General features: G+C 34.4%; 40 protein-coding genes, 3 long non-coding RNA genes, 1 other non-coding gene and 5 pseudogenes across 67 annotated transcripts; 15 read left to right on the plus strand and 34 right to left on the minus strand.

The window, feature by feature from the left end:
• Positions 1-4,295: 4,295 nt before the first annotated feature.
• On the minus strand, positions 4,296-5,142 carry LOC125591320. The gene is made up of 3 exons (XM_048765349.1): positions 4,928-5,142; positions 4,625-4,825; positions 4,296-4,507 (listed from the first exon to the last, which is right to left on the minus strand). Exons 1-3 carry the CDS (start codon positions 5,073-5,075, stop codon positions 4,449-4,451), a joined length of 408 nt encoding a protein of 135 aa, XP_048621306.1. The 5' UTR covers positions 5,076-5,142; the 3' UTR covers positions 4,296-4,448.
• A 3,076-nt stretch (positions 5,143-8,218) lies between these two features.
• LOC125591324 lies at positions 8,219-14,686 on the minus strand (annotated as a pseudogene).
• A 7,756-nt stretch (positions 14,687-22,442) lies between these two features.
• On the minus strand, positions 22,443-23,285 carry LOC125591327. Its single transcript, XM_048765363.1, has 3 exons — positions 23,073-23,285; positions 22,772-22,970; positions 22,443-22,654 (listed from the first exon to the last, which is right to left on the minus strand). The coding sequence occupies exons 1-3, from the start codon at positions 23,218-23,220 to the stop codon at positions 22,624-22,626; spliced, it is 378 nt and encodes a 125-aa protein (XP_048621320.1). The 5' UTR covers positions 23,221-23,285; the 3' UTR covers positions 22,443-22,623.
• Positions 23,286-26,523: 3,238 nt separating this feature from the next.
• Positions 26,524-29,745, minus strand: LOC125591329 (annotated as a pseudogene).
• A 525-nt stretch (positions 29,746-30,270) lies between these two features.
• Positions 30,271-34,753, minus strand: LOC106369630 (rho GDP-dissociation inhibitor 1-like). Of its 2 annotated transcripts, XM_022693001.2 has the most exons (6): positions 34,245-34,753; positions 33,958-34,160; positions 33,811-33,866; positions 33,503-33,693; positions 33,359-33,425; positions 30,271-33,184 (listed from the first exon to the last, which is right to left on the minus strand). In XM_022693001.2, exons 4-6 carry the CDS (start codon positions 33,689-33,691, stop codon positions 32,967-32,969), a joined length of 474 nt encoding a protein of 157 aa, XP_022548722.1. In that variant the 5' UTR covers positions 33,692-33,693; positions 33,811-33,866; positions 33,958-34,160; positions 34,245-34,753; the 3' UTR covers positions 30,271-32,966. The 2 variants fall into 2 exon arrangements, with proteins under 2 accessions (XP_022548722.1, XP_048621327.1); XM_048765370.1 differs by lacking the exons at positions 33,811-33,866; positions 33,958-34,160; positions 34,245-34,753 and having other exon boundaries at positions 33,503-33,741.
• Positions 34,754-37,611: 2,858 nt separating this feature from the next.
• On the minus strand, positions 37,612-38,461 carry LOC125591333. The gene is made up of 3 exons (XM_048765377.1): positions 38,243-38,461; positions 37,941-38,140; positions 37,612-37,823 (listed from the first exon to the last, which is right to left on the minus strand). Exons 1-3 carry the CDS (start codon positions 38,388-38,390, stop codon positions 37,770-37,772), a joined length of 402 nt encoding a protein of 133 aa, XP_048621334.1. The 5' UTR covers positions 38,391-38,461; the 3' UTR covers positions 37,612-37,769.
• Positions 38,462-41,597: 3,136 nt separating this feature from the next.
• Positions 41,598-43,082, plus strand: LOC111215664 (DNA-directed RNA polymerase II subunit RPB7-like). Of its 2 annotated transcripts, XM_022719545.2 has the most exons (6): positions 41,743-41,920; positions 42,107-42,272; positions 42,348-42,398; positions 42,514-42,579; positions 42,668-42,736; positions 42,848-43,082. In XM_022719545.2, exons 1-6 carry the CDS (start codon positions 41,805-41,807, stop codon positions 42,902-42,904), a joined length of 525 nt encoding a protein of 174 aa, XP_022575266.1. In that variant the 5' UTR covers positions 41,743-41,804; the 3' UTR covers positions 42,905-43,082. The 2 variants fall into 2 exon arrangements, with proteins under 2 accessions (XP_048621332.1, XP_022575266.1); XM_048765375.1 differs by lacking the exon at positions 42,348-42,398 and having other exon boundaries at positions 41,598-41,920.
• An 88-nt stretch (positions 43,083-43,170) lies between these two features.
• LOC106442850 lies at positions 43,171-44,780 on the minus strand (annotated as a pseudogene).
• Positions 44,781-56,281: 11,501 nt separating this feature from the next.
• On the minus strand, positions 56,282-58,027 carry LOC106441093 (probable mannose-1-phosphate guanylyltransferase 3). Of its 3 annotated transcripts, none has more exons than XM_048765390.1 (4): positions 57,804-58,027; positions 57,472-57,633; positions 57,324-57,389; positions 56,282-57,244 (listed from the first exon to the last, which is right to left on the minus strand). In XM_048765390.1, the coding sequence occupies exons 2-4, from the start codon at positions 57,580-57,582 to the stop codon at positions 56,357-56,359; spliced, it is 1,065 nt and encodes a 354-aa protein (XP_048621347.1). In that variant the 5' UTR covers positions 57,583-57,633; positions 57,804-58,027; the 3' UTR covers positions 56,282-56,356. The 3 variants fall into 3 exon arrangements, with proteins under 3 accessions (XP_048621347.1, XP_048621341.1, XP_048621339.1); XM_048765384.1 differs by having other exon boundaries at positions 57,472-57,586; positions 57,804-58,026; XM_048765382.1 differs by having other exon boundaries at positions 57,472-57,583; positions 57,804-58,023.
• A 531-nt stretch (positions 58,028-58,558) lies between these two features.
• On the minus strand, positions 58,559-60,119 carry LOC106441094 (1-acyl-sn-glycerol-3-phosphate acyltransferase 1, chloroplastic). The gene is given in 7 exon segments (NM_001315999.1): positions 58,559-58,774; positions 58,854-58,955; positions 59,021-59,427; positions 59,525-59,686; positions 59,771-59,831; positions 59,944-59,987; positions 60,077-60,119. Coding segments are annotated over 7 exon segments (1,035 nt in total).
• A 1,230-nt stretch (positions 60,120-61,349) lies between these two features.
• On the minus strand, positions 61,350-65,252 carry LOC106444755 (early nodulin-like protein 3). The gene is made up of 2 exons (XM_013886197.3): positions 62,473-65,252; positions 61,350-62,204 (listed from the first exon to the last, which is right to left on the minus strand). The coding sequence occupies exons 1-2, from the start codon at positions 62,657-62,659 to the stop codon at positions 61,822-61,824; spliced, it is 570 nt and encodes a 189-aa protein (XP_013741651.1). The 5' UTR covers positions 62,660-65,252; the 3' UTR covers positions 61,350-61,821.
• Positions 65,253-68,429: 3,177 nt separating this feature from the next.
• Positions 68,430-71,657, minus strand: LOC106441096 (signal recognition particle receptor subunit alpha). Its single transcript, XM_013882878.3, has 8 exons — positions 71,473-71,657; positions 70,217-71,171; positions 70,056-70,140; positions 69,709-69,804; positions 69,357-69,617; positions 69,038-69,283; positions 68,875-68,958; positions 68,430-68,774 (listed from the first exon to the last, which is right to left on the minus strand). Exons 2-8 carry the CDS (start codon positions 71,164-71,166, stop codon positions 68,649-68,651), a joined length of 1,848 nt encoding a protein of 615 aa, XP_013738332.1. The 5' UTR covers positions 71,167-71,171; positions 71,473-71,657; the 3' UTR covers positions 68,430-68,648.
• A 7,806-nt stretch (positions 71,658-79,463) lies between these two features.
• LOC106442851 (ATPase 1, plasma membrane-type-like) lies at positions 79,464-82,755 on the minus strand. 2 transcript variants are annotated; one of them, XM_048765398.1, is made up of 11 exons: positions 82,530-82,755; positions 82,341-82,449; positions 81,998-82,097; positions 81,861-81,916; positions 81,612-81,677; positions 81,436-81,525; positions 81,170-81,332; positions 80,575-81,036; positions 80,332-80,505; positions 80,070-80,252; positions 79,464-79,988 (listed from the first exon to the last, which is right to left on the minus strand). In XM_048765398.1, the coding sequence occupies exons 8-11, from the start codon at positions 80,620-80,622 to the stop codon at positions 79,788-79,790; spliced, it is 606 nt and encodes a 201-aa protein (XP_048621355.1). In that variant the 5' UTR covers positions 80,623-81,036; positions 81,170-81,332; positions 81,436-81,525; positions 81,612-81,677; positions 81,861-81,916; positions 81,998-82,097; positions 82,341-82,449; positions 82,530-82,755; the 3' UTR covers positions 79,464-79,787. The 2 variants fall into 2 exon arrangements, with proteins under 2 accessions (XP_048621355.1, XP_048621359.1); XM_048765402.1 differs by lacking the exons at positions 81,612-81,677; positions 81,861-81,916; positions 81,998-82,097; positions 82,341-82,449; positions 82,530-82,755 and having other exon boundaries at positions 81,436-81,542.
• Positions 82,756-83,865: 1,110 nt separating this feature from the next.
• LOC106441097 (serine carboxypeptidase 24) lies at positions 83,866-89,207 on the plus strand. Its single transcript, XM_013882879.3, has 9 exons — positions 83,866-84,382; positions 86,301-86,408; positions 86,535-86,630; positions 86,750-86,842; positions 86,930-87,015; positions 87,116-87,519; positions 87,609-87,704; positions 88,640-88,745; positions 88,836-89,207. Exons 1-9 carry the CDS (start codon positions 84,127-84,129, stop codon positions 88,980-88,982), a joined length of 1,392 nt encoding a protein of 463 aa, XP_013738333.2. The 5' UTR covers positions 83,866-84,126; the 3' UTR covers positions 88,983-89,207.
• Positions 89,208-89,534: 327 nt separating this feature from the next.
• BNAA03G50370D lies at positions 89,535-91,483 on the plus strand. 2 transcript variants are annotated; one of them, XM_013882890.3, is made up of 5 exons: positions 89,535-90,116; positions 90,226-90,321; positions 90,513-90,583; positions 90,695-90,968; positions 91,068-91,483. In XM_013882890.3, exons 2-5 carry the CDS (start codon positions 90,238-90,240, stop codon positions 91,239-91,241), a joined length of 603 nt encoding a protein of 200 aa, XP_013738344.1. In that variant the 5' UTR covers positions 89,535-90,116; positions 90,226-90,237; the 3' UTR covers positions 91,242-91,483. The 2 variants fall into 2 exon arrangements, with proteins under 2 accessions (XP_013738344.1, XP_013738342.1); XM_013882888.3 differs by having other exon boundaries at positions 89,535-90,321.
• A 1,828-nt stretch (positions 91,484-93,311) lies between these two features.
• LOC106441098 (putative F-box/LRR-repeat protein 19) lies at positions 93,312-95,476 on the plus strand. Of its 3 annotated transcripts, none has more exons than XM_013882886.3 (3): positions 93,312-93,511; positions 94,453-94,784; positions 94,855-95,476. In XM_013882886.3, the coding sequence occupies exons 2-3, from the start codon at positions 94,453-94,455 to the stop codon at positions 95,360-95,362; spliced, it is 840 nt and encodes a 279-aa protein (XP_013738340.2). In that variant the 5' UTR covers positions 93,312-93,511; the 3' UTR covers positions 95,363-95,476. The 3 variants fall into 3 exon arrangements, with proteins under 3 accessions (XP_013738340.2, XP_013738338.2, XP_013738335.2); XM_013882884.3 differs by having other exon boundaries at positions 93,318-93,511; positions 94,403-94,784; XM_013882881.3 differs by having other exon boundaries at positions 93,354-93,473.
• A 1,012-nt stretch (positions 95,477-96,488) lies between these two features.
• Positions 96,489-97,570, minus strand: LOC125575622 (LEAF RUST 10 DISEASE-RESISTANCE LOCUS RECEPTOR-LIKE PROTEIN KINASE-like 2.5). The gene has a single exon (XM_048765420.1). The coding sequence runs from the start codon at positions 97,568-97,570 to the stop codon at positions 96,545-96,547; it is 1,026 nt and encodes a 341-aa protein (XP_048621377.1). The 3' UTR covers positions 96,489-96,544.
• A 3,090-nt stretch (positions 97,571-100,660) lies between these two features.
• LOC106441101 lies at positions 100,661-107,112 on the plus strand (annotated as a pseudogene).
• Positions 107,113-108,270: 1,158 nt separating this feature from the next.
• Positions 108,271-109,610, plus strand: LOC106409761 (putative F-box/LRR-repeat protein 19). Its single transcript, XM_048765425.1, has 2 exons — positions 108,271-108,746; positions 108,961-109,610. The coding sequence occupies exons 1-2, from the start codon at positions 108,412-108,414 to the stop codon at positions 109,460-109,462; spliced, it is 837 nt and encodes a 278-aa protein (XP_048621382.1). The 5' UTR covers positions 108,271-108,411; the 3' UTR covers positions 109,463-109,610.
• A 625-nt stretch (positions 109,611-110,235) lies between these two features.
• LOC106444759 (UPF0057 membrane protein At4g30660) lies at positions 110,236-110,934 on the plus strand. The gene is made up of 2 exons (XM_013886200.3): positions 110,236-110,554; positions 110,649-110,934. Exons 1-2 carry the CDS (start codon positions 110,465-110,467, stop codon positions 110,784-110,786), a joined length of 228 nt encoding a protein of 75 aa, XP_013741654.1. The 5' UTR covers positions 110,236-110,464; the 3' UTR covers positions 110,787-110,934.
• Positions 110,935-112,127: 1,193 nt separating this feature from the next.
• Positions 112,128-112,723, minus strand: BNAA03G50470D. Its single transcript, XM_013886201.3, has one exon. It carries the CDS (start codon positions 112,653-112,655, stop codon positions 112,341-112,343), a length of 315 nt encoding a protein of 104 aa, XP_013741655.1. The 5' UTR covers positions 112,656-112,723; the 3' UTR covers positions 112,128-112,340.
• Positions 112,724-113,713: 990 nt separating this feature from the next.
• Positions 113,714-117,216, minus strand: LOC106441104 (eukaryotic translation initiation factor). Of its 2 annotated transcripts, XM_013882895.3 has the most exons (10): positions 117,067-117,216; positions 116,801-116,983; positions 116,581-116,640; positions 116,401-116,496; positions 116,178-116,309; positions 115,999-116,096; positions 115,811-115,898; positions 115,363-115,713; positions 115,035-115,277; positions 113,714-114,942 (listed from the first exon to the last, which is right to left on the minus strand). In XM_013882895.3, the coding sequence occupies exons 2-10, from the start codon at positions 116,942-116,944 to the stop codon at positions 113,908-113,910; spliced, it is 2,247 nt and encodes a 748-aa protein (XP_013738349.1). In that variant the 5' UTR covers positions 116,945-116,983; positions 117,067-117,216; the 3' UTR covers positions 113,714-113,907. The 2 variants fall into 2 exon arrangements, with proteins under 2 accessions (XP_013738349.1, XP_013738348.1); XM_013882894.3 differs by having other exon boundaries at positions 115,999-116,309; positions 117,067-117,207.
• Positions 117,217-119,602: 2,386 nt separating this feature from the next.
• On the plus strand, positions 119,603-121,358 carry LOC106441106 (translation initiation factor IF3-4, chloroplastic). Its single transcript, XM_013882899.2, has 9 exons — positions 119,603-119,961; positions 120,033-120,072; positions 120,155-120,214; positions 120,292-120,344; positions 120,423-120,472; positions 120,557-120,590; positions 120,697-120,769; positions 120,855-120,947; positions 121,048-121,358. Exons 1-9 carry the CDS (start codon positions 119,681-119,683, stop codon positions 121,204-121,206), a joined length of 843 nt encoding a protein of 280 aa, XP_013738353.1. The 5' UTR covers positions 119,603-119,680; the 3' UTR covers positions 121,207-121,358.
• A 5-nt stretch (positions 121,359-121,363) lies between these two features.
• On the minus strand, positions 121,364-124,079 carry LOC106441105 (pentatricopeptide repeat-containing protein At4g30700-like). Its single transcript, XM_013882897.3, has one exon. The coding sequence runs from the start codon at positions 123,838-123,840 to the stop codon at positions 121,459-121,461; it is 2,382 nt and encodes a 793-aa protein (XP_013738351.1). The 5' UTR covers positions 123,841-124,079; the 3' UTR covers positions 121,364-121,458.
• Positions 124,080-124,351: 272 nt separating this feature from the next.
• LOC106441107 lies at positions 124,352-126,271 on the plus strand. Of its 2 annotated transcripts, none has more exons than XM_048765456.1 (5): positions 124,352-124,782; positions 124,864-125,135; positions 125,215-125,296; positions 125,380-125,528; positions 125,719-126,271. In XM_048765456.1, exons 2-5 carry the CDS (start codon positions 125,077-125,079, stop codon positions 125,780-125,782), a joined length of 354 nt encoding a protein of 117 aa, XP_048621413.1. In that variant the 5' UTR covers positions 124,352-124,782; positions 124,864-125,076; the 3' UTR covers positions 125,783-126,271. The 2 variants fall into 2 exon arrangements, with proteins under 2 accessions (XP_048621413.1, XP_048621410.1); XM_048765453.1 differs by having other exon boundaries at positions 124,353-124,782; positions 124,857-125,135.
• A 1,232-nt stretch (positions 126,272-127,503) lies between these two features.
• On the minus strand, positions 127,504-131,235 carry LOC106441109 (AUGMIN subunit 8-like). Its single transcript, XM_013882900.3, has 7 exons — positions 130,968-131,235; positions 128,728-130,160; positions 128,531-128,650; positions 128,347-128,463; positions 128,183-128,272; positions 127,980-128,087; positions 127,504-127,899 (listed from the first exon to the last, which is right to left on the minus strand). Exons 2-7 carry the CDS (start codon positions 130,078-130,080, stop codon positions 127,786-127,788), a joined length of 1,902 nt encoding a protein of 633 aa, XP_013738354.1. The 5' UTR covers positions 130,081-130,160; positions 130,968-131,235; the 3' UTR covers positions 127,504-127,785.
• Positions 131,236-134,215: 2,980 nt separating this feature from the next.
• On the minus strand, positions 134,216-137,627 carry BNAA03G50510D (uncharacterized protein Cbei_0202). The gene is made up of 13 exons (XM_013882901.3): positions 137,252-137,627; positions 137,094-137,156; positions 136,578-137,018; positions 136,422-136,493; positions 136,212-136,337; positions 135,921-136,133; positions 135,799-135,846; positions 135,563-135,718; positions 135,319-135,480; positions 135,156-135,249; positions 134,942-135,060; positions 134,821-134,865; positions 134,216-134,730 (listed from the first exon to the last, which is right to left on the minus strand). Exons 1-13 carry the CDS (start codon positions 137,585-137,587, stop codon positions 134,497-134,499), a joined length of 2,109 nt encoding a protein of 702 aa, XP_013738355.1. The 5' UTR covers positions 137,588-137,627; the 3' UTR covers positions 134,216-134,496.
• A 1,681-nt stretch (positions 137,628-139,308) lies between these two features.
• On the minus strand, positions 139,309-139,414 carry LOC125607690. The gene has a single exon (XR_007338763.1). It is a non-coding gene; the product is annotated as a U6 spliceosomal RNA (small nuclear RNA).
• A 117-nt stretch (positions 139,415-139,531) lies between these two features.
• Positions 139,532-140,763, minus strand: LOC106444843. The gene has a single exon (XM_013886270.3). It carries the CDS (start codon positions 140,211-140,213, stop codon positions 139,749-139,751), a length of 465 nt encoding a protein of 154 aa, XP_013741724.2. The 5' UTR covers positions 140,214-140,763; the 3' UTR covers positions 139,532-139,748.
• Positions 140,764-142,235: 1,472 nt separating this feature from the next.
• LOC106441113 lies at positions 142,236-144,802 on the plus strand. The gene is made up of 6 exons (XM_048765471.1): positions 142,236-142,541; positions 142,620-142,916; positions 142,982-143,155; positions 143,242-143,348; positions 143,469-143,752; positions 143,878-144,802. Exons 1-6 carry the CDS (start codon positions 142,416-142,418, stop codon positions 144,591-144,593), a joined length of 1,704 nt encoding a protein of 567 aa, XP_048621428.1. The 5' UTR covers positions 142,236-142,415; the 3' UTR covers positions 144,594-144,802.
• Positions 144,803-144,843: 41 nt separating this feature from the next.
• On the minus strand, positions 144,844-149,862 carry LOC106441112 (autophagy-related protein 11). Its single transcript, XM_013882902.3, has 5 exons — positions 148,367-149,862; positions 146,295-147,858; positions 146,003-146,223; positions 145,673-145,886; positions 144,844-145,535 (listed from the first exon to the last, which is right to left on the minus strand). The coding sequence occupies exons 1-5, from the start codon at positions 149,302-149,304 to the stop codon at positions 145,092-145,094; spliced, it is 3,381 nt and encodes a 1,126-aa protein (XP_013738356.2). The 5' UTR covers positions 149,305-149,862; the 3' UTR covers positions 144,844-145,091.
• Positions 149,863-157,001: 7,139 nt separating this feature from the next.
• On the minus strand, positions 157,002-157,697 carry LOC125591366. Its single transcript, XR_007327316.1, has 3 exons — positions 157,625-157,697; positions 157,356-157,424; positions 157,002-157,238 (listed from the first exon to the last, which is right to left on the minus strand). It is a non-coding gene; the product is annotated as an uncharacterized LOC125591366 (long non-coding RNA).
• A 4,637-nt stretch (positions 157,698-162,334) lies between these two features.
• LOC106356743 lies at positions 162,335-165,996 on the minus strand. Of its 5 annotated transcripts, none has more exons than XR_007327315.1 (6): positions 164,853-165,996; positions 164,642-164,783; positions 164,147-164,459; positions 163,734-164,058; positions 163,399-163,629; positions 162,335-163,307 (listed from the first exon to the last, which is right to left on the minus strand). It is a non-coding gene; the product is annotated as an uncharacterized LOC106356743 (long non-coding RNA). The 5 variants fall into 5 exon arrangements; XR_007327312.1 differs by having other exon boundaries at positions 164,147-164,464; XR_002653409.2 differs by having other exon boundaries at positions 163,734-163,815; positions 163,934-164,058; positions 164,147-164,783.
• Positions 165,997-179,357: 13,361 nt separating this feature from the next.
• Positions 179,358-181,813, plus strand: LOC106352931 (serine carboxypeptidase-like 29). The gene is made up of 8 exons (XM_013792586.3): positions 179,358-179,707; positions 180,071-180,178; positions 180,250-180,345; positions 180,426-180,518; positions 180,589-181,072; positions 181,149-181,244; positions 181,321-181,426; positions 181,510-181,813. The coding sequence occupies exons 1-8, from the start codon at positions 179,449-179,451 to the stop codon at positions 181,696-181,698; spliced, it is 1,431 nt and encodes a 476-aa protein (XP_013648040.1). The 5' UTR covers positions 179,358-179,448; the 3' UTR covers positions 181,699-181,813.
• Positions 181,814-182,001: 188 nt separating this feature from the next.
• BNAA03G51060D lies at positions 182,002-183,654 on the plus strand. Of its 2 annotated transcripts, none has more exons than XM_013796466.3 (6): positions 182,002-182,234; positions 182,426-182,531; positions 182,631-182,704; positions 182,790-182,893; positions 183,015-183,080; positions 183,158-183,654. In XM_013796466.3, exons 2-6 carry the CDS (start codon positions 182,464-182,466, stop codon positions 183,401-183,403), a joined length of 558 nt encoding a protein of 185 aa, XP_013651920.1. In that variant the 5' UTR covers positions 182,002-182,234; positions 182,426-182,463; the 3' UTR covers positions 183,404-183,654. The 2 variants fall into 2 exon arrangements, with proteins under 2 accessions (XP_013651920.1, XP_013651921.1); XM_013796467.3 differs by having other exon boundaries at positions 182,430-182,531.
• A 2,135-nt stretch (positions 183,655-185,789) lies between these two features.
• Positions 185,790-187,720, minus strand: LOC106352930 (probable myosin-binding protein 6). Of its 2 annotated transcripts, XM_013792585.3 has the most exons (4): positions 187,461-187,720; positions 187,225-187,342; positions 186,123-187,113; positions 185,790-186,029 (listed from the first exon to the last, which is right to left on the minus strand). In XM_013792585.3, exons 3-4 carry the CDS (start codon positions 187,107-187,109, stop codon positions 186,006-186,008), a joined length of 1,011 nt encoding a protein of 336 aa, XP_013648039.1. In that variant the 5' UTR covers positions 187,110-187,113; positions 187,225-187,342; positions 187,461-187,720; the 3' UTR covers positions 185,790-186,005. The 2 variants fall into 2 exon arrangements, with proteins under 2 accessions (XP_013648039.1, XP_048621450.1); XM_048765493.1 differs by having other exon boundaries at positions 187,225-187,465.
• Positions 187,721-187,928: 208 nt separating this feature from the next.
• LOC106352929 (nuclear pore complex protein NUP43) lies at positions 187,929-190,068 on the minus strand. The gene is made up of 5 exons (XM_013792584.3): positions 189,372-190,068; positions 189,066-189,135; positions 188,434-188,659; positions 188,279-188,352; positions 187,929-188,185 (listed from the first exon to the last, which is right to left on the minus strand). The coding sequence occupies exons 1-5, from the start codon at positions 190,007-190,009 to the stop codon at positions 188,132-188,134; spliced, it is 1,062 nt and encodes a 353-aa protein (XP_013648038.1). The 5' UTR covers positions 190,010-190,068; the 3' UTR covers positions 187,929-188,131.
• A 772-nt stretch (positions 190,069-190,840) lies between these two features.
• On the plus strand, positions 190,841-192,288 carry BNAA03G51090D. Its single transcript, XM_013792583.3, has 2 exons — positions 190,841-191,100; positions 191,171-192,288. Exons 1-2 carry the CDS (start codon positions 190,868-190,870, stop codon positions 191,301-191,303), a joined length of 366 nt encoding a protein of 121 aa, XP_013648037.1. The 5' UTR covers positions 190,841-190,867; the 3' UTR covers positions 191,304-192,288.
• Positions 191,415-193,421, minus strand: LOC106352927 (heptahelical transmembrane protein 2-like). 2 transcript variants are annotated; one of them, XM_013792580.3, is made up of 4 exons: positions 193,045-193,421; positions 192,868-192,966; positions 192,703-192,781; positions 191,415-192,142 (listed from the first exon to the last, which is right to left on the minus strand). In XM_013792580.3, the coding sequence occupies exons 1-4, from the start codon at positions 193,275-193,277 to the stop codon at positions 191,465-191,467; spliced, it is 1,089 nt and encodes a 362-aa protein (XP_013648034.2). In that variant the 5' UTR covers positions 193,278-193,421; the 3' UTR covers positions 191,415-191,464. The 2 variants fall into 2 exon arrangements, with proteins under 2 accessions (XP_013648034.2, XP_013648036.2); XM_013792582.3 differs by having other exon boundaries at positions 191,415-192,139; positions 193,045-193,420.
• Positions 193,422-202,656: 9,235 nt separating this feature from the next.
• Positions 202,657-205,002, minus strand: LOC106355541 (ubiquitin carboxyl-terminal hydrolase 24-like). The gene is made up of 5 exons (XM_022688925.2): positions 204,278-205,002; positions 204,011-204,190; positions 203,689-203,939; positions 203,463-203,608; positions 202,657-203,362 (listed from the first exon to the last, which is right to left on the minus strand). The coding sequence occupies exons 2-5, from the start codon at positions 204,073-204,075 to the stop codon at positions 203,180-203,182; spliced, it is 645 nt and encodes a 214-aa protein (XP_022544646.1). The 5' UTR covers positions 204,076-204,190; positions 204,278-205,002; the 3' UTR covers positions 202,657-203,179.
• Positions 204,101-205,000, minus strand: LOC111198346 (ubiquitin carboxyl-terminal hydrolase 24-like). The gene is made up of 4 exons (XM_022689402.1): positions 204,997-205,000; positions 204,358-204,910; positions 204,278-204,313; positions 204,101-204,230 (listed from the first exon to the last, which is right to left on the minus strand). Exons 1-4 carry the CDS (start codon positions 204,998-205,000, stop codon positions 204,101-204,103), a joined length of 723 nt encoding a protein of 240 aa, XP_022545123.1.
• Positions 205,003-205,332: 330 nt separating the features above from the next.
• LOC106352926 (50S ribosomal protein L21, mitochondrial) lies at positions 205,333-206,975 on the minus strand. Its single transcript, XM_013792579.3, has 5 exons — positions 206,483-206,975; positions 206,334-206,414; positions 206,159-206,260; positions 205,856-205,930; positions 205,333-205,743 (listed from the first exon to the last, which is right to left on the minus strand). The coding sequence occupies exons 1-5, from the start codon at positions 206,888-206,890 to the stop codon at positions 205,624-205,626; spliced, it is 786 nt and encodes a 261-aa protein (XP_013648033.1). The 5' UTR covers positions 206,891-206,975; the 3' UTR covers positions 205,333-205,623.
• A 442-nt stretch (positions 206,976-207,417) lies between these two features.
• On the minus strand, positions 207,418-210,178 carry LOC106352925 (probable WRKY transcription factor 32). The gene is made up of 5 exons (XM_013792578.3): positions 209,826-210,178; positions 209,692-209,738; positions 208,197-209,419; positions 207,951-208,109; positions 207,418-207,879 (listed from the first exon to the last, which is right to left on the minus strand). The coding sequence occupies exons 1-5, from the start codon at positions 210,001-210,003 to the stop codon at positions 207,597-207,599; spliced, it is 1,890 nt and encodes a 629-aa protein (XP_013648032.1). The 5' UTR covers positions 210,004-210,178; the 3' UTR covers positions 207,418-207,596.
• A 4,661-nt stretch (positions 210,179-214,839) lies between these two features.
• LOC106452781 lies at positions 214,840-217,236 on the minus strand. 6 transcript variants are annotated; one of them, XR_002663851.2, is made up of 9 exons: positions 217,057-217,236; positions 216,806-216,895; positions 216,593-216,703; positions 216,221-216,497; positions 216,020-216,138; positions 215,768-215,924; positions 215,550-215,651; positions 215,280-215,463; positions 214,840-215,203 (listed from the first exon to the last, which is right to left on the minus strand). It is a non-coding gene; the product is annotated as an uncharacterized LOC106452781 (long non-coding RNA). The 6 variants fall into 6 exon arrangements; XR_007327353.1 differs by having other exon boundaries at positions 215,730-215,924; XR_001289860.3 differs by having other exon boundaries at positions 215,768-215,939.
• Positions 217,237-248,805: 31,569 nt separating this feature from the next.
• Positions 248,806-250,487, plus strand: LOC106345590 (annotated as a pseudogene).
• An 11,615-nt stretch (positions 250,488-262,102) lies between these two features.
• On the minus strand, positions 262,103-262,714 carry LOC106454284. Its single transcript, XM_013896428.1, has one exon. The coding sequence runs from the start codon at positions 262,712-262,714 to the stop codon at positions 262,103-262,105; it is 612 nt and encodes a 203-aa protein (XP_013751882.1).
• Positions 262,715-265,665: 2,951 nt separating this feature from the next.
• Positions 265,666-266,977, plus strand: LOC106452782 (CBL-interacting serine/threonine-protein kinase 6-like; the record flags this gene model as incomplete). The annotated part of the gene is given in 1 exon segment (NM_001315749.1): positions 265,666-266,977. A coding segment is annotated over 1 exon segment (1,312 nt), but the record flags the coding sequence as incomplete, so codon positions are not given.
• A 997-nt stretch (positions 266,978-267,974) lies between these two features.
• Positions 267,975-270,822, minus strand: LOC106449536 (B3 domain-containing protein REM9-like). Of its 2 annotated transcripts, none has more exons than XM_048765526.1 (3): positions 268,672-270,821; positions 268,304-268,598; positions 267,975-268,212 (listed from the first exon to the last, which is right to left on the minus strand). In XM_048765526.1, the coding sequence occupies exons 1-3, from the start codon at positions 269,068-269,070 to the stop codon at positions 268,184-268,186; spliced, it is 723 nt and encodes a 240-aa protein (XP_048621483.1). In that variant the 5' UTR covers positions 269,071-270,821; the 3' UTR covers positions 267,975-268,183. The 2 variants fall into 2 exon arrangements, with proteins under 2 accessions (XP_048621483.1, XP_048621482.1); XM_048765525.1 differs by having other exon boundaries at positions 268,009-268,598; positions 268,672-269,070; positions 269,545-270,822.
• A 3,203-nt stretch (positions 270,823-274,025) lies between these two features.
• LOC125591379 lies at positions 274,026-275,271 on the minus strand. Its single transcript, XM_048765528.1, has 2 exons — positions 275,205-275,271; positions 274,026-275,069 (listed from the first exon to the last, which is right to left on the minus strand). The coding sequence occupies exon 2, from the start codon at positions 274,847-274,849 to the stop codon at positions 274,166-274,168; it is 684 nt and encodes a 227-aa protein (XP_048621485.1). The 5' UTR covers positions 274,850-275,069; positions 275,205-275,271; the 3' UTR covers positions 274,026-274,165.
• Positions 275,272-278,683: the final 3,412 nt, after the last annotated feature.

The raw sequence follows: 278,683 nt of genomic DNA on the forward strand, positions 1-278,683 counted from the left end.
CGGTTACAATATTTCATTTGAAAATATTCTAAGAATTTGCAGTTAGGTACCTGCATACAACTTTTTCTATTCAATATTTTAATAAATTTTTGAAAGATTTACAATAAAAAATATGTACATGACCTATTTATATATTTTCAAAGAACTATACGAATAGTCATAATTTTTAAATTAGATATAGTTATTATCTTAAATAGTAAACTTACAATATATTTGAATAGACACATTATTACAAAAGTCACCTTGTTGCGTAATGAAAAGACACAGCTCTTTAATTTTTAGAATGAGTTTTAAGGATATTTTAACTACTTTTTAAAGTTAATTAAAAAACACAACTCTTAGAACTAATAAATTTTAGAGATGATGCTTGAAAAGCACATATAATTTGACAACTTATTAATGCAACTTTTAGGATGAAATAACATAACCTAATGAAAAGACACAATTCCTTAGTTTTTAGAAAGACAATTTTGGAATATTTTAACTACTATTTTTTAAACTAACTAAAAAGACACCATTCTTAAAACTAATGCATTTTAGAGATGATATTGAGAAATATATATATATATATATATATATATATATATATATATATATAATTTTAGTTTTTTTAATTATGATTTCCAATTCTCATAACCTCTTATGCAGAGAGTTAAAAATTACAATGGTTAACAAACAAGCATTACAATGATTAACTAAGAGTTATAATTGTTGACACTAAAATTTACTATAGTTCATCACCAAAATATATAAATACAACAGATGCAATGATTTATCAAAGATAAAATAGTTCATCACCAAAATATTGTAATAGTTTATAAATATATGAAATTATAAAAGAATTAAAAATTACAATGAATTACTTTTAGAAATGTACTATTATATTCTCTCGAAAATCTATATGAATAGCCATTACTTTCATATTTGAAATAATAATTTTTAGATAGTACATTTAACATCGAAAACATATATTTTGGATACAAAGACACATTCTCACGATAAAATGCACATCTACACATATTTTCATATTTTTTTCAATAATTGCATATCGAAAAGACACATAATATAGATACATGCATCATTTGAAAGCTTTTTTAAATCTATCTTATTTTATAAAGAAAAGGTACATCTTAAACATTTTTAAGTTTTTGTTATATATATATATATTTTGAAATATTTTTATTATTTCTATATATAATAGCAGACCCTTTTTATTTAAGAAAATATAATTTATAACCAAAACAAAAAAAATTATCAAATTTTTATAACAACAAATTGGCGAAAGTATTATGTATATTTATATAATATTAAATTGCTTACTTTTAATCAACCGGGGTTGGTTGATCACACATGCATTGAGTCTCCACATGCAATCTCTCATCTTCTTCTTTTTTTTTTTTGCTTTCTTTTCTTCCCTCCTCATTTTATTTTATATGTATTTTTGACCAAATATAGGTTAACCAAATAATTATATTGATTCATATTTTTCTACATATGCCAGAGATTGAATTTTGGCTTGGCAACTTTAATTATTGTAACAACTTTTTTAAACTTATCGAAAATTAAAAAAAAAAACAGAAAGTATTAATAAAAAGATTCATCTTTTCTATTATTATACTTTTAAAATATGTAAACTAAGCATTATCTAACAGATTTTCTTGCAATTTCATTAAAAATGAGTTTTCAAATGGTTACTGTGTTTTTTTTTGTTATCTGATCTGAAGAAACAGGGAAAAAGAAGAACAAAGGGACTTTTTGCGTATCTTATTCATAACCAAAACTTTGTTCCATACACCCAGAGCCGGCCGTTGCCATAAGCCCAAACTTGTCGTGCTGGATGACATTCAAAGAACACATGGTTAATTGATTCCTCATTGTCCCCACACCGTACAAAACATGTGTCTCCTTGTATTCCTCTTGCTTTTAAATTTTTCATGACCGCTATACAACCTGAAAGTAACTGCCATAAGAAATGTTCTATCTTTGGAGGACATCTTACTTTCCAACAGTAGGCTTTAACTATATCCACTGTTGGTCCATAAAATTCTGGTGGTTTTTCCTTTTCTGGATAGACTCGTTCCACTTGATACCCAGATTGTACAGTATATTTTCCGTTGTTAGTGAAATGCCATCCATTCCTATCTTCCATCTGATTCCTACTTAAAGGAATACTTTCAATAATTTTGACATCCTCAGGGTCCACCAAAGTCCTAATTACCGATAAATTCCATGTTCGGCATTCCGAATTAATGAGAGAATCCACTGTGAGATCCGGGTAACTGTGATGAAGGTTTTTGTTTGCTGGTCTCGGGCGAGTGGATGGGATCCAAGGGTCATTCCATACAGAAATAGATGACCATGTTCCCACCCTTTTAATTAGTCCTTTACAAACCAGAGATGTAGCAGAGGTAATACTCCTCCAGCCATATGATGAGGAGTATGATCGGATCGGTTCCAGGGGTGAAGCATTCCTGTAGTACCGTCCTTTGAAAACTAGAGAAAAAAGAGTATTCGGCTTCTCGATCAGCCGCCACAATTACTTGCCAAGCATCGCCGTATTAAAGTCTGTAAGATCTTTAAACCCTAATCCGCCATTATCTTTAGGAACACATAATTTATCCCATGATTTCCAATGCATGTCTTTTGTACTTCCTCCTGGACTCCACCAAAACCGAGCTACTGCACTCGTTAGCTTCTTCACTGTAGCTTTTGGCAATCGATAAACATACATCACATGGTTTGGTAAAGCCGTAACTACCGATTTAATAATGACATCTTTTCCTCCTTTAGTAAAGAATCTAAAAGTCCATCCATTAACTCTGTTGTTTAATCTATCTTGTACGAAACCAAACACTTGTACCTTAGATCCTCCAAAACTTTCCGGCAATCCCAAATAAGATCCCATTCCTCCAAGGTTCTGAATTCCGAGAATATCTCTTAATTCCTGACGACTGGATTCTTCAATTTTATGCCCAAATTGAATTCCGAGAATGATGCAATCTTGGTGACATTTTTCACAACTTTTTATAGTGAAAAGATAAAATTGTTAGGATTTTTATTATTATTTCACAACCTTTTATAATTATTGCATGTGAAAATTCAAATAATTGTAGGAAGATATATCATTCCAAAATTTGAGAAATTTTGAGGATTAATAACATTTTTATTATTGGAAAGACATAACCTTTCACATTAATGAAGATGTTTATAAAATATTTATAGGATGAAAAGACATAACTATTAGACAATTTTTAGAAAAGATATAATCTTTCAACATTCAATTTTTAGAAAATATACAACCTTTTTGACAACTTTAAGAAAAGACACAACTATTTAGACAACTTTTAAAAAATACACAACCTTTCAACATTCAATTTTTAGAAAAAACATAACTTTTTGACAACAATTAGAAAAGACCCAACTTTTAAGATAAGTGAGATTCACAACCTTTGGAATTAATCATGATTGTTATTATTAGTAGATATATATATATATATATATATATATATATATATATATATATATATATATATATATATATATATATAAGACTTTTAGAACAATGCAAGAATTTTGTTTTTATTCAAGTATAAAACTGTACTTCAAAGATATTTAGTTGAGATTAAGAAAATATTTTGTTCAATCTTTTACAAGTCCAAGAAATAAAATTTGAAGAAGTAAATTCGTTTAGAAGATCTTCTTATTGTAACTAATAAATTCGTACACAGATCACACAAATATTGATAGGGCCAGTATCATCGTCTTCCATGATGGAAAAGTTCATCCACCATGTCTAATACATAACAGAAACTGATGAGGGTCTGTGTCCCCGGTTTCTGAACTGTCAAGTTCTTTATTTTGATTCTTCTAACATACTCCTGTTTCCGAATTATGTGCAACAATGAATATCAGTGTTTTAAATAGAAATAGCTGAGTATGTACAAAAGAAGAAATGTTATGATTTGTCGACAAGTGACAACATTACGTGAACCAATCTACTAGTTAAGCTTTTTTTGTTTGGTTTAACTAACTTATTTATATAACTTACATGTGTTATGTTTGCCACTTTTTTTTTTCGTGCGTAATTACAATTGTTTATAGGGTTACTAATTTTACTCTGCATTTTCTTCTTCTTATAACTTATATTTATGTTTGACACTTTTGTTTGCTTATTTACAATTTGTTGGTAAACAGTTTTCGAAAGAAAAATTCAAGACACAAGTTATGCTTAGCATTATGTTTTTCAAACGCATATATTCACCATCCACACATTTTGCCGAAAAAGAAAAGAGAAAGATAATAAATTCCACATATATATTAGTTCAATAAAGAGGAATAAAACATAAAATATGCATCAAACCCATATTAGTTCACTTACAAGCCAAGTACTACGTACGCATCATATAATGCTCAATGTTAATAAATTTATTCCATATGTTTTTTTTGAATCAAACTATATTCTTGCTTGACTTAGTCTTACGTCCTCTTTCTCGCTGGCTTCGAAGGACTGAAAAGATCATGGAAAAGAAAGAAATTTGCATAAGCTTGACGATGTTTAAACTAAGAAATGAATTAAGCCAAAGTTCAAAAAGAAAAAAAAAACTAAGAAGCGGTTTAAACCCACCTTTTTTTTTTTCAAATTCCGCAGGATCTATCTGCTTAACCAATCCCCATGCAAAGTCGAAATTCTCCATAGTGACCGTTAAAACCTCCCCGGATGGGACTTCATGACCTCTCTTCTTATCTTCTGCCCTTATAACGAATGCGCATGCAGTACCAACCAATGTCTTTAGGTGACCACGTGTAGCGTTCATAGTCTTGGCAGCTTTCAATTTCATGAAAAGATAAACAAGTTTTTGTTGTATCTAGAAAGATAGAGAAAATATCAATATTGCATGTAGTAGTAGATCATGGAGGAGCCACATACCAAGCACGTTTAGGTCGACGGTACCGTCAAAGAGATACGTATGGTCCTTCAGTTCCTTCAAAGACTCGACCTCGGCTTTAAGGATGAACAAACGCTCCTCCTCACTCAGAAAGTCATCCTTCGAAATTGCATCTAAATTGTTAGCCATAATGTGTTTTAGTTGGTTTTGAGTATGAAAAAAAGGAAGAGTCTGAACTTGATTTGTGATAATGATCTCGATCAATGTGTGCGTATATATAGACAGGTGAAGATGAGAAGTTACCACGAAGTTACTTCAACCTGTACGTAGACTGTAGTAGACTAGTAGGTGTGGGCACATGCATATCGCTCTATCTCTCTCTGGATGCGACGATCCATTTCAGCTTCTTTTTTTATGCCAGCTAGAAAGATTCATCAGTGTCTTATGCGTAGTTTTCCATATTTGGATTTTTGAAACAAAACTAACAGTTAATGATAGTAAACAAAATCATATAAAGTAGATTGTGACAATGAAACAGATCCCTTTTGTTGTTGTGTGTGTGTGTGTGTGTGTTCATACACACATATTGTCCTTAAGGCATTAACAAACAAAGTGTAACGACCCTATTTCCATTTTATTGGATTTTGGAAACAAAAGCGTTAACGATGCCAATGAAAATTATACAAAGTAGAAAGAAATATCTCTGTGTGTGTGTTCATACACATTTGTTATCCTAAACGTAAAGGATTACTATATTAACAAAGAAAGTGTAACGACCCTATTTCTTTAATCTGTGGTTTGGTTTCATTCAATTATTTTTGTTGAGCCAAACCGGTTATCTTAATTAATTATTTCTCTTTTTTGTTTTTTTATGCAAGACTTATTTTAGGTTAAAGAAATAGTTTCGAAATTAATTCATTAGTTATCGTATGACACATATGTCCAGTTATAATTTGCATGGTTAGACCATTTTCTTTTTGGTCGATGACTCATTACAATATACTTAACAATATATTGTAATTTGTGGGGACGATAAATATAATTTATTTTAACTATGAAATTCTATTTTATTAATAGAAAAATAGGGTAAAAATAAAGTATTTTCTCAAAAAAAAATAGATTAAAATAAATTATATTTAGTATAAACATAGCGATTAAAAAATATAAAACATGCATTATATATTAAATAAGGATTTTTTGGGTTTGTGTATGGTTCTAGTATGTGGGTCTCTATTCATTTGTTCCTTTTACAGATTTTGATTTACCGTTCTCGACTTAACTTCATTGTTTGGGTTTCTCTGTGTGATGGTATTTGGATGTGGATGCATCTACAAAACTTTTGTGCAGGGCTTCGAGATGAAGCAGTGAGTTCAATTGTTAAATCTTATGTTGTATGGAGGTGATCAATTTTTCCGACCAAAACAACAAAATTGATTTTTTCCACCGAAATAAAAGAAAACTAATTTTTCTACAAAATTGAAAAATCGAGTTTTTCCGCTAAAACTGAAAATCAAATTTTCTTGTCAAAACTTCAAAATTGCGTTTTTCCACTGAAAGCAAAAAAATCAATCTCTTCCGCCAAAACCGCAAATTTATGTGTTTTCCACCGAAACAAAAAAAAAATCAAGTTTTCCCATCGAATCCAGAAATTTGTGTTTCCGTCAAAAAAAAAAATCACTTTTCCGCCAAAATCGTAAAATCGTGTTTTTCCCTAAAACCAAAAAATCAAAATTTCCTAACAAAACCAAAAATTTAATTTTTCTGCCAAAATCGCAAATATATGTTTTTCCGCCAAAACTGGAAAGTCGAACTTTTCCACTTAAACCGTAAAATTGAGTTTTTCCACATAAATGAAAATTGCGCTTTCCTGCCAAAAAAAAAATCATATTTTTCGTTAAAACCGAAAAATTTAGTATTCTTGCCTAAACTTAAAAAATTTGTTTTTTCTCACTGAAATTGGAAAACTAAGTTGTTCCGCTGAAACCGCAAAATCATATTTTACCAGAACCGCAAAATTTTAATTGTCTGCCAAAAATAAAAATTAATTTTAATATATTTATCTTAATATTATAATTAGTTTATTATTATTAATATAAATAATGAAAGTTTTAATTTTTAACTATTAGTATTCAAATGGTATTACAAATTTTTTTTAAAAAAAAAAAACAGAAAAATTAACATAGTATTTAGATGTTGCATTTGGATGCAAATACTAACAAACATGCAAAATGCCTACAGTCCGCCGCAAAAGAGCGTTGGTTGTCTTAACCGAAGTCTAAAATAGCCGTGGTCTTCCTTGAAAGAGCGGTGTTAGCATTCCTGTCCTATTTCTATGAGCACTGCGACAAGCTACGTTGCACGGAAGCTTCATCGGACGTCCGCTTCCCGCTTCGGAACCGGAATCGGAATCGGAACCTCGTGGAAGCTTGCGGAATCTCGCTTCCAAAACGTTTTTAAAATATTCTCTTTAAAAACCTGTTGGAAGCTTATGATTCCGTTTTGGAATCACGCTTCCGTTTAAAAAAAAAATACAATGTATATCAATAAAATATAAAACCATAGTTTTAATCTATATAAAATAAAAAAAATTAATAGTAATGAATATTGAGTTATAAATATACAAATATCAAAAATAATACTATAAATTATCTTTATGCATTGAGATTTTTTATTAAAGATATAGCACATATTGAAACATAGTGTCAATTATTTATGAAGTATTAAAAATAATTAATATAATATTTTTTGTAAACATAATTTATGTGTATTTTTACAGTTTTAATATAAAATCATTTCAAAATTATTATAAATGAATAAATGTTTTATTTCAAATTTAAATCATATAATTTTTAGTCCTAATTTTTTAAAAATTTTGCATATATATATATTTATTTATATATGGATATACGCTTCCAATACGTACCCGCTTCCTAATATTTTAAAAAATCTCGCTTCTGCGCTTCCTTACGCTTCCGCTTCCACGTACCCGCTTCCGTTTCCATGTAACATAGGCGACAAGTATGTTTCTTTTCCTCTCTTTTTTTCTTTTGTGAAAGCTTTACCTTCTCTCTTTTTGGCAGATTACAATTTCTGCTATGGTTATTTTGATTTACTCGAACAAAAGACCACGATTTAATTCCTCGAATGATCTAACTTGTCTTGTTTTGTTTTTTTTTTTGTGTTGTTGTAGCAGTGGGAGCTTTATTATATCGGAATGTGTATGGAGAGTATGATTTAGCATAAATAAATAAACTATGGTTTGGTTGCTTACGACCCTATTTCCTTAATCTATGGTTTGGTTTCATTCAATTATTATCGTTGAGCCAAACCGGTTATCTTAATTAATATTATATATGTCACAGTTATAATTTGCATGGTTGCGCCATTTTCTTTTTGGTGGATGACTCATTACAATATAATTTAGATTTTAGTCTGAAATTTTCTTCCATGAGAGGAAGTCCTTCTCTGAGCTTCACCATTGGCTCCCAACTCAACACTTCTTTAGCCTTGCTTATATCTGGTTTCCTCTGTCTAGGATCGTCCGGTGTGTTCTCCACCATCTTTATCTCTATGCTGGGGGTAATCAGCTGCATGCGTATAAATATATCATTAATGTTGAGAAAGTTAGCGGATAATATTTTCTTCGAGAGGTTAAGATGGAATGTAGACGGTTTTTGTTTGAGATAACCTTCGTATTTTAGGAAAGGGATTTTTCTACTAAAGCTTGTGTTTGGAGATTTCTTGGAGATTTTTAGAACTCTTGCTGAAATGTTTTCTCTCTATTATTTTTCTTGATTCTGGATGATTACAAGAGAACTAAACACCCCTATTTATACTAGTGAGGGGTATGTACAAGCTACTTCTAGAACTTTCTTTTGATCTTATCCTAAACACATTCTACACACTTCTTCTTCCACACTCTTCTTCTTCCTCTAGATACTTCTTCTTCTTGGGCTAAGGCTTGATTATGATTTGATTAGTTTTGGGCTTAAGGAGGGAAACCCAACAAATCTCCCCCTTCCCGACTTAGTCCGAAATCGTTGTCATGCCGGTGCCTATGCAGCAATCTTCAAACTTCTTGATCGGTAATATCTTGGTCATAAAGTCTGACCAGTTTTCGTCAGTGTGTACCTTGTTGAGATGTATGAGCTTCTCTTCAAGAACTTCTCGGATCCAATGATGCCGAATGTCGATGTGCTTCGAGCGGGAGTGAAACGTTGGATTCTTTGCTAGGTGAATAGCACTTTGGTTGTCACATAACAAGTTGTACTTGTCTTGCTCCACTCCCAATTCATGTAAGAAGTTCTTCATCCATAGCATCTCCTTGCACGCTTCCGTTGCTGCGATATACTCTGCTTCCGTGGTGGATAAGGCAACACACTTTTGTAGCTTTGACTGCCATGAAACAGCTCCCCTTGCAAAGGTAGTTACAAATCCTGATGTTGATTTTCTTGAATCTTTATCACCAGCCCAATCTGCATCGGTGTAACCGTTCAACTCCAATTTTCCATTGCCAAAACATAGACACTTCTTCGTTGTGCCTCGTAGATAGCGTAGGATCCACTTAACTGCTTTCCAATGCTCCTTTCCTGGATTCGCTAGAAAGCGACTCACAACTCCTACAGCATAGGCAATGTCGGGTCTGGTGCACACCATAGCATACATGAGACTGCCCACGGCTGATGCATATGGGGTAGTCTTCATTTCCTCTTTCTCCTTCTCACTTGTTGGACTTTGCTTTGAACTTAGCTTGAAATGTCCACCAAGTGGAGTGCTCACCGGCTTTGCTTTGTGCATGTTGAATCTCTCCAACACTCTTTCCACATATCGTTCTTGGGACAGCCATAAAAGCTTCTTTGGTCTATCCCGAGTGATCTTCATTCCAAGAATCTGTCTCGCTTGCCCCAGATCTTTCATCGCAAAACACCTTCCCAAATCTTTCTTCAATGCGGCTATCTTGTTGCGATCTTGGCCAACAATTAACATATCGTCAACATAAAGCAATAATATGAGAAAGTCGCCGCTTTCATACTTCTTTATGAAAACGCAATGATCATTCTTGGTTTTCTTGAAGTTGTGGTCCACCATGAAGGAGTCAAACTTCTTGTACCATTGTCTTGGGGCTTGCTTGAGGCCGTAAAGACTCTTCTTTAATCGGCACACCAAGTCTTCTTTTCCTGGAACCTTGAATCCTTCAGGTTGCTCCATATAGATCTCCTCCTCGAGTTCACCGTGTAGAAAGGCCGTCTTGACATCGAGTTGTTCAATCTCCAAGTCTAGAACTGCTGCTAGACCAAGAACCACTCGGATAGAGGACATCTTCACTACTGGAGAGAATATTTCTTCAAAATCTATGCCTTTCTTCTGGTTGAATCCTTTCACAACCAATCGGGCTTTGTATCTTGGATTTGAGCTTCTCTCCTCATACTTCAACCTGTACACCCACTTGTTCTTCAAGGCTCTCTTTCCTTTTGGTAGCTTCACCAGCTCGTAAGTGTGATTATCATGCAAGGATTGCATTTCATCTTGCATGGCTTCAACCCACTCATCTTTATGAGTGTCTCCTATGGCCTCTTCATAGCTTTGAGGCTCCCCCTCATCTGTAAGATTGACGTACTCATCTCGATAGTATTTTACAGATGGTCTTGTCTCTCTTCCAGACCTTCTTGGCTCATGTTCTTCCTCTGGCTCCACTTGATCTTCTTCTTCACCTTCATCACCATTCGGATCCATGATGGGATCCCCTTCGCCGTCATCTCCAATCACTTGTTCATGATCTTGGGGCTTATAAGAATCTTCATTCCTTACAACCCTTAGCTTTGGTTTCTTTAATTTGTTGATGTCTTCGATTGTTTGATCTTCGAAGAAAACAACATCTCTGCTCCGGATAACTTTTCTGTTAACCGGATCCCAAAGCCGATAGCCGAAATCATCTCTAGGTGACCCAAGATAGATGCACTCTTTAGTCTTGGAGTCTAGCTTGGCTCGTTCATCCTTAGGTATATGGACGAACGCTCTGCAACCGAACACCTTTAAATGGTTGTAAGAAACCTTCTTACCCGACCAAACTTCCTCCGGGACATCGCCTTCCAAAGGAACTGATGGTGTGAGATTTATGACGTCCACTGCAGTCTTTATGGCTTCTCCCCAAAATGGCTTGGGTAGTTTAGCGTGAGAGAGCATGCACCGAACTCTTTCTGTGATCGTTCGATTCATTCTTTCAGCTAGCCCATTCAGTTGCGGCGTCTTTGGTGGTGTCTTCTCCATTCTGATTCCATGAGCTTTGCAAAACGCTTCAAAGGGACCTCGATACTCTCCACCATTGTCAGATCGAACACACTTGAGTTTTTGACCCGTACTTCGTTCTGCTTGGGCTACAAACTCCTTGAAAGCATCGAGAACTTGATCTTTTGTTTTCAAAAGATGTATCCACACCTTTCTTGAATGGTCATCAATAAAGGTGACGAAATATGATGCACCTCCATTGGATTTCTCGGACATGGAACATACGTCAGTATGCACAAGATCAAGAATATGCTTTCTTCTCATAGGCGTAGACGATCTTCGGAAAGCGACTCTATGTTGTTTTCCGGCTAAGCAATCATGACATGGTGAGAGAGAGAGACCTTTCATATCGGGAAGAAGTTTCTTGCGAGAAAGTATGTTTAAACCTTTCTCACTTATATGCCCGAGTCTTCGGTGCCATATATCCATGTCATCACTTGCGACATTTACTTCTTCCTTGCAAAGCTTGGCTTGAGTCACATATAATGAGCCTTCTTTACTTCCTCGAGCCATGATCAAACTTCCTTTGGTTAGCTTCCATTTGCCACTGCCAAAGTGGCTATCGAAACCGGCATCATCAAGCTTCCCGGTTGATATGAGATTGAGTCGAATGTCGGGAACATGCTTTACATCCTTGAGAACTATCTTACATCCTGTGTTTGATGTAAGAATAACATCCCCCTTTCCAACGATCTTGCTTCTTCCTTGATTTCCCATTTGAACATTACCAAAGTCACCACTTTGGTAGGTTGTGAAGAAGCTTCCATGAGGGGTGACGTGAAAAGAAGCACCAGAATCAACGATCCATGAACTATCATCAGAGCTAAGATTACATTCTCCAATGAGATATAATTCTTCGCTCTGGTCTTCCACAATGGTGGTAGTCTTGTCTTCATGCTTCTTTGTAGGATTGAACCGGTCTGGTTTGATATTACCGGTTTGTTTGTCTTTCTTGAAAAACCGACATTCCGACTTCATGTGACCCGGCTTGCCGCAATAATAGCAGGTAACTCTTGGACGTGACTTGGATCTTCCTCGAGATTGGTCTCGTCCTCTGCTTCTGTTGTGACCACGAGTCTCTTCTCTACCCCGTCTATCAACAATGTTAGCTTCTGAATAAGAGCTCGAACCTCGCTCCTTCCTGCGAACTTCTTCATTTAGAAGGCTATCAGTGACGGTGTCCATGGTAAGCTTTCCCTCCGGTGCTGAATTGCTTAGAGTGACAACTAGTGTGTCCCAACTCTCCGGTAGTGAACTAAGGAGTAAAAGGGCTTGCATTTCGTCTTCAACCTTCATATCAACTTTGTTAAGTTGATTTACGATCCCCTTGAAATTGTTCAAGTGCTCCATCATGCTCTGGCCATCCTTGTACTCTAACTTTACCAACCGTCGAACAAGAAGAGCTTTGTTTCGAGGTGTTTTCTTTTGAATCATGGATTCAAGTTTTGTCCATAATTCAAAAGCATTTGTGTAGGTAGAGACATGTTCAAAGAGAGATCGGTCGACATACTTGCGTATTACGGCAACCGCTTTTCTATTAAGAATCTCCCATGCTTTATCATCCTTTCCTTCCGGCTTATCCTTCATGATGATGGGCTCATGCAAATCTTTGCAATAAAGATGATCTTCCATCATCGGTTTCCAATAAGAGAAGTTGTCCGTCGTGAGCTTGAACATATCACCTTCAAAGGTAACGGTGGCCTCCATCTTCACTTCTTCAAAGATAACCGGTAACTCGGCTCTGATACCAGTTGTTGAGAAAGTTAGCGGATAATATTTTCTTCGAGAGGTTAAGATGGAATGTAGACGGTTTTTGTTTGAGATAACCTTCGTATTTTAGGAAAGGGATTTTTCTACTAAAGCTTGTGTTTGGAGATTTCTTGGAGATTTTTAGAACTCTTGCTGAAATGTTTTCTCTCTATTATTTTTCTTGATTCTGGATGATTACAAGAGAACTAAACACCCCTATTTATACTAGTGAGGGGTATGTACAAGCTACTTCTAGAACTTTCTTTTGATCTTATCCTAAACACATTCTACACACTTCTTCTTCCACACTCTTCTTCTTCCTCTAGATACTTCTTCTTCTTGGGCTAAGGCTTGATTATGATTTGATTAGTTTTGGGCTTAAGGAGGGAAACCCAACAATTAAGACCAAACAACAGGAAACTAAAACTCAATTAAGATTCATCATATGGTTCAGACAAAACTGATTATAACCTCCTTAACCGTCTCAGCCAGTTCCACCATTGCGAACCCACCTAAGAAACAAACAGAGAGATTAAAGACACAAGCCTAAACAATGAGAAAGATACGATCCTCCATAGTGTTTTTTATAAGGAGTACCTGGGTTACCAATGTTGATAGGGCCAGTATCATCTCCTTCCACCATGTCTGATAGATAACAGAAACTGCGAGTCTGTGTCCCTGGTTTCTGAATTGTCAATGCGTCTCCTCGAAGTGCTTGAGGAATGAAGTTGCTCCCCACACGCCCAACATCTATGTTCATCCGAGGACCATACGTGTTGAAGATTCTAGCAATGCGGATTTCTACAAAATAGCAAATGGACACAATGACTCAATGAGAATCTTAATGTTAAGTGATGCGGTGAGTTTTTTTTTTGGGGGGGGGGGGGGGTAAACATACACAAAACTGACCAATGCCATGTTGCCTGTGGGTAGTCAAACATCAATGTCTCAGCAACACGCTTGCCTTGCCTTCGTCGTAGCAACTCCGAACACCAATAGGGTTGACGTTTCCCCAGTAGCTCTCAGGTTGAGGGTGGATGAGAGGATCTACATAGACCTCCGAGGTCGAGGTGAGGAGGATTCTGTTTTAAGAGAAGAACACAATGTTTAGAGATGAAAAAAGAAGATTTGATTAACAAATAGGGAGCAGCAGGAACCTTGCTCCAACACGCCTGACATGCTCAGTGTACCAATCACATTGGTTTGGATGGTCTGCAGAAAACAGATTAGATATTTAGAGAAAAACTATTGCTTCTGATGGATGTTAATTAAGAACATATATATGTTTCCTCACAAACCTTAACGGGGTTGTACTTGTAGAAGATAGGAGAGGCAGGACAAACAAGATGGTAAATCCGATCAACTTCAATCAACAGAGGCTCCCTAACATCTAACATTTCAATCCCAACAAAAAAAAAAAAAAAAGGAAAACAAATATTCAGACATGAAGACAATATTTCACACATGAAAATAAGAGTGTGGGTCTCATACCGTGACGAATAAGCTCAAATCTAGGGTGACCGATCCACTTCTCGAGGTTTTCCTTTGATCCAGTGACATAGTTATCAGCAAAAATGACCTGGAGCAGAATAATACAGCCAATATATTACAATAACTGATCAAAACAATGCACAAACATAGGAGACATGTCAATTTCTGTAGAGAGTAGAAATATACAAACCTCATTCTTCTCATTTTCCATCAGCTTATCAACCAAGTGAGAGCCAATGCATGAAACCAGCTCCTCCCGAGATCAAGATACTCATGTTGACACAAACAGCAAAAATAGTAAATACCTTTACACTCACATCAGCAACCTTCAGTCAAGCCAATCAGATCAAACTAACAGACCACAAGATCTTATCAATGAGACTAAAGTTCTCTCACAGATCTAAGTGGCATAACCATGATTCGGTTACAAGGATCTTCATTACAATGCCAAAGAGGAAAAATGATCAGTAGAACGCTGCGTTTTGACTGAGGCGAAATTTTAGGCGATTCTGACTGCGATACGCGTCGAAAGTTTCCGATGATTTCGGCTTTGCCGCCGGGCTCATCTGGTCCGTCGGAGAGTAATAAAGAGGTTCGCGAAGATGGGATACGTGAGGAAAAACATCTGACAGGAGATCTGAAGGAAGGGGATTTGAAATGGGTGGAGGCGGCGCAGGATAAACGAAGCTTGAAGAAATACGATGTTGTGGTTAAATCGATTGAGGGGAAGCATCGGGTGGTAATTCCTGAGGAGGTGCTATCTGATGCTACTCCATTGTGGGAGGATTTCGTTGTAGGGAAGTTTCTGGATATAGCTCCCCACATAGCAAAGGTTCACATGGTGGTTAACAAGATCTGGAAATATGGTGATCCGTCATCTAAAGTGGAGGTATATGATGTCAATGCTACTACTATGCGATTTAAGATCAAAGATAAGAAGGCTCGTGAGAAAATAATCAAGAGAGGGATGTGGAATATAGCAGGAGTTCCTATGATTGTGAAGAAATGGACTCCAAAGACAGAGGAAGAGAAGCAAGAGGAGGAGGTCATTCCGATGTGGGTTCATTTGAGTAAGGTGCCTCTGCATCTGTTTTCTTGGGAAGTTCTGAGTTTTATGACGAGTACGGTGGGGTTTCCTGTGTATCTGCATCCAGAAACATTAGCTTGCTCAAATTTTGAGGAGGCGAAGGTGTTTGTGAATGTGGATGTGTCAAAGCCATTACCAAAGGAGATTGATTTCGTGATAGAAGGAAAGGAGTTTACAGCCCAATTTTACTATCCTTGGTTACCTTCTAGATGTAACAATTGTGAGAAATGGGGTCATAGTGAGAAGGTATGTGTGATGAAGAAAAGAGACAAGAAGCAGGGAGGGGTTAGTGAAAAAGTGGGCTCGCCAGCAAGCCGTATTCCCACTGTTGACGTTGGCATTATGGAAGTAAAGCAGGCTGAGAGGGGTGATAAGGAGGGCAGTGAAGATATAGCTCTAAAGGAGCTTATAGAAGGATCTGGTAGTGGGTCAGTACAGGAGAAGGAATGGTTGAATGTTTCACCTGATAAAGTGGGAAGAGCTTCGTTGAAAACGCCTAGAACTGAGACAGTTGCGGTCATCTCGGCTTCAAAGTTTTCAGTTTTGAGTGTGGATGAAATTGAGGAAGGTGAAATGCAGAAGGAAGACTTGACAGAACTGGAGGATGGTAATAATGAGGAGGATGAAGAGTTAGAAGTTAGAGAGGAAGATATGATAGAGGATGAGTTACTGGACCAAAAATCGAGAGAGAAAGAGAAAGCAGGAATGCAAAAAGGGGGAAAGCGTGTGCAGAAGCCTAAAGCTCCGGATGTAAATCTTAAGAGTAAAAGGGTTTCTCGCCGTAGATTCTAAAATATGGCGTGTTTTTCATGGAATGTGCGTGGGTTTATTAAAGAGTTGAAGCATTCCGTGGTCAGAGAGTGGATAAATAATAGGGAGTTCAAGTTTGGTTGTATCTTGGAAACTATGGTAAAGGAGAGAAAAGCAGAAAAGATTCTGAGTACTATGTTCAGTGATTGGTCCTCTATTACCAATTATGAAGATAGTCAAGGAGGTAGAATATGGTTTTTGTGGAGGGATTCGGTCCGAATAACTCCTGTATATAAGACGGATCAGTTAGTAACGGTAAGGGTTGAGATGGAAAATGAAGAGGGGTTTTTCTGTACTAGCATTTATGCTAGTAATCAAGTAGAAGAGAGGAAGGTTCTGTGGATGGATCTAGTTCATCATCATGATTCGCCTATTTTTCAGAAGAAAGCTTGGATGGTGTTGGGTGATTTTAATGAGATATTGGAAGGGGAAGAAAGCTCGACGTTTGAGAATGGTGGAAGAATTTCTTGTGGTATGAGGGATTTTCAATCTTTAGTTCTCAGATGTCGCCTCACTGATATGGCCTACCAGGGTCCTCGGTACACTTGGTGTAATAAGAGAGGTGAAGGCATTATTTGCAAGAAATTGGATAGAGTCTTGCTAAATGAAGAAGCTCTTCACAGGTTTGGTAATGCGTATTCAGTGTTTGAATCTGGTGGATACTCTGATCATATGAGGTGCCAGGTCCAGTTATTTCCTCCCAAAGAGAAAATAAAGAGACCATTCAAGTATGTCAATGCTATGGGTAGTCTTCCTTCCTTTCTTCCTATGGTTAGTGAGTTTTGGGAGGGAACAGAGCGTCTTTTTCTTTCTACCTCGGCAATGTTTCGCTTTTCAAAGAAACTAAAGAGTTTGAAGCCGTTGATTAGAGAAATGGGTAGAGATAAGCTGGGGGATTTATCTAAAAGAGCTAAGGAGGCATTTGATTCGCTTTGCGCAAAGCAGAACTACACGTTAGCAAATCCTAGTGAAGAAGCTAGTAAGGAAGAAGCTGATGCTTATGGAAGATGGTTACATGTTGCGACATTGGAGGAGGATTTCCTAAAGCAACGGGCAAAGCTTCACTGGTTGGATGTGGGGGACCAAAACAATAAGACGTTTCATAGAGCTATCAAATCTAGGCAGGCTCAGAACATGATTCGTGAAATCAGATGTAAGAATGGTAATGTGGTGAATACTCATGCGGAGATTAAACAGGAGGCAGTCAGTTATTTCTCAGAGTTTCTTAATCGCATACCAGAGAATTTTCAGGGAGCAAGTCTAGAAGAGTTGCAGAATCTGCTTGATTTTCAGTGCTCGGAGGAAGATTGTAGAATGCTTGAGGAAGAAGTTACAGCTGAGGAAATCCGCAAAGTTTTATTTGCTATGCCTAATAATAAATCACCTGGTCCCGATGGTTATCCTGCAGAGTTCTTTAAGACTACTTGGTCAGTGATTGCGCATGATTTCACCATTGCGGTGCAGTCTGTGTTTAAGTTTGGTTTCCTCCCTAAGGGAATTAATTCCACAGTCCTGGCCTTAATCCCGAAGAAGCTGGATTCACTAGAGATGAGGGATTACAGGCCAATAGCATGCTGTAACGTGCTATATAAAGTTGTCTCTAAGATTGTGGCGAATAGGATTAAGAAGCTTCTACCTCAGATCATCACGGAGAATCAATTGGCGTTCATTAAAGGTCGCCTGTTGATGGAAAATGTTCTGCTAGCCTCGGAACTCGTAAAAGATTATCATAAAGATGAAGTGTCTCCAAGGTGTCTTATGAAAATTGACATCTCCAAAGCATTCGATTCAGTGCAATGGATGTTTGTCTTGCGGAGTCTAAGTGCACTGGGGTTTCCTAATAAGTTCATCCATTGGATTGAACTATGCATCACGAGTCCTTCGTTCTCGGTGCAAGTCAATGGGGATCTTGCAGGATATTTTCAAAGCTCTAAAGGACTTCGTCAGGGTTGCTCATTATCACCTTATCTATTTGTGTTGTGCATGAATGTTCTGTCAAAGAAAATTGATAGTGGGATATTGGAGAGAAGGTTTAAATATCATCCAGGGTGTCAAGAGCTTTTGATCACTCATCTGTGCTTTGCAGATGATCTGATGGTGTTTGTGGAGGGTTCAAAGCAGTCTATCCAAGGTGTATTATCTGTGTTTGATGAGTTTGAGGTGTGGTCGGGATTGAGTATTAGTGTGGAGAAATCTACTATCTATATGGCGGGAATTTCAGAGATTGAGAAGCAGAGTATTTTGAGAAACTTCAAATTTTATGATGGTGAACTTCCTGTGAGATATCTTGGGCTTCCCCTCTTGACGCAAAGGATGAAGAAGCAAGACTATAGTCCTCTTTTGGAGAAGATAAGAGGTAAAATAAGCTCCTGGACTTGTAGGTTTTTGTCGTATGCCGGAAGACTCCAATTGATAACTTCTGTTCTCACCAGTATAGTTAACTTTTGGGCAACAGTATTTCGACTGCCTTGTAGTTGTATTAAGGAAGTTGAACAAATATGCTCAGCTTTTCTTTGGACCGGGCCAATTCTTAAATCTACAAATGCCAAGGTTGCTTGGACAGACGTATGTTGTCCCAAGAGAGAAGGAGGTTTGGGGATCAGAAGTTTGAGAGTAGTAAATAAAGTTTATGGTCTAAAGCTGATATGGAAAATGCTAACAGGATCATCTCTTTGGGGGAAGTGGATTAGAGCAAAATTGCTAAAAGGAAGAAGTTTTTGGGAAGTTAACGTGAAGATGCAGATGGGCTCTTGGATGTGGCACAAGATGCTTAAACTGAGAAGTGTTGCAAAGCTGTTTTATAAGGTTGAAGTAGGTAATGGGAGGCATATTTCTTTCTGGTATGATAATTGGTCTAGACAAGGAGTTCTTATGGACTTATTGGGTGCTAGAGGAATTATTGATATGGGGGTGGGGAAGAATGCGACGGTAGAGGATGCTGTGCTATATGGTCGAAGAAGAAGAAGAAGGCATAGATTAAGCATTCTAAATGATATAGAAGATGAGTTGGCTATCATTAGAAGTAATTCAAGTCTAGAAGAGGTTGATAGGAGTCTATGGAGAAGAGATTCGGGTTATAAGTTGGAGTTCTCTACTCAGGAAACTTGGCAGATCTTGAGAGATAAGAAACCTTTATGTAGCTGGGCGCAGGGTATCTGGTTTACACAGGCGACTCCGAAGTTTGCGTTTATGGCGTGGCTCTCTGTTCGTGATAGAATGTCGACCATGGACAGAGTCGTGAAGTGGAGTAGGGGGAGTAACGATATGTGTGTTCTCTGTCATAATGCTCCGGAATCGAGGAACCATCTGTTCTTTGAGTGTGATATATCAGCTGAGGTATGGGAGTTCCTAGCTAAAGGATTGTTGCGCCAAGATTTCACTGTTGATTGGTCTGAGATAATATCCATTATTTCTGACAAGACTAGAGAGAAGAAGAGTTTACTCTGTACCAGATATGCCTTCCAAGCTGTGTTATATGCCTTATGGAGAAAAAGAAATAAGCTGAAGCATGGAGAGAAGATGATGCCTCTACCGGTTTTAAAAAAGATGATTGAGAAGGGGATCAGAAACAGAATCACATTGGTGCAGAAGAAAGGAGGGAGAGGAATGGAGGTGCTAATGCAATTTTGGTTTCAAACAAGAATGTAATTAGCTTATAGTCTTATCTTTTTGAGGATTAGTATGCAAATAACTTTGCAACAAAGTATGCACTAGTTGTAATAAGGCTTTTTTTGGTGAATAAATTTAACATTCATTCAAAAAAAAAAAAAAAATACAATGCCAAAGAGATCATGTTAAGATCCTGGCAACGTAGCTGACTCGATTCTGACCAAACAAATAATGCAACGGACAACAAAGGACACGCACCATCAACGAATTACTGATCAGAAAACGGATTCAAGTGTGTAACTACACTGGACGGTGACGAATCTCAAAAGGGTATCACCAAAATCGAAACTTGAAATCTTAAAAGTTAAAACAAAGCGCAGAGGAGAAGGCGTAGGAGGAGGCTTTGAGCTGTTGTTCTGTTTCTCACTTGTAGCAGCCATTTGCTGAGATCTCTCAATCCTTCCAGGGATTTTAGAAGGAACAAAAAAAATAAATGAAATTTTAGAAAAGAGGAGATTGGGAATTACGATCAAGGAGATGGAAGATAATTATATTACCAGAAGCTTCGAGATTGTAAACGAGAAACCTAAACTACCAAATCTGATGAGAAAGAAGAGACACAGACAGATCATGTACTTATAGTCCTCACGTGTTTGAAACAACTCAGGATTCTTTTTTCCAGTTAAATTAACTTAAATTTTAATTTTAATTCTAGACAGAAAGAGAGACTTCAAAAGCACGAAATGCAGCTATCTCTTCTATAATCATGAGCATGATGAATAACTTTTAGAGGTTTTATTTTTCAATAAATATTACGTTTTTAATTTTTAATTTTTTTTATCATAATTGTCACGTTATAAAGTCTTCTTTACAAACATGCAAAATTTAGATTTACGAATTCATTGGTTACTTTATAACTTTCAACACTAATAATGGTGATATGTATATTCTTACCATTAAAATAGGCTATATTATTAATTCTGAATGTGTTACGTTTAAAATTAATGTTATAGTTGAATTAATTATATAATATAATTCTTTTTAAATTTTCACTTAGAATCAAGTTAGGTCCAACTTTGCCTTTTGGTTTTAATAGCATTGATCTTTAATATAGGAACTTTTAACAAAATATTTATTTTGTTGACAAAAAAAAGCAACTTTTCAAATTTAATAAATTTTTATAATGAAAAGACAAAGGTATTTAAAACTAATATATTTAAAAAAAATAAATAAAAGGACACATCCTTAAGATGATAAAACTATTTCTTAAATATTTTCACAATATTTTAAAATTCATTACTTTTTGTAAATATGTAACAAGTTTTTATGATAAAACACATCTATACATATTATCACAGTATTTTCTAATAGTTGCATGCTGAAAAGACACACATAATTATATAAATGCACATCATTTCATAATTTATCAACTTTTAAAAAAAATAATCTTCTTATTATAATGAAAAGACTTAACCTTTGACAATCACTTGAAATATCTATTATTAATAGACTGTTTTAGTTAATGTAAGTTAAACAGAGAAAAAGTTAACCCTTTTATAATTGATTGGCAAAAACTTTAAACATCAAATAAATTGACCAGCGGATATATATATATATATATATATATATAATATTAGTTGACGAAAGATAACAAACCAAAATTAAACAAATTGAGGAAAAAAAATATAACTTTTGCACAATCGCCAATATATATTTGTGTGTGTGTTATTGTAAGTGTTTAATTTTGTGGAATGGAGTTGGTGTGTACTACAACGTACATTCTTACAAGAACAATGCAAGAATTTTGTTTTTATTCAACGTAAAACTGTACTTCAAAGATATTTAGTTGAGATTAAGAAAATATTTTGTTCAATCTTTTACAAGTCCAAGAAATAAAATTTGAAGAAGTAAATTAGTTTAGAAGATCTTCTTATTGTAACTAATAAATTCGTACACAGATCACACAAATATTGATAGGGCCAGTATCATCGTCTTCCATGATGGAAAAGTTCATCCACCATGTCTAATACATAACAGAAACTGATGAGGGTCTGTGTCCCCGGTTTCTGAACTGTCAAGTTCTTTATTTTGATTCTTCTAACATACTCCTGTTTCCGAATTATGTGTAACAATGAATATCAGTGTTTTAAATAGAAATAGCTGAGTATGTACAAAAGAAGAAATGTTATGATTTGTCGACAAGTGACAACATTACGTGAACCAATCTACTAGTTAAGCTTTTTTTGTTTGGTTTAACTAACTTATTTATATAACTTACATGTGTTATGTTTGCCACTTTTTTTTTTCGTGCGTAATTACAATTGTTTATAGGGTTACTAATTTTACTCTGCATTTTCTTCTTCTTATAACTTATATTTATGTTTGACACTTTTGTTTGCTTATTTACAATTTGTTGGTAAACAGTTTTCGAAAGAAAAATTCAAGACACAAGTTATGCTTAGCATTATGTTTTTCAAACGCATATATTCACCATCCACACATTTTGCCGAAAAAGAAAAGAGAAAGATAATAAATTCCACATATATATTAGTTCAATAAAGAGGAATAAAATATAAAATATGCATCAAACCCATATTAGTTCACTTACAAGCCAAGTACTACGTACGCATCATATAATGCTCAATGTTAATAAATTTATTCCATATGGTTTTTTTGAATCAAACTATATTCTTGCTTGACTTAGTCTTACGTCCTCTTTCTCGCTGGCTTCGAAGGACTGAAAAGATCATGGAAAAGAAAGAAATTTGCATAAGCTTGACGATGTTTAAACTAAGAAATGAATTAAGCCAAAGTTCAAAAAGAAAAAAAAAACTAAGAAGCGGTTTAAACCCACCTTTTTTTTTCAAATTCCGCAGGATCTATCTGCTTAACCAATCCCCATGCAAAGTCGAAATCCTCCATAGTGACCGTTAAAACCTCCCCGGATGGGACTTCATGACCTCTCTTCTTATCTTCTGCCCTTATAACGAATGCGCATGCAGTACCAACCAATGTCTTTAGGTGACCACGTGTAGCGTTCATAGTCTTGGCAGCTTTCAATTTCATGAAAAGATAAACAAGTTTTTGTTGTATCTAGAAAGATAGAGAAAATATCAATATTGCATGTAGTAGTAGATCATGGAGGAGCCACATACCAAGCACGTTTAGGTCGACGGTACCGTCAAAGAGATACGTATGTTCCTTCGGTTCCTTCAAAGACTCGACCTCGGTTTTAAGGATGAGCAAACGCTCCTCCTCACTCAGAAAGTCATCCTTCGAAATTGCCTCTAAATTGTTAGCCATAATGTGTTTTTAGTTGGTTTTGAGTATGAAAAAAGGAAGAGTCTGAACTTGATATGTGATAATGATCTCGATCAATGTGTGCGTATATATAGACAGGTGAAGATGAGAAGTTACCACGAAGTTACTTCAACCTGTAGACTGTAGTAGACTAGTAGGTGTGGGCACATGCATCTCGCTCTATCTCTCTCTGGATGCGACGATCCATTTCAGCTTCTTTTTTTATGCCAGCTAGAAAGATTCATCAGTGTATTATGCGTAGTTTTCCATATTTGGATTTTTGAAACAAAACTAACAGTTAATGATAGTAAACAAAATCATATAAAGTAGATTGTGACAATGAAACAGATCCCTTTTGGTGTGTGTGTGTGTATGTGTGTTCATACACACATATTGTCCTTAAGGCATTAACAAACAAAGTGTAACGACCCTGTTTCCATTTTATTGGATTTTGGAAACAAAAGCGTTAACGATGCCAATGAAAATTATACAAAGTAGAAATAAATCTCTCTTTGTATGTGTGTTCATACGCATTTGTTATCCTAAACGTAAAGGATTACTATATTAACAAAGAAAGTGTAACGACCCTATTTCTTTAATGGACAGAACCTAGGTTAAATTCACCCTACCCTTTACGACCAATCAAAATGATACATAGATTATTAACTTAAAAACATTAAATTAAATAAAACATAACTATAAAAAATAAAAAAACTAATTTTAACAACGCTAACGCTTACAGCTAAACCCTAAACCCTAAATTTTAAATTCTAAACCCTATACCCTAAATTCTAAACCCAAATCCTATACCCTAAACCCTAATCCTAGACCCTAAACCCAAATTATATACCCTAAACCCAAAAACTAGACTATAAACTATACATAAATCCAAGTCCTAGACCCTAAACCCAAACCGTAAACCTTAAACCCAAATTATATACCCTAAACCCAAAACCTTAACCATAAGTCCAAATGGTAAATCCTAAACCCAAACCGTAAATCCTAAACCCAAAACTTATACCCTAAGCCCAAATCCTAGACCTAAAACCTAAACGGTAAACCCTAAACCCAAACCCCAAACTTAGATGCTATAGAGGTTTGGGTTAAGGTTTACGGTTTGGGTTTAAGGTCTAAGATTTGGATTTAGGGTATATGGTTTAGGTTTATAGTCTATTTTTGGTTTTAAGGTATATAATTTGGGTTTAGGATCTAGGATTAGGGTTAAGGGTATAGGGTTTAGAATTTCAGATTTAGGGTTTCGCTGGAAGCGTTAGCGTCGTTAAAATTAGCGTTATTATTTTTTGTCGTTATTTTTTATTTAATTTAATATTTTTTAATTAATAATCTATGTGTTATTTTTATTGGTCATAAAAGGTGAGGTGAATTTAAAGGGTGAACCTAAGTTTTGTTCTTCTTTAATCTGTGGTTTGGTTTCATCCAATTATTTTTGTTGAGCCAAACCGATTATCTTAATTAATTCTTTCTCTTTTTTGTTTTTTTTTTATGCAAGACTTATTTTAGGTTAAAGAAATAGTTTCGAAATTAATTCATTAGTTATCGTATGACACATATGTCCAGTTATAATTTGCATGGTTAGACCATTTTCTTTTTGGTCGATGACTCATTACAATATACTTAACAATATATGGTAATTTGTGGGGACGATAAATATAATTTATTTTAACTATGAAATTCTATTTTATTAATAGAAAAATAGGGTAAAAATAAAGTATTTTCACAAAAAAAAATATTGGATTAAAGTAAATTATATTTAGTATAAACATAGCAATTAAAAAAATATAAAACATGCATTATATATTAAATAAGGATTTTTTGGGTTTGTGTCTGGTTCTAGTATGTGGGTCTCTATTCATTTGTTTCTTTTTCAGATTTTGGTTTTCCGTTCTCGTTCTCGACTTAACTTTATTGTTTGGGTTTTTCTGTGTGATGGTATTTGGCTGTGGAGGCATCTACAAAACTTTTGTCCAGGGCTTCGAGATGAAGCAGTGAGTTCAATTGTTAAATCTTCTGTTGTATGGAGGTGATCAATTTTTCCGACCAAAACAACAAAATTGATTTTTTTCACCGAAATAAAAGAAAACTAATTTTTCTACAAAATTGAAAAATCGAGTTTTTCCGCTAAAACTGAAAATCAAATTTTCTTGTCAAAACTTCAAAATTGCGTTTTTCCACTGAAAGCAAAAAAATCAATCTCTTCCGCCAAAACCGCAAATTTATGTGTTTTCCACCGAAACAAAAAAAAAAAATCAAGTTTTCCCATCGAATCCAGAAATTTGTGTTTCCGTCAAAAAAAAAAAATCACTTTTCCGCCAAAATCGTAAAATCGTGTTTTTCCCTAAAACCAAAAAATCAAAATTTCCTAACAAAACCAAAAATTTAATTTTTCTGCCAAAATCGCAAATATATGTTTTTCCGCCAAAACTGGAAAGTCGAACTTTTCCACTTAAACCGTAAAATTGAGTTTTTCCACATAAATGAAAATTGCGCTTTCCTGCCCAAAAAAAAATCATATTTTTCGTTAAAACCGAAAAATTTAGTATTCTTGGCTAAACTTAAAAAATTTGTTTTTTCTCACTGAAATTGGAAAACTAAGTTGTTCCGCTGAAACCGCAAAATCATATTTTACCAGAACCGCAAAATTTTAATTGTCTGCCAAAAATAAAAATTAATTTTAATATATTTATCTTAATATTATAATTAGTTTATTATTATTAATATAAATAATGAAAGTTTTAATTTTTAACTATTAGTATTCAAATGGTATTACAAATTTTTAAAAAAAAAAAAAACAGAAAAATTAACATAGTATTTAGATGTTGCATTTGGATGCAAATACTAACAAACATGCAAAATGCCTACAGTCCGCCGCAAAAGAGCGTTGGTTGTCTTAACCGAAGTCTAAAATAGCCGTGGTCTTCCTTGAAAGAGCGGTGTTAGCATTCCTGTCCTATTTCTATGAGCACTGCGACAAGTATGTTTCTTTTCCTCTCTTTTTTTCTTTTGTGAAAGCTTTACCTTCTCTCTTTTTGGCAGATTACAATTTCTGCTATGGTTATTTTGATTTACTCGAACAAAAGACCACGATTTAATTCCTCGAATGATCTAACTTGTCTTGTTTTTTTTTTTTTTTTGTGTTGTTGTAGCAGTGGGAGCTTTATTATATCGGAATGTGTATGGAGAGTATGATTTAGCATAAATAAATAAACTATGGTTTGGTTGCTTACGACCCTATTTCCTTAATCTATGGTTTGGTTTCATTCAATTATTATCGTTGAGCCAAACCGGTTATCTTAATTAATATTATATATGTCACAGTTATAATTTGCATGGTTGCGCCATTTTCTTTTTGGTGGATGACTCATTACAATATAATTTAGATTTTAGTCTGAAATTTTCTTCCATGAGAGGAAGTCCTTCTCTGAGCTTCACCATTGGCTCCCAACTCAACACTTCTTTAGCCTTGCTTATATCTGGTTTCCTCTGTCTAGGATCGTCCGGTGTGTTCTCCACCATCTTTATCTCTATGCTGGGGGTAATCAGCTGCATGCGTATAAATATATCATTAAGACCAAACAACAGGAAACTAAAACTCAATTAAGATTCATCATATGGTTCAGACAAAACTGATTATAACCTCCTTAACCGTCTCAGCCAGTTCCACCATTGCGAACCCACCTAAGAAACAAACAGAGAGATTAAAGACACAAGCCTAAACAATGAGAAAGATACGATCCTCCATAGTGTTTTTTATAAGGAGTACCTGGGTTACCAATGTTGATAGGGCCAGTATCATCTCCTTCCACCATGTCTGATAGATAACAGAAACTGCGAGTCTGTGTCCCTGGTTTCTGAATTGTCAATGCGTCTCCTCGAAGTGCTTGAGGAATGAAGTTGCTCCCCACACGCCCAACATCTATGTTCATCCGAGGACCATACGTGTTGAAGATTCTAGCAATGCGGATTTCTACAAAATAGCAAATGGACACAATGACTCAATGAGAATCTTAATGTTAAGTGATGCGGTGAGTTTTTTTTTTGGGGGGGGGGGGGGGGGGTAAACATACACAAAACTGACCAATGCCATGTTGCCTGTGGGTAGTCAAACATCAATGTCTCAGCAACACGCTTGCCTTGCCTTCGTCGTAGCAACTCCGAACACCAATAGGGTTGACGTTTCCCCAGTAGCTCTCAGGTTGAGGGTGGATGAGAGGATCTACATAGACCTCCGAGGTCGAGGTGAGGAGGATTCTGTTTTAAGAGAAGAACACAATGTTTAGAGATGAAAAAAGAAGATTTGATTAACAAATAGGGAGCAGCAGGAACCTTGCTCCAACACGCCTGACATGCTCAGTGTACCAATCACATTGGTTTGGATGGTCTGCAGAAAACAGATTAGATATTTAGAGAAAAACTATTGCTTCTGATGGATGTTAATTAAGAACATATATATGTTTCCTCACAAACCTTAACGGGGTTGTACTTGTAGAAGATAGGAGAGGCAGGACAAACAAGATGGTAAATCCGATCAACTTCAATCAACAGAGGCTCCCTAACATCTAACATTTCAATCCCAACAAAAAAAAAAAAAAAGGAAAACAAATATTCAGACATGAAGACAATATTTCACACATGAAAATAAGAGTGTGGGTCTCATACCGTGACGAATAAGCTCAAATCTAGGGTGACCGATCCACTTCTCGAGGTTTTCCTTTGATCCAGTGACATAGTTATCAGCAAAAATGACCTGGAGCAGAATAATACAGCCAATATATTACAATAACTGATCAAAACAATGCACAAACATAGGAGACATGTCAATTTCTGTAGAGAGTAGAAATATACAAACCTCATTTTCCATCAGCTTATCAACCAAGTGAGAGCCAATGCATGAAACCAGCTCCTCCCGAGATCAAGATACTCATGTTGGGCTACACAAACAGCAAAAATAGTAAATACCTTTACACTCACATCAGCAACCTTCAGTCAAGCCAATCAGATCAAACTAACAGACCACAAGATCTTATCAATGAGACTAAAGTTCTCTCACAGATCTAAGTGGCATAACCATGATTCGGTTACAAGGATCTTCATTACAATGCCAAAGAGATCATGTTAAGATCCTGGCAACGTAGCTGACTCGATTCTGACCAAACAAATAATGCAACGGACAACAAAGGACACGCACCATCAAAGTGTGTAACTACACTGGACGGTGACGAATCTCAAAAGGGTATCACCAAAATCGAAACTTGAAATCTTAAAACAAAGCGCAGAGGAGAAGGCGTAGGAGGAGGCTTTGAGCTGTTGTTCTGTTTCTCACTTGTAGCAGCCATTTGCTGAGATCTCTCATTCTCTCAATCCTTCCAGGGATTTTAGAAGGAACAAAATAAATAAATGAAATTTTAGAAAAGAGGAGATTGGGAATTACGATCAAGGAGATGGAAGATAATTATATTACCAGAAGCTTCGAGATTGTAAACGAGAAACCTAAACTACCAAATCTGATGAGAAAGAAGAGACACAGACAGATCATGTACTTATAGTCCTCACGTGTTTGAAACAACTCAGGATTCTTTTTTCCAGTTAAATTAACTTAAATTTTAATTTTAATTCTAGACAGAAAGAGAGACTTCAAAAGCACGAAATGCAGCAATCTCTTCTATAATCATGTGCATGATGTATAACTTTTAGAGGTTTTATTTTTCAATAAATATTACGTTTTTAATTTTTTTTTTATCATAATTGTCACGTTATAAAGTCTTCTTTACAAACATGCAAAATTTAGATTTACGAATTCATTGGTTACTTTATAAATTTCAACACTAATAATGGTGATATGTATATTCTTACCATTTAAATAGGCTATATTATTAATTCTGAATGTGTTACGTTTAAAATTAATGTTATAGTTGAATTAATTATACTAGAGATTTTACCGCGCTACGCGCGGATTATGTGCTCTAATTTTTTTTTTAATTTGAATATTAGTATATGACTTACTTTTATGTTTTACTAGGTTCTGGTCCGCGCTACGCGCGGATAATGTTTCAATATTTGTTTTGGAAATATAGCGCGGATAATGTTTCAATATTTGTTTTGGAAATATAGATTATATTTTAAAATTTTGGTGTTTCAATTGATTAGAGGTCGAAACTATTATAATTTAATATTAAAATTATTTTTAAGTTGATAAATGAAAAGAAAAAGTTACGAAAGAGTGATGTTTTAATTAAGAATTTTTTTAGTTTTCTACTTTTCTTTGTTATTAGTTTCTATTTACAACAATCTTTAAAAATTGTTACGTTGTTTTCATATATTATGTTTTCTAAAAACATCATATTAGTAATAGTATATTTTAAAAGTATAACAGATGTACTGTTACATTATTTGATTCAAAGTTGTTCATTTATATATATTGAAATAATATAAAGTTTAAGTGTATATTTGTATGTCATATTTGCCATTTAGTGTAGCCATAGTGATTTTTATCGTTTTATTGTTTTAGTTTATTTTCTAATTGAGAGTTGTTAATGATAGACCATATTGATTTGAAATATTTCTATAAATACTGATTATATATATAATGTTTAATATTTTAGTAATGTGTAGATAAAAGAAGTTATCATATGAATTTTAACTAACTTAATTTTTTTGAACAGAATGATTAGTATTCTTAACTATTATATTTCTTTTGGTAGCATATTTGTATTTCTATTAGTGATTTTTTTAAATTGGTTTCCATAACATGTAATCTTTGGTAGAATTCATTGAGTTAGTAGAACTTAGTTTTTTGGTTGGTATTTGTAGATTTTTATAAAACTAATCAGTTATCTTACTGTTTTTTTCGTTTAATAGTTTTTAGCTGTATACTACGGTATATTTTTATATGTAGTAACTATTTTTAAAATAATGAGGATACATAACGATTAAAAGGTTATATCAGCTAATCACATATTCAAAAGAATGATTAAAATTTAAAAACTTGACATTGCTTTATGAAGGTAATGGATATATGTGATTCTGATTTGTTTCTATAATAGTTGTTTTTACTTGGTTGATGTTAACTTTCTAATGAGTTACTATTTGATATCGATTTAATTTTAACAAAGCTTATTTTGAACTAAAATATGTAGCTATATTTTCTTATTCGGTGTATTAGAAGCGTAAGATTTTATAAATAAAAATGAGTATGCTTAATATAATGATTACTCGAGTCATTTACAATGTACATTTTAAATTGTAGTTTTAAAATTACCCTTTTACTTTAAAATTGACATATAATATAAATTTAGAACATATGAATTTTCTTTTAAGATACAAAAAAATTCTAAAATGAATTGTTTCACTTTATTAAATTAAAAGGTAATTTGTATTCTGTGTGTTATTCTTATTTGCCTATTTAAAAAACTATTATAATTTGATGGAAAACAATACAATTTAGAAATACATAAATAGTTATATAAACCGATTATAGATACAAATATAAGAGAATTATAGATATTAACTTTATTTATTTGAGAAGTTAACAACTGAAACATTAGATTTTTTTTTTTGCATATTTTTTAAAGTATATCTCATATATTTACCACATTCAGAGTGTTGCAAATAAAAGGTCTTGTCAACCTTCCTAGAAATGAAGTAATTCTATGGGTGCCACATAAGACAAAATATTATCAAATCTTTATTATTTAAAATCATTAATTATCATATATATTATAATTCCGTATGTTCTATTTAAGAAAACAATAAAGACTATTTTATATTAATAATTAATTATATGATTAGGGTTAATGAACAGTATAATATATGTTTAGATGAACCAAATTATTTTTCTAAGCTTAATTTTCGTGATGACATGTGTCATGGTTCAAAGGTTGTAATGTTTCTCTTTTAATATATAGAGGATGTCTACGTGAAAAAATGATGTTCCCAAAAATGTAAAATAACGCATTTCAAATTCTTTGTTCATTGATAATTATATTATCCCATTTAAGATGTGTTTAGCACAAAAGGAAGGGTTTCAATATATTTTACTTGATATAAAATAATATACTCAATAATATTTTATCAGCTATTCAAAAAAATATCTATGCAATTTCTATTGAATAATTTCTTCTCATTTTACTTTCTCTTAACCGCCAAAACACTACACAAGTTCATCTTTCAAGCAGTTATCTATTTCGTATGGAAGGAGCGTAATGGACGTCTTCATTCAAATGGACATAAGCAACCTATTTTGGTGATCAGGGGGAGGCTGAGTGTTTTCTAGATATTTAGATAATTGGAAACCTTTTTTTTAGTTCAGGGTTGGACCAGTCCGTTGGTATTTTAGTTTTTAAAAATATTCTCCACATGTATAAGGTTGGGCTGGAATGGAGCAAGGTTGGGCCGGAACTTCAAATTGGTTTGAAACCCAGCCCGTAGTGACATGACATATTGATTGGTGGGGAATATTTCTACCCATGTGGCACCCTTTAGAAACTCCAAAAATAGTACCTTTTATATAGTAGGATACTGTACTGAATATAATGTGTTTTAATATTTTTCTTGTGATAAGATTATATAAAATTTTGTCATCTATATACATCTAGTATATACATTATGTACAGAACTGGCTATTGTTATGTTTTATAATACACCTCTTTGTTTGAATTTTACTATATTCATTTGCTTACTAAATTCTTATTTTGGTTTAAGAGGCTGTGATACAAAAAAAAGACTTGGTTTTTGTTTAAAATATATTTTTAGCTTTGAGTAAAGAAAAATAAAAGAAATATTGTTTATGCTTAATGCATCATTTATATCACACCTCTTCTCTTTTTTGATGATTTTGACAAACATTTATTTATCATCATCAGGGATTGACGTGTGAGTTTGTTTCCAGTAATTTCAATATTAATTATAGGAAAAAAGAATTTCAATAAATATTTTTATATTTTTGTTTTATTTTACTAATCACGTAATCTGATAATTATAAATATACCGTTTAAAAGAATTTGATTTTTTTAAAAAAAAAATTTACAGCATGAATCAAACATAACTGCTCAAAGAATTAATTTAATATTTTTTTCTAATAAAGTCTACATGTATATATAATCAAGAGAATTTGTACTCTCTATACACAACTTCCCCCTTATTTGCACTCCATACCCTATTTCCCTTCAATTTTTTTCCCCCATTATTACCATTTTCCCCCAATTCAATGGTATCCCACTCTTTTCAGTATATTGAGCTAATTTGCTCTATAATCAAATTCATTGAAGACTACCTCAATTTTTGAATTTACCATAATTTTAGGGTATCTAATTTATACACTTCATTAAATCTAATTTTTGTCCTATAATTATAATTACATTATTAAAATAAAATTGTATATAATTTATTCACTTATAATTATAATATTTAAGTTTCTGAAAATAGAGAAAGACAATGATCTTATGTAATTCATGAATTTGCAACAGTAATAATATGTAAAATAATTTTCACATGTTGGTTTATTTCTTGTTTCCTCTTCTCATGCAGGAAAATTAAAGATTTTAAATCCAAATTGGAATATTAAACATTGTGGTTTTTGAATGGAATTGGTTTGATTGTTGCCGAATTTTGGTAAAGTCTCAATATGTGAAACTGTAAGCTTTTTTTTTTATCAATTAGTGAAATTGAAAATAATTCTTATGTTTTTCATTTTGGTAATAGTACTTATTATATCAAAATCTTTATGAGTCTTTTTAAAAAACCTGGTTTGCTCCAGTGCCTCCATCCCTTATTTTGTTAACAATGTTGTTGTTAACATGAAACGTGAATTTCAAACAGTACTTGCTCCCTTCTTTCAAAGTAAACCACATTCCCTTTGGATTCCCATTCTCGGGTACCATAAGAACAATATCTGGTCTTCCAGGTGATAAGATGGCCAGGCTAATGATCTTCACTTCAGGGTCAAGAGTCTCTGCACATATAAAAGAGCCAAGTTCTATAAACTCCATAAAAGAAACAAATGTAGAATCTATAACCAAATTATTCACAATAAGACACAGATACAGCAAACAAACACAATGACCTATGGATCATTTCCAAGATTATTATAATTACTATTATAAAGTTTGTATTTTTTTTAACAAACCTCCAATGTTGGTGACATCAACACTTCCAAGAAGCTGTTCCTTCCACTTCCTTAAGCTCTCATCATCCTATATATTCAGATTCATCAGGAAGAATTATTCAAAAAAAAAATTGAAATAAAGGGAAAAAGGAAAAAGGAAGCAACTTTATCCTTCTCGAGATGCTCCTTGATAGTGTACTGAGGACCCAATTGCAGCTTGGAATCATCGTCTTCCTCTTCTTCCTCTGTAGCGCAGATAGAAGACTCGCTCATCTGCCTCCCCAAGGACTCATCTAGATTCATAAAGATGATTTGGATCGATGGATACATGATCGTTTGCTCCAGTGTCTCCATCCCTAGAAATTGCCGAATTTCAAGTTCGCATTTACACAGCAACGACTAAGTGAATCTCAAAATAAAAAGCTGTGAACTTTACACAGGGTGATGCGAAGAAAAATGAAATAGAATCTTACCATGACTACATGACCCTCTTGCTTTTCACTCCTCGGGTTATCATCCTCATCATACTCTATACTCCACACAAAACAAATGATTAGGGAGGAAAAAAAAAACCAAAGGCAGAGAGAAGTTAAAACAATAGTAAGAAAGAATATCCATACCAAAAAACCCACAAGCTACGCCATTGATGTATCTCCGAGCTTCGATGGAATCAAGACCAAGAACAATGATATTAAAATCGTTATAAAAGTCAAGCTCTTTGTCTTCTATACGTGAAAAATGCGGCACAATCTCCACTCCACTCACTCTCTCCATGACACACCTTGCAGCTACCTCTGCCTTAGGCTTTCCTACATCCTCAAGTCTAATTACAAAGACACACAAACCAAATCAATCAATCGTATACGAAACTATTAATCCTTACATGAGAGGAAGAAGGAGAAATCACCTTAAGAAGAACTGGCGATTGAGATTGGTAACTTCGATTCGATCCATGTCAATCACATCCAGATTACGAAACCCGGAAAGAGCCAAGTCCTTGAGAAGCTTACAGCCCAATCCACTGGCACCAACCACCAAGACTCTCATATATTCTCGTATATCGTCTCTCAGCTGTATAATAGAAATTCAACTCAGCAGAACCAGAAGGAGGTGGAACGCAAGTACAAAGAAAGGAGTAAATAACATAATTAATTGATCAAGAGTGGATCGGGATAATTACAGAAAACTGAAACGGTGAAACGGTGACAACGAAATGGAAGAGTCGTAGGTGATCAAAAATCAACCTTCCAGCGAAAATAGGTTTAGGCGACATGGGCTTTATATGGGCCAATTCGAGATGTATTGATAGCCCACATAATAATCTGTATGTAAGCTGTGTTGAGTTGTTTTAATGTGACGTGGCAGGAAACTGATTTCTAATAGGTTGATTTTAATTGAGGACGTGGACAGTCTCCCTACTCCTCATATATTCCTTTTCGTATAGGATAGATAATATAATTCTTTTTAAATTTTCACCTAGAATCAAGTTAGAGCATCATTATCCTAGAGACCCTAAATGGGTCTCTTATTTTTTTTTAATATTTTTTAGTTGTAAAAGTTAACTAAGAGATTGGATTAAGAAACCCAAAAATTTACGTGCTCCATTGCAAGTTTCTTATTTACGGGTTCTTAAAAAAAATTAATTAAACACCAATTTTTTTTTTCTTATTAAACTTAAACTTTTTCTTAAAACATAGTATAAGATAACATTTTAAACATTGATTTAAAATAAAAACATAAAAAATAAATATTGATCAAAATCTTCTTCGTCTGATCCTTCAAAAATGCTATGAGAAGAGGATGCCATATATGAAATTTTGAAAATTTGTGAAGACAAGAAGAATGGAAGATTGAAAATTTTGCTTTTCAAGTGAATTGCAAATATATATAGAGAAGGATGGAAGTTGTTGTGAATTGCTTGTGAAGATCAGTTGAAGTAGAGAATGGAGTAGATTACTTTGTGAATTGCAAATATACAATTACAACTCAATGACACAAGACAATGAAACAACAACTCTCTGTCACTCGTGAATGCTCCACTCCAATACCCGTGAATGCTCCACTCCACTTCACCACCTGAAACAACAAGAATGAGAAACACAAGTCTTTTAATGCTCTAGAACACAAGACAGTGAAACAACAAGACGCTTGAAAATTAAACTACAAGGACAGTAACAACAACAAGCTCAAGGAACCGAGACAGTAACAACAACAACACAAGCTTTTATATTATCATAAACTTAAACTACAAGGAACAGAGAATTAAACCGAAGGTTAAGCAACAAGAAACAACTTAAAAGTTTGAAAGTTTTTAGATTTACCTCTGTTGCAACTGGAACCTGACTCATGTCACTTGATCCATCCATGTAAAGGCAACAAAGACAGAACAATCAAAAAGAATCTATCATTATGTGGACAATTGTATGACCATATTACCTGACAGAACATACTTGCCATCTGGTGCGAAGGTGGCTTCTAGGGATGTACCTTGTGAAGGCTCCAAACTAAAACCACATTTCTACAAAACAAAGAAAAAATGATCAGCTCGCTTCAACATCTCCTCACCAACAGCTGAATGACCATTCTCTGCAGCAGTGTAAAGAGGAGTCTCTCCTTCAAAATTCTGCTTTGACAACAACTCTCTCAACTCCTCTCCATCGCAACCGCTTCGAATCAGCTCTTTAACCTTCCGTAAGTTCTCAGTTCTAGCAGCTATATGAAGAGGCGAGTCACCTCTCTTCCCTGGCGACTCAGTCTTCTTCCTCCTCTCACCGATGAAGCTCAGCTGCCTCTCCATCACCACACGAAATCTCTTCTGCCTTTTGGTTTTAATAGCATTGATCTTTAATATAGGAACTTTTAACAAAATATTTATTTTGTTGACAAAAAAAAGCAACTTTTCAAATTTAATAAATTTTTATAATGAAAAGACAAAGGTATTTAAAACTAATATATTTAAAAAATAAATAAATAAAAGGACACATCCTTAAGATGATAAAACTATTTCTTAAATATTTTCACAATATTTTAAAATTCATTACTTTTTGTAAATATGTAACAAATTTTTATGATAAAACACATCTATACATATTATCACAGTATTTTCTAATAGTTGCATGCTGAAAAGACACACATAATTATATAAATGCACATCATTTCATAATTTATCAACTTTTTTAAAAAAATAATCTTCTTATTATAATGAAAAGACTTAACCTTTGACAATCACTTGAAATATCTATTATTAATAGACTGTTTTAGTTAATGTAAGTTAAACAGAGAAAAAGTTAACCCTTTTATAATTGATTGGCAAAAACTTTAAACATCAAATAAATTGACCAGCGGATATATATATATATATATATATATATATATAATATTAGTTGACGAAAGATAACAAACCAAAATTAAACAAATTGAGGAAAAAAAATATAACTTTTGCACAATCGCCAATATATATTTGTGTGTGTGTTATTGTAAGTGTTTAATTTTGTGGAATGGAGTTGGTGTGTACTACAACGTACATTCTTACAAGAACAATGCAAGAATTTTGTTTTTATTCAAGTATAAAACTGTACTTCAAAGATATTTAGTTGAGATTAAGAAAATATTTTGTTCAATCTTTTACAAGTCCAAGAAATAAAATTTGAAGAAGTAAATTCGTTTAGAAGATCTTCTTATTGTAACTAATAAATTCGTACACAGATCACACAAATATTGATAGGGCCAGTATCATCGTCTTCCATGATGGAAAAGTTCATCCACCATGTCTAATACATAACAGAAACTGATGAGGGTCTGTGTCCCCGGTTTCTGAACTGTCAAGTTCTTTATTTTGATTCTTCTAACATACCTCCTGTTTCCGAATTATGTGCAACAATGAATATCAGTGTTTTAAACAGAAATAGCTGAGTATGTACAAAAGAAGAAATGTTATGATTTGTCGACAAGTGACAACATTACGTGAACCAATCTACTAGTTAAGCTTTTTTTGTTTGGTTTAACTAACTTACTTATATAACTTGCATGTGTTATGTTTGCCACTTTTTTTTTTTCGTGCGAAATTACAATTGTTTATAGGGTTACTAATTTTACTCTGCATTTTCTTCTTCTTATAACTTATATTTATGTTTGACACTTTTGTTTGCTTATTTACAATTTGTTGGTAAACAGTTTTCGAAAGAAAAATTCAAGACACAAGTTATGCTTAGCATTATGTTTTTCAAACGCATATATTCACCATCCACACATTTTGCCGAAAAAGAAAAGAGAAAGATAATAAATTCCACATATATATTAGTTCAATAAAGAGGAATAAAATATAAAATATGCATCAAACCCATATTAGTTCACTTACAAGCCAAGTACTACGTACGCATCATATAATGCTCAATGTTAATAAATTTATTCCATATGGTTTTTTTGAATCAAACTATTTTCTTGCTTGACTTAGTTTTACGTCCTCTTTCTCGCTGGCTTCGAAGGACTGAAAAGATCATGGAAAAGAAAGAAATTTGCATAAGCTTGACGATGTTTAAACTAAGAAAGGAATTAAGCCAAAGTTCAAAAAGAAAAAAAAAACTAAGAAGCGGTTTAAACCCACCTTTTTTTTTTCAAATTCCGCAGGATCTATCTGCTTAACCAATCCCCATGCAAAGTCGAAATCCTCCATAGTGACCGTTAAAACCTCCCCGGATGGGACTTCATGACCTCTCTTCTTATCTTCTGCCCTTATAACGAATGCGCATGCAGTACCAACCAATGTCTTTAGGTGACCACGTGTAGCGTTCATAGTCTTGGCAGCTTTCAATTTCATGAAAAGATAAACAAGTTTTTGTTGTATCTAGAAAGATAGAGAAAATATCAATATTGCATGTAGTAGTAGATCATGGAGGAGCCACATACCAAGCACGTTTAGGTCGACGGTACCGTCAAAGAGATACGTATGTTCCTTCAGTTCCTTCAAAGACTCGACCTCGGTTTTAAGGATGAACAAACGCTCCTCCTCACTCAGAAAGTCATCCTTCGAAATTGCATCTAAATTGTTAGCCATAATGTGTTTTTAGTTGGTTTTGAGTATGAAAAAAAGGAAGAGTCTGAACTTGATTTGTGATAATGATCTCGATCAATGTGTGCGTATATATAGACAGGTGAAGATGAGAAGTTACCACGAAGTTACTTCAACCTGTAGACTGTAGTAGACTAGTAGGTGTGGGCACATGCATATCGCTCTATCTCTCTCTGGATGCGACGATCCATTTCAGCTTCTTTTTTTATGCCAGCTAGAAAGATTCATCAGTGTCTTATGCGTAGTTTTCCTTATTTGGATTTTTGAAACAAAACTAACAGTTAATGATAGTAAACGAAATCATATAAAGTAGATTGTGACAATGAAACAGATCCCTTTTGGTGTGTGTGTGTGTGTGTGTGTGTGTGTGTGTGTGTGTTCATACACACATATTATCCTTAAGGCATTAACAAACAAAGTGTAACGACCCTATTTCCATTTTATTGGATTTTGGAAACAAAAGCGTTAACGATGCCAATGAAAATTATACAAAGTGAAAATAAATCTCTCTTTGTGTGTGTGTTCATACACATTTGTTATCCTTTTTTTTTTTTTGTCACAAACACATTTGTTATCCTAAACGTAAAGGATTACTATATTAACAAAGAAAGTGTAACGACCCTATTTCTTTAATCTGTGGTTTGGTTTCATTCAATTATTTTTGTTGAGCCAAACCGATTATCTTAATTAATTCTTTCTCTTTTTTGTTTTTTTTATACAAGACTTATTTTAGGTTAAAGAAATAGTTTCGAAATTTATTCATTAGTTATCGTATGACACATATGTCCAGTTATAATTTGCATGGTTAGACCATTTTCTTTTTGGTCGATGACTTATTACAATATACTTAACAATATATTGCAATTTGTGGGGATGATAAATATAATTTATTTTAACTATGAAATTCTATTCTATTAATAGAAAAATAGGGTAAAAATAAAGTCTTTTCTCAAAAAATAATATCGGATTAAAATAAATTATATTTACTATAAACATAGCGATTAAAAAAATATAAAACATGCATTATATATTAAATAAAGATTTTTTTGGGTTTGTGTCTGGTTCCAGTATGTGGGTCTCTATTCTTTTGTTCCTTTTTCAGATTTTGATTTTCCGTTCTCGACTTAAATTCATTGTTTGGGTTTCTCTGTGTGATGGTATTTGGCTGTGGAGGCATCTACAATACTTTTGTTCAGGGCTTCGAGATGAAGCAGTGAGTTCAATTGTTAAATCTTCTGTTGTACGGAGGTGATCAATTTTTCCGACCAAAACAACAAAATTGATTTTTCCCACCGAAATAAAAGAAAATTATTTTTTTTCAACAAAATTTAAAAATCGAGTTTTTCCGCTAAAACTGAAAATCAAATTTTCTTGTTAAAACTTCAAAATTGCGTTTTCCACTGAAACCAAAAAAAATCAATCTCTTCCGCCAAAACCGCAAATTTATGTGTTTTCCACCGAAACAAAAAAAAATCAAGTTTTCCCATCGAATCCAGAAATTTGTGTTTCCGTCAAAACAAAAAAAAATCGTTTTTTCCGCCAAAATCGTAAAATCGTGTTTTTCCCTAAAACCAAAAAATCAAAATTTCCTAACAAAACTAAAAATTTAATTTTACTGCCAAAATCGTAAATATATGTTTTTCCGCCAAAACTGGAAAGTCGAACTTTTTCGCTTAAACCGTAAATATTAAAATTTAACATATGTTAACAATTTTATTTTTTGTAAAAAATATTACATAATTTATGAATATTAATTATTTTAAAAGGTTTTTGGGTCAAAAAAACAAATGTGAATTGTTTTTTGTTGGGCTTATAATGTCTATCGATAACCAACTCTCTAGTTTGGGCTCCAGTTGGGTATATTCCCCTAAATCACCCATCTTAATCCTATAATTTAATATCTATTTCGACAACGGGTTCGTACGTAAGAATAATACCATCATTATATCCAATACTGCCGGGGGATATGAAGATTTCTGTTAAACAAGTCAAATTTATATATCTACGAAGTTTATCATAATTTGAAAATACTTTAAACTAGTTTCATTTTATAATGAAAACGATTTTTGAGAGTACGAGCAAAAAATTCACTGCATGAGGATGAGTTGGTAGCATTTTTCAGAATTGAACCCGTCATTGTTAATAACTATCGGATTTATTCGAACATGAAGTGAACATGATGTCTTGAATCCTCTGAACTTTGGTGTAAACCGAGACAATAGCTATAACATAGCTTTATTCTCTTCCAAAACTATTTTCTCTATTGTGTTCATTTTGGCCTTGAACATTCATAGTTAATCATGAGTGAACTTGGAAAATATAGTCTTTCATTCATTCTCCTAGAAACGGCTTCATTTCACACTCACAAGGTGATTTGCCAATAAATATGTTTAGAGGAGTATTATGTACTACTCCATTTATATCTCAAAACAATGGATGCAAATCATTAAAAGCAAATGATTTTCCTTTATTTCTTATATGCAGCACTGTTTAATCATCCAGGAAACTGAGTATAGACAGAAGTTTGACAGTGCTTTAGATAGATTTAGTTTGAGTTAGTTGTCACCTTGAACCTATTTATTGGGATCTCCAGTCATTTAAATAGTGTTGCCGCTAAATCTCATCTTAATTCATAGGCTTTAAACTCATTCTTCTTGATGATTTGATAACCTGATCTCGTGACGAACTTTTAGTAAATGGATTCGCAAAATTTTCATTTGTTCTGATGTAATCAATCATAATTACACCAGTTGAGATCAAGTGTTTAATAGTTTTATGACAAGATTTACCATTATTTATTCAAAATTAAAAATATTATGGGAGCGGGTCATTACAAGTTCCCTTGTCAAACTACGCTGATGAATTGATCTTGTCAAACTATGCTGATGAATTGATCTAAAAGCTTCTCTATCACTTTTCTTCCTCGATTCACGGTTTAAAAACCAGCTATGAACTTATATACAATGTGAATTTCACTGCACTGTGTAGTAGACCATGCAATTTAAAAGCGATTCACGGTTTAAAAACCAGCAATGAACTTATATACAATGTGAATTTCACTGCACTGTGTAGTAGACCATGCAATTTAAAAGCCCAATGTTTATATTTTTGATATTCATTACAGCAAAATAGAATTTCATTAGTTTGAATTCGTAAGGGAGGGAGTGCAAGTGCATCAACCTGCTGGTTCCCCTTTTCTATTTAAGTTTATTATGCAAAATATGGAAATGGAGAAGAAAAAAAGAATCTTTTGTTTTCAATCTTGACCGTTCATTCCATTAAGAATCCGACGGTCGAGGGAAATAAACCTTCTGGTAGGTCAGTGCGTTGGGTCTATAAATACATGAACGTAGACTCAGAGAGACCGAACTGAGAGGAGAGCGAAAAAAGCGAATAGGGATGTTCTTCCACATGGTTTTGGAGCGGAACATGCAATTACATCCACGATTCTTTGGTCGAAGCCTCCGTGAAAACCTCGTCTCTAAGCTCATGAAAGACGTCGAGGGCACTATCAGGTTTCCTTCAATTTTTTTTTGTTTTCTCGAAACCCTAGCCTCCCTCTTGTTCAATTCGAATAAAGATCGTTCCTCTAGTTCAGAATGGAGTCTTGTCTACTTCTTGTTTGTTAAAGTTTGTTCCCTTTGAATATTTAAGATATGCATATTCATTCAATTACAATGTCCTCCTCTTATTGATGACAGCGGCCGACATGGGTTTGTACTAGCGGTAACTGGAATAGAAAGCATAGGAAAAGGATTGATCCGAGACGGGACTCCTTTCGTCACCTTCCCTGTTAAGTACCGATGCGTTGTTTTCAGACCTTTCGAAGGCGAGGTTCTGGAAGCTGTTGTCACTACGGTCATGCAGGTAATATACAGTTCTCTATAATATTGTCTTTAGTGGCAATCACTAGTTACGGAAGTTTCCTATCAAATGTTACAGCACGGATTCTTCGCCGAAGCTGGCCCTCTTCAGCTTTTTGTGTCCAATCATGTAAGAAGCTGCTTTACATCATGGTTTAGAGCTACTGTCTCTTTTCGTTTTGGTTTCTATGTGCTTTCTCTTATATATATATATATATATTTAGTCCTCTTTTCAATCAACACAGGAGATGCAAGATGGTATGGAGTATCAGGCTGGTGACATTCCTAATTACACATCATCAGATGCATCAGTGTGTTTTCTTTTCTCTGTTACTTGCTTTCACCAGTATATATTCCCATCAGAAAAACTTATATATATATTCCAATGTCTTCCTGCAGGTTAGGATCCAGAAAGACTGTGAAGTGTTACTAAAGATCACTACCGTCAGTGTCGTCGCCACTGAGATCGTGCGCACCATACCCATAACTCTATTCATAATGCAACTTAAATAATTAGTTATTTTTCTTGTGGCTTTAAATCTAATTCAAATTTTCGCGCATTTGTATTTGGTTTTGCAGTTCTGTTTGGGTAGCATCAAAGGAAAATATTTGGGGCTCCTTAACGATCGTGCATAAGAAGAGTCTCAGTTACAGTTCGATGTTACTTTTATACAGAGGATGATGATAAATGTTGTATTGTAGTCCCCTATAAAGCGTTAATTATCAGTACGGAGGATCTATTTGTTGGTTGATTCAGAGTAATGGACAAGGCCAAACAATAATATTTAAATGATTGAAAACGTTTTTATCGTAAGTGAATGGTAATTTGTTGCATTTGAGCTTAGCTCGATGCTAAAATTTGTGAGTTTTAATTTTGAAGAGAATTCAAAATTCAAATGTGATTTGAATCAACAAAAGAAGGATCTTTCTCATTTATGTCAACATAATCTAGTGGTTTCTTCTGCAAGCATAATCTAACGAGCGAAAAAAAAAAATAGATTCAACACTGCTTCTATTATATAACCAGTCTTTGAAAGCGAAAGATGTTTGTGTCTGGAACCAAAAGAGCCACAGAGGTTTTTACCAAGCGGGAGTAGAGCCACACGCTTTCGCTTGCGTGAGCGTGTGCTTGCGTGCGGGAGAAAGAGAGTGAGATGGAATTTGTTTCACTTCAGAACCTTGAAATGAAATAGCCAGGAAACAATGAAAGCAAATATCATAACGGCAAGTAAGAAGTTCATAACACGGCGACCATGCCAGGTTCACCTTGTCTCTGTCTGAGTTTGTCCTGCAGTTGTTTGTAAATGGGCAGAGGCATTGCTCTCTTGGTTTGACTGTTCGCCAGCAACGTTTATAGCCATTGCGCCGCATCTCTCACATGTTCTGTTCAGATTCATAAAAACAATATCAGTATAGTCTTCAGAGACTCACTTCAACTTCCAAACACACAAGAAGAAGAAGATCTAAGATAATCAAACTAAGCAAAAGGGACTGCAAAATTCTCAATGCAAAGCAAATCACAGAAACAGGATTTAACTAAGACAACAAACAATCAGTCCAATGTGCAGGAAAATAAGATGAGACACAAGTAGACAACACAGCGAATAAAAACTGAATAATTCGTGTCACTTAAACTGTAGATTCGAGCTTCAGTAGATAACAATCATATAGATCTCTAGAAATCAGACAAGAAAATAAATCAAAGTACATAAAACATATAATTTTGTTTCCTCATTAAGTTTCACACTTCACTATTTTTTTCCCACAGATTCATGATAATATGTAGAATTTTCTGGAAATAAAAGATTGAAACAAAATAAATGAAGTCTTTGAGAATAATTGAGGATACTTACATGTTTCCTTTAATCTTGAACCAAGTTTCAGCACACTTACTGACTTACTGTGAGCTACACCCAAATCACCTTTACAAGAACAACCCAATTGCAAAGACAAACCATAATACTCTTCTCCTTCTTCACCTTCTCTTGCTTCTTCTTCTTCTTGCTTATCAGAACTATCTTCTTCTTCATCTTCTTTGTTAGTCTCTAAAGAGTAAAGGCAGATGACAGATCCTGCAATCTCTATCTTCTTTCCTCTTCTTACCACCACCAGAATGTAGCTTCTTCACGGGAGGCGTCACACCACCGCTCTCTAAATCGACTTCAGACAAGGAATCCAAGTCGGAGGAGTCGCCGTCGATGCTAATATCGACCGAGTACGGCTAACTTCGACGGAGTACAATTAAATGGAAAGTGACCGAACTAGAGGGTTGAAAGTAGTTGACTTTTTGTTATTAGTGTTTTTTTGTTTTGTTAATCTTTCGTTGATAAAACTATTTCTTAAACATTTTCACAATCTCTTAAAATTCATTACATATTTTGGCATGAAAAGTCACCTTTTGTAAATATTTTAACAAATTTTTGTGATGACAAAAACACATTTATACATATTATCACAATATTTTCTAATAGTTGCATACTAAAAAGACACATACAATTATAGAAACACGCATCATTTCATAATTTGTTCACTTTTAAAAAAAATAAAACACGTAATCTATGACAATTACTTGAAATTTCTATTATAAAAGATTATTTTAGTTAATGCAAGTTAAACAAAGAAAAGTTGACATTTTTTAATTGATGTGCAAAAAAATTAATTTACAAAAAACTTTCCTTTTTAGATTTTTGAATTTTTTTTACTAAGAAAATAGTTGATTCACTGTATATACTTCAATTAAATTTTAGAAATTTGACTTTCATATTATTTTGTTATATTATTTTGTGTATATTTTTATGTTTAATAGAATTTAGATGTGATTTAAATATAATTTTACTAAATATTATCAAAATATATTGATACTTATCTAATTTTAAGTAATTTCTTACACATATCATCCTATATATACTAGGTAAGGAACCCGTGCGATACCGCACGAGAATTTATTTTTTTAAATTAAATTCCAAATTATATAATTTCTTTTGAGAAATATTAAAAACTATATTTTGTTTATAGGTTGACTGTATTAAAATTACAAATATGTTAATACTATACAAGATATATGTCTTATTATCTGTTTATCTAAATTATTTAGGAATCTCTGAAAAAACTAACACAAATTAATAGTAATCACATTCCAATCTAATTGTTTTACTAAATTAAAAAAGGTAGCTTATAACGACTAATCGAAGAATTTTTTTTCTAATATAAGAAAATTAAAACTAAGAATTTTATTATTTCATTTTTATATTATATTTTGCTATCCAAATCCGAATGACCCTTCTTAACATCCATTGGTTACAATATTTCATTTGAAAATATTCTAAGAATTTGCAGTTAGGTACCTGCATACAACTTTTTCTATTCACTATTTTAATAAATTTCTGAAAGATTTACAATAAAAAAATATGTACATGACCTATTTATAAATTTTCAAAGAACTATACGAATAGTCATAATTTTTAAATTAGATATAGTTATTATCTTAAATAGTAAACTTACAATATATTTGAATAGACACATTATTACAAAAGTCACCTTGTTGCATAATGAAAAGACACAGCTCTTTAATTTTTAGAATGAGTTTTAAGGATATTTTAACTACTTTTTAAAGTTAATTGAAAAACACAACTCTTAAAACTAGGGCTGTTCAATATGGTAAAACTGAACCGTACCAAACCGAACCGAACCGAAATAGACAATATGGTTTGGTTTTGGTATATACCATATAAACCGAATGGATATAATTTTATAAAAACCGTAGGATTTGGATATGGTTTGGTATATAACCGATTAAACCGAATAAACCGAACAAAACCGATTAAAAGTAGAAACATGTAAATATGTATCTATTTTATAACAATACATGAAAATCTATTTGTTACATAAGTTAAATTTGTGTTAATAACTATTACCATAATTTTATAGTAATAAAAAACCTTAATTTGTAAAACACTTGAACTATAACTAAATAACAATACATCGCAATTCAGACATCTTATTTTCTAAGTTTTTTTTGATCTTTTTGATTTATTTTAGTTTTCACTAAATTAATATGAAGATTATAAATTTGATGGACAATAATTAATAGAAAATTTTCAATTGAAAAAGCATGACTTTAATGAACATTAAATATGGAAGAGTGGAAAAACTTTTCTTTCATGTTTCTGTTTTGTTTCATATTTTTATTTTCAAAATTTCAAGTTTTGATTTTAGTCATAGATTTGATTATTTTATTTGATGGTAGAAGCATTTTTATTTTTTTGTTCATTTATTTGAACATGTAATATATTTTTAATAAATGACTGTGTTGACAATATGACTCTAAAATTCATATAATATGATCTCAAACAAAATTATTATGTTTTTTGGTATAAAACCGAATAAACCGAAAACCGACGGTATATAAACCGAACCGAACCGAAGTAAATATGGATTTAGAATGGTAGTTATATTTTACCAACCGAAATACCGAAAACCGAAAAAAACTGAACCGAAACCGAACCGATATCCGGATTGAACACCCCTACTTAAAACTAATAAATTTTAGAGATGATGCTTGAAAAGCACATATATAATTTGACAACTTATTAATGCAACTTTTAGGATGAAATAACATAACCTAATGAACAGACACAATTCCTTAGTTTTTAGAAAGACAATTTTGGAATATTTTAACTATTTTTTAGACTAACTAAAAAGACACCATTCTTAAAACTAATGCATTTTAGAGATGATATTGATATATATATATATATATATATATATATATATATATATATATAATTTTAATTTTTTTAATTATGATTTCCAATTCCCACAACCTCTTATGCAGAGAGTTAAAAATTACAATGGTTAACAAACAAGCATTACAATGATTAACTAAGAGTTATAATTGTTGACACTAAAATTTACTATAGTTCATCACGAAAATATATAAATACAACAGTTGCAATGATGTATCAAAGATATAATAGTTCACCACCAAAATATTGTAATAGTTTATAAATATATGAAATTATAAAAGAATTAAAAATTACAATGAATTACTTTTAAAAATGTACTATTATATTCTCTCGAAAATCTATATGAATAGCCATTACTTTCATATTTGAAATAATAATTTTTAGATAGTACATTTAACATCAAAAACATATATTTTGGATACAAAGACACATTCTTACGATGAAATGCACATCTACACATATTTTCATATTTTTTCAATAATTGCATATCGAAAAGACACATAATATAGATACATGCATCATTTGAAAGCTTTTTTAAATCTATCTTATTTTATAAAGAAAAGGTACATCTTAAACATTTTTAAGTTTTTGTTATATATTTTTTTTTGAAATATTTTTATTATTTCTATATATAATAGCAGACCCTTTTTATTTAAGAAAATATAATTTATAACCAAAACAAAAAAAATATCAAATTTTTATAACAACAAATTGGCGAAAGTATTATGTATAGTTATATAATATTAAATTGCTTACTTTTAATCAACCGGGGTTGGTTGATCACACATGCATTGAGTCTCCACATGAAATCTCTCATCTTCTTCTTTTTTTTTTTTGCTTTTTTTTCTTCCCTCCTCATTTTATTTTATATGTATTTTTGACCAAATATAGGTTAACCAAATAATTATATTGATTCATATTTTTCTACATATGCCAGAGATTGAATTTTGGCTTAGCAACTTTAATTATTCTAACAACATTTTTAAACTTATCGAAAATTAAAAAAAAAAACAGAAAGTATTAATAAAAAGATTCATCTTTTCTATTATTATACTTTTAAAATATGTAAACTAAGCATTATCTAACAGATTTTCTTGCAAATTCATTAAAAATGAGTTTTCAAATGGTTACTGTGTTTTTTTTTGTTATCTGATCTGAAGAAACAGGGAAAAGGAAGAACAAAGGGAGTTTTTGCGTATCTTATTCATAACCAAAACTTTGTTCCATACACATGCATGCATATTATACAAAGAGATTTTTTACATACCTACGTCCACTTTTCGTAGTAACCATGACCTTGGACAAAGATAAAAGTGGAGGGACAGGGACAGGGACAGCAAATAGCAAAGAGAGAATGGTTTGGAGATAGGGCTTTCTTTTGGATGATATGGCACTGTGTGTTAGCTTTAATTGATTTTATGACCGGCGAGATTCATAACACTGGAGGAGATAACTCCCTGATCACGTCATGTGTGATACACCCAACATTTGATTTTTTTTTTGTGTCTAAAATTCCACCCAAGATTGTTTAAATAGAATTGAAAAGGTATGAAGGGCAAAGTACACAATCTTTTGAAAGTTTATATAACGGTTTAAAACGAACAGGTATATATAACAATTAATAGAAATAAAGTTGCAATGGTAAAACATTTACGTACAACTGATGAAATTGAAAATGTATAAGTATTGAGTAGTAAAATGTGCAACTTCTCAAAAGTTAAGTGGTTAGGTAAAATTGTAGAAATAGAATGATGCAATCTTGGTGACATTTTTCACAACTTTTTATAGTGAAAAGATAAAATTGTTAGGATTTTTATTATTATTTCACAACCTTTTATAATTATTGCATGTGAAAATTCAAATAATTGTAGGAAGATATATTTTTCCAAAATTTGAGAAATTTTGAGGATTGATAACATTTTTATTATTGAAAAGACATAATCTTTCACATTAATGAAGATGTTTATAAAATATTTTTAGGATGAAAAGACATAACTATAAGACAAATTTTAGAAAAGATACAATCTTTCAACATTCAACTTTTAGAAAATATACAACTTTTTTGACAACTTTAAAAAAAGACATAACTATTTAGACAACTTTTAAAAAAATACATAACCTTTCAACATTCAATTTTTAGAAAAAACATAACATTTTAACAATTTTTAAAAAAGACAAACTTTTAAGATAAGTAAGATTCACAACCTTTGGAATTAATCAGGATTGTTATTATTAGTAGATTAAAAAAAACACACAAATCTCTGGTTCAACTATCTATATACATTCAACAAGCAGGAAACTCCTTATCACGATCCAGATCACAACCAAATAAATAAGTGAGGATCTATGTATTGATCCCAGGGGAAGAGAAGACAATGCGTTTCTTGCAACAGATTTATGGAAACTTATTTAAGAAAAAAATATTCCTACGAAAATTAATTAACTCACTTTCTAAATTCATGTATTTTTTTTCTATATGACATAATATAACATATTTACGTTATAAACTTATTCTTTTACAGTATTAGACTTGTGTATTTGGTGAAAATAATATATCATATTAAAAAAAAATTTTATTACGGTTGTAAATAAGTTTATTTTTAAAACTTGCCTTAGACCCCTAAAACTCTTCGCACGGTACTGAAGGAAATGGAAGTCGTTTCAGACAAGGCAGAGAGATTGGATTCTTTCTGAGAAGAAAACTGAAACTTCTGTCTCCGTGCAGTCCGGGTGGGTCCACACTCTTTACTGTCTCGTCTCTCTAATCCTTCAGGATTAGTCAGCTATTTGATGTATATATATATTACGGTCAGCCGGTCCTGAGATTTTCGAGGTCCTATACAAAACTAAAAAAAAATATTTTAAATATTATATCATTAAAATTATAAAAAAATTATTTACTATGATACTTACATATTTTTTTGAAAATAACCTTATTATAATACCTTTTTGCATAAACTTATATGTTAACTTAATTGATTTATTTGTTTTTCTTACATAAAACCTTTAAATATAATGTATAAAATATGCAAAATAATAATTTTATATTTTTTTTTTTTAATTGTGGGCCCCACAAATTTGGGGACCCCATAACAATGTTTCGTCCGTATGCCCTTAGACCCGGGCATGTATTTACGGATAGAGCTGGGAAAAATATTCGTAAATTTTTATTCTATTCATTATCCGTTTTGATTCAAACCGAAAAATCTGGATATCCGTAACTCTACGAAGTAAATTAAATACTAAAATATAATATCCAAAAAAAAATCACAAAGATCAATATTTTTAGGAACGTATATCCAATTCTATCTGTAATATGCATATATATATACATATATTAAAAATATTATATATATAAGTTATATATATTATAGTTTATATAAGTTTTACAATAATTTATGTATTAAATTTATTATACTAGGTATTAGAATTTAAAAAGTTAAATAATGCTTTTTTGTAATAAAATATTATTATTTTATATTATTTTCATTTATTTTTAAAAAACTATTTAATTTACGAATCAAATCGGATATCCTTTAAAATTCTAAAATTTTCAGATATTTGAAACACCGAATATTAGTGTGGTTACAGATCGAATCGACACGAATGCATCCAAATACCCAGATATTCGATCCGTACCCACCTCTATTTACGTATTCAATTTGATTTTTTTTATTTGAAAAAAATTCATTAATGTCTAGGCCTATTTTTTTAATTAATTGTATTTTAATACTTTTATATTTCATGTGTTATTTTGAAAAAAAAATATCATTTAATATTAATTAATAGTATCTTTATATATTTATCAAACATCTTGATCAAACATTTTTATATACTTTTACATACACATACACATACACATTGACACGAACACCTTATAACTAAGTGTTCACCACTGAAGTATTTAATTCTTTTTGGATACTTCTTTCACTATCAACCAAATGGTAGTGAAATGATTTGTCTTAATAATCTTTTTTTCTTTTTTAACTATTATTTGTTTAGAAACTATAATATGAAACTATTGGTTCGACATTACGACTATCTAAAATTTATAACATGAAAAAAAAAAAAATTTCCGGTTTTCACCGGAAAAACCAAAAATATCAAACATTTTAACCTAACAAACCAAAATAAATATTCCTTTAGAATGAGAGTTATATTTTAGGAGATTAAAAACCAAAACAAACAACCTAAAACTGAACTGATATCCAGATTAAACAGATTCAGTGTCTCCTTATTAAAAAAAATAACGAAACTAATAGCCACATCTCGCGCAAGGTGCGGATTATCTATTCTATTAATTCTGCAGCATGACCAGTTGATTTTTGTTTGGTCTAACTATTATTTCAACTAAATATACTTTATTTATAGAAATCTCTTTTTTTTATATAATAATAATAACTGCAACGATATCTATTTTATGAATGTAACCACTTAAATTGCGTAATAATCGGCGGCCACTTTTCGTAACTGCATTTATATATCAGTATATCAATATTATTAATACATAATTCAATACGATTATTATTTTTGATTTTGATTTTTGATGAACACTCAAACCCTCAGAATTTAATCTGCAAATAGAAGTGTGTAAACAGTTTATGAGATTCATGGTGACTTACAACCGCTATCTTTCTCATAATCGGCCACTATATCGAAATCATCAAAAAAATTTACTTTTTTGAGTTTCTATAGGTTAAAATCCGATATTATATGTCAAATCTGTAAGGTTCAAACGTAAAAATCAACGACTACGCATAACAATCGATGGATTAAATATGAAAAACAATGGCGGCTGTAAAACTCTTTTCTGCCTAACCTAATTCGACTCGGGAAGAAGATAAGAAAAATTACGTTTATGCCATTAATGAAAAAAATAAAGAAAAAGATAGAAAAAATGAAAATTCGATGTGGGTATATCGAACCCAAGCTATGCAAACATATGCGTGCTGTGTTCCACTAGGCCACCGAAAGATTTTGTAAATCATTGATTATTATTTATTAAGTCTGTCAATTAATCATGCTATGAATAATTTATTAATTTGTAAATCATCTATATTACTTATTCAAATTATAGACTACATGTAGAGTTAAGAGCTCGGGTTCGATTCCAACTATTCAGATATTGGTCTTTAGATGAGAGATTAAAACCTATTTGGATATTTATAAGTTTTAGTTCGGATTCGGTTTGGATCATTACGGATTCAGTTCAAATACGGGTAGTCATTTCAATTATGTAAAAGTATTAAAATCCAAATATATCATATCTATTCTATTAAAACAGCAGTGTGACCCATTGATAAAAGTAGAGTCTAATTATTATTTTCCCAAAAAACTGATTATTTTATAACTGCTTATATTAAATGACTAATCACGTTTTTTTGTCTATAACAATCAGTTACGTTTCTTCAATCACAACAATGTCGGATTCATTGATTTAGATTTTAGACCTGATCAAAACGCGTCCATGGTGATTGATTCTCTGGCGATTATACGTTCCATGGTGGTTCACTGTGTTGATTTGTCATAATCGGACAAGAAATCAGAAAATTTAAAGTAACTGACTTTCTGCATTTTAAAAGGTTGAAATCAAATATTTTGTAATGGATTACAAGTTTAAGGCATAAACAACAAGAAAAACTCAAAAGTTGATCGATTATGAAAGTATGGTGGCCATTGAAATGTTGCAGAGAATTCTAAAATATTCTTAGGGAAGGTGGAAATATTTACAAAAATGCCACTCAAAAAAAAAAACAATACACACTACATAATTATATCTATCGAATACAAGAGTGTAAAATGGCCCAAGCTTCCAACAGAACAAGATTATACTGTATATATTAAAAACCTCTTTCTTAACTTAATATATAACTACTTTTATCTGAAACTTAAGAAATATATTATAAGAAATATTAAATATTTTTGAATATATATAATATTAAAACAGAAATATATATATATATATATATATATATATAAACCAGTGGAAATATATTTCTTAAGTTTGTTTACTATAAAATGAAACTTTAAAAGTTAACTCATAAAGTTAACTAATATTTTTTCAAACAAAAAAAGTTAACTATATTAATATTAATTAGTGGTGGAACGGGTTATTAATGACATTTAATTTTTATAAGTAAACTTTTAATAGAAATAAATATTCATATAAATTCATTTAGTTTAACGGGGTTTTAATAAATTATTCAATTGAGAAATCTACTCTATTAAAACAGCAGTGTGACCCATTGATAAAAGTAGTGTCCAACAATTATTTTCATATATCAATTTTATTAAAACACAATTAACACTAACTATTTTGTACGCTAAATAACTTCCACTATAAACTCCTAAATAATTGGGACCCACTTTTTATATAGCTAAAATTGCTGAGTTACTTTAATTCTATAGCTGTCGTTCTTATGTAATAGTTTTCTATAACCCACGCTATTTTTAATACAATTAATGCCATATCATTTCATCAAAAAAAAACTACCCAGTAAAAACTATTTCAAACGATGAAGATACCCAATACGATGTCATCTAAAGAAGAGTAAAATATTTATTTTTATTTTAGCATTTTATTAGAAAGAAAATTAACTTGCAATAAAAATTATACTAATAAACAATATCCTTAGAATTTTATTAAGTTTACATTAAACATACAAAAATTTGTGATTAGAACTTCTTGCAGGTTATTTTAAAAAGCACTAGATTCTAGCGGGTATATTTTTGTTTTAATTTTTTTTAATTTAATTTTTTAATTTGTGTTTTTTTTGTAATCATATTATGTTTAACATTAATTTAACTACCAAAAATATATTAAATTAAATATAATATGATTAGAAAAAATACAACTATAAAAATTAAAATTTTCAAAAAATTAAAACAAAAATATTTTTACATAATTTAAAGGACGGGTATATTTGTATTTCTATATTTTGACATAATTTAAATGAGTACCCGTATTTGAACTGAACCTGTAATGATCCAAACTGAATCCGAACTAAAATTTATAAATATCTAAATAGGTTTTAATCTCTCATCTAAAGACCAATATCTGAATAGTCGGAATTGAACCCGAACTCTTACCCTTACATGTAGTCTATAATATGATCACAGATAAAAATATAAATATGATTACAAAAAAAATACATATATTATACAAGGAAAGACACAAGTACATATGAAACTTGATTTATTTAATATACTTACAAAATTAATATATTCTATTAAATTCATATCATACAAAAATATAATTATACAAACACACAAACATATAAATTATATCAGACAAAAAAATTAAAAACAAAACATATACCCGCCCTCTCGAGGGGGCGGGTCAATATCTAGTTATCTAGTTAAACTATTATTTACTTATTTTTCACACGTACTTATTTTTATTAAAAAAACCTTAGAAATTATTTTTTAGAACCGGCTTCTCTCTTCTTAGAGAGAGAGAGTTTTCTCTCGATTCCTCTCCTTCTTCTCTCTCATGAATCTTTCAGAAGGAGAGTATCGCCGGTTTAGTTTGGTTCTCTTCACCGGATTTTTCCGGTTGTGTCTCCCGATGGTCGGGCTTTTGTCTCCGGGGAGAGGTGGTTCCCTCAACACTATCTTCGCCGGGCTCTTGTCTCCGGGAAGGGATGATTCTGCTACATCACTTCGCCGGCTCCTTACCGGGGGTTTCCCCGGTTCCGTTTAATCATCGATTCTTGGGGTCCTCTGCTCAATCGATTCTCCTCTTCAGCTTCCGATCCATAGTTCCTTGCCTTTGTTAAGGATGATTCATCTTCAAGCTTATCTCTTTCTTTAAAGATGTTTGGTTTGCATGTAAGGAATTTCGGAGGCTTCAGTTGGATTGATGTCGATTTTTTCAGAAGCGGTGATTTTCTAGATTTGGCTCTACGGTTGATCTAGGTTGAGAACGGTTCAGTCTTGAATGGGTTCTCCTTGGTCTCGTCTTCGCCGTCGGCGGAGCTCCGCCGTGTAAGCTTTCTGGCACCGGAGGAAGGTGATGTCTTGTGTTTTGACGCGTGTGCCATTGATTGCTGGGCAATCGGACACGTGGTGGATTCTGGACATTTCCTTCCCCAACGGTTTTCGTCTATGGGCTGAAGGCCCGAAGTTCGTTTGGTTTGTTCTGGCCCGTTGGTTTGTGGCCTTTTAATGTTTGGCCGTTTGTTTGGCCTTAGTTTGTAAAGTTTGTTGGGCTTTGCCTTTTGGGCTTTGTCCCTTTTAATAAAATTCCAGATGACAAAAAAAAAAAAAAAACCTTAGAAATTATTTATTTAATTTGAGATTATGATATCTAACTTTTCCATTTTGAAAACACACATACGTTGTAGCTTTTGTCTTTTGGCAACTTACCAAATTAGGATTCAAGTACGACAGATTTTATATCAAAAATAGAATTTTAATTATTCTTTCATCGGCCAACTTGTTATATGATAAGGATTTTTTTGTATTTTTGCCGGTTGTACAATGATGACTTCTATAAAATGATTGGGAGTAGCACAAATGTCAGTAAGAACATTCATCCATTGTCGTTGACCTAATATTCCAAATTGACTGAAAATTTAAAACCTTTAAATCAAAACATCCACAAAGGAAGGAGGGCTCATACGAAAAATCATCACTTTAAATATAAAATTGAGTTTTTTTTTATTTTTTCGCAGCATCAAAACGGTGCAAGAAGTAGACAATCAAAGATCATTACACGAGAGTAATTAATAGGGAGTGTAATGAATACCGAAGAAGAAGAAGTAAGAGGGTATATGAAGAAGTTGCAGGCGGAGATGAGGACGATGAAGACGAAGAAGAAAGAGAAGAATGGGTGGAAGAAGGAGACGAAGTCGTTTCAGACAAAGAGAGATTTATAAAAGAAAGGATTTTTGAGACGAAAATTGAGAAACTGTCTCTCCGTGCCGCCCGGGTCGGGTCCACCCACCCCTCTTTACTTACTGCCGTCCCATCTCTCTAATTCTTTTTGCGTTCGTTAGTTAATATTAAAATCAATTAGTTTACCCTAATTATTATATTTATTGCTTTACATTATTTACACACAAAATAATAACTTTGCCGTATACTGTCTGAAAAAATCATAAACATGTTGTGAAAATTAAATTATTCTCTTATTTTTCACATGTATTTAAAAAATAAAAACCTTAGACATTATTTATTAATTTAATTTGAGATTATGATATCTAACTATTCCATTTTGAAAACATGCATGCGTTGTAGCTTTTATGTCGTTTGGCAACTCACCTAATTCGGATTCAAGTATGTGTATGACAGATTTTATATCAAAACAGAATGTTTTCTTAATTATTCTTTCATATGAGGATCATACTTTCTGTATGATCTCTGGTTTCGCAGACATTTGTAAAACCTCTGCATCCGCAACCTGAACATCTTTCCCGAGAACTGTCACGTCAGCTACGCGAGCCCAACTTCCAACGGTCGAGTCCCACCCCACGATACTATCAGACACACAAGCATGCTCCTTGATCCTCACACCTCTCATCACAGTGCAACCAAACAACCTCACACCAGGTTCAATCACGCATCCTGCACCAATCACCACGTCAGGTCCTATCAAGCATCGTTCTCCTATAACAGCGGTTTCATCCGCCATAACATTCCCGATCACCACGTCATCTCCAGACGACACTAAAAGCTTCCCAGGCGCATTCTTTCTCAGATAGTTGAGGTACATTCTCTGCCCTGTCAAGTAATCTTTCGGCTGACCAATGTCCATCCAGAAACCTGGTAGCACCATGGCGTAGAGCTTCTTCTCCGAAGCGATCTTGGGGAATATCTCTTTCTCTATCGACGTCCGTCTGAGCTCGATCCTGTCGAGCACAGACGGGTTCAAGAGGTATATCCCAGCGTTGATCTTGTCCCCCACAAAATGTTTTGGTTTCTCGACGAACCTTTCGACTCTCGCTTCCTCCTCCATAACCACCACACCGTACTTTGAAGGATCATCTACTTTGGTCACCATGATGGAAGCTTCAGCGCCGTGATTCGTGTGGAACTCGATCATCTCCAGGAGTGGATATTCGCAGATAACATCGCTGTTCAGCACAAAGAAGGGTTTGCCTGATTCGTCGATGAGCTTGTCCCGAGCCAAAGCGAGAGGCCCTGCTGTCCCGAGGGGTTCGGTTTCTTGAGAGAAGGTGATCTTCATATCAAGCTTCTTCTCATATTCTTTCACAAAATTCAACATGACCTTAAAATAAATAACAAAAAAAAAAATGAGAATCATCACTACGCAAAGGGTAAATAAATAATGAAGGTAGTAGTTAAACCTCTGGTTGTTGGTGGTTGATAGCTAATACAACTTCAGTAACACCAGCAGCTTTTAGTGCTTCAATCTGTTTAATAATCATCATCATCAAAAAGGTATTGACTCAGAGAATGAATGGATCATCATAATGAGAAGAAGCTATTACTTACCTGATGCAAAAGCATGGGCTTGTTACCAAAATCAACAAGGGGTTTTGGCATGCTGAACGTAAGCGGTCTCAATCGAGTTCCAAATCCTCCAACTAGAATAAGAGCCTTCATTCTGCTAGAAATATAATGTAAATCAACAAGAATTGTGCAACAGGGTACTACCTAGATTTAAAACACACAAAAAAAAAAAAACAAAAGAAATCTCTGAATCAACTATATCTATAAACATTGAAACTTCTTATCACGATCCAGAAAGGAACAAGTAAATAAGTAAGGATCTATTGGGGAAGAGAAGACAATGCGTTTCTTGTAACAGATTTAAGCAAACTTACATGAAATTTTCGAAGATGTCTTCGCAGATCTGGAACTAGGAGTATGTATCTCTATCTCTGTCTGTTGACTGGTTTGACACTCGTAAGTGAAGAAGACGAAGAAAGAGAAGAATGGTGGAAGGAGACGGAAGTCGTTTCAGACAAGACAGAGAGATTGGATTCTTTCTGAGAAGAAAACTGAAACTTCTGTCTCCGTGCAGTCCGGGTGGGTCCACACGCTTTTCTGTCTCATCTCTCTAATCCTTCAGGATTAGTCAGCTTTTTGATATAATTTCCCAATTAAACTATTATTTACTTTTTTTTATTAAAAAGAACTTTAGAAATTATTTATTTAATTTGAGATTATGAAATCTAACTTTTCCATTTTGAAAACATACATACGTTGTAGCTTTTGTCTTTTGGCAACTTACCAAATTAGGATTCAAGTATGACAGATTTTATATCAAAATATAGAATTTTAATTATTCTTTCATCGGCCAACTTGTTATTAAAATTCTATTTTAAGGACTTTTTTTTTGTCTTTTTGTCTTGTATAACGATGACTTCTATAACATGATTGGGAGTAGAGTAACACAAATACTGAAAGAAAAAGAAAGAAAAGAAGAAAACGATGTTGTAAAACCATAACAAAATAGAAAAAGCCTAAATTTTATTTTAAACAATAAAACTGACATATTTTTGTTCTTCTACATGTAAAAATGATATAGCCTTCTCATTGGTCATCATCAGAGACACTGCTTAAAAAAACAAACGTTTCAACTCACGAGATTCATAGATTCAGCTATCTTGTTTCTAGCCTCATCGCAAAGAAGATCAGCTTTGCTTCCATATATCGGCTTGTGGATGATCACTCTCACATCCCCATGATTCAGTATACCTTCACTACCCGTCGGCATGATCTTCCCTGTTCCCATCAGCGTTATTGGCACCACTGGAACTCCTGTCTTAGCTGCTATCGTAAAAGCCCCTTTCTGAAATATTATGTCACTCCCTGTTAAACGCAGCAACTCCAGAACATGACAAGAATCTTAAGCAAGATTGTGTGTTTACCTTGAAAGGACCTAACCGACCATCCTTACTCCTCGTTCCCTCTGGGAAGAAAAAGACGGAAGCTCCCTTCTTCACTAGTTCCATGCAGCGTTTTAAGCAATCCTATACAATGCCATAAAGAGAGTTTAAAAACAAAACACTTGAAGAAACTGAGTGTTGTTACTTACCACTTGGCTTCTTGGGTCCATCCTCTTCAAGGGAACAACCCCCATCATGGACATAGCCCAACCGATGACAGGAATAACGAATATCCCTGTCTTGCTGATGAACTTATAGCTTTGGCCAAGGCTGAGAAGTGTGTATATATCCAGAAAACTCTGGTGGTTCGAAACGTACACACAAGGAGTGTCTGATGATGGCAGATTCTCCAAACCTTGGATGTCGGTTTTGTAAAACGGGTAGATGCTTATGGAAGCCCAGAGCTTAGCAATGAAGTGATGGAACTTCCTCCTGTAACGATCAAATAGAAGGACGAAAGGATGGCCAGTGATCATCAGGACGATGAGAACAATGGCGGAAACGCCAGCAACGAGACAAAAGCATATCCCTCTGAGTCTTGAGCTCAACTTAATCTCTGCACTTCAAAGTTCAAAGACAAGGGAGGATTAGTGTATAGAGACAAAAAAGAAGAACAAGAGATTGTAATCCCAGTCAAAGCAGAGAGAAAGTACCTGGTTCTGGATAAGTAGATTCAGGGGTTGCAGCTCCTGAAAGATCCGATCTCACAGTCACAGTTCTTGAGTTCTTATCATTAACTTTGAAAGGGTCAAATCTAATAGAACGGTAACACCATTGTACACCACTAGTACGCCTTGTCACCCCTCTCGAAGCAGCTAAAAGAAGAAGCAAACGAAAAGTTGAGTCTTTTACATAGAACAAGTTCGAAGAACGAGAAATCAAAAAGGAATGTTCTTTACCATGCAGGGAAGTAATCAAGTTCGAAGAACGAGCAAAGCAACATCCTTTATTGATCGGAATCTGCATTTCCCCCGGCAAGTTCATAAGAGTAAGAGCTTAAAGATTGAAACTTTCATTGTTCAACTAAAAAGCCCATCACTTTATCAAGAACCCAAGAGCAAAAAAAGCTTACCCGAATCAACGATGACTGTGATGAACAAATGGGTTTGCTATAATCTGAGAACATGATTGAGAACAGAGTTATCCCGATTGAATTACAAGTTGTATTGACGAGAGTTAGATAGAGGAAATTGTTTTGGTCATACATGGAGGATGTGAAGAGACCCCCGGAGCAGAAGCGACATCCATGGCGGAATCTCGCGAGCTAAAACATCCGTGAGATTTGCTCATGCTTATCTCTCCATCTTCATTGCCTTTTATCTCTTGACTCTTTTCTCTGCTGTTTTTACTTTCGAAGTTTCAACTGTGTGTCGTTTTGAGGTGATAAAGCGGCGGGTTGTATTTTTCTGTTGGTGAGACAGACTGTATGCCGTTTGTTATTGACTACAAGGCCTTGTATGTAAAGTCATTGAATAAATAGCCCATTAGACTAATAGAGGTAATTTGTCAAATGAAAACTTTGAGAGAATGTAGCAAATTTGTCAAATGAAAACTTTGACAATTTTGTGAGCAATTAGATATATGAAATTGTATCCCCTATATATTATTTGAGAAGCATTGTAACATTTTTTGTAGCCACGTGTCATCACTAGAATGATTCTTAGAATCCTTAGAGAAATAGGTTGGTCCATCTAAATATATAATAAGCTTTTTATTAAACTATAATAAAAACATTATTAATGTGCTTTATTATTTCCTTAAATAAGATTACGGAATTGCCTAATGTGGCTAAAGTATATATGACAATTAATGATTTTGAATAATAAAGATTTGATAAAAATAAGTGTGTATTATAATTATATTTGTTTAATTTTAAGCTATTAAAATAAATTAAACAATCATAGTAACCATATAATAAAAATTAAAAAAAATTATTTATATATTATATTTTGAATTTTTAAAAACGAGTATAAATTACTAAAACTATTAAAAGTTTCACATTCAAATTTTGTGATCTATGATTTAAAACTTTTGTTATGACATGATACAAATAATTAAAAAATAATATAAGTTGAAAGTCTCATTTAATAAGTATCAAAAATAAAAGATATATAAATATATGTATCATTTTAAATTAAATTATATGCCATATAAAAATACATAAATATCTTAATTTTAAAATTTACTTTGAACATTTTTTTGATAAAAAATTTAAAAAAATATTGACAACTTAATTTCTTAAAATATTATAAATTACTTAAACCATTAATCTCACAGTGAAAATTTTGTTATCACTAATTTAGACTTTTTGCTATAACAGATACAAATGATAAAAAACAAATATGAGCAAAAAAAATCATCTAATAAATATTAATATTAAAATATACCATATATATGTTACTATCATTTAAATTTAATTGTATATCATATCAAATAGAAAAAATATTTTTTCGATTTATAAAATTTATTTATATGTTCGCACCAATTTAATTATATAAGTAGTAGATAATGACTTTTTAATTATTCAATATATATTTATTATTTCATAATATGTTATAAACATATAATATATAAAATAATTTATATATATAATATTCATCCCGTGCAAGGCGCGGGTCTTAACCTAGTTAGATAATAAAATTGCTTTTCTTTGAGAATTCCTCTAAAGTTTTATGAAATAGAGTTTCTCTTAGCCCATTGCATAACTGTTCATTTATAAACATTTTCAGTGTCGTTCCCATGTTGAGACTAATAAAAACGTTCAGATATAAAATTAAGATCAAATCACAAGAATAGACTTTTGAGAGTGATAAACATCCTTTTTAATTGAAAAACGCACATAAATCTTGCTAAAAAAGATTTGAAACTTTAACAACATGAAAAAAGACAAATAATAAATCTTGCTAAAAAGATTGAAAACGACAACGCTGCATTCTCTCGATCAATGCCTCTAAGCCATAGCCAAACCAATCGCAACCGCGGTCAAGAACAAACCGCTTCCAACCTTCAATCCAACCGCAGCGTTTGGAGCTGGAGCTGAAGCGTGAGTTGAAGGCGCCGGAGAACTAGTAACGGGAGAAACCATAGGACTGCCACCGTCACCGCTACCGCCACCAGGATTATTGCGTTCAGACAGAACAACTAGATGAATCTTCTCGCCTTTAGTGCAGCTTCCAGGAGCACCACTGATGAAGAAGTAAGCTCCTGAGTTGTCAAGCTCGAACTTTGTGTCTCCATCATTGAACTGCTTCAAGGGCTTTGCTATGTTACAACTATCGTAATCTTCTTTTGTCACTTGTAACACCGAATCAACTTTCGCGTCATAATTCCACACTGATCCACATGCATGAATACATCAATTATAAAACCAAAATAATGTATATCAAAGATATGATATATCATTGCATTCAAACATGCCTTCGGTTGATATTATTGTCTAACACATCAAACAAATATTTTAATATTATTTGAAATAAATGATTCCTTTTTCATTTTTTTCCCACATATAGTTTTTCTTTGTGATGTAAGCATTAGGAGAAACATAATCAAAACTATCATGCATCGTAAGAAAGATGAAGAGGTGTTTAATAATGAAGAGTACCAAGAACGTCGCCGACTTTGAAACGATTTGCCTCAGCCCAGTGATTGAGAGTGTTGCTGGGAGAATCTGGAACCTTCCACGCCCCAACATTTCCACCAACCAGAATCATCCTCGGTTTGGAGGCAGCATGGCTCATTGTGGTGAGCAAGAGGAAAACAAGGGTCAATACTGGAACTATGATTCCCATTTTCTTGACTTCTAGTTTAGAGCAAACAACTCTCTGGTTATTTTTGAGTTTGGTGTTTGGAGTTTGTCTCTCTTTTGTTTTTGTTTAGCACAAATGTGAAGATACTTGGGTGTGGTGGATGCTGTTTATATAGCCATTGTGGGTTGGAGCTTAACCGAGTTTTTGCTTGGATTCGGGAGATCCGACCGAGCTTGAAATAAATATGGTCTTGATTAATATTAAAGTGTAATCTTCCTCTGATTTGGTAAGTCAATGACAGTTTTACAGAATATATTAGTGAATTTAGAAACTGACACGAAATTTTTGGTTTGAAATGTTTAATAGATTGCCATGAGTTGTTTGTACTCAATATATTGTTTGACTGTTTTCAAAAACATTTAATTTGTTTGCAAAATTACCAAAACAGCTAATTAACTTGTTTTAAAGAATTTATCAAAAAAAAACAGATCCAGTTTTTGAAATATATACTAAGTTTCCATATATATTTAATAATTTTATTAATGAGAGATATTAAAAACTAGGAATATCATTTACAAATACATTAAAATATTGTTAAAATATACTTACTCCATTTCATAAAAATGTCACTTTGACATTTTCACATATTTATATTTTTATGAATTACATATATTTGACCAATATTAATTGAGATAAATAGATTTTTTATAAGATCCATACAGTTTGCAATTAATATCAAACAGAAAATAAGTATAATTTGCATTAGAATTCTAAAATGACATTATTTTAACAAGAAAAAAAATGTTAAAATGATATTCTTTAAAACACATGAAGTACATAAAATCTTGAAAACGAGAAGAAAAATATAAATAAAACAATATTTGAAAATTATGGAAATGAATTACGATACTTGCTCTCGTTTTCTTGTTCATTATTTTCATAGTTGTCTATTTTATCAAATTTACGTATATCTGGAATACCCAGGCTGCCATGATGAATCTTCTTAAACCATTAGGCCACCAATCATGTATGCATGAATGAGTAGTTAATTTTGTGTTTATTCTATTTACTTTTAAATCAACTTTAAGTGAATATATTTTTGGCAAAAGGAATCTTTATAGATTTGAACATGTCTCAATCTATGACACACAAAGATTAGTCCTAGGTAAAAGAAAAAGTATATTTAGTACACGTACTTTTACAATGTAATAACGTAAGAGGTACCAGTTGTGTAGTGTATAGTCTTTGACCTTGTTCAATCCCACTATATAAAAGAAGCTAAATTTGAGCTTCCTAAGGCTATCCACATGGTCAAAATAATCATGACCAATCAAAGTGCCAGGTCATTTTGGACTGGGCTTGAAATTAAAAAAAATTAGTGACCTTCACAGCCCATTTGACCCATCTTGCAGCCCAATCCCGAGTTTCTCTTGACAGTGATGTCGCACAATCCCGTGTTCTAAACATATCCCACTATATAAAAGAAGCTAAATTTGAGCTTCCTAAGGCTATCCACATGGTCAAAATAATCATGACCAATCAAAGTGCCAGGTCATTTTGGACTGGGCTTGAAATTAAAAAAAATTAGTGACCTTCACAGCCCATTTGACCCATCTTGCAGCCCAATCCCGAGTTTCTCTTGACAGTGATGTCGCACAATCCCGTGTTCTAAACATATGGCTCCTTCTCCACCCAACCCTAATCGCCGTCTCATCCCTTCATTGATTCTCTTCCTCTCCCCCAGCTCCTCCCGCATAACGCCTCGGATGTGAGTGCTGGTACTTCAATGTGCTCCCATAAATCATCCATTCAAGATCCCTACAGACCCTCCACATCATAATCGTTAGAAGATGGAGAAAAAAGCAATGGCACATAGACGTATGGAAACGTAGACACAAAGCGACGCCGCGAAGCTGCTAGGGTTTTTTCTTTTCTTCTGATCGTCATTGTTTCAGGTTTTACTTTTGTTCACTCTCTGACTCGATTTAAGATTTCTGAGTTTCTTTGTGATTGAAATGGCTCTAAGTTAAGCTGAATTGGCTCTCCAGCTCTGTAGTAAGGGTTCTGGGTACTAATCTATGATGATTCCAAACTCCAAAGTCTGGTACTTTGGAGTGATTCAAGAGGTTTATGATAATATTACCGAACATCATTACCTGACAGATCTTCTGCTTATTGTAGTGCTATTAATCATTACCAGAGTCTTCAGAGTTTTTTTGTCCGTAAACAGATCGAAAAGTCTACACCTTTTTGTATGTTTCCTTTTTTTGGTTATAAATTTTTAAAAAGGGAAAGTGATGATTGGGTTCCTTTTTTGTGACTAATGATTTTTCTCAGATGACAGGGGATGTTATAACGATCTGTTGAGCTGTTTAGGATAGTGTGAAACAAAAAAAATGGATGATGATAATGGGCTTGAGCTCAGCTTGGGTCTCTCATGTGGTGGAGGGAAAGGTAAAGGTAACAATGCTGGAACCTCCTCTGAGAATCACAATCTAGAAGGAGGAGGTGATAGAAGCGCTAAAGTGATTGATGACTTTAAGAACTTTCTTCATCCAACAACTTCTCAGAGACCAGCAGCAGAGCAGAGTTCTGAACCTCCTCCACAGAATTTCTTCAATGACCTCTCCAAAGCACCAACCGCTGATGCTGAAGCTTCCACGAAGCCTCTGTGGGTGGAAGACAAGGCGATGAAAGAAGCAGGAAGCAGCAAAATAAAGGAGGAGGCACGTGTTGATATGCACTAGATGAAGAAGAAGACAAAGGCATCCTATGTTTCGAACGCGACTGATGAAGGATCAAAAGCTGATAACGAAGATGTAGCGGAGTGTGAAGCAGGTGGTGGTGATGGTGGTGGCTCTTCTTCCAAAAAAAAAATAAACGTACGAAAACATAGACTCAACTGTTCTACCTTTGGTTGCTTAACGCCTCCAAAGATGATTGATAGCTTCAATAAAATAAAGACGTTTGATCTTAGATCAGTTGGAGGAGCTCAAAGCAGCAACGCTCACAAGTGAAGACATCCAAATCAGCGATGGAGATCAAGACAAAATTTTCAGTTGCAGCGGTAATTCTTAATTAATCCAATAAAGTTTATCCATTTGCAGAAATGGATCATAACAAAACAGTCGGAAACAAGGTGGTGCGAAAATAGTAGCATTTTTAAATCGTAGTTAGAATTTATGTTGTGTGAATGAAATTGAGTGTGTTGCAGTAAATTAGGATGTACTTTCACATCATCCAATACAATGCATTTCTTCAGCCCATCCAGGTGACTCAGGGGCTGATATGTCGTGTTCACACGTAAAGCTAGAAGAAAAAAACTATCGAGGCCTGACTTATGGCAATATGTCTTGGAATATTATGATACTGCATGCACATAAGTGTACATAAATATGTCTTGGACTCATTTATAACGTGCAAATGAACCATGTTAAGCTTCTATATAAAAATCTCTATTTGTTTTACTAATTCAAGTCAATACTATCAAGTTAGGAACATGTCCAACATAAAGAAATCTAATTACATTTAGAAACTACATTTATATTCTATATATTTTGTAACCCCTGCAAATATATATTTTTAAATTAGTCTAACATATGCCAACAAATTTAACTTTTATATAATGCATAAAAATATAAAGATGATGTTGTGAGATAAGAATGTACACACAAAATTTAAAATAAAAGAATTGACAAATTATATATATTATTTTAAAAAAAAATTTATATAATAACTTAATAATATAAATCATAATCAAAATACTATTCGTATCACATTTGTATTAACCGAAAAATTCGTGCTTTTGAAGCACGGATCAAAATGTAGACTAATATAGCTCCTAATTTTTATTTAAAAATTAAATTTCTAAAAAAAAAAGATTAAAGACAGCTATCAAGTCTGTTTAAAAAATATAGTGGTTTGTTCTTGCACCAGAATCTTGGTTATGCAATTCAAAATCTATTATGTTGTTTTGTAACTTTTCTTCTTAAAACAGAAACAAAGAGTAATGAACAAAGACAATTATGAACTCTTATTGTCAGATTGTTTGTTTTTTTTTCTCTCGCTTCAATTTGATGACTGTAACTAATTATTTTAATTCACACAAAATTTTCATATTTTAAACGTATCACATTAAATATAAAAATCTTCAATAGATTATAATACCTAAATGTTCTTCTCGATAGACAATAATATCAGAAAGGCAAGTAGCACATCTCCTGCCACAATCACCGGCGGCAATCACTGAAAGTTCAAAAAAATCTTTTGTCTCATCAATACAAATCAACAAAATATACGAATAAATTCAGTAACATTGCATATTTGATACAAACCGGTTAACAACCTCAGCTCCACATAACATTCACATCATCTTCCACTCAGAAATTTGCAACGAGAAGAAAGGCGGATACAACTATTACGTGTAAGTTACTCAATCAGTGGATTTCCACATTTCAAGATCTCTCTCTTTCGCTGACTGATTTTCTAATTATTTCTTTCGTCAAAGGGTCGTTTTCCTCAACATGGTGGTCAAATCAAACCACAATGATCCTCCACCTGCTGGAGGTAAATCAAAATTACAACTTTACTGTGCGTTTATAGAATTCTCGAACACATACGAACCCAATCACCCCTCTCTCGAATCCAAGAAATCATTTGTCTAAAATTCGGACAGAACATCTTAACTATTAAGTGCAAAATTAAGGGTAGAGATAGTTTGATCTGGTAGGTTATACTTTGAAAGTAACACAACAAAACCTTAGTATTAAATTCTCGATCAATTTATCTGGTTTTTCGTTCATAAGTTTTTTTCAACGGGCTTTTTTTTCCATGTAATTCATAAAATTTCTAATTAGTTTATTAATGAAAGACCTAAACACACTTTTAAAAGAATATGTTCAAATTCAAAACACCATAATGCTAAACAATATCTCAATTACGAAGTTCTTTTACATATTTTTAATTTTCAACACGTTAATTTAATTTCCATTACTACAGAAAACCACTTTACACAACCAAAAATATCAACTCCCCTCTACTTTTACATCTCTATCGATTGACTTCCAACTATATTCGCATAAAAAAAATGAACAATCAATCTTAAAAAACTTAGTGTCATATATTCATTCTTATAATTACTTTAAATCTATTTTAACAACAACCAGAAACAGCCACAACTATAATCATATACAAATTTTAACTTCATCCAATATCCGCGCGTAGCGCGGACACGATCCTAGTTTTATTAACAGCTAATAAAGCAGTACATTTCTCTCTGTCGTATAACTGCTACTAGTAATTGATTATAATCAAAACTGTATACATACGGTAACAGTAGTTTATACGTTTTATTTTTTGTAACACCAGTAGTTTATACGTTAGACTTGAAAGTTCTCGAGTACTAATACTAGTTACGAGTTACGACTTAAGGAGCCGTTGTGGTCGAGAACGAAACTAAACATCTTTAATGGCTGTTAATTGGTAGAGCGACTGATTCAAACGTTTTTCTTTTTTTTTTTAAAGTGCTAGACTTTAGCTTTGATTGGTACTCTGGTAGCATTGTAGCATGCATCACCATTATTAACCTGACTTGAGTACTGTTCTTGTCTTTTCACGCGTATACAGTGGTCAAGAGGAACACCAGTTTTGTCAGATTATAGAATTATAATCTCAAAGTCTTGTTCTTAACCTATATGGCCTAGGTTTCTACACATTTGAAAGCACAACCAGTCACACGGCCTTTGTTAGCTTAACCGGTGATAAATAAGATTGAGAAAGGTATAGATGGTTAACTTAAACCAGGATGCCAAGATTTGACATGAAACATAGAAGCATTTAGTACAAAGACAAACGTTACATTATATAAAAAACCATGGTATGGAGATTGTCGCGACTCCAACGAAATGGTCTATTCTGAGTTAAAAACAAATATCACAGCCAAAGAGAAAAATCGTCTTCAAATCAAAATCAAGAACTCAGATAAAGTATGATGGATAAGACATTGATGATATTGATGATGATTATGAGAAGATCATTTGAGAAGTGTCTTGACTATGGCTTTGACATTGAGCTTCTTCAGATCAGTGTAAGACTGGCCACAACCCACGAACATAACCGGTGCTCCCGATATGTAAACCATCGACAAAGCTGCTCCAACCTACAAAGCCCCGTCCCAAACACTCATTAACAAAACTCATACACAAAACACTAATAACACTAATAATAATAAATCCTTCTATCAATGTTTTATTGTGTACCTTGTCATCAATGGTATCGAACTTCGTCAGTAAGATTCCATCAATCAATCTTGTGTTCCCGGAAGTAGAGAGATCCGAAAGTTTCTGAATTTCAGAAAAAAAGACAAACAGTTCAATAAGGTTCCATTAAACATATGACAAGAATCTAAAAAAGAAACTGAACCTGATTAAACTTAGAGAGCTGGTCTACTGCATCGTTTCCAACAAGAGCTTCACCAACAAACAAGACCAAGTCCGGTTTGTTAAGGTTGATGAGCTTCGAGAGAGCTCTCATCAAAGGCTCATTATCCTGCATCCGACCAGCTGTGTCAACAAGAACAACATCGGATCCATTCCTAGTTGCTTCCTGTATGGCTTCTTTAGCAACTACTGCTGGATCCTTCTCGTACCCCTTTTCGAATATCGGTATCTGTTTGCCACCAACGTAATCGTTAAATCAGTAATCAACTGATATTATTAAGACAACAGATGATGTTCATTACCTGTAACCTACGAGCATGAGTCCTTAACTGCTCAACAGCTCCAGAACGGAACGTGTCACAAGCAGCCATCATCACACTGACCTTATGCTGCTGAAGCCAATACGCCACTTTGGCGAGATTGGTGGACTTACCAACACCGTTGACTCCAACAAACACGACCACGTAAGGTCTCCTCTGTTCCTTGGCAGCATGAACGTCTCTCATTATATCAATGGAGCGTCTCGGAGTCAATATTCGGATCAGAGCATCCTCCATTGCTCCCTGAAGTCATAAATGTCTCACCCCAATTAAGATACTGTATATCAGAATGTTTTCTAGATTCAATTAGAGCAACAAGGATAAAACACAACACCTGAACGGTTGAAGAGATTCTTGTGAACGAAGCTAACTTCTTTCCTTCAAGACTTGCTTCCACAGATTCACAAAGCTTCTCAGCTATCTCTTCAGCCTGTAAATAAGAACATGGTTCTAATTTCTTTTGTTTTGTAAATCTAATTTTGATAATTCATCAAAATAAATTTATAATCAAATCCAAAAACTAAAATATCTTATATAAATCTAACAAATATATTAAAATAAATCAATAATTTGTTAACGCCTAAGACTCGAATAATACGCCTAGTAGCTAATTCTCCTAGCGATTTCTTGAACATTAAGAAACATAACACATAAGAAACAGTGCACTGTATAGACACATACCACATTCTTGGTCATGAGCCGTTCCTTGAGAGCCTTCAAGGCCGGTTCAAGGTCTGTCCTTTCAAGATTCGCCTTCCCAGTAATACTGAAACACAGATTGCATTACCTGTTTAAACACTTGGATAATATAATAGATTTAAGTAAATTAGCAACAAACTAACCTCTGGAAAACAGAAGAGAACCATCCCTTCTTCTTAGCCTCAGGCTTCTCATCACTTCTCGGTTCATCATCATCATCATCTTCACTCTCACTATCACTACTAAATACCTCTTCCTTATCCATCATACTTTCTCCTTGGTCAGCAGCAGCCACAACATCCACATGACCATTGTCCCCATTTTCATCCGTGAAGTCCAGCTTCTCCTCCTGCTTAGGAGCAGCCGCCGCATCATCCCAAACCCTATTCTTCTTCGTCGCCTTCTTAGGTGGCTCCACCTTGGAAGAACCTTTATTACTACCTAAACTGTCAGCTTTCCTTAAACCTCCTCTACCTCTCACACCCTTACTCCTCAGCTTCGCAAGCTTACTTACATCAACTCCAACACTATTAATATTATTATCAGCACTGTTCTCTTTCCCGTTAGCAACATCATCTTCCATCTTATGGTTCCCGTTACTCACGCTACTGACTTTACCTTCATCATCCTTCTTCTCACCATTGCTCTTCTTCGTTTCCTCCTTCGACACCTGCCCTTGCTTCTTAACACCATTCAAAGGCTTCACCACCTGCTTCGTCCTCTTCATCTCCTCGGCCCTAGCCTCAGCTTCAACACTAAGCTGCCTAAAAGTCTCCTCGAAATCATCGTACCTCATACGCTTAGGATCGTACATCTCGGAGAAGCTTTGCTTCACAATGGAGAGCAAGTCGTCCACGTAGAGAAGCTGGAGGATCTTCTGGTAGACAGCGACGAAGACGAGTCCGAGCTCGTTGTGGAACGTCCATTTGAGAGTGTAGGCGCCGTAGTTGAAGGAGACTTCACCGGAACGTTCCTCGAGGAGGCAGGAGCGGATCAGAGTGTCGATTGGTGAGCCTTTGAGAGCGTTTCCGATCTCTTTGCATGTCCAGAGGATAAGGCCTCCTCTGGTGAATATCAAAAGCTGTTCTAACATCTTCCCTGAAAAAAATCAAATCAAATCACAGAGATAACCATTAGATTAAAAATTGAATCTTTTTGATCAATTAACAACACGGGATCCTCCAATTTACGAGCTTTGTCACGATCGAGAGGATTAAAACAATTATTCGAGAAAAATGAATCCGTTCCGACAGGTTTAGTACGGATTAGGACATTCGAATTGAGGAACCTAGGATCTTCTATGGATTGTCGTTTTTTGAATCCGAAACAGAACACAGGTCTTGTGTTCCGATCAAATTGAAACAACAAAAGCAGAGGAGGAATAAGATCGGATACAAACCTTGATGCTTGTCGTTTTCTTGGCGAGAGAGACGATGACGAACAGAATAAAATAAAATAAAAAGTTAAATAATGAAATGCTCTAGTGATTCCCTGTTATATATATAAGGATCAACATTTATTCTTTTTTTTTTCCTGAGTCATGAATTTTTTTTTGTTTGGTTGGTGGTTAGTAGAAATTTAATTATTTCGGATTTGTTTCCTTTTTTAGTTTTAGACTTTAGTTGTCGTTTGATTATTTATTTTTATATTTTTAAAATATATAAATCTGAATTTGGAGTAGTATCACAGAGTAAGAGAATTTAGTACATGGATATATTCAGACACGAAATTTTTTTTTGGTCACGAATTCAGACACGAACTAAAATGTTAATTTGGTTTAGGTAAATGAAAAAAGAAAAGAAAGTCAAACCGCACTTTGCTTCGTGGAAGCCGGGTGGCTCATGTCTATGGACGGTGAATAATGAATGTCTGATGTCCCTTTGACTGACGACACACGACGATATTCCAACACGGCAACTGCGTTAAAACTCTGTGTTTTATGCAACACAACATGGACCGATGAAGTCTCGTATATCTTGAGGACGTTTAATTTTATTTACCAAAGCCCATGGGCTCTACGAAGGCCTGACTTACTCTTATGCTCTCATGAATCTGAACAAGAGTACAAAATAAGCTTTAGCTTTTCATCTCAATGATCTCGTTCTTCCTTTTAGTCTCATAGGTTTGTTAGACCGAATCACTCGAATATTACTCTTGATAGTTCCGTAATTTCTGACATTATATTTTTTTTTTTGAATTGAATGTTAAATTTAATTCAAAAGAAAAAAGATTTTTTTACATCTACAGACACATTTTGAGTTTCTATTTACACCCAAAGACACTTTCCACATGTGAGACACATATAACATGTGGTTTGTCTCTTATACCCTTAGACTAAGTTAACTATACATTTTCTTATTTTAAACTAAAAGAAAATATGTAAATTATTTATCTTTTTTCGAGATTCATCTTTCTCTCTCATATCTAGATCTAAACAACTTTTCCAAATACATAAACTTTAATTTTTCTGATTTCATCAATCACACTTTATTCTTTCACTACTTAAAATTGTGTTTTTTCTTCTTCTTCAAATAATCCATTGAAAAACTCTAAGAATCAACTCGAAAGTTATCTTTTTCTTCTTCTTCTTCTTCTTCCATCAATCCATTGAAAAAATATTTTAACTTTGTTCTGGTTTGCTTCGATTTCAAGACAAGTGACATTAATTTCTTCACAATTCATACCATATTTGTCTCGATTATGAATTTTTAACTTGTTTATCCAAGTTTAGATTCCAAAAGATTCTTTTTTGTTTTGTTGATTTTTAATGTCGTTGTGGATTTCAAAACCCAGATCTGTAAAATTTCAATTTTAATTTTGATGGATGGAGTGTGGAGACTCGGGAAGAGTACACGGGTGGTGTGTGGATGGGGTTTGTGTAGATGGGTGGTGTGTGGTTAGTTGGCGCGTGGATGGGTTGTGTGTGGACAGTTGATGTGGGGTTGAGTGATATGTGGATGGGGCATCGTGGTATTGCTCCGTGTAGACAAGATCTTCGAGAATTAGTGAGGTGACTTCTAGTGATATCTTGTTTGGTGAAGTAGGTGAAGCTGAGCCGTCTACAAATGAACATACTGATGACTATGTCCACATTTTTCATGCCATCCACAAGTTCCATTCAAACGGTAATCTTTACTAAACTTGTAGTTTTTATCCACAAAAAAAATTTTCGATCCACACAACAAACGTCCATACATCATTTGTCTGTCCACATTTGAATATCCACAATTGTAATTTTCATTAAGGATAAAATGGTCCATAATTTATCTCTGGCCCACAACAAAGTGTGTCACATGTAAAAAGTGTCTCTAGATGTAAAGGAAAGTCAAAAAGTGTCCTTTAGTGTAATCAACTCAAGAAAAAACCTTGTTACAAATGTGTCCATTCCTAAGATTTTCTATACAAGTTTGACTAATACCAAATTAAAGTTACTCCTTTTACTCATCAGCCTCCTCTTCCATTATCAACTTTCTCAAAACCACCTAGCTCTCACTCCTACTAGGCAGCCAGCTCTCACTCCTACTGTATGTCCAAACCTTCCCAAGTCTACCTAGCTCTCACTCCTACTAGACAGCCAGCTCTCACTTCTACTGGATGTCCAGCCTTCACTCCTACTAGACCCCCTTCTTGGATTACAAGCAACTGAGTTTCCCTACCTTGTGTAAAACCAAAACTGCATCCCCTGTCTAAACTTGTCATCCCCCTTCTTCTGTATTAGTGTGAGCTTATTCCTCATGTTTTTATCTAGCAGTTTTATCAATAACTCTGCTGGAGCATTCGCCTCTCCATGTCGTCTTCTATTACGCTCTTTCCATATCATGTAGACAGTTGCTTGTAACAAGTACTTGATAATGAATAACTGCATCTTGCATCTTGTCGGGTCTCTCAAAAGTCTCAGTATAACTACCCATCTCACTGTATACTGATCCTTTAAGATTTCCTTCATGAACACCTCTCATATCTTCGCAGAGTAACTACATTCGAAGAACAAATGCTCAAGGGTTTTCAGCGGCTCATTGCATAAAACACACGCTTCATTTATATTACTCTTTCAGAGTCTCATCTTATCTCCTGTTGCAAGTCTACCCTTCATTGCCATCCATAAGATAAATGAGTATCTTGGTGTTGAATACTTAACCACACTGCATCAGCCCATTCACAGCAAATCTTTTTCTCTCTAATAAACTCCCAAGTTCCCTGTGTGGAAAACATCTTTTTTCCTCTGACCTTTCCCATTCAACCATAGCGAAATGTCCTCTTCATTAACTCTACTTCTTCGACTTTTCTCAATCTCTTCTTCCACTCTGTTCAGAATCACTATTCGATGAGACCTTTTTCTATGCTTCCAACTCTCCTCTACTGTCGCGTTAATTAATATTCCCAAATCAATACAACTTCCATCTCCTAGCAAGTCCTTCAAGCACCCCAATGGAGACCAATTTTCGAACCAGAAAGAAGTTTTTTTCCCATTCCTTACTTCAACCATGTACATTCGCTTTGCAATCTCCCTGCACTTTAATATTTTTTTCCACATCCAGGAGCCTGCTTGATTGGAAATTCTTGGGTTAATATAAGGTTTCTATATATACTCCAGTAACTCCACTACAATTTAATAGTCGTGATGCATTCTTATGAGGACGCAGGTTATTAGCATGGAAGCTTGGGTCCTATAATCCATAATATATCCCAACTTGTTCCGACTTTACATAATTAAGCGAATAATCGACATCCATACCAACCAGCCCCTATTACATTGGTTCGTTAATTTAATCCACCATTAATTAACCAAGTTGCTTTGGTCTAGTGGTATAGGAGCTCCAGCTGGAGTGCCCGCCCCTGGGTTCGAGCCTTGGCCACTGCGGAATTTACATATGGGCTGCAGCATCCGAGACCGAAGACCGTTACACGGTGAGCCACATGGTGACACCCTGGCAGCGTCCTTGCTCACTTCGGTCTCTAGTCTGGACCACCTCGGTGGGGCCAGGATACTCGGTTAGCAAAAAAAAAAAAATCCACCATTAATTTAAACAATTATATATACAACTAATGTTGTGTAAACGTCAATTTGCATCAACACCCCCCAAAACATAGATCGTGATTGACTCTGCGAGTTGCATAAAATCCATATCATTAATGATCGCTATTCCTTCGGATCTGCACATCATTACGCCAGCTCTCTTTAAATTGTTTTGACTTTGCTGGTTCAAAGTCTAACGTGTTAGTAATAATACTATTACGGTCGCAATCCCCATTTCTTTTCTCCACAATTTATTAGGAATATACTGTTTTTGAAAAGCAAAACATAACAAGTGTTGGTTTCGAAAACTTTTCTACTCCCTCAAATAAACTTTTATGTTTCAAATTATACGACGTTTTATACGACGTTTTATGTAAAATTTATTAACATTTAATGTTATATGACCAATGATAATATATCTTATATTTTATTATTGGTTGATTTGTGGTTAACTAAATAATTAATGATATTTTTGTTTAGAAAATATAAAAAATTAATGATTTTTTTAATCTATGTGTACAATTCTAAAACGAATTATATTTAAAAACGGAGGGAGTAATATTTTTCTTTTGTTTTTACCTAAGTTATGTTTTAAAATGTTACCACTAACAGGTAATATACGTATCTTTAAAAGATAATTAATTTAATACTTTATTTTGTGTAAGAAACTAAAAAAAAATTCTCATAACAAAATATTTCTTACGAATAGATTGATATTAATTGGAGTTGGAGCATTTAACTAAATTGTCGAAAGTTGTATAAACGAAATGTTTGACTGGAAGTATTAGACCACATAAAACCGGACGGACAGCTTTCAAATCGGAGCATCGTATTGCCAAAAAAATAGTAGTTTTACGAAGACTATTTATATATTATTTTCTCTGTTCCTAAAAGATCTATATTATAAAAAAAAAATATTTCAAAAAGTACATATTTTATATTTTAATGTAATTTTTGTCAATTAATAATGAAAAATTGTGAACTTCAAAAACATTAATTGCATTTCTTAAAATTTTATTAGTTTAAAAATATAAGAAATACTCCCTCCGTATTTTTATATAAGTCGTTTTAGAGGAATTTTTATGTTCCAAATTATATGACGTTTTCGGTTTTCTATGTAAAATTTATTAACATTTAATGTTATGTGACCAATGATAATATTCTTTATATTTTATTATTGGTTAATTTGTGGTTAAGTAAATAATTAATGATGTTTTTGTTTAGAAAATAGCAAAAATTAATGATTTCTTAATCTATGTGCACAATTCTAAAACGACTTATATTAAAAAACGGAAAAAGTATAAAATTATAAAAAAACTATGCATTTATAACTAAGTTTTAATATACTTTAAGAACGGAGGGGAGTGACAAAATTTCACTTTTTTGAATCATCCGTAAAACCAATACAATGACAATCTAAAGTCAAATCAACAATTGAGTGCAAATTTTCAAGCATGAAAAAAAAACCTAGCCAGTGTTGATATTTAGACATACGTAGTCTATTTTTGGGGCACCGGTCTGGACCTATCATTTCTTACGCAACAACGCAACTGAAGCTTTTGCGCAGTTGGTAAATAGTCTGGTGGAGAAGTGATCTTTGACAGCTTGTGTTCAGCACAGCTTTTCCGATTAATAAGTGATAATGAAAACCGAGCCGAACAGCTTCTCCGGTTAAAATATTATGGAACCGAACATGTAACTCTCAAAATATGACAAAACAAAAGCCTACTTGATCAAAACATGATACTATTTTATACTATAAATATTGAATTAAAGATGTAATCAACATCTTTAATATGTTTACTAAAACCATATCCGATGGTTCATTCTATTTATAATGAAAAATAGAATGATAGACAAAAAATAAATAAATTACTGTATTTATGCACTGAACCAAATTTTAGTTTTTCATAGAGTGAAAAATAAAGTGATGTTGGAGTAATTTTACTCTAAATTTTATTTTAAAATAAAAAATAGAGAAAGATTGTAGATAATATAAAAAATAATACCACTATATTGTCTATGTTTTAGAATATAAAATATTTTAGGTGAAACACATGTACTAAGAAAGTTACTTTATTTTAAAATATCATTAAAATAGAACAAACAATTTACTCAATTATAAAATATACTTAAAAAATAATTGGTATATAATTTTTAATTAAATAAGAGATCATTTAGAAAATTGAAAACATCTAATATTTTGATATATCAAAAAATCTTTTAAACATCTTACATCTTGAAATTTCTAAATGTGAATAACTACGTATTATTTTTTAACGAAAAACACCGTTAAACACACACATGTATCCAATTTTTATTGGCAAGGAATGATGTTGTGTTATTTACTTTTGCTACAGAATTGCACTTTTAGATTTTATAGGCAGGGTAGTTTTTTTGCACGGTGAACAGTTGCTTCTCTGCAATATGATACAAAAGCCATCATTATTATTTGACACTAGAGATTTTGCCCGGGCTACGCCCGGGACTATATACAAATAACATATATTTTATATATATATTACAATATATTACATCTATGTTATAAAATATAAATAATAAATTAAATTAAAATGAGTAAAACTCACAATTTGTTGTCTTCTACTATCTAAAATATGTATGGGATATTGAACAATGTGAAATTAATAAAGAAATTTTTAAACCTAAGTTATTCTCAAAAATATTTTTACATATTTAGTTTATTATAAAATATATTATTAATCTCAACATCACATATTTTTTTCGTTATATGTGTTATTTATATCATGTGTATTTTTTTATATGTTTCTTATTTAATATTTTATAATATTCGCTGAAAATATGTGATTCTAGAGGAAGACTATGTATTTTATGTATTTTAGATTATAAAAAAGTTAAAAAATTATATGAGATTTTATTGAAAGCTGCATCTTTATTTGAACTTTTAAAAAACTACACTTTTGTATATATGTAAATTTAATACACTTTTAGATCTGAATATTTGAAATTATTATAATATATTTTCATATCATTATTTAAATACTTAAACTAAAATTAAGTAAAATCAATTTTATTTATTTCTTTTAAAATCAATACTTTAAGTTTATACACAATATCATAGTAATAGGTATCTTTATTAAAATAAATAAAATGACGCATTTTATTTGACCGTATCTTTTTTTTCTTTCCTATTTTCTTATATCTACTCCTTCTAATTTTTGTTTACTTTACTGTTGATTAAAGAAAATCAAACGTGTTTTATTGTTTTTGATCGATCTGAGGATATCCCATACATATAGAAAGTTCTAGATTAATCTCTAAAAAGAGGTATGGTTTACGGATAGACCATCTCCCAGAGTAGTTAAATGAAGCTAAAACATAATTATATATTTCAATGGCCAAAATATTTAGGAAATAAAATACAATAATACTGTAAATTTTTGTGTTTTAGTTAAGAAACTTATCTTGAAGGGCTGAGGCAACATACGGAGAGTGGGTTTAGCTGACCTCCACTATTTAAAAAAAAAATATTGTTTTTGTAAAAAAAATTCTTTTGATCCCATAAAAAATAAATTTGGACCTCATAAAATTTTTTTGACCCGATACAAAATGTTTGTGGTTCCGCCATATGTATAGTGTTTTGGATTAGTATAGCTTACAGGAGAGATTTATGTGTTAGTAAAGTTGGTAAGAGGAATTTTTATCAGCATATTAGTAAGATTAATGTGGCTATATGCTCCCCAAAAATAACTATATATGCTGCCTTTGTAACCCTATTTTTAGTTTGTATAGGTTAGAAGACAAAAAAATTGTTCCGATAATAAACATTCTTTATCTAAAGATATCAAAAATCATAATATAATAATAAATATGAAAATTATATTTAGAAAGTTATAGTTTCAAAATTTTAAAATTTTAGAAAATATTTTTATAATAATAGATATATTTTAGTATTTTTATTATTCCATTTTAAAAAAATTTATTAAATATTTTTATTTTTGTATTTATATGGTTTTTTTAAAAAAAGAAAAAATACTACCTGCAAACGCTAGTTAGAAACATCTTTTGAATTTAAGAGGTTCATAGCGGTTTGAAGCGATTTATAGTGGTTTGTATGATTGTTTCGAAATGCTGTCAACCGTTACCAACCGCAAAAGCTGCGTTTGCGGGTGGTAGCGAGGAAACCAGTCAAGCTTTGAGTGTGAGAAGAGATAACATGTAAGTGCATGTGTGAATTATAAAGCCCAAGCTTGAGTGCTTTCTTGTGGATAGGATAAGAAAACATATACATATGTAATATAAAATTTCACGTTCAGGTGTTATAATATATAAAGCTTACCCTTTATTCTATGATTTTGGCAACCCAAGCTTTCTATTCGATATTAAACTGATAATTTTTGGAAAACCAATTCAATTGCATGAACAATTTAAAATATATATATATACTCTTAACGCAAAAGCCTTGTTTCTTCAAAGGCAAATGCAAAGCTCTATTTTAGAAGTTTAGGAACAATGACTAACAATTAAAAAAGAGAGTTTTTGGGAATGGTTATGGCAACTACAGAGTGTAGTGATGTCCTGATGTATCAATGTCCAAGCCCTTTAGCTTTGCGACTGATTCAACATGTCCCTTGAATGTGAATCTCCCTAAGCCTGTCAAAACAAAGCATTCACCAATAAGAATCAAGCAACTTCTAGTTTCTTCCGTTGAAATCGATTTAATCAAAGTACACGTACCTAGCTATCTCGGCCCTTTTCTTGGCTTGCTCAACGATCTGAGACAGCTTTCTGTAACCCTCGTTCTCTGGGAAGACGTTGACCTCTTGTCTTGTCTGCAGACCGTGCTGCGTCCTTTGTTCTCTCGCCCACTCAGCTTGTCTTTCTCCAGCACCATAATCTCTCCTGGTCGTCAGAGCGCTCTGCTCACAAAGTAACAGCAGAAGCAATGAGTATTATGTTTACCATCAAGATGTAAAAGAGAGTTAGCTGTGTGTACGTACCCTTTTGTCAAACATGCTGACCCAAGCCTTTCCACTCAAGATGTATCTAATGGCAAACTTCAAAATTTCTTGTGGGATGTATGTTAAAATACTGTAAACCCATATCACAGCAGCCCATCCCCAACCTATACCCTTCACCTTTGCAAATGTCCAGTTTGCATACACTGCAATCAAAGTAGCAATCTGCGTTTGGAAGGAAGAGTGAGATGAGTTTTTTTTTTCTTGAATTCTTTGAAAATATATGCTGTTCTTAATTAATTACCAGTTGTGCAATGACGAACGCAATCATCAGAAGCGCCCCAGGACGTTCAACGAATGACCAACTCCTTGACCTCGTGACGAATATAAGCGCTTGGCTGATGATACTAACTTGTAGGTACACAGCAAACATTAGTTCATCGTTATTGTCCCTGATTGACCTCACACCAAACTTGTCCTGTAAGTAAAAGGTAAGTATTAGTTTCTTACACAATATATTTATCTATACAATCTCCCTAACACATACCGAGCAGAAGTCAGTCTTGTGAATCACCCAGAAGAAAATCACACTCATAACGGCTTGGTAGCCTCCCAAGACAATTCCAGTGGCAAAAATTTCATTGAGCTTCCAGCTATCAGGTTTCCTGACTGATCGAATATCATAAGTCCTTTCTGAGAAGACTCTAATGCTCCATGTGGAGTAGCAGCAGCAGCAGCAGCAGCAGCAGCAGCAGCGCACCAAGACCTCATGTCACATCGAGAACCGTTTTCCACAAGATTCCTTATCATGATGACTCCACAGAAGAGACTGGAGTGGCGATGGCTGCAAACAGAGAGACTGAAGCTCATCTGCATATGGTCTCCCAAGCTCAGGGAGAGGGACAGTTCGAGCTGCGTTATCCTCAAAGCAAGGTTGAGGAGGCAAATCACGTTGCCTGGTATCAAGAGGCATGCTCTTACAGTTAGGTAACTTTAAAGAGAACAAACACTGCAGGACCAAAAACAAAGGCAACAATCAGTTCAAGAAAGATAAAACTGAACAATTACATAAGAGAGTGTTTCAAAAAAAAAAAAGAACAATTACATAAGAGCACTAATGAGAAAAAGTTTAGTTGACATACCGATTGTTAAGTAGCTCAATCAGGTGAATGCAATACTTCTGGTTACCCTTTTGAATAAGTAGTGAAAGAAAGAAAGAAGAGGCAAGCGAACGAAAAAAAACACAGCGGAAAATGACAAAACCAACTACGTGACTGGTTTGAGTAGAAGTCTGAAGTATTCAGCCTGAAAGAACCACAACAATCATAAGTGTTAGTAACCATTCTTAAAATATATTATTAAGATAAAACGAATGTGCAGTGGAGTTACTCTAACAAATACCCTGCACCTTAATGACTTCCTTAGGAAATGAAAAGTTTCTTCATTACATCTAGAGTCCCACACAACGTTATCAATGGTAGCTATGCAGTTAAAAAGGCTGCATACAATTAGGAAAGAGTAAGAGCATTGTACGTACTTAGTATTGCGACTTTGACTATACAGTAGCCAAGATCTTTGACTGACCTTTGTCAAAAGCTGGTTCACAATACTATCATGGACAGCTGTGCCATCTCTGGTCGAGCCTCTTGACTGAAAATTACAAAGCATAGAATTGTAATTATTTTTGTTTAAAACTCATATAACCAGCAGATCATGACAATCAATATCCAAACTCTATTAACTGGAATCAATGGGGCTGGTCATCATACTTAAAAACATATTTACAACTTCAAGCTAGCAAAATTTATCTACTGTATAGTCAAAGTCGCATACCTTACAAATAGCATCGATTTCATCAAATATAATGACGTGTAACTCACTCGCATCACCTGAGAAATAAAATAAGAGTGCCTCATTACCACATACGTAGAAAAAGAAAACACAGATCAGGGAGAACAATTTTTTCTTACCAAGGGTCCTCTGGTCTTGCTCAGCATCAGCAAATAAGTCTCTTACATTCTTTTCTGTCTCACCAACAAACTTGCTCAGCACCTCAGGACCATTAACGATCTATTATGCCAGCAAAATAAAACCAGAAGCATTAAACATGTTGGTTTCTGGAACAATAGCAGTGAATCAACTAAGAAACTAAGTTAATCAAACATTAAAAGAAAGTAAATCAGTTGTAGCAAACAAAAGCTGGAGATTTAAGCTACTAATGTATGAAGAAAACTAAACAGACAGTAACAGGTTCTCGCAAAAGGGAGACCACATGTAAGTCCACGTAGTTCATCACACAGTGATCAGAAATACCTTTGGATCCTTTCCATTCAGCATCTTTCCAATTTGCCGTGCCATAAGGGTTTTTCCTGTACCAGGAGGTCCAAAAAGAAGCATTCCCTTAACGTGCTTTATCCCCAATCTACACGATCAAGAAAAACTAACATAAAAGGAAAATCCATAACGAAAGTCTAACATTTGCTTAAAGATAAATCACAGAACCTGCTCGTGACATGAGGTGGAAATACACGAGAAGAAAAAGCTCTTCTAAATATATCAGCAAACTCTGCACCCAGACCACCTATGCCCCTTTGATGGAGGTTTGATTGCACAGACTTGAGACGATAAACAGAAGGAAGTGGAAAAGACGAAGGAGATGAGATCGGCTGTCTGCGCAAGAGAGAATGAAGCTAGGGTTTGTCATGCGCTGGTGATTCCCGTGTCGTCTAAATTATGGGGCTTATGGGCCAAATCTATCAAAAAGGATAAATTGTTAGCCCAATTTAATCTGACGTGGAAAAAACAGGCAATCTGATTGGTCGAATTTTAATGCCTACGTGGACGCTCTTCCTGATCAGATTATCCTCCTTTTAGTATTGTATTGATTTTCTATTTTTGTTTCTCTGCTTCTTTGGTTAGTTATGGTAATTACACCTTTTTCATTCTTACTTGCCCAAAGTAAATAAATGCAGTTTACTTATTTTCTTCTTCTTCTTTTGTTTGCTTGTTCTTCTCGAACAAACGTGCTACAGCGTTTTTGAATGATCTATCATCTATTGTCTTTTTATTATTATAATCAAGCAGTTAAATAATCCCCAAAAAATCGCCTAAAAGTTAGTATTGAGAGAAACGTGATAGAAATGATAGTGTCAATTACGCCTAATTACCATGTAGATAGCTAGAAACATAACATGCATGAGAGGGTGAGATAATAGAATAAAATAATCACTAATCATGCAATATTGCATTTATGGCTTTAATCTGCTTCTGAATCTAAATGATCTCTTCTTCTGATTCAAGATCCAGATTTGCCTTCGTATATGAGCAATGTACCATCTCTTATGTGCATAAACACTTAATTAAAAAACGTAATTGCTGACATGTGAATACTGAATACTATGCGGCTGATTTACAGAATGAACTAATTTTATTTAATTAATAACTGATTCACACTCATTAACCAAATTTTTTTTATGTGTATTCGGAGCCGAAATAATGGACCTTATCACCTTCACACCGCATTTGCCGCGACACAATTCTATGTGGGAGAAGCAATACCACAAGTCCACAACTAATATAAGCCAAATATTACATATACATGTATAGTATTTCACCACATTACATATACTGTATAGTATACATGTATAGTATTTCACCACATGTATAGTACTATACATGTATAGTATTTCACCACATGTATAGTATTTCACCAAATTGGTATATATGAGGCTGTATTATACAAACTCGTGAATAGTTTCTACATTGGCTATACCTATATCTACAAGCTCGTGAGTAGTTCCTATATATACTCACATATATGCCAATAAATACACTAGCATTGAGAGAGAGTGTGGTGAGTAAGGAAGGTCCACTCACAGCTGGCCAACCTACACATTGTGTAGTAAATCAGCAAAACACACATTAAATAAGAACCTCCAAAACCCCATCCATCAATATCCATACATCTCTCTTCATTCACACACATATAAATACATAAGTATACATACGTATACATACATATAATTCTATATACTATATGATCTTACACCCAAAAACTTATTGAAGAAGAAAAGTGGAGAGGGTGAGAGAGGACAAGAAAATGGCAAGAACCCATCTCATTTTTCTTCTTTTTCTAGCTCTTTTATCAAAATCATCGGCATCATCACCATCATCATTGCCTTCAAGAGAGCAAGAAAAGGACAGAATCAAAGCACTTCCAGGGCAACCAAAAGTGACATTCTCACAATATTCAGGCTATGTCAATGTGAATGAATCTCATGGTCGTTCTTTCTTTTATTGGCTCACTGAGTCAACTTCTCCTCACACCAAACCCCTTCTTCTTTGGCTGAATGGAGGTCAGTTTTCTCCATTTAAATCATTCGTATGCATATCTAAATTATCTCTGTGTTTATAGCTTTGTGTAGCCGTATATGTTTAACTGTAGATGTATTTTAGGGGTTTCATAGCTTCTTGCTGATTATTCTTCTCACAATCATGCATTTTATACCCGGATATAGTTCTAAATCTACCAGATCAAATCAAACTAAAATAAATACTGCTTAGAGTAAACATTTTGTAAAATGAAAAATAAAAAGCAAAGCCAAACAAAGAACAATATATTCCATGAATTAAGATAAGAGATATAGTTATGCATCAAAGATCATTTCATAAGTACAGTCTATCTATTCTTTTGGACAAGGAGACAAAAGGGTATAAAGAGAAACAAAACAAACATTTAGTCCCATCATAAGACATAACAAAAAGTTAGTCCTAAAACAATTTCATAAGACCACAATTATGAGACAAAACAAAACATATCTATCAGCCATTACATTACTAATTAGTGTATTTATTAAATTACTTTAACAAAAAGTTAAAATAGTTATTTTGGATAAAAACAAACCAATGTCTAACCAAAATAGCAATAGCAATAGCAGCAGCATCTCAACCACCCCACCCGCCTTTCATTAACTGAACTTGCACTTCCTTTCTTTATCTATATATATACATCACATCTTTATTTAATAAAAGAAAAGTATCCAAGACCATTAATATTGCTACATAAGTCCTCCACGAGCTGTGTGCAATCTACCACTCCTACCCATTTCTACTACTCACGCGCATTGGAGTAAAGGCCCTTATCTCCCACTAAATTACACATCTAAATTTGGAGTATAACATATATATCCTCATTGTGCAGGCGTTGCGTGAAGCGCCTGATTCATGACACTAGAACTTTTACCAGCTTTTGACATATACATTCATGACGACTTTAAAGAGCCACAAAAAATAAAACATAATAGTGTTTAGTAGCCGACATGGGACCTCGCTGGGAAACCTATTGTCAGTTTGATTTCGTTAAGCTAATAAATGTAGACTGAATGTAATTTATGTAGTTGTCCTATACTCTTATACAACCTTATTTTAAAATAATTCGCAATGCAATTATAAGTACAGAACACATGAGTAAGCTGATCATATATAGTTTTCTTCCATGAAATGATTAAATGTTGAGACTTCTCTTGTCACTTTCAAGCATCAACTTGTTCTTTTATTAGATGCCTTTGTTCCTCTGTCTCTTCATTAGCTTTGTGTAAGAAAGCATGACAAAAAGGTGATAAAAACTTATAATATACAGTTATACTGATAAACATTACCAAAAAGCTTACCGACTTTCCCTGTGCATTTAGTTTTTTTTTTTAACTAGTTTTGTTGCTTTTCAATTTGTAATAGAAAAGTTGACCTAGGTTTTTATAAGAAAAACGGCTCTTAATATTATTTATTATTTTCATAGTCCCTTTCGAATAGAAGCATGCGTGTTCATGGAGGTTGAGAAAAATGATGATGATATTCTATAATTGTGTGAGCACACAACCACACTCACTCACTCCCGCGCATGTTTTCTTGCAACTTTTTTTGTAACACAACTTTTGTTTTTTTTACACAGAATTAAAACTATTTTAAATAAAAATAGATAGTTTTATTTCGGGACCATGATCCAGAAATATATGCGTCATCAAATATTCTTTTGATTTCTGGCCAATGGTTATTTTTTATTTAAATTAATCACTAGTAGGAAGAAAGTCGGAGCATGCACGAACAGAATGGACCATAATATGGGTCACATTTCATCATGGACCAACGTCTAGAAAGCTTATCAAGAAAATTTCTTTTAAAATCATACTTAAAAATTTATGAAAAGAGTAGTTGAAATATATGTTGAAGACGATGGAAATTATAAAATATAACATTTTATAAAAACAAAATCTACAGGACCAGGCTGCTCGTCGATTGCTTATGGAGCTTCAGAGGAAATTGGACCATTCCGTATCAACAAAACCGGTTCCACTCTCTTTCTCAACAAGTTCTCATGGAACAAAGGTAACTAAATGTTCATTTACAAACAATTTGTTCTATTTTTGTATGTAAGAAATTATTTTGGAGTTTCGTAATATATATTATGAGAAGTTAATTGATCTAAACCTTGTTTTCTGTCTACGATAACAGATGCAAACCTTCTGTTTTTGGAATCACCAGCCGGTGTTGGATTTTCTTACACGAACACAAGTTACGATCTAAAAAGTTATGGAGACGAACAAACAGGTTCAATATATTTTTTAAAAATTATCTCAATTAGTTATAAGCCGGTGGCATGATTAGCCCTTATTCTCAGTTTTACCTGAGAAATTTGATTTATTTTGTGATCACATTACATATCACAGCTCAAGACAATTTGATATTCCTTATCAAATGGTTATCAAGATTTCCACAATACAAATATAGAGACTTCTACATTGCTGGTGAAAGTTATGCTGGTATGTTATTACCTAACTATATAGTTTGTTTATTTGTTGAAAGGCACAACAATGATTTAATGATGATTCTTGATATAACTTTGACAGGTCACTATGTACCTCAGCTTGCTAAAAAGATACATGACTACAACAAAGCTTTCTCAAAACCCATCATCAATCTGAAAGGATTCATGGTAAGTAGTAATAACTAATAAATAGGGTCTATATAGCTCAAGTCTAAAATACTGGTCACATTTGTAATTAACCAAAGGTTGCAATACATTATTCATCAAGGTGGGGAACGCAGTGACGGACAATGAGTACGACAGCATAGGAACCGTAGCTTACTGGTGGACCCACGCAATTATTTCCGACAAAACCTACAAGTCAATTCTCAAAAACTGTAACTTCACGGCCGATAAAGTTTCTGACGACTGCGACACGGCTGTTAACTACGCCATGAACCACGAGTTCGGTGACATTGACCAATACAGCATTTACACTCCAACGTGTGTGGCTTCAAAGCAGAAGAAGACTGGTTTCTTACGGATGAAAAACACACTCTTGCGTAGACGGTTTGTGTCTGGATACGATCCTTGCACGGAGAGCTACGCAGAGAAGTATTATAACCGTAAAGATGTTCAGAGAGCTATGCATGCTAACGTCACTGGTATTCGCTATAAATGGACAGCTTGCAGGTAAACTCTTCGCTTCACCACTTGAAGATGATTTGCGAAAACATGTTGCTTAAAGAAACGCTTTCTTCTTCTTGTATGGGGTGGTGCAGTGATGTTCTGATCAAGAACTGGAAAGACTCGGACAAGACGATGTTACCGGTCTACAAGGAACTTGCAGCAGCTGGTTTGAGGATATGGGTTTTCAGGTAAGCTATTGTTTGATGTAGCTGGAGATATTATCGCATCCTATACCACATCCATATATGCTTGTTGCCGAAACATTAACAAGGCTGGTTCTAGGCACATTCCAAGACCTTCAATTTTTTTTTTAAAAGTAATATATATTTATATATATAGAGAGATATATAAACTCCAAATTCTTAAAAAATATTAATATTAAAATGTTTACCAAATTAGGCTTGGGCACGGATCGGATATGAAGGTATTTGTGATTTGCTTCGTATATCACGGATATCCAATTTTTCGATTTGCTTTGCTCCGAAAAAATACGGATATTCAGAAAAACGGATATCCAGAAAATAAATAAATATTTGCAGATATTTACGAATACTTACGGATATCTCATATGTTTTGATTAATACAAATAGTCTTAAAAATTTGATACAAATCTGGTTTGTAAAATATTTTTTTGCATGATATATATGATAAAAATTAAAAGAAGTAGTGAATCTACATATTTTGTAAATTTTTCGAACTTAGTTAACAATTAAAATAACACAAAACTTAAGAAAAAAAATAAAAATTGTCATAAATGTGTTCTCTTCCTTTTATGTAATATTTATATATAAGTAACAATGTAAATAGAATTTATCAAATCATATGTTAGAACAATATTTATATAATTTTATACATTACAAACTTTAAATATAATCAGGATATACATGTATTTATATATTGCCGTATCGGATCGGATATCCGCTTTCTAAAATTTTAATATTTGTGATTTGCTTCGATTTTAACGGATATTAATTTTTAGTATTTGCTTTGCTTTGAAAGTTTACGGATATCCGGAATTTTCGGATTGAATCGAAACGAATAACGAATCGAATCAAATTAAACGGATAAAATGTCAAGCCCTATACCAAACGTCTATAGAATCTTTGAACTGGTCGTCTTGCAGTGGTGATACAGATTCTGTGGTTCCAGTGACGGCTACACGGTTTTCTCTCAGCCATCTCAATCTCCCGGTGAAAACTCGTTGGTACCCTTGGTACTCCGGTAACCAGGTATAGTATACATACATAGAATGTTACATGCATGGATACATATCGTATTATACAAGGCACTAAGGCAGTGATGTTCATGGGTGGTGATAGGTGGGAGGATGGACGGAGGTATACAAAGGACTGACCTTTGCAACAGTAAGAGGGGCGGGGCATGAGGTGCCTTTATTCGAACCAAAGCGTGCTCTCATTCTTTTCAAATCATTCTTGGCTGGAAAAGAGCTTCCAAAATCTTATTAGTAACCTAAACATAGAAGTAAGAGAAAATGTCTCCAACAAGCATAATCCAGCTACCAGATTAGGATTCAGTTTCGAGTAAGCTCGGAATTCTTGTTTTTTTAAATTATAATTTCTGTTTTAAAGTTTGATTCATTTCCACAATTTGGAAATCATAAAACGATTTGAGAGTATTCAAGGAATTGTTGATATTTTAAAGAAGTACAAGGGTTCAATTATTTCCTCTTAGTTTACATCCAAGATAAAATTGTTTCTCTCTGATTCATTAAGTAGAGCACAGAGGTCTAGTTTCTTTTGCGTTGATTCATATACAGAAAGAAACTGCAGTTCTCATACCTGAAAGTTGAGTGGGTTGCCTAAGCACTTTAACACAACATCCGTCAAAACATTCCCAGTTCTATGAATATTTTGGGAAGGCAAACTGACATATTGTGGCAAAGCAATTCAAGGGGTATAATGGTCAGTTTTTCAGAATGGGTCCAAATGAGACAAGTACGTGGCATCCAGTCAACATATATTATATACATATACACACATACACTCATTGTACACATTACACCAAACCACCATAGTTTTCTTCTCATACTGTTTAAACTCTTTCTTTCATCAACCCAGCTTTTATTTTTGCTGTCTCTCTCTCTCTCTAGACCCCATCTCTTTCTATTAATTATCTCTCAACAAAATTTTCTCTATATGTACCCATTCAATGACCTCTATGTGCTTTTTAAATTCAAATCTCTACCAATCATCAAACCCACCTCACAAAGACCATAATAAACCTTAATCAATAAATAAAGGAAGAACATTTTTTTTTCTTGTATACTAGTCAGCATTTGAATGCCCTTCTGCAACTTCCAAAAGGGGCACCACACACACCATAGACAAAAAGTGAAAAAGAAAGAAAGATAAATGTTATGAATTATTTTTCTTCCTATTTTCTTTCTTTCTCCATTTTCTTGATCACTAGTCGTCCTAGTTTTCTGCTGTTCTGTCTCAATAGACCTTCTCACCCAAAAAAAGAAAAAAAGAAAAGAAAAAAATCAAAACTTTTAATTTCTCTCAATTGGTAATGGGCACCCAGACAATAATGTGGTGTGGTGGCTTCTTCTTTGTGGTTTCTTTTAAGTCTTTGGTCAAGTACAGAGAGTTTCATACAAGCTTCTCCCTTTTGCCCTTCTCTCTTCTTCCCCAGCTTTCTCACCTTCTTCCACATCTCTTATCTCTCTTCCTCGTTTGTGTGATTTAGTGATCAGATCCGATGAAGGAGATTACTGACTTTGTCGATCCCAGGATCATGTTCAAGCATCAATCCCTTTTGCAGGATTATCACGAGTTGAGAAAGGTAATAATTGAAATTGTTTGGGTTCCTCCTTTGTTTGTCTCGGTTTCGTCTGGATCTGCACGACATAATTAGGGTTGTGTTCTTATGTTCTGTAATGAATCTGGGTTTGGTATTGTTGGGTTGGTTCTAATCCAGAAGATGAGTAAAGATATAAGAAAAAGTTTTGATTTTTATTGTTCTTCTTTACTCAGGAAACAGAGTATAAGATGAGGAAACTGGAGATGATGAAACAAAAACGATCGGCCCTTGATGCACAAGTTAGGTAATAATCTCTCATCTCTTCATGTGAATTTTAATTACATGATTCCAAGGTTTAATTTGGCTTTATTAGCTTACTTGAGTGTGTGTGTGTGTGTTTTGATTCAAACGATAGGTTCTTGAGACGCAGATACAAACACTTGAAGCAAGACCAAACTCTTGAAACATCTCCCAACATGCTTAGGTTGTCCGAATCTGGAGGAGATGTGAAGGTGACAAGTGGCAAAAGAAAGAAGCACTCTGGTCCATGTTTTGATTTGAAGCGCAAGGATACAGTTGACAATGCAAGGAGCAGAGGAAACGAGGTTTTAACTCCACTTCCTGATCTTAACGACAACACTCTGGTGGTCAGCAGCAAAGTCTCAGGCTTTGACCTAAACCTGGTCTCGGTAAAGCTAAAACAACTTGTGATGATGTTTTATAAGGCTCTTCCTTTAGTTGGAGTCTTGAGAAATTGATCAGAGCTTGGTTTTGCTTTTTGTTTGTAGAGAGAAGAAGAAGAGGAGCCGGAAGGGAATGGTGAAGCGACAAAGAAGGCAATGATTGGTAATGGAATCGATTGCGAGTTGAAGTTACCTATTTGCAGAGACGTGGAGAAAGAGATTAGTAGAGCAGTGAAGAGGAAGGTGTCATGGCAAGATCCAGTGGCTCTAAGGGTTTGAGATTTTTCAAGTATATGAAGTAGGATTGAGATTTTATGATTTAGCCCAATATTGACATTATGCTTTATATATGTATACAAGTATAGATGATTAGTTATCAAGTCATAACTATTCACATGTTCCAACTCTTGTCTTAGTGACAATCAGAACTGGTGACAATTGGTGATTACATAGTCTCGTGTGTTGTGTTGTATTTTCTGTCTTTACTCATTCTCTTCATAACTTCATTCTCTGTTCTGTTATTTGTGTTTTAGTGGCAAAATAGATAAACAAAGTAAATTTTATTATCTCAGTTGTCCTAATCTTGAGGTGCTTTTGGGTTAAGTACAGCCTTAACGTCACTCAGAATCAACATTGATGATGAAGATAGCCTCAAATTGTCCAAAGCTTAGGGAGGTGGATTTAAGCTACTCTTACGGTATATCTCTGATAATGTTTCTCATGATGTGCAAGAATCTGATGGATCTTTCCGAGTTCGCAAGGTTCGAGCATAAGAGCAGCTTAGATCAGTCATGTGTGAACTTTGGAGCATCTCCAAAAGACACTCTATAACTTCAAATATAAAGTTTTTTGCTATCTAAAAAAGAACTTCAAAACTTCAAATTTGAAGTTTTGAGGAGCGAAATTTTATATTTGAAGTTTCACTACTCAAAACTTCAAATTTGAAGTTTCATATTTTTATTTGCATTTTGGTCCATATACACATCACATTTATGATTCATAAATATTTTCTTGTTTATTGTTTTAATCCTTATAAAAATTATATTTCATAAATATTTTAAGTTTTTTTTACACATAAAATTAAATAAAACTTTAAAATAAAATTTAAAATATTTAAAACTAGATGTAGATAACAAAATATACAAAAGAAACTTTAAATTTTTTTTTAAAAAAATTACTTGAAGACATAACTATTATACATATTTAAATATTGCAACAACACTAATAGTCAGAAAAGTTTGATCCGGAACCTTCAAAATTTCCAAATATTGTTTAATTTTTTTTTTGTGTAACTGAAGATAGTTGTTGTTGTTGATGATGATGTCTTTTCGTACAATTCTTTCTTATTCATATTGAATATATTCACGAGTATTAATATCATCGATAAAATTTAGTCTTTTAGCAATATTTTATATTTTTCTTTTACTTTCTTATTCTCATCTAATGTATTTACAAGTATTAATATCACCCGATTTCAACAATTTTTTTATCTCTAATCTACAAATTAAAAATGAAGAGAGCCATTTTTACTTCGAGATGCACTAGTAGATCATATATACATTACGAAAATCACTTTAAGGAATAATATGGTATTTTGCTTGAAGTTTAATATTAATTAAGTTATTTTATTTAAAATTTTACATTTTAATATAATATTTTATTAATTATTATTGTTGTAATATGTTTATACATGCGCTAGTTATTTATATTTTTTTTATGAATTCAAATTAGTTATGACAAATATAAGGACCATATTATAAAATACAAATAATTTTGAAGTTGCGTTTGAAGTTTTGCTTTTGGAGAATAACACTTTTAAACTTCAAATATAAAGTTTTGGAAACTTCAAAATAGAGTTCCTTTTTGGAAATGCTCTCTCTATTCTATATCAAGTTGTAAGTGTTGTATACAATTTTTTAACTGATAAATTGATTAGAGTAAATCACACAAAATATGTTTAGGAAGAATATCATTAGACTCTGAGAATTATGTTACAAAGATGCATATTGCTTATACAGTAATGGAAAAAAACTAATTTTAATTTGGTTTTTTTTTTTATCAATGTTTTTAGATTTGTTTCTATTTTCTAGATCTTTTTTTTGGATCTCATACTGTATTCATTGGGCGTACTAAAGATATCTTGTAAATTTTTTTTCCAATATTATGCATAATTTGTTTTTTTGAGGATTGAAACCAAGACTAGTTGTAGAAGCATTAATGAACTTTTTGTCAAACTACCGGACCAAAAGTTTTTTTTTCACATTTCTAGATCTTTTCTTATCTTTTTCTATTTTTCATAATCTCCAAATATTAACAAACAATTCTCAGCAGACAAAAGGGGAAAAACTGAAAAGTCAACAAAAGATTTCATAGAAGAAAGATTCTACTTTGTGTTTTTTGGTCTCAAAAAGACTACTCGTACTCCAAACTTCTTTTGAGTCAACGGCTGAGTAAAGATAAATGCGTCTTGGATTTTATGTTTCAAGAACAAGAAGCGCAGAAACCACAAAGGTAAATATCAAGAAACAAGAACTCTGATCAAGACAAAGGTATAATATCGATCAAAATATGTTATACTCTGTTCTAGTCTTCTTAGAGCATCTCCAACCCACCTCTATATTTGCCTTTATATGCTATAATAGAGGAAAATCTACTCCATCCCATCTTTATTTCTTCTCCTAAAATAGAAATTGCTATTTTCTCCTCTATATTTAGGGGAAAAAATAGCATTCATCTATAATAGAGACATATTTTTTTTTTACACAATAGTCCTTTAATTTTTTTGTGGTTATAATTAAAATACATGTTTATGTAGAAATACATTATTTTTACATATAAAACCCAATTATCTTTTGTTTACATAATATTTTAATTTTTACAGTTATAAGTAAATAAAATAAATAGATAATATTATTATTTTATGTGAAAGTCTAATTTTTAATAAGTAATACTTAATTTTATATTTAAAACTAAAATTACTAATTATAGTTTAATTACTAAAAAATCTACATAAACTTTACATATTGATAACATATTTATTTAAATATTAATTAATACAACATATTAAAACACCTTAATATTATGGTAAATTACTTTCGGATCTCCATAATAATGGTTAGATAATGTATACTTTGTTTTATTATTTTTGTTTAATGTTTTTTTGTAACAAACTGTTTAAATTAAATAATATTGCACTTTTATGAAAAAAATCCAAAAGATATAATGAATGAGTCAATTTTCAATATTTATAAGTTAAAAGGTGTTAATTGTAAAATTTTAAAAGAATCTCTTAATAATATTCTTTTTTAGAAGAGAAAATAGAAAAATACATTAGAGATAAACTCACCTCTATTATAGAGTTTCTCTATTATTGAGAAAAAAATAGAGAAATACATTAGGGATGGTCTTAGACATATCAATCATAACTTTTGCTCTGTAAGGTTTTGTCTCCACTGAGGGTCACAATCTTTTCTTCTTCGTTCTTGATCAGATGGGATCTACACTCCACCCTGACTGGACAGAATTGATTCGAGAATGTCTCATCGACATCTTCTCACGGTTAAGCATGGGGAAACGATGGAACGGACCGATGCTTGTCTGCAAGAAGTGGATGAACGTTTGCCAAGACACGTCCCTCAACACTGTCTTGGATCTCGAATCTGAGTTTCTGACCTCCACCAATACGACCTACTGGTGGAGTCCTGAGTTCGAGGAAAAAGTTGACACAACCATCCGGTCTGTTGTGGATCAGAGCCAGGGCGAACTCAGGGAGCTTCGAGTCAGGCATTGTACGAATCAGTCTCTCTCCTACGTCGCCGAGAGGTACGTACAGTCTTTATTTACTTGTGGTGTTTCCATGGAAGTTTTAGTCTGATTAAATCTTGATTTGCAGGTGTCCTAATCTTGAGGTACTTTGGGTTAAGTACAGCCCAAAGGTTACTATTGAGTCCATGAAGAAGATTGCATTAAACTGCCCCAAGCTTAAAGAGCTTGATATAAGCTGCTCTTATGAAATATCTTGTGAGTGCATGGAACTAGTTGGTACAAACTGCAAGAATCTTCAGGTCCTGAAACGGAACTTGATGCAGCCTTCAGAGGTGGCAAGGTTAAGGCGTTATGCCTACGTGAAGAAGCAGTATCTATCTGTTGAAACTTTAGGAAACGTTGATGCGTATACGATTGGGAGACACATGCATCAGCTGAAGCACCTGGAACTTCGAAACTCCACATTGACTGATAAAGCTTTTGCTCATCTTTGTAAAAGATGTTCGGATCTTGAGTACTTGGACTTGGTCGGGAGTAGTTATCTGACTAGCGTTGGTGTTGCTAATGGTACCTCGAGCTTGAAGAATCTGAAGGAGATCAAGAAACCAGATTTTGCAGCCACTGTGTTCTACTAGTTGAACACATAGTTTTGTTATTTTGTTGGCTGAGTTTAAGCATTTTGGTTTTCTATTCCTTTTTTCATGTCATATACTCTCTTTGCTTAAATATAATCATATCCTCTTAGTCCACCAGTAAAAAAAAATCGAGATTAATGAGATTCTTTAGGAACAATGCCACCAACATGTATACTTTGTGTCAGCCCAACTGCTTATTTGTGTAAACAAACTAATTTATTTCTATGATACTTAAATTAATAGATGGTTCCAAGTTTTAAAGATTTTTCTCATGTCCTTTCTTATCATGAAAAAAGTTTCATGGTTTTATAAAGAAGCAATTTTTTTTGTAAAAGAATTTCTTACAAGACGGCAGAATTACCAAAACTAATAGAGTAATAGTTCATCTTTGTTTCCTAACGATATGCGTTAGGACAAGAACATTAAGCTATGCATGAAGTTTCTGAATACAAATCACGAAGTTTTCAACATATAGAGCTTTACAAACCTGCAGGTTGTTTGGATGGAACCTGAAATTCTCGATATCATCTTTGGGTGTAACGCCGTGAATGCAGACAGTGTATCACATTACTTGAATAATTTATAGTTGCTTTGGTTCCGAGGTAGTTGCTTTGGTTCCGAAAGGAGGCTTATTGGATCATTTATCTCTGACATTAATTAGTAGAACATTAGCATAAGCATTATATTCTATATTATGCAATCAACATTTGTTAGAAAATCAAAAGCAATTTTTAGAAAATTATGTTTGTATCAAAAAATGTTATTATAAAAACAATTTTACAATTAATATATATATATATTTTTTAAAACAATATTTAACATTTAAATTAAAATTAAATTACACAAATAAATTACATTTTTAATGTTAAATATTATTTATAAAAATATTAATTTAATTGTAAAGTTTATTTTTAAAATAACATTTTTGATATAAACAAATTTGTTAATACTATTAAATAGTATAAATTTATTATATATCTTTCTTAATTTTATATATTAATATATATTAGAAATATATTCCAAGGAAATAAATATATTATATATTATGTACTAATATAATAATTTTAAATAACATGTTCATATTGTTCTACTAAACATTCTTTTAAATATAGTTTAATAAAAACATACAATTTTCGTAGCATACTGTTTATATAGCATACTGCTATTGCTTTATCATTCCTTCTACCGACTAAAGCTGTAAACCGAAATATCTCTCGAAAGTGTGGAAGATTCTTGAAGAGGCGTAATGGGAACTTGAAAAACAGGCCTAGGAGGGACTTCAAGAGCATCCAAACTTCCTTCCATCATCTCCACAACTCTTTTCATGCATGGTCTATTTGATGGATAAGACTGGATACACCACAGAGCCACAAAGATCATCTTCTTCGTGATTTCTTCTTCTTCTTTGGTTAGGTCATCATCCCCATAAAGCCTACTCTGTTGTTCATTTTCAAGATCATTATAAATCCAATCTGGGAAATAAATCGAGCTAGTGTTTGAGGTAGGGTTTTCGACAGTGTCTTTGTTTGTTGCACCAATCATCTCAAGTACCAGCATTCCATAGCTATAGACATCTGACTTGTGAGACACACCACCATAAACTCTGGAGATCATCTCTGGCGCAATGTACCCTATTGTGCCTCTTGTGTCCAACAGTGACATGATGCTCTCTTTCTTCTCGCAGAGCTTAGCGAGGCCAAAGTCAGAAACTTTGGGGCAAAGATTGCAATCCAACAACACGTTCTGCGGTTTAATGTCGAAATGTACAATCCTTGTTTTGCAGCCGTAGTGCAAGTACTCAAGACCACGAGCAACTCCTAGTAAAATCTCGTAAAGCGTTCTTCTCCATTCCGCAATTGATGAGGCCGCGTTTGTGGATATAAATTGATCCAAAGACCCATTCTCTAGAAATTCATAAACAATCATTCTTTTTGATCCTTCATAGCAGAATCCAATCAAAGAAACAATGTTGACATGAGATGTTTGGCTCATACTGGCGACTTCGTTGATGAAATCTTCACCGTTTCTCTTTGAGTCCTTCAAAACCTTCACCGCGACCTTACGGCCATCAGGAAGGTTTCCTTTGTAAACAGTTCCAAATCCTCCTTTCCCAACTACACAAGCAAATGAGTTTGTAAACCTCTTCACTTCATTGTAATGATAATGCTTCAGTGGTAAGAGCCTTGAGGTTTTTTCTTCTCTGAGCATTTGATGTTTTCCTCTTTCTGATAAAAAATGCTACGACCCCCAACACCACGAGAGTACTTACTATCAAACTCGCCGCTAAGGAAAAAAAAAGATTCTATTAGGGCATTTTATTTCTAAAGTATTTAAAATTTTGAAGTTTAATTTCTCGAGTATTTTCAATTAGCAAATTAAATATTCAAGTATTATATGCACATATTTATTTTCCAACTAAAATTATGATTAGAATATACAAGTTAAAAAGTTGATGCAAACTAGTGTTTTTACAACTGAACCGGAAGCTGACCCGAATAATTTTTGGATCACGGTTCAATATAGTTCGACTATGTCAAATATGGTTCAATAATCTGTTTTAATATATCCGTGTGTATAAATTTAAAAGTAATGTTAGTGAATTAGTCTAATGACTCTGAGATTCAATCCGGCTACGTGACCGGTTCATGGTTGAACCAATTAGTAGATCCAGCCCGGCTATGCAATCAGGTCAAACCGGGTTCAACCATCGGGCCGGTCCGGTTTTAAAAGCACTGATGGAAACTGTTATTTTTCCGTTCATCAATTAACCGTTCTTAATTTCGCGCAGTTACTATTGGTTGAAAAATAATTATGTGAGAGCAATACTTAAGTATTTAAAACTGCAGATTTCAAATACTTTGGGAATGAAATGCCTATTTTTCCATTCTATTTGTTAAATTTTTATCAAAGAAATCTAAAGATTTTGTGGTTAGGTATCTAACCTATGAGAATCTTTGTGACTGTGGATTGATTATCTGAAAAACGTTTAAGAAAGTATACCTTGTGAGTACGGAATCAAACTAAAATCTGAGATAAGTTGAGGGAATCTCAAATGATTTTTGTAACCTTTATTCTTGAGCTGTTGCCACTTGCCAAAGAGGAAGTTCCTGTAAAACTAGACTGTCTGCAGTTAAACCATCTCGACAGCTTCTGAAACTCCAACCCATCAAATAATGAGCACTCGACCTATCTTTTCCTGTGGCTGCTGTGAATCCAACATACATTTCTTCTTGCACGATCTCCGACAGTTTTGGAACAACATGGGAGATGAATGGGGTTGATGGGGCGATTGGAAGTTTGGCAAAGGAAACGATCAAACTCAGCACTTGGTTTTGTCCGTTGTAATCCAAACGGATTATGATTGGTTCGAGCTGGAAACCCTCTTCTTTTACTTCATCTTCAGTTGTATAAGCTACCGGGACCTGGACATCCGAGGTGACACTGTTAAAATTCAAACCGATGTGATTGCCTGTTGTTGCATGAGTACCGTCCTTAAACCCTTGTATAGTGTCGAACTCGACTGCGAAAACGTGGTTCGTTGGGTTCCCGTCGTTGGTCTCGTTGAGAAGTCCAAAGTATTGGCCAGAGCCGGCGCCTGGACGGTTTGGGGTGGGAGATAGTGTGAAGGTGAAGCCGAAACCACCTCCGTTGGTAGAGCTGGAAGGGACTAAAGTGAAGACGAAAGAAGTGCTAAACGAACAAACTTTTGAGTGATTGAGGTTGCTGCTATGGTCAAGCAGCCTCACCGGTTTGCGGTAGAACGCTGTTCCAGTGACGCTTAAGTTTCCATCGGTGAGTCTCAGTAGTCCATCGGGTTTGATGGCAGCTGCTCCTTCTGTTTGAATCTCCGAGTTGTTGTTTTCCCTAAAACCTTTGAAAATGAACTCTGTTGTTGGTGGTGGTGTCTCCGATTCGCCACTCTGAGCTTGAACAGAGAAGCTTAAAAAGTGGAAGAGTACGAACAAAAGTGAGGCCACGAGTGTAGACATAGGAAAACAAGAACAGAGAGAACGGGTTGGAAGTAAGAACATAATATAAGTGGTGGATCTAGAATCATTTATAGTTGGGGGCACAGTACTTACAACAAGACAAAACCACTATGAACCAGGGTCACTTTTTTTGTTTATTCACTAAACTAAGAACAATTGAATCAAATTAGCTTAAGCTGTTTAGAAAAAAAATAAAAAAGAGTAGGGGGCACATGCCCCCGTAACCGTAAGGCTACGTCCGCGCAGGGGCGTCCCTCGGCACAGCGAGGTGAAGCACAGGCTTTGGGCCCCCAAATTTTTCTGGATCCCCATTTGAAATTTTTTTTATTATATATATTTTTAAGTTTTATGGTACAAAAAAAGATTGCCAATGAATAGGGGTGGGCGTTCGGGTACCCGTTCGGGTTCGGGTCGGGTATTTCGGATTTTCGGGTATTTCGGTATAGAGGTGTAGGACCCGTTCGGGTATTTCTATACTTCGGGTCGGGTTCGGGTATTTTTAGTTCGGTTTCGGTTATTTCCTATCGGGTTCGGATATTTAGATTTTGAAAAAAAATTAAATTTTTCATTTCTTAAATTTCTTGTATTTAAGAATATAAATTTTACTTAACTTTTTATTTTATTTTTAATAGATTAAATGGTTAATAGATTTGGACATAATATTTTAAAACTAAAAATGCATTAATTTAGTTATTGTTTTAAAATTTTGGATGTAACTTTTTGTTAATTTTTGAAATAAAAAAACTTGACATGCTTTTTAAGTGAGTACCAAATCATTTTTTCCGTAATTGCATGTATATCATATGAACTTAAAGTATGTGTAGTATTAATATAAATATTTTATATAAAATAAGAGATGTAAACTAGAAATATAAGGTTAATTATACATATGTTCGGTTATCTTCGGATATCCATTCGGGTTCGGATATTATCCATTCGGGTTCGGGTATCCAATCTCTCCTAATTCAATACCCGTTCGGATATTTTGCTAATTCGGTTCGGATTTCGGTTCGGGTTTTTCGGATCGGGTTCGGGTGCCACTTCGGATATCGGGTAAAGTGCCCACCCCTACCAATGAAGTTATAAAGTTATCCTAACAAAATATCATCATTTCAATGGGATACAATAGCAAAAAAAAATAGTTTGACTGAATTTCTTCTCATTTTTAAAGTTTTTATGTTTATGTATGGGCCCCCCAATTTTTTTTTTGCTTGTGGCCCCAGTTAGTACAGGACCGCCCCTGCGTCCGCGCCCCCTCGTGATTCGATGATCATGCAAGTCGTAAGAGCAAGAAGGGATTTTCAAAGTTTTGAACAAAAAAGTCTTGTCTTCCTTTTCAACGGTTTCTTCACGATCACACACTGACGCACACATATCTGTGATTGTCTAGGACTTTGACTCTCATGGCTTTTAAACTAAACATTTTACAAAACAATTGGCTGTGGCTTTAGAAAAAAAAAATTAAAAGTCACAAATGCTAACTTTTAGAAAAAGTAAAAAAAAATCAAGAAAAAATAGATGTTGACGCTTTGAGAGTTTTTAAGGACTTTGAGAAATTTTAAGAAAGTCAAAGTGTGATTGGTAAAATTATTGACTAGAAATTTTAGATAATTGTAAAGTTCAAAAGAATATCATTCATTATCAACGACTTCTATGTTCTCAGCCTGACGCTTTCAATACACGTGAACCACCTTTGACCGAGCTCTGCTTCCTGGTTCAACTTACTATCACTAAACCGGTATAGTGTTACTTAAGGGTTGATTGGAAAATGTTGTAACATTTTTACAAAACAATTATGCTTTAGATTTAAAAACGAACTAGAACTTAACCCGCACGTCCATGCGGGTATTATATTCATTTAATATACAACAGTATTGTTTTACCTGAGTAATGGTAAATAAAATAACAATAATCATACTAAATATAAAAATTGCAAATTCAGTCATTTATAAATACAATAATTGTAAAATTTGAATTTGTAAATAGAATTTATTTGTTTCAAATTTTCATTTTAGTTCTCGTTTCTTGTATACTAATAAAGCAAAATCTAAAAACAAAATATGCTATGTTTTTTCATTTTGATGTGAGTAAAGTTTTTTCATTTGTAAATAACTAAATCTACCATTTATAAGCAAATGAACAACAATTTGGATCAATATTTTTATATGATTGTAGTATATAGTGTTAGCACATTAACTATTTGAAATAATCAAATAAATAAATATTTTTAAAACATAAGTTGGATAGTTTTCATTTAATTATATATATTTACAGCATTAATTTTATAAGAAATAGATTATTAAAATTTAAAATTTGGATGTAACTATGAAATTTAAAATTTTTAAATGATAAATAATTTATACTATATGATTTTGGTATGGATTTTTTGTATTTTTATTATTAAACCTAACTTAAATTTACATATGATTTTAGTATGGATTTTTGTATTTAGATTATTAAACATAAGTTACATTTACATATGATTTTGACTTTATTATATGATTTTAGTATGGTTTTTTGTATTTCATAAGTGCACACGCTAAAATATTTATGATAAAAAGAAATTAACTAATAAAGAATAAATTATGTTTGCAATTACCAATTTCACGTACAAAAAGCCATAGCAATCATAACTTTGCTCAAATACTTTAATGAAATGGTATAATGAAAGTATTATAATTTTGGTGATATCTGCAGATCAATTGGTGACAACTCATCCTGGAGGAGTGTTGTTAAAGGGTGAGGACCTGGGTTCGAGTCTCACCAACAACCTAATTATGGAGTCAGAGAGGACTCATAATGGAGGGGTTGGGGTCGGTGCGCTGCAGCGCTGTGAACCTAGGTTCCTCGTGAGAGGATGGGTTGTCACAAAAAAAAGTCGACTTTTTTTGTGATCAATTGGTGACAGCTTGTCCTGTGGGAATGCTGTTAAAGGGTGAGGTCCTGGGTTCGAGGCCCACCAACAACCTAATTATGGAGTTAGTGAGAACTCATAATAGAGGGGTTGGGGTCGGTGCGCTGCAGCGCTGTGAGCCTGGGGCCCACGGGACAGGTAGTTCCCACGGGGCGGGTTGTCACAGAACATTTATGCACACTTTGGAGACATCCGATTATTATGCTATTTCATATACACACATGATCACACACATAATCGTTGAATATAACCAAAGTCAAAGGGCCAGCTTATATAAAATTAGTAGATCAACGTTGGCGTCGTGAAGAAGAGTCGTTACGTGACCGTGGCTGAAACCTGTGGCGGAGATAAATCGGTGATGAGACCTGTGAGGATCGTCGAGATACTCGAGGAGGAGGATCTCGTCTCGGTCTAGCCTTAGGGAGAGCTGGCCGTGGCCGTTGACTTTCTTCTTTGAGTTCTTCTTCTTCACGAGGAAGGATGACGAAGTGTGGTGAGCATCTTTGTGGGGCAAAACAGGAGAAGAAATCTTGTTCGGTCGTCGTCGTGCTCTCGATGGTTTGGTTAAATGTTCTGATCAATCTATACGACGACAAGTAGTCAACATGATACCATATGACATATCTTGAATAACCCACCTGCTGCTGCTAGTGGTAGGTCTTGTGGGGTGGAATGAATTGCTACGTCATCGATTTTCGTGATCTCTCTGTTTCCGGTAAACGGAATTTCAGACGTCGGGTCTTGCCCTAACCGTACAAGCCTCTCGCTCGACTCCATGTTTTTCTATTTTTTTCCTGACAGAGAGCACTTTATATACTACTAGAGTCGAGGGATATACTTTATTTTGTGATCTAAGTTACTCCCTCCGTTTTAAAATAGATTATGTTTTAGAGAGTTTTTGATGTTTCAAAATAGACTAGACTTTGACCCGTGCGGACGCACGGGTATTTTCTTTCTTTATAATCAAAATTTAAGATTGATTGTAGTTTTAATTGTTTATACATAAGTACATAGTATTGGTTGTTCATATGTCTTTTGGATATTCAAGTAAGAAAAGTGATATCTTAAAAATATACAGATTTCATAGAAAAGTAATATAATATATTATTTACTTTTATATGGATGGCAATTTGTTTTATATACCCAATAATTTTAACATTTGCAACATTTACACAAAACATAATTAGTTTAAAGTTTTAAAATAAAGGAAATTTATGAGTAATAATAAAAATGATAAGATATGAAGATTGTGTTTATTTAAATATGAAACCCTTATTTATCTCCTAAAATTAATTACACAAAATCTCTTATATTATATGTTTTTTCAATATTATTATTGAGATATTTTTATATTTTCTTCACTTATATATTGCATATCTTAATTTGGTGGAATAATATAGATGTTTTTTTTAAGTAAAAAATATGTTTTAATATGATCTATACATTAAACGTTGATCAAGAATCCAAGATTAGTGATTATTTCTAGCCAAATTTGCCATTAACTCTAGTGCAAATGTGATTTTATTTATATTTCAATTGAAAATATTTAGTTAGTGCATCATAAATGAATTTCTAGTGTTTTTACACTAAGATAATTGACAGTATAATTGTTTACATGTCCATTTGTAATAAGATAATATATATATATTTGTATAAACAATGGTATATAATATCAATACTGACACTTGTCTGATGTATAAAAACTGTTACATGTATGATATATAAACCAAGAAATTACAGTGGTTGATAACTACACAATTATATATACATGTATTTTAACTACAAAAATGGATGGTTATGATGATCCATTTCCAATGACCTCAAATTTACGTATGAACCAGTTAACTATATAAATAATAATAGATGTATGATGTATATTATAAATAACAATAAGATATAACTAAAAAATTATCAGTACATATGCTAAGTTTTATATTAAAAACATTTATGCTAAGTGGAAAAGATGGCTAAATGTTAAACACATTTCAAATGATCTCAAGTTCTCAACTGAACAATGATATGTCTAAATATGAAAAGTTATATCTACGTTTTGGTTTAATTATTCGCTTGACAACATGGAGAAATGAAATCCAAAGGAAATTAGCTTAATGTTTGAAACAATTAAAATCTTTTTCAAAACGATTACAATATTGTTTTTTCAATATTTTATTTTAGGAAATGAAAGATTGACGTTAGCATAATATTAGGGAATTTGGTGTAACAAATACAATTTTTAAGGAAACTGATATTTATTATGTTCTTTTTGTAAGTTCATTTATAAAAATTAGTTATGTTTAAAATGAAAAATGGAAATGGCATTGGGTGTAATTAAAAGATTATTTTAAGGGTTATTTCATGTTTGTACTTCAGTTTTAATAGATTAGATGATGTTTTCTTATATCAATGCACTTTTTTATTTTATCAAAAACTGTATAACCAATGATATTTTGTTATCTGTTTTGTGATTAGTTGAATAACTTTTAATTTATATTTTAATGATATTTTTAATATAAAAAATAAGTTTCTTAATAGTTGTGCACAATCTTAAAACTTCATGTATTTTGAAACAGAGGGAGTATTACTTTTTGTATGATTCTATAGTTTGTGTTTTAGATTTGTATTTGTAAAAGATGTTCATCATATGACTTTTGTTTTTTAGAAAATTGTAGGCCATAAAGGATTATAGATGATAATATATCTTTTGTTTGTTTGCAATAGTTGTTTTTGTTGTCGAGAAAAATAATAGTTATTTCTATATTAATTAAAGAAATATGGCATTGTTATGTTATGAGGATTTCAAATGGTCTTCACGTTGTTTCTTTTAAAAAAAAAAAATCTTATATTCGATGTATTATTTGTGGTTCGTAATATTTTGGGTTTGAAAGAATTGTGTTGTGAGTAATTTTTTTGTTTGTATATCTTAAGAAAAATTACTTTTTATGTTGAAATCATAGTCTCTCGACATGCTATTGGAATGGAATTGATGATTATTTGAAGTTGCATTTCTTATTAACAACCAATATATATGACTCTTTTTGAGGTTCTCGCCAGCCTTAATACTTGAATAATATTCCAAAAATAAAATCTTAACTTTGGTGAGAAATTAGCAATCAAAAAATTATTGAGGAAAACTTAGGGTTAAATACTAATTGTACTTCAGTTTTAATAGTTTAGATATACAGCAAAAAAAACACATGTTAGCTTTGGAAATCAATTTATCTATAGCTTTTATCTAGGGCTTTCAGTTGTTTTTTAAAATAAATCAACAGTAAAAAAAAAATTAAAATCATACTCAATAAACTTATACCATAATTTCTAAAGGAAAAAAACACCACGCTAATTATGCTGCATAAAACCACTAACCAAACTTACTGCTGGTTAAAGTCTTAATTTTGTGTTGTGATTTAGTGAAATCTAATCAAATATAATATATAATTTATTTATGTTTTTATAGATACAAATATATGCGATAGGTAAAAACGATTTTAATTCAAACACCTTTTAGAGGAAAAATATAGCAATACGTTAGAGAACTTTGTTCTAAAATTTATATTTTTGAGGGAAAATATAGATATATAAATATTGGAGATAGTACAAACAGAAGACAATTCGTAAAGTTTATTCCAAAACAAGATCGACCAAGCCCTCTCTCTTGAGGAGTCAACGACAGAGGAAAGATGAAGATATCTTGGATTTTATAACTGATGAAGAAGTCAGAATCGCTTTCTGCATATAAACGCAAAGTAAATCAAAAAACATAGCATTTTATTTGATCAAATATGATATACTCTATTCTAGACATATTCAATCACTAGGATCCTAGCTATAATCTTCTTTCTCAATATATTCTTCTTTGTTCTTGAACAGATGGGATCAAGACTGCGCCATGACTGGTCAGAGTTGGCTCCGGAATGTCTCCTAGACATTTTCTCACGGCTGAGCATGGGGCAACGATGGAACGGACCGATGCTGGTCTGCAAGACATGGATGAACTTATGTCAAGACCCGTCCTTCAACACTGTCTTGGATCTCGAAGCTGAGTTTCTGTCTTCCCCTGAGTCGTTTTACTGGTGGAGCCCCGAATTCGAGGAAAAAGTGGACTCAACCATCCGGTCTGCTGTCGACCAGAGCCAAGGCAGTCTGACGGAGATTCGAGTCAGACATTGTACGGATAAATCTCTCTCATACGTCGCCGAGAGGTACGTACCTCTCAGTTTGTTTGGTGATTAACTACAGACGTTTGATATAATCTTTTGATATGCAGGTGCCCAAATCTTGAGGTACTTTGGGTTAAATATTGCCCAAAGGTTACAGATGTGTCGATGAGAAAGATAGCATTAAACTGCCCTAAGCTTAAAGAACTTGATGTAAGCTGCTCTTTTAAAATATGTTGTGCGTGTATGAAAATGGTGGGTACGAATTGCAAAAATCTTCAGATTCTGAAACGGAACTCGATGCAGCCTTCCGAGGTCAAGAGGTTAAGGCATTGCACCTATGTGCAGTATCTATCTTTCGAGTGTCATGGGGACATTGAAGCGGATACGATTGTTAGACACATGAGTCAGTTGAAGCACCTGGAACTTCGACTATTCTCCACATTGAATGATAGTGCAATTGTCGATCTTTGTGAAGGATGTTCGAATCTAGAGTAGTTGGATTTGTTCGGGTGTGGGCGCTTGACTAGCAAAGGTGTTACTAAAGCTACCTCAAAGTTGAAGAATTTGAAGGTGATCAAGAAACCAGATTTTGATGTTTCGGGTGAAGCTCTGGGAATGGATGTTGAAATTGATCTTGAATGGTTAAAGAAGTTGTTTGAAGAATACGATGGTGTTGAACATAATGGATGACGATCTTACAACGGCCCTATTATATTAACTGAACGCATATTGTTTTGTATTTGATGATTGTATTTCGTTTATCTTTGGTTGAGTTCTAAAAAGTCAGCTTTCTTTAACTTTGTTTTTCTGGATTTTTATGCGATTGGTTTTTAATTGGTGACAACAACCATAAAACATAAATTCAACCAAAGTTTTGCAAGGTTTTATGTTTTACGCTTGTTTCTAAATTTAATTTGTAAGAAATAATTACCGTATAATGTATAATTTATTTGTTTCGACAAACATCGGTATGGTTATTATGTTATTACATACTATGAAAAACATTATATATATGATATTATAACCGGTAATTTTACATACTTTATGAGGATTCACGTCAGACTGCATCACCCTGAATCACCATGTGAGATTCATTCTTGACGGTATTCTTTGCGCTATGCTGAAGATCTCTTGTAAGCATTTTTTTCAATTTCTGCATAATTCGTCTTTTTCAGGATTTGAAACTCAGCCTCTTAATTTTGACATCCTTTTAGACTAAGGCTTAATTTTGTTTGTATGTGGTAAAATAATATTTCCAACAATTGATACTAAAAACTAATAGTTTAGGCTGGTATCAAGTCATTGTTCTACCATTACCGGAAGTTAGATCCGCATAGTACATGTTGATAAAAAGAATATTCTAGTGCTAGTTATATGTTGGTTTGACTTTGACATAATACTTTCGTTTGGCAAAATGAATTTACACGTTACAACCATTTGCATGATATAACTACTTGCTCTACATTTAGATTAATAAATATGCGACAACGTGTAACGGACTACTATTGTGTCTTGTATAATTCATGCTGCGAAACTAATCAGTTAATGAGATTTGTTTTTAGGAACAGATGCGGAAGTTCCACCAACATCTATTATATCTAATACTTTGTGTAGTTTTCAAAATGCAACTGCTTACATGCACGTAGTGTAAACAAACTAATTTAGTATTATTTGGATTTAAAATGATTTGACTTTTAAATATTCAACAATTTTATAAAGAAACTGTTATGATTCCTTGTTGAAATTTTCAAAATAGTACTTGGAACCACGTATTTAAAATGTTATTTGTGAATGTCAAATCAACATTCAGCTGAAAAATCCTAGCATTTGACATTTCAGCTTGAGGCAAAATCCATACATTTAGACATTTCAGGCGAAGACTGTTCAAAAGGTAACTTGGGACACAAGAATTCTAACAGCTAGCTAAGTTCTCAAGATTTTATTTATCTTCTTCTTCCTCTTCTAAGTTGTTGTACGTACAAAGTGGTTATGGGATGGGAACTTGGTCCTGACTGGACGGAGTTGACTCAAGAATGTCTCCTCGACATCTTCTCACGGCTGAGCCTAGAAGAAAGATGGACAGGACCGATGTTCGTCTGCAAGACTTGGATGAACGGGTGCCAAGACCCGTCGCTCAACTTGGTCTTCGATCTCGAAACCAAATTCCAGTCTCTCCCTGGTTCTCTCAGCTGTTGGTGGAGTCCCGAGTTCGGGGACAAAATAGATTCTGTCCTCCGGTCTGTTGTTGATCGGAGCGAAGGCGGTCTAAAGGAGGTTCGAATCAGACACTGTACGGACAGTTCTATCTCGTACGTCGCCGAGAGGTAGTCTCAGTTTCAAGTTTTCAGGATTCCCTATTTATTTTCTCTTGATTCCATTGAAGGTTTTAACTCCGGTAAAAGCTATAAAATTAATAAAGTTTTTGGTCTCAAGTATGAATTTATTAACATTTTATCATAGTTAGGTGTAACATTTGAATTTTGTTTGAGAATCAGAATCTCTAACCAAACTGCATGTTCCATGCATTTTTATTTGTAGGTGTCCTAATCTCGAGGTACTTTCGGTTAAGTATTGCCCTAAGGTTACAGATGACTCGATGTTGAAGATAGCTTTAATGTGCCCTAATCTCAAAGAACTTGATATTAGCTTCTCCTACAAAATATCTTGTGTGTGTGTGGATATGGTTGGCAAGAACTGCAAGAACATTCAGACTTTTAAACGGAATTTGATGGATCCAGCCGAGGTCATGAAATCTGTGCCTAGTAACTATATGGAAGACCCATCTATCTTCTTGATCTATGGGAATATTGATGCTTATGTGATTGGGAAACACATGCATCAGCTGAAGCACCTGGAACTTCGATTCTCCACTTTGTCTGATAATGGTCTTGCCCAACTTTGTGAAGGATGTTTGAATCTAGAGTATCTGGACTTGTTTGGGTGTAGTAAGTTGACTAACGATGGTGTTACTAACAGTATCTCAAACTTAAAGCATTTGAAGGTGATCAAGATACCAAGTTTCCCAGCCTTTACTATTTGATTGAGTTCGTGTAGTTTGTGTTGCTACGTTTTTGTTTTCTTGTATTTTATTTTGTAATTTTCGTGTGGCAACAACTGACAAACTCAACAAAAGAATTGTTAGGCTCTATGCTCATATTTTAAATCCATATGAAAATAATTATCTTATATTATTTTCTCCTTAAACGTTATAAATCTTAAGAACTTAGCTAGTCATCTGAATTCTTGCGTCTCAAGTTACCTTCTTGATGTTTAGACAGCTTTTCCTCATTTTGAATCGGTAAGTATAAGTTATGAATAAGTTTTCGCTTCAATGATGTCAAAAAAAAAAAAAAAAAAGTCTTCGCCTCAAGCTGAAACGTCAAATGTATAGACTTTTCAGCAGATAAAAAATACATGGTTCCAAGTACTCTTTTGAAGATTTCAATGAGATAATAACAGGTTTCTAATTTTTTTAGCTAGTCTAAAATTTTATCAAACGCATATAACTTTAAATCAAGTATAATACAACTTGATCATTCTTTGGAAAGTCCAGAATAAATGTATTTAAATCAAAACGGGCCTTTCTAAGCCCAATTTGTCACATAGTCCTTGAACTTGAGGGGGGTGTCAGGAAAGGAAACACGAGATGTCGGTATGTACTAGAATCCGTAAGATTAAATAAATTTGATAAATGAACGGTTTAGATCTCGTGTTGACTTTTCAGAAGCGTTGATTACCCTTCACTGGGATCACTGTGGGGGACAACTTTTTAATAGTCTATCTCCTCCATTATTTAATTTTTTTAAAAAATTTTAGAAACGATCGTGTGTGTTAAGTCGCACCATATCCTGTGTGTGTGTTCATTACACGTTGAGATGAAAATAAAGGAGTGGGGGTAAACGTGGATTGTTCTCACTCTCTATTGGTTCTCTGTGCCGGCAACAACTAATCAGTGTTCTGTCTTAAGGATCTTCTTCTCCGTGAATCCCATTATAAGATCAAAAGTCATCTTCATCGTTTCTTCATACATCTTTAGAGAAAAATGCCGAGCAAGTGCGAAATCTTGTGCGAGATCTTGATCGCTATCCTTCTTCCTCCTCTGGGAGTTTGCCTTAGGCGTGGATGTTGCACTGTAAGCTCTCTTCTAACTCTCTCTCGAAATCCTCAACTCTGACTAATGAAGTGGTTGATGGAGTTTAATAATATTCAACTCTGGTTTGTTTCAGGTTGAGTTCTTGATTTGCCTGGTCCTGACTCTCTTAGGCTACGTCCCTGGCATAATATACGCTCTTTACGTGATTGTGTTCCAGAACAGAGATGAGTATTTCGATGAAGCTAGACGCCCTCTCTACTACTCAGCTTGACATCTGTTTGTTTCTTTGAAACTGTTAAATTCTTTGTACCTAATAAGTTGCTTTGTAATGTGTTTACGTGTGTATTGAAAAAAACATTGTGTGTTTTGATACATCGGTTTTTATCCTTTTGATTTATATATGCAAGATTTGAAGATGAGATTGATTTTACTTATTAGCTTACTGTATTCAGGCTACTAGCCCTGCTAAAATGTTAATGCGTAAGTTTATTTGCTAGGTTAGGTTATATCCATATAAGTTATATTGATGCATTTGTTATCTCTAAAGATCATTGAAGCAAAGGAATACCTCTTGGCTTCACTCATCCTACTCTGTGTGACATTTGTATGGATACAACTAGGGATGTCAATTGGGCACATTGTCCATGGGCGGCCCATGTTCAAATCGATATGGACTAATATGGTCACGCCCATATCTGTCCGAAATATTTTCTGTCCAAATGAACTATGCCCAGATACGCCCAAAGTCCAACGGACAAAACTAAATGGACATGGGCCGTCCAAATACGTCCATAATTTTAAAAATATCTAGGGTTAATATTTGGGGAAAAAAAATCTGAAATCACAAATTCACAATTGGTCTCCATCTGTCTCTCGAGTCTCGACTTGCCTCTCCGCCTCGTCTCTCCATCTCTCGAGCAGTGTCTCTCCGCCTCGTCTCTTCATCTCTCGAGCTGTGTCTCTCCATCTCGACTCTCCTCTCCATCTCAACTCTCCTCAGACTTTAATTATCTTTTGTGAAACATGAAATTTAAGTTTAAGTATCTTTTGTAAAACATGAAATTTAAGTAAGTTTAAGATGTTATATATATATGACATTTCTAATCTGTATATTTTTTAAGTTTGAAAATTAGACATTTTACATTAAACGGACATCTAGATTCCATGGACAGTCCACCTGGTCATATCTTATTTGGACATGGTCCTATTTAGACATGGTGTTATTTGGGCTCGACCAAAAAAGCCAAGAAAAAAATAAACCCATCTGGACACGCCCAAATCCACCCAGTCCGTCCAATTGACATCTCTAGATACAACCATATTGTAGGTTATGTTATAGACATAATTAGATTCCTTTGAGAATTGAGAGACAAGTAAAACCCCTTCATATCCTTATGAAACATACAAACTTTGTCAATTGTCAATTGTCAATTACTCATTACTATCTTGGCAATTACATGTAGTTGTGTACTGCTAAGGTCTGATTTTGATTTTCTAAATCTTAGGGGATTTTCAGCCTTTATATACAAGTAATATTATGCAACGCAACATATTATTATTCGTTGGGTGGATTACTGGGATTGGATCTTTCATATTCTTTTGTAGCCTCGAGTGAGAATAACATCTAACGTTAACAAGAACCACATTAATAGACAATCAGGGAAAACAACTTTCAAGTGTTAGAGAGTTTACAAACTTTTGCCCCAAGAATAAAACAAACAATCACAAATACAAACTCAATCAAACATGTAAATTCAAACCATTTGACGAGAAAAACAAAAGCAATTAGAACCAGAAGCCGCAACCTAATATCTTGGTAAATGGATTAGAATGCGGCGAGCAGTAGAACAAAGGAAGTCACAACAGTAGATAGATAAGTAAGTGGGCTAGAGAGAAGATTTCTAGTAGCGGATGACTTCTTCTTCTTCTTGGACTTCTTGCTTTTCTTCACGAAAGCTCGAAGATGGTCATGGTGATGATGACCGTGAGACGAACCTTCCGGGTACTCTTCATGTTCAACTAGGTTACGATCCAACGGTCTGATCCTGGATCCCTGATGTTCGCTTGAGATTATGTGGGATTGAGAAAGTAGCAAGATGGAGACGAGCAAGCACAAATAAAGAAGAGAAGATGTTCTCATCTTGTTTTTTCTGTCTTCTTTGATTAGGTTTTAATTGAGAAAATATTTATCTTGTTTTGAACTTATGAGTGTATATATTTATAGACTTGTGAGAAAAGTAGTAGTGTGTCACTTCTATTTCGTGCACACAACAAAAACTTTTGGAGATCTCATCACAATAAGGCATTGATGAGGTCAAGACAGCTCATGCGTGTGTGTGTGTTTTTGTTGTTGAAAATATCTCTTACAGTTAGGGGTGTCCGATAAAACCGAACCGAACCAAACAAGAGAAAACGGTTTGAATTTAGTAGTACCAAATAAACCGAATAGATGTTATTTTTAAGAAACCGCAGTCTACGGATATAGTTCCGTATATAAACCAATCTAACCGAATAAACCAAATCGATTAATTAAAATATATTATATTTAAAAGTTAGAGTAAAGAATATATATTTATATCTTAATAAATCTGATATCAAAGATGAATATAGTTATATGTTTTTTTGTATAAAATTGAATAAACCGAAAACTGATTATATATAAATTATACCAAACCAAACAAAATTAAATACCGATGCAATATGATAGTTGCTTTTTATAAACTTCCTAAAATTCGAAAAAGCTGAATCCAAACCGGACCAAAATCCGGATTGAAAAGGCCTAGTTACAGCCCAAGGACGTTTTGTCACGTTCCATATCTTATTGGTTACTTTGGTCAATGAATCACACGCTCACATTTTCTATTGTTTTACATCGTATGTAAAAAATACTATAAAATGTTAAAGAAACAAAATATTTTAGAGGCATATCCTTCGGACGACATGTATTTCGATTAGATAAGGTGATTTTTCAGAAGAAGAGAACAATTCTCTAATCATATATTGAGCTATACTTTGTCTTTCTCATTAAAATACAACAAAATTTTCACTATAACAAAAAAAAACTATATTGTTTCATGCTTGCTTATTAATTATTGTTTTCTCATTCCGAATTGTCAACATTACCATTCGTCATATACTGATCTTGCGCAGCTTTCTTATTAGTAAAAATTTCGTGTCAAAAATGATATTTCTAACAACTGAATGAAAAGTGTGACCTCACTGACTCACAAATGGTCCACATAACCGAGGGGATACATAACCAGATTTATTCAAACATAGATAGTAAAAGCTTTGAAGGTTGAACAAGAAACGAAAATGCTTATCAAAACAGAGGAAATGTTGGATGTAATTAAGTAACCTGTAACAGAGATGAAACCACACAAAAAGCTTGCTTACACCAAACTACGGCAAGCCTCGATTTTGGCTGCTTGCGCGGCCAACAGAGATTCGCTTACACTCTTGATAACAGCATCCAAGACTGCTTTCTTGAACCGATCATCCTCCATTTTCTTTAGAATCTCTTCCACCGTCTCGAAATCCGATGCATTGGCCATAACCAAACTCCCAAGGATCTCCCCGAAGTTGTTTGGTGCCTTTGGCAGATCGATCCCAATGTCATCGAGCATAGACCCGTAAAGCAGACAACCACTCCCTATGTCTTTAGTAGTTAGAACCGTCTTGGAGACCAAATATTCCAACAGTCTCGCCACTGGTTCAACGCACGGCGGATTTTTCTCCAGGCCCAAGGAGATAGCCTCCTTGACGAGCTCCGGATGGTAAGCTGGGGATTTCAGCTCCTCTACGCATTGCAATGCCTCATCCATTATACGTACATTGAAGTATTCTTCCAAAAGCGACTTGGTTTTTCTGCTGAGCACTTCTGAGTCCAAGGTAGTGGTCATAGGAGAAGCTGCCTCCTGTGGCTGTGGCTGTGCCTGTGACTGGGGCTTCTCCATAGCTGGTTTGCTCGGGGAAGGAAGGGGTTTCGGCTGTTCGGCACCACTACCTTGCAAAAGGGCACTTGGTCTTCCAGCCAAGAGACCTCCACTGCCCTGAGGTAGGAGCCTTGAATTAACGGACGGTGACTTGCCGATAACGGGAGACTGAACACGCCCTGCGGGCTGCTGATTCTGCCTATTCCCTCTGGGCATGGAGCGGGACCGTGCCATCTCCCAGCCGTCATCATCTGTTACAGGCATCCCTGGCATCTGCCTAGCCCCTGGCATTCCCGGCATCTTCCTAGCCCCTGGCATCCCAGGCATCATTCCTCCAGTACCAGAACGTCCATAAAAGTTTCCAGAGTCAGCTGCACCAGCATCTGCACCACTGCGGTTGTTATTATTTCTCATATTTGCCATTGCACCAGGGCGCAACCCGAGATTCCTCTCTGCCTCGGAATGAATCTCAGTAATTTTCTTGGCTTTCATCTGTCATTTTGAACAAGCAAGAAGAAAACATAAGCACAGATAGAAAACTCCGTAAGTAATTACAGATGAGAAGGGAATATATAGATTCCTACCTCCTCCCGCCTTGGTACCCAGTTGTCAGCTCGCAGATCAATAACATTACGGACCATAAACCTCAGGCGTGGCGCAAGCATCGGGTGCATTGCCAGCTCCTTCAAGCGAAGGAAGTATGTGTCGTTTGTACCTCGTGATCTTGGGCTCTCATCGAGCTGTTTTCCAATGGTGATGAAAAATTGACAGAGAGCCTCTACATCTTCCTCTGCTGGACAAGCTTTGACATCACTTCCTAAAAGCTCCTGTGACCCAGACACAAAGTTACCATCAGCTTTACATAAAATAAACTTTTAACAGTGCAAAAAAACAGAGCGTGAGTCATCATACTTGGACGATGTGATGGACGATCTTCTCGGGCACCATCTTCTGCTTCAGAAGTTCACCAATTAAACGGATATTTCCTAATGTTCGAAGCTTCAACATTCTTTCCTTGTCCCTGCGATCCATTTCTTGCTCTGGATCAGTCATCAGTCTGATTTCTTGCTTCAATTTGTCAGCTCCCTCAAATTGTTCTTGGCAATTGTTCAATAACACTCTTTTGAATGTTATTTCTTTTCCACCGGCTTCCTCCGATGGGAAGGAAGGCAGTTTTCCATTGATATCAAAACACAAAAGAGCATACATCTGACAAAACGTGGGCTCTAGTACAGCCTTCTCAAAAATCAGCTGTATCACTCCCTGAATGAAAAAAAAAGAAGAAGAACAACAAATCATGCCATGAAGAGAGAACTACCAAATATCTACAAGCCAAATGCACACGGAACTGGGAATATACCTTTAGGATATCGGCAGAAGTTATCCCAGAGTCAATTAATTGACCTTTAAGGAGATCATACTTCTCAGGAGTCATCTTGTTCAGAATACTGCAGAGAACCAGAATTATACGTTTCAATCAACTAAATAAAGAAAATAACCACAAAAACAGAGACAAACACTCATTAAAGTCAAGGAAGAATACAATACCCTTTCACGGTCTTGAGGACTTGGTCCTTCTCAGAAAGAGTTCCTCTTTTAGCTGACCAAGGAACCTCAGCTTTCACCAGAACAGGAGGAGGACCAGACTGTTTCAGCAAAGTTATCATGTCAGTAACAAGCAATAACCACAAAAAAAAAAAAAAACTGCCAGAGTAGTCAACACTCACCCCAGCACGGGCATCTCTAGGTTCACGTTGGTCTTCCCTTGACCTTTCTCTACTTGGGGAAGGAGCTGGTGCACGAGTATGCCAGTCACGGTTATCAGTCTCGGAGAAACGATTCTGAGCTTGAGCTGCAGGCTGAAAAGACCCAAAAAGAACAACATAAATTAAAGAATCTCACTACCTAGATTTTTCAACAAAGCTAGAAAGGATAATGAGAAACACTCACCTTGGTTTCTGAACGGCCCCAGCTCTGCTCTTCGCCGAAAATATCAGCTGAAATCTCCCGACTGAGCTTCAAAATTTCCTCAGAGACTTGGATTGCCTAAGCACAAGAAACATTGCGAATAACTCAAACTTCAAACGTAGGCCAACATCAAGAACATTCATCTCAGGTAGTTATTAATACCTCTTTAAGCTGAAGCAGCTGTTCTCTGGTGAAACGCAAAATCTCATGACCCTCTCCTCTCTAACAAAACATAAAAAAAATTCAAACTTTAGGTCGGATTCAATGTGCATGAGCTCAAAATCAACAATCCATAATTCAATTTCAAAATCCAAATTAACCAATCCAGACCCTAGAATCTACAGCTGATCTAGGAATGTCGTGAAATCGAAAGTAATAATACCCTGACGGCAAAAGAAGGAGCGTCTGCGCCATTGGTGAAATCAGAAGAAGAGGAGGAAGGGCGATGGGCAAAGAGTCTGCTTCCTCCACGACCACCACCTCCAGGCCTCAAGCTCAACACGGGGCGGTCTCCTTGTTGCTCCATTGTTTTCGATCTAATCGCGGGTAAAGGAATGGTGTGAGTCTGCACGACAAAGACGAGCGAAATTAGGGTTTCCGATCAACACTATGATGATGATTGATTCGAAGAGGGGAAAGCTTGCTTACCGGAGAGATTGTTGTTGTGAGAAAAAAAAGAAAAAGAAAGAGGAACGTTGTGCGGCGCTGAGCCTTTTTAATATCTCTTCTGTCCACAATACGTTTTAGGGTTTGGGCCTCAAGCTAACCATCTGATTTGTAACAAACAATAAGAGTTGCAATTGTGTAAAATTACAGAGGACTATTTATAAAAAATTAAAAATTATATGTAAATGACTACTAATCACAAAAAAATACAATTTAACGTTAGATAGTATTTACAATAATTAATAGCAATGTTTTATTTGCAACATTCAAATTAAAAAAATACAGATTAAAAAAATATTATTAATAGAAAATATATTAAAAGTTCTTATAAACAATAAATACTTTAATGGCAGATTAAGAAACATTACCAATTTAAAATAGTTTCAGTTCTATAATTATTTATAGCTTAAAATAATATAAATGAGTATTTATTGGTTAAATGGTTTGAATCAAATCTTATGATAGTCAAAAAGTTTGATACTACTACTATAATTTTAGGAAAAATAACCTGATTCTGGAAAAAAAACTGCAGTATTGGTAAAGATAATCTAATACGGTTCTAAAAAATACAACTAAGACGATAATAATTAATTTTTAAAAACAATTAAGTTATACTCTTTCTGTTTTTTAATATAAGTCGTTTCAGAGAAAATTTTATGTTCTAAATTATATGACGTTTTTGATTTTCTATATAAAATTTATTAACATTTAATGTTATATGACCAATGATAATATACCTTCTATTTTATTATTGGTTGATTTGTGGTTAGGTAAATAATTAATGATGTTTTTGTTTAGAAAATATAAAAAAGTTAATGATTTTTTTAATTTATATACACAATTCTAAAACGACTTATATTAAAAAATAGAGGAAGTATTTTTTTTTATTTCAAAATAATACATATTTTGGAAATTGTAATATTTATTAATAAAACATATTAAAACTTAGTTATTAATATATAATTTTTGTAATTTTATATTTTTATATTTATAGACCAATAAAACTTTAAAAAATGTAGTTAATATTTTTGAAATTCACAATTTTTATTAGTAGTTGACCAAAAATAGATTGGAAATATAAAAAATACATATTTTAAAAATATCGATTTATAAGAAAGTAAAAATTAACATCCGCACGGGTGTGCGGATCAATCTCTAGTGCTTAATTATGTTACTAGACACACTTCGTTAATGCTTTTTTCTTAGAAAAAAAAAATCAAAATCGCTGACAAAAAAATCAAATACAATATCGTGTTATTTATCTGGATAAGGGAAATTTATTTTATTTCCTATTTTCTGTTTTCTGCGATTCGTAGAGTGTGGCTCTGCCTGGCGCCATGGCTGGGATCACCGGCAGCACCATCTCTCTGTCCACGAATCGTTTTAGGGTTTGGGCCTCAAGCTAACCATCCGATTTATAACAAACAATAAGAGTTGCAATTGTGTAAAATTATAGAGGACTATTTTTAAAAAATTAAAAATTATATGTAAATGACTACTAATCACAAAAAAATACAATTTAACATTAGATAGTATTTACAATAATTAATAGCAATGTTTTATTTCAACATTCAAATTAAAAAAAAAAGATTTAAAAAAATATTATTAATAGAAAATATATTAAAAGTTTTTATAAACAATAAATACTTTAATAGAAGATTAAGAAAATTTACCAATTCAAAATAGTTTCAGTTCTATAATTATTTATAGCTTAAAATAATATAAATGAGTATTTATTGGTTAAGATAATGGTTTGAATCAAATCTTATAATAATAAAAAGGTTGATACTACTACTATAATTTTAGGAAAAATAACCTGATTCTGGAAAAATAACTGCAGTATTGGTAAACATAATTTAATACGGTTCTAAAAAATATAACTAAGACGATAATAATTAATTTCTAAAAACAATTAAAGTTATACTTTCTCTGTTTTTTAATATAAATCGTTTTAAATTATATGTTATTTTCGGTTTTCTATGTAAAATTTTTTAACAATTAATGTTATAAGATCAATGATAATATACCTTCTATTTTATTATTGGTTGATTTGTGGTTAGAAAAATAATTAATGATGTTTTTGTTTATAAAATATAAAAAATTAATGATTTTCTTAATTTATGTGCACAATTCTAAAACGACTTATATTAAAAAACGGAGGGAGTACTTCATTTGTTTCAAAATAATACATATTTTGGAAATTTTTATACTTATTACTAAAACATATTAAAACTTAGTTATTAATATATAATTTTTTGTAATTTTATATTTTATATTTGAAAACCAATAAAACTTTAAAAAATGTAGTTAATATTTTTGAAATTCACAATTTTTTATTAGTAGTTGACCAAAAATAGATTGGAAATATAAAAAATACATATTTTAAAAATAAACGATACCATTACCGGAGTTATGCTTAATTATGTTCCTAGACACACTTTGTTAATGCTTTTTTCTTAGAAAAAAAAAATCAAAATCTTCTGACAAAAAAATCAAATACAATATCGTGTTATTTATCTGGATAAGGGAAATTTATTTTATTTCCTATTTTCTGTTTTCTGCGATTCGTGGAGTGTGGCTCTGCTTCTAAAGCGCCATGACTGGGATCACCAGCACCATCTCGTTCAACGCCATCGTCGCCGGAACAACCAAAACGGTGTCGCATCACCCATTCTCTGTTAACTCCAAGCTCTTCGGTTGTCGACTCTATCTGCCCGAACTATCAGTTATTACTCTCCCGCCTTATCATCGCCGTTTCCTCGCCATCACCTGCCGTTACGGAGGCGGCGGTGGCGGAGGCTCTAGATTCCCCGGAGATAGGCGTGGTAGGCAGAAAGAATCCGAGGATGACGATGCGCTTGACATCTCAGCTATTAGGTAATGATGGATAGATACTTGGATTTGAGTGAATGTCTCTTGTCTTAAGCTTTGTGTTGACTTTGATGTAGGTCAGCTACTGTCAGGCTTATTGATGGGCAGCAGAACATGGTAAAATGAAAGTGCTTTGTGTTTAGTTTTGAATTGATTTTCAGCAAAACAGAACTTACATTGAGTTTATTTTGTTCTGTAGATTGGTATAGTTTCCAAGGAGGAAGCTGTTCGAAGAGCTGAAGAAGCTGAGCTTGATCTGGTTTGTGTTTCTTTGTAACTTCAACCATTCTTGAAAAGCATTTTCCTTTGTGATGTTGTTTCAGTGAGTATTTTCAGGTGATTCTTTCGCCGGATGCAGATCCTCCGGTTGTCAGAATGATGGATTATAGGTGAGAATCAACTACACTTGGATGCTTATGTGGATTGTGTTTGGTAATGATTATTTTCCTTTTGTTTCACTCTATCAGTAAATATAGATACGAACAGCAAAAGCGAAAAAAGGAACAGCAAAAGAAAAGTACTGATCATTCGTCTCTCTGCTTAAGTAACATTCTGTGGTGTTTATTTAATGGGTTGTAACTGAAGCTTCTTCTTGTGTCAGCTACTCGGATGGACTTGAAGGAGCTTAAAATGGGGTAAAACGTGCCTTCTCTGTCTCTCTTTTGTCTGTGCCGTTGCAATGTTTTGTTTAGAACTTCTTCTTGTTCTCAAAAGGATTTTCCTTTTTTGTTTCCCTGGTAGTTATAACATTGACCAGCATGACTATTCTGTACGCATGAGAGCAGCCAGGAAGTTTTTGCAAGATGGTGACAAGGTTGTACCCATTTACTTTCTCTGTTGGGACTGGACTATTCATTCTGATTATATCTTGTTGCTGTGTGACTCGCCAATACACTCAGGTTAAAGTGATTGTGAACATGAAAGGCAGAGAAAACGAGTTCAGAAATATTGCTATTGAGCTCCTCAGACGTTTTCAGACTGAAATAGGAGAGGTGCGTATTGGTCTCTACACTCTTTGGTCTTTTCTAATACAAGTTTAGTATTGGATTGGCATGTGCATTGCTCCTTATTGAAACTCATCAACATCTGTAGCTTGCAACTGAGGAAAGTAAAAACTTCCGGGACAGAAATTTGTTTATTGTCTTGGTGCCAAACAAGGAAGTTGTTCGGAAAGCACAAGAACCATCCCCAAAGAAGAAGAAAAAGCCAGCTGATGATGAAGTTTCCGCTGCAGGTATAACTGCAACTTAAGATATATGATGTACAATTGTGTGAAGGTATAATGTCAGGTCATGACAGGAGAGTTTGATAAATGTCTGTATAGTTCCTTTTCTACTATGCTTCTTGCATATTCCCATGTATCTGTAACCATAGAAAGTATTTGAATGAAGATTTTTCGTATAGATTGTAATAAAGAAATCAATACTTAAAAAGAATTATCAGTTGTGATGTAATGTTACAGTATGAGTACAGTTTGACTTGTGTTGAGGCCAAAACAAGTGACTACCAATAATCTCCACAAGAACAAACACCATCTCTAAAATGATGAAACCGGTTGGCGTCTCTTACAACTATCATTCTCTCTGTGATCTTTGAGATGAGTTTAGTTACAGTGTGACAGTCTAAACAGACCCGAAGATTCTTTATGATCCTGATCTCGGTTCCTGGTTCAGTAGCAATGAGTCCAAAGGCAATTGCTAGCCTCTCGCTGTGAAATTTCACCATCAGCTCTCTTTCTTCCTCCTCCACGTCGTGCAAGGCCAACTCAGTCTCGGGTTGATACCCAGCTTCCCTCATCTTCCCTTCCAGCTCCTCTAGCTTCTCATATATAGCTTTCACCTGCGGATGTGACTGATCACCCGAGGTGAATACATGAGGCGTCTCACCAATTTCTATCAAGGTGTAACCAGGAGCCTTGGCTAGTTTCCTCTTCTTTGCCGCTTGTCTGACCGTAGCAGCCTGTGGGTAGTTTCTATCAGCTGAGTGAATATTCGACAGCAAAACATGGTACCCTACATTGTCTGGATCTAGCTCAAACAGCTTCTCAGAGACTGTACGGGCAAGGTTTGTGTCTTTGTGAATCCTGCAAGCTCCTAGCAGTGTTTGCCACACGGAAGGATCCGCTTCAACCGGCATTGCCTCTATAAATTGCAATGCTCTCTGCAAATGTCCTGCTCGGCCAAGAATATCGACCATGCAGGCGTAATGCTTGACCGACGGTTCAAAACCATACCGGTGGACCATGGCATTGAACATGTCCTCACCTTCCTTGACGAGGCCAGCATGACTACAAGCGTAAAGAACGCAGAGGAAAGTGACTGGCGTTGGCGCAACGCCGGAGTTCAACATCTCAGAGAAGATACGCAGAGCATCATGTCCATGTCCGTGGAGGCCATAACCGGAAATCATCGTGTTCCATGTAACTTCATTCTTCTTCGGCATCAAGTCAAACAACCGGCGCGCTTCTGCAATGCTTCTGCACTTTGTATACATACCAATCAAAGCAGTAGACACATATACGCTAGACTCAAAATCTGTTCCTCTTACTAAACCGTGTACCCATTTCCCCAAACTCAACGTTCCTAACTGCGCACAAGCCGATAGAATACAAGTAATTGTGATCGGGTTGGGACTAAACTCAGACTTCTGCATTTCTCTGAACAGATATATCGCGTCCTCTGTCAACCCGTTTTGAGTGTAGCCAGAGATCATTGCGTTCCAAGATGCCAAGCTTTTGTGCGGAGACTCATCAAAAACCTTCCGGGCAGATTCCATCTCATTCAGTTTATTGTAAACCGTGGTTAAAGCGGTTGGGACAGATTCATGAGATAAGAAGCCTGACTTCAAGCTGTAACAATGAATGGCATATACAAGCATAAGATGTCCAGAGACAGGGATCAGACTCACAACCGTGCTTGAATTCAACCTTGTTCCTGACAACACCATCTCTTTAAACAAGCTTAAAGAGCGCTCAGACTCGCCATTAGATGTGCACCCGTGAATCATCGCATTGTAAGCTACTACATCTGGTCTACAAAAATCTCGAAACAGAGTTCTCAACACCTCAGTCTTCCCACACTTCGAGTACAACGAGATGAAACCTGTACGAACAAAATCATGAGAGTAGCATCCTGTCTTCGTAGCAAGACTATGGATAACCATCCCGAGTCTCAGCTCTTGCAACTCCGCAACAGCGGGAAGAACACTCAACAGAGTCGTCGAGTCAAAACGAGTAGAGCTCTCGTTGATCAAATCCCTAAACACCTGAACAGACTCCTCATACATCTCGTTCTCTCCGTACCCAGATAACATAGTGTTCCACAAAACAGAGTCTCTCTCAGGCATTCTGTCGAACACCTTCCTCGCATCGCCCACCCGCGAAAACTTGAAGTACATGTTGACGATATTCGATCCAAGTCGTAATTCTGAGTCAAACCCATCAACGACTGCTTGCCCGTGAACAACTCGCCCAGCTCTCTCGTCGCGAGCCGCCGAGGCGGCGGAGATAGCGTAGGTGTAAGTTGAGCTGTTGGGGACGAGATCAGTTGATTTCCTTAGATGGGAGAAGAGAGAAAGGGAAGAGCGAGGTGATCCGTTGTTGGAGAAGCCGCCCATGAGGACGTTGAAGAGGAAGACGTCGGGTTGGTGAACGGAGAGGACGAGGTCGCGCGCGTAGTGGATGGCGCCGAGCTCGGAGAGGCGTTGGGTGAGCTTGGTGAGGAGGCGGATGTCGTTTTGGAAGCCATGGGTAGTGATCTGAGCGTGGGTTTGGGTGAGGTGAGAGAGGGAAGATGAGATTTTGAAGAGGTCGGAGATGGTGTTCTTGTTTATTACTCCTCCGACGGTTGTCTCGGCGGTGGCGGCGGATAAGGAACGTAGTAACATTTGGCTTTTGGCCTTTGAGTTTAACTGTAACGAAAGGACTCATTTCGCGCTCCTATAGTATCCATTTAAACACAATTTCAAATTACAATTTTTTTTATTGATCAATTTTTTTAATTTTAATAAAAAGCTAGAAACAATGCTTATGCTAGTTACATTTTTGTTATGAATTACTGCAGTAATTGATCCTATATAATGATTTAATTCATGGTTTATTAATGTTTTACATGAATAAACTTTTATTTAAAATTCTAAATAATGCTATTTATCATTAATAATACAGATTAATGAAAACATTATTGAAAATTTTCAACATGCTTAGCAAAACCACAAATCATGAAGCTTTATAAAATTGTGGTGCAAATCTTACAATACTAAAAACAAGATATGGAAAGATTATATCCTATCCACGTCACTTATTAAATTCCTCCAATCACAACATTTTATTAAAACACGTCAGATGGGCTTTAGTTTATTGAGTTATGTTTCTAAAATGGTAAAGGTCCAATGTTAACCCATTAAATTCGCAGCCTACTCAGGATAGTCTCCATCTTCGTCGGCTTCCTCTCCTCACATTCCCTGTATTCCACATAGTAATAACAGTTCTATAAGGTTTTGCTTCATCATTAAAACCACGTCTTTATTTTTTTTTCATTAACTTTCTCCTTCGACCTCTTCCACGACGATTAGTTGAATTATCTCTTTCACACACCTCCACATGAAATCCCTAATTTCTGATACTATAAATAGGGTTGTTGAATTCTCCAAATCTCACAGCTTCTCATGCTTCGAACCTATTGATTTCTCACAACACGTCGTTCAACTACGGTATTGTCCCAAATCTTCTCTCTGATGTATAGTCCAATTGTTTTTCCATTCTGGGAAGCGCGGAACATGAAAGAGCTAGCGGTGTTAAATTTTATCATCCTCATCATTGACGAACAGGTATGAGTGTTTTCCCCCAATTTTTCTTCCGTGGAGTCTAAAGCAATCTCCCTAACCACTGACTGATTGAAAAGATATCAGGTACATCTGCAATGCCTCAAAGATATACTCTGGTTTATATGGAGGAGGGGCGTATTGGAGGGGGTGGCGACTTTCCTCATGTAAAGAAAGGTTAGGGAGTATAGTAATTCTGACTTTTATGTTTTTAGTCCCTTTCGGTTTTAACTACAAGCTGTGATGGTGCAATAGTTTTAGTGACTTTCAATTTGAACAATAATTATTTTGCAAAGAGAGATGGCCAATACCGGATTGATTCTGAGACCACACCAACAACTGAGGTTGAGATGCCTTAGGTACAATCTCTGCTACCACAGATACTGAGCTTTCATGTAACTGTAAACCTTGAATTCTGTTTCCATGCTCAGTGTTTAGGTTTTTGGCTCCAGGGGCTATGTTCGGGTCAGGTGGACAGAGATTGGGAACAAAACATTTCCAGCTCACACAGTTCGAAGAGGTACGATTTCATTCTCTTACCACGAAACAGTGGCGCATTGGTTCCACTTAGGTTCTGGTTAACGTGACTGCTTTTGTCAACAGGTTTTTACGAGTCACCACTGGATGGTTCGAAAATACAAGCTGAAACGTCAAAAAAACAGGGTTCGTGGTAGAGGAAAGAAGCTGAATCTGGTAAAGCACCAAAAAAATTCTGGGAAATTAGTCTACAATCCTCTTCCATACTCATTGAGGTACTATTTTAATCATTTGGTTAGTTAACCCATATTATTTGAATATCGACTTTATTCGCTAGATAGGAATCAATTGGTACACGACTGAGAATTCATGAGTTTGGACTAAGAGGGACATGTCACGAATAATGATATTTGTTTTGAGACGACATTTGTTAACATTAGCTTCTGTTTTTGCTTCCAAAATAAGCTCCGGAATGGAGCTCAAAATCAGTGAAGAAGAATTCCTGGATCTAAAAATCCTACAACTTTGAAGTTTGGATAGTAAGTTATGTGTTAACTTTTTAGTACTCTCTTTATCTTTCAACAAGTTGACTCAGACGCAGCCAAGTATTTGGTGATAATGTTGTTAAAGTTGTTTCTAATACTAATTGTGTCTGAGTTTAACAGTTCAACTATGCGGTGTTCTTTGCTTATATTAGTTTGAGGGAGAATGAGAACATGAACCTAATGTGTTGCACATATCCAGAATTCAAGGATTCACAACAGGGTTGTTTACGTATTCTGAGTCTGACGAAGAGTGAAAAACATAAAAGAAGAGTGCAGTGTCTGAAAAAATGGAGATGTAATAAGAACACGTTTGGTTGCTGTTGATTCTCTTTGTTGTCCTATTTTACCGGGGAAATCTGTTATACAATTTGCGGTTTCACATTCGTAGTTATGCCAACTGAGTGTGTGTATGAAGATTTCCAATAAGAATAGAATATCTCTCATTTATTTATCCATGACTTTGAGCGTGTAAACTCTTGCAGTACTCTTATTCTAATTTGAGAAGCAATTTACTTAAATATTGTAAATAATGACTTATTAACAAAATAAATTTTATAAACAGTTACCAAATAAATTTTCAATAATTACTGGATTTAATTTAGAAATTATAAATTAGTTAATATATCATGAAAATAATTTGACGTCAAATATAAGTTCCTTTTTTTCACGAAAGGATAGTTGTATCAAAGCGAATTAGAAAGCTGGAACAACCGGAGATTAATGCTCGAGAGTTTTACGAAACCTAAGCCTACAAGAGGGAGACATTAGCCCTATCAAGGTAGTCAAACATGAGATTACTACAGCCATAAAACAAAAGAAAGGAGATTAATGGAGACAAAGGAGTGTAGCCTCAATCATACCACAAGTCGACAAGCGGAACCACAACCCGAAGAACACACGAACACTGCACCAATAAAGAAACCGAAGCAAGACACCAGTAGAGCTTAACCAGAGCCCTACAGCAGCTGAGGAGGAAGCAGAACCGCAGGAGAAACGAGCACAATAAACCCAACAGAACCATCAACCAAAAGCACCAAGACGTCAAAATATATGTTAACTTAAATATCTTTTTATATTTTTTGGATAAACATAAATTTTTTTGAGAGACAATAAATAGTAAAATTTAATATTATTTTTAATTAAAATAAATTAAATTTCAAAATTTTGTTAAACTATAAATAATGTTTATATTATTAGATCATTTGCTCACCTGCCCATAAATACTCTTAAATAAAACAAAAATTCAAATTATGTTTCTTCAATATACTGTCCACATGGTAATTAACAGTATAAATATGTTCTCTAAATAAAACATCAATTTTACTTTATGTTTAAGTTTCAACTAAATTAACTTTGTTACGACTATCGGCTTTTTATTTTATTGAAATGATTAATCACAACCATTTATGCTATTCTACTTTGAATTAAGCAACTTCAAAGTAAAGTAATACCCTATATAGTTGCTAACAACTATCAAAAGAATCGAGGATAAATATCATTTTCTTTCAACATATTTTCATTTTCATACTTTTGAACATATTATATTTACTAAGAACAAAAGATAAATTATAAATTTATGTAAGAATAAAATATACGAACCGGCGCTACGCGCCGGAATACCACTAGTATGATTTAATGTGGTGTAAATAGAATCCCTAAACATGAACCAATAGATTGTTGATTGCAAAGTTGTGTTGTAAGTAAATTTGTAATAAAATAAATTAATATTAAAAATTGACTCTACATATAAGTGAACGCCTAAAAACCCACATCAGAGCTTACATGTGAACAAATAAATTGCTTTTTCCTTCTTTACCAAAGACTTTCGAACTAGAGATCTTTCACTTCCTGTGTTCCTATGCTAACGTTTCATACCAAAAAAAAAGACTTCTAACAAGACAAGAGAAATGTGGGAGCGAGCATCAAAGAGCAATTTACAGGTGATCCAGTCATCAGTGGTGAGCGTGTGGAACTGTAAGCGTGTTATTTATGGCCATGGAAACTTGCTTAATGGCAACAAGGGAGGAGTCTCCTCCTCTGCATCTTCTTCTCCTTCTCTGCTAGTTTGTATCAGATGAGTCCTGAGGCTACACTCTTTTATCTGTTCCACGCCACCAAAAACTCAGGCTTCCATTCATTTTACAAAACAAAACTCAGTTACTGGATTGTTCTTCTTGTTACCTGCATGATCGCAGTTGAGGCCAGAAGATCTTCGCATTTCCCTTGCATAGAACTCTCTTTATTAACAACAACAGCGAGTTCTGATACCATTTTATTCATCTCCTCCACCTGCAAACACAATCACAAAGAGCACACTTGAGAGTTATGTTGAGATAGTAAATTTAAAAAAAAAAAAACAGATTTACTAAAAAGGTCTCTCTCACCTTTGAGAGTAAAGACCAAATAGACGATCCCATAGACTGCATTACATCAAGAGCCGAGGACATAGCAGCTTTCAAAGATTCAACATCCGCCTATAGGAAAGAAAAGTTATAAATGATAACTATATTTAATCTCCATGAGTATTCTCAGTAGTAACAATATATACCTTTGTTCCTCCAGTCACTGGAAGGCGAAGAGTATTTGCTTCTAAATCTGCTATGGCCCCAACTAAAGAGCTAACATGGTCTCTTTCAAGCGCGGCCCATTCTTCAAGACTCACCATCTGTGAACATGTTTATGCATCAGCATGGGAATGCAAAGTCAGTATATACAACAGAGAGAGAACCTACTTGGTCGTTTAGTAGTGAGTTGAGTTTGATCTCTAGCTTTAGCTGTTGCAGACCAATCCTCTGGCTGGTCACATCATCCTGTAGCTCTGATATCGCATGCCACACATTAAACAGAGTTTCCTGAAACATCAAAAACTCAAAATATTAAGATGCGTTTTCATCAACCTATTGTTATAGAGGACACAAGTATTATATACCTCGGATGTTAATCTTTGAATGTACATTACAGCTTCAGCTTGCGCAATTGCAAACCGCCACTGTAGATATCTATTGTGGAGAAGACGCAGTTGATGAACGTCTTCGATGTAGCTTGCTTTTTTTCCTTTCTTGACATCCGTGATGAAGCTGAGAACAGAACTTGTGGTGCTGGATTGTGTAGAGTTGCTTGTTTGTCTTATCCGGGAAGGACTTACCCCTCTTGAAGGTGGAGTTGATGGTCTAGCAAAAGAGGAGGAACCTGTGACACGTGAAGGACTCAAACCTCTTGCAGGACTCACCCCTCTAGCAGGACTCACTCCTCTTGAAGTACTCATGCCTCGCGATGAAGACGAAAAAGATGTTCTACTTGGTGAAGCAGGGCGAGATCCAGGAGCAGACAATGGATGCAGCCTAGCTACAGCTGTTGCTAAGGTTGCTCTATCCATAGAACTTGCAGACAAAAGTCTCTGAGGCCCAGTAGTTTGAGTTATGTTATTATCTTCCGACTTCGTTGGAGACAGTAATCCACCTAGACTAGATGCGGTACTAGAAGCTTTATGCAACGCTTTCGAACTGCTGGACAAAGGTAGTGACATTCTCCTAAGAGACGGTCCCATTCGAGACCCTGAAGTTGATGAACCCCTTGTAGTCTTGTCGCCAAGATCCAAGCTTCTGTTTAAACCGATCTTTCCACCAATTCTACTAGGCCATCGATGCTGTTCTATTAACCTACTGTGAGCACCATCTACAGGTTTCGAGTTCTCAGAAAGATTTTCTGAAAGATTCTCTGAAAGATCAGGCGCATTCTTCTTCGCTTTCAATGGACTTACCTTCCTCTCTGGCGTTGGTTTCCTTGACACAGAGGTCGTTTCAGCCTTGTGCTTTTGAGCTATGTTTGAAGAAGGTCTCAGCGTTCGGTCAACGGAAGAGCTTCTCACCGGTCTCTCCTTCTTACTAACAGGGATTGAGACAGTATCCGACTGAAACGAAGCGGTGAGGCTTCTCATGGTCGAAGGCCATAAGCTTTCAGGCAAACGACCTCCTGTAGATAGACGCCTAGATGAAGCTGGCAAGTCTATAGAGACGTCGCGTATGGAGAGAGTGGTGGGAGAGGGAGGTGTTGAAGGACGCTTCCTGTCAGCAGAAACGGCTCTTTTAGCAGCTAAGGTTGAAGAAACTGTTGGCCTTGTGACGCTTGGAGAAGGGCATCGGGCGGTTCTGGTTGGTGTGGGTGATCTGTATCTTGAACTGACTTCCTTTGTTTGAGGACGGCGAGTGGCAGGGGGTGCATTGTTCTTATCGGATGGAACAAGACGTCTTCTTGGTCTTGTGGTATCTGTTGATACATCCATTCAAGCTAAGGAAACAAAGTTGCATTGAGTGGATTCAGTAGTTCACGCCTCTCAGTTCTTTCTGCATTCGAGCTAAACAGCTGCAAGAAAAAAGCCAAAACCCAGAAGAAGTACTAAGATACCTCACAGATAAATAAAAGAAAAGTAAAAAAACAAAAATAGAGAAAGTCTTCTCCAATGTCCTTATCAACAAAGTGCCATGATCAGATTGGCTGGAAAGTTAAATGGACCAATATTCTTATTTCTAACATATACACAAAGAGAACAAATAGTAACAAAAGTAATAACTTAGTTTATTAGCAGCTTAATAATAATTCGTGTGACAATGTTATATTGACAATTACAGATCTTGGTGTATCTCCAAGTACGTGTATGGAAGAATAAAGAATTGGTGCCCACACTCGGAGATGATGAAATGCACTAACAGTGATGATTCATGGTGGTTTGATCAATTTGAGAAGGGTCGAAAATTCACAAAACAGTTATAACTAACTGTGTTTAAAGGAGTGAATGAGATGTGTTATGAAGAAGAGTCCAAGATTGCAAATTTGTCTGTTTACCGACCGACTTGTGTCTCTCATCATGACACAGACAGAAGACATCAAATTTAGTAAATTGTTTTCCTTATACAACAGGAATTTGAAGTCTTTAAGATTCATAGTTTCTAAATCAATTAATAAAATCAAAACCGCTGTCGTTATTTATGTTCCTAACTGATGAAATCTCAGATCGCGGTAATAAAAAAAGATATATTTTTTTTAGGGTTCTTCTGATTTTAGATAGAATCAAAATTGGGAAAAGATACACCAAAATGCGAAGTTAAACCTTTAGAGATCCGAAGATGATTCTGAATGTTGCAAAATGTTTAAAAAAGAAAAAAATCTTACCAGGAAAGATGAAATCGATTTCCACAAATAAAATAAAAAAGGAGCAATCTCGTGAATTGATTGATTCTCCTAGCGGAATCTTCTTTGCCCCTTCGGAGATCGAATTGGGCGAATACAAAACCCAGATCGGAGTTAATCTATTTCGATGAGGAATGCTCGTGAAGATGAGGATGAGGAAGAAGAAATCCGGGGGCGATTGAAGGATCAGAGAGATGAGAGATTATTAAAGAGAAAGGGCGTTATTTTCGCGCCACCTAATTTTGATAATAATTATAAGTCTTTCTCTCTTCTCATTGAAGACCAAAAATACTACTTAGAATAATAATGTAATTTTTTTCCTTAAACCATAATGTTTGAATTAATTTAATTTGCGTTAATCTAGTAATTTCCTAGTAAAGTGATCTGATCATTCCTGTTTAACCAAAAAATTATCATATAATCCTCCAACGGGAGTATCTATATTAATTATTTGGTTCTATGTTTTGGTTTATTAGATATTCAGATTCAAACAATCGAGATAAATAAATAGTTATACATATAATTCTTTTCTTTCTTTTTTTCTTGCTTAAAAGTTATACATATAATTCAAAAGGTCATTCGTATAAGAAGCTCTCAAAGACCAGCTAGTTCCATTGATTTAGGTGATGGTCAACATCTGATAGGTTGTCCGCACCTCCTTAGTGTTACGCATACGTTCCAAAGAGTCTTTCTTCAACACATATAATAACTGAGTTTTAACTTTTTCTTTGGTTTTATTCATCTTCTTTGAGTACCAATCGAAACTTTTGATGGAGATTAATTCTAAGGAAATGAAGGAAAAATGAAATGGCAAAGCACAGAGAACAAAGGTGACAAAGCTTTTTTTTTTTTTTTTAAGGTGACAAAGTTTGTAGAACTGATGATTATTTCGTTCTTTTTAAACACACATAAGCATTCTCGCCGAAAGCTTAATTTACAGCTGCTTACTTTTCACACCTAACCTTAACTATAATCACAAGAGTTTAGAGAAGAGAGCTCTCATACAAGGGATACAAATTGGAAAACAAACAATTTTTTTTTTCAGAAATGAAACTATGATGGTTGCTCATGGTAAGTGTGTCTGGTATCTTCTATCTTTGTTTGTCTTTTCTTCTAGCTGTGAAAAGAAAATTTACCAAACACTGACAGTGGCTATCCCCAAACTTTCTTTAGGTATCTTGTTTTTTCTACATATATACATAGTTGATAAAGAACTGAATCTATTATAATGTCTTTTCATATCAAACATATTAAAGAATCTAAAATCACATGGATTGTAAGTTATATGTTCCACTTAACACATTAATATTTAATGGCTAATTGCATATTGTTTATTCTCTCGAAGGGCCATGCTGATCGCCCTGAAAACCGTCTACACGTTCTTTATCTAAATACCCATGCATAAAATATTTAGAAAACACATACTAGATATAATACCTTAGTTTTTTTTTTGTCAACAGTATCTTTATTTCTAATCAATAAGTTTCACTATTTTATTTTGGTAGACTCTCGTGTCGATGAGGATTATAAAACTCCCCGTGAAGCCACGTCATCAATTCGTGCGTTCTGGAAGTGACACGTGTCTCATTTTATATTTAAGATCAAAATAAATGAATGCAGTTAAGAGTAATCGAACCCAGCACCTCTAGCACTGGTAATTTCTCTTAGAACCACTAGGCTAAAGTCACTTTTTATAAATATGTAGCCGCGAAAATACTTATTAGCGTGTCAGCTGGAAGCCCATGCTTATTCTGCTTGTGGCCAGGGCCGACACTGAACTGACGTCAAGATGAAGATCGTAAAGTTAAAAATTTTGCTCCAAACAGTTTTGCAATGTTTCCAACCTTTATAACTTAATGCATATAATATATATCAAAATACATTTGTTGTACACGCTTTTATTAGTTTTGCTTTTAAAAGAAAGTATTTACAGTTATAAATGTTTTGTGCCAGTGAAGTAATGGTTGAAAAATATATATACATATGTCATTTTAAAATAACACCCAACTTCTATATATAGTCAATACATATGTCCATGTTATATTCTAGACTAAATATTTTCTCTTTAAAAATATAGAAAACAATTTTTTAGTCTACAATCAAATGTTGTAGAGCAAGTATGCATTATACAAAATAATATATATTTAAAATTCATACACAAAAACATAAAAGTTGTTATAGACCTCTTTCTGATACATGCACACTCCACTATGAATAAGAATTAAAAAAACAAAAAGTATTATCATCAAACTTTATCACAAATCCACATTTGTACATCTATAATTATGAGTTGGACAATTAGTTAATTTGATAGAATACCAAAGCAAGAATAATCGAAAAACAACTATACCACCGCATACTAATAAGTAAGACATAACAAATAACTAAATTCTTGAATCTTAAAACAAATTTCAACTCGAGCATTTAGTGAATATCAAATTAACTAATATCCCGCCCGTAGGGCGGACCGACCCTAGTTTAGAAAATAACAATGAAACGATCTTTATTTTTAATAAAGTTTGCACATGAGATGATTCCGACATATCATATGATCTTGAGCTTTCTAAAGACCTTTGTCTCTCTTTCATTTGTGTGCCCCCTTACCTCATGGAGTTACTTTTATATATACTGGTTACACATGTATGTACTGCCAATTTTTTCAGAACACTGAATCTAGCACACCTATCTCTACTCGTCTACTTCGTGGCTTCAATTTCTCCAGAAATCTCACCATTAACGTTTTATGCATATAAAAACAAAATCTTTAGTTATATTGTCTACCGAAAAAATTATTATATTATACTTTCTCAAAACATAAATAAGGCATCTACAAATGAAATATGATATTTAGATACAATTTATAATCAAAATAAATATAAACAAAACTTGATATATATTGTATGTTTTATTTTTGTTCTTTCTACTCTTGCTATCTAATTAACCAAATCTACCTATAGCACACCTAACTGCAAATTGTAACAATCGCCACGAGAAAAGCTCAAAAGTGATCACGAAACCAATGTTTTTATTAAGCCAAAGCTTAATGGTACAACTTGTGACTAAAACCTTTAGAACCGGTAGTGTGTTCTGACTTATGATTTGTTTAAAGTGACATTGATACAAAAGTCTTCCATATGTTTAGCTTTTCTGCGTCTCCTGAGACCACTACTTCACTTCAAAGTCTTGATCTCTCAAGAAAAATGAAGGAACATGACTTGACACAGATGCTATTGACGAAATACTAATCAATGATGAAGTAAAATATCATAATACACTGAGAAAAAAATATAAAAATATAAAAGACAAAGTCGCTGGAAAATACACTAGTTTTTCTCAACTCCTAACGTAATTATAAGGCAAAATTCTCTTCCGGCTGGTATATATGTATCGGTTCTTAAGCTTTTGATGCAGCAACCTCTAGAGGAAGAAGCAGTCCTCATTGATGTTATCCTACCTCAACAAATGCAGAAAAAAAGACAGAGGAGAGACTTCATCTTTTTCAATATCCTCATTAGTACTTCACAAGTCCAGCACCTTGAGCTTTTCCAATAATTGACTCTATGGCTCCATCAAATAGATTAAAGTGTTTTGCAACTGCAAAACCTGAAAACATACCATCCACTGCAGCACTTACAATCCCACCAGCATATCCAGCTCCTTCACCAACTGGGTATAAGCCTTTCAAGCTCGTGCTCTCGTACGTCTCATTGCTTCGAGGTATCCGAACAGGAGAGCTAGTTCTTGTCTGGCTCAAAAAAAAAAAGTTGAAAACATTGTTACCTCTTGTCTGAAAACTAGACTGATTCAGAACAAGTTATATATATAATATTTATACCTCTACGCCGTGGAGAAGTGCTTCCTCTGAGATGAACCCCGGTAACTGAAAGTTCAAGTGTTAGAGAGAAAATAGAAGCTATGGATTTATTTTTATTGCAATGTGAAAATATTTAACCAACCTCTTTTTCAAACATAGAGAGAGACTGTCGCAGAGAATCTGTGATATGAGCAGGAAACAGTTCATGCAGGTTTGCAGACTTCACTCCTAATCTATAGCTTGATGAAGGCAAAGGTGTTTCTGTATAACAGCACAAGAATAAACAAATCACCTAAAACAAACCAAAACACGTGACAATAAAATGAGAATTAAGTATTAAGGAAACTGGTGTTTACCAGATAACTTGCTTTGTAGAAAATCAGTAACCCTTTGTACAGGAACTGTAAAGTCGCCACCACCCATTATAGCCGCTCTTCTTTCAAACTCTCTCTAAAGAAAAGCAAAAGATCAATTGAGAAGTATTGAATAAAGCAGAAACGTAGTAATCTGTCTTGATACCTGAAACTCAATCCCAGCTAAGGGTCCAGTAAGATTGAGAAGATCAAAGTCTTTTGCTGAGACTGTGACGACTAGTGCAGCATTGGCCCACTTGGATGAACGGCGAGAGAATGACATGCCATTGATGCAGAGTTCGTTTGGGTTTGTGCTGGTGAGAACAACCTGCAAAATACATGGAAACAGTCTTATTCATGATCTCTTTAGAAAAGAAAAATAGCAAGACACTGTAATAAGGAAACTGTACCTGACCACCAGGACACATGCAGAAGGAGTAGCAACTACGTTTTGACGAAGACTGAGAGACATCCTCGTCTTTATCATTCACGTATTGAACAACCTTATAGTCCGCCACTGGTACTTTGCCTCGTCCTTTACGAACTTCACTTGCTAAATCTGAGTACTGCATAGAAAGAGCATCACGACTTCAGCAAATTCATGGGATCTGAATGATACAATGATGATAAATGTAACTTAACCAACCTGTATACTATTGATTAGCTCCTGAGGATGCTCAACGCGCAAACCAACCTGGTCCACACAAACGTATGATGAAACCAAGCCAGAGAATATACTCACAACATATGTTATATAACAAAACTTACTGCAAAATCTTTTGGAGTCAGCTCCACATTACGAGAAAGAAGCATCTCATATGTGTCACGTGCTGAGTGACCAACTGCAAGAACAACTGCATCGAATTTTAAATCCTGGGAGCTACTCTGCAATTTGTCTGCTGAATCCGAAACTCTGACTCCAACAACACGAGAATCCTCCACCAAGAGATCGTCTACACGAGTCCCAAACTTGATATTCACCTAATCAAGCAAATGCAATTAAAGAGGAGCACACAAAAGTAACGAGGCTTTTATCAATCTAACTGTTTTTGAACTTACTCCTGCGCTTTGAAGATAATGTCTGAAATTACGAAGCAACGGAATTAACTTGTCTGTTCCTAGATGAGGCTTTCCATTGACCAGTATATTATCAGGAGCACCAAAACGAACCAACGTCTTCAACACCTGCAACAATCGAAAGATACGGTCACATGTTACTCAAAAGTGAACCGTGCTTGTTTAAGCAACTAAGAGTCACAGAATCCTAACCGCTAAAACAGTAGCACTGTTCTTCCCTATTCGAGTAACAAGCTTTCCATCACTCCAAGTACCTGCACCACCCTGCGTTGCATAAGTGCTAAACTATATGACTTTGACAATAACAAACTAGTAACAGGCTTAAGAGAAGAAGTATTATTTTCAAACCTCGCCAAAGCAGAAGTTACTCTCCATATCCAAGATCTTACGAACTACCAAAGCGCCTATATCACGTCCCCTTTCTTCCACTGCTTGTCCTCTCTCAATCAATGTCACATCTGCACCAAACTCTGCAAGAACAAGAGCTGCAAACAAACCAGACGGACCACCACCCACAACTGCGACTCTCGGTTTGCTTCTTCCTCCTCCTCCATTGCCGTTGATAACCACAGGTTCATGCTCTCCAGCTGCTGCATCACTATTGACTCTTCTACACTCGTTAACTACACTGATCAAGTCACCAGAAACGGTCTTCTCGGGAGAGATATGTTCAACAAGCCCAAGCTTGGGCTCTAACCGGAATATAAAATCATGAGCACGAGGCTCTAACTCAAGAAGCGTCTTCACATCCAAGTCCACAGTATACACAAACTTAGCTTCTTTCAGAATCTAAACAAAAAAAAAGATGAAAACTTTCACTCACTTAAACTATACCCACAACACTGAATCAAACCGTCACAATACCTTCCTAGCGTCAAAAGACTTTCTCACCACAGTAAACGCTTCTTCTGGCAACATTGAAGCAACCTGAAAGAATCCACAAGAGATACCATTTCATATAATTATATAAAGTTTCGAACTTTTCATATAAAGTTTGGAACTTTTCCACCGGAGGAACTCACCGGAAACTCGATAACTTTAGCGATGGCTTGAAGCAGCCCTTCAGAGATTCCGAGAGAATCTTTACCAGGGTCGTCACCGACGGGGACTCCGAGCTTAGAGAGACGCCAGACTCCTTCGAGCTTGTTCTTAACCTTTGCCGCAGCTTCCTTCTGCTCTGTTCTCAGCTTCTTCCTCTCGGAAGGGTATCTCCGCTTCCCGGTTCGCTTCGCGGCGCAGAGGATACGGTTTGTTTGGGTACGTGGATATGAGAGTACTGGTCTTGGATGAGGAATTCGCAGCTCATTGCTGATAGATGAGATGAATGAAGGAGTGAAGAGAGTTTGGGAGAGAGACATAACGCACAAGCTCTCTGTTTGTTTCTGTTCCGAAGAGTTATCTATCCTATCGTTTTAAAATTGAATTCACTCGAGTCCGGTTACTATGATTGGTGTCCAAACCGGTTTGTTTGGTCTGGTTCGATTTTGATCTGGTTTAAGGTTCTGATATTAAGTTTTTTGTTTTGTTTTGTCTATGACACGAATCTTTTTCTATATGAAATAAAATGATCATTCTATTATTCCATAAATATATAATTTGAAATAATATTTACTACAATTTCATTTCATTTTTCGTATTATCAAAAAAAAATCTATTACATGTTTATTATTTACAGGTGAATACCATTTTGTATGGGCAAATCTCCAAAATAGCACATTTCTAAGTTTATATCACAAAAATAGCATTCAAAAACTAAAATGACCAAAATAGCATTTTATCTTTTGAAAAATTTAATTTTTTTTATTTTTCAAAATTTGAAATCTTATCCCCAAAACCTCACTTCTCAACTCTAAACCCTAAAACCTAAACTCTAAACCCTAAACCCTAAATTCTAAACCCTAAACCCCACCCCTTGAATGCTATTTTTGTGACTTTTGGCCTTGATTGCTAGTTTGAGAACAAAAACTTTATTTAGTGCTATTTTGGTCTTTTTCTCATTTTGTATTTGCTTAGTGAAATACAGACCATGTAACATAATACTTTTGTAGAACTGTGTGACATAAATAACATGTAACAGACCAAACATTCTCCCATGACATAAATAACACTTTATCTGAATTTAACTTCCACTAGGATAAGACCTGCGTCTTGCGCAGGGTAAATTTATATGAAAATTATTTAAGAAATATCGTATGGAAAATAAATTTATATTATTGATCGAATTAATATTTGGCCCTTAAACAATTTTTTAAAACTTTTTTTGTTAACTACATAATTTGTTTACTAATGAACTGGTCCTATTTTTAAAAATATTTTAAGACAAAAAATTATTTATCACATAAAAACCTAACGTTTAAGCCGAAGAATCTCATGCCTACTATTTCGTTACAATGAAACTATGTCAGCTCCATTTTATATCATGATTTAGCAATTTAAAAGTTAATTATGGTTATGAGAAGTTTACGTTCACTTGTCAATACTATATATCTTCAATATTTTTCTCATTTTTGTGTCATTTTAGTTATTTGCATTCAAGTTACGTGACAACTCATCATGACACTTTTTTAATTAGTACAAACTACAGGTTCTAAACTTTTTAAATGTTTCTCTATTAATATATAGGGGATGTTAAACCATTGATCATTAATTTTTACATAATAATTTTAACAGTTTTAGTAATTTTGTCATTTTTAAAAATTCAAAATATAACATATACGAAAAAATCTATATTTTAATTTCATAGCTAATTTGATTGTTTAATTTATTTTAATAATATAAAATTAAACAAAAGCAATGGATGGGATATAAATTGCTATCAAATCTTTATTATTAGAATCATTAATTGTCATATATATATTAGTCATATTTGGTAATTCCGTAGGTTTTATTTAAGGAAAGAAAATAAAATAGTAATTGTACACTTTAATTAATTGTATGATTAGTTTAATGAAAAGTATAATATATACTTAATTGGACCAACATATTTTCTAAGGATTCTGAATTTCATTTTGGTGATGACACGTGGCTACACTTAAAGGTTGTAATGTTTCTCAATTAATATATAATGGATTTGTCTTTTGAATCTTTGTTGACCATTTTCGATTTTTGTAAATGTCATCTTTGCAGAGAGGCTATGCTAATCTTATTTGTATTGTTCCAATTTCAACGGATGCACCGGAAGAAACTTGTTTTTTTCTTCTTGTTATCATCATGTGATCATTAACTAACCGATTTGCAGATGCCAGCATTTAGTACTCAACATTCAAATATATTGGCTTGTTTGTCAAGTTAAAAAAACTCCAACTCTCAGCCCTAAAATCGAAGGCTTCGCAACAGAATTACATTACCAAACTAGTTACAGATATATACAATATAGTTACATAAATACCAATTGTTTATCTACCCTATAAAATCTAAAAACAACAAAAATTCCCATATCTTCAAGAGGCTACGAATCTGGTTAGTATCTCCTTCATGTTGTCTATGGCAATATCACATTTTGTATCAAAATATTTATGATCATGAGGCCATAGAAATGGCTAATGGCATCTCACTTTCATGTGAACCAACACTTGAGGTTGACATTCGTTTCTTTGATTGGTTCCCTTCCATGGACACTAGAACTTGGCCTTGTGGATGAGCTATATCCTCTGGATCATCATTATCAAGAGGCTCTAATGATTTTTCGGGAGGGTCAAGATCAGATGGCATGGTCTCTCTGTTCGCGGTGTTATCATTACCACCGGATCCAATGACCATCCTAAATCCAAAAGTGCGTGAAATGATGCGGTATACAAAGGTTAGAATCCAAAAGAACCAAGGGAGACAAACAAAGAAAATGCCAAGGTAAGAGAGCCATATTGGAGGGTAAGGTAGGATTGTGTATGCAATCAGACAACCGCCTCCGACAGCTATGGACAAGAAAAGAAACAAGGTAATGAGACAGATGAATGCCCTCCCCGCCTGTGGATCTGGCACAGGCATTATTGATCTCAAAGATGAAGAAGGATCAACAATGAACGTTTAAGGGTACTACTATATCATCCTCCATTTAATTACAAGGTTGATATGTTGAGGATGATCAGCTTGAACCAAGGATAAACCGAATAAATCACACACAAACGAAAAAATAGCGTTGAGAAGAAAGAAACCACAAGAGGATATCTTTTGTTTGTGTGCGACTTATAATTTGACAAGAATAGCCATTAGTCATTGGCCAATCCATAAGAGAGGGACGTCCGTAGATGAAGGACCTATAACATTGAATTATTGTTGGATCAAAATCATTTTAAATATTTTTGCAATCTTAATTAATTAGATGATATGTTTTTATGTGTACGAATAAACTTATATAAATACCAATTAAGATGAAATGCGACGAAATTTAGTTTATCATCAAAATACAAAAAAAAGTATTCTAGTTATGGAGATTTGTTTTCTATATTCAAATATTGGACGTGACAAAGATGATAGTTCTTGCAATTATACACATTCGAAATATATGTTTACTAAAATAATCAAGAATTAAGAATGAGTATGTTCCAGTTTTGTATTTTTGTAAGTTGATCTCTAGTTATTTGATAATATGTGTTTGTTAACATTCAAAGCATATACTAAGAAAATGTATCACTTTTAACCGATTTTTTTGAAGTCTTGTTTCATCTTCAAAGCTTCAACTACAATTAGAATGAAAATTTAAGATTGGAACCAATACTATTTTTCATTCAAAAAGTTTTTAAAGCTTCAATGCTTGCACTTTTTATCTTGTTCAACTTTTGACAAATACTGGAAAGTTGATTTCATTTGTGTAGGATTAAGATAAGATTGTAATTAATTTAAGTTAGATTACCATAAGTGGCTTAAAGAAACATTGTTGACATAGTGACCACAAAAATGGCAAGTTAATTTAGGCAGTGAAGAGAGAAACACTTGGTGGAGAACAGAGAGAGAAAGCAGATCTGGGTTTTGGACCCGGCGTACGGCCGGCGCGTGAGCGTCCGTGCCGTCGCCGGAGTCCATTTTCTTTTGGTTAAAAACGTTCCCCGGCTTCTTTTTCACCTTCTCTTCCTGTTCGTTTTGTCGGAGCTCTGTCCAGTTCCCATCCGGGGTGGTCAACTCGGGGAGTGAACAGACACACGTGGTGGCGCGGTGGCTGGAGTAACGACGCGACTGGGTTAAGGGTGAGGTGGGGTGAGGTCGGTTTGTCAGATTAGGTTTTCCCGGGAGGTGGAGGCTTCTACAGATCCACTGCCGCCGGTCTAGTTTCCGGGAGGCGGAGGCTTCGTTAGCTCCGCTTTCGCCGGCTCCAGTTTCCGGGGGGTGAAGGTGTTCTTTGCCTTGCACCGCCGGCTTTTAGTCTCCTAGGGTTGTTAGGGTTTGTTTTTTATCCTTGGTTTTTGCGGTTTCGGTTTGGTCTAGTTGGAGGAGTTCTCGTCGGAAGACGATCGAAGCTATCCGATGTTGAAGGTTTGGTTGTGCCGGCGAAGCTTCCTCCCAGTTCCGGCGACGAAAGGAGACGGATGAGATCTCGGATTACCGATTGACTCTCTCCACTATTGGGAACTCGCGGTTGGAAGCGTTTGCGGCGTTGAAGTTTGGAAGTCAGTGAGTGTCGGTTCTGCCGGTGGATCGCTGGGTTGATCACCGGTGGTGGCTGGAAGCGGGGGCACGCCGTGAGCGAACGGCGGCGCCGTTTTAGTTTCTCTCTAGGGTTTCGTTTTGGTAGGCCTTGGGCCTTTGTTTGTAATTCTGGGCTTGGCCCATTAAGTTATAAAATCATCTATTGACGGAAAAAAAAAAAAAAGAGAGAAACACTTGGCAAATTCTCTACCTATAGCCGTCACAAGAATAAGCAAATACGGGACCCACCCAATATATACTGGCTGTTCGCCAGCGATAACCGTAAAATGACTAAAGTAGTCCTCTATTCAACGGCACAAGCGGTGGATAATTTGGGAATTTTCACTCTTCAAATAACAATAGCGCGTGGCGTTACAGTCGCGGGAAACACGCGTCGAGGAGAATCCTCTTTTTTTTCAATCAATCGATCTCTTATTAATTTCTAGGGTTTGCTGATTGATAATCAATCAATCCTCTGTGAAAGATTCCGACTTTTGTTTCCTTCTTCGTGATTTCGCGAGCTGATTGACTTATCCGATTTTGGGTTTCGAAGTGATTCGTGTTTGGATGGTGGAAATGAGGAGATCGGAGTCTGAATTGTCGGCGAAGCGCCGAGCTGAGTTTCCGGTGAAATTGGAGATCGTGGAGGATGATTTGGAAGAAGAGCACGCTCCTCTCAACAAGCGATCTAGGGTTTGTTCTTTCTCTGCGAATTTGATTGTAAAGTTTACTTTTTTTTATGAAATTTATTTGCTGAATGGAACGATTTAGTTATGGAGCTCTGGGACTAGCTCGTCGCCAATGGTACCGGCTAAGTATAACCCTCTTGATGAGCCGAGTCCTCTTGGACTAAGCCTTAGGAAGAGTCCGTCTTTGTTGGATTTGATTCAGATGAGGCTAACGCAGAGTGGTGACTCAAAAGCTGAAACGATGCAAACAGCGGGTGTTAAGAAAGAGAGTAAATGTATCGCTGCTGCTTCAGCTGGAGCGGCGTTAGCTCCAGGGAGTATTGAGAAGCTGAAAGCTTCCAACTTTCCTGCTTCGGTTTTAAAGATTGGCAAGTGGGAGGTGAGCCTTGAGCAATTTGATTTATGTTTTATGGTTCTGACTTGACAGGGTTCTGTTTTTGATAGTACAAATCAAGGTATGAAGGTGATTTGGTGGCGAAGTGTTACTTTGCAAAACATAAACTTGTTTGGGAAGTGCTGGAACAAGGTCTCAAGAGTAAAATCGAGATCCAGTGGTCGGATATTGTGGGTTTAAAGGCAAACTGTCCTGAAGATGGACCTGGAACGTTGACTCTCGTGGTACAATATTCACTCATGCTTTTTTTCATTCACACATCGTACGCTTTGTTCTGACTCTAATCTCTGATCTCTTTTTTTTTTTTCAGCTTTCTAGGCAGCCTTTATTTTTTCGGGAAACAAACCCACAGCCTAGAAAACATACTTTGTGGCAGGCAACATCAGACTTCACCGATGGCCAAGCCAGCTTGTACAGGTACAGATATATCTTGTGTCCTCTGCTCTTAGGAGGAAACGATTCGTGTAATTGAAAAAACTTAGCATTTTATGACTGGTCCTAGCTTCACCTGACGATAGTTTCTATGTGATTTGTTAGGAAGCATTTTCTGCAATGTGCTCAAGGGATAATGAACAAACATTTCGAAAAGCTTGTGCAATGTGATCATCGTCTTTTCCATCTAAGCCGTGAGCCAGAGATAATCATGGACTTTCCCTACTTTGATGCTCGGCAATCTATCTTTGAGGATCCAAGTGAATCAAAGGGATATCCTTATGGGAATTTGAATCTTGGCACGGGTCCTTCAATAGCATCTCCCGTTGGGGCTCAGTCATCATCTGAACATATGTATCTGTCTCACGAAGCACCATCTCCCAGCTCAGGTATTGTGATAACTGCACATTCTAGTTGCTTTCATACCTCCTTAGGTTTTTTCCATTTTCGCTTTTTGAACCACATTAAGATTGTGTGTTTTCTTTTTCTGCTTGTTTGTTTCATTCATCTCTAGTGATAGATGCTCGCGCAAATGAAGGAATTGGAGGTGCTGAAGCAGTCAACTCAAGAAACACAACGGATTGTGGTCAGATTGGTCTACACAAAGCTATATCACTGAGTGATTTCCTTGCAGTTCTCGGTGATTCAAAGAACACTATAGATTCGAATCAGGTTGAAGAAGAAGCTGGGCTGAATCAATCTATGTCAGTGAGTGATTTGGTTGCATTCTTATCTGATTCAAGAAACATAACTGATTCGAGTCAGATAAAAGTACCTGGATTACAACAATCCATCTCAGTGAGCGATTTTGTTGGACTTCTCTCTGATTCTGCTGGTGGAAACCATCCAGAACATCTGGAGAAATTCGAGATCTTGAAACAGCAATTGCTAAGTGATAATATCCAGTTCGATACACCAGACGAGAAGTCTCTCATGCCAAGGGTTAATTCTTTGTTCAACCTCTTGTACAAGGAACCCAACGTCGCTGCAAACTCACAGCTCAATACTGAAGTGTCAGGTGGATTTAAGTCTGAACTCCATGATCTGAATGGGACAGTGTCTGCCAACAACAACAACAGAGTTCTTGATCCTGCTTCCAGCAGCAAACCACAGGGTATGTTGAGAAAAGACTCGTTCAGCGATTTGCTCTTGCACCTCCCCCGAATCACATCCTTGCCGAAGTTCTTGTCCAACATTTCAGAAGAAGATGGTGATGCATATAATAGATAATTCTATAGATTCTGCTTTTGTTTTCAGGATTTGGCAAGTATAGAAGCCTGAACTATTAGTTTTTTTTTTTTTTCATGTAAATCAAAAGTCTCTTTTGGTTACTAAAACCCCATCATGGATTTGAAGAAACGTGTTTTCAAATATCTAAAACAATGTCTCAAGAGTGGTAGGCATTCCATTATTAATCGTAAACTTTTATTTTTATATAATTACGTTGTTCTTTTATTACAGCATTAAAAGCAAAGCAGAGTAAGTACAAGGGGATAAGAGATTAAACTAGGAATCTAAGATCAGTGATCATCAGCTTTACAGGAAGAAGAAAGATATGGAAATAAAATAGTTAAAAAGGGAGAAATGAAACCCAACACCCACAAAACAAACAAGGGCTGTCCGGTTATTGATAGTTATTTGAATAAAAAGTATTTACATCTTCTTTTTGGGAAGGGGAGAGGGGGTTTCTTCCATCACATCTATCTGCCTTAAGAACAAGCAAAGGGATCAGGAAGCTTGTTGATGAATAGAAGTGTCAGGCAGCATTGCTATTGTCACTATGAAGTATTCACATCCTGAAGAAAGACCATAAGGGTTTGTTGTTATTGTTGTTGTTGTTCCTGAAGATGATGTTGACATTGAACTTGATGCCAGATTTCTTGAGCCCTGCTCTGAGCCGAGATAATCTGTCTTACTAGCAGCCACAGGAGATGCAGAAGCTGAAAGTGGTGATGACTGCTTCACTGCTTGACGCTCTATGTGGACAATCTGTCCAACAATGTATGTAGGCCGGTTTGGGAGGTGTTCTGTGAACAATGCCTCGGACTCAGAGGATAAGTAGTAGTTTGGGCAGTTCCTGTTGATCGCCTCGTAATGTCCTGCTTGGTTTAGGACAAATGCTGCTATCTCATGGACTTCAAGACGACCGAATGATATCTTTTCCTTATTTGCCTGTCCACAAAAATTTGACCAATACTCTCATTCAAAACAAAGGACACTCCAAGTCATATATCCAGAGAAAGCAAGTTCGGAATGCAGCCCAACAATTAAAAAAATGACTGCTATTAGAGATAACAGTGAGTCTCTACCTGCTTCCCAAGTTGGTGCTTAGTGTACAATGTTTTCACCAGCTCTTTCTTCTCCCCCAAGTCCTTTCTTGTCTGCTCAATTGTAGCATCAAGATTCCGGCACTTTTCAAGTAACTCCTCCCGGTGTTTGGAGAGGAAGCTAACTTTGTCTGCGAGGACTCGGATGCATTTCCGGAACTCAACAGTACCATCATCTTCACCGTCATTAATGGAGCTGTGAAATTTCCAAAGCAGGAAAAGAGCTTGAAAAAGTGGATAAACTAACCGCCATATAAACTAGAAACAAAGGACTATAGTTTTGAAAGCAATGACTATAGTTTTGGAACTTACTTGTCTAAAGCTTGAGCCAAAGTACGCAAGGAGTCAGCAAAACCAGTAACCCCACCACCAGCACAGACAGAGCTCCGGAATCTTTCAAAGAGACCTCGTATCTTCACAGATGAGGCACGAAGTGCATTATACTCAGACGCTCTACGATCAGCAGCACAAAGATGCGTCTGAGCTTCTTCTCTTGCTTCATGTAAGCAGTTCTCCAAATGCGCACAGTTCATCTAACAATCAAAGAAAGTATTACTTACAACATCAGAAAGAAAAATTTAGGCAGATAAAATAGCTGCAAAACCTGGGATTCTTCGAGAAGTTTCTGATTCATTTCCAACTCTCTGCTCAGACTGGCTACCTCTTCCACAGCACCATTTAGCTTGGACTCAGTCTCATTCAGTTTACTGGACTTCTCCATCAGCTCATTTCTAAGCTCCAAAATAATATCATCAGTGTGTTTGGTATCTAAAGATTTAGTTGGGCTCTCGGCTGTTGAACTGTTACTTAGAAACACACCCATTCCCCCCACCAAATTATCCTTTCCACCTTTCTCATTGTTTTGCTGGCTTTCCAGCATCGATGAATCAAGAGGATGACTGAGAACCAGAGAGGAGGAATCCACCATATTCTCATCCATACCTTCCCTAGCTTTACACGGCTGCTTGCTAGAATGGTTTGAAACACAGGAGACCTCATCCATGGGCTCAGAACCGGACACATGAGCTTTGCTGCCTTCCAAACCACCTGAAGCTTTTTCGTGCAGAAGGTTTAAGCCACCAGAGACATCCTTGTTATTAACACGTCTCTGTCCCTGTGAATACTCATCGTTGAGACGCTGTTCCAGTTCGCGGATGCGCTTCTCATACGAATCACAATGTCTTTGTTTCTCCTTGAGCATATATAGGAGATGTTTCCCATACTCATCTTTGGCCTGGAGAGCCTCTTCTGTTTTCTGCGCTGCGTTTTTCAATAAATTTTCTATTTCACTTTCATCTATCTCCTCGTATTCAACTTGGGGACCTAATGAACAAATCCGAGAGATCGCAGAAGCAAGTTCAGCTTTTAATTTCGCGTTCTCAACTTCCATCTTGCTTGTTCCAGCTATCTCCACTAACTCTGAGGCCTCTAGGATATCGTCAAAACTGTCTTTATCTAAAGTGTCTACACCTATCTCCTCAGCCTCAGCAGAACTCCCTGAGGATGCAATCTTTAACTGTAACCCAACAAGATACTCAGGAGCATATCTATCAACATCTGCCATTTCAATACTGATCAAACTAGTATCATAAGGAGAGACATTGACATCACACTGAGTGGGAGTATCATATAAACCCATTGAGGCCAACACATCACGAGGTACAAAGGGACCATGCGTTTTAAGAAACTCCTCACGTCTCCTGACCTCTGCCTCCCTCTTCATAGCAAGCTTCTCCGCCAACTGCCCAGCCATGCCCATGTAAAGCTTCATAGAGGCTTTTCTCCTCACAACCTCAGCAAGGCATGCCCTGTAAGCGGGGCCAACACCGCGGACTAACTTCAGGTCTGCGAATAAGTCGTCCTGACGCACCATCGCCTCTCTAAAAACAGGAAACTGTAACTTAGCGTCTTTGATGATGTATGTGACGAATGTTATCTTTTGCATGTAAGTATGTACAAAGGTGTTCATCTCATTCTTCTTGTTTTTGAAATATTCCAGGAGTTCTGAGATGGAGTCATAGCAAGCATGCATCTGGGGAAGGTGGCTCCTGTCATGCACTTCGTACATAGGACCCAGGGCTGAAACAGCGTCATGAGGTCGGAGGGATGAGGAAAATTGGCTTGACATACAATCATCCACAAGCTTCTTAACCGTATTGACATCTTTGCTGTTTCAGGATTCATAAAACACTGTCAGATAGCAGAAATTTTCATGTGTAAAAGGGAGAAAGTCACCATTTGAATTGACTACAGTTCTAAAAATCGGTCTAGGCACCAGCCTAGTCGAAACAATTTTCTTTAAATCTGATTTATACGATTCAAATTGGTTAAAACAGTTACAAATTGGTTAAAATCGGTTTTAATCAATATAAATCTGTTAAATTAAGCAATAATGTTGATATAGATCCACAAATTTGTCTACTTTCTTTTGCTTTATATATCTAATTTTGATTATTCATCAAAATAATTTTATGATTGAACTCAAAAAACTAAAATATCTTACATAGAAAATAAATAAATAATTCATTAACTCTTACTATAATCGGCCTAGTCGCTAGTACTCTGCAAAAAGCCTAGTTACCGACTAGAGATTTCTTGAGCACTGCTACATACCAACATAAAATTTCCCAGTAGAGACAAATGAAAAGGTGTTCTCAGTTTACAAAGTGAACAAACCTGAGAGATTGCATTATGCTATTTTGCTCATTAATGAAGTGTTGGTGCTCCTTAACAGTCACTTCCAAGTTCTCCATCGATAAGGAAGCCCTGCAAGCAAACAACTCCTCCACCTTGCGCTTGACCTCCACAAACATCTGCTGGAACTGCGCAATCTTATTCTCAAACTGCCTGTGAGAGCTCCCACAACTCTCCACAGCCTGTGATAACTTATCTTCCTTGACAAAATCCAGTAAACATTTCCTCGAATCGGTTTGCAGGTAAGGGTGGATCTTAACCGACCTCAGCTTCTCAACATCCCTTCCGAAATTCATCAGGAGATCAGAGTGGAGACGGTGCTGATGCTTGTAACGCTTCATAAACTCGAGGTAGTTCTGGTAGATCACCCTGTAGTACTGCTCCAGGTTCGCGGTTGCAACTTCAACAGCGCGCTGCTGTACCTTCTGCTCTCTGGCAAACCTCTCGCAGTTCTCATGCTTCAGGACCGTGCAGTTGTAGATAGCGCGGCCTCTAAGGAAATGGTATCTGAACTGCCTCTCGTACGAAGGTAAGGCCTTTAAAGCTGGATCTGACGCATCGTCCAAGGGGTGATGTTCATGTAAAGAAGCCGCAGGTGGTAAAGCATCAACTACCTCCTCTAAATCCACATCTTCCGGTGATGGCGGATGAGAGTTGCTTTGCAGCATAGCTTTGTTGAAAACAAAGACTTCTCTATCACCTGCGGGAAGCCCGAAGGAAGAAAGCAGCTTCTGTGGCTCGAGTCTCATGTCCAGCGAGAGGAGGAGCTGGTCGGAGAAGCTAATGCCGGAGACAGACTCAACGAAACGCATCACGGATTCAACTGAAGTTGTCTCGCTGCATTCAAATGCAAATGAGTGGCCGTTCTCAGCCACGCAGAGAGTAAGCTTGCCTTCATCATCAGTGAAGCTTGCACTCATCGTAGGGAAGGTGACTCACCTAATCAATTAGGAAACAGAGATGGGAGCCAAACCAATTCGAATTAAAGACTAATGCTTTCTATATCTTCGACCCTTGACCAACACACAGATTCATCAACGACCACAATCGATTGTACTTTCCAAGGAACCCACCACGAGATATCCTCAAAGTCTCCAACTTTAAGCCAAATCTAGTACTAATATATACTTTCCTAAGTACCCAGAACAAACTTTTTTTTTTATCAAAAGGAACGAACTCTAAGCAAATCCTAGACGCAAAAAGCAGACGCGATACGAGGAAACGAACGCGATTGCGTGAAGAGACGAGTGTCAAACTCGATAGAGATCAAAAGGATTAAAAATTAAACAATTTTAATATCCTCAAAAAACCTCCGAAAGGCTTCATCTTCTTCTTCTTCTTCTCTTTTGTTTGTTTTCAATATGTTATTAATGGAAAGTTACGGAGAAGGTTCTTCCTCTCTCACGCAACACAACGCAGAGTCGCCTTTCTCCCTCTGGACAAGAGAGAAGAACAGAACAGATAGAGAGCCTCGTCTTATTTTATTTTATTTTATAAAAATGTAATTGTTTTAATTTTTATTATTTTCAATTGAGCGCTGTAACTCTTTAACTATTTTGGTTTCACCCCAATAGTTACGTATATTAATATAAACCTTCTACATCATCAAAGTCGTATCAATCTTTATGACTTAGCCCTACCAGATTTAAAATATAATAAACGTGTTACATCGGGTTTGATTAAGTTATTTTGACTTTGTTAACTTCAATTTGGTTTAAAAGAAACTAAAATTATATGTCTGGTTCATTAAAAATCTCAATCTCGACCTAATCAATCCAATCCAACAGTTGTTTTGGATAAGAACCATTGTGGCCATAACCTTATCCGAGTTCATTGTCTACGTATGATATGATAAGCTTGTGTTTGTATTAATGAAAATTGGTGGAACACACATCTATGCATAAAAGTAGATTTAGCATTTTATATCATATGATCATCTTGATTTGCATGTGATGTGAATTGGTCCACATACACACAAAAATGTCCATAGGCGGTCCATTATTATTGGAGAGAAATATGATTAAAATTAAGCATGCAAACAGCTTGGCATTGAAATTGATCTTGAAAGTGGTATTATAATGTTTCTACACGTTTTTTTGGCTGCTACTGGTTTATTTTTTGTAAGGAAAACTTGTAGAAAAAATAGTTGCATTCAACCTTACTACGTAGGAGTAAATAATTAATTAATTTCTAAATCTTTTCTCGTTTGGATCGGAGACCATTCGATTTAGTTTATGCAAATAACATCAGTTTTCTTAAATTAATCTTTTCTAGATATCATAATCATATGTTGCACTCTTTAGATGAGTAAGTTTTCCACAACAATAAGGTGTATATATATGGACCACCTCTTGATTGTTTTTTTCTTGACAAAAGGTTTTCAAGACCACCTCTTGATTGTTTAATGATATTTATGAATAGCTATGGTCAAAAAGATAATCTCACATAATTCCAAAGGCTAGTACTTAGTATCAGATTGGTTGAGCTTCCACATGGGAATCTTTGGAATTTTTGTATTCTTCTATGCATTTACCAATTATATAATTCTTAGATATAGTTGTAAACAAAAAGAGTGATATGCATATCATGTATCGAATTTCTAAATACATATATAATAGAATAGATGGAATGAATATGACTTACTAGCTAATTGCGTCTGCTGTGTTTTTTTCTTTTTGGTGATTGCCTTTGCTGTGTTTGTTAACTTGATCTATAAATATCATTTTTCCTTCCGTCTGTAAGAATATAAAACACGTAAAACAGCACACATAAATAGCTTAATATACGTAAGAGCATGAAAGCTCTTGTTTCTGTTTTTTTTTCTGTAAAAATATCAAAACATATTCACTGACTCAACGCTCTCATCAAAAGGTCCAAAACATTCTTTGTATAACTCAATTACCAGTTTTAAAATCATAGATACTATTACTGTTTTATTTTTCATAATACATTGGTAATAAGGCAAGTATTGTTTACTTATACTTATTTTTCAAGTGAAAAGACGTGAAGGTCTTTTAATACCGCATGTCTAAGCTTCTGGAAGTTGATAAGGTAAATTAAATATCAAGGAATTATTCATTGAGGAACAATGATTAATTTTAAAAGTACTAGGTCCTCTCTCCGCGCGATGCGCGGAAAAATGTGTTGATAATCGATTTTTGATTATAAGTTTTGATGTTTTTGTTTGGAATGAAAGTATTGTATTTTCTAAAATATTTGGAAAATTGGTGAATATTAAGTTTATGCAATTAGCCAAGTAAACATAAATAATATAAGAAACAGATTAAGTCTTTTGTAGACCAGAAGTTGCGTTGAGGTTCATAAAAAAGAAATAGTCTGAAATTGGTTAAGAATATGTTAGTTAGCATAAATTTAAGTAAATACAATAATATTGTTATATTTAATATTTTCTATTATTTCTATGTATCATATATAGCTTTATACATCATATGTAAAGGTTGATGACATATAAAAATGATTGAATAAATCTTTGAATTTTGAAACTTTAATTTATTTTAATATTAAAATTTATTTGTTATTTATTATTTTGTAAATAAATATTTTTATATAAAAATTTGGAATACTACATATGAACGATTCCATGTTTAGATACTACATAAAAATACTTTTGATAGATTATGTGCATTTTACATATGGAGATGTATTGCGTAGAAAATATATGACCTTGCAATATTGTGTGTATGTTAGAGTAGAAAATACTTCCATTACTTTTGTAGACTCTTAAGTTAATTATTAAACAATTTTGGAATAGTGGAAAGCAAAATAGAATTTTTTTAAAAATTACAAAAAAACTTCTAAAATTGCATTCATTGGTGATGCTCTAATCTAAATTGATCTTTATACAAACTTATTTGGTATAATATTGTAAATAAATGAGATAAACGAAAATTTTCTTTTCAAAACTAAATTTGAAGACAGTAACATTTTATTTTCCTACTAAGTGATATGATACATGTTATTATTATTATACTACTAAGGAAATTGGAAAGTATTGTACCATTAGATATAGAGATCTCAGACAGAAACTCTTAATGCTGTTTTGCAAACCGGTTTGTATAAACCCGAGTCGGTTTGAATACTGGACGTCGGATTATTAAGCCCAATCCACAAACTCCATACCTCCTTATACATTATTAGAAAACCGGCCTCCAATCTAAACGCCATCGCAACCACATGAATGTATTTGGCTTCTGTTGAACCTTCCACGACGCGTTCAAGGCCGTTGATGATTTGGTAGTGCGTCACAGTAAACAATAAAATACTATTAGTATATGTCAATTTTATTAATTATTTGAAAAAATGAAATGTATTTTAAATGAAAATTCATGTTATGTATTGAACAAATAATACAGACAATTTTTTTCTTTATACTTGTTTCATATCCTTTGTGATTGTTTTTTTTGGTTTTATTTTATTTTTTGCTTTGAGGTTTTTTATGTAAGATTATATGATGATAAATATGAATATGGCATTATATAAAACTTCTTATCATTTGATATTGTGACCATTTAGTATTTAACTTTATGTATGGCTATGTGTAGGTTGTTTCAGATCGTTTATCCATACTTATAAGCCAAAAGGAATTTTCTTGAGCAGTTCAACATTTTTTTATATTTAAAATCATTCTATCTTGGGCATCTCCTGTATAAAATATACTACTGAGAGTAAATGCTGAAACTCTCTTTTGCTATATGAAGCTCTAACGTATTTTAATTATGGGATATTCAAACATGTTTACAGATATTCATTGTACAGCTTACTTGACCAATTCCATTTTATTAAATTGAAGGATATGTTGTAATAATAGCACCCTTCGTAAACTTTTACGTTTTTTTCCTATTTATAGTTAAAATATGAGTTCCAAACAATACTTAAAAGGCAAAAATTTATTAGTTTAAGAAATCTAATATGTAAAGTCCTTTTTAGTAAAAATTGATCACCTCAAGAATCCTAAATGCGCAACTAAGTTTTCACAGCATATCAGTTTCATGAGTCTATAGGAATCATATATGTGTTATATTTGAAGAATTATTTGTTTCAAGCATCCCCTACGAATACTTATTTTTGAATTTCAAGATTTTTACAAAACTAAGCCATAAGTTTCACTGTGATTTTATTTAAATATGCAAATTTGAAATGTTTTATATTATTCCATTATGATACGAATCAGAATTATATTAGAAACCAAACCTTAGGCGAACAGAAAGTAAATGTTGCCACACAAAAAAGTTATAAAATGAATAAGAGACACAAGAAGAAAAAGTGAATCTGCCAAAGCTTCTAACTATACTCGTTTTTATAGCAGATTTCAAAACATAAGCATACTCATTTGTTCTGTTTCAGATCACCTTAGGCTTTTTCTTCTTTTCGGCTAAAACATTACCAGATTCTCTCATATTCATGACCTTGAGTTCCTCAAACAGTAACAACTATGCTCCAAGAGTTAATGTTTTATGCATTGTGGTGATAGCGCAGACATGACTCCTGCAATCTCCAACCATCTTGCTGTCCACCACTATTCTACCTGTAAAAGTGAACGTGATCTATTTTCAGACTCATCCATATGTTGTGAGTCTTGTGACCTTGACTTACGTTAAGAGCGGCTGCTCGAGCGAGAGCGTGACCCTGGCCTGTGCCTCTCCTCTCTTTCTCGATCGAAAGACCTCTTCCTGTGGATAAATGATGATACCATCAACTTAAGAATGCAACAATCTTAAACCAGAAAATAACTGCAACACATTATCAGTACCGGTCACGGTCTCGACTTTTGTAATGATCACTATCATCCATAAAGTCTCTCTCACGGTCCCTTTTCTCACTATGTTTTTTGCTAAGGTGTCTATAACAATTTCTCCCATTGTGGCGGTCGCATTCACTATCCTTTTCATCATGTCTCTATCTCTGGCCCTGCTCTTCACACTTTCAATGTCGATCGTGATTCACGTCTGTCTTTTTGACGTCCCATTTTCTTATCTTCCTCACTGGCTATTAAAAATTCCGTTTCAAATTCATGAGATTCAAGCTCTGAAACAAATGGTAAAGGCTTCTTCAAAAGGTACATAAGGACCATAAGTAAAATATGAACATTACATCATAAAATAATATATAAAAGCTCCCTCCAACACAAGGTCAAGGAAGCAAAACATACTAATGAATTAACCAATTCCCCGGAATTAAAAGAGTGTAAGAAAGTCAGCACATGCATTGTTGTTAGTGATCAATGATATCTTGTGGATGTTAAGAAATAGTAAAGCAAACCTGTGAGGAAGCTGATCAATGGAAATGGTTCCATCAACTTCTGAATGCTTTCCAGCTGCTGCCTGGAATTACCGAAAAAGAATAACAGTGTACTAATTATTCAGAGTTACAATAAAAGCAAACAATGACTAAAACCATAGCAAAACATAGATAGATATACATATTAACTTCCCACACTCACCTTGTGTACTTGGTGAAGAATATCTCCTCATGAGGTACAATGCCCAACTCTTAAGCTGTAAAAGGAAAAAAAGAAGAGGAAGTTGCGTTAAAACTGGTTTCTTATTTAATAGTGATTGGAAGACTTATTTAACATCTTGTTCAATTCAGGCTGAGAGAGATGGATTTGTCCCAAAACTTTAAATTTAAATGAAATAACCAGAGAATCTACATTGAGAACATGAATGAATCTAACAAAAAGTTAGCGTAAACAAAACCTTGCTACGACATAATCCGATCCGAGAAGGAGAAGCATACGTATAATATATTACTTTGTGTTTGGTCTGTAGATTTAACAAAAAAAATCTTCATCAGAAAAAGGGAAAAGAAAATTCTCATGCTTCAGATCTTTATGCATAACTCCAAGAGAGTGATAAGCTTTCAGCTAAGTAAATGAAATTGGGAATTAGCCATTATCAAAGGATGTGGGAGACAAATTTCAGGATCTTCTTTAATCATAGAATAGAGTTATTTGGTGAGGAGGACACTCAGGAGGCATATATATATACTCAATCAAAATACTTATGAGAACAGTGAAGATACATTCAAGAGCATGTAGCAGCTCAAACCTGTTCATCGATGATGAGCAGCTCTAAGCCAATAAGAGCTCCACCTTTCGCACTGTGTCCAGCCTCCTAGAAATAGGTCAAATGGAAGTATATATCCAAATCTGAACCAAGTAAAAAAACACTAAACCAAACCAAAAAAAAACCTAAATCTAAATCTGAGTTGAATAATCATCAGCCGCATAACGTCGTCATCTTCATCCACCGCATCACGCCATAGATCCTTTGTTTTCTTCACTCTCCGGTGAGCAGAGGCTGCTAGCACCACCACCACGCCATACCTCCTCTGTCTTCAAGCTCATGACAACCAACTCTGCTCACGATCCACCTTCCTGTACCAAATCAAACGAAAATCAGAGAGAGAGATCGAGAGAGAGAGAGAGAGAGAGCTTGGTTCTCGTGAAGAAATATGCGCAACGAATCCGGAGTAGCCAAGGTGGAGTAGATGACGGCATAAACACAGAGGCTTGTTGGTGGTAGAGAAGCTCGTCGCCGTCTAAATCAGTGAGTCCGAGAGCTATAAGCTATCTTCCAGCGGCTGTAGAGCTTCAAGTTGACTCTGACTTCTTGTTGTGGGAGAAAGAGAGGAAGTTGGAAGGGTATTATGGATCACACATATAAGATTAAAGAAGAGGAATGAATGATCGAGACTGGAGAAACGGAAGAACATGCAGAAAGTTGAAACGATTAGAAGAATTAGAAGAGACGGCTGCGACGAAATGCAAAATTGTGAGTAGCAGGTTTGACGTGGCAAAATAACCCCTTATGATTGGCTGATTTTCCAGTCTGACGTGGACAGCCTAGCTACTCCTCATATATCCCTTTTAGTATTAGTTAGATTTCAATTTATTTATGGATGTTCAGAAAGTGTTTTCTAACCTTCTCAACTCTTTGAAAACTCATGGATGAGTTTACAACTGTTCTCCACTTCTTTTATATGCTTCCTACTCGATAAAAAATCGTGACATGTAATATAAGTTTATTCTCTCTTAAAAAAAAATCTTACAAAACTGATTAAGCTTTCCTAAACACATTGACCAAAAATACATATCTTAAAACAAACACTCAAAGATCACTTTTTAATGCTTGAGAAGCCTATTTGCTTGAGAAGCCTATTGGCTTCCTTGAAACCATGAAAGTAAGCCCCATGAATTGTAGAGTAGTGGGTTATATATGTTGCTTCCCCTGCAAACATGGCTTGAAGCTCATAAACCTTGGCTTGATCATGTAACTGACCCTACCACCCTTCTTGTTCACCCTTGGCAATGGCTCAGCCGATCAGATATATCAGCCGATCCGCCACGGCTATGCTGGGAGAAGAACATCTAAGTAACCTAGCCGTTAAATTTGCTTATCTGGAAGGCAATATGTTCGACGTCACCAACGTACTCCCTGATGCGGTCATGTGTAAAGTGGATTGAGCATCGATGTGCCAATAAACAGAAAGAAAGTCCACATCACATGCCTGTGAATATCCCACTGAGGGAGATCAATCCAGAAGTTACCATCATTTCATTCACCCGCAGCTTATATCAAACCACCGTGTTAACCGTTCGTCTTGGGGGTGTACCAAGCCTGTACAAAAAGCTCTTCAGGGTGAAGTAAACCATTGGCTCTGTTAGCAACCGAAGGATTATGCAACCATGACCAAGGCAATGCAAAATCTTCTAGTATCCCCACAGGATTGTAAATAGTGGCACATCTGCCACATTTCCAAACTTTATTGAAGTCTCTGTTTTGCACCACTTCAGTCTATCCGAGAATTATCCTTCCTGTAGCAAAACCTATGGCTGAAACAAAGAGTAAAATTTGTTTTTGTCAGAGATTCCAAATTATCAGGAAATTATTAGTAAGAAGGAGTGTACAAATGCCAAATTAAAAACAAAACATATTTAAAGCGTACATACCTTTCCATCAACCAGTAGCAAGAAGAATATGATAGTTTGACTTTACTCAGATCATAAACTGGATCAAATCTGTCGAAAAAAAAAAACTGGATCAAATCTTAATATCTATCTTTCAAGTATATGAATATTAATAATTGTGCAGATAACATTCAAAACAATGTAGAAGCCGAAGAAGAATTGGGTTCATTGATAGAAGAATTGGGTTCAATTAGATTTCCAAAGTTCGTAAGATCAAATCAATTCAACCCAGCCCAGATTAGATCACTCACCTTAGGTTTCAGATCCGATTGGTAATCGAATTTCCAATCACTGAAATAGGGAAATGAAGGGGCACGGCTCTGACCTAGAAGACCAAGGCCACATTTCTCGTGCGTTGAAGCCATTCCCGGGAACTTGTGATGATCCATAGACCAATGGGTATCCGGATCGTCGAGTTCGCCGCCATTGGGACGAAATTAAAACAATCGAGGGAGAGAGGAAGAAGGGTCATGAGCAAAGAAAGAAAATGCTCTTCTACCTCCATGGCAACTTCTATATATACTCAATCAGAGTGATAAAGAGGATTGAAGCTCATGGAGTGGAAGTCGTTGATTGATTTTCATAACTGCATACGTTTCTTGATGAGAAGGAGAACTGAAAAGGCTCTCCTCTCCTTATTATCTACATAGCTTATTATCTGACGTGGTACTCTCTAAGGAGAGATAAAGCTCTATCATTGGTTGATTACTTTTTCTGACGTGGAGGGCCTATCCATTGAGGATATTTGGCTTTTAGTATTGTACCTGTAAAAGTGAACGTGATCTATTTTCAGACTCATCCATATGTTGTGAGTCTTGTGACCTTGACTTACGTTAAGAGCGGCTGCTCGAGCGAGAGCGTGACCCTGGCCTGTGCCTCTCCTCTCTTTCTCGATCGAAAGACCTCTTCCTGTGGATAAATGATGATACCATCAACTTAAGAATGCAACAATCTTAAACCAGAAAATAACTGCAACACATTATCAGTACCGGTCACGGTCTCGACTTTTGTAATGATCACTATCATCCATAAAGTCTCTCTCACGGTCCCTTTTCTCACTATGTTTTTTGCTAAGGTGTCTATAACAATTTCTCCCATTGTGGCGGTCGCATTCACTATCCTTTTCATCATGTCTCTATCTCTGGCCCTGCTCTTCACACTTTCAATGTCGATCGTGATTCACGTCTGTCTTTTTGACGTCCCATTTTCTTATCTTCCTCACTGGCTATTAAAAATTCCGTTTCAAATTCATGAGATTCAAGCTCTGAAACAAATGGTAAAGGCTTCTTCAAAAGGTACATAAGGACCATAAGTAAAATATGAACATTACATCATAAAATAATATATAAAAGCTCCCTCCAACACAAGGTCAAGGAAGCAAAACATACTAATGAATTAACCAATTCCCCGGAATTAAAAGAGTGTAAGAAAGTCAGCACATGCATTGTTGTTAGTGATCAATGATATCTTGTGGATGTTAAGAAATAGTAAAGCAAACCTGTGAGGAAGCTGATCAATGGAAATGGTTCCATCAACTTCTGAATGCTTTCCAGCTGCTGCCTGGAATTACCGAAAAAGAATAACAGTGTACTAATTATTCAGAGTTACAATAAAAGCAAACAATGACTAAAACCATAGCAAAACATAGATAGATATACATATTAACTTCCCACACTCACCTTGTGTACTTGGTGAAGAATATCTCCTCATGAGGTACAATGCCCAACTCTTAAGCTGTAAAAGGAAAAAAAGAAGAGGAAGTTGCGTTAAAACTGGTTTCTTATTTAATAGTGATTGGAAGACTTATTTAACATCTTGTTCAATTCAGGCTGAGAGAGATGGATTTGTCCCAAAACTTTAAATTTAAATGAAATAACCAGAGAATCTACATTGAGAACATGAATGAATCTAACAAAAAGTTAGCGTAAACAAAACCTTGCTACGACATAATCCGATCCGAGAAGGAGAAGCATACGTATAATATATTACTTTGTGTTTGGTCTGTAGATTTAACAAAAAAAATCTTCATCAGAAAAAGGGAAAAGAAAATTCTCATGCTTCAGATCTTTATGCATAACTCCAAGAGAGTGATAAGCTTTCAGCTAAGTAAATGAAATTGGGAATTAGCCATTATCAAAGGATGTGGGAGACAAATTTCAGGATCTTCTTTAATCATAGAATAGAGTTATTTGGTGAGGAGGACACTCAGGAGGCATATATATATACTCAATCAAAATACTTATGAGAACAGTGAAGATACATTCAAGAGCATGTAGCAGCTCAAACCTGTTCATCGATGATGAGCAGCTCTAAGCCAATAAGAGCTCCACCTTTCGCACTGTGTCCAGCCTCCTAGAAATAGGTCAAATGGAAGTATATATCCAAATCTGAACCAAGTAAAAAAACACTAAACCAAACCAAAAAAAAACCTAAATCTAAATCTGAGTTGAATAATCATCAGCCGCATAACGTCGTCATCTTCATCCACCGCATCACGCCATAGATCCTTTGTTTTCTTCACTCTCCGGTGAGCAGAGGCTGCTAGCACCACCACCACGCCATACCTCCTCTGTCTTCAAGCTCATGACAACCAACTCTGCTCACGATCCACCTTCCTGTACCAAATCAAACGAAAATCAGAGAGAGAGATCGAGAGAGAGAGAGAGAGAGAGCTTGGTTCTCGTGAAGAAATATGCGCAACGAATCCGGAGTAGCCAAGGTGGAGTAGATGACGGCATAAACACAGAGGCTTGTTGGTGGTAGAGAAGCTCGTCGCCGTCTAAATCAGTGAGTCCGAGAGCTATAAGCTATCTTCCAGCGGCTGTAGAGCTTCAAGTTGACTCTGACTTCTTGTTGTGGGAGAAAGAGAGGAAGTTGGAAGGGTATTATGGATCACACATATAAGATTAAAGAAGAGGAATGAATGATCGAGACTGGAGAAACGGAAGAACATGCAGAAAGTTGAAACGATTAGAAGAATTAGAAGAGACGGCTGCGACGAAATGCAAAATTGTGAGTAGCAGGTTTGACGTGGCAAAATAACCCCTTATGATTGGCTGATTTTCCAGTCTGACGTGGACAGCCTAGCTACTCCTCATATATCCCTTTTAGTATTAGTTAGATTTCAATTTATTTATGGATGTTCAGAAAGTGTTTTCTAACCTTCTCAACTCTTTGAAAACTCATGGATGAGTTTACAACTGTTCTCCACTTCTTTTATATGCTTCCTACTCGATAAAAAATCGTGACATGTAATATAAGTTTATTCTCTCTTAAAAAAAAATCTTACAAAACTGATTAAGCTTTTCTAAACACATTGACCAAAAATACATATCTTAAAACAAACACTCAAAGATCACTTTTTAATGCTTGAGAAGCCTATTTGCTTGAGAAGCCTATTGGCTTCCTTGAAACCATGAAAGTAAGCCCCATGAATTGTAGAGTAGTGGGTTATATATGTTGCTTCCCCTGCAAACATGGCTTGAAGCTCATAAACCTTGGCTTGATCATGTAACTGACCCTACCACCCTTCTTGTTCACCCTTGGCAATGGCTCAGCCGATCAGATATATCAGCCGATCCGCCACGGCTATGCTGGGAGAAGAACATCTAAGTAACCTAGCCGTTAAATTTGCTTATCTGGAAGGCAATATGTTCGACGTCACCAACGTACTCCCTGATGCGGTCATGTGTAAAGTGGATTGAGCATCGATGTGCCAATAAACAGAAAGAAAGTCCACATCACATGCCTGTGAATATCCCACTGAGGGAGATCAATCCAGAAGTTACCATCATTTCATTCACCCGCAGCTTATATCAAACCACCGTGTTAACCGTTCGTCTTGGGGGTGTACCAAGCCTGTACAAAAAGCTCTTCAGGGTGAAGTAAACCATTGGCTCTGTTAGCAACCGAAGGATTATGCAACCATGACCAAGGCAATGCAAAATCTTCTAGTATCCCCACAGGATTGTAAATAGTGGCACATCTGCCACATTTCCAAACTTTATTGAAGTCTCTGTTTTGCACCACTTCAGTCTATCCGAGAATTATCCTTCCTGTAGCAAAACCTATGGCTGAAACAAAGAGTAAAATTTGTTTTTGTCAGAGATTCCAAATTATCAGGAAATTATTAGTAAGAAGGAGTGTACAAATGCCAAATTAAAAACAAAACATATTTAAAGCGTACATACCTTTCCATCAACCAGTAGCAAGAAGAATATGATAGTTTGACTTTACTCAGATCATAAACTGGATCAAATCTGTCGAAAAAAAAAAAACTGGATCAAATCTTAATATCTATCTTTCAAGTATATGAATATTAATAATTGTGCAGATAACATTCAAAACAATGTAGAAGCCGAAGAAGAATTGGGTTCATTGATAGAAGAATTGGGTTCAATTAGATTTCCAAAGTTCGTAAGATCAAATCAATTCAACCCAGCCCAGATTAGATCACTCACCTTAGGTTTCAGATCCGATTGGTAATCGAATTTCCAATCACTGAAATAGGGAAATGAAGGGGCACGGCTCTGACCTAGAAGACCAAGGCCACATTTCTCGTGCGTTGAAGCCATTCCCGGGAACTTGTGATGATCCATAGACCAATGGGTATCCGGATCGTCGAGTTCGCCGCCATTGGGACGAAATTAAAACAATCGAGGGAGAGAGGAAGAAGGGTCATGAGCAAAGAAAGAAAATGCTCTTCTACCTCCATGGCAACTTCTATATATACTCAATCAGAGTGATAAAGAGGATTGAAGCTCATGGAGTGGAAGTCGTTGATTGATTTTCATAACTGCATACGTTTCTTGATGAGAAGGAGAACTGAAAAGGCTCTCCTCTCCTTATTATCTGACGTGGTACTCTCTAAGGAGAGATAAAGCTCTATCATTGGTTGATTACTTTTTCTGACGTGGAGGGCCTCTCCATTGAGGATATTTGGCTTTTAGTATTGTACTAGATTCGATGTCCGCGCTACGCGCGGAAATTGTTTAACGTTCAATTGGCATACACTTATTGATTATTTATTTTGTTTTTGATGATCTGTGTGTATAACGTTTGTGTCATTTTTGAATGAAACTCTTTTTTTAAAATTAATCAAAATTGAATAAAAATTAACGTTTGTGTCATTTTTGGATAAAATCTATATAATATTTTAACTGATGCTAATTAATAATAAATTTTTGGCTGGTAAAAAAAATATTTAATACTATATTTTCAAACATTTCTTTAAGCCCGCAAACCCTAAGAAAAGTACTGTTTAAGGATAATTATTCACTTGAAAATTGATATTAAAAATTAATATATATAGGACACATTAAAGGAAAAAGATTTTAAATTACAAAAAAAAATCTAAATTAATAAATATGCCGTAAGTTAAAGATATATATACTAATTAAAGATATCTGAATATGTAACTATTTAAGTATGTTTGTTTTAAAATTAAAATATGTATTGATATTGATGCAAGTTGTTAACTTTTGGTAAAATTATTAGGTTAAGTTATTTAGATTTAAATGTAGATTTAGAAAAGTTTCGCCCAGAATTATTTTGAAAATTTATTTAGTATTACAGAGTTATTACATCAAATAGTTTTTTGGTAAGCTTTCGAGCAAAATTCCAACGGTGAAATTTCTGAGTGCAATTCTACCAAGTTTTTTACGCTCTCATATTCTACAAAGTTTTTTACGCACGTTTAATATATTAGCTTTGCCAATACACTCCCTCGCAGCAGAGAACCAAATCTAATAGAGATTCTCAATCTTATTACAGTAAAACTTATCAGCTTAGAGAGCTTTCTTCACCTCTGAAAAAGTTTGGACGTGCACGTTCGCCGCATCAATGTCTTCGGCGGACGCCACAGCCACAGCCATAGCAACACCTTTGTCTCTAACCACATCTATTGCTTCTGCGAACGCTTTAAGGTCCTTTAGACTGTGGAACAAAGAGATGATCAAAACACATTAACACCTTTTAATCATGTAATATAGAGAACAATCATTGAGAGAATGTCTTGTTAATTAACCTCGGTTAGCTTGAGCTGGAACGCAGAGAAACTCAACTATCTGTGGAACGTCAAAGAACATGTATAATGAGTAGTGTAATTTCCAGAGGTTTTCAATTTACATAAGTGAATATGCCTGAGGCTGGGCAGCGATCACATATTCATTAAGCTCAGAGATGGTGAGTGGCTCAATTTTCTGGACATGAGCTACCTTTGACGACGCCGCCGTCTGCTCTGTGCCATCAGCTCAGTCTGGTAGGGGTTATTAAGTGGGAGAAGACAGTCAAAGAAAGAGGAAATCAGATGCCAATACAATCTAAGTGGACGAAATGGTGTTTAAAATGAGTGGTACTTACTTGTCAAACTTCTCTTTTCCTAGAGCTGTCTCAGTGTCAAAGTAAATATGTGTTCCAGATGTTAAGCTCAGAAATAGCCGGCCTACAAAGAATACATCAAATTTATGTGAAGTTATATCCGGTCAAAAACAAATTATATGCAATGCATTACTCCAAAGCTATATTAAAATGAATAAACTACACATAGTAAAATTTACAACCTCCAACTATCTTTGGATTAATGCTGGTGGCAAGGACAATTTTTGGCTCACTTCTGTAGCTTTAAAATTATTTATGAAAGGAAATAGCTAAGGAGTCAAATATACTGACACAGAGGGTTACATCCCTGAAAAAAATGCAATGATGTTGAGACAACAGTAGGCATACGTATGAATATAGACTATAACCACTCGAGATTAAACAATCCTAAGTACCTCTCTAGACGTAGAGTAAGCGCATTACATGTTGAGACCCCTGTGAACGGTCGTTGATTGTGCTCCTGACTGCACTTACCTCACCAAGTATGTCTAAAAAATTGTTAAGTGGAAATCTGTAAGTATGTGATATAACAGAAACCAACTAACTCCTAAAATCATAAAAACATACCAGGTAGCATTATTGAAGCGTATGGCAAGAGGGGGGGGGGCATCAGGGAGTCGGAAAAAGTGTTCAGTACTGCAGAGAACTAAGGTTTGCTAAGATCCTCTGTGTGGCTTTTCGGAGTAACTAAGATCCTATAATCTGCAACTAAACTTTATATAGAAGATTCTCACTTCTCACAAACGTTTTATGTAAAAATCAAAAGGCTAATTTTATCTGAAAAATAAAACCTTTTAATACACATGTGACCATTAAATTAAAAAAAGATATCAAACATACGATTCATGTGAATATTAGAGCATATTAAATAACTTCATGGGTTAACTAACCTTTAAACTTTTATCTGCTAGAACCAGGAGCAAAGTTGATTTTCCAGAATCTGGTCGTTCTAATAGCAAAGTCATCCGTCGAGATGTTTAGTGCTTTAATAATCTCACTGATATCTTCAAAATCATTCGCTTGTGTGTTCTTCTGGAAACATGTAAGAATATAGTCAGAAAAAGAGATATTAACAACTGGAAAAAAAAAGGAAGTGGAGACCTTGTTGTTGGAGCTCGTCATTGGGCCGAGAAGCTAGGTGTACTTTTCTGAAGATTTTCATCTCTTTGATAGCTTTCCTGGTAATGGCGGCCGGTTACATATGAAGATGGTGAGGTCGGTTACATGCTATAGAGTGGGAGGAGTGGGATGAAGCTAGTAAATGAACGGATTTAAGGGGCAAATCAATGGAGTAAGAAGGCGTTACAGGAGATTCATTGGAGGAGGAGGCTTTAGCGTCAGAGAAGGGTTGGCTAAAAGTAAGAGAAGAAGCCCTAATAAAACACGAAGCCCAAACCAACTTAACACGCCGATGACGTGGCTATTTGCTGCATTACTACTGGACGATTTTTCCATCCGACGTGGCATGCTTCAGAGGGCTTTATATTTAGCTTTTAGTATAGTTTAGATGATGATTGAGAATGGATGTAACATCTCCATAGTTCATAGTGCCTTTTTATATCATTTGTATCCCCACTAAAATAAAGTTACGAGAAAATGTTACAACATACAATGCTATTATATTATATCACCTTTAGTTTGGCTTTTTACCTAGTTATAGACATATTAAAATAATGATTTGAAATGAAAAGTTGAAATTATAAGAAGTTCACTATAATACTCTATAAGACTAGTAAATATTTTCATGAAATAATATTTATTAGTTAAATTGTTAATCGTATTAGTAAACAAAAGGTATGCTTTTTAGAGCAAAATCTAAAATATTAAGTAATCAATTCAACATTTATACTATGCATTTATAGTATGATGCTTCAAGACATTTCCAAGACTCAAGCATACTCATAGTGTAATTATTCATCTATCCGGGTAATAGTAGTTGTAAACGGTCCTCACCCGAAACCCACAATCAATATATCCTAAAAGCTATTTATTAATATTCATGTTATTTTAAAAACAAATATTATGAAGTTTTATATATCAAAAATACAACATAAAACACACATAAAAATCCAGGATCGTTAGTGTATAGTTATCATTTACAAACAAATGTAACACAATATGTGATGCCACCTGAAACAAACATAATATATGATTTAAGTTGACATGAGCTAAAGAGAATCTTGCGAGATTGAGATTAGTATTTGACCGCTTAGATTTTGATTCAGAATCAATCAGAGCCATCGTAACCCCCACTCAAGTAATGATACGATAACATCGCTTCCACAAACTCTTCACACACTTATCTAACTCTGGGAGATTTTATCTTGACTTGGTATGCATGTCAATCAAGTAGTTAGATTTAATAGAGTAGATGTTGGACCCTATTAGCAGCTATAATATGTCACTAGATGTTGACCCGCCCGACTGGACGGGTGTTTGCTGTAACTTGTAAAATTATTATCAATTTATATCCAATAGAAAATTATTGGGTTGTATAAAGTTTGGTCCACGTTATTCGCTATCATATGATTGTTATTGTATTTAATGTATTTGCAACACGAAAAAATACAATACCTTAGTGTATATATATATTTTTTGCATTGTTTATTTGATATTGTAACCCTAATATAGGAAAATGTTAATTTAAAAATAATAATTACATATCCATAGTATTAACGAACAACAAATTTATTTTGAGATAACTATATGATTACCTATGTATTATATATAAACTATAAATACCAATAACTATAATAAAACAACAAAAATTTTAGTGGACCAAAAAATAAGGGAGTTATCAAAATGGATCATATTAGGAAATTAAATAATGTGGCCCAATTCTATAGTAACAGTTTTTTCCGAAAAAAAAAACTCGTTAAACCTAACAAATTAAGGTTTTCTCTATCTCTCTCTCTGTCGGCAAGATGATCTTTCATCTTCTCACCTAAATCATGAAAATATACCCTCTGAAAATTTCATCGATGAAGATGATTCTGTTTAATCAAGATTCAGCCTCGTAATTATGATGGTTTAAGATAGCAGGTTAGATCTTATTTCTCCTGTCTTCTTTGTTATACTCATGTTAATTTTTAGATCTTTTTCTTTCAATCTGTTTTGTAACTGAAGATTCACTGTAAGTTAACTATAGATTGTCCATATTTCGTAGATCGAGAAAATATCTCGAGTACTTGTTCCACATGCCAGTCTTCATAGCTTCAACCTCGTCCATCAAATTCGGATCTTCTTCAGCTATGTTCTCCGTGACCATCAATACAGTGTTGGTTCAGACAATCACCATAGGTTTATTCATAAACACTGACTTTATGCATCTGAAAAGATCAGGCTGATGACCAATTATTTAACCACATGACCCTAATATATCCACAGAGAACAGAACAGATAGATGTGATGACATAAGGTACCATTCATGAATTTTTTTTATGTACCTCCTTCAATGATTTGATTTAATAGTACTATAAAATTATGCACAATCAAGTTTAGTGCATTAATTTTCTAACCAAAAAAGTTTAGAGCCTTGATAAAGAAACTAAAAGCCAAATGAATCTGATAGGGATTGCATAATTTGATTTAAAAAAAAAAAAATCAAACTAAGAATCTAAATGGTATCCAAATGAATGAAGAATAATCAATTCATTTTTTTCTATTAACATTTACACCATTTACAAAGTACATATGGTCATTGTTATTCTCTTAATTTACAAAGTACATATGGTCATTGTTATTCTCTTAATTTATATAATTATAGATCAAATTTGTTTCTTATAAAGAAACAATAACTAACAAATATTACTTTTCATTTCTATTATAATTTATTCCTTATATATTTTTAATTGATATTGTTCTTTTAATGGTCATCCGTTAGAGTTTTAAGTTTTAACATAGCTGTCCTGAAATTTTTTTCCTCATTCATATTGTTCTTTTAACGGCGGTAGCTGTTGGTCTCTATGACTACCCATCGTTGTCTCTTCCCGCACTACCCAATGTTAGTCATTTTCTTCTTCTTCATGCTTGGATTTTCTTTTCCCGTTTTATAACTTCTTGTTTGTTTCACGGTCTTCACTGCCCAACTATTTCCGAAAGAAGTCGAGTTTGGCCCCACTCCCATTTGATGCTCGCAACGGGGAGTGGACACCTGGAGGATGGCACACCATTCATATAGCTGCAGGACACTCGGATTTACAACAATCATAGCTTTGTCTAACTTCAACTCCAAAGGCGCTCCATCAAGTAGTTTGTGCTTCTTCTCAGTCCCTTTAGGGTTTGATTCCCTTAAAACTTTTTTTTTGCTTCAATTCCTTTATGGTTCTATGACTGAGAGTTATCTATGATATTAGAATATGTGTTTCTCTGTTTGTGTTTCTTGTTATTGTGTTATGACTGAGATCGTTATCTATGACTGAGTTATCAATGATATCAGAATATGACTGCGAAAAAAATATCACATTAAATTAGTTTCCAGTTAAACAAAATTAAATTAATTTACTTTTTTTGTTCAATTAATTTACAAATATTTTATATACTAAATCGCAAGTTTCCTAGCGAATCACATAATGACATGTGGAATTTGTTTAAAAAAATTAAGAGAAAATAATTTAAACAAAATAAAGCTTACAAGAGAAAAACAGGAACTGTATAACAATTTTCTTAAAACAAGCCACACGACCAATGACCCTTTTTTTTGGTGCAACACCAATGACTCTTCTTCTTTGTCCATGATCTTTTTTCATTACTTTAAAATCTCTCTGATTCCAAACTGATCGTAAACAGAGAATAAATACTAAACGCCTAAGATTCTTTTTTCATTTCAATATCCTAATTCATAATTGGGACCATGTGGAATGTCTCGATCTAATACAGAGTACAATTTATACCTAATTCATAATATGTTTTACATACTAAAGCGCAAGTCGCGTGGCGAATCAAATAATGTCATGTGGAATTTAAAAAAAAAAAATTAAGAAAAAACAATTTAAACAAAATAAAGCTTACAAGAGTAAAAAACAGGAACCATATAACAGTTTTTCTTAAACAAGCCACACGACCAATGACCCTTTTTTTTGTGCAACACCAATGACCCTTCTTCTTTGTCCATGATCTTTTTTCATTACTTTAAAATCTCTCCGATTCCAAACTGATCGAAAACAGAGAATACTAAACGCCTATGATTCTTTTTTCATTTCATTATCCAAATTCATAATTGGGACCATATGGAATGTCTCGATCTAACGCATAGTACAATTTATATCTAATCATATTTCAGCAACCCATATTTTCCAGTAACACTATCTCCCTTCTTTGTATATATTTGTTACCTTCAACTGAGCATTACATGCTTTAAGAAGGTTTCTGAAAGAGTGGATTGGTGGATATGAATTGCTGGAGGTTCAATTGGATCAAAGAGTCTATAGGACAAAAATCATGAAAGAAGAGGAAGATATAAAACATACAGACGCTGCTGCAAAAGTGGTAACTGGGAAAGTTTTTTTTTTTACATTTAAAATAAAAGAATTGTGTTTCCATAATGATACATTGTTTTCCTACTGTACAATAGGTTTCACATCAAAATGTGGATTGAAAACATCTTTGAAGATAATATGGGGAGTATAGTATACTTTGATACCTTTTTCTATAGTTTTAATGTTTTAGATATTCGATAAGAAAATTGATTTATGTATGGTCATAGGAGCCAGAGTAACACGAAGTCTTGGAGATGGCAAAACCCACATGAAAGGGTAATTAATTTCGATGACAAAATTAACAGAGGTATATTTTTGCAACTATATTTTTGTATTATTGCAGTCTTTGCAATACATAATTTGTGAGATGTCGAATACGCATGCAATGACAAAGAAATTAATGTTTCCACTCTACTGCATCACTAAAACAATAAAATTCGTCAATGATTTTATTGAAGCCTCTGTTCTCAAAATATCTATACATGTCATTTTTAATTATACATAAATAAACTTTGTTTTATTTGTAAGCAAAATAATTTTCATGCGTAGCATGGGATCAATACTATAAGCAAAATAAGAACACTGTTTGCAAGTGAAGGGATATTATAAATTCAGTTATGTCCCAATCTTTTTTGTAGGCACTATGTATAATAAAGAAATCCCGTCCAGTAGAGAAGGTAATAGATTCTACAAACTTTACAGTTCTATCTTTGCTTTTTCATAATTTCGATTCAAATTCTTATTACAAACTAGCTTTAAGTTGCATTTTCCTCACAAGCATTGATCTTCATTGTATCTTATGTTTTAATAAATTCTTTACCATATGTAGTAGTAGTACGGGATAGAACAATAAGTACGCTAAATTCATCTTAATTTTGATATCAAATTTAAGGAATTTTTTACCCGTAAGTAGTACGGGACAGAACACTAAGTACGCTAAATCTAATATATTAAAAGAGAAGTACAAAATTAGACTAACCCTTAGACTTACACAATATTTACAATAGAACTAGGTTAAGACCCGCCCCTTGGGCGGGATGAATATTATATATAAATTATTTTGAAGTATTATATATTTTTTACATATTATGAAATAATAAATATATATTGAATAATAAAAAAATTAGTAACTATTACGTATGTAATTAAATAGGTACAAATACTTAAATAAATTTTATTAATCGAGACAAATACTTTTTCTATTTTATATGTTATAAAATTAAGTTTACATGATATTAACATAGATATAAAGTACATTTTTAATATTGACATCTGCTAAAAAATATTTTATACTCATATTATTTTGATCGTTTGTATTTCTCTATAACAAATTTTTTAAATAAATGATAACAATAAAAAAATTATGGGATTTTTAATAGTTTTAGTAATTTATAATTTTAAATATATTCAATGCAAAGTTTAAAATCTAAATATTAAGTTGTCAATAATTGTTCAAAATGTTTATCAAAAAAATTCAAAGCAAATTCGAAATTAAAATACTTATGTATTTTATATTTTATATGGTATATAATTTATTTTTAAGAATATTAATATACATATATATATAATATTTATTAAATGAGACTTCCTACTTCTGTAATTTCATAATCATTTGTATCTTGCTATAACATAAAGTTTAGACCATGGATCACAAAAGTTTCAATGTGAGATTTTTAACAACTTTAGTCATTTATATTCGTTTTTAAAAATTCAAAATATAGCATATACGAAAAAATCTAAATTTTTATTATATAGTTAACATGATTGTTTAATTTATTTTAATTAGTTAAATTTTTTAAAATGATAGAGAATATAGTAATTTTTATCAAATCTTTTATTATTCAAAATCATTAATTGTCATATATACTTTAGCCACATTAGGTAATTCCGTGATTTTTATTTAAGAAAACAATGAAGAACATTTATGATTAGTTTATGGTTAGTTTAATAAAAAGTTTATTATACATTTATATGGATCAACATATTTTTCTAAGAATTCTAAGAATGATTGTGGTGATGACATGTGGCTACAAAAATATGTTGTGATGCTTCTCTTTTAATATATAGGGGATACCATTGGAATAATTAATAAATAAATTTAATTTTAAATAATTTTTGTTTTTTCCAAAATTGATACTTACTTCCTAAAAACGTGGATACACAATAAATTCAATTACTTTTTAAGACTTATGTCTCTATCTACCCATTTATAAGCTATCTCGACCACTAGAACAACAAAATATAAATTGGTGACAAAAAAAACACAACAAAATATAGATCATTGAAGCTAAAACTTATATGGTGTTTCCTCACCAATAAAACATATTTTTAACATTAAAACTATCGTACTAGGTGAAATACCTTCTTCCTAACACCAACATACTATAAACCTTGCTTTTCAGAACATGCTTAACATAACTGTGTTCTTAGGAAAGGTCCATCCACGTAATTTTTCATCCTCACCCATATTGATTTTACCTGCACCAATATAAATGGGTCGTGTTAATTTGTATGTTAAGTTTTCATCATCTAATATCCACATTTTTCATATAATATACATAAATACAAAAGCAAACCGGTTAGAATTTGATTTTTTTTGGTCAGCATTTGATTATCGTTTTTCATATAATATACATAAAACACAAACTTAAACCGGTTATCATTTGGTTATCATGTTTGATATAACATACATAAATACTAACACAAAACGAATTATGTCTTGATTTAAATCACAATATAATAAAATAAACTAATGATATTGAACACACACATTGTTTAAAAATATTCACTATTTATTAAAACCGCAAAAAATAATTCAAAAATCGTTATATTTTCATTTTGGGTCCAAACTTCTTCCTATAATTTAGATAACCAATAAATCAATAAGAATATTCTATGGCTCCAATTGGTGAACATGTTGAAGGAAATCAATTATGGTGAATTTTCTATTCCTCAAATTTTATACCAATTAGGTTGAATTTTTTGCCAAATTATTAATTGATAGGTCCCACATTTTTCCTCTAAATTCCTCAAAGAAGAATGAATTTATAAAGAAAAATATTCCTCTGCAATTTTGATGAGTTACAAAATGAACAAAAATTCTTATTTTTTTTTAATTTTTTTCAATTTCTCAAATGAAATTTTACTTTTCATTTTGTTCATTTTTTCTATTCATCTTGTGGTCACCAATCGAAGCCTATGTTTATATCAAAATTGCATAAAAATAATTTAGAAATCGTAATCTTTCTTTTTTGACAAATTTTTTTCTAAATTTTAGATTACCAATAAATGATATTATTTGAATCCAACTTACTTCTTAAATTATAGATTACCAATAAATAATATTCTCTATTTATTAAAATAATATATATATATATATATCTAATATATTAAAACAGAAGTCATGACTTCTTTTCATGTTTGATTTTTTTAGTTTGGACCATTCCTAGAAAATATCATATTTTACATATGTTCATTATTATATCTTTTAATATCTTTATCTTTTTATTTTAAATAAAATGAATATATTTAAAATAATGTAACAAAATCTTTTTAAAATCTTTTTAGAATCTTTTTAAATTTACTTTCAAAAATTAGTTAGTTTAATTTAAATTATCATAAAATATAATTAGAAATTAAAATTGAAAATAGTTCTAGTTTATAAACGAAAATTTAAATAAAATGAAATTAATTAATTTCAAAAATAAATTTACTAATAATTTTTAAATATTTTGTTAGAAATAAATATTTATTTCTATTTTAACTTTTTCAAATTTGTTTTCTAATAAAATAAAAATCATGATTTTTTGATGAGTGATATTTTTATTTGGACCATCATTTCAATTTTCTATTAAATGTATATCACTAATGCTAATATATATAATATTTTTAACTACTTTAATCATAATATCTTTTATATCATTTAATTATTTTAAACAATTTAAAATTCTAACAAATCTCTTGAAAAAGATTATAATAAGACCTTAATTGACATAAATTGAATATAAATATTTTCAACTAATTTTGTAATTAGTAATGAAATGTTACCAAAAGAATAAAATTATATCCTATTTTATCAATTTTATAATAATATCTATCATTTTAAAATAAAAACGTTATATTGAACAAAATATGATAAAATTATTTTAAATTGATAAGTTAGCATATATTATTTTCATAAATATAAAATATTTATGCTAAAAATATAATATGTTGGTAGAACGGGTTAATACAGTATTTTATTATATAAAATTAATAAACACTAAAAATTACTAAAAAAACTAGCGATTTGAATTACAGATCATGATTATAAAAAATTAAATACAAAATTGTTTTCATATATGTTGTTTCATGCATTAAAAATTTTAGTTTAGTAATCAAACGCAAATTTAATACGATAAATATATAATAAGCAACATATATATGTGATGATTTTAATTTACAGCATGAAAACTATAAAATTATTATATTTGACATAATTATACAAATATTTAAATATGTGAGTAACATTTAAAATATATAATAATTATGTAAAACAAATATCTATATATATAAATGTGAAAATATATACCCGCACGATTGTGCGGGTGAAAATCTAGTATCTTATTAGAACTCCATTACAAATTAGATTTGTTTGAAAACATGAATTTAAAATTGTTTGGAAACATGGATTGGAGTTTTTTTTTAAAAAAAGTTTGTTTGGAAACATGGATTGCAGTTTTTAAAAAGAAGTTTGTTTGGAAACATAGATTGCAGTTTAAAAATGATGTTTGTTTGGAAACATAGATAGCAACATATTAAAAAAAAGTAATGGACTTATATTTTTAAGAAAAATTGAAAATCTATTATATTATAAAAACTAGGGGTTTTTGCCAAAACTAACCCACAACTTGATTTTAATCCCAAACTTATACCCAAACTTGAATCAAATGCAAAACTAACCTAAAAGCCTAGTAAAATTACAGCTCAGCCCTTTATGACCAAACAAAAAAACAGAAGCCATTTTTACGAATATAGCCCCAGTAAATCGTCTGAGTCGTCTGAGATGTTGGAAGTCGTCTGGACGACTGAAGTGTAAGTCGTATGGTACCAGTTTATTTTAAAAATAATTTATAAATCTTGTAATAAAATATTTTGATGCGTAAAAAATAAAAATCAAGTAATTATAAACAGTTTTAACTGATATAAATTAAGATATGATAAAATTGATTTGTTTTGAAGATAGATGAGTGGAAGTAGTGAATCATGAAATACTTTGGTTTAGGAGTTTGGCAAACATATGTTGTAGTATTGTATGTATTGTTAGGGTTAGATTTTGGAAAACTAAAATGTTTTTTTCAAAAATTAGTTTTCACCTATATGTGTTTATTTCTGTGTATAGTAAACACTTTTCAAGTTTGATTTGGTTTTATGAAGTGTTTAATAAGATAATTAAGTTTAGGGGTTATGTTTAGGGTGTGGACGACTTATATTTCAGTCGTCTATTGAATAATTTATCCGGACGACGTATATTTCAGTCGTCCACATCGTACCGAACCTTATATTTTACCAATGTATGTTTAACCTAACCGGATCATTTTACTCGGACGACTTACATTTCAGTCGTCTGGTGAAGAAATTAAAACAGACGACTTACATGTAAGTCGTCCAAATATTCCCGCCTAAAATTTTTTAAAAAAATTATTTTCCCGCTTAAATAATTTAAACCAGACGACTTACTTGTAAGTCGTCTGGAAAGTCTTCTATTTTAGTTTCCCGCTAAAAATATTTAATTTCCCACTAAAAATATTACTCTTCTGGACGACTTACATGTAAGTCGTCTGTTTTAATTTCAACACCAGACGACTGAAATGTAAGTCGTCCAGGAAGTCGTCTGAGTCAAAAATATTTAACCTAATTGGATTTTTTGTCTCCCTATATAAAGAAAAATTTACACATTCTCTCTCCTCCTCTCAAGTGGCTGCAACAAAAATGTAATGTTCATCATTATAAAACTCTCCAACCTCTCTCTAATCTCTTTGACTTGAAAACACCAAACTTTATATGAATTTTTCAGTTTTGTCTCATGTATTTCTTACTAATCTATCTCTTTTGCAGGTTTTTAATCAAATGGTACTCATCTTCCACTAATTTAGAGGTAGATCTATTAATTTTAGATATGTATTTTTGTGTGTTCTATAAATGTAGATATATCTAATCTTCCACTCATTTTCTCTATTTTTAAGTCATTTGAACGTTTTTGGATATGCAGGTTTTTCAGATCTGGATTTGATGTGCAGGTTTTTCAGATCTGGAAGACTTCTGGGACGACTTACCTGTTAGTCGTCTGGAAGTCGTCTGGAAGTCGTCTGGACTTCTTGGAAGTCTTCTGACAAAGTCGTCTGGAGTTCCAGGAAGTCGTCTGGACTTCCAGGAAGTCGTCTGGACTTCCAGGAAGTCGTCTGGATTTTTCTGACCGTTTTGGTAAGTTCTTATGTCTGATTTTTCTTCATTTGGTAACTTGTTGTTGTATAAAGTTCTTACTTTTTTCCCAAACTAAAACTCTCCAAACCCACTCTAATCTCTTTGACTTGAAAATACCAAACTTTATATGAATTTTTCAATTTTGTCTCATGTCTTTCTTACTAATCTATTTTTTTTTTTGCAGGTTTTTAATTAGATGGTACTCATCTTCCACTAATTTAAAGGTAGATCTATTATTTTTAGATATGTATTTTTGTGTGTTCTGTAAAGGTAGATTTATCTAATCTTCTACTTATTTTTTTCTGTTTTTAAGCCATTTGAACGTTTTTGAATATGCAGGCTTTTCAGATCTGGATTTAATATGCAGGCTTTTCAGATCTGGATTTAATATGCAGGTTTTTCAGATCTGGAAGACTTCTGGGACGACTTACTTGTTAGTCGTCTAGAAGTCGTCTGGAAGTCGTCTGGACTTCCTAAAAGTCGTCTGGACTTCCTGTAAAGTCGTCTGGAAGTCGTCTGAACTTCCTAAAAGTCTTCTGACAAAGTCGTCTGAACTTCCTGGAAGTCGTCTGGACTTCTTAAAAGTCGTCTGGTCTTGTCTACTCAAGTGGAATCCAAGCTTGTCTTTGTAGATGAATGATCTATAATAGTTTTGTTTGTGGTCTGTTTTGTGAATTGCATGTATACTCTTTTAGTTGTGATTTTTTTGTAAAATCAGTAATAATGTTTTCCAAGATGTATTAAATGTGCTAACAATGTGTTTACACATTTACAAATCAATGAAATAATAGACTTCAGTAGCCTTTTTCTTATCTTTGGATCTCTCATATGCAATAATAAACTCCAATGGCCTTTTTCTCATCTTAATAAACAAGAATGTTGGTAGCTTTATATTGATACAACATTTTAAGAAACATTTTAACCCTTCTTCCAACTCATAACAATAGTCATCATTATTGTCTATAACAATAATACTTAAGAGATGGAATCAAAGAATAGTAACTAGTCAAAGCATATCATATTTTTTATAAGTTTGCATTGAAAAACTTAGTCAAATTTAGTAAAACTAAGGGAGAGAACATATTTTGTAAATATGAGTTTTACATATCTTGAAGTTACTTATCACTCTTAAAAATACAAGTTATTCAAAAACTAACGTAGAAGACTTAAAAACTAGTGGAGAAGACGCAGACGACTTCAATCTAAGTTGTCTAAACGACTAAACTATATGTCGTCTGGTCAACGCAGAGGTTATTTTTGCAATTGACTTTGAAATCTGTTATTTCGGACGACTGAAAGTTAAGTCGTCTACTATTGTTTGGTTAAAAAAAAAACTCCAAAAAAGCTAGACGACTTACATTTCAGTCGTCAGAGGTTAGTTTTGCATTTGACTGGATTATTTCAGAAGTTTGATTTTTTGGACGACTTACATTTCAGTCGTCTAGTGAAAATTAAAATAATAATATTTTTCTAAAAGTAGACGACTTACAGTTAAGTCGTCATAGGTTAGTTTTGCAATTGAAAAAAAAACTTCAAGATTTAATTATATACAGACGACTTATAATTCAGTCGTCCACGAGACGACTGAAATGTAAGTCGTCCAGGATTTACGAGGTTTGACCAGAATCTCGGAAAAAAATCCTGGACGACTTACAATTAAGTCGTCTCGTGGACGACTGAATTATAAGTCGTCTGTGTATAATTAAATCTTGAAGTTTTTTTTTTCAATTGCAAAACTAACCTATGACTACTTAATTGTAAGTCGTTTACTTTAAAAAAAATATTATTATTTTAATTTTCGCCAGACGACTGAAATGTAAGTCGTCTGGGGAAGTCAAACTTCTGAAATTATCCAGTCAAATGCAAAACTAACCTATGACGACTGAAATGTAAGTCGTCTAGGTTCTTTGGAATTTTTTTTGAAACCAAACAATAGTAGACGACTTAACTTTCAGTCGTCTCAGGTTACAGATTTCAAAGTCAATTGCAAAAATAACCTCTGCGTTGACCAGACGACTTCCAGGTAAGTCGTCTACAGACAAACGACTTCCAGGTAAGTCGTCTACAGCCAGACGACTTCCCAAGTAAGTCGTCTGACGAACAGATCTGGAAAAAAAACTCGATGTCATACCTTAAATTGGTGAGATAAGTTCCTTAGCATACATAAGGCTTCTCCAAGCACACAGAATCACAAACGAAAGTCACCCACCCATAATCGTTAGCTTCTATGACTCTATGAACCATAAAAATTTTAGAATCAAAATCTTGGGTTTTTTTAGCTCATTGTGGAGAGAAAGTGAGAGATATGTTGTGTTTAGTTCACATGAATGGAAAAAGAAGAAGGGTAAATCGATTTTGGGAGCATTAAGAGCTTCAAATTGGTTGTTCATGGTGGTTGTGGTATTGATGACAATGGCAATCTTGTAATTACTTGAAGATGATGAGGGTGAGAGAGTAAAAATATCATTTTCGAAAGAAAAAAAAATTGATTGCATTTTCGTAAATTATATGAACTTGTGGGGTGAATAGGGCAAAACCAATTTTCAAAAAAAAGAGAGGTTAGTTTTGTGTTTGACTTTAAGTTGTAGGTCAATTTTGCAAAAATCCCTAAAAACTATCTACTTGGTACGTAATCAGGTTCGGTTCAGGTCCGTTTGGGTTTCGGGTTTCTGGGGTCAAAGATTTCAGCCTCATTGGAATATTTCTAAATTTCAGTCCGTGTTCACTTTGGATTTTTGCGGGTTTAGTTCGAGTTCGGATATTATTTTAAAATTTTTAAAATTCATTATATTCTTTAAATTTCTCAAAAACTATAAACAAAATTATATAATAAATATAAATTTGAATAACATATGTCAGAATATCTAAACTTAACATATAAATTTGTTTAGTTTAAATATATGGATAGAAAATCAATAATTATTTTAAATATTTTTGATATTTACAACTGATTATTTGTTTATATTTTCAAATATTTAAACAAGCTTTAATGTATCATATATATTCTAGATGTTTTCATATACATTACATCTAAAAATAATAAATATATAAGTATATAAATCTATTTCGGATACATTCGGGTATCCAAAATACTTCAGTTTGGATCTATTCGGTTTCGGTTTCGGTTCTTAAAAAACTAAAATTTTGAATAATTCGAATATTTAATCCATTTTGATTCAGGTTTGGTACTACTTTTTGGATCGGGATCGGTTTGGTTTTTCAAATTCTGGTATTTTGCCTTATCCTAATATTATTGACATGAAAAACAAATAGAAATATATTCTTTAAAAAATACATCTGCGCGGATACGCGGATCAAAATTTAGTTAATCTTAATTTTGATATCAAATTTAAGGAATTTTTTACCGGAACGCTAGTCTATACATAGACTCCAGTACATATATTTGAAGTCCTCATCTAGGCCCAAACAAGGATTATGTACAAGCTTAAAGCCCATCTATACATACATAAACGGAAGTAACGTCATTTGCGGTTCGACCAACCGCGTTAAACGCCAAATTCGTTAGGACCAAACCACACACACGCAAGATGAGTGAGTGAGGAGTGAAGACACACGCACGATGAGTGAAGTTAAAGTCCGATACTTTTGGAGAAGTCGAGTAAGCTTGTGACGTCATTATCCACATGCTTCTTAAAGGAGATTCTTAAAGCTTGATGAGTCTTTAAAATGGACAAAGGGGATCATCGTTCTATCATTGTACTGTGAGAAAGTTTAGTTCAACATTACCAAAAACAACAATGGCTAAAACCAGATGGTTTTGCTTCGCTATTGCTCTTTTAGTGATTGCCCGTTTCTGTAACTGCGAAGAAGCAGTCTTGTCTCAGAAAGAACAGGACAGGGTCTCGAGATTGCCTGGTCAGGATTTCGATGTAGACTTTGCTCACTACTCGGGGTTCGTTACTACTAATGAGAAGCTGGGAAGAGCACTCTTCTACTGGTTTTTTGAAGCCGCTGAAGATGCTGCGTCTAAGCCTCTTGTTCTCTGGCTCAATGGAGGTTTGCTTTACAAAAACTAAAGTTTCTTCCTTTTTTTTTGTAATTGCTTTATAAAGTCGTCTCCTTTGGAACATAGTCAATAGTAGTGTCTCAATGGATATACAACAACTCATTAAACCTGTCTGCATCACTATGCACGCTACTATTATATGATATGGATCTTGATTTGTACTTTTGGAGATTGTCTTGTAGCTACTTTGGTTTGAATTTCGATTACTTTTTGCTTGTTACACGTTATTTCCATTTTTGTCTTCATGTAGTTAGTTATGAGTGATTTTGATTCCTTAAAATGTAATCAAATTGGGATTTTTTTTTGTCTGTGTCTAAGAGAGTTTTTTTATTTTTAATTTTCTCTCTTTACAGGACCAGGATGCTCATCTGTTGGATTTGGGGAAGCAGAAGAGATAGGACCATTTCACATTAAGTCAGATGGGAAGACTCTTTACCTTAATCAATATTCTTGGAACCAAGGTAAATGAAGTTGGTATGTTGCATAAGAGAGCTGTGATTCACAAAGCTTACAACTTTTTTTTTGTTTGCAGTTGCGAATATTTTGTTCCTTGATGCACCTGTTGGAGTTGGTTATTCATATTCAAACACTTCATCTGATTTGCTTACCAATGGTGATCAGAGAACTGGTAATGATTTTAGCTTCTTTTAAGCTCATTGTCTCTTTAGATCCTCTTGTTGATGAATGGGGAGGTTATGATTTTCACAGCGAAAGACTCACTGAAGTTTCTTCTGAAATGGGTTGAGCTTTATCCGGAGTACAAAGGAAGAGAGTTTTACATAGCTGGGGAGAGCTATGCAGGTAAGCTCATCTTACTTATTAGTACTCTTTTCATTTTTGTCTCTCAAAAATCTTCTCTGGCTTGCTTCAGGACATTACATTCCTCAGCTGAGTCAAGCCATTGTAGAACATAACCAAGCTTCTGGCGAAAACACCATTAATCTGATGGGTTACATGGTAGGTAATGGGCTGATGGATGATTTCCATGACAGCCTTGGTCTTTACCAATACATTTGGACTCTGGGTTTCATATCCGACCAAACATACAGCTTACTGAAACTCAAGTGTGGTTTGGAACCATTTGTTCACACATCCGAAGTGTGTCTTAAGGCTCTGGACATAATGGACATGGAGATAGGTGATATAGACCAATACAGCGTCTTCACCCCGGCATGTGTTGCCAATGCTTCCCAGGCAAAGATGTTGCTAAAGAAAAGACGAGTAGGTGGCCGTGTGAGCGAACAGTATGATCCTTGCACGATGAAACACTCCAAAGTGTATTTCAATCTCCCAGAGGTTCAAGAAGCTCTCCATGTCCCACCGGGACTTGCACCATCCAAATGGGATGTTTGCAGGTTAAAAATGCAACTTACTATATCTTAGAACTCGGCTTTGTAACAGTTTCTGATCAGGAGAGGTTTGGTTTTGCAGTGATGATGTGAGTAGAAACTGGAAGGACTCTCCTTCCTCGGTTCTGAACATTTACCATGAGCTTATAGCTGCAGGGCTACGTATATGGGTGTTCAGGTCTCTTTATTTCTATACATTTTCTTCAAGTTATTTGCCGTTTTGGTGGTTAAATGTGTTTTTTTTTTGGTAACAGTGGAGACGCAGATGCTGTTGTGCCAGTCACATCAACCCGGTACAGCATAGATGCACTAAAACTTCATCCAGTGAGTCCTTATGGTCCTTGGTACATAGACGGACAGGTAAGAACAAGAAAGAGAGAATCTTAAGTCTTAAGTTTTTGAAACCTTTTTAAAAATGTGGGGACATGATTTGAATGAAACAGGTGGGAGGGTGGACTCAGGAGTATGATGGTCTAAACTTTGTGACTGTGAGAGGCGCAGGGCATGAAGTTCCTTTGCATAGACCAAAGGAGGCTCTTGCGCTCTTCCAGGCTTTTATAACTGGAACTTCATTGTCAACTCCAGAGAACAGCATCAGCAGCGAGAAGTCCGAACTCATTAATGACTCATGATGAGTTGTGTGATTCTCAGTCAGAAAGTTGCAGTCCTTGTATGAAGATAATAAAATAATAGCTTTAAGCGCTGTTTTGAAACATTTAGTGTTGGATTCTATTAAAGTTTCTACCATTTGTGAGCCATACAATCGAAACTCCGAAAATATTCATCATGATAACACACATTGTTGATGAGAAATTGAAAAGTGGGTATGAACTAGTAAAATAGTATAATATTGGGTAAGAAAGAGAAATTGGTATTGAAATAGGGGTCTAAACATAAATAAATATAAGAAGTTGGGCTTGACTTTTTTGACCCATGAGCCCATAGCCCAAATTTAAAATAAATATATACGGTCGGAGTTGCACATGTACAAAAACACCTTCATGTAATAAAAATCTTCCATTTTGTTATTTCTGCAACATTGGTCGGAACTCGGAAGCAAAGGGTTGAGGAGATATACGACGTTGTGTGATTGATTGAAAGTTTCGAACTTTTGCGTCGTCGCCGTGTCGTAATCTCTAGTTCTCTCGCAGGGCTTGTTGAATTTGAGGTCCTAAGATTGATTCTGTTACGCTTATTAGCTTTGATCGATATGATTTCAGTTTCTTCGATTGTAATCTATGCTAGGAGTTGTAGCTTTTAGGTTATAGTCTCCGGATCAATCTGCATTCTTTAAAATCTAGAGTTTTTTTCTTCCTTTGTTGCTTCTCCACTTTCGAAACTCATGTATGTGCTTCTTAGCTAGAGGACAAGACAAGAAGCCGAAACAGCAAACAAGCATGGTGATGGTGTCTAATTCTAGCCATCATAACAAGGAAATAAATGTCAGAAGGAGAATCTCTGCGATGTATTTTTCTTCTCAATCTGTTTTCTCTTTTGTCACATACCATGCTTGCCTGTGCATATATGGTGATATAGAACCCACAGATGAATCCATATTATGCAGATACAATAAGCGGGAAGAAGATTTTTCAGCGCTCAAGGACTACAATGACTACTTGGAAGAAGTGGAGTGCATGAGTTAGTCTCTCACTTGTTGCCATTACATTCTTGTGTTTATGTGTTGACAAGACCGATGTGAGTATATATATATACTATTCCACAGTATTCGATTTGGTAGATGGAATAAATGTTGGGGCGATTGAGGAGAAGATAAAGAGATACTCTCAAGAGAATGCTGAACAGATCATGGTTAATCGAGCACGCAAGGTAAGTAACTGCCTTTGGTAGCGTTACTTTTCTCATCTTGGTTAGGTTAGTGATTAGATGAATGTGTAGAAGAAAAGATAATGAGTAAGGACATATGAGATCATGCTTTTTGGTTCAACAGGCTGAGGATTTAACTGCAGCCTTGGCGGCTTGCAAGGCCCAACCACCACAAACTGATACTGATACGGTAAATAGAGTCATAGTTTTCATATAGGCATTTCTGACAAAAGCTGAAACCTTTGTTGTTGTTGTATGCATCTGTAGTCATCAAACCATGGGACTGCGGCTGCAACTGCATATAGTCAAGCTCCACGACCAACGGGAATGGGCCCACAACCAGTACCTATGGGAGGAGGAGGAGGAGGAGCAGATCATCAACGTTACTACTCTATGGAAGACGAAGCAATGTTGAGGGTCAAAGCGGAGAGAGCTATACGTGCTGGAGGATTTTCTTTGGAGATAAGCAAGAAGAGGGCTTTTGAAGAAGCATTTTCATGCATCTGGGTTTGATTCTTCAAGTGATTATAGTTTTTATCTTCAGGACTGTGATCACCATATAAATCAATATATGTCACAATCTCCCAACCCTGGTGCTTGTTTTGATAACTTTGGAAGAATTAAACGGTGCACATTCTCTATCACTCAATGAGTCTTAACTTGTTCTTCTCAATAGATACTAGAGAATTTTTCCGCGCTTCGCGCGGATTGTGTCTTATAAATTTATTTTATTTATAATATTATTTGTCGGTTTTTTTCTTTTACATTAACTTCTTGTTTTTCCAATGTTAGTTTTTCTTAATTTAATTTTATATGTTTATAATTTTTTTATTTTTCTTGTTGTAGATGGAAAATTATATTTTTTATTGATGGTTTTTTGTATGTGACATAAACTTTTTGAAATTTTAAAATAATGTTATATATAGTACGATTAACACATTAAAGAAGAGAAACATATTCAGGTACATTTTATACAGGTTTTATATGCATAACTTTAAAAATTATATATGTATATATTATAAGTTTGAAACATGTAAATGCTTTCTAAAGCTAAATACTTGTTCTGAGTTTACATAACTTATCGAAAGTTTTATCTCTTTTTAAATTCAAATCACAGAAAAAAAAATCAAAAAGTCAGTATATATGGGTTTTTTGGGCTTTTAAATCAACACTGAAAAATTACATGAATCAAATAATAACAATTTTATAAACAACTGGATAAAATTTGACCGAGCCAAAGATTTTCACACAATATGTTCTTTCTTCTTCAAATTGCGAAGAGCCTATAGGCACAAGAAAAAAAAATCATAATTTTTGTTTTCACTTATATAACATTTTTTCTCCTTTACACACGGAGTTTATTACACTGCTATAAGCAATGGAGAACTCTATTCATATAAGATTCACATCTATGCATTTTGACAAAGAAGAATTTTAGCCATTTTTAGTTTCGGAATGGCCCAACTTCAGTCATATACACTATATTTTCTCTATGATTCAAATCTTACAATTTTAATATATGTGCAGATTTCCATGTGAAAAAGCATGCATGCCATCTATCATTCAACCGATTACTTTTTATAAAGAAAACACTATAATCCTCGTTTGGTTAGCTCCACAAACTAATCTCTTTGGATCAGTTTACTAAAAAATGTGGATACTAATGTCAGAAAAAAATATAAACACTATCAACAACAAATATTGGCACAAGACTATTTGGTTCAAGGAACATATTCCACGTAATGTGTTTATATCATGGCTGGCTTTGCGGAGAAGACTGCCAACCAAAGATCGCTTGAGGCGTTGGGGGTTAAATGTCTCAGGAACGTGTGTCATTTGTAATCAGGAAATAGAGACTCACCATCATCTCTTCTTTGAGTTCTCTTTCTCTCGCTTGATATGGGAGCCTTTTGCTGCTGAAGTTTGGATTTCTCCTCCGGTTGATCTACACTCTGTTGCAGCCTGGATCAATCAATCTTGCATCAACGCAGATGCGCATGCTACTCCAGTCATCAAGCTCTACTTTCAGTCAGCCATCTACCTGCTGTGGAAAGAGCGTAATGCTCGTGTGTTCACAGCTGTTTCCTCACCTTCATCAGTCATCCTTACCTCTCTCGACCGTATGATGCGTGACCGTCTCCTCTCTTACCCGGCAAGTTCTTCTTTCTCCTCTTCTCTACTTCTTTTTATCTTTCTTGTATAAGACTTCCTCAAGGCTTTTTTTACCTTGAGTTGTTGTTGGTTGTTTTTGTTTCCTTTCTGTAATAAGTTGTTTAAAAACAACAGTGTAACCTTTCAGAAAATGATAATCTTAACATTTTACCAAAAAAAAACACAACAAATATTGACTTATTTATGTGAATATATATTTTATTTTAAATCATTATAGTGGACGAAAAAAGCACCATAATTTGTACAACAAATTTTCTTAGATTCACCTCATCATACTCACCATTTTACCATTTTAATTACATAATTTTACATGAGCTTGTTCATCCTCTCCGGTTATTTTCTCTTTATTCATAACTACAATATAAAGTTATATATTATATATATTATAAATTAATAATTTATTTACCCTTGAAGTCTAACGATTAAAAATAGTACATACATAATTTTACATGAGCTTCTTCATCCTCTCCAGTTATTTTCTCTTTATTTATAACTATAATATAAAGTTATATACTATATATATTATAAATTAATAATTTATTTACCCTTGAAATCTAACGATTAAAAATAGAATATAATTCAATATAGATATATGATTCTATTAATAAATTAGCAGTTACAAATTTGAAATTTCTAGAAATATCAAAAGTCTTATGTTAGTTAATTATCTTCTAAATGACATATATTTCTAATTTTTTTTTTATGAGAATATTTTGGATGAGGTGGATAATCCCAAAAGGCTTGAATTTAGTCCCTTTTATATAGTAGGATTTACACACAGAAAAATATACAAAGATGATGTTTTTGGTATCTGTTACTCAAAGGCAACCTACATAGAAAAGTTACATACAGCTTTTAGCCTGAAGCAAACAAAAACAGAACACAATGACAAAACACTCAACATAAACACAAAAAAACTTCTTTTCACTTTCTTTTCTTTGTCTCATAGCCAGAAGTAAAGCATTGCCTGTTTCATTAAACATGCCACATACTTGTTAGTACTAATAAAATACTGACAAAATTTTACTAATTAAAAATTTGATTGAATATATTATATTACCTCTTGAATTGAAAGAATGGCTGGGTCAATCCAAGGTTGTAGATTCTCCACTGTATTAGAGCTTTTCACTTCAGATGATTGCACAGAACTTACCTCCTCCTTGGTTTCCCTCACTAGACTAGTCTCTTCTTCCTTAACCACTCCACTAGTTTCGGGCTCAGTCTTAGTTCTCTCCCTCTCAAGCCTATCTACTCTCTGTCTCAACCGCTGCAGTTCAGCTTGATACTCTCCCCGGTTTCTCTTACCGCTTCTGTCTCTTGTCTGTTTAGGTGATTTCTTATCCATCTTTGTCTGCTTTGCAACTTTTATCACCAGAGTTTCCTCACTTTTAAACAAACCCTTTGATGAGCTTGCAACATCTTCTTCTCTCTTGTTGACTCGAGATTCAGACATTGAACTCTTGTATTGCATTGAATCTCTAAAATGTGTAAGCTCTTTCACTTGCTCATCAAGCTTCTTGATCTGTTCCCAATACACATCTAAAGAACTCTTCTGTGAGTCCAAACTCTGCTCAATAACCTCCTTCTCCACAGGGATAGAAAGATCATCTACCAACTCTGGAGATGGTGTTTGAGACCTATCACTCAATGACCCTTGAAGCTTAACATCATCTAAGCTAATCAAGTCACTATACCCCAAGCTCATAAGCTGGCTTCTATAAACTTCCACTTGATGCTCAAGCGCAGTGATCTCAACCTCTTTCTGGTAGATAAAATCCTCTAAGAGCGCAAAGGACATCTCAGCGTGAGACATTTCTTCTTCGACTATTCTCTTGTATTGTCCAGCTTCCATGGCTAGCTCAGCTTTCTCTCCTTGCAGCCTGAGAATCATTGACATAGCCTCGCTCGCTGACGTGGCGGATGCTTCTCTCTCGGCGTCTAACTCATCTTGGAGCCTCTCAACTACTTCTTTGCGCTCATAAAGAGCCATTCTTAGATCATTTATCTCAGCTCCTGGTAACTTAAAGCTGTGGCTTCGTTCAACCATGTCTCTGCACAACACACACATAGAAAACAAACTTAACACATAATGTTCTCTATAACTTTCATGATCCCATAAAAAGTTCAAGAACACCAAAATAAGCAGAAGAATCTTATTGTACCTGAGAGGTTGTAGAAGAAGGGGAGCTGTGATTGATGAACTTGCAGATCCTATGAGAGTGATGACTAGTTTAATGTCTTTGAACAGAGGTAATGCTTCAAACAGAAGAGATAAATATTCTGTTGAATTACAAAGAAACTTTGGTCAAATCAAAGTGGAAATGATCTATAAAGGGAATATAATCTCTCAGTCAGAATAGTCATGCCAGACAAAAATAAAATCATTATGCTTCCTTACCAGTATCAAAAGTAGTCAGGCTAGAAAAGATATCTCAGAACATAAACAGAACAAAGTTCTTCTCAACATAAAGAAAGTATCAAAATAGAACTTTTTTAAAAAAGAGGACTGTATCAGAAAAGCAATGAATAAAAAATAATGAAATGCTGGAATATCTCAAACAAAAGGAGCTGGAACATATTTGGTGGAAGTAATCTTTGAATGATTAAAGCCTTAATGTGATCTTTAATTTTGAGTGTGGCATGTCACCTTTCATCTTTGATTGTAGTTTGAAAACTTCTAGTTGTTTAAAATTCTAATACAGTATCTTTAAAGAAAAACAAAAAGAGAGGTTTTAAGATTCAACGGCTCATCATCATTACAGGGCCAAGTATTAGTTCCGGTGGGACCTACGGTGGCCGACTTCTTTTTTTTGTCACGTGTCAGAGACTGGTTCGCGGTTAGACTTGTGTCTGTAAACATACGCAATGGTACAGCGACAAGGACAGTTCCATAAGTAAAAATTTCCAGCCGTAACTCCAAATCTTTGAGATCGCAAACTTAAGATGAATACAAACTCTGTTTGTGCACAGATTGTTAGATGAATACAACCTCTGTCCTTAAACTTGTCTCTCACCATCTATTACTACCACCTTCCTCACTTTCCTTCATTGATGACCTGATTTTCTTTGCTAAGGCCTTGAGAAGACTGCTATTGATTCCCACTCTAAGCTACATATCACATCCTGCATTAACCCAATGTTACCCAGATTGAGAAACACACAACGCAGTTGATCGAAGCAGAGGTTGAAATTGAGTTAGATGATGTTTTCTTTCACCTGTGGATTCTGTCTGTCGATGTCAAAACTGTTAATGGCACAAGGTTCAGCCAGAAGCTCAAACGGTTCTTCCCCTGAGCAAGAGAGCCAGGAGAAACATTAGTTTGGTGAATCACACAAGAAGGAAGACTAATGTAGTAGAAAGGCCCAAGCACCTTGCTCGATGACGCCAAGGATTCCGTCTTCGGAGCAGGTCATGACAGGGAGAATCCTTGAGGACGAGATGTTGGACTTTGTGTATGAGTCGTACTGAACTTCCCATACCTCACTTTCAGACAGAGGATTGTTTATACCCTCACTTGCCCCAACACCAGAGAGAACGATAGGCTGTTTTGGCCAGCGAAGATCCCAAGCAAACACAGCACCAGAAGAGCCTCCCGCCTAAACACATCACATCAAAACAAAGTTATTAGACCACGCTTATAACTTGTGGGCATACTAATATAATATCTGATGTATGCAATACAAATAACCACTCAACTGCGCTAAAATTATTTTTGTGTAAATGTTAAAGAAAATGTCCTTGATAATAGTATATCTACTAGCCATAAGGTGGTTTAATTTCTAAACACCAAAACCAAATGATTCACTTTCATCTCCTGTTTAGATTACTTTCCGAACATAAGTAAAAAAAAAAGACAAAATGAAGGATTAGGATCAGAGGATATTGGCAAATATTATGGATCACACTAAAAGTCCTCAACATTTATCAATGCATGAGATCATTCAAACTTCAAACAGGTACAAGCATTATAAGATTTCAAATACACACAAGAAAGGTACTTACAATGCAAGTGTGTTTTCGCGATGGATGAATGTCAATGGAGTGGACAACCGCCGAAGTTTTGCCTTGAAACCTGAAACGCAATCATGAAATGTATGCTTTTTAAATAAGCTACTAACTCAAAGGATTCACATTTCCCATTCTCATTTTTACTTACTAAACATCTCACAAGCTCAAATGATAAGAGAATGTTCTAAGTTCTAAGTTGTAACCCAAAAGAACAAACTTTCAGGTTCCATACCACTGAAGAGCAAACAAGCCAGAGACTCAAAACCAAATCAACCTAAAACTAAAGAACAGAGAACTCACCAGCTCCCTTTCAGCTGCGAGACAGCTTCACCAGACTTCCTCTGATCCCACAACTGCAAACCAAAACCATACCCACCAGTAACAAACTCACACGGAGAAGCCCACTTCACAGCTCTATAACCCACAAGCCCATTCCCATCAAACACCCTCCTATACCTCAACCCTTCACCACCATTCACAACCGTCACCACATTCACTCTCCCATCATCCCCAACCGTCACACACTCTCCCCCCTCCCTCCAATCCACACCCTCCACGCGTCCCACATGAAACCTCTCCCCCTCGGCCGCGTAAACCTCTCCAATCACACCTCCTTCCACCAGATCAACCATCAGAACATGAACCGAACCGGATGACGTGGCGGCGGAGACCATAGGCTTGAAGGAGCCGCCGCCAACGACTTCGAGCGACGAAACGCGAGAAGGCGAAGTCCATGAGGATAAGGACACGACCGAGGGGCTATTGTTCGGGTTCGGGTCGAGAGATTGGATCTCGATTGACGAAGATTCGGAGTCTGGGTCGTGGAAGGCTGCCGCGAAGAAACGGTTCAAGGCGGAGGCTTGTGGGAGCCATCTGACTCCGTCTACGTACTTCGATTGCGGTAATCTGTGGACTTGTAACGAATCGTGCATCTCCATGGCTGCAGAGAGAGAGGGGTTTAGGAGCAATCAAATGAACTATGGTGGGAATGTTGGAAGAAGGACTTGTGTATTTAGTATTCGGACATTCGGTTGGGTTCGGTTCAGTTCCATTATTTCGGTTGAGAATAAAATTTTACGAATTGGAGCAAATTTGGTTTGGATTAGTTCATGTAGGTTCGATTCGGTTTGATTCCAATTTAATTTCCGATATTTTCGATACAAAAATATACATTTTTGGATGCTGGGAAGTTTTGGTTCGATTTGATTTCAATTGAATTAAAATATTTTTGATATAAAATACACATTTTCGGATAATAGGAAGTTTCGATTCGGTTTGATCCAATTTAATTCGAATATTTTAGATATAAAAATACACATTTTCAGATACTAGAAAGTTCCTGTTCGATTTGATTCCAATTTAACTCGGATATTTTAGATATAAAAATACACATTTTCAGATACTAGGAAGTTCTAGTTCGGTTTGATCCAATTTAGTTCTAATATTTTAGATATAAAAACACATATTTTTAGATACTAGGAACTTCCAGTTCGGTTTGATTCCAATTTAATATATAAAAATACACATTTTAGGATATTAAAAAGTTTCAATCCGGTTTGATTACAATTTAGTTTGGGTATTTTAGATTTTAGATATAAAAATACACGTTTTCGGATACTGCTAAATTTAGGTTCAGTTTTGGTTATTTTGGTTTGATTCGGTTTTTTGGATTTTGGTAAATGTTTAGGCCTCAGAAATGCGAATTTACCTAAGTATCCTCATTCTTTTACTGTTATTACAATAACAGTATTGCCCCTTATCACCATGTATGCTGAGAATTTTTGGGAAAGTGAAAAATGCTGACCTTACAAGTACGACACTGTAGCTTCCTCTGTCCTAACGACAAAGTTCGAAGCTTTGGTAACGTCTTCGTGAAAAATGGCGGCGGATTAGTCACTGTAATGTCGAAAAAGAGAGACTTTACGGAGAAAGCAAAGGAGAAACGACCTTTCTTGCAGATCAAAGTCCCCAACACAATCCTCGCTCGATCTGCAATCGCTGTTCTTGGTTTAGGATTCATCGATGCTGGGTAAGATTTTTTTAACCTTCAGAGCTCAAAAACAATGCTTATTCATAGTGTTGTTAATAAACTCCTTCAGGTATAGTGGTGATTGGTCAAGAATAGGTGTGCTCTCTAAAGAAACAGAGGAACTGCTCAAGCTTGCTGCTTTTCTTGTTGTTCCTCTCTGTATCTTTCTTGGCCTTTCATTCTCCAGTGAATCATCTGATTAGAAGAATGTGACAGTTTTTTTTTTTTTTTTTGTCACAAGTGTGACAGTTTGTTTACTTTGAATATTATGTGTATTAGCACATTGTGACAGTTTGTTTACTTTTGAAAAATTCTTGGTAGATGAAAAAATCATTATAACATTTTACACAATTTGTTACTTGCTTCAAAAGGCACAAGAAGGCGAAGCGCGTCGAAAATCCATGATAAGAAGAGATGCAACACTATGAGCAAGAGCTCCTAACACTACAAACACATGGAATATCTGATGGCTATGTCCCGCAACATCGAAAGCTCCAGGCTTCCATCTCTCGGGTATACGGCTCACATAAAAACCTGCTCCCGTTGCGTACAACACAGCCATCGCTAGCTCGTAGACGAGGGCGATAAGCACGTTGGGGTGATCCTTGTGAAGGTAGACCAAATGCGAGACGGGTACGATACCAGAGAACCCCATCGTTAGGAAAAGAGCTGCTCTGAAAGGTCTGAAACGCGGAGCTGAGAGGGCTGGAGAGAGGAGAGTGAAGATGGCGAGGAGACCGAGGATTGAGATTGAGGAGAGGTAGAAGAGACGCCAGTAAGGGTGGCAAGAGAATGCGTAGTAGAGAGGTGCGAAGAAGGAGGAGACGATCATTAGGGAGATTCCTGCGTAGTCTAGGCGCCAGAAGAAGAGGTTGAATTTTCTTGAGTGGCAGGCGAAGAGGTGTGACAGGGAGCTGCACATCAAGCAGGCCATTGCTCCGGATAAGAACAAGAGCCATGGCCATTTTGGAACTGTTTCGTGGTTAACTTCTTCTCCTTGATGGTTCAAGAACGAGCTAGTGTGTGTCACGTTCGAATCCTGCTAAGAGACACATGGTGAGGGAAAGTTACCACTTAGAATAGAGTAAAATTGCAATGAGCTTATCATATGTTTACAAGAGCCTGCGATTATTAACCGAACTAAAAAATTAGTTTAATTCAGTTAAGAAGTTTGGTTCGATTCGGCAATTTTTTTCTTAAAAACGATTTTCGGTTAGGTAATCAGTTAGTTTTTTTTAACAAATTAATCAAACTATATCATCGAGTTAACCTAACTAACCAAAATCTGAACAAAAATAACAAAACTAACTGAAATGACCAAACACAACCAATTTTTCAAAATTTCAACCCAATAATTTAACCAAATTCGCAAAGTTTGGTAAAAAAAATTTGAAATCGAACTAACCATAAATCAAACCGTACCGAAACAAACTTTCCCAGTTCAGGTCGGTAAAATTTGGCCTAACCGAATTATAAATTAACCAACTCGAAAAACCCGAACTAACCGACCCTGCAGGCCAATTACTGAGCACAATGACTTGCATGTCTACATGTAATAGAAATATAGAATACACAATGTCACAGTCTGTATAAGATTCTTACATGATACAGAGTTTGATAGCTGGAGAAGAAAACATCTTTTGAGATTGCCATTGACGGCCACGGCCAGCGAATTGTCTTCCTGTCATTTGGACCAAACATAAAGTTTAGATTTTTATATTGAAAAACCAACAAAAAGTCGATTATAACCTCGAGACAAGTCTTTACCCGGAGAAGAGTCTCACGAAGCTGGTCAGGCCAACCTCCGTGGTTTCCATGGAACTCACCACCATCATCCAACCGAATATCAGAAACCCACCCAAGTGCCTGTCCATTTCAAAACTCGAATCAATCTCAAAAATTCTCAAATTTTGATAGTTTTGTAAAACAAGAATGTGTACATACGTCCAGATGTTGAGAGTCTCATTGTGCCAAGAGAAGGCGCTGAGGAAAGTCTCCTTGAGAGACCACTCGCACCGGTAATGATTGTGTATGAACTCGTTGTCCTTGAGATACTTTGGCAACTCCTCGAACTTCATCAACCTCCTCTCGCATCTCTTCTTTTCGCCGGAGTCCGAAGTCTTCCCATTTCTCGGAGTTATCTTCGAAGAGTCCCTCACCGCTCTCCGTTTCTGCATGATTCCCTCGTTCACTGAGCTCGCCGGAGAAAATGAGCTCCGGCGAATCAACCACCGTCGATTTTTCTCTGGATATTCGGAGTCAGTTTTGTTTTTCGGAGGATGCTTTGTCTCCTACTTATACGGAGAAGAAAGCTCTTTGCGTTTAAAAAGACAAGCAAGCAAGCTTCGTGTCTTTCGTCTTGAAGATGACATACGTGGCGGCTTTGACCGGTCTTTTTTTCCACGCGTCTTTATTTCGTTGGCTAAACTAGCTTAGCTTAGAGTGAGGGGAATACAGCTGATTAATAGTATTATAATTATTACCCGCCGTGTCCGTTTGAAACAAAATAATAAAAGTTACATTTGGAAGGTGAGAAATACAGAATTAGTGTTTTATCCAAAACACAACAATTAGTGTTTTAGAAGTTCCACAAGTTGGAGTGACGTTTTTATAAAATCTAAAACTTTGTATTTCAGCCTAAGTTTTTTTATACAAATTTTTGAAAACCAACATGTGATTAAACTCTACATAAATAAGTTGATAGACTTTCTAGTTCACATTCAGGCTAGTACTGAGATTAGAATATGCTTTTGGTAATTGATAAAGTGTTTTTTTATTCTAAAGCAAACTGGCTATAACGATCACTTCGCCGAGTTTCACCCTAATCAGTTAAGTCAACCATGATTGAGTAATTAAAACATTATGTTTTCTAGTCATTTATACGTTTTAAAGAATGATTTTATAACACGATGGGTGTTGATCGAAGCAATTAATCTATAGGGCACAGCGAGGTAAATTGAAAAAGTAAGTAACTTTTAATTGGTTATCTATAAGATTCTCCAAGGATGATTGTTTGTTCATAACACAAGACAACACGTACCACTTCCATTTTATATTATATTGTATGAACCCGGATTTATTGTTAAAATAAAGTCAAACATTTGAATATAAAACTTTAAATTGGATGAATGGTTCGCTTACCCAAAAAAATACAGTTGGCCCATAAATCGAAGTTGGCATGTCCAACTACACTGTTTTTTCCTTGTAGAAAACAATGTATGTAACCACATTGTTACTTTGTTAGATAGTTTGTTGTGCAGTATTAATTAAAAACCGTGACTGCATGGGTTGGGTTCTATGGAATATGGTGATGGTAGAGTGAGAGGTGTGAAACAGTAGAACTGAACGAAAGAAGTAGAATGAGATTGATTAATGTGGACCAGACATTGAAAAGTATAATATAAAATGAATAGAAAAGTATAACTACAATAGTTTTGGTGTGAATATGATTACTATTGAAATATATTTTTTCCTTGCTCCAAAGACAACCTTACATTTGACTCATACTTCATAGATGAGAGATTATAAAAACAGATTCATGAAATGTCGACATATTTTGGATGCGACGTGAACAACACAAGCGCATTAAAATTTTAAAATCCCTTTAGAAACATTAAAAACGAACTTAATTGATTCCGTATCATATATGAAAATAGATTCTACAAAAAGTAAATATCATCTTGGTTCTGAACCATCTTGGCAAAAAAGAGAAAAACAAGATGGGACAACATTTTTAACTAGAGACTAAGAGCATGAGCAGCAGCGAACCTTGCAATTCCCGATTTTCAATGTTTTTTTTTATTATTTTAATTTTTTTTTTTCGTTTGACTTTGAAAAAAAAAAAATATATAAAAGAACCTATTGCGGGCCGCCACGTGTTGTGGGGCCCGCGGAACAGTAACGAAACGGTATCACTCCAGCGAACCTGCACGAGCTGGGTTCATTAAAATTTGATTATTTTAATATTTTTTTGCCTCAAAAATCGTGTGAACTCTAGTGTTGATTCTTCAATGCGGATGGTCTAAGGGCTTATCAAAGCCACATTGCCATAAGATCTCTGCCACTAAGGGCTTATCAAAGCCACTCTCTTGGATCCGAGTCCCTAGTTCTAAGAGACTATCTCTGCTTAGGAAATTAGCAACTCAAACTGTGGTGTTTCAGTTGTGGAAGCAGCGAAATAACTTGATCCATAACAAGATCTCTCTCCCGGCGATCGCGGTCTTCAGGAGCATTGACAAAGAGCTGAGATATGTTATCTCCGCTAGAAGGGAGTATAAGAGATTCAAAGATCTTATGGCAATGTGGCTTTGATAAGCCCTTAGTCTCTAGTTAAAAATGTTGTCCCATCTTGTTTTTCTCTTTTTTGCCAAGATGGTTCAGAACCAAGATAATACTTTTTGTAGAATCTATTTTCATATATGATATTTACAGTTTAGCAAAAAAAAAAAATTGATTCCGTATCGAGAAATGTTTTTCTGAAGGAAGAAGATAGCTTTTGGAAAACGAAATAGCTAGACAGAGTGTATAATTCTGGACAATAGTGTTGGAAAATCGCCTAAAATATATTTTTATAGTGTTTTGACAAAGGTTATTCAATTTAAAGGTTATGCGAATGCGTGGAGGAGCAGAGAAGAGGTTAAACCAGTGGAGGCCAAAACGCCCATTCCGGAAGCACCAGCCAAGAAATGGACTCCACCTCAGGCCACAAGACTTAAGTGTAACACTGACGGCTTATGGAAGCAAGAGACTGGGGAGGGTGGAGTTGGCTGGGCACTGGGAGATAGTATGGGGAATCTGCTGTGGGCGGGGGCTAAGAAAATTACTGGAATGGGTTCTGAACTAGAAGTAGAGGCGGAAGCTCTGAGATGGGCTGCTCAGGTTTTGACTGGATTTGGCTATTGGAATGTCACCTTTGAAACTGATTTTCAGGTTCTCTAGAAGATGCTGAATGTAGAGGAAGCAATCTGGCCGAGAGTGAAAGCGATCATTCAAGAGATAGGTGCATCCATTGCTGGATTTAATGTGGCGGAGGTGGTTTACTACCCTAGAAGTGGTAACAAAGTTGCAGATAGAATAGCGAAGGAGATGCTACGTTTACGTCTTTGTCCCTAAGCTGTATTTTATTGTGCCTAGTTGGTTGTTTTCTTGTATGGAGGCTGATAAGTCAATTGTAGAACATTGAATTGGCTAATGAAAAGTAATTGTTGAGGAAAAAAAAAACTTATACTCCCTCCATTTCATCTTAGTTGTTGTTCTAGTTTTATGTACACATATTAAGAAAACACATGATTTTATATATTTTCGAAATAAAAACACAATTACCTATACACATGACTATATTTCAATCAATATAAAAATATAATAGAAAATTTATTAATAAATTTTGCATTTAAACTCTAAAACAACATTTATTTTGAAACAAAAAAAATTTCATAATACAACGGCAATTAAATCGAAACGGAGAGAGTAATAGTTATTAATATATATATAAATTAAAATTTATATTCTATATACATACAAAACTTATTAGATGTTATGCATTTTGTAGAAATAAACAGATTAACCAATGAATCAAATGAAAGCTACCATTATACAACGTTTTTTTCTAAACTTGTAAAAATGTATAATAATCGGTATATTATATCACCAAGTTGTCGTGAAAGTTAACATATGTTCTAATTAGCTTTGTTGGTCCGTTTCTCATCTAAATTGATTCTTAGACGCCATGAATTCATTGCAACGAGGATTAATAATAATAATAATAATGATTTACTCAGTAGCTTGGAAAAGTGTATAAACAAAGGTGATTATCGCCATGTTCTATTTTCTTGATTTTATCAGATTTTTTATCTGAAGTTTCTTACAAGCTGTATTCACAAACTTGATTGATTTGTTAATAATAAGTCTATTGAGGTAATAATAAACGTTTGAATTTAATCACATTACATCTCAAGGAATCAAAACAAAACTTTAATGTAAACAAAGTACTCTAAAACTAACTATGTACCTATTGAGATTCTCTCCCTCAGAGATTTAAACTGAGAACTCAAAAGACCTGACACTAAGCCGTGCTGCTCTCTTAATGGAAATAGGATTGCTTTTGATCGTCTTACACTTGTTTGTAGAACAGAACATAGGCTTGGTCGTGCAAAACCTGTTTTGTCCCTATGGTAGTAACAGATGCATCATCCAACCTAAGCCATTGATTGTTCTTTCTTCGAGCATCTGCAGTGTAGTGCCCTTTCGAGGGATCCCTTCCGTGGTGTGTAATAGTTGCCACAAGTTCATATTTCAAACCCTAAAAGAAGAAACCCGAGTAAGTAATAATAGTCTTGTGAAGAAACTCCAACTTCAAAGACGTCTCCTTGAGCCTTCTGTTTAAGTCACACACCAAAGATAGACCAACGAACTTTCAAGTTAGATGATGAAGACCTTTTGTTTGTGAAACAGAGAAAAGAACAGAGCAAAACAGAGAAGATGAAAAACAGAGCACACAAGCAAGTTTATCCAGTTCACGCCCGTTAACTAGGGTCGTTACGTCTGGCCGGGATCTTTCTCCCGGAATCCACTAGATCAATAAGTGTTTACAGAGATATCAAAACCCTAAGGCCTTTACAAGACTCTCACCGGTTTATCTCTACACTCTTCTCCAAGAACACAAATCTAGCTTATGCTATGAGTTTGTTCTCTCTCCTCTTTCTCACGCCTCTCTCCAATACAACAAGTCTCATATATATAATTGAATCACTACCCAACCCGTATCTCACGCTTGACCACATGTGCTTCTTGTACGGAGTCATTTAATGAAGACAGCTTGAACTTATCCTTTGATTCTCTTTACCCGACAAGAGGATCGGTTGCTTTTGCTTTATGGCAGGAGCAACGGCTCATTCGCTTGTGGTCCTGCATCTTGAGAGATCACGTGATTCTTCATATAACCTTGTAGACTTGCTTCACACGCTTCTTTTGTTGATAATACATTCCATGCTTTTCCATTACTATATATCCAACAAAACTCCACCTATATAGCAATGGAAGAAGATCAAGCATTATCCTTAAGCGCCTTCTTGAGAGCTTGGGAGAGATGATAGAAACGATCTAGATTACTGGATTCCTGATCCCGGTTCCTGAGTCCAATTACTCAGACCTTACACGTAGCAAGTTCAGTGCGGCTTGAAGCTTGCTTACGGGTAAGACTTTTGTGAAGATATCAGCCGGATTAGTCAGGGTAGATATCTTCAACACCTCCACATGTCCATCAGCTATAACATCTCTGATCTTGTGGAACTTGGTATCAACGTGCTTTGTTCTTTCATGGTGCACGTTGTTCTTTGATAAGGCAATGGCACTTTGAGAATCACAGAAAATTTCCACACTCTTCTGCTCATATCCGAAGTCTTTCAGAATTCCCTTTAGCCATAATGCCTCCTTCACCGCCTCTGTTAAAGACATATATTCAGCCTCAGTCGTGGAAAGAGCCACAACTTTCTGCAATGCTGACCTCCAATTGATTGTATTCCCACCAAGAGTGAATACCATGCCACCAATTGACCTTCTCCTATCCTTATCAGCTGCGTAATCTGAGTCACAGTAGCCCTTCAGAGTGAACTCATTCCCCTTTCTGTAACACAGCTTAGTTCTAAGAGTACCCTTTATGTATCTTAGAACCCACTTGACTCCGATCCAATGTTCCTTGATAGGATTTGCCATGAACCGACTGATTATCCCCAGAGAATAAGATAAGTCAGGTCTGGTTCCAATCATTCCATACATGATACTTCCTACTGCGTTTGAGTAAGGAACAGACTTCATGTATTCAGCGTCCTTCACTAACTGTGGTTTTGTAGCAGCTCTCAATTTCAAGTGTGCTCCCATAGGTGTTACAACATGTTTCGCCTCAGCCATCTTGTAAACTTCAAGAACCTTCCCCATGTAACCTTCCTGAGATAACCACAACTTCCCTGCAGCTCTGTCTCTTGATATTTCCATTCCGAGAATCATCTTTGCAGCACCAAGATCTTTCATTTCAAACTTATCACTGAGCTTTCTTTTCAGTTCAGAAATGACCTTCTTATCTCTTGCTGCAAGTAACATATCATCAACATATATCAATAGATATGCCTTTGAACCATCTTCAAGTGTTTTTATGTAAACACAATGGTCCCTTGAACTCTTCTCAAACCCGATCTCTGTCATGAACCCATCAAACTTCTGATTCCACTTCCTTGGAGACTGTTTTAGACCATAGAGTGACTTGTTTAGAAGGCAGACCTCATCTTTCTTGAACTGATCCTCAAAACCTTCTGGAGCTTCCATGTAGATCTTTTCATCTAATTCTCCATGCAAGAAAGCCGTTTTGACGTCTAACTGTTCCAGTTCCAGGTCTTCTTCCACAACTATAGCAAGCAGTATCCTTATAGACACATGACGAACCACAGGTGCAAAGATCTCTGTGTAGTCTACCCCCTCCTTTTGTGCATAACCTTTGGCAACTAGTCTGCATTTGAACCTTGGTCGTTCAACGCCTGGTATTCCCGGCTTTCGCTTGTAAATCCATTTACAGCCTATGACTCGCTGTCCTTTTGGTCTAGTTACAACAGTCCAGGTGAAGTTCTTGTTTAGAGAGTCCATCTCTTCACCCATCCCTCCTTTCCAGAACTCCCAATCTTCATCTCTTAATGCTTCTGCGTAATCAGCAGGTTCACGAGGGTCACCTTCAACTGTTGTAATCAATGCCTCTGCATCAAAAAAGTCCTCTTCATCATCAGTCTCTTCACCGAAATATCCCTCAACATCAAATCTTCTTGGAGCCATGATATTTCTTCTTGTTCTGTCTCGAGCTAAGTGATAGCTTTCTGGTGAATCTACATCAGCTGTTTCAGAATCTTGTTGTAAATTGGTTACTGTGACTTCTTCTTCTGACTGCTGACCGTCTTGACTTGTCTGGTGATCATCCAGGGATACTGTCTCTTCCGAATGATCTCCACCTGAAGTCATATCTCCACCTAATGTCATATCACTGCTCTCTGATAGATCAAGATCAAGGAAAGCGTCTGTTGGCTCTTCATCGGTTTGAATTTCCTTTCCTTTCTTCTTAACATCTCTGTATACTGCATTCTCCTGAAATATCACATTCCTGCTGATCATACACTTCTTCTCCTCTATCAGCCATGTCTTGTATCCTTTCACTCCAGGAGGATAGCCAAGAAGAACACCTTTCTTTGCCCTTGGCATCAACTTTCCATCATCAGAGTGAACAAAACATACACATCCAAATCTCCTCAGATAGCTGTAAACTGGAGCTCTTCCTGACCATTTCTTGTCTGGAATCTCGAAGTTTATTGCTGATGCAGGTGTCTTGTTGATCAAGGTCACTGCAGTATGAGTAGCCTCAGCCCAAAACACTCTTGGAAGTCCAGAGTCGCTCAACATACTCCTTACCTTTTCCATGATAGTGCGATTCATACGCTCTGCAACTCCGTTTTGCTGTGGAGTGTATGCACATGTTCTGTGCCTCACTATACCCTTCTCCTTGCAGAAATCATTGAACCTTTGATTACAGAACTCAAGACCGTTATCAGTTCTTAAGATCTTAATCTTCCTCTCTGTTTGGTTTTCAATCATCACACTCCATTCCACAAAACTTGCAAACGCCTCATCTTTGTGCTTCAGAAAGTAGACCCATGTCTTCCGTGAATAATCATCTATAAAGGAGATGAAGTACTGACATTTGCTGAGAGATGTTGGCACTGAAGGAGCTCCCCACAAGTCAGAGTGTATGTAGTCTAGTCTGTCCTTTGTGTCATGAGTTGCAACCGCAAAACTGACCCTCTTTGCCTTTCCATATACACAGTCTTCACACATACCAAACGTTGAGATCTTCTTCCGATCAAGCAGCCCTTTCTTGACCATAAGATCCATGTTTTTCTGACTCATATGGCCTAGTCTCCGATGCCACAGAAGTGTATCATCACTTCTTTTTTCAGCTACTAACAGTTGTCCACATTCTGGCTTACCTTGAAGTAGATATAACTTCTCATGTCTCTTTCCTGTCATGAGAGTTCTGGTTCCATCTGTGACCTTCAGGAGTCCATTCTTTGACTCAAAACCACACCCAAGCTCTTCTAAGGTACCCATAGATAATAGGTTTCTATCCATATCCGGAATGAATCTCACTTGCGTGAGCAAGAAGGTAGATCCATCTTCATTTCTGATTCTGACATTACCTATTCCCCTGACCTTTGATGTAGTCTTGTTTCCCATTCGAACTGAACCTCCAACATCTTCTCTCAGATCCTCAAACCACTCTTTTCTGTAAGTCATGTGATAGCTGCATCCTGTATCCATTACCCACTCATCTTCCAAGCTTATACCTGTCAGATATAGAGCTTCTAACACATACAGCCCTGTGGCTTCACTGTTGTCTTTAACCATAGCCGCTTCACCTCTGCTACTACTAGCTTGGTATTTGGATTTGCCTTGAGACTTGTTTCTACTCGGACATGAGTTTTTGAAATGTCCCTCTTCACCGCAAGTCCAACACCCTTTCTTGCTTTTGAACTTTGACCGAGACTTGTTGTGTCTTGGTGACTTGTCCCTATTATCAGATCTTCCTCTATACTCTCCTCTCTCTCGAGCGTACAGACTTTCTCCAGAGCCTTTGTTACTGCGAGAGTTTGATCCTATCTCGAGCTCCTTTGCATATATAGCAGCAACAACTTCATCAAGTGTCAGCGTTGTTCTTCCTGTGCCATATCTCAGCGTGTCTCGAAGTTGATCAAACTGTTTTGGTAACGACATGAGAAGGAGAATGGCTTGATCTTCATCAGACACCGTAACATCGATGTTCTCCAGATCTGTTATGAGTTGGAGATACTCATCTATGTTACTCTCTATGGATAAGCTTTCTGACATCCTGTAACCATAGAGCTTCTGTTTTAGATAAAACCGGTTTGGAAGAGCTTTAGCTAGATAGAGCTGATCTAAAGCTTTTATCATCTCTGCTGCAGTCTCTTCTTTCCTTATCTTCCTCAGAACGCGGTTGGTTACACTCAGAACTATGATGCTTCTCGCCTTTTTCATCTTTTCGTCTAAAGCTTCTTCCTTTTCTGCAGCCTCCTTCTTTTCGGTTTCTGTTTCATCTGGATCTTGTACTCTGGCCTTAGATCTTCCTGATTCTTCCAGAGCCTTGCTCAAACCCTGAAGATCTATTTGAGCCAGTAGCTTATCCTTCCATAACATGTAGTCTCCATGTCCATCGAACTGCTCCAACTCTACCCTTGACTTCATGATTCTTTGACCAGCTGAATCAAATCTGAACCATGTACCCTCGAACCTAGGGCTCTGATACCAATATGTGAAGAAACTCCAACTTCAAAGACGTCTCCTTGAGCCTTCTGTTTAAGTCACACACCAAAGATAGACCAACGAACTTTCAAGTTAGATGATGAAGACCTTTTGTTTGTGAAACAGAGAAAAGAACAGAGCAAAACAGAGAAGATGAAAAACAGAGCACACAAGCAAGTTTATCCAGTTCACGCCCGTTAACTAGGGTCGTTACGTCTGGCCGGGATCTTTCTCCCGGAATCCACTAGATCAATAAGTGTTTACAGAGATATCAAAACCCTAAGGCCTTTACAAGACTCTCACCGGTTTATCTCTACACTCTTCTCCAAGAACACAAATCTAGCTTATGCTATGAGTTTGTTCTCTCTCCTCTTTCTCACGCCTCTCTCCAATACAACAAGTCTCATATATATAATTGAATCACTACCCAACCCGTATCTCACGCTTGACCACATGTGCTTCTTGTACGGAGTCATTTAATGAAGACAGCTTGAACTTATCCTTTGATTCTCTTTACCCGACAAGAGGATCGGTTGCTTTTGCTTTATGGCAGGAGCAACGGCTCATTCGCTTGTGGTCCTGCATCTTGAGAGATCACGTGATTCTTCATATAACCTTGTAGACTTGCTTCACACGCTTCTTTTGTTGATAATACATTCCATGCTTTTCCATTACTATATATCCAACAAGTCTAAAGTCATAGAGAGAGAGAGAGAGAGTTATGTTTTCAACTTTATACCCCGTTGGAAGGAGAAACAAGAACATAGCGGCCTAGGTTGAGCCCAAGGGGAAAGTGAACAGGTTTATGGAGCTTAGTACTCCCTTGGTTTCCGTAGCTAAAACGCATAAGGTGCAGTATCATTATCTTCGAGAGTTTCTGTATCTTTATCGACTTTCTAGCACTCACTACACCAGCCTGACCTCAAACAAGCAAAAAAGCCAATAATTAAAAAGATATTCATTGCTCCTAACATCCCACAGATTCATTCAACACAGTGAGAAGAGAAATAGTTTACCTTCCCAGTAACCGAGGCTCGATACCCTTCAAGATCCTCTGGTGCAGAAAACAAATGCAACGCATCTTCTATTGTCCTCACCGCTCCCGGGTGAATATCAAGGTGAAGTAAGAGATATGGCTGTACAGTAGCAGAATCTTTACTCCCTGTTGTTCCATAAAATGACATACAAGTAAGTGCCTGGTGAAGCAGAAATGATTAAATGAACTACACAGAATGCAAATACCTTTTGCTTTCACTACGCTTCTTAGCTGTCCACCGAATATATCACTGAGCTCAGAAGGAACAAAGCTTTGTGTTCTCGTCACAGCAGATTTGTTTTTGGGTCCAACTGTTTCCCATTCATCATCGTCGTCAGCAGAAGTAACAACCGAGGACTTGGAAGCAGTAAGTTTGTGTGACACTTCCTTGAGTTTCAGCAGCTCATCGTTCATTTGGTCCATTATAAAGCTCAAAAACTCCTGAGCATCTTCCTGCCTGTCAGCAAAAGTATACAATGTGTTGGAATCAGGGGGAAAGAAGGGAAACAAAAGAGTTTCAGATAGTACCTTGGCCGGCCAGACATGTTGTTTAGTACATCCGGTGTGAAGCTTCTAAGGACGGCTTCAAACATGGCAGGTGTAAAAGGTCTACCAGACTCAACAACGGCGACATTGTTTCTGAAACTTGAACTGCTTATCTAGTTCGGAGATGAACTCGGAGAATGCAGATAGTGTTGGAGACTCAGCCTGAGCACGCAGATGTGAACAGTCACCCATCAGATAACAACTACAACAGAAAATAGAACTGAAAGCATAGAGAAAAATGCACAAAACCTTTGGAATATCTTGGAGTTGTATTCGCTGGAGGAGCTGCACAAAAGGAGAGCATGAGAGTAAAGCCTAAGCGCAAGCACAAGTTTCCAGCGTTTATTAATCCTCTTGGTGTAAGTTCTTTTTTAACGGGCAGAGGAGTTTCAGTAGCAACCATCTGATTGTTCTTTCTTGGTACGCTGTTAGATGAAGAATCACTTAACAATATTTCACTGTCCTCCAGGGCTTGAAATTTCGAGCTCGAAGCTTTATACAAAGAGTCACTTTCAGCATCTGACACACACAACTTCCCCAAACCTATAGGATCTGCCTTCACCGTCACGCCATTGGTAAGAGGTTTTCTTTCAGAGACCTCTTTAATAATCCCATTTACTTCTGTATCACTGATCTTATCAGAGGTCGAAGGTGTAGAAGCATCGAGTCCCTTTTGAGACCCAGCAGACTGAGAGCTGGAGGGTCGAGATTTCACTGCCCCATCAGCCTGACCTTTCTTCAGCGGGCCATTAGTGTTTACTGAAGAATTGTCGGTAGCAAGATAAAAGGAGCCGAACTGTATACTCTCTACAGACTTTTCTTTATGGTTGTGAGGAGACCTAATGGGTTTATTATGCTCAATTAACGACTTTGTTTCATGTTCTGTAAAAGATCCAAACAAAAATACCTCCCATGAACAAAATAAGGATAGCAAGTGTAAGGTAGAGGAGACTCAAATGATCAATAACCCATCTCGGTTCGATTGCTTTGGTTTACATTCGGTTTTGAACAGGTAGCAGGAACTAGTCCGGTTTTGTTTTTTAATTGTGGTGGTGCAAAGACTAGTGTACTTAACTACTTATAGTAATCGCAACTTTGAGTCAATGCTCTTGAAACAAAATGGTTTTTAAGTTACTTTACTAAACATTTATTATCTCTCTTCTACAACTCTCTTTCTACTACACAAACATTCATTCTCTCATACTCTTTATTCTCTAGTATAGAGAATGAGAGAAGCTCATGAAAAAGCAATAACATACGTCCAAGAAAAAAGCAACATAACTTGATCTTACAGCACAAAAGCATAGTGCAACCATTGTTTTTTATTTGTGTAAAACAGTTTCAAAGCATGAGCCAGTTCCAATACAAAAAAAGAGCAAAATCAGATGAACGAGATAACTAAAGGCAATCACGTTCACATCTTAGGAGCCTAGTCATTACCACTTACTACCAAGAAGGCCTTTTCGTTCTTTCACAGACTACTCCTAAGAGAAAAACTTCAGAAATGGGGAAGCCCAAATTGGCAAATGATAGATGAACTTTCACTTCAAAGTATTGTCAATTTCAACAACAACAACAAAAAGAAATGCTTCTCTCTAACCAACTAACTCAGCCTCTGGTTGCTCTGTATCAGCTGCCTTGGAAGGCTTATGGACAATCGTCGGTTCTGGTTTCTCAATTCCTTGTATATCGGTTATTCTCAACTTCGTCAATTCCTAGACATCAGTGTTTAAATGATCAAAAACAACAAACATACTTCATGGAAAAGGCTCGAAGAAAGTTAATCGAAAAATCTGAAACAAATAGTGGAGTTTGTTAAATTTATACCTGTCGATGCCCTGTGGTTCTCCTATAATTCTTCCTTCGTTTCTTTTTGAAAATGAGCACCTTTTCATCCAATGCCTGTCACTCACATAAGAGGTATTCAACTAGTTAGACACGAAAACAAACAAGAATGACAAACTACTAGTACATGAGTAAATCCTCTTCTACACCAAGACACTCAGATGATGTAGCAACAACAGATGAACACTAATGACTAATCTACAAACTCGTCCTCCACATATTGGATTCAAACTCTTATTAGCAGCTGGTATTATAAAACAGCAAGAAAGACAGTGAGGCACTTACATGCTCTTCCACTACAGCATGAACAGTGGCATCAGGCAAGATAGGCCTACCGATAATCGTCTGGCTTGCAGACCCCAGTAGAAGAACCTTAGTCAGTACCAACTGCAAAGAGACAAGATTTAACACCAATTATGAACAAATGCAAAAATCTTCATGAAGGAGAAGAAGAGCATACCTTATCATTGATGTCACAGAACTTCAACTTCTCTGTGAAGATGGAGTCTCCGTTGCTCACTTTGAACTGATGCGAACCAATCTACACGAGACTAATAACATCAGCGAGAGTGTGAAATGAAAGAGAGAGAGAGAGAGCAGAGACGTAACCTGAACAACGGCGAACACTGGCTCATAGGGTTTGAATAGTCTCTCCGAAGGTTTGAGAGGTCCCATCACTTTGTACCCTATCTCCGCCGCCGCTTCCACTTTCTCCGCCGGTGAATATTCCCTTTCTACTTCCATCTCCGCTGAATCCTCGTAATCCTCCTCATCGTCGTCTTCTCCTTCGCTGCTTTCGTCAGTATCGTTTGCTTTCGAAGAGAAATGGCGACCTTGGGAGCGAGAGCTGAGATTGCACCATGGGAGATCTCTGGTGAGAGATCGAGGGGTCGCATGAGTAATGGTGGTACCGCAAGGCTCTGAGATCGGAAGTGAAGAGATCAATGGCGTCTGGTTGATCGAGAGAACCGTCGTGGCGCGGCGGCTTAGCTCGCGAAGGCATCGAAGGCTCGCCATCGGAGATCACGATTGGACTTAGGGTTTAGAGTGACTAGAGAAAGGGTTTTCGTTGTTGTTTTCTTCAGTTGTGGAGTTTATGAAGACCCTCTAAACCAGCCAGAGGCATATGCACATAGCCAAAATGAAGACCCTCTATACCAGCCAGAGGCATATGTTTGAGTTTCGAAAACCCAAAAATCTTAACTGAAGAATTCACATGCCTCCTCAATTAAGAGAATGCAAAGAAATTTGGAAAATGTAATTTAGTTGGGAAGATAAGATCATTTAAAATATTACTCCCTCCGTTTCTTAATGATAAACTTTTTAGAAAAAAGTTTGTTTCCAAAAATGTATTTTTTGTATTTTTTATAGAAAAAATTGTAAACTTAAAAAAAAAATAATTAACTTTATTGAATTACTATTAGTTAAAATTTATTAAAAATTGAAAATTACAAAAAATGATACATTTATTATGGTAGTTTAATGTGTTTTTTTAAATATGTGTGAAAATAGTAAAAAATATCTCGGTGGAACGGAGAGAAGTATTAAACACAAAACCTGATTATTCTTGATAAGGTTAATAGAGACATCTTCATGAGTTTTGTTTTGTTTTATTATATAACAAGAACAAGGAGACTGAAAATGGAGTCAGTTGATCAACTCTAAAATACATACAATCAGCATTGCTTTATTTTCGAATCCAAGGACTATTCCATCACACTTTCTAGCCACCAACAACATCCAATGCTTCACTGCTCTGCTTCTCACTTTCTCGTCCCACCAAGCATTGGCTCGAGGAAGGAATGTTCACCTGATCGTCCAACCTAGTTCTCATTGATGCTGGGGATAACAGCACTGAGCTAGGTGTATCATGGCGTTTCTTTGGTACCGGAGTATCGTGGTTGTGTTCTCCTTTATATGTGATTACGACGGCTCCTGTGTTCTCTACTGCTGTCTCAATGTGTTTGCGGACGGGACAACCAGCAGAAGTGCATCGGTAATAATTCCTGAATGTTTTGAACAGAATATATCAAATCATGGAACAGAAGAAATGGGTAATGTGTTTAGTTCTTCAAACCTCGGATTAGGATTCCCCTTCACCATTTTCTGCCCGTACTTACGCCATCTGTATCCATCACAAGAGATACCAACATCACCAGCTGCGTGAACTACGAGTTTATGTTTCTTTCCCGGTTTAGAGACAAAATCTGAACTTTGTGTGTTGTCGTTTTTTAACCTAAAACACAAGATAAAAAGAGTATGTTGTTTTGATCTCTCCAAGTGAAGGGGTAAGCAAATAAATTCAAAATTGTACAGAACTTGCCTCCGTTTTGGCTCTGGTTCTTCCACAGCTTCGTTCTCGCAAGTTCTCTTCCGTTCAATGGTTGTTGGCGACTGGCAGATGTTTTCTTTAGTTGGAGGGGGCGTAGCTGAAACGCTAGGGACTGTTGCTACTACTGTATCAACCTCTAAAACAGGCGTAACAGCTGATGCAGCTCCAATCTCTCTTGGGGAGAAGCTACTCTTCCGGGGAGGTTCATGACTATGCAAACCTTTGGTAACAATCTGTACCATGTTTCCTGAATCGTTGGAGCATTCGATTTTTTTAGCACAACACTCAGAGTACGTACACCTGTAGTAGCTCCTTGAGCCCTTGGGACTCTTAACCTGCTTCTGCCCATATTTTCTCCAGTTGTAACCATCACGTGGCGGTGTCCTTAGACCCGGAGAAACCGACAAGTTCCTGACCACCCGAGGATCATAACTTTTCTGTAGTAGTGACTGACCTTGACTTTTGGCAGCTAAAAGAACCGAAGATAGGGATGGCTCCACCATTGATGGGTGAGTAGGAGATGTTTCCACCTCACGGTTTTCTACTGCAACTTCATCAACCGGAGCCACCACCACACTTACAACATCTTCTTTGTTGCTATTTGTCTTCCGAACCGGAGAAACAGACAAGTTGTTAACCACTTGAGAATCAGAATTTTGATCTAGCAGTGATAGACCTTGGTCCTGCGCAGCTGAAGGATTTGAGGGTAAAGATGGCTCCACCAATGGGTTGGATGATGGAGTCAGCGCCGGAGATGTTTCCACCTCATGGCTTTCTACTGCAACTTCATTAACCGGCAAAACCGCACTTGCAACTTCTTCCTTGTCGCTATCTGTCTTCAGAACCGGAGAAACCGACAAGTTGTTGACTACCTGAGAATCAGATTTCTGCTCTAGCAGTGGTAGTAGACCTTGACTTTGGGCAGCTGAAGGATCCAAAGGTAAAGATGACTCCACAACTGATGGCAGCGCAGGAGATGCTTCCACCTCACGGTTTTCTACTGCAACTTCATCAACCGGAGCAACCACGCTTACATCTTCCTTGCCGCTATCTTTCCTCAGAACCGGAGAAACAGACAAGTTGTCAACCACCCGAGAATCAGATTTTTGCTCTAGCAGTGATAGACCTTGACCTTGGGCAGCTGAAGGATCCGAAGGTAAAGATGGGTCCACCAATGATGGGTCTAATGATGCAGTCAGAGCAGGAGATGTTTCCTGCCAATGTGCCACATGAAAGAAAAAGAAAAAAAAGTCAAAGGCCACATAGTTGTTGTTAAAATTGTAACTATTCAGATTAATCTTCCCATGTACTACAAAAACTTTCCATCTTCTGGTTCATAAGAGATCAGTAATGTCAATTCTCAAGACTCTTTGCCTAGTAACAAGCTACAATTAAAGCAACTTTTGATCACTCGTTTACAACGCATAGACTACACTGAAGTGAACTTGTAGATTCCATCAAACTATTTAGTGTTAAAGAAGAATACCTTCACCTCTCTTACATCTTGATCATTTGGTTCCACAGGTGAATTTTCTGGTAAACACAAACATATCATCTCAGTCAAAACTAAACCCACGAATAAAAAAATCAACAAAGAATCTTCGGAAACAAACCATTTACCTTCAACCTGATCCTTAGCTAGTACTACTTCTCGTATCGCCTCGTCATGTACATCCTCCATGTCATCACCGATAGTCCCAAGTGATTCTTCGTCTCTGAGTTGACTCAATCCGTCACACAGCTCCTTCTCAGGTTTCACTTTCTCTTTCTTGACTGTCTCCTGCGTGCTCTTCTCCATCGATGTCTCTCTCTCACTCTCGTGGGGTTTGTCGGAGAAACGAACAAATTCTGTAGACAATAAAGATAGTTACTTTCCGACCGACGGATCTCCGGGCCAAAACGCTGCGTTTTGAATCACTTAGTACTTCTGCTTTAAAGCAATAAAGAAGAAGATACTAAAGGAGAAAAGGAAGGGGCATTACTGAGGTTGACTGAAGATAAGTCTTTTAAACAAACTCCGTTAATTTCTCCGTCGGTTATTGACGTATTCGGTTTAGTTATTCACTAGTTGACCGGCCTCGCGCATGCCATGAATAGTTAATTATCCCTCTGTATTATTAAAAAAACATTTAAAAATTATAACATATAGTTTGTACTAAATAAAAAATTATTCTGCTGACTTGTCAGGTAATTAGAATACTAATTTTGTTTACCTGGCACTTGAGAATCAATTGAGAATTTTGTTTATCCAAAATTAAATTGCTATGAAATGTTATATTATATAATATGTCCATTATGTACCATTCATTTATCAAATTGAAATTATTATATATTATTTTCTTAAATAAAACCTACGGAATTAACTAATATGATTAATATATATATATATGACAATTAATTATTTTAAATAATAAAAATTTGCTAACAATTTGTATACTTTCTATCATTTTTTATTTATTATTAAAATAAATTACACAATTACATTAATCATATAATAAAAATTTAGATTTTTTGTATATGTTGTATTTTGAATTTTTTCAAAACAAGTATAAATTACTAAAACTGTTAAAAGTTCCACATAAACTTTTGTGAACAAGGTTTAATTTTTTTCTATAATAAAATACAATGATTATAAAATCATATGAATAAATAATTTTATTTAAATAGGTGCTTATGTTATATATATATTGTTTAAATTAAACTATACATCATATGAAAATACATACTTATATTTTGATATTTACGTTGAACATATATTGAAAAGTTAATATTTTAATTTTTAAATCTTCATTGTTTTTTTAAGTGATTATAAATTATTGAAACCATTAAACATTCCACATTAAAAAAATCGTTGGTGTAAACTTTTGTTACACAAATATGCAAATAATCAATAAAATCATATGAGTAGAAACTTCATTTAATAAATATTCATATTAAAAGTACACTATATATATGTTAATATCATTTAAATTTAATTATATTTCATATACAATAAATAAGATTGATTGTTTTGATTTATTTACTCTAAAATGATTATGAATAAACAGGAGCGGTCTTTTGATTTATATGAGCACGCCAATTTATTACATAATAGTAACTGATTTCTTAGTTATTTAATATATAATTATTATTTTATTATTTCATAATATGTAGAAAACATAAAATAAGTAATAAAATATAAAATATTTATTTTGCACATGGTGCGGATCTTAACCTAAGTATGTATCTCTTTAATAATTTTAAATCTTAAACATTTTCTAAATCTCATGCCAAAACAAAATAACAAAATGAGAATAAACTCAAAAATCAATATTTATATGGAGCAATAACCAAAATAAAAAAAAGCGACACAAAAATAAGAAAAATATTGAAGATAGCTAGGATTGACACGTGAATGTAAGCTTCTCATAATCATAATTAACTTTTAAATTACTAATTATGAAATAAAACTGGGCTGACATAGTTTTATTGTAACCAAATAGTAGACCTGAGATTCTTCGGCCTAAACGTTAGGTTCTTATGCGATAAGTGATTATTTGACCTAAAATATTGTTTTTTAAATGGGATCAACTCATCTGTAAATAAATTATGTAATTAACAAAAATAAAAATTGTTTATGGGCCAAAAAAATATTAATTTGATCAAGAATATAAATTTTATTTTTCCATACGCTATTTCTTAAATATTTTTTATATAAATTCACCTTGCCCAAAGTGCAGAACTTATCCTAGTTTGTATATTATAAATTTTGTTTATATGCATGATGGTTATGTGCATTGTGTCGTGTCTTATCAAACGTGGGACGATATATATAGCCTACTGTATATAGGCTACTGAAATTATTGGTTTCTTATATTCTTAGTTTTAATGTAAAAAAAAGAAATTATACAGGTAGAAGATATATTACAAACTACTAATCCATTAACTCCTAAAGAAGTAGATGGAAAGGAGATATAGAGGATTTTATTGTATTTGATGATAGCTGTAAAGTCTGCAGGAAGATTCACAGCAATATTCAATCACGTTTTTTGCTTTGATTTCAAAGCTTTTATCAGTTTTTGTTTATAGTTATAGTAAAAACATAGTTTTGTAATGGTTTAAAGTTCAGCTTTTCTGTCGATTTATCCAATTTCAGACTTTTCTTTCTGACCAATATAATGATGATGGAAAAACTCAAATATTTTACAGTAATCTAAAGATATTAATGGGTTATATAAGACACAAACTACTTCTGACATATCTGGCCAATATAATGATGATGGAAAAGCTCAAATATTTCACAATAACTGAAGATATTGATGGGTTATAAGACACAAACTACTTTTGTATGTCAAATTTTCAATATGAATGCTTTATTACATACTATATACGACCATCAATTTGGGGAATCAGATCCTCAGGCATACCCAAGAACCCTAATAGTACAAACCCATGATTTATAATTTTATAATATCATGTATGGTAATAAAAAACAACCCAAGCAATTTAATAAATCAAACGAAACAAACACGATCTTAAGAATGCCTCATCAAGGCAGAAAATTCAACGTTACGGATCTTCCTGGTGTAAGGAGACGGCTCATCTTCATCTTCAAAATCAGCGAGACGCTCTTCAATTCTGTTGAGGTTGCGATGCAGACGAATGTATTGATGTTGACTTTCTTTTGAGACAGCGCTAACATGATCTGAATGAGTAAAGCGAACACGTGTTGCACAAGACAACGTAGAGAATGTGACAAGGAGTAGGACGATGATGATGAAGCTGACTATTTTGGAAAATTTGGCCATAGTTGGGAATTGAAATAGCTAGGGTTTGTTTTTGGTGAATAAGATCGATAGAAGGGTTTAGTGATTTGATGGGTGTATGTGCATGTGTTTATATAGACAAGGGAGAAGATAATTTTTTCCTTTTCAATTAGAGAAACCGACCTAATTAATTGCCTTTTCTAAGAAATAAGGAAAATCAAAAGGTCATAAAATTATTAAAAACCTGGAATTATTATATAGCTAGATGATGGGGGTGATTGGTTGGGTTGTAACTATAAAAAATTTACTTTAGCATTTTGTCTGTAGGATTTTTAATTTAGCATTAAGTGATGTAGCTTTAAAATTTCCTACAGCTAAAAAAATGAGGCTTTAGAAAATAAGATGTTTACAACCATTTTTTATGTGTTTTTGCTGTAGCTTTAATTTTTTGGTTGTAGCTTTAAAAACCAAGATAAAACATGATTGGTAATATTTAAGGTTGTAGATGGAAATTAAAGCTAAAGTCACTTTCTACATCCCAACCAATCACCCCCGATATCATGTGCGTATGGGTGAGTTTTTATACTAACTAGGGGGTTGCCGGCGCTACGCGCCGTTGTACAATAATATGTTTTAATGATTTGAAAATTATTTGTGTGTGTGTTTTTAGGAAAAAATATAGCAAATGCGAAGATACTTAAAATTTATTTTACTTTGTCCATCAGTTTTTGAACTTTTTTTTAAAATGAGCAAAAGTTAAATATATGCATAAAAAGAAACATCTCACAACCAATATTTAAGACTACCAGAATATGAATATTATGCTCTTAATAATTAAAAGAGTTTTTTTGTGACCGTTATTCAATTGTGAAAAATGATTTTGGAATTCGTTGATTACTTTAACTTATTTTATGGATGACATTTGATGAAAATGTGAAGACACCGCAAGACTTGTCAAAAAGAAGTGAGAGGACATATCAAAGTAGTAAGTGAAGCTTAGTGTGATCATTACCTTAATTGTTCATTGTAACCAAAGTTGTGGTTGCATGTTTCATATCTGATGAGATTGAGGTGCATCATACGCGACGGGTGTTCGGTAAATTTTTAAGGCCTTTCACTTTAATGGATTTACGTCAGTTATTTATTTCAAGCAAGTAAGATCTTAAGAAATTAAATGATACCTTTAAAACTTGCTTTACATTTTTATTTTATAGATCTATTTTAACATTGCATTCACCTTTGTACAAATTTAATTGTATTACTACTACATAACCAAGACGTTCTGTAGTTCTAAATTTGGGTTTCTCATTTTGAATTTAAAATACAGAATAGAAAAAATGACATTTTCAATTATAATTTACACATTTCTAATAAATTTACATTTATGTTCTAGTTTTGTCGTTGAAGACATGAGAAAACAAAACTTTTAGTTAGTTTTGCATTCCTCTATGGTAATTTATACATAATATAAACAATGAGGTAATTCTTACAAAAGATTTTATAGAACATTTTTCCAAAAGATCCTAAAATAAGGTTTTTTCATCGATAGAGCATACAAAAAAAATGATAAAAAGATTTTACATAATTATTTAAATAAATAATAATTTAATTTTTTTTTATAATGTATTTTTGAATTCAAACATTTTTATTTTTTAAAATAAATTCATTCTGAAATCCGATTTTTTAAAAACTATTTTCCAGAAAAAAATATTTTAATATTTTAGTATTTATTTATTTACTTTTTAAAATTCTAAACCCACCCCTAAAACCCCATCCCTCAAATCAGTTGGTAAAAGGTAATCAGAAGAAGTTGATTCTAAATATTCCTTTTAAGTTTAATTTGATTTAAAAGGAAGGGTTGAACCGAAGCCACAGTATACTCGTGAAAATGAAAGCAGGGAAAAACATGACTGGTTGAAGTTGTTGAAGGAGCGCTACAATATTAAACACTAACATCAAACTCATAGTATTTTGACGGCTTATAATATCTAGACTTTCACACCTTAGTCAGTGCATGGCTTCTTAGAACTCGGATCCTACTCATCGCCTATAGGTTCCTCTCTCGAGCTATCAACTGACTCAGTTTGGGAAGTAACTGGTTCCGAGCCTTCATTAACCCCGGTGATATTAGGAGCACTGTCACTCCTAATTATCTCTTCTGCAGCATCGGTTTTGACTACAGGATTACTCCACTGAGAGCTTTACAGCAACATGCTTGTCATCCCGTGGGTGGTCAGCAGACTCAGCACCAGCCTATAAACGATGATTTAGGGGTTCAGTTTCCAAGCATCATTTTATGGTTAATAACTTAAAGAGGTAGGGTGCTCACATTGATTGCAAAATTAGCTACTGGTAGAAGCTGGTGGCTTTCGCAAATACTGGAGACCATGAATGACTAATGCTTGGTGGTGAAATTGAACCGAGAGAGTTTCATTTGGAAAGTTAAGGTCTAGCCAACTATATCTTTCAGGCATTGTGGGAGGTCGGTCTGCTGTTTAACTTCAAGACCTGCCCTGAGATAACAAAAAAAAAATAACACCTTCCAACTTGAGATTCATTGGTTAAGCATTCATGTGGGCATCAAATGTCAGGATCTAACCATTAGCTGCGCGAACTCAGTAGCATGAACATTGGTAAGCTTGGTAATTGACCCATAGAATGCTATCAATACAGCTGCTTCTGTCAAGTCCGTTACCGCCATCTGAACACAGTATCAGCAATGCCTTAGCAAACGTTTTTTAACGTGTTACTCAAGCATTACTTACAGACTACCATTTACCTTGCATATACGATAACTAAATGTAGGTCCTCTATTACCTTATAATACCAACTGCATTCTCATCGTTGCACCCTGTGCAGCTGAAAGTTGTGAACGCACATAGCAATTTACGTGAAACTTGGATCATGAAATGTAACACAATCCTTTTAAGGTCTAAATGTCAGTGACTTCCTCCTTGCATAGAAATTCTGTCGCCTATGGGAAAAACGGCTGCAGGTTTGTTAGGAATCAGTTTTAATGTGATAAAAATCAGACACTATAATTAAATCAAAATTGGTTAGAGGGCGTACCTGTTGGTCGTGAATTGAGAACATACATATTCAGCTCAGCCAATGTAACATTCTCAATTTTCTTAACCCCACCATACTTGGAAGGAGTTGATAAATAGTCTCTCTTCGCTCCACAGAACCTGCGATAAGATGGGTTATTGTGGTTTTACAATGAAGGCAATATGTTACTTGGAAAATCAACAATAGTTTCATATTTCTTACTCTTTTAGAAAACATTGGCTGGCTAAGACTTCATGGTCTACATAGTAATGGGTTTCAAAGGTTGCATTAAAGAATAACCAACCTGAAATAAGAGATTGGGCAAGCATGTAAACTGTTGTGGTGTTGTCAAGTTTGAAGACCAAATATAAATAAAGCAGATTATATCCTGCTAGTTTTGGATTTATGTTTGTGGCAACCATAGCTTTTGATTCGACACCCAAGAGGGTTAACTTCTCATCTAGGTGAGTAACAACTTTATTAAACACACACCGGCGCTCTGCATAGTTGTGTCTGGTTTATCAGTGAACTCACTTAATCAAACTAACAAAAGACTAAACAACGTAAGACAAATCAGTTGATGGATTTTTGTACCTGTCCAATTCGATTGTTATCATCACACACTGAATGGACTGGTTTTTATCATCGAAAACAGTATTGATACTACTAACTTCACCCATGATGTCAGGAGCATCTGCTGGTTATCTGCTTAAATGGAGGACATACGGTTAAAGTATGAGTTCAAAATTGTTATACATACCAGCTAAATCCACGTTGGTGTTAGCCAAACCCAAGAGTTGATAATACTTTTTAAAACGAAACTTCTCTGCTGGGATGGTCACTGGTTCTATGACCTCGACAAAGCTCGTGTTGTCATCCAGCGACAATGGTCCATATCTGAACAATGTAATTTATTAACCCCTGATCTATAGACATAAATTAGATCTATAGACAAAAAATTTATTTTCGACAATGGAGATGAAACGAAAACATAAAGACAAAATTGATTGAAGAAATGAAAGAGGAGTTTCGTTTATGGAGAAGTTGATCGATCAGACCTCTTTACGCTTTGAATCGGAGAAGAGGAAGAGGCAGAGGCGTAGATCCTCGAGACCTCCGTCTGCTTTAGGATTCATCTCGATCTCCGTGCTCTGTAGTTTTTTTTTTTTTTTTACGTTTGTCGACATAACACAATAGACAGAAGCCCTGGCCTAAAACAAACGAAGCTCATACAAAAATAAAATTAAGAAACGAAGGCCCAGACGTAACATAACACAACGGATCTGACGTGGCAAAAAGAAAGGTTCTGGTTGGAGGATTATTTTTAGTGACGTGGCAGCACAGATTTTCAGAATATGCTGCTTTTAGTATTGTGACTAGGGATTAACCCGGGCTACGCCCGGGATTTTTATTTTTTTTCTAATTTAAGTTGTTAAATTATTTATATTTAGGCTATGATTTATATTTATATAAATGTTAAAATGCATGTCATAATTAAAATTTATTTTTAAATTTTAACACATTAAATTAACATATTTTTTACTATTTAAATATTTTTTTATAATTTTATTGGCTATTTAGTTATCATATTTAGCAAAACTATCTTTTGAGTGTTGGAATAAATGTTTTAGAGATTTTATTAAACTGCAGAGTATTTTTGGATCGACCACATGCTCAACATTCGATTGATCCGTAAAAAGATGGTCGATCTCCTTGGCCAGGTAAGTACAATTTTAGCAAAAATATCTTTTATTTTCAAATATTAAGTATATAACTATTCTTTTTAATATTTTTTAATTGTATTTTTGATTAAATTATTGTATTATAATGGTTATGTAAATATTTTTTGTGATGTTTGAATTTTTGTTGTTCGTATACTTAACCTAGATGATATTGATGTTTAACAATTTATTGTTTTCTGGGAATAGAAAATAATGATTTATCAAAACGTATCTAATACTTGTTAAATGATAGTATAATGTAAATTACATCCATTATTTGAAAATAAACATTTGTTGTTTTTATTTTTATTTTAAATCAGAAATTATTTTTATTTAAAAACATTATTCATATATAATATAATAGTTTAAGTTTGGAAGATTAATCTATATATATAAATTATGTATATTTTTTAAAACATCATTTAAGATATTATATATTGAGTATCTGAATAAAAGCTGAATTTCTTATCTTGAAAATCAGATATTTATATTTTTGTCTTCATGTTATACTCACCAATCCATCATTGATATTTATAACTCAGTATGTTTTTTAAAAAACTTAGTTTTAAGTAATAACGAATTTAATAAATTAAATTCATCACCTATAATGTTCTGTAAACTATATTTGAAAACTCTCTAAAATTATATTTAAAGCATAATATTATTATTATTTAATTTAAGTTATTTTAAACATAATATATGCTAAACCAACTTAAATTATATTTACAATAAGACCATCCTAAACCGGTTAGTAAACCAAAAACAATACTAAACCAACATGAACCAATATCTGATTCGGCGAGGAAGGAAGTGTTTCGAGATAAACGCTTGAATGGTTATCAACTGAAATGGTTTGATCATGAAAGAGTTAGTATGAATATTAACAATAAAATTATAGATTAGATTAATTTAAATTTGTAAGAATACCTTTGAGTCTATGAAAAACAATTCAATTCCCATGAATAAGTTTGGCTTTTGGAAGTTGCGGGTTTCCCAACAATGAATCCACCTAACAAAAAGTTTGTTGTTATAAAAAAATCTCATTCAATGTCATTAAAGGTTTCTGGGACGGCAAGAGTTGATAGTGAAACTATTTTTTTGCTCGAGTGCTTTGAAATTTTGCTTAATAGTGTGAGGTTGATGTGGATGGAATAATGAGTTTTATAGGGACTTTCTTGATGTAAAACTATACATTTTTTTTTGTTTAATGTGGTATATCCATTTTTATATAATTTACTACCATTTAAAGATAGAAGTACATTTTAAGATAGATGCTTAAATCTTAATGTACTTTTTCCATTTTTTAAAATGTTTATTTCCATTTCTTATATTTTTATTTACGTAATATCTAAATTTTATATTTTTAAATAGATATTTAAATATTAATGCACTTTTTCCATTTTTTAAATTGTGTATTTACTTATATTATATATTTTACATTTTAAGATAGATGTTTAATGCTTGATGAACTTTTTCCATTTTTAAAAAAATAGTGTATTTACTTATTATTACATATACAATTCATATATTATATATTTACATTATTTACTTATTATTTATTTTCATGTATATGTATTTCCATTTCTTGTACTTTTAATTTACTTAATATCTATATTTTACATTTTTAGATAGATGTTTAAATCTTAATGTATGTTTTCCATTTTTTAAATTGTATATTTCTATTTGTTATACATTCTATTTACGTAATATCTATATTTTAAATTTTAATATATATTTTTAAATCTTAATGTAATTTCCCATTTTTTAAATTTGGTATTCACTTATATTATATATTACTTATTATTTATTTTTCTTTATATTGTGTATTTCTATTTCTTATACTTTCTATTTACTAATAATTTTATATTTTAAGATTGATTTACATTTTAAGATAGATGTTTAAATACTAATGTATTTTTTCCATTTTTTTAAATTGTGTATTTCCTTTTCTAATACTTTCTATTTACTTAATATCTATATTTTACATTTTAAGATAGATGTTTAATATTTAATATACTCTTTTCATTTTTTAATAATTGTGCATTTACTTATTATTGTACATATAATTCGTATATTTATATATTTATAATATTTACTTATTATTTATTTTTCTATATATTGAGTATTTCTCTTTCTTATACTTTATATTTAGTTAATGTATATATTTTATATTTTAAGATAGATGTTTAAATCTTTACGTATTTTTCTATTTTTAATGTAAAACGGCAATGTTTAATAAAAGAATTTGGACATCATCCATGTACCTGGAAGCTACCTGGAAGATATCAAGCTTTTACGAAGAAGTTTCCTCAACTCAGACATCATCCATGTACCCCGAACGGAGAACCAAAGGGCGGATAGCTTGGCACGTAGTGCTAGGAAACAACCGTCTTTCGTCGTTCATATGGATGCGGAGTTACCGATTTGGTTTACAGAGTCAACATGAGTCTGTGAATGTCTTGCTGTCAAAAAAAAAAAAAAAAACTTGGACAAATAGTCAAATAGTTATATTTATGTTTTTTTTTTCTTTTTTTAATAAAATTCTAATGTTACATTATGAAGATAACCCGTTTTTTTAGTGAACAATGGTAATTTTACACATGTTTAATGTGGTTTTTCCATTTTTTTATGTTGTATGTTTACATATTATTGTTATTTTTAAATGTAAAATGGTAATTTTACATATGTTTAATGTAGTATTTCCATTTTTTATGTTGTATGTTTACATATTATTTATTATTTTCGAAATTATATATAATTTTTTTTTACAAAATAGTAATGTTACATTATGGAGATAAGCCGTCTTTTTTTTTAGTGAAAAATGGTAATCTTACATATGTTTAATGTAGTTTTTTTCATTTTTTATGTTATATGTTTACATATTATTTTCTTAAAATAAAAATGTAAAATGGTAATCTTACATATGTTTAATGTAGTATTTTCATTTTATGTTGTATGTTTTACATATATTTATTATTTTCAAAATTATATATAATGTTTTTTCTTTTTTTTATAAAACGGTAATGTTACATTATGGAGATAAGCCGTCTTTTTTAAGTGAAAAATAGTAATCTTACATATGTTTAATGTAGTTTTTACATTTTTTTTATGCTGTATGTTTACATATTTTTTATAATTTTCGAAAATAAGTAATATTAAAATGTAAAACTATATTTTAATGCCATGTGTCATCTTTCGAGATTATATTATATATTTACTTATTATTTATTTTTCTTTATATTGTGTATTTTTATTTCTTATACTTTCTATTTACTAATAATTTTATATTTTAAGATTGATTTACATTTTAAGATAGATGTTTAAATACTAATGTACTTTTTCTATTTTTTTTAAATTGTGTATTTCCTTTTCTTATACTTTCTATTTGCGTAATATCTATATTTTACATTTTAAGATAGATGTTTAAATCTTAATATACTTTTTCCATTGTTTTTAAGTTGTGTATTTCTTTTTCTTATATTTTCTATTTACTTAATATCTATATTTTACATTTTAAGATAGATGTTTAATATTTAATATACTCTTTCCATTTTTAAAAAAATGTGCATTTACTTATTATTGTATATATAATTCATATATTTATATATTTATAATATTTACTTATTATTTATTTTTTTATATATTGAGTATTTCTCTTTTTTATACTTTATATTTAGTTAATGTCTATATTTTATATTTTAAGATAGATGTTTAAATCTTTACGTATTTTTCTATTTTTAATGTAAAACGAAAATGTTTAATAGAAGAACTTGGACAAATAGTCAAACATATTTATGTTTAATGTAGTATTTCCATTTTTATGTTGTATGTTTTACTTATATTTATTATTTTCGAAATTATATATAATGTTTTTTGTTTTTTTTTATAAAACGGTAATGTTACATTATGGAGATAAGCCGTCTTTTTTTTAAGTGAAAAATAGTAATCTTACATATGTTTAATGTAGTTTTTCCATTTTTTAATGCTGTATGTTTACATATTTTTTACAATTTTTGAAAATAATTAATATTAAAATGTAAAACTATATTTTATGCCACGTGTCATCTTTCGGGATAATTTTTTTCCGCTGATGTGGACGCCCTATGGAGCCTCAAAAGCTCCCTTTTATTAGTAGAGATTTGTTCATTAAGTGGTTTTAATATTTTACAACATTTCAATCTATCATCGTTGTTGAAGAGTTAACATATTACATTTCATTTTAATTATTTTTGAGATTTCATATGCACAAAAGAAAAATAAGTTTTGCGGCTGACATAAATCACCAAAACCAGATAGACAACATTAATTATATAACGAGGAAATGAGATTAGGTATTCTGCTCTCGATTAGTTTACTATTGACTCTCCATAAATGATTTTATTTTCTACATTTATATTTATGTTTCATTGATATGAGTTTTGTTTATTTTTTAACTTCTTCTATGAATTCGGTGAATTATATAAGTATCAATTTAAAAAAATGAACATCTGAAAAATTAGTTTCACTCGAGATACATATCTAAAAATAAAAAATTTGAATAAAATCACCGGCAAATTCTATTCACAGGTTAGTGTTTAAATTTAATATATTAAATTATTATAGAATATAAGTGCAGACTCGAAATATAAATGTCTGACTATTAATTATTTATTAACTTGGGTTTTTGATGTTTAGCTACTTAAGCGTATACTGTTAAAAATATATATAATATTTTACCATTCTAATAAATGTAAACTATGTATAAATTAAGAATTGTTTAATTTATTAAATGATAAACCAAAAAACTTAAAATAAATAGTTCAAATATCTCATTCTTACAATTATAATAGTTAGATAGGGTATTAGAGAGAAACAAATATTAGACGAATGATCAAATCTCTCATTCTTTGAACAAACTCAAAAGGATGTGACTGAAATCTTGTCATGATATTTCATTAAAACCTTTTACGAATAAAAATCAATACTAAATTATTTAATCTAAGTGAATTTCAATATTAAAAATCACTTCGATTTGAAGAATTGTATTTCTGGGATTGTCAGGATCAAATAATATATTAGTAACCACCTATTTAAAAAAAAATTGTATACATAAGAGTAAACAAATAAATCAAAACCAATATTTTTTGTTAATTTACAGTCATATTTTTGGTAAATAAATCAAAACAATCATTTTATTTACTTTCTATGCTATATAATTAAATTTTAGTGATATTGACATAAATATATATAATATATTTTAATATAAATATTTCTTTTTGATACTTTTTATTCATATGATTTTATTAACATCTGTATATTTTCTCTAACAAATATTTAAACTGTTAATCACAAAAATTTAATGTGAGATTTTCAATTAAAAAATCAAAATTAAAATAATAAAATCTCAATAACTTTTCACTGCAAATTCTGAAATTAACATATTTTATATTTTGTATAGTATATAGTTTAATTTAAATAATATTTAATAGATATAATATGAATCTATACTATTAAAGCAGGATCCTATTGTCATAATTACCTTAGCCTGCCCTTTCCTTCACTAACATTGCATGTTTCATTAAGGGCAATTAAGTAATATTAATAACAAATCTATATTGGGTCATTATTTTTGGATCCAGCCCACATCAAATCTCTCTTGGGCCATTTGGGCCTATTATAAATCAGATTCAATTCTCAATTTTTTTTCCTTTGGGCCATTGAGTCTAAATTCAAATAATTTTTTTTCAACTATTCTTAATTATTATTTTTTTCTTTTCTTAATATAATTTAAGCATTCATAAAAATAATTGAATTTTTTTATTGAAAAATATAAATCTTTATTAAAAGTATATCATTTTTTAATTAAAATATTAACCCCATGATAAAATTAATTTATCAGAGTTATACCAACTTAATTCATTAAAAAAATAAATTTTAATTTTTTAAACATAAATAGTCATTAAAATGAAATACGATAAATAAAGATAAATTTTTTAAGTCTTTTATAAAATAAAACACAAATATATGAAAATGTGACATTTACTAAATATTTGTCAATTGAAAAAAAAAACAAAAATAAACCCGCGCTTTGAAAGCGCGGGTCAAAATCTAGTATCTATTAATGAGACTTCATATTCATGCAATTTATGATCATTTGTATCTTGCTTGAACAAAAAAAGATAAATCATTGTTCACAAAATTTTCATTGTGGTACTTTTACCATTTTTAGTAATTTATAAACGTATAAAAATTTAAAATATAACATATAAAAAAAATCTAATTTTGTATTATATGCTTAATGTGATTGTTTACTTTTTAATAACATAAAATTAAACAAAAAATGAAAAGATACAAAATTGTTATCAAATATATATTACTAGGTGTTTCGCCCGCACGTGCGAACATAGAGATTTTATAATTACTTATTAATACATGTATTACTAATTAAAAAATGATAACTTATGTTTTCATTAAAAATTCTTATGTATTATAAAATTTTATTTGTACACTATATTCATTACTAATAAGTAATATATAAATCTTAGAGATTACTTGATATTATTTTTCAATTATATAGACTTAATAATTTTATTTAATATTTAGTCACGTATTTTCTGTTTTTAAACTTTTAACTAATTTATTAAAATATATATTTTTGCATAACAACACAATATTGTTCCAAAAAAAGAAGATAACAACACAATATATATACATATACATAGAAATTAACTTTTTTCTTTTAAATATATTTTTAAATTATGGATTATTTTTATTTTTATTAATTGTAAGAACTTATCTAATCAAATAAATACTAAATTCATTTTTTTATGTTATCTAATTTATTTAATTTATTCATTAAGGGTATAAACGATATTAATCGCGCTAATTTTTAACGTGATAGTTCTGTTGTGAAAATATATATATATATATATATGTTTTGGCTGTTGGGTAGGCGTCTAAAGTTTTGGCTGTTGGTGATCTATTAATTTGATTCCTCCCTTTGGTTCTTATAGGTTAAAATCTTAGTCCTCCTGAGTGTTTTTGCCGGTCTAGACAAGGTCCTAAGTCCCGTAGGTATTGGGAAAACAAAACCTCTCTTTAGACAGGATTGTAAGGAGTCTTAGATTTACACCTTTATTATCAAAAAATGGAATCATATTTTAGATCTTCATGATCTTCATCATACAAATCCCAATCCGCCTCTTCTTCTTCCAGATCGGAAAAGAAAGCTATAAAAGATTCAAAAAAGATAGTAACTAGTCAAGAAACAACTATAGATGATTTCCAAGGATCAATTGATAATTGGGAGATTCCAAGAGTTCATAAAGATCAAATTTACCAAATCTCGAAAATGAATTTCCTGAGAACAAATTTTTCTATTAAAACTGAGGAACGTGATATTCAACTTACAAAACCTTTTGAGACAATTCATTTATTTTCTGAAAGTGCTTTACAAAGGCATAGAGAAAAAAACTTTAAATATATTCATATTGGCTTGGTTCAAGTCGGCATAAAACCTCTTTCAAAAGAAGGGTTAAATACTTCAATATTAGCTATTTTAAGAGACACACGATTTAAAGTATTTGAAGATTCTTTGTTAAGCTCGGTTGAATCTAGTTTATGTACTGGACCAATTTCATTTGATTTCTATCCAAACTTTACTGTTTCTCTAAATGACAAAAATATCTTAAAATCTTTGGTGTTACAAGTTAAAACCCACAACTATGAAATGATTGAAGGATCAATTCCAATTGCTTTGATCTTTAGAGTTCATTACAAAGCTATGACAAGTGCATTTTCTTCAAAGGTAAAACTTTCCAGCAAAAAAGGGGAGACCCTGTTGCTTCAAACTGATCTTTCAAGATCCAACTCCGTTATTCCGAGATCCATCCAATGGAAAGATATAAATCTTCCAGACGAATGGGTCCTCGAAGGAGCGGTCCAACCAAAACTTCCTGCACCCCAAGAATCTATAGAACCAAATACACGTTTAAAACATATTGAACAATATCGTGATGGAAAGTAAAACTGTCTTTTATCAGAAATAACCAAGATAGGATTGATGAATATTTGTGTGGATCTTCTTCTAACATGTGTGAATCCTCTTCTAACCCAGAAACTATTGATTTAGGAAGAGTCTCACAACTAGGTCATGATTTTCCTAGAGAAGAAAAGAGTATGAAATTCCGTCCCCGTTTTTCAACCTCGGATATTCCAAATTCTGTTTTAAGAAATGTTAATTTTCAGTCACAGATTCTAAAACCAGTTTACTCTGCGGAAAATGATCTTTCACAAAATGAATTTATTACAAAATCTGAGCCAACAAGTCCAACTTTTTCAGCCATTACAGATAACATGTTAAATGAATTAAATGTTTTAGAAAAAGAATTTTCAATTGACAAAGAGTTTTTAAGAGATGAATTTTACTCTAAAAATAATAGTCAAAAAAGGCTTTGGTTCTTCAAGAACTTTTTAAAAGAAAGAAATAACATTCAGAATGAATTTTATGATTATCTTCAAACACATAAGGTACAAATTTTATTTTTTAATTGGTTTGAAGATTATGCTTCTAAGAACAATATAAATTTTCCTTTTTCTAAAACAGTGAATCCAATTACCAATCGCAATAAAACTCCTGAATGGGAAACACTTGCTAATGGTAAAATTATTCGCTCAAATCATCCTCCTCCCCAAGGGATAAAGCTAGATTGGTTAGGAACCCCAATTGAAGCAATTCCTTTTAAACGACCCCAAGAAGATGATAAAGCTAATATAAAAAATATCATTGTTCAAAACAATTTTTCAAACACTAATCTTGGTACAATAAGCAAACAACTTGATAGGATTGAAAAATCAATCCAAAATCAAAACCCCATTCCAATGGAGTCTCCTTCTGAAAAGAAAAAACAAAAGTCCCATGTTTAAACCTTTCCAAATTTCCAATTCAAGTGTCAAAACTTACCAAGACACAAACCTTGAATTCATTCGTGCCCTCCAAAGTCAATTAAGTAAAGCTGAAATAGGAGATAGTAGCATGCCACATATTTCTGATATCCCCGATACTCCTACATCAAAAATCCAAATAAACACTCTAGCCAATGATTCAGACATTAGTGAATGTTCTGATCAAAATTCTGTCCCAAAAATAAACCGTCTTGATTGGCAAAACCATCAAGATCGTCAATTAATCTCAGCCCCTGATCTAGGACAAATCCAACCAATAGAGCAATCTCGATTTAACTCATCATCAGTCTATGACTGGAATATTGATGGTATATCTGAATATAACATTTTAAGTTTTCTCCAAAAAATGACAATGGCCGCAAACGCTTATAGAACCCAAATAGAAAATGAGGATAAAACCGTAGCTGAACTCCTAATAGCTGGCTTTTCGGGACAGCTAAAAGGATGGTGGGATAATTACCTAACCAATCAGCAACGAACAGAAATCCTAGATTCAATTAAAACGGATGAAGATAATGTACCAATCCTAGATAATTTCGGAAATCCTCAACAAGATGCTGTTGCTACTTTAGTCATAGCCATAACCTTACATTTTATAGGAGACCCTTCGGTCCTTAGAGATAAAAATGCTGAACTCCTTTCAAACCTTAAATGCAAAAAACTAAGTGATTTCCAATGGTACAAAAACACATTTCTTACTAGAGTCTTACTCCGTCAGGATTCTAACCAACTTTTTTGGAAAGAAAAATTCCTAGCTGGCCTTCCTACTCTCTTAGGAGACAAAGTTAGAAACAAAATTAGAGATTCCATGGGAACCCAAATAATAGACTATGATGATTTCACTTATGGAGAGTTGGTCAGTATTGTTCAACAAGAAGGTCTTAGGATATGCCAAGACCTGAAACTCCAGAAACATCTTAAATGGGAACTCAAAAGAACGAAAGTAGAATTAGGATCATTCTGTAAACAATTTGAAATAGACCCCAATCAAGGTAGTAAATCTTGTGTAGGAGATTGTAACAAAAACTACTACTCTAAAAATAAGTCTAGAAAACATTCTAGAAACTATAAAAATTTTAGAAGTCGTGAAAATTCATGGAAAAAACCCCAAACCAAATTCCCTTCAAAGGAAACCCCAGCCAAAAAACCTTTCTATAAAGATCTTACATGCTTCAAATGCAATAAGAAAGGTCACACTTCAAAGTTTTGCCGTTTTAATCGCAAAAATCCAGGAACTAAACCTCGGAGAAGAAATTTCAAATAAAATAGCTAATCTTTTACTAAATGATTCTTCTTCGTCATATGACTCTGACTCATCTGTGGCTTCTGAAAAAGCCCTTCAGGTTGATGAACTAAATAGCTCATCATCTAGTTCAGAATCAAATGAAAAGAATATCTATGTCCTCACTAAAGATCAAGAATTACAACTTGAAATATTAAATTCCATTTCTGATCCAAGCCTAAAACAGAAATTTCTTGAGAAAATTATTTCCTCTTTAAACGAAAAAGATGATAAAAACATAGATAATTCCCCAAAATCTCAGGGTCCAAGTTCCTCCAAATCCTCTTATGATCTCACCACTATTCTCAACAAAAGAAAGAAAGACACCTCGAAAACAACAATACAAGATCTTAGGATTGAAATCAAAGAAGTAAAAAATGATCTAAAAATCCTCAAAGAAAAACAAAGACAAGATTCTGAATATTTTCACTCGATCATATCTTCCATCAAAGATCCTCATGAATCTAGTTCGGAAGAACAAGAAAATGATTGCCTAAATAATCAAGATGAAAATCTCAAAGAACAAATTCAATCTCTAGATATGGCCCCTAATGATTTCCTTTTCGTTCTACGAGAAATAACTTCTCGAAAATATAAAATTAGAGTCACCATTGTTTTTTCTGAAAATTAAAAAATTGATACAATTGCTTTGTTCGACACTGGTGCATATCTTAATTGCATCAAGTCTGGGCTTGTTCCAAAATGTTTTCATCTGGAAACTAAAGAAAAACTATCTGCTGCAAATAACTCTAAACTTCGTATAACATCTAAAGCAGAAGCTTCAATATTAAAAGAAAATATTCTTATTAAAACTGCATTCGTTCTCACGGATGATATATATCACAATGTTATTTTAGGAACACCATTTATTAATTTGATCACACCATATAAAGTTATGGATGGTAAAATTTCCTTCAAAAATCAAAATATAAAATTATCTTTTAAATTTCTCGAAACACCAAAAAAGCGAAGTCTAAACTTAATAAAAGCTTGTTCTATACAAGAAAACTTTATAAACTCTTTAATCCATAGTAAAACCTTCCACCTGGAACATTTAAAATCAGAAGTTTTACTTCAAAAAACCTTAAAAACCTTAAATTCAAAAGAGATAAAAGAAAAAATTTCAAACTTTAATAAGTTATTTGAGAAAGAAATTTGTTCAGATTTACCAACTGCTTTTTGGAATCGAAAACAACATATTGTTGATTTACCTTATGATGAAAATTTTCTTGAAAAAGAGATTCCCACAAAAGCTCGTCCAATTCAAATGAACTCAGAATTAGAAAAACATTGTAGAAAAGAAATTTCGGATCTTCTAGAAAAAGGACTGATTTCGAAATCAAGATCTCCTTGGTCTTGTGCTGCTTTTTATGTAAATAAAAATTCTGAAATTGAAAGAGGAACCCCAAGATTAGTAATTAATTACAAACCTTTAAACACTGCTTTAAAATGGATTAGATATCCAATACCAAATAAAAAAGATTTACATCAAAAGACTTTACTCTGCCCACATATTCTCAAAGTTTGATCTAAAATCAGGATTTTGGCAAATTCAGATATCTGAGAATGATCGTTATAAAACAGCATTTACAGTCCCTTTTGGTCAGTACCAATGGAATGTAATGCCATTTGGTTTAAAAAATGCACCTTCTGAATTTCAAAGAATCATGAATGATATATTTTCTGATTATTCAAAATTTTGCATTGTCTACATTGATGATATACTAATATTTTCACATTCTATTGATGAACATCTCAAAAATCTCAAAACATTCTATTACGTTGCTAGAAAGAATGGTCTTGTTGTTTCCAAAACAAAAATGTCCCTATTTCAAACAAAGATCAGATTTTTAGGTCATTACATATCACAAGGTATGATAACCCCTATTGAAAGATCTTTAGAATTTGCAAGTAAATTCCCAGATAAAATTATTGATAAAACTCAATTACAAAGGTCACTTGGAAGTCTCAATTATGTTTTAGATTTCTGTCCTAATATAAATAGAATAGCTAAACCGTTGCACAATCGTCTAAAGAAAAATCCAGTTCCTTGGACAAAAGAACAAACTGAAATAGTTCAAAGGATTAAAAAACAGGTCTTAGAAATCCCATGTCTGCACATAGCAGATCCGGATTTAGAGAAAATCGTAGAAACAGATGCTTCTGATATAGGATATGGAGGTATTCTTAAACAAAAGAAGCTAGATCGTCGCGAAAGTATTGTGCAATTTACATCATCACACTGGAACGACACCCAAAAGAACTATTCTACTATTAAAAAGGAAATCTTGAGTATAGTTTTATGTATTCAAAAATTTCAAAGCGATCTTTTAAATAAAAAATTTCTTTTAAGAATTGATTGCAAAAGTGCTAAAGACGTTTTACAAAAGGATGTGAAAAACCTTGCATCAAAACAAATTTTTGCGAGATGGCAGGCGATTTTGAGTATTTTCGATTTTGAAATTGAATTTATAAAAGGAGATTCAAACTTTGTCCCAGATTTCTTGACAAGAGAATTTCTCCAAAACAGGTACAATGCCTCCGAAGAAGATAATTGACAAAGGCAAGGGAATTTTCCTGGAACCAATCTCAGAAAAATCCGAACCTACAAACACTAGCCCAAAAACAGAACCGTGGATCTCAGTAACAAAAAAGAGTGCTAAAAAGGAAGAAATACCAACCACTCCAAAATCTCTTCAATCTCCAGAAGCTATCATGAATCAAATGTTGCAATTGCAAAAAGCTTTCGAGCTTAGTTTTTCAAAGCAAGAGTCGGGAGAATCTTCCAAAAACCTTCCTTCTCAAGCTATTTCAAAAAATAACGAGGTCCCTTCAAAAATGATTTCAAGAGAAAACCAGACCTCAAAAATTGTTTCAAAACCTTCAAATAATTCACAAATTATTTTGAAGCAGATTTCCCAAACCACTCCATCGGAGTATTTTGAAAAACACACATACCAAAATATTATAAATATCGAAAAGGGATTTTTTGTGAACAATGATCCGTTTTTAACAATCGAAAAATATTTTGGCAAAAACAATTTCTTTAAACCACATAATACAGATAAAACTGTGTTATTCTTTCAAACCATTTTGGAAATTACAGATTCAGTGTCCTTCAAACATTTTTATCTAAACGAAAACCACACTGATGTTGCTTATTCCACATTCAAAATCCATAAAATCATTGCGCCATGCGATTGGGAATATGATCTTAACGACAATCTAAATTTTCCAGAAGATCTTAAAAATCTCCCTTGTTACAATGTCCCCTTTAACTATTGGGATTATTGCCAAGCATGGTACAATTCTTTTTTGATCCAATCTCCTAAACACAAACACACGTGGTTGATCTTCTTTGACACCACCTGTAACTTATCCAAATCTCCCTATTGGTTCATACCATGGTGGAACTACTTTGGTTCTGTCACAGAAATATTTAAACCCAATATCCAAAAATCATTCCAAATCTTCAAGACAAATTTCATTCCGTCTGAAGAAGAAAAGAAATTTCCCCCACTAGCCCTCTTCCACTCAAAATTTCATTTTCCTTGGGTTTTTTCATGGACCCTAGAATTTACTTCTGATCCAATTCCTGTTATCCGAAGAAAATTCAGAGTCAAGTGGTGGGATAAATACAAAATTCCCTCAAACCTTTACCCGTCAAATATTCTTACCTGGATAAAAGAACAAAACTCAAAAATCCAAACACTTAACCAAACACAGAACCAAACACCAGAGACAACCTTTTTCTTGGCTCAAAAATCCAAAATGTTAGCAATGTTGGCAGGTGCAAAATCTGAAGAAGAAATTAAGGCTATCTCCTTACAATTTCTACCGTCAATGTCAGATCAAATCTCTCGTACTTCAGGGAGTGATTCAGGGTCCCAAGTGCCAGATATCGATGAAGAAATTTTCGGCAACAGTGGAGTTTAAATCTCTCTCCCCAAGAAATGCAAATCTCCTCAAAATCCAAAACGTATCTTTGTTGCAACTCTGTCAGATACGGTTACATTGTTACGAATATTTTCCACGATCTCTTATCGCAATACCCGATAAAAATCCAAAACATCAAATAAGTGCTTTCTCCTGTAGCCATGAAGACCAAGGTCCACTTCCAGCAGAAAGCAAACAATTATGGAGCTTAATGGAGCAAGCTTTTGCTAGTGGAGTTATCCATATATGCCACTTTTATTTTTATTTTCTTAATTTCACCCTTGTAAACTCCTATATAAAGGAGTCTTTGCTTCAGTTGTAAACCAAGTTCTCATTCTCCCATTCTCCTACTCTTTCATTCATATCTCCTCTTACATTCTCTCCAGTCCTTGTAATCGAGAACATTGCTACAGTCTCTTTTTAAGTAAGTTTTTAATAAATAAAGTTTTAATTATATTTTTCTTGTTTCATTTTCTTGTTTTAGTATTATGCTTTATGTTTAAGTGGCTGGTCTAACCGCCCATATTTCTGTTTTATTTTTAAGTTATATTTCAATCTGTTTCATATATATTTTAATTTACTTTTTATTATAAATGTTTAATTATGCTTTTTCCACGATCGTTGTCTGATGGTATATATAAATTATCTTTTTAATTATATTTTTAGATTTTGGATAATTTAATATTCTAATTTAATTATATAATTAAGAATTTTATTTGATTAATATTTAGTTATATAATTTATGTTTTTGACTTTTTACTAAAAGACTTTTTGAGATAATAATACAATATATACAGAAATTATCTCTTTTTTAAATTATATTTTAAGATTTTGGATAATTCTTACTATTATTAATTTTATTTTTTTTGTTTATTAAATTTTATTAAAATTTCGTTTTTATTTTAAATTTTTTATACATTTTATTCATTAAGGGTATAAACAATATTAACCATTTTAAATTTTAAAGTGAGAGCTCGATTCCAAAAATTTACTTCGTAATTTTTCGTTTATTATAAATTATATTAGAATTTCGTTTTTATTTTTAATTTATTTATACTCCCTCTGTTCCTAAATATAAGATTTTTAGGTAGAAACACATATATTAAGAAAACTACTTTTTGTCTAGAAAGTATCATTAAAACTATAAATTAATGGTATTTAACCAATTACAAAATAAACTATTAAATTATAATTGGGTACACAGTTTTTAATAAAGTAAAAGTTACCTAGAAAAATAAAAACATCTTATATATTGGAACATCAAAATTCTACAAAACATCTTACTTTCAAGAACAGAGGGAGTACATTTTATTCATTAAGGGTATAAACGATATTAATCACTCTAATTTTTAACGTGAGAACTCGATTCCAAAAATTTACTTTGCAAATATAGTATAGATTCATAATTATTAGTTGTTATATATATATATGTTAATCATATTAGTTACTTCCATTGATTTTACTTCAGAAAAAAAATTAATATTTTTTGTATATTTGATAATTAGTTTAATAAAAAATATAATATATATTTATATGAATCAATTTATTTTTTTAAGGATTCTAAAAATCATCTTATTGATAACACGTAACTACGAAAACATGTTGTAATACTTCAGAATTAATATATAGGGATGATCGAGTGGAGTACACCTCCGCACCCCTTTGCCAAACACATCAGCATACATTTTTATTTAGAAAAAAAATTTTGAATTTAATATTTTCATTAGTCGATGTTTTTCTCAATAAAATTCTATAAACCGCTGTTTCTCAAAAACCAAAGCGAAGAATTAATCACGCCTACTCCATTCTCTACCTATATTAATTTTTCTTTAATCCCCATAAGTTTCATAAAATATAAGTTTCTTATAGCCTACTCAGTAGAAAGCGAAGAATTAATCCCCTATGCCTCAGCCGGCCCTGAGTAGCGGATACTCAAGGCATGAGAAGGAGAAAGAGCACTTTAAATTCCATCTATTGTAGATAACCTTTTTGCTACATATTTTATAAATTCCAGATCCTTCAAATCCATATTCTTAGTTTTCAACATTGTGATTTTTTCTCTGCGTTTTATTCTTTGCCTTCTGACACCCTCTTTGTGATTTTTTTTTTTTGTTTGGATTAGTTATGGTTAATGTATACGATAAGTTTGATTGTGTTCTTCTGATGACTGTTTAATGATCGATTTGTACAAATATCATGGGATGGACATGGTTTAGTTTCAAGTATTGCATATTATTTGGTTGAGGAGATTTCTCTTAGAGCGTTAAATTAACCAAACACTTTATTGGTTCATTGCTTTACAGTATTGGGTTTTTTATTAGACCTCGAGATATAAGTTTTGTGGCAAATTGTAATAATTTGATTGACCAATAATTTTTAATTTTATTTATTGTAATTATATCTAAAAAAATGATAATTCAATTACCACTTTTCAAATAATCTACATAATATTAGAAACTAGGATCGGCCCGCCATACGGACGAGATATTAGTTAATTTGATATTCAGTAAATGCTCGAGTTGAAATTTGTTTTAAGATTCAAAAATTTGGTTATCTGTTATGTCTTACTTATTAGTATGCGGTGGTATAGTTGTTTTTCGATTATTCTTGCTTTGGTATTGTATCAAATTAACTAATTGTCTAACTCATAATTATAGATGTACAAATGTAGATTTGTGATAAAGTTTGATGATAATACTGTTTTTTTTAATTCTTATTCATAGTGGAGTGTGCATGTGCAGAAAGAGGCCTATAACAACTTTTATGTTTTTGTGTATGGATTTTAAATATATATTATTTTGTATAATGCATACTTGCTCTACAACATTTGCTTGTATACAAAAAAAATTGTTTTCTATATTTTTAAAAGAGAAAATATTTAGTCTAGAATATAACATGGACATATGTATTGACTATATATAGAAGTTGGGTGTTATTTAAAAATGACATATCTATAGAGATTTTTCAACCATTACTTCACTGGCACAAAACATTTATAACTGTAAATACCTTTTTTTAAAAGCAAAACTAATAAAAGCGTGTACAACAAATGTATTTTGATATATATTATATGCATCAAATTATAAATGTTGGAAACATTGCAAAACTGTTTAGAGCAAAGTTTTTAACTTCACGATCTTCATCTTGACGTTTGTTCAGTGTCGGCCCGGGCCACAAGCAGAAGAAGCATGGGCTTCCAGCTGATACGATAATAAGTATTTTCGCGGCCACATATTTATAAAAAGTGACTTTAGCCTAGTGGTTCTAAGAGAAATTACCAGTGCTAGAGGTCCCGAGTTCAATTACCCTTAACTGCATTCATTTATTTTGGCCCTAAATATAAAATGGGACACGTGTCACTCCCAGAACCCACGAATTGATGACGTGGCTTCACGGGAGAGAGACAAACATTTCTTTATATATATAGATAATTATTTATGGTAACAAATTGTTGAAACTATGAAAGAGTAATAATGCGATCAATTTTTTTATATATTTATAAATTACATAAAATAATAAGCAAAAGTGTTTATTTGTATATAAAGTATCATAATAACTATTAATGTCTAATAATTTAATGCATGCTTTATAAATCATTTATAAAATTATAAATACATTTATAAAAATCAGACGTTTTAAATTATTATAAGAGGTTCCAAGTCATTTATAGAAGCTTATACATTAATTTATAAAATGTATTTTGTAAATTTATCCTCCTATTCCAATATTTTGAATTTTTTCACTTTAATGATAAAATTCCTCAACTATGTAATAGTAATTATGACCTATCAAAATTTAATTCATTAAATAAAGTTAGTTTAAGGGTTTTTTCGTTAAATACTTATTTTGGGGATTTTTACCCAAAACAAACTTAGTTGGGAGGTTTTAACGTTAAAATTCCTTATTATTTCTTTATTATCTATTATTTAAATCTTTATAGTGGGATTTGTTTTAACAAAAACCAGTTGCAATCAACTGACGAGATATCTTTTTTCCTAATATCATGCATTTAATATTTAAATATATATATAGCAAGATTTGAGTTACCAAAATTATGTATATATTATAACCAGAATATCTTTAAAAATTTATTAGAAGATATTCTATCTCATAGCTGAATTAAATTTATTAGACGATATTCTATCTCATAGCTTCTCTTGTAAACTAGATCATTTAGAAACTTAAACTAATTTGCTATATAAATATCACGTCACCCCCATTAGTTTCACGCATTCATCTTTTAAGTTTTTATATGTTTTTGATCGTTATAATTTAAATTCTACTTTTGTGATCTTGCGGAGTGTATGATAATCAATAAGTAACTCATAGACGGGAACACCATTACTGGTAATTTTATGGGGGATTCTTCTTCTCTGTTTATTTTTGTTCTATTCCTTTCAACTAACAAAAAGAGACGACTTTGTTTATCCTGGAACTGATCATCCATTTCGAAAAAGGTAATTCTTTTTTTTATAAAGTTAAATCACTTATCAAGAATATAATATAAGATATGTATGCTAATCAAGTGCAATTTATTTATTGTGCGTGAACCTCTTCGGTACGTCTGAGAGCCAAAGGTAATCTCAAAGTTTTTTAAAAACTTTGAAACTCATTGATGTTGTCCTATCAATTATATAATTTGTTATCTTTTGGGGATTGTTTACATCTTTAAATATTTTTGTTAGAATTACTTCTTTTTGACTCAAGGCTTAGAGAAGAAAACCGTAAATCATCTCTGCTGTTACAATGAAACCAATGATAATAAATCTCAGGTAATTCAAATCTCTCTTTTATATTTCATGGCTGATTTTTTTTATTGGGTTATGCGTAAAATATTTATTTTTTCTCAGTTATATTTTTCTGATGTTTTAAGATTAGTGTTAAATGTGATCGTTTTCTAAACGTTCTAATGTATTCTTTGTTCATATGAACATAGTATAAATATTAACATGTAACATCGAATATTTCATATTAACTATATACATGTAACATAAGTATTATATAATTGTAAATATAATATTAATTTAATATTAATGTTAATGTCTGCACATACGTGCGGACGGTCCACCTATTGAAAATTAAAGCTAAAGTCACTTTCTACAATCCAACCAATCATCCCCATGTGTTTTTACAATTGACAGCCATATTACTTTGTCGGGTCAAACAAGGTTTTATATTCTGACGCCCAGTTCTCCACATCTACTGTCAAGTATTAGTTTAGAGTGTTTAGACTGTAGCAATGTTGTTTGCTTCACACTCCATCAGAAAATACTTCTCTGGCTTATGAAAGAGTTGATGGTTCTCAAAAGCAAACTCACAACCAATGATTTAGTTTCAGAACCAAACCTCACAACTAATAGAATCTAAATGATTTCTGTTAAAATACTATTAGTACAAGGTGATCACTAAATACAAATTTAGAAGAAAATATAAATAATGATAATACTACATATATATAATATACTTGACTAAAAAAATCTTTGAAAGAAAAGATACATAAATGATCTAAAAGATATATAAACAATTTTCTGGTTAAAAGTATAATATAATTAAAGATGCGAACCCAATATACATATAAAGAATAAACAGATATTTGGTATACAATGCAGTGACAAAAGTTATTTTAAGAAGTATTTGCAAAGACATTTATTTAAAAGGTTTAAAAATGAAGTATACATATTTAGACTAATTCCAAAAAATAATGTACCCAAATCAACATTAAAAATATAATCTACGAGAATAATTTTTAATATTTTATACAAAAAACGTTTATAAAAATTAATCATAAATCAGATGAAACTCACATATATATATACGGGTCTTTATAGAATGACTGGATTTTTTGTATTAAATTTGTAAGATTAAATCATAATTTATAGACAAAGTTATATTTAACTTACAACATTTGCATTTAAAAATAAAATATCAAAATTTAATTCAAATGTCCAGAGACATAAAACATATAAAGAAAAATTTTATGAACCCGCGTGTATACGCGGAGCTTCACCGAGTTTATTTAATGATCCACTCGAATACTAGCGTCAATTAAGCTTAAACATGATCTTCCTTTTTTTTTAACTCGAACTTTCCTTATTTAAAGGATTTATTTTGTTTCACTTAGCTACCAACTTTAAGTATAAGGCAATGTTTTGAAACCGAATCAGATATCGACTCATAGCTACTGGTTATTTGGTTGGACCAAAATTTCTATTTTGTAAAAAATATAATTATAATCATGTATTTACATTATCTTGACGTAAAAAAACTAGTTATTTACAGGAAAAACGCTATAAATTAATAATGATTTTATTAATTTATAGAGTTATTAATTTACAAAAACTTATTCTTAAATATTTTTATTTATGATATATTTTTTATAAAATATTTTCCCTATTACTATAACACCTCGACCATTTACGGTAAATGGATCTTCCACACACACACTCATTCGAGTCATTGTTCCTAGATGAAAATGCATTAATATTTAGAGATTCCAAATATTTAATTTAGTGGTCATGGAGTTATCACGTGATCTTTTAATGTGTTTTGGTTTATTGTGCACAATGAATCACTTATGATAAGTCATTTATCATTTGATTACTCCAATTCAATTCAAGTATGTTTAATTTTAGTGTTTTTCTCTATATATACCAAAAAGACAAATGCATTTTGGTGATATATTAGTCAAACTAATTCATTTAAACATTTCAATATACACTACAACATATTACAAACTAAGGTGTTATAATTGACTTCATTCACATAGTACAAAGGCTACACACGAAGATCGTCATCCAGTGTAAATCCACAAAGAATTTTGACACTCATCTAAATAAGTGGAACTGACCCAAAAATTTTAAACCAACCTGAAATTTGGGTCAGCCCAAAAATAAGTGGAACCGATCCAAAATTTTAAGATTGACCCAAAATATGTGATTAGTACCCAAAAGTATACTTAAATTACCCGAAACTGATCCGAATCAGACATGACCCGTAAAATAGCAGGTATTAATTGATAGGTTGTAGACAACTAGACCCGACCGACCCAGGCCCAACAAGCCCCAAACCGAAACTGATCAAAAAATTTTAGTTATGCTATTGGGTCCAAATATCTAAGATCCAAAGGATGCGGACTCGATAAGCATGACCTGAAGCTGATCCAACGATCCAAATGCCCAGGTCAACAACCACTCACTCGCCACGTAGGTCTCAATCCATATGATGGCAGATTAGTTAATTTTTCAAAGATTCGAAAAACTTGTTTAATGATCATGCAATCATATGATCTTTTATTATATTTTGATCTTACTCGCACTTTATTGCTAATAACTTTACAATAGATCATTTATTATGCGACTATTTCAACTTAAACACACCTATTCTAAAATCACTTAGAATATGTAACTGAAAAAAGTATTTTGGTAACACTTAACATAAATAATTAAATAAATTATTTAAAACATTTCAACATACACTGATCCGGTTTTTCGTTTTTGGTTCGGTTATGGTCATGATTTTGGTTTGGTTCGGAATGGCTTTGAAAATTGGTTTGGTTTTTGGTTCGTTTGGGTTTGGTTTTTGATTTTTTTTTGAAAAAAATATAAAAAACTGAAAGTACCCAAAAATAACTGAAAACCGAACGATCCAAATAACCAAATTTAACCAAAAATAACTGAATTTAACCAGAAATATCCGTTATTAAGAAAAATATACTGAAATCTAACCAAAACAAAAAATCGGTTAATTCGGAAATAAAATTAAAAATAAAAATTAACCAAAATTCGAACCGAACCAATATTTCGGTTCACTCGGTAGAATTGTGGCCGAACCGAATAAACCGAAACCAAAAATATCTGATCCGAATAAACCGAAATATCGGAACTCGCAGAGCTAATTTTAGCTATCCAACGACATAAGTTTATACATGAAAAGTTTATAATGTGCGTATAAAGCGCCAATGATCATTGTACAAATACCATCGTGACTATGATTTTAGGACGTGATTGATGATAGAGAAGATCCACCTACGTAATAGAACAAGTTTAAGTTAATTTTCCTGATTTTCACATATCAACTTCAATAACTATATTGTATAACGTGTCATGTGACCAGGTTTTGCCAGAAAAAAATGGGTTAATTTGTGAACTAGCCATGTTTGGCATGTAAATTAAGTAATTAGTTTTGATTTTGACGTAATGTAATGTCATGTATTTAACATACAATTTATCCGGTTCTGCCCTTTCTCATAACAGGTTACCAGTTATAAGTGACATAGTACATGACGTCGTTGGTTTTGTGGCGTTACGAGAATCATATGTTATGAAGTGTGACGTATACTTACTATTCTATATACGTAAAATAAAATAGAATATGCAATGGATCACACAAAAGGTAAAATAGGATAGAGAGATTTATACAACTTTTGTAATGTTTATATACTAACATTGAATTACCTACTGCTTTGTCAGAGTGAATCTAAACAATTCATACTAAACCCAAAACCATTGATCACTAAACCCTAAACCACTGAACAGTAAACCCAAAATGAAAATATAAACCGTAATCTAAAAATCAAAACATGGAAATAATACAATATTATATTCTATTCTACATGGTTCACATTGAATAGACAAACTGTTAAAGTAGGTGAAGGTATGTGATGGAGACGATGTTACCATGTGTGAGAGAATATGACTTAATCAATGGAATAAATGACTAAGACTTATTAATAGATTTGGCATATGAAGGAATTCCAAGAAGCCACATAATAAAGTGTAATTACTAAAGATAGTCTTACTCTGTTAAGAGAAATGAGTGGTGTCAGAGTAAAAGCCATAGCAGTTCATGTTCCATGCTACATGGGGCACATATAATAGAAATCTGAAAATGTAGTTACCAATGTGCACGACTTAATGAGAGATAATGTCATCTAAGCAATCTATACTAAACCCTAAACCATTGATCATTAAACCCAAAACCACTTATCACTAAACCTAAAATGAAAATATAAGCCCTAATCTAAATATCAAAACATGAAAATAATACAATATTTTATTTCATTCTACATGGTTCAAATAGAATAGAAAAACTGTTAAAATAGGTGAAGGTACGTGATGGAGATGAGGTCACCAGGTGGGAGAGAGTACGACTTAATCGATGGAATAAACGACCAAGACTTATTAACAAATTTGGCATATGAAAGAATTCTAATAAGCCATGTAATAAGGTGTAATTATTAAAGATAATTTTACTCTGTTAAGGAAAACGAGTGGTATCAAAGTAAAACGTTTCATGCTACATGGGACACATAGAATAGAAATCTAGAAAAGTAGTTATCAATGTGTACGAATTAATGAGAGATGACGTCACCTTATAGGAGAGCAGATGACGTAGCTGATGGAATAAATGGCCAAGAGTGTTTCATGCGTAACTTGAAGTAAATAATTAATATTTTTTTCCAGTAGGTTGCACCGGTTAACTTCAAAGGCATAAATGAATTATTACAAAAAATATAATGTGTATATTGAAAAGCTAGGGTATTTGGCTATGGACCTATTTATACTTTTTTCTTGGTCATACGATCCAATTTCCCAAAAAAATCAATCATAACGTGGAATACAACATCACAAAGCCTTGCTTCTTTACAAAATAATTGTATATCTTTACAAAATAATCTACATTATAATAGCGCAGTTGCATCACTCCTTATGCGACACATCAGCAGGTAAGTGGGTTCCACTTTTAAAAAGTGTGAAAAATGTCAAGTTTGTATTTCGAACCCGGGTTACTATGATATAAACACCAACATTTATACCACTAGACTAAAGGATACTTTGTACATTGATGACCGAAACAAATATATATTTATGAATGTCATCTGTTTTATTTTTTAATGGGTCTATGTAAAAACACTCAATCGACCAAGTTATCATTCAAGCCCACCAATATTTATAATTAGTAAATTACGGATCGTCATCGCTCTTGCCCCTCTGTCAATCATGCCGACGTTCCGTATGAACCCTAATTTAGAGCTTCAGGAGTTCACCCAGCCTTTGCTCAAAACAAGAAGAAGATTCACCCAGCCTCCGTCACATCTATCATCACTTCTAATAAAGGTTTTCACTATGTTGAACTAAGCATATTTTTCCCACTTTTGCCGTTTCAGGTATCCATCGGCCCACTATTATAAATATGTTGCAAATAACAATATTTTCACTCACTATTTTCACTTCCCAATTATGCCTAATGTTGATTTTCTCAGCGATGTCGTGAAACTTCTTTTCCATGAGCTCGATGAGATACTGTGATGTTTTATTGGAATAATAATTTCAAGTATTGCGTGGTTATTCTGATGTATCGTATCAGATGGAGAACATATTGGAATTTCTAGGCTAGAACAAGTTTTAGTTGATCACAAGACTGACCGAAAGCAATATTCTTTGAGTTTACTCCAAACTTATGCATTAACTTCATGTTAGAATTTTTGTCATATAAGTTTGTATAGGTTAGCAGTTTCGATTATATGTTTTCCCGATTATGATTGAATCCTACTTTTGTTTTTCTTTCCTTGGTTAGGTAAATATCTTTGCCAAGGCTGATGACCTTCAGAATCAGGCTCAACCTCTTGAAGATTTTTTCCACAAGGCTTAAACCGAAGGTATTTAGTAAATGTTGAATCTTGTTAGAAAGATTTAGTTCTTTGATTTCGTCTTCATGTGTATATTTTTACGTGCAGCTTATGTTTATATTTGGGACTCTATATTAACTAAGATTAACTAACCAACGAAATATGTAGGAAAAAAGTGTGGTGATTGTGGTAGGAAAGACTTTTGATCAGTTGGTATCAAACTGTCCTGATAATGTTCATCTTAAGGTAAGTAAAACCAAAAGATCACTCTGCTAAACCAAAGATTTTATTAATCGAAACCGAGATAAAAACTCATGGATCGTGTGGGGGAAACTAAAAACAGGTACATAAACCATGGTGTTGAATTGTGAGGCACTAAGAAGCACATGTCGTGAAGTTGGCTAAGCATTTCAAAGACTTTGAGAATTTTATTTGTAAGAATTTATGCATCGGAAAATGAGTAGCTTAAACTACTTGTGAATTAAATCTTACCTAAAACCAAGATAGGTGACCCGATCTTGTTAATGACATGTTAATGATTATCTGACGATATTTCTCTGTAAATTTGGTAGAAATGAGAAGCAGAATAACCCTTTTCATAGAGCTTCACTAGCTCAAACCCTTTTCACTTTTACTACTTTTTGGTATATCTTAACAAGTCTGATTTGCAGTTAAAACTATTAATTAAATTGAGATTCCAGGACATGGTTGTATTCATCAACGAAAAGTTAAAACCAAAAGGTGGTACTGTGAAGGATAAATTATAGTCAACGGAAATGTAGACATAGGAAGAGACATAATTATTTTAATGTGACATTACATGATTCTAATATTCTAATTAATATTCACACCCTTTTGACCTCCGGCTCATAGCTGTACGCCGGTACCTGCAATTCATTCATAAGAAAAGATTAGGATAAAACTAGAAGAACACAAAGTTATACTGTACAAAACTTGATAAATAAATCATATATCTGTGCCATCAATATATGAAAAGGAATTACAAATACCAGAAAACATACAAAACACAAATATAACACATGCAAATAATATGACCTTGCAAGTACATGCAAATTATAAAATAATATAAGGCGCCGAGACCCAAACTGTATATAGCATGCACTTATAACTAAATGATATAGAAAATCCACTAACCCCGTATTTGCACGGAGTGAAAGCCACCTAGTTGTATATAAAGTGATACATTACTGTATATAGTTCTATACATAACTACCCAAAATAATAATTAAAAAAAATATTATTTTTTTTAAATCCAATACAAAAAATAAACAAATAGTAATTTCATTCCATACAAGAGGTAAGTCTCTGTCTAGTGTTTTAATATAGCATAAATAGCCACTTTTTCATGTACAAATATATCCTTAATGATAACTCTAGCTACTGAATTAAATACAGTGATTGTTTTGTAATGAACACATCAACATGGAATACTTGGAAATGCTTGCCTCAGATCATCGTCCAATCTTGGTCAGGTTCGCGCTTGAGGAAGAGACATGGGGCGTGGTCGTTTCATCCTTGATAAAAGGCTTGCAAAGCAGAAAGGGGTTGAAGAGATAGTCAAACTGGGATGGGGAGTGGAGTCTGTGGAGAGTGATATACCGCTTCTGGAAAGGATTAACAGATGCCGTTGAGAGCTGGCTAAATGGAAAAGAGTAACTAGCATAAGTGCAAAGAGCAGGATTAAAAGAATAAAGGAGGCGCTGGAGAAGGAGATTGCAAAGATTTTACCTGATTGGCAAAGGCTCAAGATGCTCAAACGAGACCTCAGTAAAGCGTATCGTGATGAAGAATCCTTTTGGAGGCAACGGAGTAGAGTTCAGTGGCTTAGACTTGGTGATAGGAACACAAAATACTTTCACCTATGTGCTAAAGGAAGGAAGAACCGAAATAACATCCTCCTTCTTAAGGACCCCCAGGGCGTGGAACATTTTTCTGAAGGATCAAAGGGGAGTATAGCTGTGGACTACTTCAGAGATATTTTTACAAGCTCGAACCCTTGGGATCTTGAGAGCTTGTTTGAAGGATTCCAGAGTAGAATCTCTCCTGCAATGAACACTATGTTAACAGCTCCGGTATTGGCAGAGGAGGTTAAGGTCGCAGCTTTCTCTATCAAGGAAGATAGTGCACCGGGAGCAGATGGACTAACAGGTACTTTCTACAAACGATTTTGGTCTATTGTGGGTCCAAACACGGTTAGAGAAGTGCAGAGCTTCTTCCATACGGCTGTTCTTCCTGCTGGATGGAACCATACGCAGATATGCCTACTTCCCAAAGTATCTAACCCTTCGATGATGACTGAGTTAAGACCTATTAGCTAATGCTCGGTGCACTATAAAATCATCTCTAAGATTCTATGTGGCAGACTGAAGACAATACTGCCAGAGATTGTATCTGATACTCAAGGTGCATTTGTCAGTGGACGTCTCATCACTCACGAGATGGTGCATGCTTTGAGGACAAAGGAGGGGATTAATAGTAATTATATGGCTATCAAGACAGATATGTCCAAGGCTTACGACCGGGTAGAATGGTGCTTCGTGGAGTCTCTACTGGAGAAGATGGGGTTTGATAGGAAATGGGTGACATGGATTATGTCCTGCATCAGCTCTGTGACATACTCTGTGCTTTTAAACGGCAGACAACACGGTTTCATAAAGCCAGAGAGAGAGATTCGTCAAGGGGACCCCCTATCTCCATTTCTTTTTATTTTGTGTGCGGAGGCTTTGGTGAATACTCTTAATCAAGCTGAGGCATCTGGGAAGCTGAATGGCGTGAGACTGTCTAGGGAAGGACCGGCTGTGCACCATCTGCTTTCCGCTGATGATAGTTTGCTGCTCTGCAAAGCATCTATCGAAGAAGGAGAGGAAATTGTAAAGAGACTGAAGTTGTATGGTGATGCGTCGGGTCAAATGATTAACACCGCTAAATCATCAATCATCTTTGGCTCTAACGTTCCTCAGCAGACGCGGGATGAGATGAAAGCAGTGCTGGGTATAGCTATAGAAGGGGGTGAAGGATCCTATCTAGGACTACCTGAATGTTTCAGCGGTTCTAAGGTTAAGCTTCTAAACTTCATCCAGGAGAAGGTACAGAAAAGACTTAGAGGTGGAGGCTCCAAGATTTTATCTCAAGGTGGTAAAGAGATCATTCTTAAATCTGTGGGAATGGCGTTACCGGTCTTCGCGATGAGCTGCTTTAGGTTACCTAAAGATCTGTGTGCAAAACTAACGAGCATCATGACTGAGTTTTGGTGGGGAGGCACAGCAGGAAAAAGGAAAATCTCATGGGTTGCTTGGAAAAGGTTATGTAAGCCTAAAGAACTAGGTGGAATGGGCTTCAAGGACATAGCTTGGTTTAATCAAGCCTTGCTATGCAAGCAAGCCTGGAGAATATGGTCTAATCCTCAGTCCTTGTTGGCCAGAGTCATGAAAAGCAGATACTTCAGACAGGGAGACTTCTTGGACTGTCCTATAGGCAATAGACCATCGTATGCGTGGAGAAGCATAGTACATGGACGTGAGCTATTATCGCAAGGGATCCTGAAGCATATTGGGAATGGGAGAGAGACGCATGTTTGGTATGATAACTGGCTTCTCCTGCCCACACCTAGGCCTCCGAGATATAGAACGGATGAAGTAGACCTTACGCTCACTGTACACGATCTTATTGACTCGAGACATGGAACTTGGGATGCCCAGAAGATCCAACATCTTTTTGTTGAGGAAGACGCTACTGCGATTTTGGGAATGAAGCTAAATCTTCAGAGAGAAGATACAATGGTCTGGGCTTTTAGCAAGAACGGAACGTATGATTCTCAAAGCGGCTATAAACTACTGAATCTCATACAGACAATTGAGAGTCCAATGACAGCTTCGAATCTACCTCCTGTTGAGAGAAACTTGTGGTCTAATCTATGGAAGGTGAAAACGCTACCTAAGGTTAGGCACTTCATGTGGCGTGCATTGGCTGGAGCCTTAGCGGTCTCGGAACGTCTGGCTTCTCGAGGTATCAATGTTGGAACTACTTGTAAGGTATGTCAGTCTCAACCGGAAACCATTTGTCATGTTCTTTTTCACTGCCCGGTTGCGAAAGAGGTATGGAGATTATCAGGCTTTCCTATCCCAGCAGCTGGTTTCTCAACCAACTCAGTCTTTCTAAATTTTCACCACTTGCTCGAAAGCTGCAAGAAATGTCATTTACCTGAGAAGACTAGATTGGTATTCCCGTGGGTTCTCTGGCAGTTATGGAAATCTAGGAACCGCTGCGTGTTCGAACATGTAGTTTTTGGAGCTAAGGAAGTATGGGAGAGAATCCAAGTAGAGGCGGAAGCTTGGAGAGCGGCTAACGTGACGGACAAGGAAGATAGGGATCAAGATGCAGCTGGTGATTCTACATCAACGTGGAAAAAACCGTGCCCAAGCTTTGTTAAGTGTAACATTGGGTCGTCTTGGGTTGATGGAAACCAGAATTGTGGTGTTGCTTGGTTGACAAGGAATCATGCTGGAGCAGCCTTAGCCCATAGCCGTCGCTCATATTCTCATGTCTCATCATCCTTAGAGGCTGAGCCACTGGGTTTTTATTGGGCATCTGAAAGCGTCTCGACGATGAGATATGAAAAGGTGGTGTTTGAGTCCACGTCGTACCTGGCGGGAGAAGCAATTTTAAAGCCCGGAAACTTCCCTCAATGGCTCAGTCTGATAGAAGCTATAAGAGAGAAATTGTCCCTGCTCAGGTTGTGGTCCATTTCATATGTTAACAGAGGGGCGAACAGATGTGCCGATGCAATTGCTCTCAGTGTCACTAGAGATCAATGCTACGCGTCCTACATAGCTACGGACTGCCCTGGGTGGCTACTGCCCATTGTACGTGAGGATGAGAGTGGGATATTCAGTGCGCATTAGTTGGGGTTGCGGCGGTGCGGATTCATGACAGGCTTGTGATACTTCCTTCGCAACTGCGAGTTCTATGGGAGCGGAGTGCTGTTGTTTGATTTATGTTGTTCGTTTTTTATTTGAGTGTGGGGTCCTGTTGGTATCTTCCACACTCTGTTTTTCTCGTATCTTTCTTCTTTCTCTTGTTGCCCAAACCATCACGTTTTAGTTAGAAAGTGTTAAAAAAAAAGAACACATCAACTAAATGTTTGTTTACATTATTAAAATAGGTTAGATGATTTGTGTAACATCTATACATTTTAATTCGGGGAACGGAAGAGACGTAAATTTTTTCCAAACAAAATAAAAATCATTTTTTTATTAAAAAATTTAAAGCACAACTAATCTTTAGGAAATTGTAAATTTAATACATATTTTTTATTCATGCGTAAAATGATGACATATTCACTACCCAAATTTTCTCTCTCTCCTCTCCTAGAGAGAGAGTTCTCTCTCGTCAATCTTTCCTCTCTTATCAAATTTCTATCTTTCAGAGAGGCAAAGATTTTTGAGAGTGAGAGAGATCCACTTTTTGGTTCCGGTTTCGGTTTCATCCGACCGGACTCTGTCTCCGGCGTTCTCGCCTTTTCCTCCGGCGAAGATCGGCCGGCTTTTGTCTCCGCGTCGCATATACCTTTATGTGACGGCGGCTTACTCCGGGTTTTTTCCCGTTTACGTCGATCTACTCTTCTTCTGGCTATCACCATCAAATCGTCTCTCTTTCTTTCCTAGTCGGATTGTTCTTTCCCTTAGTTGGAAAGCCGGTGATGGATAGATCGATTGTAGATGATTGTTTTTTTCTGAAGGGTAGATCCGGTTGGCGATTGGGTTTCTTTGAAGCTGGCTCTTGTAGCATCCGTTTCATCGATGATCTCCGCTAGCGGCGGAGTTCTGATGCGCCGCCTCCTTGCTTCCGGTGGACGACAGCGGACCTTCATCTTGACACGTGTGCATGCATCGCCGGGCGAACGCACACGCGGTGGGTGGCGTGTCCCTCTCTCCTCGACGGTTTACTCTATGGGCTGTCGGCCCATATTTGTTTTCTTTGGTTGGCCCATCTGTTTGGGTTTTTCTCTTTGTTCCGTTGGCCCGTTTGCTGTTTGGGCTTTTTGTAAAGTTGTTGGGCTTAGTCTCTTGGGCTTTGTCCCATTTAATAAATTCAGATGATAAAAAAAAAAAAAAAAAATGATGACATATTCATGGGGTAAAAAATGGCATTATTCCTGACGTAAAAAAATAGTTAATACTTTTACTGGATTACAGTTGTGTAACACCTGTACATTCACGAGGGCATTATCGTCATTTTGACTGGACTATATCCCGCTTCTTTTTCATTAGTCATCTTCAACAATTTTCGTCTCATGGCATTCCCAGTGACGAATCGCAGAGACTAACCGCAAAGACGAACGCAGAGACGAACCTCAGAGACGAATCTCGGAGATGAATTTCTTCATTAGCGCTTCACTTGCCTTCTTCGTTCTCAGTATCTACACCGCGCACTACATCGTCGAGCTCCACAAAACCACCAAAGATTCTGCTGAGCGCGATTTTGTTTCAAAAACTTCGCTGTACGTCTCTATCGAAGAAGAAGAAGACGTATCGTACTCGCCATTGCAACAAGACTATTACCGAGACTCTTGCCCTTCCGCCGAAAGAATCATCCGAAAAGCTCTTAAAGAGATCTACAAGGCGAGACCTAGCATAGCTCCATCTCTAATCCGCCTCCTCTTTCACGATTGCTTCATCGAGGTAAGATTCTGTAAAACCGCTAATGGTTTCTTGTTTATGGACTGTTGTTTGAGGATATGCTTGAACTTGGATACAATCTCAGACTTCGTCGGAGAAGGAAGCCCCTCCTAACCTGTCACTGAAAGGACTTGATGTCATTGCGTTTATCAAGTCCGAGCTAGAGAATACCTGTCCGGGAGTTGTTTCCTGCGCTGACACTCTTGCCTTGGCCACTAAAGAAGCAGTCTCACTGGTATCACGCATCTGTTTGTCCTTTGTATCTGCTTTGTCCATTTAATCTTTCTATAGCTCCTTTTAACCATTTGTGTTTGTCCGCTTTCAGGCTGGTGGTCCAAAGTATAGTTTACGAATTGGGAGGAAAGACAGTCTAGTGACGTTCAAGGACATTGCACAACGTGAGCTTCCTTCACCACATGCTACCCTCTCTGAAATACTTGCAAGGTTTGCTTCTAGAGGATTCAGCCCACAAGAAACTGTCAGCTTATTGGGTATTCCTCACTTCTTGATAGTCTCTCTTCTGTTTTGCTAAAATCTGGTCGTAACTGTTCATTGCTCACTTGTTAAAATCGGTTTTAAGTTGTCATGATTCTTTTCTTCTGATTGTTCATATTGCAGGAGCCCACAGCATAGGCATTACGCACTGCACATTCTTTCAGGACCGGCTGTACAACTTTTCAGGAACCGGGAAGCCTGACCCTGAGCTCAATACAGGGTTCCTCCAAGAACTGAAGAGCAAATGCCCCTTCTCTGCCTCGGCATCATCTCCATCTCCGTGCCCTGACACTGCTTCTGCACCGTCCTTACCTGCATCAGATTATCACACCAACTACGGTCTGAGCTCGGAGAACCAGATTGATGGAACCATCGACTTGAGCTTCAACAATGAAGGAGGTTACCTTAACTTCTGATCACGCTACTACAGGAGACTGTTGCAGAATAAAGGGGTCATGTTCTCAGATCAGCAACTGATGGCCAGTGAAGAGACCGAGACATGGGTGAGAGCTTACGCTTCTGATCCTCTCTTGTTCCAGCGAGATTTCATCAAGTCCATGGTGAAACTCTCCAGCTACCATGTCCTGACTGGTCCTTTAGGTCAAGTCAGAACAAACTGCTCAAAAGTCCTTCCCTTGAACTGATTCTCTTCTTCTTTTACCACTCTTGATCTCTCCCTTTACCATTTGCGATTTGTTCTGATTTGTATAACAATGTGGGACCTTTGGTTCAATGAGTTTATGTTGAACGATTAGGTTTTTCAATTCAAAAAGCTCATCTGTTCTTACAGAGTTCTCAAGAGCACAAGTCAAATAAACCTTTAGTTCAACTTGATGAAGAATTTGAAGCAGATATCTAGGTCATGGGGTTCGTCATGTTTGTGGCCTGATGAAATGGTAACTTACCTTCTTTGATACTCAAGAAACCGTGTTGTAGCCGTATGATGAACCCTTGTGAACGTGCTCATCTATAGAAACACAATAAAATGCGTAACCATTGTGTCTTATGATGCTAAAAGAGGGAATGGAGAGTTGCATTTACCTAAAAGTGATACCCCAACCAACGCATCAGCCAGAACTTTACCCATTACCAACTTTGTATATGATCAGAGGCCACCAACGGCCATGAAGGTGAAGACACAAGCCATACTTATCTTGACCCTGTTCACTTCCCTCGGTCTGAATTTTCTCAGATTGAAGTGACAGTTCACCCTATCAGAAACACTTCCTATCATTAAGTAATCAATATACAGAGAAGAAACCTTGATAAGTGCATACAGAGTTAAGAAACTTAAATGTGTCTATACCATTGAGCTATGGACAACCAATGCCTAATTGGGCCATATCGAAACTTGTTTGCCATTCGCAGAATGGGCGATGGCTCAAACTCCTCTGGTGGAACTGTTTGCCAAGCTGTGTCATGAACCAACCTATATATAAACAAAGTCATGACGTCTCTTATACATGCGTTACAAGTGGTACGTCCATATCATATTATTTTATTCAAACTATTCTAGTTGGGTGTATAAATATCTTGTATTCCATCATAAAAATATGTCGCTGAGGTTTTCTTCTTCTTTCTCTTCTCCAAAAGAAAATTGAAGAATGGGGTCTTAAGCATTATGGGCTGAACCCACCTGAAACGAAGAACAGATCTAGTCCAGTAGCTTATTGAGAGTTGCGGTACATGTGAGCTGAGTGATCCATATGACAGTAATGCACACACAAAAATCCACATAAAATGTCATCAAAACTGATAGGAAATTAGCTGAAAATCACGTTTTACCCCTAATTTGATAGATTAGGTTCCTGCTGATTCAGCCATAAATAAACATTATGTCTAGAGTGTTCAATATAAGAAAAGAACTACTCAGACCTCCAGCCAAATTTCAACGTAGAATGTCTTAGTCATAGCATTGGTTATTTTGGGGTTTAAAAAGCAGTTCTAACTAGAACTAAAGTTTTATTTTCATTCAATCTTCTTCTTTCACACACTGTCTAACAATACTAAAAGTTCTAAAAATAGAGCAGGGAGAGTGTCCACTTCAGATTAAAAAATCAACCAATCAACCAATTAGGAAAATCCTTTCTGCCATGTCATGTAGTTATTGTCGAAAATAAAGATAAAAAGAAGCTTCGATCAACCGACTCTGCCTGTCACTTCGTCTTCTCAGTTACATCTTCATGAAATCTACGTTATAGTTACTAATATTATCAATAAATTGTGTTCTTTAAGCTCCTTTATGAATTCGTTTTGTATCATTTGCATTTTAATCTTTATAAACCCTTCACCTAGATTTAATCCAGTCAAAAACGAAAACCTCCACTGAAGAAATTGAAGCTATGGCGATGAAACCCAATGGATAGTAATCTACCAAAAAGTCTCCCGTCACCACCGGAAAGTCTCCCGTGCACTAATTAAAACGGTAAGAGTCCTTAATCTCTGTTCCAAGCATTTTGCGGTACCTGATTTTGAATGGTTTTGATTGTCTTTATGTACGGATCAAGCATCTTCGCACATGGTGTTCAAGAGATCATACAGATGGACCTGAAGACAAGTAAGATGATCTTACTTGATAAACACATGCGGGCAAAGGTTTCAGATTTCAGTTTGTCTAAATTGGCAGTTGACAGGGCCGTGCATGTCTCCGGCATATGGTCCATGGCACAGTTGGATATCTGGAGCCCAAGTAAGCTAGACGCATATCTAACACCAAGAAATACTTCATATATCTTTAATTTGACTTTAAAATGCTGTTATTATTCTGATGGTAAAAGGTAGTACTATATAGAGAAAAAGACTAAGATAGCACCAAACTAAGTTTTTGTTCCCAAAGTAGCACTTAAGGCTCAAAGTCACAAAAATAGGTTTCATTAAAGAGGTAAATATACACTTATACCCTTTGGGTTAATTAATCCAAACCTTAGGGTTTAGAGTTAAGGGGGTGGGGTTTTGGAATTAGGGTTTAAAATTTTATAAAAAATAAATACTAAAATAAAAATAAAAATTTTAAAAACAGTTTCAAAAAGTATTTTTAAATTATAAAAAGAAAATTAAAAAAAAATAAAAAAAAAATTTCGAAAAAAAAAATTCAAAAAAGAATTATAAAAATTTTGAATCTGAAAAATATAATCTGAAACTATAAAAAAAAAAAAAAATTTATTTTTTTTTATTTTTTTTATTTTTATTTTATTTATTTATATTTATTTTTGTTTGTTTATTTAATTTTAAACCAATGGTATTAGGGATATTTCACCCTTTAATGAATGTCATTTTTGTGATTTTCTCCTTCTAGTGATATTTTTGTGACATAAACTTCAAAAGGTGCTATTATTGACAATTGCCCTACTATATATCACAACTACCAGGGAGGAGTGATGTATATAACTCTGGAGTCCTTTTTTGTGGGTCAAACCGTGGAGTCCTTCTTGAGCTTATGTCAGACGTATAAGCCATATCGAATGAACACTTCTGAGTTGATTATACAAGGTCTATTACTAATCTGAGCTTTTTATTTTTCAATGAACAGACGTACAAAAGCAAAGAAATGTTGCTAAGTGTCGGTCAGGCAATGGCACTTCTGAGCTGTAGAGTTTGGTTAAAACGTTTTTCAGCAATATGCACCAAACTGTGATCGAGAATCTGGATTAAGGTTCTCGACTTTGTTAGAAGGATTTTCCATGGAAATGTATTTCTAAGAGGTACGAATCTGTTATGTAATTGTGAGGAGTTCCTTGAGAAGATTTGCGGTGGGTTGGCAGAAACAACAGCTGGCAAATTAATAGTAATGTTTTCCAAGGTAAAATACTGATTGAAAGTGTATGGTTCTTTTGTTTATTTATGAGCGAATAATGCTATTGTCTGTTTAGTGATCAACAGCTGGCAAATTAACCCTTTCTGTTACCAGGTTTCTAAATTGATCGACTTAGACGCTGCAATGAGCTTTGAAAATGGAGAAGGTGTGCGTCTGATAGCACCTCAGGATGCCTGCAAGCTGCAACCGTTCAGTCAAGTATATTCGCACGGACGTATAGATTGATGGCGCATACGGGTAAACACTCGAATCTAGGAAATGGTTGGCTCTGGATGAAGTGTTTCTCGACCGCCAGTGTCACGATCTTGGGGGGAGAAGAAGGCACAGTCTACGTGGTTATCAGTTTTGAGAGAATCGGATGTGAATATTACTCTGTCTGTTTAGTCTAACCTTTTTCATTACCATGTTTCTGAAGAGATCGAGTTAGACGCTGCGAATAGTTGCATGTGAGGGTGAGTAAAATGGAAAGAGTCTGAGGAGAATACAAGGATGTTCAGGAACTTACACCTGGCTCTCGAGACTTCACAATAGAGAGCTTGAAGACAAAGCCAAAGAAGTACCAGAGCTGAAAACAGAGAGGCATAAGAAAAAACTTAATATAGACAAGCTAGAGGGAATCGCGAGGCTGAAGCTAGCAGAGGCAGCCATGTTACAGCTTAAAGCTAACAAAGCATAACGGGAGTCTGAGAGGTTGTAAAGAAACTATTAAAACAGAAAAGTTTGGGGAGGAATGCGCAAGTAACCTTGAACAGAGATTGGCCAAGGCTGAGGCAGAGAAGCAGTATATGTTTGAGAAGATTAAACTGACGGAAAATTCAAGCTCGCATCACAAAGTAGTGGTGGTGGAGGATACCCGTCACATGTGTGATGTACTCAAAGATCCACGATCTACTTCATGGTAACAATCTCACGCCTAAGGTAGATCCTCAATCAAAAGAGCACCATCCTTTCATATCCAAACATTGACGCTTCTTCCCTTTTAAATTAGTTAATTTTGTGCAAACAAGATCTCTTAATAAACGGAAGTGTAAGTAACCAAGAAGCTTTGCTTAATTTGGAGAGTCTTGGTTTATTTTATATGGTATATCAAGTTTTTTGGTGATAATTTTCACTTTAAGTTCTTTATAGTGACCAAACTTTTTAATATATGACACTGTAATTTTAATATATCCAATTATTATATAATGATTTCATCAGTATCAAACCGTTTGAAATATATATTTTTACATAATGTTGCGTGGGGGATCTTACGAATTCAATCTATCTCAAATAATATATTCATCTTCTATTTTTCTACTGAGAAGCAGTTTTCTAAGTGATCATTTACATATTGGTTTGGAAAGAGTGTAATGCACTTGTGCACATATATATCTCTCTCTATGCTTTCCGTTATATAGAACCGAGTAAAGAAAACTAAATGAAATCATTAATTTAATTTACGACAAAGAGTTGACAAAAAAAATTACCCCAAAGAAGTGGATGAAACAAATAATATTTGAAAATGGTGATAAAAATAAACAGTAACATGTTATCTAAAAATATTTTACTCAACTACTATTATATATTTATTCTCAATTTTTATGTGATATGGATGATTAAAAATTATTAACTTAAAAACAGTTATTTATGGGTTTAGAAAGATTAAATATTTTATATTTGATGTATACATAAGTGTTTTGGATAAAAAGATTTCAAACGCTATTACAATATTCTTTATCATATATTAAAATAGTGTACAAATGTGTAACTAAAAACAAGTGTGAAAAGAATTGCGAGAAAATTATAAAAATGTAACATGAGACACAACAACAAAGAAAAAGCAGAGTTAATCAATTTAAGAAATCACAACTGTTATCATATTACTTATTGTTTAAACTACAGCTTTGGTACTTTAAAGAATGTAAAAATAATAATTTTTATAAATATATAAAAGAAGAAAACCCTAACAAAACTTATATCACAATTATAAAAGAGCGCAAGTCACAAAAACAAAAACAAAACTGCAAACAACAATGACTTAACACTGAGTATATAACTAAACATATAGAAAACACTAGAGAAACACATAAACTAAAAATTACAATAACTAAAAACCTGAATATGATTAAACATATAGTAAAGACCGACTTAAGAAATATAAATGGCCAAATATACACCATACAAAGAATCAACCTTTAAAACTGAAACGCAAAAATAAAGGTAGACGTATACTTTTTATATATACAATAGGAAAATAAACAACAAAAATGTAGGTTATAATGATGAAAAATAGATACTTTTACAAAATTATAAACATCAAAAATGAAAAAAAAATCATATTCGTAACGACATTAATTCAAATATACATAAAAATTAAAAATAATTAATTAACCATATGATCCCTATTTGAAAACTAATAATAAAAGCAGTGCCGGAAATCAGTATTCACCATAACACCATTAAAAAAAATTTACTTCAACAATTTCATAAACACTATTCAAAATATTAAATGAGAATTGAAAAAATACAAAAAATATAAAATTATGTATATGTCAAAGGAGAATAACACTGAAAAGAAAAAAAAAAGTAGAATCAAATTAATTCTTCTGTTTAGTGTGTTAGTCATGACATCTGTTATCTGGTTTAAGGAATAGAAATTCTATTTGATAATACTAAAGTATAATTTTATAGAAATTCATAGCTCAAATCTACTAGAAAAACAAAGCAAAACTAATGAAAATATATAGCTCATTAAGACTTATAAAAATACAAACTTAAACAAAATAAATTATATAGGTAGTAATAAAATACAATATATTAACAGATCTAAAATGTCCAAACCGGGCGTAGCACAGTGAAAAGCCCTAGTATACGTAACATTTAATGGATCCCGGCCGGTGGTAAAAAGAAAGGAAAAAAGTATCGCACCGTATGATTTGATCAAAACACTATCAGTATATGATATTGTGTTCCTATATATTTGATCGCATGAACTAGGGATGGGTAAAAAACCCGGATCTGAAGAACCGGACCGAACCCGATCCGAAAAAGTAGTACCAAATCCGAATCGAAATTGATTAAATATCCGAACGGGTTCAAAATTTTGGTATCTAAAGAACCGAAACCAAACCCGACCCGAACCGAAGTATCTCGGGTACCCGAGTGTAACCGAAATAGATTTATATACTTAAATATAATACTTATTTTTAGATTTAATATATATTAAAAACATCCAAAATATATAAGATACTTTAAAATTGTCTAAAATACTTGAAAATATACATAAATAGTCAAAAGTAAATGTTTAAAATGGCTAAAACATATTCAAAACACCAAAATGCTTGAAATATCTATTGATTTTCTATCCAAATATTTAAATCCAACCAATTTATATGTTACTTTTAGGTATTTTGACATATATTATACAAAATTATATTTAATATATTATTTTGAGAAATTTTAAGCATATAATGAATATTAAAATTTTAAAAATAATTTAAATGGGTCATCCAAACCTGAACCGAACCCGCAAAGATCCGAACCGAACCCGGACCAAAATTTAAAAATATCCGAATGGGGCTGAAATCTTTAAATCCAAAAACCCGAAACCCGATTAGATCCGAACCGAACCCGAATGGGTATCCGAACGTCCAGCCCTAGCATGAACTAAATTTTAACCGGCTCACACTATTGTTAGATGGGTTCGTTAAAAATAGTTCTCGTTTGTTTGATGTCTTATATCACAAATTCACAATCAACGATCTATACAAAATGTAGCTATTCTGGTGAAGATAGTTTCAGAAACAGAAGAATGACCAGCATTTGCAAGTTATTTGGAAGATATTAAAGTCCTGAAAGAAAGTTTCCTCCAATTATCACGAACGCAAAACTGAAAAGCGGACAACCTAGCACGGAGTGCCATGAAACAATCGTCTTTTGTTGTTCACTTGGATCAATATATTACGATTTGGTTTACAGAGTCTGTATGAGTCTGTATAAGTTAATGATTAAAAAAAAAAAAAAAAAAACCCAACACACACCATTATTGATTTCCATGTGAATCTTTCTTGTCCGCTGGTTACCGATGGTACATTTGGACCATGAAAATTATATACACACATATATAGTAACCAAAAATACAAAACTCCTTCGTGCATATGATTCGGTATTTATTTTCTTTCCAAAATTCTGGAAGTAACTGATAAGTACGAAGTAAACGAAAGTTACGAAACCCAATAATATTGAATTTGTACGTATTAGTATTGTAAATAGGTTTTCCGAATAATTTGATATTTAATATATGAATCAAAGAGATAGAATATTATTGGACTTCTACGGTTTGTCGCTGTCTAATGCCAGTCGAAACGTCTTTGTCCTTCGTAAGAGAAAAATATGGAATCATAGCACAGACAAGATGATAACAGGTTGGTGTTGATAATGGTATTGAATGAAATAAATATAACATTTTTGTATTAAATTATTGCACATTAATTTCATATCACTTATATATTAAAGAGAAGCATTGTCATTTAATATGTTTACATTATGTTTGACACGTGGTAGTCTCACAGCAATTTGAAAATGAGTATGCTGACGTGTCACGTACAGAAATCTTCTCAGCCAAACTATACATAAATGCGTTCACACTTATATATTATTTTACGGTTTTTCAATATAAAACTCACATGCACAATTTTACGTGTTATACAAAATTTCTACATAGAAAGACAATTTACAAAAAAATCACTATTGTATAGGCTTATTTTATTTTTACTTAATTTGTTTTAATAGAATATTATATTTCATGTGTTATTTTGAATAAAAATATCTTTTAATGTTAATTATGGTATCGTTATATATTTATCAACTATCTTTATATACTTTTTTACATACACATACATGTAAAAATGGGCACGAATCGGATATCCGAAGGTTTTGGAGGTATTCGTAATCTAATCTGTTTCATCCGAGTAATCAATTATCAACGATTCAATTCGTAGCCATCCGGATATACGGTGTCCCGGAAAAATTAGATTTTAACTGGTTTTGATCCGTAAAACTAAACAAAGAAATTAAAAATAAATAAAAATCTAAAATAATAAAAACAAATTACAAAAAAAAATCTTGTTTACTTTTTTGAATACTAATACCTAATTTAATAAATTTAGTAAATAAAAATATTGTAAAACTTATATAGAATATATTATTTATATAACTTATATATATAATTCATTTCATATATATATAAGGATATTACGAATATGATTGAATCGAATCGAATATCCATTTTTTTAATATTAGTATTTGTGATTTGCTTCGTTTTTTACGGATATTGCATATTAGTATTTGCTTTTCTTCATATAGTTATGGATATACAGATTTTTGTTCGAATTGAAATGGGTAACAAATCAAATCAAAATTTATGGAAATTTTGCCGAGTCCTTTTTTTTTTGTAAACTGGCTTTCTTAATTAAATGCAAAAAGAAATAAAATGTTACAAGCCTAAGCTTAAGAGTAGAATGGGTTCGGCCCAGTATTAATCCCTTAATAGAAACACATATGTTAAGAACTAGAAGCCCAGTTGGTGTGACGAAGCCTATGAGATGATGATGGTATAGTGCCCCCGTGAAAGTTGTAGAAAGAAGGAGATGGTGAAGCCCTTTGGTTACTCCGCTTCAGACGATCAAGATCACGATCGAAGAAACCATAGTTGTGACATCGCTGAGGACGCTCTCGGGTTTGATTGCCGGAAGCTCTGTAGTCGATTCCTAATTTGCTTGTCAACGAGGGAGATGATAGTTTGTGACGGTTTGAAAGCCTGACGGTGAAGTCTTCCATTTCGTTCAGACCAGAGCCAGTAGATGACTGCTTGAGTTGCTAGTAGCGCGAGCCGACGAGCATCGCGGCTGGTTCGCAAGTCCTGAAGCAGAGCAACGGTATCCCCCCAAGAACTGGTAACTTGTAAGTCACACCTGAATGCTATCTGGCTCCAGACGCTGGCGCTGTAACCACACTCAAAAAAGAGGTGATTGCGACTCTCCTGATCAACATTACATAGTAGACATATAGGATCAACATTTAATCCCCATCCATTCAACCTGTCTCTTGTAGGACACCGATTTAGTAAGACCAACCAAGTGAGGAAGCTTTGACGCGGGATACCGTAGGAGATCCAAACAATCTTAGCCCAAGGAACAGTCAACAGGGGACCTTTAAGATACGTATATATCTCACCCGTATTGTATCTATGTTCCAGTCTTCCATCGATCACCCACTCGTAAGTATCTTCCTCCTCCGATAACTCCATCGTAGTCAAATGAATTTGTAGTGCTAATTGGTTCTCCGTTCTTGGTGCAGGTAGATGCCAATGTCCTCCAGAGAAGAGTGATGCCACAGTTGCCGTCTTTGGAATGCCTAGGCGCGAGGAACTAGCATTCAGATATAAAGAGAGACTTCCAAAAGGCGACCAATTGTCCACCCAGAAGCGCGTCTTCTCCCCATTTCCAATCCGACGCTTAAGAAGCGGGTAAACATGTCCTCGGGCCTTTATCATCTTATTAACTAACCAAGAATTTTTGGTACTTGTGTTAATACTCCAGTAGTTAGATAAGTCACCTTTTAATATCACTTCCTTGAACCAACAGACCCAAACTGATGTCGGGCGAAAGAAGAGCATCCAAATAAGCTTCAATATGCAAGCAAGGTTCCAGCTATGAAGATCTTTCACCCCCAGTCCTCCTTGATCCTTAGTAAGTGTAACCGTCTCCCAGCTTACTCTCGCTGCATTGTGCCCCTCCGTAGTTCCATTCCACAAAAAAAGACTGCAGAGAGAGTTTATTCTGTTTATACATGCCTTTGGCAGGATAAAGCTAGAGCACCAGAAGGTTGTGATTCCCGAGATCACTGTCTTTATCAAAAGTAGCCGTCCCGCGAATGACAGAGCCTTAGCCGACCAAGATGAGAAACGCTTCTTGACCTGTTGGATTAGAGGTTCACAGTTCAGCAAGTTGAGCTTCTTTGTACACAATGGGACCCCGAGATATCGCATAGGTAAGCTTCCACATTGCATGCCAGTTGAAGCTTGTATTACCGCAATTTCTTGATCTGTGAGCCCCGAAGCAAAGAAACTAGTCTTCTGCATACTGACCGCCAGTCCTGATCTCTTTTCAAACTCATGCAAAATCTGAAGAACTCGTTGAACCGATGCTAAGGAACCATCAATGAATATCAGGAGGTCGTCAGCGAACGAGAGATGAGTTAGCTTCGTCTTGTGACATTGATGGTGGTAAGTGAAATAACCTGACCTTGCTTCTTTATCCAACATCAATGACAAGTAGTTCATAGCTATAACGAAGAGGTAAGGAGACAGGGGGTCTCCTTGCCGAAGACCTCTCTTTCCTTTGAAGTAACCACTCACCGTCCCATTATAGCCCACCATGAACGATGTTGTACATATGCAGGCTTTGCCGAGTCCTACATACGTGTGTACATTGACGTGAGCACCTATATAACTAAATATTCACTACAAGTGAGGATTTTAATTCTCTTGTAAGATGAAATATTTTTTTTAATTTTTCATTCACCATCGACCTAATTGTAATGAAATGATTTGACTTAATAATTTTATTTTTCTTTTCATCAATTATTATCTAAATTGTGATTTGATTTTTCATGCATTTCTAAATTATAATATGAAATCATTGGTTTGACATAATGACTGTTTAAAATTCATATAACATAAAAACAAACAAATAATAATAGTTTTTGGTTATCATTGAAAAATCTAAAAATCTCTGGCATTGTAACCGAGTAAACATAATAAATATTAATTTAGAATAGTAATTACATTTTAATATATTAAAAACCAAAAAAATAATAACCTAAACTAAACTGATATCCAGATTAACATACATGATATTTTCTTATCTTAAAAAATATTGAAATTTATAATCTCTTTTCGCGCAAGGCCCATGTTATTACATAGTTGCAAGTAATACTAACATGCGGAGTACATTATATTGGTGTTTGGCTTTGACGTCCAATTATGTCACACGTGTTAACTTTTTGCTGGCTCTCCACAAACAAAGGATTTGATTTCTAATGACAAAAGAACAGAAAAGATTTATTGCAATAATACATTACATTCCAAACTTATAATGCAAGAGTATCAACGAAGTTTGTGATAAGTTTATATTTTCTTGGTTAGCTTGGGCAAACGTATCAGGACAAAAACTTTTTCCCCTTGATAATAATACCATTTACTTTTCAGAGAACCAAACGTACCGTAAAATGTCCACAGTCACCGTCTCACTGATTAACCGTTACACGTGTGTCTCACGTGTACCAGCCGATAATTTCAGTGATGAATGTTTATCTGAGAGACGGGTTGTTTTAATTTTCTTTTGCTAAATATGTTAATATCATTAATGAAAATGAAAAAGGTAGCACTGTACAAGCTTCTACCTAACTAATAGAGACCCCAAGCTTCTACCTAACTAATAGAGACCCCGGCAAAAAAGAAGAAAAAACAGGGAAACTATAAACAAGGATTGTTCATAGCACAAGGCTACGATTAATCCAAAGAGACTACTAGTCAAAAGACTAAAGAATCAGATAAGCCACTTCGACATAAGATTGCGGAAGGTCTTCCTCTTCCTTCTAGCATGGATTGAGTTAATAACTTGTCTGTTGATATCTTTAAAGACCACCATAGGAGGCACAAGACGGTTGTTAAAAACCATGTTGTTTCTCTGCTTCCATATAGAGTAGATCACCGCTTCCACCACCAGCATTTTTAAGGTTGCAGGCGCAAAGTCAGAGATAGTAGCCCAAGACATGAGCTCTGTCCAGTTTGAGAACATCGGATGATTCCTGCGAAACCTCCTAGAGACCTCAAGCCATATTGCTGATGCAAACTGACAAGAGATGAGCAAGTGATCCCTAGTTTCTAGTGAGTTAGAGCAGAGGCAGCAATTTGTATTGATTGACATTCCCCAAGAAGCAAGACGAACCCTGGTTGGGAGGCGATTTAAGTGAGTTATCCACATGCTGAAAGCATGTTTTGGGGTTGCTCCTTTGAACCATATAGATTTTGCCCAGCTCTGAACCTCTGCACGCGGCCTTAATACGTCCCAAGTTTTGGCAGTAGAGAAAGAACCCACATGAGATGTAGTACGCCATTTGTAACAATCTTCCTCTGATATACCTGATGGTATAGGCATTTCCGAGATGAAGGCATGAAGCTGGACCTCTTGGTCCGATCTGGGGTGAGGTAACAACCAGCCTCGATCATTACAGGCGTTAGACACGGAAGCAGAAATATTTAACCGCAGCCTCCTCGGTCCATCTGAGCCAAGACTTCTAATTAATGGGCCAAGAGGAGACCATGAGTCAAACCAGAAACTAGCTTGGAGACCATTATTAACCTCTGCCACCAGGAAGTTTGCAGCATCAGGACGTGATCTTAAAATACATCTCCAACTCCAGGACTGTGAAGCAGATTCAGGTTGAGACCAAAAATGATAGGATGAGCCGAAACAAATGGTCAATTATTTAGTGATGAGAACCGTCGTGTCAAGATGCAAAAAACGAGATTACGAGATTTATATAGTATTTTTTCGCTTGCATACAAAGAAACAAAAAAATCACTTCAATATTTTGTGTAGCTTTTAGTCAAAAAATAATTGTCTAGCCCTTTTGGGGGTCGGCATGGTTTGTGTAATTTTCACTCAAATGTGTCCTAACGATAATTATTTGTAAATAATGTATACGTCGAATATCATTAGTTGATACAAGTTAATGGCGACGAAGGTTGGCCACCACGGGAGACAATAAAAGAAGACATCGCCTACCAAAGTGTGAGAGAATATCCTATATAGGTCCCATAAATATACGTCATCTTGTAATAGAACCTGAACCAGCAAACGCCTTCCCATCTTTTGTTTCTTTCTGATTGTTTTTGCTTCTCTTTCCTTCCTGTTAAACTAGCACGAGAACATGCAACCATTTCATCATATTAGAGGATCGTTTAGGTTCAATCATGTCAAGAGACAATAAGGACTTAACATCGAAGGTGTTAGTTGTCTAAAACAATCAAGCAACGTTATGATTAATCTATATAAATGATGATTTAAGAGATTCTGATTTTCATGGCTACATTGGCTTATTCAAAAATGTTTTAAATTTCTTTTTACAAACAAACTCGATGCTTATTGTTTGCATGTTAATTCAAACTCAGATTGGTTTAGGGATAGCAAGCAATAAAATTTTAAAGTTAAACTAATTAATTCCTCATATTCTGAAAGGAATTTGTTATTATGTTATTTCCGATTGTTTTCTTAATTAACTCTAATTTGATTTATACGGCTCCATAGCCTCCATTTGTTTATTTGCATGTCCTTCTACATCATACAACAATATTAAAACTTGTCTCCATGACATCATAGATACCCTTTGACATTCATTTTAAAATGACATAAGATATAGTATTATTTTACAAACAAGCCATATTGGCGACTATTGAATGCGCGAGCTATTGTCGATTCAAAGACATCAACTTCTTATAAGGAATACTCTCCCGTTCCTTAAAAGATCTATGTTTTAATTTTCACACTTTTTAATAAAACATATTAAAATTTAGTTATAAATACATAATTTTTTGTACTTTAATATTTCCTATATTTTTAAACCAATAAGATTTTAAAAAATGCAATTAATATTCTTAAAATTCTCATTATTAGTTAAAAAAATTACATTGAAAATATAAAATATATATTTTTTTGAAACAAAAATTTTCTCTAAAATATGAATCTTTTAGGAACGGAGGAAGTATAAAATTATATCAGAGACATAGAACATTCTCGGATGAATTATTAACGGGACGCAACATAGAATGCAATGAAGGAGTCTCGTGAATGTGAATATGGACTAGCAAGCTGCTTATTAATGCATTTCTGATGATAACAATGAGGTAACAAATTTTCATTAGAGATTTAATTTCTGAGCCAGAAATTTCAGGATCTTCTATCCATTGTCCAATATTTCATGATACATCTCATGCTTACAAATTGCACCATAGATTTCTGTTAGTTTTGTTTTTAGTGTTCATGTATTTAAACGTGATACCTTGCTTAAAAAAAAAATAACGACCCCAAAACAAGTAGAAAATTTTATTTTTTAAAAAGGTAATTAACCGATGGTAACTTGGCGCTTAAAAAGTTTGAGATAATGCACAAATCCGTCGGTTTCTAGTTCAAATTTTAGTAGAAACTAATAAGTTATTATCGTTTAACCAGATGAGATGAGACTGTTTCAAATCTTATTTGAAAACATGGGAGTAAACTATTTTTATTACTGTTTTTATCAAACTTTGTTGGGTTTCAAGACACTTCTATTCATAAAACCCTATAATTAACTGCATAATGGACCACAACAAATAAAAGAAAAAACTGTAGGAATTAATCTATATAAAAAAACTCAACTCCGTAGTCCGCCATTACGCTACCAAAGTACCAATATTATTTTTAATAAATTATACATATTTGCAGATACATAAACTTAAATCAAATTAATAAAAATTATGATATTTCCCTCAATTATCATATGCAAGTATGCATTGTATACAGGCAAATGGTAAGTACTAAGTAGGCCGTCAACCATAATAAACTTTCCAAGAAATGTCTACTACCATACAAAACAATACAAGGTATAGAATAGTCAAAAATCCTGATCACAACCGGTGCTATAAGGACACGTGTCACTGTCGCTCTCCATGTACACCGAAGCCGCCACAATGAAGTCTCCCCGACATAAGTCGGTCAGTGGGAGTAGATAAACAATGTAATAACCACTAATAATAAGGGTACTTACGTAAATTCAAACCCGTTAAGTTCTATATAACACTACTCTCTTTCTATTCTTTTCCGGTGAAAAAGAAGAAGAAAAAAAGGTTTTTATCTCTAATCAAGTTTTGTTCCTCTCTCTCCTCTTTCTCTCTCTCTACTTCTAATTTTGAGAAAAAAGAAGCGAAAAACCTCTTTGAAGGGAATGCAGAAAGATGGTCGGACTAACGCTGGTGAAGACTAAGCTCTGTGATCGGTTTAACCGATCTGTCGGCGGCAGAAACTGCCACCGGAAACACGTCGGACGAGTTTTCTAACCGTTGTACAAAACTATGGTCGGAGCTAAACCAGTGATGAAAACGGAGGAGAATGGATCTGACGGTGGGGCAAATACCTCTACAGGGCTGCTTCACGGCCGTTACGAGCTAGGTCGACTTCTAGGTCACGGAACATTCGCGAAAGTGTACCACGCACGCAACGTAACAACCGGCAAAAGCGTCGCTCTAAAAGTCGTGGCCAAAGAGAAAGTCATAAAGGGAGGCATGGAGGAGCAGATCAAGCGTGAGATCTCGGTGATGAAGATGGTGAAGCACCCCAACATCGTGGAGCTCCACGAGGTCATGGCCAGCAAAACCAAGATCTACTTCGCCATGGAGCTAGTACGAGGCGGCGAGCTCTTCGCTAAAGTCGCCAAAGGAAGGCTGCGCGAGGACGCGGCGCGCGTGTACTTCCAACAGCTGATCTCCGCGGTTGATTTCTGCCACAGCCGCGGAGTTTACCACCGCGATCTCAAGCCGGAGAATCTCTTGCTTGACGAGCAAGGCAACCTGAAAATAACTGACTTTGGTCTCTCTGCTTTCGCCGAGCATTTGAGGCAAGACGGGCTTCTCCACACCACGTGTGGTACTCCTGCGTACGTTGCGCCGGAGGTTATATTGAAGAGAGGGTACGACGGAGCTAAGGCGGATCTGTGGTCTTGCGGTGTGATCCTCTTCGTGCTTCTCGCTGGGTACTTACCGTTTCAAGATGATAATCTTGTCAACATGTATAAGAAGATTTATAGAGGAGACTTCAAGTGTCCTGGTTGGTTCTCTTCCGATGCGAGACGGCTCGTGGTAAAGCTTCTGGATCCGAATCCGAATACCCGGATCACTATTGAGAAGGTTATGGATTCAACTTGGTTCAAGAAAAGGTCCAAGAATGAGCCAGAGGTTCAAGATCTTGATCTCTCCGTGCACAAGTTTAAAGAAGAGACTGAGACGCTAAACGCGTTTCACATAATCGCGTTGTCCGAAGGGTTTGATCTCTCGCCGTTGTTCGAGGAGAAGAAGAAAGAGGAGAATAGAGAGATGAGGTTTGCTACTTCGCGTCCCGCGAGTAGTGTGATATCTAGTCTTGAGGAAGCGGCGAGGGTTGGGGATAAGTTCGATGTGAGGAAGAGTGAGAGCAGAGTGAGGATGGAAGGGAAGCTGAGTGGTCGGAAAGGGAAGTTGGCGGTGGAGGCAGAGATATTCGCGGTGGCGCCGTCGTTTGTTGTTGTGGAGGTGAAGAAAGATCATGGGGACACTCTTGAGTATAATAACTTTTGTAGTACGGCTCTTAGACCAGCTCTTAAGGACATTTTCTGGACTTCTACACCTGCTTAATCTTTTATTAGCAAGTTGTTAAAATCTCGTGTGTTTTAGTTTATGTTTTGAAAATATTGTTCGATTCTATGTGATTCTTGTTTCTTATCGTTTGGATCGTGTAAAAATGTTTGAGTCTTTTCATCATTTGCGTGTGTTCGGTCGTTGCCGATTTGTTTGCGTCACGAAGAAAAGTGTGTTTGTGTAGTTTAGAATGAATGTCTTAAGGATTCCATATCAATAAGTGATATTTATGACTTAAGAATGTTCAAGAGTCAATATGTATGCATTTTCGATGTCTCTTTCATTTTTTTCTTTTGCACGTCTCTTACGTTGGAAATGATTAGGACCATCGTCGCCATCTTCTTTTTTTTAACTCTCTCTCACATTGGGGGTAAGATTCATCATGTGTATACTGATGATGCCTGCCGACATAACTCATTTGAATTTGTGTACGTTTTAACTTTATCGACTCTTCTCCCAATGTACAAACTCTTAACTCGAAACTATTGGTAAGATAAGTACCAAAAACATTAGCAAAGCTTGTGATGTAATTTGGTCAAGTCAGTGGCAAAAGGATTTGCTGGAACGTGGTACCAATTGTATTGTTATGATTAGGGATAAGATTATGTTTTTCTTTATTTTACACGTCTCTTAGAGCATGAGCATTGGTGAACCCCACTTTGGGGTTCACCAAATTTTTTTAATATTTTTTTGTGGGCCCATAAACAGTTATGAACCCGAATTTGTTGTTTTCTGCATTAGTGAACCCGAAGAAAGAGTTCATATGAATAAAATAATAATATTTTTTATTTTTTTTTAAATTTAAAATTATTCAGAATACATGAATAAAATATTAAAATATATTATAAAATTTATGAAAACACTTTATTCAACCTATGTTTTAGTTTTGGAGTTTAAGTTTTGGTTTTGAGATATGTTTTAATATTTTGGTTTGTGTTTTCAGATGTAGAAAAGCTATGTTAGAGTTTTGGAGTTTATGTTGTTTCTTAACTTCAATTCAATTCATAGAAACATTTTGTTCGATGATCAGTCTACGCATTCAACAAAGGAATTAAGTTCGAGAATGTTTAACTTAGGATAAAAGTTCACATAGAAAAACCATTCAAGTTTTACAAACCGAAATACATAAGTTGATAAGTTGCTAATGAAACAAAAGGAAACAAGTTAAGATGATAGAGAGGAAAGACCGCAAAAGAGCCATCTAATTTCGTGAGGTAGAAGCAATGCTACCTGTAGAAGAAGAGAACACAAGTTAAAGCAGAAGCAAAGTAGTAACATTGAAGATATAGACAACACAAACAAGTCAAATGAGAAGACTTACCATCGATTCTGCTGAAGTGCTTGATCAGTAGTTCAGTACACTCTTTCCTTTCCGGACATACACACAGTAATGGAGTTGTCGTCCCGTCTCCAACCACGTTGAACACAAACAAATCTCCGTTGGTGCATCTGTTATCACGACAGAACTTTCTCCACCCTCTGCTGATGTAATATGCGCCGTCTGATTCGCTAAATCCGAAGCGCGTAGTCCATGACTTTCCCTCCTTGTTGACAAGTTTGACCTCTTTGCATTGTTGGTTCAAAGCACCACACCTCATAGCTTCCACAGGAAGAAACTACAAACACATACATAACATCAGCCAAGAAGCAGTACTAGAATCACACAATAAATAACTAAATTTTACTCACCATTTTGTCGTCCTTTTGATTTGTAGGAGTAACCTCAGCCAAGAAGCAGTAGTCGTATGAGAAAGTAGGAGCATCATCCGCGTCGGACCACAGAATCTCACAACAGCTAGGACCAAAAGGAGTCACATGAAAGACCATGTCTCCTTCGTGTTTGAAGATGACAATGTCACCGATTCGAAGATCATGTGCTTCGGTGAACTCTTTCCAACCTTTGGTGAGTGTCCTGCCTTCTCGGATCACCTCCCAAATTTGATCCGAAGCGTCCGATCTTAGCTTCCATGGTTTATTGATCTCAGCCCCTTGTATGTGTTTTGAGTAGAAGTCAAGTGGTATTGCCACGCCACTGTGAAAACCAGGAAGAAGAGGCTTGAAGAAATGAGGTTCTCGGGGAGTTTCCATCTGCAACAATCGAGTTCCAATTACATGTAAGAAACAAAGAAGATGAGAAAGACATGTCCCGGTTCAGTCAAAACCGGAATCATCCAAATTATTCTCTACCGCTATTACATGAGTGGCTCGATGGAAGCAATCCATCGCCTAAAGTATGGTCCTATTATCGTATGGCCAAGGTAACAACAACTCTATTCCGACTAGAAATCTAACCAAGAACCAACGAGTTTACGCTTTGGTCATTACTACGAGCCACTACTTAGTTACTAACTGAAGTGAATATAACCTCTAAACCCCTCTATCGATTTGAAATTTCACAGAAACTAACCCTAATGAAACGAGCATGCCGATTTACATCAATTAATCGAAAACCCTCTATCGATTTTGAAACCCTCAAACAAAAAATCCCCAAATCGATTTAAAACCGAAACACAAAAAGATGGAGAGGAGGTGGAGAATTCTACCGTTCAACTCAATACTCACCTAAGAGGTGGAGAAGAGAAACCAGAGTGGATTTGCTGGAGAATACCGCCGGAGATGGAGGTCGCACAGAGAATCGCCTCAGAGAGAAAAAAACCCTAGCTTTTACGGAGATGAGAGAAATGAATCAAGACGCCGAGACCCTTCTTTCTCTCTCGCCAACGCGGAAAGGAGAAGCCACTGAGAGGAGGACACGTGGCTTGAACCCGCCCCTTACGAGTTCAACCGTAAGGCCCGGTTCGGCGAAACAAACCCTTTTTTTATGTGTTTTTAATCAATTGGGCCTATGAACTCGAGCCCGTGAACCCCGCATGATACCTCAATGCGCATGGTCTTATATTTGGAATTCTAAAGGACATCATCTTTTGTATCTCTCTCTATTGGGGTTATGTAGATCAGTTCTTTTAATCATTTTTATTTTATGATCCAGTTTATAATGACGACGATGGTCCTATGGGGTTTTTTTTTTTTTTTTTCACTGGTATTTTATTAAAAGGAAAAAGGCCCAACTAGGCCCATTCCATAACAACAAGAGACAACAGGCCTAATAAACGGGTCAGACTGTACAAACCGCTCTGGGCCTAAAGCCCAAAACGAAAACCGGATGAGGAAGGAACTGACAGCTTGCCCACCACGTGTACGAACGCCCAGCATCCTGAGACACGTGTCAAGGCGAGAGTCAGCCATCTTTCACCGGCACTGCAACGGAGAGGCGACGGACTTCCGCCGTCAGCAGAACTGAAGCCGATGAAGAAAGAAACTCAGACAGAGCCTTCTTCACGGTTAGCCAAATCGCTTCCGGACCAGCCATTTCCAAAAGATTCAATCGTCTTCAATCATCCCTTAACCATCAATCTTCCAACATGCAAATCAGACCGACGAGGTCAAGGAAGGAGAGTCGATTGGGAAGAAGAAGAGCAGAAACGCCGGCCAGACTAAACCGGGATAACCCCGATGAAAAGCCGCCGTCAACACCAAAGACGCGTGACGCGGAGCCAAAAGCCGGCGATACGGAGCTGAGAAATACTCCGCATCCCAAAGTCAAAAGCCAGTCGTTTTCCGCCGGAGAAGAACGCGAGAACGCCGGAGACGAAAGCCGGTCGGATGGACCGTAACCGGAGAACAAAAAGAGAGACCTCTCTCACTCTCAACACAACTCTAACCTCTCTGAAAGATATGGATTGATAAGAGAGGAAAAGATCGAGAGAGAACTCTCTCTCTAGGAGAGGAGAGAGACTCCCTTTGTTTGTTGTAATCCGTATTACAATGTCCTATGGAGTTTCAAATATAAGAGACGTGTAAAAGAAAGAAAAACATAATCTTATCCTAACATAAGTTTGATGAGTATATTGATGCGTGTCGACATAACTCCTTTACATTTTGTCTACTTTTCAACTTTGTCTTCTCACTATGTAGAACTACCAATATTAACTGATAACATTTTGCAATATAAATAATAAAAATTAAATTCAGTTTTTAACTTTTAAATTTGGATTATAGCTCAAAGTCAAAAGTTGTCTCGATTATACGACTAGTGATGGATTTGTTTTTTCATTTATCAAATATGAGTGGGGAAAAGAATTACTTGATTTGTTGAAGATAAAATATTGTGGAGTAGAAAAGAAGATGTATCTTGATAATATTAAAAGTAAGAAGGAAGATGAGGTGGGCAGCAAAAGTAAAGTACAAAGTTGCATGATTGAGATGGATGTTTCATGACCATATTATATATATATTATCTGATTTACATTTTATTAACAAAGTTTCATTCTGTCAAAAAAGGTCTCATTATCCTTTTTAACATGTGATCAATTATACGAAAATTCAAACTAGCTAACTCTTGGTTTACTAATTACAGACTTTAACTATTGGCATTTTTCTTGGTCACTGTAGAAACCTTGAACGATGTTTTGTAAAAACTTTAAACGATGATAATATACGTTGCTAATCAAATATCACATATAAATGTATGAGTTTCACCTGTCTATAATCTACTGATCTACATAGGATTGGATATCGATGTAGTCATGTGGACACAAAGTCAAGTCCTATTGGGATTTACAAGTTACTTCAAGTCGATGTTTTAAGTTGATTGATAACTAATTTGCAACTGATTTAACAGATTGAATTTGTAAATCGTGTTAAGGGAATAAGGCTCACTTGATGATAGAAAGCTCTGGTTACCAAATTACCTAAGTCTTTTTTCCCTGTAGAAACTCATGTGGGTATTCTGTTGTTGTTCATCGAGAGTGCTTCAAGTTGTAGAAAGGGAAGACTAAGAGTTAGATCGGATTTTATAATACATAAACGATCAAATGGAGTTTTTTTTGTTGGCGAAATGGAGTTATTTGTTCTGTGACTGTGCTTCTGTGTAACAATGTCGCAACTTGCCAATTTATTTTTAACATCTTAAGTATCTTTGGAAATAATATAAGGAAAATAATAGAGAGGGGAAATTTATTTAAAATTATTAGTGGAAGTTACATTGGTCCGGATGATGCATGTGGGAACTGTGGGACTAGAGAACCTGCAGGCTACAGTTAAATGGTTTGATTTAGTGATAACAGTTCACTAAAAGCAAGAGTGCTTTTGTATATAAACCCAAAAAGTTAGAATACTTTACATGTCTTCTAATGTGGGTTGCCTGCACGAAACATCTCATTTCTTATCTTACTTTCTTCAGCATTAATTATGGGACTAGTGAGTCTGGTGCCACATAACTGGGTCTCAAGAAGATGTATTGACTATCCATATTTGAGCCCAAATACTGGTTGGAATCTAATAGGCCTAACTTTGAGCCAATTCAGATGCTCTTTCATTGAATCGTTCACGATCTTCATTGTCTCGGATTATAATACTTGAAGAGATTGATCACCAAGGCAATCAGCAACAAGAGCATACGACATACAAACGACCGAACAATTCATTTCATGAACCATGGCTATGACTTATGAGCCCTGCATGTTACTTTGTTTCATTTACAGTATTCTACTATTTTACGTTTGAAAAAGATACTATAACATAATATAGTTAAACATATGGCAGTGTATTGAAACAAGCATGTTATGAGTCTTATAAGTTATTACTTACGAGACACATGTGATACTGGTTGCTTAGTCCCACCTACAGTATTTCTACTCGCATTATAATCTATATATAGAGATCACAGACATACAAATTTAGAAGTAGTACACCATGTTTGTGAAAGATAAAAGGGGAAATAAAAAACGTGGACAAATGAGATGTAGATAAGTGTTGTCTAAAGCTATGGAAAATATATAAAAATAAAGTGAAATAGCTTTTGAGTTTTCATAGGTTTAGAACAAGAGATGTCCCTAACTATTATCATCCTTCTTTCATTTTTTTTTCAAATTTTCGTTCCTTGTCTTTTTCAATCATTTGTTTGAACTCTTCTGTTTTTAACTTCTCCCATTATTTGTTGGAAAAAGAACTTCACAACGCTAAATTTTATCATGTGCGAAAGAATCATAGCTAGATTAGTGTTTTTACTAATCATGTATGTACCATTTTTACCGGCCCAAACCAAGAATAAGTATACACACAACACCAGGATCCTGATATTTTTTGTGTACAGTTCATTTTCGAAGTAGAAAAAAATGGGACACTGATCTCATTGAAGAAAAAGGAAAACATAATATCATTTTCTTATGATTTATCTTAGTTGGGAAATACAATATACATTTGTCATTCATGATATATGTTATAATCTTTAAACTTCAATTTTTCTCTCTTTGTACTCTTTTGTCATATAGTTTACATGTTCATTTTTGAGAGTGAAGACATACTTCAAATTAATTTGTTGTCCTCTTTCTCTCAGTCACTTCTTAAAGTACACTTGGTTGATCATATCTTATCCTTGAAGATGCCTCCTCTCTTTTTATATTGTTTAATTTATTTTTGTGTGAATGGCCACCTCGTCTGTTTAATATATTTAATCGTCGTGTTAGATTAATGATATGTTTTGTTAGAGTATCAAACCGATCTGAAACGAAAACATTATACCTTATGTCTTAAAAAAATCAATGGTTTGTAAATCGAATAGGCCAAGAACACCAAATAAGGTAACTAGAGTTTTCTTTTAATTAGTTGTGGATTTGGCTCGGTGAAACTGAGAGAGGAGTGCTAAAAGAAAACACGTGGTTGGTGAACATAATAAAAGGCCTTCAAATGTCGACAACAAAGGTACAAACCAATACACATACACAAAATCGAAAGCACAAAAAAGGAGAGTGTTGAGTGGTGGACATTCAATCTTCTTTAGGCTCCAGATTCAAACTCGAGACAAACAAAACCCACCCGCTCACTATGTTAAGTTAAATATTAACCCAACAAATGGTACAAAGGGAAAACGACCTATTTCCACACCAGAAGTTTCATATAGTAACAGTTCCACACGATCTTTCAACCTCGTCTTAATTGCACATATATAGAAGTTGTACAACCTATTTCCCCACAATGTCAAAGTTCGAAACCCGAACCCACATGGCTTCGGTTATTCATCAATTTAGTGGTTCAGAAGAGGTAACCAAACCGAAAAACATAAAATAACCCGACCAGAGATGCTATTTTAACCCGGTTGGAATCCAGTTTTAAAAACCCCCAATTATACGAACCCTAAAAACGAACCCAGAACTCTCTCCTTCAGCTGGTGAAAATCGAAAATGAGCAACAAAAGTGGAGCTTCGTCAGGGACGTCGAAACAGACATAAAATCTGTTGAACACATCAAATCCTTCCTTGTTTTTCACACAATCTAACTCAACTGACGAGTTCTCATTTGACACCTTTATCTCTGAGCAATAATCACGAAGGCGACTAAACTGCTCATCATACTCTCGTTCAATCCACCTTAATGCTTTGTTCCTAGCATGTTGACATTGAGGCCTTGTCACAGTAAGCTTCCATTTCTCCATCACTAACTCCTCAATCTTCATTGGCATGAAGTATTCGGGTTCTTCTCGAATCTTGTCAACAAACAGCCGTGCAATCACCGGAACTTTCAGCAGCTCACATGTACCAGTGGGAACACAACTATGAGCTTCCTTCAATATCTTCACTTGCCACTTGTTAGGAGACTTTCCCGAAGATGAGCAGTATATGCGCCAACTACAGCCTTTCCCCGAACAGACAAACTCCAGCTTCGTCTTATCATACCGGTTTTGTTTGATGTTTCGGCCAGATTTCAGAGCATAGTCTACCACAGCTTCCTTGAACGCAATACCACTGATGAATACTTGTCCTTCATACAAGTCACCATCGCCTCTCCTAATATCGCTGCGCCTATACATTGTCCTCTGAGTTTCTTGTCCTTCTTCTTCTTCATCATCTTATGTCTCCGGATACTCGTTGTGTCTGACTGAAGGTTCATCTACAAATTCACCAACATCTTTCTCAATGTTGAAGTCGTTACGCTCACGTCGATTTTCACCATCAGAATCGTAACCTTGGTCGAATTCAGGGACATCATTCCACTCAACATTCACATCAATCCCTCCTTTCTGAGTCATTCTACAAGAAAAAAACTAAGATTATCATACTAGATACTCGAAATTGAAACAAAGAGTAAGCAAAATTGATTCAGTTTAAAACAGAGAGTAATTTAATAGAAACTCGAAAAGGAAGAAGATGAGACGACAAACTCACCTGACATAACCGATCAGGCAGAAAGAACAGTCCACGAAATTGATTCAAAGCTTCAGTCTTGCCTAGAAGAACAGTCCACGAAATTGATTCAAAGCTTCAGTCTTGCCTAGAGTTCACGACACTTGAGAGAGATGAACAGAATTGGGGTTTTTTTCTGGTTAATAAAAAATGGGTTGGGTTAGTTAAATTACGGTTTATAATAACAAATCGGGTCGTAAACGGGTCTTCTTAGGTTTAATTAGGTTTTCTATTGGTTAGGCTTAAACTCAAAAACCTGTAAACCGATTTTAGTCAGCTAATTGTACGTTCATGTGGGTTCGGGTTTCGAACTTTGACATTGTGGGGAAATAGGTTGTACAACTTCTATATATGTGCAATTAAGACGAGGTTGAAAGATCGTGTGGAACTGTTACTATATGAAACTTCTGGTGTGGAAATAGGTCGTTTTCCCTGGTACAAATTATCTATCTCAGTTCAAAACCTTCTAATCATCCAACATAAATTTTGTATTTAAATATTATGATCTTAATTATACATTTCTAACTTTCTTTAAAAGTTATAGAAAACTAGTATTTCATGCATTGAAGATTAATTAATTTTGATATAAACAATCTAAGCATTTTAAGGTGTATATTTTTTGCGGATTCCCATAATAACTCTAACCTTAACTATCACTTAATTATACACAATATTATACCTTTAGGGTAAAGAATTCGACCGTCTACAATTATTTAATCGAACTATTTCATGCTGATCTTTTATATTATTACTAGAATGTTAGATATGAAGACTGTACCATTCCTTACATCTAAAATTGATTTATTTTGGATGAAACGTACAGCTTTAGTTATTTGATTAGGTCTTTCTTTTTAGGTCATTTTGTTTTATTTTGCCTCTCGGTGCATCAAATTAGATAATTATTAAGTTTGCAAATTCAAAAAAAAATCAACCACAACGCTGCAATGCATTGTACTATGTACTGGGCTCATCCATAGCTATTATTGTTCAGGTCGACAAAATGATTAACTAAAGCTTCGTTATGGAAAGTATATATCTTAAGCAGTGATTAGTACAAGAATTTGTCACTTGATTTGATGGTGTACTTTCCAACGTTTTTAACTAACCTGTCCCAACGTATGAACTTTGTGTATTCACATTATTTGGTGATTTTTTGTTCTTTAATAACCCACTTAAGATTTTTTTTTCTAATCCACTTAAGATATTAAACTAAGATGGTGGCTATTTGATATTCAAAACTAAAGTTTGCGTAAAAAAGGCATAATAAACAATGAAAATCATCTATTTAATGTTTTTCTCTAATTTGATCAAATACATATTTTCTCCATATAAGAAATATTTTATGGATTTATGTAAAAATATTTAATTCAAAAGTGGAAAAAGAGAAAATGGTAATTTGGATTTTCTCAGATTGATGAACAAATTTTCCAAGTTGTTGTATAAAGAGGCTTTCGATAGTGTCACAAATAATCAGAAATTGCATATTCCATCTCCAAGTCTCAAAATACTTTAAGATTAATCTTGATTTTTCTCTATTATTATCTCATAGTTAGGGTTTAGCTTCTAAAAACTGTACTTCTCAAAAGGTTCTTGATCGATATATAGTCCATATACTGTTGAAATTGCTTTCTGACTTAATGATTGTTGTAATTAGGAAACTAAACGATTTCTTGTAATTGAAAAGCGTACTTTGTTAAGCATAATGGCCGACGAACAAGAATGTTGTTTGAACTCTTTGTTAACCACATACACACAAAATCTGTGGCAGATTGGGTCTCTTCAATATACAAAAGGGTGGCTTATAGATGAGGTTTGTACAGAAGAATTCATTGGACGAGATGAGTCGCACACGTATGACTATTGAACTGTAGAAACCCGATGTGTTACACACGCGCCACCTTTGGAAAAGCTGGTTTAAATTGAACTGTTTATTTTGACTGACCAGGTGTGCTCTTCTATCCACTCACTATAGAACACGTGTCTGAAACCCTCTTAAAAGTTAAAACTCTTTTAACTGAGATTGGACCCTAAAAAGACAATCTATATACTATATTAAAAGGGTTATATGAGGAGTAGAGAGGATGTCCACGTCAGATTAAAAAATCGGCCAATAGGAGAACAGCATTCGGACACGTCAGCACGGCTTTGGGTTTTGTTGGGCTTAATTTTTTTTAATCCGATTTGTTTGATCAGAGCCCGTTAACTCATCGTTCTTCGTCGTTTCCTATCCTCTTCTTCTCTTCTAACTGAAAGTCGATGACTCTCTCAAGAGGAGCTGCTCGAACTTGGCCTTTGGCTCCTGCACCAATTGGAATAGCTTGACGATCTCTTGTAGCTTCGGATGAAGCTCTTCGATCGGTTGAAGGTCGACGGAGATGATGATGAAGCTGATAAGGGAGGGACGATAACGGTTGGTATTTTCTGGAACGTGACGATCGCTCGGAGGAAAGAGGGGATTGGCCGGAGAATTAGGTTTTTGGATGGAGGATTAACGGAGGAGAAGAAGGTTCGTTTGAGTGGGATTAGACGGAGCGATGAAAGGAAGCAAGAAGAAGACATGGATGCGGCCATAGAAGTCGACTTGAAGCTTCGAGATAGACGGAGATGGATGAATGTATATACCAAATCAAACCACAATCCCCAATTGAGTAATAAAGCTATGAATCTGGGTAATTTCGAATCTCATTTTTTTGTGACTCCGTTGCATTCTCTGACATGCCTTTTGCTTTTTCTTTCACGATCTGTTCCTGTTACATAACACCGATGTAACCTTGACAGTGTTTGATCATGGAGATTATGGTCCAGGCTTTCGATTTCTTCCATATAGATTAAATGTGATCATTAAAGGGTTTAGTTTCGCATTTTTTTTATCTATGAAAACAAATATGTCTTCGTTTCAGCTAAAGTTTCACTCTTTTTTTATATCTAGCACACCAAGGTTTCAGCTACATCGAAGCTAAGGTATCACCACCACTTTCGATTGATAATCACGGATCTATGTGTTGTGGAGTTTAGTTATTAATCATTGATGTGCAGGAGCTCAAACGGGAGACATTGGTTTTGATTACTATGCGGCGGAACCGGAGATTCACTTTTTCTCGGCTATTCCTGAGGAAGATAGCATATCCAAAGATGATCTTGAGGTGATGATTACTATGCTTTTGATAATTTCTTTTATCTTTCACTGGTGTGTGTCTTAAAAATTGTTATTTTTGTTTGTTTCAGAAAAAGCTAGATCCTTCTGTTTTCAAAATTGGAAGCACACAAGCTGCTAAAAAGAGGTGGGTTGCAATGGGAAAGCAAGTCTCTAGGAAGGTATTGAATTGAATTGTCTTGGCTTCTTTTTATTCATCATGTTGACTTTGTAATCTTTTGTTTTAGGTTCAACATGTTGAAGATAAAGTGAAGGAGTCTCTTCTACAAATACAACAAGGACTGGTTTGTTTAATCAGAACTATTAT

Source organism: Brassica napus, chromosome A3 (genome assembly GCF_020379485.1).
Source record: "Brassica napus cultivar Da-Ae chromosome A3, Da-Ae, whole genome shotgun sequence".
NCBI lineage: Eukaryota > Viridiplantae > Streptophyta > Magnoliopsida > Brassicales > Brassicaceae > Brassica > Brassica napus.

Coding starts and splice junctions, on each gene's coding strand:
- LOC125591320 (XM_048765349.1), bottom strand. CDS start 5,075: ATGGCTAACAATTTAGATGCAATTTCGAAGGATGACTTTCTGAGTGAG. Junction 4,826..4,927: donor CGTCGACCTAAACGTGCTTG/GTATGTGGCTCC, acceptor TGAAATTGAAAG/CTGCCAAGACTATGAACGCT. Junction 4,508..4,624: donor GGAATTTGAAAAAAAAAAAG/GTGGGTTTAAAC, acceptor TGATCTTTTCAG/TCCTTCGAAGCCAGCGAGAA.
- LOC125591327 (XM_048765363.1), bottom strand. CDS start 23,220: ATGGCTAACAATTTAGAGGCAATTTCGAAGGATGACTTTCTGAGTGAG. Junction 22,971..23,072: donor CGTCGACCTAAACGTGCTTG/GTATGTGGCTCC, acceptor TGAAATTGAAAG/CTGCCAAGACTATGAACGCT. Junction 22,655..22,771: donor GCGGAATTTGAAAAAAAAAG/GTGGGTTTAAAC, acceptor TGATCTTTTCAG/TCCTTCGAAGCCAGCGAGAA.
- LOC106369630 (XM_022693001.2), bottom strand. CDS start 33,691: ATGGAGACACTGGAGCAAACGATCATGTATCCATCGATCCAAATCATC. Junction 33,426..33,502: donor AGCATCTCGAGAAGGATAAA/GTTGCTTCCTTT, acceptor CTGAATATATAG/GATGATGAGAGCTTAAGGAA. Junction 33,185..33,358: donor TGATGTCACCAACATTGGAG/GTTTGTTAAAAA, acceptor TTATATGTGCAG/AGACTCTTGACCCTGAAGTG.
- LOC125591333 (XM_048765377.1), bottom strand. CDS start 38,390: ATGGCTAACAATTTAGATGCAATTTCGAAGGATGACTTTCTGAGTGAG. Junction 38,141..38,242: donor CGTCGACCTAAACGTGCTTG/GTATGTGGCTCC, acceptor TGAAATTGAAAG/CTGCCAAGACTATGAACGCT. Junction 37,824..37,940: donor CGGAATTTGAAAAAAAAAAG/GTGGGTTTAAAC, acceptor TGATCTTTTCAG/TCCTTCGAAGCCAGCGAGAA.
- LOC111215664 (XM_022719545.2), top strand. CDS start 41,805: ATGTTCTTCCACATGGTTTTGGAGCGGAACATGCAATTACATCCACGA. Junction 41,921..42,106: donor GACGTCGAGGGCACTATCAG/GTTTCCTTCAAT, acceptor TATTGATGACAG/CGGCCGACATGGGTTTGTAC. Junction 42,737..42,847: donor GTGTCGTCGCCACTGAGATC/GTGCGCACCATA, acceptor TTGGTTTTGCAG/TTCTGTTTGGGTAGCATCAA.
- LOC106441093 (XM_048765390.1), bottom strand. CDS start 57,582: ATGAAGGCTCTTATTCTAGTTGGAGGATTTGGAACTCGATTGAGACCG. Junction 57,390..57,471: donor AGCCCATGCTTTTGCATCAG/GTAAGTAATAGC, acceptor ATTATTAAACAG/ATTGAAGCACTAAAAGCTGC. Junction 57,245..57,323: donor TCAACCACCAACAACCAGAG/GTTTAACTACTA, acceptor ATTTATTTTAAG/GTCATGTTGAATTTTGTGAA.
- LOC106444755 (XM_013886197.3), bottom strand. CDS start 62,659: ATGGGAATCATAGTTCCAGTATTGACCCTTGTTTTCCTCTTGCTCACC. Junction 62,205..62,472: donor CAAAGTCGGCGACGTTCTTG/GTACTCTTCATT, acceptor CATGTGGATCAG/TGTGGAATTATGACGCGAAA.
- LOC106441096 (XM_013882878.3), bottom strand. CDS start 71,166: ATGTTAGAACAGCTTTTGATATTCACCAGAGGAGGCCTTATCCTCTGG. Junction 69,805..70,055: donor GGCTCATGACCAAGAATGTG/GTATGTGTCTAT, acceptor TCTTATTTACAG/GCTGAAGAGATAGCTGAGAA. Junction 69,618..69,708: donor GAATCTCTTCAACCGTTCAG/GTGTTGTGTTTT, acceptor TTATGACTTCAG/GGAGCAATGGAGGATGCTCT.
- LOC106442851 (XM_048765398.1), bottom strand. CDS start 80,622: ATGAGTGTGATTTTCTTCTGGGTGATTCACAAGACTGACTTCTGCTCG. Junction 80,253..80,331: donor CGTTCGTCATTGCACAACTG/GTAATTAATTAA, acceptor TTCCAAACGCAG/ATTGCTACTTTGATTGCAGT. Junction 79,989..80,069: donor TCAGCATGTTTGACAAAAGG/GTACGTACACAC, acceptor CTTTGTGAGCAG/AGCGCTCTGACGACCAGGAG.
- LOC106441097 (XM_013882879.3), top strand. CDS start 84,127: ATGGCAAGAACCCATCTCATTTTTCTTCTTTTTCTAGCTCTTTTATCA. Junction 84,383..86,300: donor TCTTCTTTGGCTGAATGGAG/GTCAGTTTTCTC, acceptor CAAAATCTACAG/GACCAGGCTGCTCGTCGATT. Junction 87,016..87,115: donor TCAATCTGAAAGGATTCATG/GTAAGTAGTAAT, acceptor TTATTCATCAAG/GTGGGGAACGCAGTGACGGA.
- BNAA03G50370D (XM_013882888.3), top strand. CDS start 90,238: ATGAAGGAGATTACTGACTTTGTCGATCCCAGGATCATGTTCAAGCAT. Junction 90,584..90,694: donor GCCCTTGATGCACAAGTTAG/GTAATAATCTCT, acceptor TTCAAACGATAG/GTTCTTGAGACGCAGATACA. Junction 90,969..91,067: donor TTGACCTAAACCTGGTCTCG/GTAAAGCTAAAA, acceptor TTTTGTTTGTAG/AGAGAAGAAGAAGAGGAGCC.
- LOC106441098 (XM_013882881.3), top strand. CDS start 93,423: ATGCGTCTTGGATTTTATGTTTCAAGAACAAGAAGCGCAGAAACCACA. Junction 93,474..94,452: donor GAAGCGCAGAAACCACAAAG/GTAAATATCAAG, acceptor GTTCTTGATCAG/ATGGGATCTACACTCCACCC. Junction 94,785..94,854: donor CTCTCCTACGTCGCCGAGAG/GTACGTACAGTC, acceptor CTTGATTTGCAG/GTGTCCTAATCTTGAGGTAC.
- LOC125575622 (XM_048765420.1), bottom strand. CDS start 97,570: ATGCTCAGAGAAGAAAAAACCTCAAGGCTCTTACCACTGAAGCATTAT.
- LOC106409761 (XM_048765425.1), top strand. CDS start 108,412: ATGGGATGGGAACTTGGTCCTGACTGGACGGAGTTGACTCAAGAATGT. Junction 108,747..108,960: donor ATCTCGTACGTCGCCGAGAG/GTAGTCTCAGTT, acceptor TTTTATTTGTAG/GTGTCCTAATCTCGAGGTAC.
- LOC106444759 (XM_013886200.3), top strand. CDS start 110,465: ATGCCGAGCAAGTGCGAAATCTTGTGCGAGATCTTGATCGCTATCCTT. Junction 110,555..110,648: donor TTAGGCGTGGATGTTGCACT/GTAAGCTCTCTT, acceptor GGTTTGTTTCAG/GTTGAGTTCTTGATTTGCCT.
- BNAA03G50470D (XM_013886201.3), bottom strand. CDS start 112,655: ATGAGAACATCTTCTCTTCTTTATTTGTGCTTGCTCGTCTCCATCTTG.
- LOC106441104 (XM_013882894.3), bottom strand. CDS start 116,944: ATGGAGCAACAAGGAGACCGCCCCGTGTTGAGCTTGAGGCCTGGAGGT. Junction 115,714..115,810: donor CTTCTGCCGATATCCTAAAG/GTATATTCCCAG, acceptor TTTTTCATTCAG/GGAGTGATACAGCTGATTTT. Junction 115,278..115,362: donor TCGTCCATCACATCGTCCAA/GTATGATGACTC, acceptor TCTGGGTCACAG/GAGCTTTTAGGAAGTGATGT.
- LOC106441106 (XM_013882899.2), top strand. CDS start 119,681: ATGACTGGGATCACCAGCACCATCTCGTTCAACGCCATCGTCGCCGGA. Junction 120,073..120,154: donor TTGATGGGCAGCAGAACATG/GTAAAATGAAAG, acceptor TTTGTTCTGTAG/ATTGGTATAGTTTCCAAGGA. Junction 120,215..120,291: donor AAGAAGCTGAGCTTGATCTG/GTTTGTGTTTCT, acceptor GAGTATTTTCAG/GTGATTCTTTCGCCGGATGC.
- LOC106441105 (XM_013882897.3), bottom strand. CDS start 123,840: ATGTTACTACGTTCCTTATCCGCCGCCACCGCCGAGACAACCGTCGGA.
- LOC106441107 (XM_048765456.1), top strand. CDS start 125,077: ATGGCCAATACCGGATTGATTCTGAGACCACACCAACAACTGAGGTTG. Junction 125,136..125,214: donor CTGAGGTTGAGATGCCTTAG/GTACAATCTCTG, acceptor CTCAGTGTTTAG/GTTTTTGGCTCCAGGGGCTA. Junction 125,297..125,379: donor AGCTCACACAGTTCGAAGAG/GTACGATTTCAT, acceptor TTTTGTCAACAG/GTTTTTACGAGTCACCACTG.
- LOC106441109 (XM_013882900.3), bottom strand. CDS start 130,080: ATGGATGTATCAACAGATACCACAAGACCAAGAAGACGTCTTGTTCCA. Junction 128,088..128,182: donor TTTGGTCTTTACTCTCAAAG/GTGAGAGAGACC, acceptor TTGTGTTTGCAG/GTGGAGGAGATGAATAAAAT. Junction 127,900..127,979: donor CCTCAACTGCGATCATGCAG/GTAACAAGAAGA, acceptor GGCGTGGAACAG/ATAAAAGAGTGTAGCCTCAG.
- BNAA03G50510D (XM_013882901.3), bottom strand. CDS start 137,587: ATGTCTCTCTCCCAAACTCTCTTCACTCCTTCATTCATCTCATCTATC. Junction 136,134..136,211: donor ATTATCTTCAAAGCGCAGGA/GTAAGTTCAAAA, acceptor TTGCTTGATTAG/GTGAATATCAAGTTTGGGAC. Junction 135,481..135,562: donor GCATGTGTCCTGGTGGTCAG/GTACAGTTTCCT, acceptor TGTATTTTGCAG/GTTGTTCTCACCAGCACAAA.
- LOC106444843 (XM_013886270.3), bottom strand. CDS start 140,213: ATGCCTGTGCCAGATCCACAGGCGGGGAGGGCATTCATCTGTCTCATT.
- LOC106441113 (XM_048765471.1), top strand. CDS start 142,416: ATGGTGGAAATGAGGAGATCGGAGTCTGAATTGTCGGCGAAGCGCCGA. Junction 143,349..143,468: donor GGCCAAGCCAGCTTGTACAG/GTACAGATATAT, acceptor GTGATTTGTTAG/GAAGCATTTTCTGCAATGTG. Junction 143,753..143,877: donor AGCACCATCTCCCAGCTCAG/GTATTGTGATAA, acceptor ATTCATCTCTAG/TGATAGATGCTCGCGCAAAT.
- LOC106441112 (XM_013882902.3), bottom strand. CDS start 149,304: ATGAGTGCAAGCTTCACTGATGATGAAGGCAAGCTTACTCTCTGCGTG. Junction 146,224..146,294: donor AACTTCTCGAAGAATCCCAG/GTTTTGCAGCTA, acceptor TTTGATTGTTAG/ATGAACTGTGCGCATTTGGA. Junction 145,536..145,672: donor AGCACCAACTTGGGAAGCAG/GTAGAGACTCAC, acceptor TTTTGTGGACAG/GCAAATAAGGAAAAGATATC.
- LOC106352931 (XM_013792586.3), top strand. CDS start 179,449: ATGGCTAAAACCAGATGGTTTTGCTTCGCTATTGCTCTTTTAGTGATT. Junction 180,346..180,425: donor CAATGGTGATCAGAGAACTG/GTAATGATTTTA, acceptor TGATTTTCACAG/CGAAAGACTCACTGAAGTTT. Junction 181,073..181,148: donor TCCAAATGGGATGTTTGCAG/GTTAAAAATGCA, acceptor TTGGTTTTGCAG/TGATGATGTGAGTAGAAACT.
- BNAA03G51060D (XM_013796466.3), top strand. CDS start 182,464: ATGGTGATGGTGTCTAATTCTAGCCATCATAACAAGGAAATAAATGTC. Junction 182,532..182,630: donor AGAAGGAGAATCTCTGCGAT/GTATTTTTCTTC, acceptor CATATTATGCAG/ATACAATAAGCGGGAAGAAG. Junction 182,705..182,789: donor GGAAGAAGTGGAGTGCATGA/GTTAGTCTCTCA, acceptor ACTATTCCACAG/TATTCGATTTGGTAGATGGA.
- LOC106352930 (XM_013792585.3), bottom strand. CDS start 187,109: ATGGTTGAACGAAGCCACAGCTTTAAGTTACCAGGAGCTGAGATAAAT. Junction 186,030..186,122: donor CCATTCTTTCAATTCAAGAG/GTAATATAATAT, acceptor TTAATGAAACAG/GCAATGCTTTACTTCTGGCT.
- LOC106352929 (XM_013792584.3), bottom strand. CDS start 190,009: ATGGAGATGCACGATTCGTTACAAGTCCACAGATTACCGCAATCGAAG. Junction 189,136..189,371: donor TCGCAGCTGAAAGGGAGCTG/GTGAGTTCTCTG, acceptor ATTGCGTTTCAG/GTTTCAAGGCAAAACTTCGG. Junction 188,353..188,433: donor CCTTGGCGTCATCGAGCAAG/GTGCTTGGGCCT, acceptor TCTCTTGCTCAG/GGGAAGAACCGTTTGAGCTT.
- BNAA03G51090D (XM_013792583.3), top strand. CDS start 190,868: ATGCTGACCTTACAAGTACGACACTGTAGCTTCCTCTGTCCTAACGAC. Junction 191,101..191,170: donor TTAGGATTCATCGATGCTGG/GTAAGATTTTTT, acceptor AAACTCCTTCAG/GTATAGTGGTGATTGGTCAA.
- LOC106352927 (XM_013792580.3), bottom strand. CDS start 193,277: ATGCAGAAACGGAGAGCGGTGAGGGACTCTTCGAAGATAACTCCGAGA. Junction 192,967..193,044: donor GAGACTCTCAACATCTGGAC/GTATGTACACAT, acceptor TGAAATGGACAG/GCACTTGGGTGGGTTTCTGA. Junction 192,782..192,867: donor TTCGTGAGACTCTTCTCCGG/GTAAAGACTTGT, acceptor TCCAAATGACAG/GAAGACAATTCGCTGGCCGT.
- LOC106355541 (XM_022688925.2), bottom strand. CDS start 204,075: ATGTTTGAAGCCGTCCTTAGAAGCTTCACACCGGATGTACTAAACAAC. Junction 203,609..203,688: donor AAGCGTAGTGAAAGCAAAAG/GTATTTGCATTC, acceptor ATGGAACAACAG/GGAGTAAAGATTCTGCTACT. Junction 203,363..203,462: donor GAGCCTCGGTTACTGGGAAG/GTAAACTATTTC, acceptor GTTTGAGGTCAG/GCTGGTGTAGTGAGTGCTAG.
- LOC111198346 (XM_022689402.1), bottom strand. Junction 204,314..204,357: donor TTAATAAACGCTGGAAACTT/GTGCTTGCGCTT, acceptor CCTTTTGTGCAG/CTCCTCCAGCGAATACAACT. Junction 204,231..204,277: donor AACTCCAAGATATTCCAAAG/GTTTTGTGCATT, acceptor TTTCTGTTGTAG/TTGTTATCTGATGGGTGACT.
- LOC106352926 (XM_013792579.3), bottom strand. CDS start 206,890: ATGGCGAGCCTTCGATGCCTTCGCGAGCTAAGCCGCCGCGCCACGACG. Junction 206,261..206,333: donor TCTGTGACATCAATGATAAG/GTATGCTCTTCT, acceptor GTCTCTTTGCAG/TTGGTACTGACTAAGGTTCT. Junction 205,931..206,158: donor ATGCTGTAGTGGAAGAGCAT/GTAAGTGCCTCA, acceptor TGTGAGTGACAG/GCATTGGATGAAAAGGTGCT.
- LOC106352925 (XM_013792578.3), bottom strand. CDS start 210,003: ATGGAGAAGAGCACGCAGGAGACAGTCAAGAAAGAGAAAGTGAAACCT. Junction 209,420..209,691: donor AAGATGTAAGAGAGGTGAAG/GTATTCTTCTTT, acceptor GCACATTGGCAG/GAAACATCTCCTGCTCTGAC. Junction 207,880..207,950: donor AAGGGGAATCCTAATCCGAG/GTTTGAAGAACT, acceptor CAAAACATTCAG/GAATTATTACCGATGCACTT.
- LOC106454284 (XM_013896428.1), bottom strand. CDS start 262,714: ATGCCTATACCATCAGGTATATCAGAGGAAGATTGTTACAAATGGCGT.
- LOC106449536 (XM_048765525.1), bottom strand. CDS start 269,070: ATGGAAACTCCCCGAGAACCTCATTTCTTCAAGCCTCTTCTTCCTGGT. Junction 268,599..268,671: donor ATCAAAAGGACGACAAAATG/GTGAGTAAAATT, acceptor ATGTGTTTGTAG/TTTCTTCCTGTGGAAGCTAT.
- LOC125591379 (XM_048765528.1), bottom strand. CDS start 274,849: ATGTATAGGCGCAGCGATATTAGGAGAGGCGATGGTGACTTGTATGAA.